The sequence below is a fragment of the Cervus canadensis genome, chromosome 32 (assembly GCF_019320065.1).
Source record: "Cervus canadensis isolate Bull #8, Minnesota chromosome 32, ASM1932006v1, whole genome shotgun sequence".
NCBI classification, from domain to species: Eukaryota; Metazoa; Chordata; class Mammalia; order Artiodactyla; family Cervidae; genus Cervus; species Cervus canadensis.
The window spans coordinates 33882274-34125450 of NC_057417.1; the positions used below are offsets into that span (position 1 = coordinate 33882274).

The window sequence follows — 243177 nt, forward strand, 5'->3', positions numbered from 1 at the left end:
GTCTCTTCTTCGTACCCTCACCCGCCTCCCTCTGCCTCTCTCTCCGTTTCCTGGACACAGAGGTTCTCATTTTCTGCTCCTCCGATCCCCAGGCTTCCAGAGCCTGAGGTTTGAAACGCCAGGGGAGTAAGAGCATGTGTCTGTCTGACACCCCTGCCCGCCCGGGTGTCCCCCCACCCCCGCCTCGGCTTCCTTATCTCTTCATCAGAATTGATGACGCCTTCGGCAGGGCTGTTAATGGGTTCCAGTAATCTGGGCTGTCGACCTGGTACCTTGCGTGTGCTCGAGAAATCGTCGCTGTGGTCATTGATTTGCTTTGATTCGAGGTGACGTGGGCATCACGAGTCCACTGTTTTAACGTGACCAGTTCTGCAGCGTTTGCACCTTCACGATGTGCCACCGCCACCTCTGTCTAGTTCCAAACCGTGCTCGTCACCCGCAGGTAAAGCCCCGTGCCCACCAGCGGCCGCCCCGTCCTGCCTCCCGCCACAGCCCCTGGCCGCCGCCAGCCTGCTTTCTGTCTGAGTGGTTCGCCCCCGTTCTACACTTTTTGTATCGACTGCATCGCACGGTGTGTGGCCTTTGGAGTGTGGCTTCTTTGCTCAGTTCGATGCGTTCAATGTTTTTGTCCATGTTGTGGCATGGATCGGGGCTTCGTTCCTTTTTACAGCTGAATAGTATTCTGTTGTGTGTATATGATGTCTTCCCTTGAAGCGTCACTGGTGGTGGGGGTTCGAGGCTGCCAGGACTGGGAAGGGAGCTGGGCAGAGGGAGGTGGGAGATGTGAGGACGTGGCCTGTGGCCCTGCCCACCCCCAGGGCAGTTCTGTCCCATGGCTGGGACAGCTCCATGCCACCCCTCTGAGGGCCAGGTGGGAGAAGTCTGCCGTGTGACTCTGCTCCTGATGTTCTAGCAGTCAATGACAGCCAGCCTTGATGATCCAAAGGAAAAGGAAACTGGAATAGCAGAGAGCTAATTGAAACGAGGCGGCACGGAGGTGGGAGGCAGGGAGGGGGGCCCCCTTCCATCCATGAGAGAGCTGTTTATTTTGGGGTTAAGTTGGAGTCGAGAGACCCTTTCTAAGCATCTCTCCCTCTCTGAAGCCTGACGCTTAATGGAACGCAGAAGCCTGTTTCACTCCCAACATAGCACGGATGCTCCATGCATGCGTTTAACTAACTTACTCCCGCGCCATGTCTTTGGCAGAGCATTTCGGAATAGAAAATCTGGTTCAAATTTCACTTCCCTCACATGGAAGCGCCATTGTTGTAATAATGGTGGCTATGAGAGCGCTGTATTCTTTTAAAAATGTTTCCAGTAAACAGGGATGCTGCCGCGAGGCCCAGGGAGGACAGGGAAATTGGCCAGATCCGGTGTCTGGAGCCACCCCAGCCTGGGCTGTTGGTCCCAGAAGGGTTGGGAGACGGTGGTGGTTGCAGTTCGTGGCTTAACTCAGTCCCGTTCAGACGCGCTGAAGAGAGAGGCGCGGCTGTTGTTTTTCCTGCGCAGTTGAAAACTAAAACTCGCTGCCGTACCCTGCACAGTTTTCCATTGCTGGTACCTTGATAACTCCTTTCCCGCCGGGAGGCAGGACCTCAGTCTAGAGTGGGTCTGGAGTCGTCTAAATTACCTACTGACCCACCACGCGGGACTCACGGAGGGCAGAGTCCCTGGCTGTGCGGCCAACAGCAGTCTCTTCTTAGACCTGCCTGCTCCACCCTCGCTGTTGGCTGTGGGTTTTGTTACTGAGTCATTCTGTGCCCTCCTGGGATCTGGACACCACCTCCAACCCGCTGGGTGTCGGGCACCCGCTGCTGCTCAGCCCGTGTCACGCAGCTGGTCCAGCCACGCGCCTTCTGAGGGTCAGCTGGGGGGAGGTTTCCCGTAAACCTCCTGTTTCCCCCACGCTGAGAACGTGACATGTTAGGCTGACCACCCCCCAAATGCCGGCCCTTGGTGGGTTGTCCATTTTCAGAGAATTAAGATCCCACCAATGGAACCCCAGCGCCCCAATGGCTAACTCGTGTTTTGCTTTTGTTTGTTTTTAGTATTTATTTATTGAGTGTGGTAGGGCATGCGAACTCTTAGTTGTGGCATGTGGGGTCTAGTTCCCTGACCAGGGATCGAACCCGGGCGCCCTGCATTGGGAGCGTGGAGTCTTAGCCGCTGGACCACCAGGGAAGTTCCCGCCCCGGTGGCTAGGATGGGGTGTCCTTGAAAATGCAGCATGTCCTTCAGACTCTGGGAGGGCCCCAGGGAAGCAGCCCATTGCAAAAAAGCGGGGGTCGCCATCACGCTGATGCGACGAGTTGGGGAGAGTGGAGGCAGCTGACGGGTTCTCGGGGCAGGATGGGGGACCTGTGGCTTTTCTGCATTTTCATGGTTTTTGGCAAGACGGCTCTGACCCAAAGCCAGAAGCTGGAGGGAGGTATATTCTATACTTCCAGTCCACGACTGACTGGGACTCGAAGATGGATTGGCGCTTAGATCTGAACTGCAGGCCCAGCGAAACCCATGTGAGCCCATCAGCCGGCTGTCATGTGCAAAGCTCCCCACCCCCGCGAGGGAAAGGTCTTTTCCGCTGAAAGGAAGAAACGATAACCAGAGAGCCAGCACTTATCCATCGGAAATCGATCACTCGATTAATATTAAACGCCTATTTGTGAAAGATCCTTGCTAGCCCTCGTGGGGCGCATATGAGGAAGTAGATGACCGTGCCCAGAGGGTTGTAAGCAGCGTGGTACACAGGAGCTGAGGACAGGTCTTTCAAGTTTCCTCTAAAATCTGTCTGGTGTGGAGGTCATTATTCAGGACGCCAGGGGAGAGGTGGGTGGCTCTCCACCCGGGGTCTTCCGAGGACTTCCAAAGGTGTGGACTGATGAGATTAAGTGCCTCGTATGTGGGACTTACGACTACACTTCAAATGCGGCGGGTGCAAGTTCGATCCCTGGTCCGGAAGCCAAGATCCCGCATGCTGCCCAGTGAAGCTAAAAATAGTAATAATGATGATGCCTTCCGTGTGCGCTGCAGCAGCCCTGAGACACAGCTGCTATGTCCAGTTCTGTTGTTGTTTAGTCGCTCAGTCTTATCTGACCCTTCTGTGACCCCATGGACTGTAGCCTTCCAGGCTCCTCTGTCCATAGGATTTCCCAGGCAAGGATACTGGAGTGGGTTGCCATTTCCTTCTCCAGGGGATCGTCCTGACCCAGGGATGGAACCTGCGTCTCCTGCATCGGCAGGCAGGTTCTTTACCACTGAGCCACCTGAGAAGCCCTGTGTCCAGTTTTACGGAACAGGAAATGGGGGCTCAGAGACGTTAAGCAATGTGCCCGAGGCCACACAGCGGAAAACAGCAGAATCCAGGACCACATCCTTTCCTCTAGAATAGCAGTCCCCAGACTTTCTGGCACCAGGGCCCAGTTTTGTGGAAGACAGTTTTTCCCTAGACCCGGGAGGGGAGGGTGATTCAAGTACATTACATTTATTGTGTGTTTTTTCTCTTTGTTATTATTACATCAGCTCCACCTCAGCTCATCAGGCATTATTAGATCCTGGAGCTGGGGACCCGGCCTTAGAGCATAGGGAAGCAGAAGTTGCTGGTTTTGTCCCTTGGTGCTAGGATTACTTGTATTGACTCTCCTTTTGTTTGACCCGAGTAGAATTCCTGCAAGCCTTCGCCCCGCAGCCCCCATCTTTGGGAGGAGGAGGTCCATGACACCTCCTACCTCAAGCACGGTGTGTTTTAAGCTCTGGAGGGCAGGAGCCACCTCTTTGTGGGGGGCCTGCCCATGGAACCCCAGCCCCCCAGCTCCCTGAGCCGAGAGTGGCAGAGTCACTCTCTCCCAGCCCTCAAACCTCCTCCCACTTTGCTTTCCTCTGCTGCCCGGAAATCGGCCCAGGGGACTGAGGTCTGAGGAAGTACAGTTCTGACCTCAAGCCTCGCGCACCTCGGGGTGCTCACGGAAGTCTGAGGTCTACACGAAAGCCTGGTCTGCTGCTTCCTGCACCGGCATTTTCGACCAGCCCCCAGGCCTTTCTAGAAAGAGCCGCTGGGAGCCCGGTGCAGCTGGGGAAGACCAGAGTCTCGAGCCTCCTGTCGGCCGGCCTGCTGCGGCCTGGCCGTCCTCCCTGATTTCAACGGTGGGTGCTCTCCCTGGGTGACGATGGGGGATTTAAGAGAGCTGGAGGCATAAACACCCCACCACCACTCCCGACACCACCGCCCTCCGCCCAAATAGGAAAAACCTGACGTGCGTTTTTCTAGGTGCTAACCTGTTGATTGAAGTCGTCGGCAGCCTTATTTTCAAACACATGGAAATGTGTTTAGGGGTGTTACCGCCTTTACCTGTCCCCCATGACATTTCACGAAACAGCCGGCCCCACAACTAGAAATGCATTTTAAATTGATCGCCGCATCGATCCTAAGTAGGTGTTCAGGGTGTCTGACAAACGCCGCAGGGAGAGACCCGTGCTGACTCTGCATGCAGCCCGCCCGCCCAGAGCACCGGCTCCGGGCCCTGGAGATAAGTCGGTCTGAGCAGCCCCGGCGACCTGCAGGCCCCCGCCCCGTGACTGGCTGGTGTGCGTCCTCAGCGCTGAAGCTCGGCTCTGTGATGAGGGCCCGGTGGCTGCGGTCCAGGCCCCTCCTCCTCCTCCTCCTCCTCCAGCAGCCTCTGCTCCCATCTTTCTCTCATCCCTCCTCCCGACGAATCTGCGAGGTTTTCTTAGCTTCGTCCCTTCAGGTTTCTTTCTGCGCCTCCTCTGCTCTGCTCTGAACGACCCTAAGCGTGTCGCTTGTGTCTTATCCTCACTTGTCCTTGTCTTCTTTTCTCCTGAACCTTCTCAGAGTCTCTTTTCTTGGTCTTCTGTTGTCCAAGGCTCTTAACACTGTTGAATCCAATAGATGGATGGGTGGATGGCTGGCTGGCTGAGCGACTGGGGCTCCACAGGTCGACGCTGACATATTCTCGTTACCAAACCGCAGACCTTACCCCGCTCCCCGCTCCCCGCCACAGGCGTCCGGAGGCCTCGGGCCCCCACCTGGCCTCCTCTCATCACCTTGTCCCCGGCTCCCGTGGGATTCCCGTGCAGCCAAGCCAGGCGAGCAAAAGAGCGGGGAAGACAACGTCTGCACGTGGCTCCCACAGAACCTTCCAGCTCTCATTCTCGGCTACTCTCCGAGTGGGGCTCTTGCTTGACGATGCTGGTGACCTTTCCTGCGAAAGGCAAGGACCCGGTGTTTTCGCTTAGAAGGTTCTCGGGGCCTCTGGGCTCATTCCGCACTCATCCGCCTGCCCAGGAGACTCGCAGCAGCAGGCCTCCGTGGGCCAGAGCTCGCGCTGAGGACTGGGCCTGCCCCGGGTCCAGCTCTGTCCCTTCCAGACGGCCTCCCCGAGACCCCAGGCCGGACAGAAGTTTGTGGTTTCCCCCCACCTCTCCTGTGCTAGAATTTAGCTTAGATGATGCTTGGGGTCTCACCGAGGGCTCCAGAATTGGAACCAGCCGGTGGTTTCGGTGACTTGACAGCCCCCCGTGGCCGAGGTGGGCTTGCTGACCGGGCCCGGAAGGCGCCCGCAGGAGGGAGCGCTGTTCCGTCACCGTCGGGCCGCCCCTGAGCAAGGCTGCGCCTCCCGGGAGTGAGAGACGGACCGACCGCCCGCTGCCGTTAGGGCTCATCAGGGGGTCCGCGGCGCCCGGAGACCCTCGGGGCTGTCACCGTGCCGTGTGTGCGAGGCTCCGGAATCCAGACGGGGCGAATCTCATAAGGAGCCGATGTGATGAATTGATACACATTTCAGAACCGTTTAAATCTGTCATTCCTAATTGCGCTTTTCACAAAAGCTTCTCTGCAGCAGCGGGAGAAACATGAGAGCCGGCGGGCGGGGAGGGCAGAGCACACCCTCCGGTCATGCAGGAGGTGTGTGCCCTTCCCAAGTGCTCTGCCCTGCTGGGGGCCGGTCAGACGCCACCGCAGAAGTCTGGATGTGAGGCAGGGCCTGGCGGGGGGCTGGGGGGCGTGCCTGCCATGTCCCCCCCACCCCCAAGTCCTGGCTACCCGCAGATGCGCCCCGCGTTCCCCAAAGCTATCAGGCTGAGACCTTCTCACTCTGTAGAGGCCATGAGCCCTTTGCCCGGGTCACCTGGGTAGAGAACCCCGATGAGTGTCCGGTGGAAACAGTGCCGGGGGGCCGGGTGGTAGTGGGCAGGGCCCTGGGCTGCGGGGCAGGACGAGCCTGGGATGACGGCTGAGAAGTTTGGCTGTACCTCGAGAGGGGAGTGTTTTGTACATGGGCAGTGAGTGAAAGTGAAGTGAAGTCGCTCAGTCCTATCTGACTCTTTGCGACCCCGTGGACTGTGGCCCACCAGGCTCCTCCATCCATGGGATTCTCCAGGCAAGAAAACTGGAGCCAGTTACCATTTCCTTCTCAGTACTTAGTCCTCATTGATTTCATGCTTACTCTGGTTTTGTATTTATGGGGGAAAAAAAAAGGAACAGGAGCAAATAGATAAGGAAGTTGCTCTGACTGTAAGACTTAAAAGTCTGTGGCTGGCTGGAAGCTATGTGATTTTCTCAAAAGGCTTGCATCCTGTTTGTTATATGTATGTGCTAGGACGATTGTTGCCTGCAACAATTGCTGACTGCAAGTTTTAATAGAAACAAAATCGGAGTTTTATACATTCTAGGGATTTTATTCTTCTCATGAACAAAGAACTCAAAGGTTAGCTTGGACCCAAAGTCCTTTTAGCATCCTCTGCCGCCATGTTCAAGTGTGACCTTCACGCTCACAAGATCACTGCTCTGCTTCCTTGCATTGCACCGGCATTCCAGGGAGGAAGATAGGGACAAACGAAAAGTGCTTCCCACCTGATTCTGCCCCCCTCTCCAGACCCTTCCTAGATGTGTCATCCAGAAACTTCCATGTACAGCTCATTGGCCAGAACTGTGTCACACACCCACAATTCTAGCTGCAAGGGAGGCTAGAAATGCAGTTTTTTAAAGGTGAGCACAGTAATGCTCCAAACAAAACTGGGGCTCTGTTAGTAAGAGAGAGAATGGAGAGACTTCCGTGGTGGCCCAGTGGCTAAGACTCCACGCTCTCAATGGCAGGGGGCCCGGGTTCAATCCCCAGTCAGGGAACTAGATCCCACATGCCACAAACAAAACCTAGTGTGTGTGTGTGTGTGTGTGTGTGTGTGTGAAGGTATGTGTCTGTACATCAGTCGCTCACCCCAGGCTTTGTAACCTGCCCGGCTCCTCTGTCCGTGGAATTTTTCAGGCAAGAATACTGGAGTGGGTTGCCATTTCCTCCTCCAGGGGATCTTCCCGACCCAGGGATTAAACTTGTGTCTCCTGCGTCTCCAGCATTGTGGGTGGATTCTTTACCTGCTGAGCTGTCAGGGAAGCCTATATATCACTCACACACACACATATATTTGAAGGGCTATTTATTATTAAAAAGAGAGAGAGAATGGACACTGGGTTGGCTGCTGGCAGTGCCTGCCACTCCACTGTGAATTTAAAACGATAATTGCTGCTTTCACAATATGTATCAGCGAAGCTCTCCTGACTGTTGTCCACGTGTTAATTCATGGGAAGTATCATCATCCCAATGTTTCAGCTGAATGAGCTGAGACAGACAGAGGTTAAGAGTTAACTGGGATGCCAGAGAAGGATCCTGAGGAGGAATTTTCGAGCTGCTTCTCTCAGTGCGCTTTTTTGGAGGAATGAAAGGAACCGCAGGGCGGGAGACCCAGGAAGGGCTGCTTCTGGTTCTTTTCCATTAAGCTTTCATTTCAAAGCTATAGACACGGTAGACAGTGTGGTGTGTCCCCGTGTCTCCAGCCCATTCTCACAGGCAGTAGATTATCCTTCCCAATAACCTTCCCCCCTGCACCGCCTTTTTTTCCCTTTTTTTTGCCAGAAGTCCTTTCAATGAAGTGGAGGTTTCATTGGAATAATTAAACCTTCCATCTCAAGCCTCTCGTTCCAATCATCCAGGCAGATCAATTAACCAGAGGTGCATTTATCTAGCTGACTGTTGACCCCTTCTCATTGCAGAGCTTTTGCACTGGGGCGGCTTGCAGAGAGGGAGAGGCGTCTGTCCCTCTTTCCAAAGGGCTTGACGTTCGATGTGCTAGCAGCCTCGTTGTTTATTTTATCCAGGATCTGATTTGTATTTTTTCACCCAACAGATATATATTTAGCACCTTGGAAGAATCAGGCCCCATGATGTAATAAGGGAGGTGGGGTTGTGGTGGGGGGTACAAAGATAAAGCAGACGCAGTCCAGATAGCTGAATCCCCGTGAACCTGTTTCCTCTTCTGTAAACTGGGGCCAGTAGTCGTAGCTCCCTCACAGGTGGTTGTATTAAATGGCATCATCCACACGCACCATTTTTCTCTAACTTCAGTTCAGTTCAGTTCAGTCGCTCAGTTGTGTCCAACTCTTTGCGACCCAATAAACTGCAGCACGCCAGGCCTCCCTGTCCATCACCAACTCCTGGAGTCCACCCAAACCCATGTCTGTCGAGGCGGGGATGCCATCCAACCATCTCATCCTCTGTCATCCCCTTCTCCTCCTGCCCTCAATCTTTCCCAGCATCAGGGTCTTTTCTGATGAGTCAGCTCTTCATATCAGGTGGCCAAAGTATTGGAGTTTCAACTTCAACATAAGTCCTTCCAATGAATATTCAGGACTGCTTTCCTTTAGGATGGACTGGTTGGATCTCCTTGCAGTCCAAGGGACTCTCAAGAGTCTTCTCCAACACCACAGTTCAAAAGCATCCATTCTTCGGTGCTCAGCTTTCTTTATAGTCCAACTCTCACATCCATACATGACTACTGGAAAAACCATAGCCTTGACTAGACGGACCTTTGTTGGCAAAGTTATGTCTCTGCTTTTTAATATGCTGTCTAGGTTGGTCATAACTTTCCTTCCAAGGAGTAAGCGTCTTTTAATTTCATGGCTGCAATCACCATCTACGGTGATTTTGGAGCCCCGAAACATAAAGTCAGCCACTGTTTCCCCATCTATTTGCCATGGAGTGATGGGACCAGATGCCATGATCTTAGTTTTCTGAATGTTGAGCTTTCAGCCAACTTTTCACTCTCCTCTTTCACTTTCATCAAGAGGCTCTTTAGTTCCTCTTCACTTTCTGCCATAAGGGTGGTGCCATCTGCATATCTGAGGTTATTGATATTTCTCCCGGCAATCTTGATTCCAGCTTGTGCCTCCTCCAGCCCAGCGTTTCTCGTGATGTCCTCTGCGTATAAGTTAAATACGCAGGGTGACGATATGCAGCCTTGAGGTGCTCCTTTTCCTATTTGGAACCAGCCTGTTGTTCCATGTCCAGCTCTCTAACTCACTTATTTTTAATTGGAGGATAATTGCTTTACAACACTGCCTCGGCTCCGGCCACAGATCCACAAGAATCAGCCGCAGGTGTTCGTATGTCCCCTCGCTCTTGAACCTCCTTCCACCCGCCAGCCCTCTAGGCGGTCACGGAGCACCCAGGTCTCAGCGCCCTGTGTCAGACTGCAGATCCCCACTGGCTGGCCGTTGCACGCGTGGTAATGTTTGTGCTTCCACGCTACTCTCTCCACTCGTCCCACCCTCTCCTCCCCTCACTGTGTCCCCACGTGCGCTCACTTGTCCGCATCTCCGTGGCTGCCCTGCAGATGGATTCGTCAGTACCGTCTTTCTAGATTCCATATATATGCGTGAATACACAGTGTTCATTTTTCTCTTTCTGACTCACTTCACTCTGTATGATAGGCTCTAGGTTCATCCACCCCATTAGAACTGACTCAGATGCTTCCTTTTCATGCCTGACCCATAGTATTCCACTGTGTATATATACCACAGCTTCTTTATCCATTCATCTTTTGGTGGACATCTAGGTTGCTTCCATGTCTTAGCTATCTGGAGCATTTTGTTTAAGTTTTGGTTTTTTTTTTTTTGATGTGGACCATTTTAAAGTCTTTATTGAATGTACTACAATACTACTTCTGTTTTATGTGGGGGTGTTTTTGGCCAGGAGGCATTTGGGATCTTAGCTTCCTGACCAGAATTTGAACTTGCACCCCCTTGCACTGGAAGGCAAAGTCATAACCACTGCACCACTGGGGAAGTCCACACATGACTTTAGCCCAGTGTCTGCCTATAGCAACTGCTGTGTGCCTTTTCCTAGAAGGCACTGGAGGATATGCTCCAGCAAGATGAGGGAATAAGGCAAAAAATAGGAGCCCAGGAAGCCCCAAACTAATCTGATTGTTTAGACTGGATGCTGTGCTTCGTAAGTGTTAGCTGTGATCATGGCTGGTTTAATTAAGATCAGATGATGCTCAGTTGGTGAGGGTTGCGTTGGAATCTTAGTGGTATGAGGTCTCACCCGGTTATTTAACTCTGATCCGACTTCGTCGTCGTAAAATTCATGTCCATTGAGTCGGTGATGCTGTCTAACCATCTCATCCTCTGTTGTCCCCTTCTCCTTTTGCCTTCAGTCTTTCCCAGCATCAGGGTCTTTTCCAATGACTCAACTCTTTGCATCGGGGCCAAAGTATTGGAGCTTTCAGCATCAGTCCTTCCAATGAATATTCAGGTTGATTTCCTTTAAGACGATTGGTTCGATCTCCTTGCAGTCCAGGGGACTCTCAAGAGTCTTCTATAGCACCACAGTTCAAAAGCATCAGTTCTCTGACGTTCAGCCTTCTTCATGGTCCAACTCTCTTTCACCACCAGACACATCCACAGCTGAGCATCATTTCTGCTTTGGCCCAGCCACTTAATTCTTTCTGGAGCTATTAGTAACTGCCCGCTGCTCTTCCCCAGGACACCTTCCAACCCAAGGGGCTCATCTTCCAGCGTCGTATCTTTTTGCCCTTTCATTACTGTTCATGGGATTCTCCTGGCAAGAGTACTGGAGTGAGTTGCCACTTCCTCCTCCAGTAGACCACGTTTTGTCAGATGTTTTCACTGTGACCCGTCCATCTTGGGTAGCCCTGCACAGCACGGCTCATAGCTTCATTGAGTTAAGCAAGCCCCTTCAGCGTGACTGTGATACATGAAGGGGAAACAGTGAAGTAGGCTTGTCATAAAAAAACATCCATCCATCCCCAGCCCCGACCCCCGAGGGCAGCCACTTCTAACCCTTCTCCATTTTGCTTTCTTCTGTTCCCCACCTCCTTATTCTAAGTGATATGCTTCCACTGCTATTTAGTGGTGTGTCAGTTTTAAGACATTATGTATCAACATGCCTTTGGGTAGATGATAATTTATATCCCTTTTCCTAGTTCCCCACTGCATGCACTTACCCCACCATCGTCTTGGTACGTTCTCATCAGCTTTACCTGTTACTTCATCATGACCAGGTAAATATTGTTCATGTTGAGGCAAGATGTATGTTGGGATTATGTCTCCTTCTTATCTTTTTATTTTGTCCAAAGATAATATTGCTTCTCTTTTCATTTGCTGGGGCTTTTAAAATCATACCTGTCCTCAATTTTTTTCTGTCTGACTCTCAGGCCTGTCATTTGCCTAATGATGTTATTTCCTAAGTTATCAAGGATATCAGGTAACCATTCATTATTTCCCCTGACCCTCCATGGTCCTGCTGCAGTCTTGGCCAGCTGCTCTTTGCTGCCTGCCTCTCATCCTGGAACACTCCTTGCTGCTCTGTTTCCTGGCCTTCATATTTTTGTTTTATTCCCTCATTTTGCTGGAGTATATCCTGCAGTAGCTTCCTAAGAGAGCATGCATGGAAGCTAGATGTTTAGAGTCCTTGCCTTTCTGAAAATAGATCATTCTGCTTATGCACACAACAGTTTGGGTAGGTATAGAATCCTAGGTTTAGAAGTATTTTCCATCGAAAACGTGAAGGCATCACCTCATTGTCCCCCAGTTTCCAGCATCACTGTTGAAAGATCTGACGCCAAACTTACTTCTAGTCCTTTGCACATGGCCTGATGTTTCCTCCCAGGAAGATTTTAGGGTCTTCTCTTATTCCCCAGTGCCCTAAAATTTCAGAATGATACTCCGAGAAGGTTCTTTTCCACTGATTTGTACTGAGCACTCAAAGGACCCTTCAAAACTGAAGACTCCTGTTTTTGCATGTGGAGAATCCTCTAATACTAGTGTCTCTGATAATTTCATCCCATAATTGATACTGTATCCCTGCAAGACATACAGGAAAGGAAGCATAACTTCTATAACCTCTAAGATTTCCTAAAGTGACCTCATTCCCCCTCCTCCTTTCTTATTTTCATTCTCTTTAACTTTTTATTAACTTTGGGGGATATTTCCACAACTTTATCTTCTAAATTTTCTATTGATTTTAAGCTTCCACTTACTTTATTTTAATCTCTTAAGAACTTTTTCTTGTTCTTTGATTGTTCCCTTGTCAAAGCACCCTGCATTGTTCTATGGCTACAGTATCTTACCTAATGTCTTCACGGATTTTAATTATCGGATTGTTTTTTGATTTTGTTTTGTTTTTTTCAGTTTTCTCTTACTGTGTGCATTGTCAGCTTCCTGCAGCTTCCTTGGGGCAGTTTGTCTCTTTCGATGTCTTCCTTCCATGTGGAGACTTTTCTCGAACGTGGAGCGATCCTCGGCTGTCTGTTTATTCTTATGTGAGAGGCAGCAGAAACTGGGCGTGCCAGCTCTGCTTGCGTAGCGGGCTTCCCTGGAGGGGGAATAATCACTGGCTGATTGTGCTTGAATAACACCGATGACAGGAACCTCGTAGCTCACCAAGCAATTGATACCTCCTTTGAGAAGCAACAGCTATTTCGAATCCTGAGCCAGTATCTGCTCTGCTATCTTAGAGCTTGGTTTTAGTTCTGTCTTACACTTGTTAAAGTGATATTTCAGGGACATTTTGTACATACACCTACTGGGTGAAAGTGAAAGTCGCTCAGTCATGTCTGACTCTCTGCAGCCCTGTGGACTATACAGTCCATGGGATTCTCCAGGCCAGAATACTAGAGTGGGTAGCCTTTCCCTTCCCCAGGGGATCTTCCCGACCCAGGGATCGAACCCAGGTCTCTCGCATTGCGGGTGGATTCTTTACCAGCTGAGCCACATGGGAAGCCCAAGAATACTGGAGTGGGTAGCCTTTCCCTTCTCCAGGGGATCTTTCCGACCCAGGAATCGAACCAGGGTCTCCTGCATTGCAGGCGGATTCTTTACCAACTGAGCTATCAGGGAAGCCCCCCACTGGTTAGAGTCGTTTAAAAGGTGAACTTTTTTTTTTTTCAGGCAATTCTAAGGGCTGTATAGTAGTTGATTTAAAGGAAGTCCACACCCTGCCGTCCACACTAATTATGACTTTGAACCTGTCCCAGGCTTGATTTTTCTTGGCTGTACTGTAGTGATGATAGTGGTGATGATGGTGGTGGTGGTGATGTTGATGGCGACGATAATAAAACCACCTGTCTCAGAGAGTTCTCCAGCAGTCAGGCTTAGCCCAGTGCCTGGCAGAGTAAATAGTCTGTAAGCACAGGGATGATGTTTCCACCAGTTGAATGTTAACCCGATGAGTCAGACTCTCAGGAAGCGTATCCTCTCTCCGACCTCAGGACCAAGTTGGCAGTTGTATGTGTGCGTGCTCAGTCGCGTCTGACTCTGCGACCCTGTGGACTGTAGCGCGCCAGGTTCTTCTGTCCGTGGGATTTCCCAGGCAAGAATACCGGAGTGGGTTGCCATTTCCTGCACAAACCTGCTTTCCCTTGCCTGCAATTAAAACCTCTCTTACAATTAATTTTTTTAAAGCTTTTTCTTCTGATTATAAGAGAGGAAAAAATGCAAGTGCATCCTTTTTAATGCAAATACAAAGAAGTGTCATTTCCCTGGGTGCGGGGTTGTGGGCCAAGGCTGGCCCTGCCCTGAGGAGGCTGCTGAGCAGACCAAGGAGACGGTGTCCTCCAGAGAAGCTTGTCTCCCGCCCCCCACCCCTAACCCCTGGGGCTGATGGTCTGTGACAGCTCACTCCTATCCAAGCTGACACCCGACAAGAAGAGCTTCTGTCAGCCCTGGGAGATCTGGTGTCACCTGTGATTAATCCTCAAAGCCAAAACCCAGCAAGTTTCTGATTAAACAATGGTGTCCCGGGTCCCCGTCACCTCTGAGTGGAGCTGTGGGTTTGAAGCAGCAGCCTGGAGCCCCCCGCCAAGGGACCCCAGCAGCTGTCAGGACAAGCGCCCGCCCCTTCCTGCAGCAGCTCCAGGCCCCGGTCCACGGCGTGTCCAGCCCCTGGAGAGATGCAGGCTCCGGGATCATTTCATTCTTTCCTTCCAGAGCAGGGCCCCCCTTCGCTGTTTGAGTGGTTTTCTGTGCTAAGTCAGACCATCTTCCCTCTCACAGATCCTGGCCCGCACAACTCCACACCCAGAAGGAGACTGGCTGAGGGCAGGACCAGCCCCGGCCGGGAGGAGTAGGAAGAAGTCAGACCTCAGTGACGGGCAGGCACCTCCCGTCTGCCAAGCGCCGACCCTATGCCAGGTACGTCGCATCATCTCCTTTATGTAAAATAAATGTAAGGGGAGGGTTTCCTGAGACTCACCAGGGGAGCAGAGAGGGGCGGCTTCCAGGGAGATGGAGGCACTGGAAGCAGGCGTTGAGCAAGCGGGGATCTGGCGGAGAATCCAAGTTGGTCAGCCGGGACACAACCACAGGGGCTGGCAGGAGGCCTCAGCTTGGAGGTCGAGACAAAGATGCTAGACTGTATCGTAGCAGAGAGGGGTCCACACGATCCATGTTCCCAGTGAATGAGGAACGGCCATGAGACCAGCAGCTGCCACGGCATTTGTCTTGGCGGGTGGTCTCCTTGGCCCGTAAAAGGGTGAGCAAGGGACTTCCCTAGTGGCCCAGAGGTTAAGGCTCCACCCTCCTTCTGCACGGGGTGTGGATTCAATTCCTGATAAGACGACTAAGATCCCACATTCTATGTGATCAAAAAGTAATAATAATAAAGAACTTCTTTAAAAAAAAAAATAGGTGCGCAAAATAGCCCTTCCTGTAGAACATGGACTGGGAGCCTTGAACATGTTTTTCAGCAGGTTTCTTTCAACCACGGACAGGTGCCTGTACGTGAGTACCCAGCAGGCGACACCACCAGAGTCCCGGGTTCTGCAGGCGACACCACCAGAGTCCCGGGTTCTTTCCACGTCTCTGCTCTGCCATCGTGAGGGTGTTAGTTTTGTCCTTACAGGAGTCCTCAGGTCACATGATGGCTGCAGCAATCCTAGCATCACACACACATTCACATGCTAGCATCCCAGTGCTCAAGGACTATATCCCTCCCTGTGTTCCTATCAAAGGTCGAGGAACAGCACCAGAATTGCCCCCCAGCAGTCTTCCCTGCAGGTTCTACGGGTCACAAAGACTTCACGTACTTAGTGTGACATCAAACTAGACCACCTTGTTAGGTAGAGACCAAAACAAGACCCACCTCTTGCCGCTCAGAAGTTGCCCAGCCTCCCTGAAAATATGAGGCCACCTGGTTCCTGAAGATGATAGGGATTCCGTAAGCAGGAAAAGGGGATGAACGATGCGGTGTTCGCCCACTTAATGACTTGTTGAGTCAACTTCTTAGGATGTTGACTCTTTCAAAATAGTAAAGCTGAGTGCATTTTCCTTTGTGAATGGAAAACTATCATGCTGACGTGTTTCAGAGTGAGCACTTGTAGGAGATGTATTTGTGTTGCACTGAACCACAAACTATCCCCACGTGACCCAAGTGGCCAGTGCTTAGGATATGAGCAGAAGGGCAAAGGTCATTGGATGGAATGTCCCCATTTTTAAACCCCCTCTATAAACCAGCTGTTGCTCATAACAGCACATAGATATTTTTACTCAAGGTGCTTGAGTTGTTCAGAGCAAAAGCCCACTTAGAACAGCTCAGATTAATGGGGAGATTCTTGATGGAGCAAGAACCAGACATCACACGCGGCCAAGGCTCACAGGGCCGGGAAGTAGAGTTGCACACTTGGAGAGATGGCTCCAGCCGCTTGAGGGTCCTCAGGGTCTCTCACTGCAGCTCCACCAGCAGATGGACTTCCTCTGTCTCCCTTATACTGTCTCTGCCTCCGCAGCCTCAACCTGCCTGGGCGTGTTACTGCAGCCAAGTGCAGCCTCGGGCCACTCCGATGCACCTTCTAGCTCATTGCCGCCAGCACACTCACCCGCCCCACTGTCTCTTTCAGCCAATTCAGTCGCTCAGTCGTGTGTGACTCTTTGTGACCCCATGGACTGCAGAATGCCAGGCTTCCCTGGCCTTCACCAACTCCCAGAGCTTGCTCAAACTCATGTCCATTGAGTCAGTGATGCCATCCAACCATCTCATCCTCTGCTGTCCCCTTCTCCTCCTGCCTCCAATCTCTCCCAGCATCAGGGTCTTTTCCAGTGAGTCAGTTCTTCACATCTAGTGGCCAAAGTATCGAAGTTTCAGCTTCAGCATCAGTCCTTCCAATGAATATTCAGAACTGATTTCCTTTAGGATGGACTGGTGGATCTCCTTGCAGTCCAAGGGACTCTCAAGAGTCTTCTCCAACACCACAGTTCAAAAGCATCAATTCTTCATCACTCAGGTTTCTTTATAGTCCAACTCTCACATCCATACATGACCACTGGAAAAACCGTAGCTTTGACTAGATGGACCTTTGTCAGCAAAGGGATGTCTCTGCTTTTTAATACGCTGTCTAGGTGGGTCATAGCTTTTCTTCCAAGGAGTAAGCGTCTTTTAATTTCATGGCTGCAGTCACCATCTGCAGTAATTTTGGAGCCCAAGAAAATAAAGTCTGTCACTGTTTCCATTGTTTCCCCATCTATTTGCCATGAAGTAATGGAAGCAGATGACATGATCTTAGTTTTTTGAATGTTGAGCTTTAAGCCAACTTTTTCACTCTCCTCTTTCACTTTCATCAAGAGGCTCTTTAGTTCCTCTTCACTTTCTGCCATAAGGGTGGTGTCATCTGCATATCTGAGGTTATTGATATTTCTCCTGGCAATCTTGATTCCAGCTTGTGCTTCATCCAGTCTGGCATTTTGCATGATGTACTCTGCATATAAGTTAAATAAGCAGAGTGACAATATACAGCCTTCTCGTACTCCTTTCCCAATTTGGAACCAGTCTATTGTTCCGTGTCCAGTTCTAACAAATAGCTGACAAACAGGTGACTCAGTGGTAAAGAACCCACCTGCTAATGCAGGAGACATAAGAGGTGAGGGTTCGATCCCTGGGTCGGGAAGATCCCCTGGAGAAGGAAACGGCAACCCACTCCAGTATTCTTGCCTGGAGAATCCCATGGACAAAGGAGCCTGGTGGGCTACAGTCCATGGGGTCACAAAGAGTCAGACACGACTGAGCGTGCACGCATAGACATCAGATCTGTGACCATCTGAGGACGGGAGTGGGAAGGCAGATATTAGATATTGGCGTCTCCGTTGCCCTAAACTGGGCTGTCATCTTTGTTATTGATTCTTTTTTTTATTTTTTTCAAACTATGCAAGTAATATGATGAAGCATGTGCATTGTAAATAGTACTGATAACCTCCAAGTTGTCCTGCCCAGTGACCTCAGAATTCATCCCACTTCTTAGATAGGATCAGTGTAATCAGAGCCTCTCAAACTTCCCTCCTCCCGCCTTCCCCTTCTCCTCCCCTCCGCTCTCCTTGTTTCTCTCCCGCCTTCTCCCTCTTTCACACACACACACACACACACACACACACACACACACACACGTGTACAGCCTACCTCTGTAATTACAGGTGTTGCCTTACATGAGTGACTTCACTGCATTGTGTTATTTTTCCGACACCAAACGTGTGGTGTTTTCCCGACACCAAGCACGTGTCATTTTTTCCACGAGTTCAGTTCGGTTCTGACACTGACTGCCCAGAGGCAGCCAAGCCGCCCCAGGCCCAGGGCTCAGCCCCCACGCCTGCCCCGCCTCGGACACCAGCCCTGCACCCCGGGCCACCTGCACTCTGGGTCGGCAGCCGCGAATCAGGGTCTCCCGAGCCTCCTGGCCAGGTGCTGTGTTTGCTGGAATGACTCACAGATAACTCGGGAAAACACTGTACTTATCACGACAGCTTATTGTAACGGACACCAATGAAAGCACACGTGAGGAGCTCCCAGACACAGAAGCGTCAGCTCCCCGCGCTGAGATGGCATCCGTGCCGGCAGGGGCTGGAGTTCAGAAACTTGGAAGCTCTTTGCGTCCCGTTGTGCAGGGATTTTTATCAAGTGTTATTACGTAACCGTGATTGAGTAACTCATTCTTGGAATGGTGATTGGACTCAATCTCTAGCCTCTCCCCCTTGAAAGTTATAACCTTATAATCACTTGCTTGGTTTTTCAGTTCCCATCCTGAAGCTCCTGTGGCCCCTTAACTCAAGAGTCATCCCGTTACCATAGAAAAAACACTCTTATCCCTCTGGGGGATATCCCTCTCGGAATCCTGGAGCTCCTTGCCCGGAACCAGGGGCATATGTATTTAATTATATATGCTTTACATTTTATTCACTTACTAATTCTGGCTGCACTGGGTTTTCACTGCTGGGCACAGGCTGTGTCCGGCTGCGGCGAGCAGGGGCTGCTCTCTGGCTGCCGTGTGCCCGCCCCTATCTCGGTGACTGCTCTCGCTGCAGGGCCCGGCCTCTGGGCTGTGGTCCTCAGTAGTTGTGGACCTCAGGCTTGGTTGTCCCTCGGCACACGGGATCTTCCCAGACCAGGGATCAAACCTAGGTCCCCTGCGTTGGCAGGCAGATTCTTAACCACTGGACCACCAAGGAAGTCCCCAGATCCATTTTAAATTATACCACATGTATGTATGTATGAATATATGCCTGTCTTTACTTTTTAAAAAAACAATGTCTTGGAATCTTTTTATGTTACCACATATTTTCAAAATGTTATTCCATAATGAGAAAGGATCATTGAATATCTACTGAAGAATGTCTGGATTGCTTACATTTTTTCCAACTACAAATAATGTTAAATGTCCAAGTAAAAAATTGGGGGGAAATTAAATATCCATTATAGAGAAATGAAGAAATAAATTATGGTGTATTCTGGCAGTGGAATAATATATACAGCAGTTAAGAATGAATAAATCAATAGAAATTAAGGGATTGTCAGATTAGATTAAAACAATAAGATCTCTTATATATCATCTACAGGAAAAAAACCTTACAGCCAAAGGTATTGGGCTGGCCAAAAGGTTCGTTTGGGTTTTCCCATTTTACTTCGAGGCAAATGGAAATGCAACATGTCGAAACTTAACTGGTGTCACTAAAGCAGAGGGAAATGTATAGCTATACATGTTAATTTTTTTTTAAAGATCTCAAATCAATAACCTGACCTTCCACTTTGTGAAGCTAGAAAAAGAAAAGCAAAGTGAACCTGAAGCGAACAGAAGGAAGGAAGTAACACATATTAGGACAAAAATAAATGAGTTAGAGAACGGAAAGGCAATAGAGAAAATCAGTGAAACCAAAAGTTGTTCTTTGAAGTATCAACAAACCCTGAGCTAGACTGACCAAGAAAAAAAGAGAGAGATGATCCAAATTACTAGAATCAGGAATAAGAGAAGGGACACTGCTACTAACCTTATTAAAGAAATAAGAGGCAAAATAAAAATATGAACATTGCTTCCAAAAAATTGGGTTACTTACATGAAATGGACAGATTCCTAGAAAGACACAAGCTATTGAAACTGACTCAAGAAAAACAGGAAATATGAGCAAACCTACAACAAGTAAAGAATTAGTAATCAAAAACCTACCCACCAAGCAAAGCCTCTACCAAACAAAGACAAAAGTGTGCCTGTTCTTCATTAACTTTCCCAAGAAGTGCAAGAGGAAGGAACACTTCCCAGTTTACTCTGTGAGGTAAAAATTCTCCTGATGTCAAAACCAGCCCGACATCTTGAGGAAAGAAAAGTACCAACTAATATCTCTCATGACGATGGATGCCAGGAGGCTCAAAAACATACTAGCAAACCAGATCCAACAAATCTGTAACTAACTGGGATTTACAGCAAGAATTCAAGGTTTGTTCAATGCCCGAAAATCAGTTAATGTAATATATTAATAGAATCGAAACTAAATACTATATGGTAATCTCAATGGAGGCAGAGAAAGCATTTGACAAAATCAGACATCCCTTTTGTGACAAAAATACTCAGGGAGTTTCCTCAACCTGATAAAAGGTATCCGAAACACACACACACTCAACCAGGTGACATTGTGCTTAATGGTGAGAGACTGGATGCTTTTCCCCCGTGGTCAAGAACAAGACAACGATGTCCATTCTTGCCACTTCCGTGTAACACTGTGTTAGAAGTTCTCGCCTGGGAAATTAGAGAGGGGGAAGAAAAGAAAAGGAAAGGCATCCATATTGAAAAGACAGAAGTAAGATGAATAGCCCACGTTTATAGTGCCATCAAAAAGAATAAAATACTTAGGAATAAATTTAGCATAAGAAGTGTACACTGGAAACTACAATGCATTGCTGAAAGAAATTAGAGATCTGAATTAGAAGAAACACATTCCATATTCTGTTTGCGACCCCAAGGACTGTAGCCCACCAGGCTCCTCTGTCCATGGTATTCTCCAGGCAAGAATACTGGAGTGAGTCGCCATCCCCTTCTCTAGGGAATCTTCTTGACCTGGGATTGAACTGGCGTCCCTTACCTCTCTAGCATTAGCAGGTGGATTCTTTACCACTAGCACCAGCTGGGAAGCCATATTCTTGAAGCATAACATGTAATTGTTAGATAGTATTGCTGTTCAAATTCATCTACATATTCAGTGGATCCACTGTCAAAATCCCAGCTATTTTTTTTTTTTTGCAAGTATTGGCAAGCTGATCCCTAAAATTCACATGGAATTGCCAAGGGCCCTGAATAGACGAAACAGTCTGAAATGGGAAGAACAAGGTTGGAAGACTCCCACTTCCCAATTTTAAAACTTAGCTATCCACTTACAGTAATGAAGAGAGTGGGGTACTGGCCTAAGGACAGACATACAGATCAACGGAGTATCATTGACAGTCCAGAAATAAACACTTAAACTTTTATGGTCAATTGATTTTTGACAAAGGTGCTAAGACCATTCAATGGGGAAAGAAGAATCTTTTCAACAAATTGTGCTGAGACAACCGAGTGTGTGTGTGTGTGCGCGCGCACATGTGCGTTCGTACACAAGCCCATTCAGTCACTCAGTCATGTCCGAATCTTTGCGACCCTTTGGATCGTAGCCCGCCAGGCTCCTCTGTCCGTGGGATTTTTCAGGCAAGAATACTGGAGTGGGCTGCCATTTCCTCCTCCAGGGGATCTTCCTGACCCAGGTATTAAACCCATGTCTCCTGTGTCTCCTGCATTGGCAGACAGATTCTTCACCTACTGAGCCATCAAGGAAGCCCCAGGACAACTGAATATCCACATGTAAAAAACAGTTGGACCCTTACCTCACACCATACACAAAAATTAACTTAAAAATGCATCATAAGCCTAAATGTGAGAGTTAAAAGTATAAAACTGTTAGAAAAATAAATAGAAGCAAATGTTTATAACCTTGAATTAAGTAAGCCATGGTTTCTTAGATACACAGCAAAACCAGAAGTGAAAAAAGAAATTGGACTACATCAAAATTAAAAGCTTTTATGCTACAAATAATACCTTTAAGAAAATGAAAAGATAATTGACAGGATAGGAGAAAATATCTGCAAATCATATCTGACTTGTATCCAGAACACATTAAAAATTCCATAATAAAAACAATGCAGTTTAAAAATGGGCAAAGGATTTGAACAGACATTTCTCAATGCAGAAGTGACTGATATGCACACAAGATGTTCAACGTCGTTAGTCTTTAGAGAAATCAAATCAAAGCCACAATGAAATACCACTTCCCGCCTGTTCAGACGGCTATAATGAGAAAAAAAAAGATGGACAATAACAAGTGTTGACAAGAATGTGTACATTCTTGTACATTGCTAGCAGGAATATAATATGGTGCAGCCACTTTGAGAAACAGTTTAGCAGTTCCTCAAAATGTTAAAATAGAGTTACCATATGGCTCATCAATTCTACTTCTGCCTATCTGCCCAAGGGAAATAAAAACGCATCTACAAAGACTTGAACATGAATCTTCACAGTAGCACAATTCATAATAACCAGACAATACTCATAACCGAATACTCATCAATGGATGGATAAACAAGGTGCGATATATCCAAATAATGAAAAAGTATTCCTCAATAAAAAGCGGTGCTGAAACATGCTACATACAGCATGGACGAACCTTGAAAAGGAGCAGTCAGAAAAGACCATATATCGTGTGATCCCATCTAAGTGAAGTGGCCAGAAGCAGCAAGTCTGCAGAGCCAGTCCAGCAGTGATTGCCTGAGGCTGGGGAGGGGCGGTGTTGGAGGGAAGTGGGGAGTGACTGCTACCCTTGGTAGGAAGTTTCTTTGGGGGTGATGAATATTTTCTAAAATGAATTGTGTTCTGGGAATATACTAAAAAGCATTGAATTGTACACTTTTAAAAGGTGAATTATATGGTACATGAATTATATCTCAACAAAGCTGTTTTTAAAAATGAATGAATTAGGTCTGTACGTATCAACCTAGGTAAATCTCAATAAATGCAAAAAGAAAAAAAAGCAAGTTGAAAAAGGAAACGGGAAAGCATATAGTATGACACCGTTTATGTGAAACTGTAAAACAAAAAGTATAGCATATATTGTTTTCCAAAAGATAAATTCTTAGTAAGATATAAAAACTTGGATGGAAAGGATATATGCCAGCCTCAAAGTTTTCCCTCTCTATAATTTTTATTTTATGACTTATTCATCCATTGTTTATGTTTAGCACATAAAGAATTATATTGTCTGTATTCACGTGCCTTCCTTTCTTAAATAAGAGGTAAACTACTGTATATACTTTTCTCTACCTTCTTTAACAGTAGATCCTGGAGATCTCTCCAGAGTTGACAGAGCTCGGCCCACGAGGCTCTCTGATTAACCGTGTTGGGGTTTATGTCTGGAAGGAGGAGCGCCCGAGATGGACGACTACATGGAGACGCTGAAGGATGAGGAGGACGCCCTGTGGGAGAACGTGGAGTGCAACCGGCACATGCTGAGTCGCTACATCAACCCCGCCAAGCTCACCCCCTACCTGCGCCAGTGCAAGGTCATCGACGAGCAAGACGAAGATGAGGTGCTCAACGCCCCCATGCTGCCTTCCAAGATCAACCGGGCAGGTAACCTCAGCGGCTTCTCTCCAGCGAGCGGCGGCAACGTGAAGCTTCCCTCACTCAGGGGCTTCTTAACTGGAGTCCACACACCTCTGGCCACCCCTGGTCCCCCACCCAGCTGTCCGTGTGCAGAGAGGATCTGTGAACTTGGATAGGGGTGTGGAGACGGTGCCTCTTTATTTTACTAACCTACACTAACACTTAGCACTCCCTCCAGTGATGAACATAGATGAGCAACAGACCACAGTGATTAGCAATACTTGTGACCTTGTCAACAGTAAGCATTCCAGATATCTTATCACATTACTGCTATTAGAGATATTCCAAAATACCATTTATAGTCATCTCTCCCTTGAAATTATTGCAGTTATTAGACTTGCCGAGATTGGGTTATTTAATGCATTAATAAAGAAGCACATTTATTACAGAGCTGCAAATTTAATATTTGTTACTGTATCTTCTTATAATTGATTCCCTTTGTAACCCAATGTATTTTAATCAGTTTAAAAATAGTATTTTGATAAAGAGTCTGTAGGCTTTTCCAGACTGCCTAGGGGTCCATGACACTTTATCACATTTATCACACTTTATTTGCATTAAAGGCAAAATAAGTGTGCTTTGTGAACATTGTTCTGGTTTTATATACATATGTGTGTATATACATGCATATGTTTGTAACAAAATATGTCTTTGTGTATAAGCATGTGGTCACAATGTAAAATACATTTCTTTCTGTGCTTCCCAGCTTAAGAGGCTTGAGACTAACCTGCCCACAGTATGACCGGTGATGAGCAGCTCGTACGCTGTGACTCTTTTGCTTACATGACAGACATCACTAATCACAGCGCGCTTTCCTGCTGAGCTTGGATGTAACTTTAGAACCCCTCTCAATACAGTGCTCCAGGTAGCTCTGACAAAGAGTCAATTGACACAAGATGAAGTTTATTTATTAAGTCTATCCTAGGGGAAGCATAGAGTTTTAGGACCTCAAAGGAAGAAATAACTGAAAATAAAATGTTTAAGGAAGGGTCAAGAAATGGAAACAGTAAGTGGAACCAGTAGGATAAACAGTTTTCCTTGAAAACTGCCAAGGAAATTACAGATGTTTCCAGACTATGTGATAATCCCTTTGGAAGGGATTATCAAGGGGTCAAGAAATGGAAACTGTAAGTGGAACCAGTAGGATAAACAGTTTTCCTTGAAAACTGCCAAGGAAATTACAGATGTTTCCAGACTATGTGATATGTTCCCATTGAAGAACATGGAGCTGCCCTGCTTTCCTGCTTTCGGACTTTTCCTGGGTCCCCATCCAAATACTAGTTTCCGGGTCTGAATCCCAGAGAGCCATAGATTACTCTGTAATTGCTGCTGCACGTCCATCCTCCTTCTACCATAGATGAGCTGTTGCCTGTGTGGTTAATTTTAGCCCCAGGCAATTGGGAAGTTCTTTAAAACCATTGGTTTCCTATGCCTGCAATCCCGTTTATTCTGGCTCTACCAACTTCTTGTAGAAAAGAAAGCATTAGTTGCTCAGTCATGTTCAACTCTTTGTGACCCCATGGACTGTAGCCCACCAGGCTCCATGGAATTCTCCAGGCAAGAATCTTGGAGTGGGTTGCCATTCCCTTTTCCAGGGGATCTTCCCCACCCAGGGATTCAACCTGGGTATCCTGCGTTGCAGGCGGATTCTTTACTGTCTGAACCACCAGGGGGGTCAAAATTAGCTGCTTTGCATACTGTACATGCCTGCTTGCGTGCTAAGTTGCTTCAGTCATGTGTGACTCTTTGCGACCCCATGGACCATAGCCCGCCAGGCTACTCTGTCTATGGGATTCTCCAGGCAAGAACACTGGAGTGGGTTGCCATTTCCTCCTCCAGGGGATCTTCCCAACCCAGGTTTCAAACTTGCGTCTCTTATGTCTCCTGCATTTGGCAGGTGGATTCTTTACCATTGGTGCCTGGAAAGCTCTGGAGAAAGGAAGCTAACACTGAACCCCTGCTGAGGGCCTGGCACTTTGATTTACATTATCTGGACTATAAGATATAACTCGGAGTGACAGGAGGTGGGGACCGTCTTCCTAAGTGTACTGATGAATACGAGCCAGTGTAAGACTGGGTCTGGAGACTTGCATCCAGTCAGACGTGTACTCTTCCTTCTGAGTGATCTGACCTTTCCTCTAGGTCGACTGTTGGACATTCTACATACCAAGGGGCAAAGGGGCTATGTGGTTTTCTTGGAGAGCTTGGAATTTTACTACCCAGAATTATACAAACTGGTTACTGGGAAGGAACCTACTCGGAGGTTCTCCACCATTGTGGGTAAGTGGCTTTGCCATCAGCATTCTACCTGTGGTAGGAGAGGTGTTTGTGTACGTGTGTGTGTGTGTCCAGCGGTGGGACAGATGTCAGGTTATGAAGCTGTGATATCAGGATGGTGCCCTGGTGGCACATGTGAACTGTCAACCACTTATTTCTGCCTGATGATGAAAGGTGGGTGACAGCGGGACAAACTGAATCAACAGCCCAGAGAAGTGGGTGTTCCCGGAGCTTCCCCCCAGGAGTGTTGGTGGGTGGAGCAGAAACTAACACTCCCCCCTGGATCTTGTCCTTACCTTGCCTGCTTTCTTGCCAGCATCACATGAACCAGAGCCCATGGTCATCTTGTTTTAATTCTCCTTCCTAAATATTCTTGAGTCAGTCTTTTCTCTATATACACCACCACCCTAGTCAAGACCCTTACGAACCTTATCAACCCTTTATATCCATTCCTTTGCTGCTCCAGTGATGTCTCTACTCCTCACGTTACCCTCCCCCACTTAAACCCATTCTGTGACTTTCCAGTGTTTCCATTTAAAGACCCAGGTGCAGCCCACAAGGACCCTGCACAGTCCAGGCCTTGACGATACTCCCAGTCTCACCTTTCTGCCTTTGTCTCTAAGCTCCAGCCACTTGGGTCTTCCTTCAGTTTCTGAAATGTACCAGGTCCCTCCTCCCTTCCCTTAAGACCTTGGCCATGTTGCCCAGCCTTCCTAGAATGTGTTTTCTCTCCTCAAGACTTCAGCTCATCCATCAAGTGCCTTCTCTAATGCTTCCAGTCCACTGGATCTGGTCCCCCGTTACACACTCTCATGGGCCCCTATACTTTGTGAAACCCTGTCAGTCTGTAGTTACATTCGTGTGTGATCATTTGCTTTTTTTAAAATGTCTATCTCCCTTACCAGACATAAGCTCTCCCGGGACCAAGGCTGTCTGGCTCACCCTGAATCCCCAGTGCCCAGTGGGTGGTGAGCACTCAGTAGAAGGTTGGGGAGTGAACGAGTGAACGAATGTCCGCAGCCCCATGTCTGGAACCCCTCTTGCCCTCCCCAGTCCTCAGGCCTGACTGATGCCCCCTCTCCACAGTGGAGGAGGGCCACGAGGGCCTCACGCACTTCCTGATGAACGAGGTCATCAAGCTGCAGCAGCAGATGAAGGCCAAGGACCTGCAGCGGTGCGAGCTGCTGGCCAAGTCCCGGCAGCTGGAGGACGAGAAGAAGCAGCTGACGCTGACGCGGGTGGAGCTGCTGACCTTCCAGGAGCGCTACTACAAGATGAAGGAGGAGCGGGACAGCTACAACGACGAGCTGGTCAAGGTGAAGGACGACAACTACAACTTGGCCATGCGCTACGCCCAGCTCAGCGAGGAGAAGAACATGGCGGTCATGCGGAGCCGGGACCTCCAGCTCGAGGTGAGGGGCGAGCGGCGGGACCCCCGGGGCCCCACTGAACAAAGGTGAAGCCCCGGGGCAGAGACCACCAGGCTGCCTGGCCAGGTGAGGGAGCGCGAAGGTCACTGTGCGCATGCGTGTGCCCACCCAGTGAGGCTTAGCGTGGACAGTTTAGCCCCGCCCCCCGGCAGCCGCACGTATGTCTGCACATGCGCACACGGACCTGCTGACCTGGACTTCCTGCTCAGGAGCCTCGTGGAGCCCCTGTGCGCATGCGCAGGCATCCACATGAGGGGACACACACACCTCGATCCGATGGGGCTTCCCTCTTGCTCCGGAACCCGGACCCACCAGGTGCATGTACCAGACACGTGCCCACGTGCCCTGAATCACACGGGGCGGGGAAGACAGAGGACCTAGGGATCTGCCCACCCCGATGGCCCTCAGGAAAATCATCACGGAGATGGGCTCAGCCCGTGTCCCCTGGAGTTGTGAGGTCCTTGAGGCAAGGACGCTCCTCTTCACAGCTGTATCTCTCTGCACAGCTCAGCGTGACACAGTGGAATATCAGTGAAAAACCCAGTAGCCAAGTGATGGACGTCGTTAATAAGTTTACCTCCAAAAGGGAGATGGAGAAGGGAATTGGCTTAACTCATTCATTCCTTTTATTTATTGTGCACTGCCTTGCACCAGGCTCTTTCCCAGGAATACATAACTCACGACCAAAGCCCTGCTGTCAGGGAGCTCAACATTGTAATCAGAAAACAAATACATCAATACCTGGTAGTAATCAGTGCTATTAAAAAGAAGGAGAAAAGAATTGGGGGATAGTGAGTGAGGGATCCTGTTTTAAATAGGATGGTCAGGAAGGGTTCCTGAGAAGGGGACACAGGAGCAGAGATCTGAGGAAAGGGAGGGAGCCAGTCATGGAAGTCTCAGGAGGAAGAGCAGAGAGTGAGTGCAAAGACCCCAGGTAGGGGCATGCTTGGTATTTTTGAGAAACAGCAGGAGAGCCGGCAAGGCTGGAGACAGATGAGCAAGCAGCTTGAAGAGATGGCCAGGGTCCAGATCATGGGGGCTTGGTAAGAACTTTAGAATTTATTCCAGGAGTGATGGAAGCCACTGAAGGATTGAGAGCTGGGACTGACAACTGATTTATATCTAGAAGGATCACTCTGTCTGCTGGGCGGAAAATAGACTTTTGGAATATTTATTAAGCACCTGCCATGTGTAAGGCATGGTGCTAAGCACTGTGGGGGACATAGGGATAAATAACCTGATTTCTGCCCAGGTCACTTACAATTTAGTTGAAGCTGACAGATCAGTAAACAGTCCACTGGAATTCAGGTGAACTGAGTCAGTGGCATAGCAAGCAAAGAGCATGAGCATTTAAGTCCTTTGGATTTGAGTGCAAGACCTGCTTCTGGCTTTACCACTTGATTAGTTCTTCGCCTGGTTTCCTCATTTGTAAATGGCAAATACATGAAAATGAAAATAAAACCTACACCCTAGGATTGCTCAGTACTAAAATATAAGTCTTTGGCAAAATGGCTGACCCAGTAGTACCTACTTTATGTCTACTTGAATGGACCTAGAACAGGGGCACTTGGATTCATCTTCCAAGATGGTGAGGATTTTTTTTTTTTTTTTTTTGCGTGACCAGAAGAAAAGGTTTCCATGCTGTTTTTATCTAGGATTTGAGGGTGTTGTAGAGATTTAAAACTCTCTCTCTCTCAGGACTGTTTTATGTTTTCCTGACTATAGAGTAATAGCAAGAAAGCATATCAGAACTTAAAAGAACTTTTCTCTTTGGTTGAAAGAATATCTGGCCAGCTGAGTCCTAGGCAATTTCTCAGGCCACAGGGGTGCAGCTGAGGTCCCCTCCTGGCTAAAGCCACTGCCCTCTACCTGCCAGATTTCAAAAGCCTAGAATTGAAAAAAAGGACACTCACCCCTTGATGGTCTCTTCCTTGCAGAACCTTAAAACAATCTTCTTATTTTAGATGTTTTGCCAAGGCTGATCAGTTTGGGGAAGCAAACACACTTAGTCACAGGAGTTTAAGAAGTCTTCTCCTATCCCCAGTTCCTGACACTGACTTCTTGAGGGTGAAGCTCAGCACACCGCCAGTTGTCAAAGTCCCAAGAATAGTAACTGCCTCCTCCAGGAAGGCACTTTTTCTTACACTAAATCTGGTCAGGTCCTTTAGGCCAGAGATCCTGCCAACCTATAGTCCAATGAGTCTCAAGCTGTGCTTTTAGCAGTGGTGCCATTTCTTCAGATAAAATCTTGGGTAAAACCCATGAGGCCAAGTCACGTGCAAGCACAGCTGCACTGGGGCATAAAGTCAAGACAGAGCCCGAATTCCCCTCCCCCCATCCCTGCCCCCTTCCAAAACACTAGGGGTCTTCAGGAATCTTGTGAGGATCAGAGTTCGAAACCCATCAGAAAAGACCTTTAGAGCGGGAAGTGCACCTCGGGGAAACACCAGCTTGGGAACCTCTCATCCTAACCTGTAACCTGTTCCACCCCCATGAAGATTGCCCGAGGAGGTTTTCTGAGGACCATAACTGCCCGAGCACTGTTCTAAACCAACAGACCAGGACCTCTTCCTCAACAAGGAGGGGAGTGGTTTGTTTCGCTGAAGGAGTATCTTTGAGCCCTTTGGTGTCACCAGCTGGAGGAGGAGAGGGGGACAGAACACGGATCTTGCTGGAAGTCCAGCAGGATGTGGGAGGCCCTGCCTGTTCTGAATGTTTCCCTACAACTTGGTTCTCCCCTCGGCCCCCTGGCGGTGTTTCAGATTGACCAGCTAAAGCATCGGTTGAACAAGATGGAGGAGGAATGCAAGCTGGAGAGGAACCAGTCGCTGAAACTGAAGAACGACATAGAAAACCGGCCCAAGAAGGAGCAGGTCCTGGAGCTGGAGCGGGAGAACGAGATGCTGAAGACCAAGATCCAGGAGCTGCAGTCCATCATCCAGGTGAGGGCGGGGGCAGCATGCCCGCCGGGGTGTCCCTTGCTGACCACGGGGCTGCAGAGAATTCATGGCATCCTCCTTGGCCGCCTTAGTTCCTTCTCTGTCGACAGGGGTGTCTGCACCGCCCACTTCTCAGACATTATGTGAGGTCACACTTGTGACGTTGTTCCCTTGATTGAATCATTTCACGAAAATCAGTGTTCTGGGCACTGTGAGGAAAGTACTTCGGGGAAAAACTTCTTGCCTTAAAGATTCCAAGAAACTCAGCTCTCAGCTGTGAGGGATTTGTTAAAGCTTCGAGGGCCTCCCCTTCTTTGTCATCACAGAGTCATCTGTGGGTACAGAGGAAAAACAGCCCCAGATACATGTGCAGGGGAGGAAGGAAGGCACCCGCCCCCTCCACCAGAAAGAGTGATGCCCCCCAGGATCATTGCCACCTGGTGTGGAAGGCCCTAGTTCAGAGCAGAGACTGGGGCCCAGTTTAATCGGAGCAGATTAGTTCATGTTTCAGGGGAGGCATCTGCAAGGCAGATCAGCCCCGTCTTTGTCTTCACCTGTGAAATGTTCGGAAAAACTGCACAACTGCCTCTCTGGGCTCTGATAAGAGCTGGGGCAGAACAATAGGCATCGGGATGTTTCTGAGCAGAAGTGGGTTTTATGCTTCTTTCCAGGTGATAAAATTCATAAGTAATAAGCCGCTTAAGGACCCCAAGAGACAGCGGCTCTTGCCTCTGCTTCCCCTGGCACAAAGCCTCCTGCTCGCTGCGTGTCTGTTGCTGGCGCTTCTGTCTGCCGCCTTCCCGGGCCTCCTTGCTCCCTGCCCCGCACCCCCCAGCCCCGTTAAACATTCCCCCCACACACACACCGCCCCCCACCCGCGCAGGCCGGGAAGCGCAGCCTGCCAGACTCAGACAAGGCCATCCTGGACATCCTGGAGCATGACCGCAAGGAGGCCCTGGAGGACCGGCAGGAGCTCGTCAACAAGATCTACAACCTGCAGGAGGAGGTCCGCCAGGCGGAGGAGCTGAGGGACAAGGTGGGCCCTCAGAGGGCCGGGGCTGCAGCTCTGGGTGGGAGCCCTGGACCCCCATGTGTGTCTGTGGGACCTCTGGGCCCCGCACTGTCTTCCGGGACCAGGTCTGCGCCCCGGTGTGATTCCCTGCGTGTCAGCTCCTTGCAGTTACTTGTGAATTGTTCTAAGTGTCCACATGGCACTGGCCTTGGCCCCGGCTGACCGCTGCAGCCTCAGGAGGGCACGCTCGTGTCCACCCTGTCCCCCACCCCACCCCAGGCTGAAGGCATCAAGAGGGCACACTCGGCGTCCACCCTGTCCCCCACCCCACCCCAGACTGAAGGCCTCAGGAGGACACATTTGGCGTCCACCCTGTCCCCCACTCCTCCTGCACATAGTAGGTCTGCATCAGATCTGAGCTGGTGGGCTGGCCTTTTACCGCGGTCCCTTCTCGTCAGAGCGCTGACTCTCAGAGGGTCAGGCGCCGCGGGGAGGGGTGGGCCGGCCCTGGGAAGCCGCAGCTGGGAGCCAGCTGCCGGCCCTGGTTTGTCAATGGCCTGACGCGCGTCTTGGTCTCTCCCTGTGCCTGCAGTACCTGGAGGAGAAGGAGGACCTGGAGCTGAAGTGCTCCACGCTGGGGAAGGACTGCGAGATGTACAAGCACCGCATGAACACTGTCATGCTGCAGCTCGAGGAGGTGGAGCGGGAGCGGGACCAGGTACCGACCGGCCGGCCCGGGCTCCAAGCCTTGGGGGCTGGCGGGATGTTGTCGGGGTAGTGTCATCAGCTCTGCAGGCACCACTCAGGAGCCCATCTTTCCTGCTTCCCTTCCAAAAACGAATCCCATCCCAGCTGTGTCCCTGGTGTTTAAATAGCAGAGCGGGGGCCTGAGCGGGACTCCAGTATCCTGTGCTTCAGAGTCAGACGGCCAGGTCCAGGCCCTGTCACCCTTCAGACGTGTGGCCGCCACGCTTTCCCTGCCTGGAAGCCTCAGTGCTCCCATCTGTGAAGCGGGAATACAGTAACAGCTCCACCTCGTAGGGTAGCGGGTGGGCTTTGTCTCAGACCTCTTAGCCTGGCAGGGGGCACACAGCCGGGGTGGACTCACGGGGGCTGTAACACGTGCAGAGGACGGTAGCCGTGGAAACGCCTAAGTGTCAGATTCAGGAAAAGGGCCGCAGCCGCTGTGGCTGACACATGGGCTGGGGAGTGGGGGTCCTGCGTCTGATTTGGGGGTGGGGGTCGGACGGGGGGCGGCAAAGAACCCAGCGGCCTTGTCCTCCGCCTCCCGGGCAGGCCTTCCACTCCCGGGACGAAGCGCAGACCCAGTACTCCCAGTGCCTGATCGAAAAGGACAAGTACCGGAAGCAGATCCGAGAGCTGGAGGAGAAGAATGACGAGATGCGCATCGAGATGGTGCGGCGGGAGGCCTGCATCGTCAACCTGGAGAGCAAGCTGCGGCGCCTCTCCAAGGACAGCGGCACCCTCGAGCAGGTGGGCGGGGGCCCCCGCAGAGGACAGCCATCCTGACCACGCCCGGAGCGCCCGCCCGAGCCCGGGAAACCTTGGGTGTCTGTTGTGATGAACAGACCGGACCGCTCATTTTTTTCTTAGCTTTTTATTTTGTATTGGCGTTTAGCCAGTTAACAATGCTGTTTCAGATAAACAGCGAAGGGACTCCGCCATACATATCCATGTGTCCACTGTCCCCCCAGACTCCCCTCCCATCCCACTGCCACATCACGTTGAGCAGAGTTCCACATGCACGTAGGAGGGCAGAACTGCTACCTGCTGCTCATGTGGAAGCTGGAAGAGGCAGGACAGACGCCTGGCCTGGCCACCTGCCGGCTGGCCGGGGGATCTCGGGCAAGTCACTTCCAAGTTAGAACTGCAGCTCCCTCTCAGTAATGTCCCACTGGGTTTCCTTAAACCCATGTGGGCGGGCACTGGGTTTAAGGTGCCCGGCTCCCATCAGTAACTTGGGCCCATAAAGAAAGCATCACTCATCTCGATGGGAAGCTCAGGTGCCTGTCACAGCAGGGCCCCAGGCGCTCAGAAGCGAGTGATGCCCGTGCAAGCAGGTGATGCCGTCTCTCGTGGCTGTGGGTTCTGCAGGTCCTGAGCCAAGCGCCTTCTGTGGCGAATCTCCTTTAGCCCGCAGGACCGTCCTGCCAGGACGGTGAGTTCACTGTCTCCCTTCGCCAAGGGTAGAATTGGACACAAGCAGCTAACTTGCCCAAGGACATCACTAGCCAGTGACTCGGGGAACCAGGATAAGACCCTCCACCCCTCACCCTTTGCCCAGAGGACTCAGGTCTGATGCTGGAGGCAGATTCAGGAACATGACTTTTCAGCACAAATGCTGTAAATGATGAGTTGAAGGGGTGCTGTGAGTGCCCAGGGGAGGAGGCCCCCATTCTGTCAGAGTTCCAGGAATGACTCCCCACAGGAGGGGGGCGTGCCTTGGATCCTCCACTGGGGATGTTGTCCCTGGACTTCACTGACCAAGTTCTGTCCCCCTTCTGGGGTTGGCGGAAGCGTCACTTCCTTGGCCAGGCAATCGGCGGCCCCCATCGTGGAAACCAGGAGCCTCCGGGTTAGGCTCTCCCCTTTGAGCATTTCTCACAGTTTATGATCATGGAGAAGCCCCGTGTAGGCCCCTCTGTGTCCAGCATGTAGCACGGTGCCAGGCACGGCTGGACCCTTTGGGAAACATTTATGAGCCAACACTGTGAGGTCGCCGGGCTAGATGAGGGAAGATGGGGCAGTGTTCAGGCCACAGGGACCCAGCGAGCAGAGGCCTGGGGGTGTGACACCCACGGCCTGGTGGGCAGTTCTGTCGTCCTTGAGTGGCCGGTGGTGCCAGGCGGGAGGTGGGCAGGAGCAGGGAGCAGCCGGGAGCAGGGTGGGCCTGTCCGCTGAGGAGCTTGGTTGGGAGTGTTTCCTGGACCGTGAAGGATCTGGGGCCAGGAGGAAAGGCCAGGAGCTTTGGGTTTGGAGGCAGCATGGCTTTGGAGGATCAACCTCAAGGTACTTAATACTCTGCACCTCAGCCTCAGATCATGGATGCGAACCCCTTAGGACAGCAGGCCTTTTATTGGGGTGCAGTCACTCATCGGTAATTTTTATGTTTGTAGCTTAGGCACAGGAGTAGAAAATTGGGGATCTGGTGGTGGCCAAGGGCCAAGGGGCCGTGACCAGCTGGAAGGCGATCCCTTCACTGCTATAAAGCATACCAGGGCCTGGCGGGTGGGAGATGAGGCGGGCAGGGCTTGAGAGGAGGAGCGAGGAGCTAGGATGATAGAGCTTGGCCTCGAGGTGGACCCAGGGTTCAGGAAGGAGGGGCAGCCCCCTCCCCTCCGCCCGGAGCTCCAAGCGTGGTGCCCGGGGGAGGTGAGCGGTGGTACCGTGGGCAGAGCCGTTTCCCGGTGCGCTGGGCGCTCTGGGCGCTCATGACGGGCGCGGCCTCTCCTTGTCTCCAGAGTCTGCCCAGGAACCTGCCGGTGACCATCATCTCTCAGAACTTCGGGGACACCAGCCCCAGGACCAACGGTCAGGAGGCCGACGACTCCTCCACCTCGGAGGACTCGCCAGAGGACAACCGCTACTTCCTGCCCCACCACCCGCCCAAGCGCAGGATGAACCTGAAGGGCATCCAGGTGCCGCACACAGCGGGGCGAGACGGGCCATCGCGGGGCGGGGCAGGGCGGGTCTCTGCAGGCGGGCGGGTCTCAGACCCCCGACGCACCTAGACCTGTGAACCAAAGTCATGCCGGCCTGTGCTTTCTGTTTGTTTTTTTCACCGATTCTCTCCTCCTGTGATTGTGGTGGAAGTTAAGAGAGAGAAGGGAGAGAGTGAGATGAGCATGATCTCCACATTCACTTGTTTGTTCAACAAATGGGTACTGAGTGCCTATCGCATGTTTATTGATGTGACTGGCTTGTGATGGTGGCAGAGCGCTCATCCTGCCTGCCTTGCTGGATGTCGAGCGCAGCCCGTCAGCTGAGGGATGAATGAATGTGAGTGAACGAGTGAGTGAGTGAGTGAGTGAGCGAGTGAGTGAGAGAGCAAGTGAGTGAGCAAGTGAGCAAGTGGATGAGTGAGCAAGTGAGTGAGTGAGCGAGTGGATGAGTGAGTGAGCGAGCAAGTGAGTGAGCAAGTGAATGAGTGAGCAAGTGAGTGAGTGAGCAAGTGGATGAGTGAGCAAGTGAGTGAGTGAGCGAGTGGATGAGTGAGTGAGTAAGCGAGTGAGTGAGCGAGCGAGTGAGCAAGTGGATGAGTGAGCAAGTGAGTGAGCAAGTGAGTGAGCGAGTGAGTGAGTGAATGAGTGAGCGAGCAAGCAAGTGAGTGAGTGAGTGAGTGAGTGAGTGAGAGAGCAAGTGAGTGAGCAAGTGAGCAAGTGGATGAGTGAGCAAGTGAGTGAGTGAGCGAGTGGATGAGTGAGTGAGCGAGCAAGCAAGTGAGTGAGTGAGTGAGTGAGTGAGTGAGAGAGCAAGTGAGTGAGCAAGTGAGCAAGTGGATGAGTGAGCAAGTGAGTGAGTGAGCGAGTGGATGAGTGAGTGAGTGAGTAAGCGAGTGAGTGAGTGAGCAAGAGAGTGAGCAAGTGGATGAGTGAGCAAGTGAGTGAGCGAGTGAGTGAGTGAGTGAATGAATGAGAGAGTGAGTGAATGACTGAGTGAGCGAGCAAGTGGGTGAGCAAGCAAGTGAATAAGCGAGTGAGCGACTGAGTGAGCGCGTGAGCGCATCTCCACGAGGCCCGCCTGGGCTCCGCCCACACCGGCTCACACCCAGGGAGCGGCGGCTCGAGCAGCTCCTCCGAGGCCGGGCTGGCACCCCGGGCACCTGCTGCTGAGGGTGGCCTGCTGACTGCCCGAAAGCCTCGCCCTTCTGCCCCGCCTCACAGCGTCGCCCCGACCGTCCGCTCTCCGCTGAGGGACGGTCCGAGCCGTGTGGCCCCGCCTCCCGCGAGGGGAGCCTGTCTGAACCGGCAGCTGTCTGCTCGGGGCCGGGGAGCCACGGCCGTGAGCTTGGGTGTCCTGCGCCTTCCGTGGTCCTGGTGGCCACGTGACGAGGGTGACGTGGCCTGGCCGCGATTTATTTCTCTGCTTAGCGTGGGTGACGCATCGGGCCTGGTTTGATTTGTGTCCTCTGCCTTTCCCTCCGCTCCATCTCTTTCAGCTGCAGAGAGCCAAGTCCCCCATCAGCCTGAAGCGAACATCAGACTTTCAAGGTTAGCGAGACGCCCGGATCCCTGATCTGTCACGCTGATGCTCGGTCCATCTGTTTCCCCATCGTGGGCATCAGTCCCGAGAGGTTAACTCAGGAGAGTCTCTGGGTCCCCGGGGCCCGGGGTGGCAGGGTGTCCAGATGGTCATTACTGTTCGCTGTCGTTGGAGGGGGCTGGAGCCCCGACCACAGAAACGTCACGTCTGAGGCCCCCTTCCCTGGGTCTGCCTGGAGCCCCTGAACGTGGCACTTGGCGCTCCCAGAGGACTGCTCCTGTCCACACAGTCCCAGGCGTGGGAGGCCCCCAGCTCTCCCGTAAGCCCCCGGTTCTCTGCAACACACCATCCTCAGACCCCGCTCACATGCCCTCGGCGTGACCCTGGAGGGTCGCCCAGCGAGGGTCTGCCCCGGGTGAGCTGGGTACCCACTGCTACCGGGTGTCTGGGGTCTGCGTAGACTCTTCCAGAGCCCAAGGCCTGGGGTGGGGCCGTCCGTGAGGAGGTAGAATGCCGCTCTGACGGCTGCGAGAGCCGTTGGAGCAGTCAGAGGAGGACCCGTCGAGAAGGGGGCGTGTAGACAGACGGGCCGGGAAGGGGGCGAGGGAGGTCGCTGGACGCCTCCCCAACCCCGGGACAGAGCCAGAGGCGGACGCCCGGCCGTGCAGCCAGCACAGTGTGTGGGGCTGCAAGCCCCCCGCCTCCTGGGGGCAGAGCTGACAGCGCCAGGAGCCCAAGGGCCTGCAGAGGCTCATGGCCTGACCCGGGTTTCACGGACTTCATCCCCCTGAGGAGAGACTCAGATCGGGTCTGTTCCAGTGTCAGGGCATCCGGGCAGGCAAGTTCCTGCCCCAGTTCCCGCTGCTCCACGCCGAGCACCCACAGGGACGCCCACCTCTGTCCCCAGGACAAAGGGCATCATCCTTCCTCAACGAGGCCACCCCGAACCTGGCTGCCGGCTCCTCCTCCAGGGGGAGGGGTGAGGAGCCCACCTCCCCCCCCGCCCCGGGAGGACGTGCTCCCCAGACGGGACGGCCCCCTGGGCACAGAGCTCTCACCGCCTCTCCTTGTCCTTCCTCCCCCACCCCCCCTTCCCCCCTTCCCCCTGCCTGGCTCACTGAGGACAGGGAGGGGACAGGAAGAGGACCTCCTGGACGCCAGCCCCAGCTCCTCCCGGTCCCTGCCCGTCACCAACTCCTTCTCCAAGATGGTGAGTGAGGGCCCCACCCACCGCAGACCTCCTTCCGGCCCAGAACGTGCCCCAAGCCCCCCCAACCCCTGCCACCCTGGCCCCCCACCTGGCCTCACCCGCTCCGTGGGCCCAGCCCCACCTCCTTGCCTCTCCTGGGCAGAGGCCCAGACCTCCTTGTGTTTATTTAAAGACATTTCCCGGCCTCACGATGTATTTACAGCTTCCTGCGGCCTCCTTTCCCAATGTAACACTTGGTAGGAGGAGAGACGGGCCTCCACGGTTGCACAGGCAGCTGAAGCCCCCGCCACCGCTCCTCAGCCCCTGGCGACTCCGGCAACCGGAGCGGGGTGGCCGGTGGGGGCTGCGGCAGCTGGAGCCGCCCATGGCAGAGCAGGGCCAGCCGGGCGCCCCTCATGCCTCCTTCCAGCCCGCCGGGGAGAGGCAGGCAGGGTCCCCACAGCACGGCAGTGTCACCCCCCCGCACCCCGCCCCAGGGCCAGGCAGCAGAAGGCCTGCCATTAGAAATTATAACCCCGAGGGGAAGCCCTGGGAAGCTTGTCAGCTCAGCTTCCAAGATCAGGCCCTGGGGGAGGCAGAGATTTGATAACGAATGACTCCTGTCTGAGTGCAGCTCTGGGAGGTGAAATCCAAGGCTCTTATTTCAGGCAGGCCCTATGCCGGGAGCCGGCGGGCCTCGTCCACGGGGTCACCCTGCAGCAGCAGCCTCACTGTCTGCAAGGGCATCCGTGGCCCCCCCTCCGCCCCACCGGGCCCAGAGGTCTCCTCTCGTCCCACGCAGGTGCCCGTGGCCGGGCAGCCCTGGGGGCAGAGCTGAGCCTGTGCTGGGCACATGCAGGGCACCCCCCTCGGATTCCCACCGCCTCCCCTGTCCCGCTCCCCCGGCGAGCAGATGGACGCGCAGATGGGCGCCGAGCCCCATGGCTCTGCCCGCCCCAGGCTGAGCACAAGCCTTCTTCAGCCAAGGTCGCCGCTGAGACCCGGCTTGCCGGCCCACGCTGCATGCGTGGCCTCTTGAGTTAGATTTAGTCCCCGTGTATATAATATTTATGCCCGCTGAGGCACAGCCTATGAATACCCAGCTCATCCGTAACGCATCTGCGTGTGTGTCTGTGTGTTTGAAGCAGCCCCATCGGAGCCGTTCCAGCATCATGTCAATCACAGCCGAGCCCCCGGGAAACGACTCCATCGTCAGACGGTACAAGGAAGACGCGCCTCATCGGAGGTGGGTGACGGGTGGACGGAGCAGGTGGGGCCTTTTCGCAGTGCTGGCTGACTCAGCGGGCCTCCGGGGAAGCTGGAAACCCAGGCGGGAGGGTGCCTGTTTTACAGATGAGCAGCCTGAGGCCCCAGGAAGGGAGATGGCTTCCCCAGGGTCACCCTTGTAGCCAGCAAATGATGAGACCTACGCCGCTTTGCCTCCTGCTACCCAGAAAGCAGGTGTCCCCATCCTGTGGTTCCAGAGCATGGCTTTTTCTGCCCAGAGAGGGAGAGACCCTGGGGATGCCCCTCCATTCCCCCTCCCTCCCCTCCTTCCTGACCGTCAGTGTCCCCAGGGTGGAAGCCACAGTAGGGATAGCGCTTGGGCATCCAGACGTGCCTCGTCAGCTGGGTGTTTAATGTCTTACGTTCCGAGTCAGAAGCTGGTGGTGGTGCCCAGAAGGGCCAGGGCCAGGCGTGGCCGGCCGGGACCGCATCTCCATCTCGGGTCCTGCCGGTGACCCGGCGTGGGCCTCGTTGGTCCACCGCAAGAACCCCAGGGGAGCAAGGGAGGAGTCCAGGAATACACACCTCATGCCCGCCAGCCCCGTCTGACGGAGGCTCCACTATTCTGGGCCCGTCACGCGAGGCAGCCCCCTGCGCGTATAAATGGTGCTAAGCGCTCTGTGTGCAGGCAGAGAAGTGAGTGGGGAGTGGCCAATGGGGCCGCCGGACGTTGCACTCCCAGCCCTTCAGAGTCAACGTCATCCCCGCTAACGCGGCCTCTGCAGGCTCCAGGGCCGCCCTGCCCTCCTGGCCGCACACCCAGCCACGTGCAGGCCTCGCGTGGCACGGAGCCCTCCACGCGCCTGCCGAGCCCCCTCTCCTGCCCATCTTGCCCTCTCAGAACCAGAACCTCTCGCACCGCCAGAACATTCCGGAAGCCTCCCTCTCCCTTGACCACCTGCACACAATCAAGAGAGCCCCTGCCCCCCTTGTGTCTTGCAGCACAGTTGAGGAAGACAACGACAGTGGTGGCTTCGATGCCTTAGACCTCGATGGTAGGTGCCCAGCGGGTGTGAGGGGCGTGCCACGCGCGGCGGCCTCCTCGGCCGGGTCCTGACCTGGGGCAAGGCCTCGTGCACGGGAGGGCCTTAGGAGACGTGCGCAGGGCAGGTTCCAAGAGTGCACACGGAGCCGGGATGCGCCCCGCGGGCCCCGCCTTTGTTTTGTGGACAGTGGGAAGCATGTGAGTGCTGAGGGCGGAATCAGGGAGGTCTGCGTTTTTAAGAAAGCGTAGCTCCCGCGATTGTAGCCAGCCACCGTGGTCCATCCCGGTGCCTGTCAGCAGATGTTTGTCCACCTGCTTTTGTCCTCAGGGTGCAAATGGAGAAGCGGGGGTCTTAGGGGGACCCAGGAGCAGCATGCTAGGGGGTGGACTGGAGGTGGGGGACCCCTTGAGAGTCCGGGCATAAATTAAACCATTAACGCACCTCAGCAAGATGAGTGGCAGGTGTGCGGTCCGGGGCCCTGGGATGGAGGTGGGGCAGCCGTGAAGGCTGGTTTTCACCCCCTGAATTGGAGGCGTGCGGCAGGCAAGCACCGGGTAGCCTGGGGGTGCAGTCGCCCTGAACCAGCCCCCAGGCAGAGCTGTGTGATGGGTGGGTGTTCCCGTGGCCCGGCATGTGCCACGCAGAGCCAGGCACGAGGGCTCCGTCGCCCGGAGTGATGAGGTGCTCGCGGCTGCAGCCTCCGCCCTGTACAGCGGGGAGGCCCAGCACGCGTCCAGGCCCCCAGCCTCGCCAGGCCCTGCTCCAGGTGTCGCTGAGCTCTTGCCCTGGCACAGACCGTGGCGCCACAGCTATGACCCCGGGGGAGATCAAGGCAGGTTTGCAGAACCTGAGCTTCTGACCGGAGGGACAGGGCGGAGAGGAGCAGGCAGGGTTCGGCATCTCGGGCGGTGGCCTTGGGCTGCCAGTCGCGTTCCCCGGCCCCTCCGGAGCTGGCAGCCTGGAGCCTGGCTCAGAATCCTCCAGGTGTGGCTCACCAGCCCCCTCGGTTCCCGGGCTCCCCCAGCCTGCCTCCACCCCCTCGCCAGCTCTGGCTGCCTGCAGATAAAGTGAAAGATTAGTGGCTGTCCTTAATTGGGGACCATCAGAAGCTATCAAGTGTTAAAGAGAGGTCAGCACCTAATCGAGGTGGGGTAATGGGCAGAACTCGAGGAGTTTGCAGAGGGAAGAGCTGGGGAGAGAGTTCTGGGCAGCAGTCCAAAGCATTCTGCAGCATCGGGACAAATTCCCTCTGCAGAGCGGCCTTTGTTATCGGCCTGGAGCAGAGCAAGGCTTGCGGCTCTGCCATCCCAGTGGCCTGAGCTATTCGGGGTGGGCGTCTCCCTCCCAGGGCATCGGGGTCCCGCTGAGCTGGGAGGAGAGGGGGCTTCCTACCCCAGACACTGCTCTTGCAGCCCCACCCTAACCCCATCGAGGCAATAGGTAGTGGTGAGACCTAAGGGCCCCAAGTGAAACCACGGGCCCCGATTTGAAGGGCTTCCCAGGTGGCGCTAGTGCTAAAGAACCCACCGGCCAATGCAGGAGACACGAGATAGGCCGGTTTGATCCCTGGGCGGGGAAGATCCCCTGGAGGCAAAAATGGCCACCCACTCCAGTATTCTTGCCTGGAGAATCCCATGGACAGAGGAGCCTGGCGAGTTATGGTCCACAGAGTCTCAAAAGAGTCGGACACGACTGAAGCGACTTAGCACACACGCACGCATGCCGATAACAAAAGTCAAACAAGCGCCTGCTGAGAGAGACCCCTTTCCAGAGTCTCCAGCTGGAGGCAGGGGAATGGCTGTGCTGAAAGGGCTGCCAGGACTGGACCCTCGACGCCCTGGGGCCTCAGGGACCAGCTGACTGAGGCTGCCCCCTCCCCAGGCTCCCTCATCAGTGGTGGGGGGTGGGATTTCCCAGGAGGCAGGCAGGCAGGGGGGAGCAGGGGCAGGAGTGCCCGGCCTGACCCCGGCGGCCATCCCAGCAAGACCAGGGGCCATCCCCCTGCCCCGGGGTCCACTCGGGGGCCTGAGGGTCCGTCTGTCCTTCGCAGATGACAGTCACGAGCGGTGCTCCTTCGGACCCCCCTCCATCCACTCCTCCTCCTCCTCCCACCAGTCTGAGGGCTTGGACGCCTATGACCTGGAACAGGTCAACCTCATGTTTAGGAAGTTCTCTCTAGAAAGGTACCGGGGTCGTGGGACAGGGGAGGCTGAGGTGGGGGCCTTGGGGGCTGAGGAGGGGGTGGGGAGGAGGTGAAGGCCACTTGCCCCTGGATCCCTGCAAAGGGGATCGTCCGCGTTCCTAGACTGGACTCTAGAATCAGGGTCCAGGGATCACAGGGTCCCAGAGTCGGGAATCACTTCCCCTGACCCCTCATCAGACCCAGAGAGGAAGGGGCTTGCCGGGGGTCACATAGCCCGGTAGAGACCAGGAACGGGACTCCAATGTCCCACCGGGCCCAGGCCGTGCAGGTGACCCCCTGAAGCCCCGTGAGCTGTGCCTCTGAGCCTGCCGGTGTGCGAGGAGGGGCGGCCAGCCGTCACACCCAACGTGCACGCAGCCAGGGTGCGTGTGATGCCAGGCTCACAGCGGCAGTGTCCCCGGGGCCCCTGTTTCTGGTCTGTGCCGTCATGGTGGGAGACGCTCTCCAGTTTCTCCTAAGGTGTCTGCTCCTGTGACTTGCGCCCCCACTGGGTGTCCCGGCCGGGGGTCCTGACCACAGCTGCCTTACCCCCCTCTTCTCTCCTGCCCCAGACCCTTCCGGCCGTCGGTCACATCCGTGGGGCACGTGCGGGGTCCCGGTCTCTCGGTGCAGCACACCACACTCAGCGGCGACGGTCTCATCTCCCAGCTCAGCCTGCTCGGGGGCAACGCCAGCGGGAGCTTCGTCCACTTCGTCAAGCCGGGCTCCCTGGCCGAGAAGGCTGGCCTCCGGGAAGGCCACCAGCTGCTGCTGGTGAGGGGGCTGGGGGTCCGGGGAGGTGGCAGCTCTCTTTCCTCTGCATGCCTGCTGCTGACAGTGCAGGGACCCCAGCCCACCTCTGTACTGAGCGGAGAATGCCTGGCCTGGAGCGGGGGGCAGGCCGTCAGCTCCTGCCTGAGGCCCCCTCTCTGGGCCCGTCTCTCCTCCACTCTTGGCTCGAATGTTTTTAGAGCCTGTGCGCATGCACGCTCACACTCTGGCCGATGGACGGGAGGCACGTGAACCCCCTTTCAGTGGGGGGCTTCCTGCCCTCGGCAGCACTGAGCCGGTCTTCGCTGGGGACGGGGGCTTCTACTCGCGGGTGGGTGGGGCAGCCTCGCCCTCGCAGCTCTGCCCGCCTCGCAGCGGAGCCCGAGCCGGACCGTGTGTCTCTGACATCCAGCTAGAAGGCTGCATCAGAGGCGAGAGGCAGAGCGTCCCCCTGGACGCGTGCACGAAGGAGGAGGCACACTGGACCATCCAGCGGTGCAGCGGCCCCGTCACACTGCACTACAAGGTCAACCAGGAAGGTGAGCGCCCGGCCGGGGCGGGGCTGGGGGTCGGCTGGGGCGGGGCCGGGGTCACGGGGCGGGGACGGGAGTCAGATGGGCGGGGCCGAGAGCCAGACGGGGCGGGGCCGGGGTCACGGGGCGGGGCCGGGAGCCGGATGGGGCGGGGCCGGAAGTCGGACGGGGCGGGGCCGGGGGTGTGCGCCTCACCCTCGTCTGCTCTGCGGGAGGTCCGGAGGACAGAGCAGGGCCGCTGGCGGGGAAGGGCGGCCGTGGAGATCCGCATACCCGCCGGGACCTGCGTGGGCCGATGACCCCGTTCTTAGTGGAAGATAGCGTGTCCAGCCCCAAGCAGACTGCTGGCCGACGGCCGCGTCCCTGCCTGTCCCGCTCCCCACATCTCCCTGCCAGGCTGAGGTTTGCTTTTTATCCCCGGCCTCCCGGCCTTGACGTGGACACTGAGTCTGGGGTGGCCACTCCAACACCAGCAGGCCCGCTGAGCCATACCGCGGCCAAGACAGCCCGGCCTCGCCCCGCCTCTCGTGTGGCCCGTGGCCCTCCTGGGCAGTGTCTTCTCTCTCCCAAACTCTGGGTTCCTGTTCTCACCTCTGGGTTTTTTTTTTTTCCTGCATGATTATCTCTGCAGCTGGATCTTATTTTTAACCGCCAGGGCTCATGAATGTTTCAACAGAGCATAAATAGCCACTCTAGCCGTTCCCCACTGCCGCCTGCCTGCCGGCGCTCCTTCCCGGCAGCTCCAGGTCTGTGCGGAAGATGGTAATGATGCTCTGTCCCCAAACACAGTGTCAGCCTCCTGCTCCCGCGGGCGGGCAGGTAGGCGCGCTCCTCTGCTCTGCCAGGCCTGACATCCCGGCCCAGCAGCAAGTCTCCGGCCCGGCCCTGCCCGCTGGCCAGGATGTGGGTCACGGGATGCGGGGTGAGGCGTGCCCCTGGCTTTGTGCAGCAGCAGAGCCCTGCAATGCAAGCATTCCCTCCGGCAGCATCCCGTTCGGAGGGCCTGTCCTCCCAGGTGGGGTTGGTGTTACCTCCAACCAGGGCAGTGGGAAGGGCCCGAGTGGGGGCCCCCGTCTCCCCAGGAGACGCGATCAGAGGCCTCCTGGCCTGAGTCTCCCTGCCGTGTGAGGTGCGGGCATTTGGCAAGCTCCTTCGGGGCCTGGCTGTTAGGACTGTTTTAGCTTCTGCTGTGTTCCATCTCTCTGCATGTGGGGCCGATTTCGGGATTTATGTTATGGATTTATGCTTTGGACATTGGCTGGAAGTTTACTGCCTTTATTGTATTCATGGCGTTATGCCCTGCTTCCTTCCAAAGCAGTCATAAAATTTTACACTAAAGGACGAAGGTGTTAACTAAGGTTTAAAACATGTGCCATGGTCTTACCACTTTGGAAAACCATTTGGCAGTATCTACTCAGGCTAAATGTGGGCTTCCCTGGTGGCCTAATGATAAAGAATCCACCTGCAATGCACCAGAGAAGGGAGGAAGCAGCAGCCCATGGAATAGTCTACAGCGGTGAAAAAGAACATGCAATGCTCCATTGCAGCATCAGACACATCCCACAGGTGTGATGGCGCACAGAGAACGCCAGACACGCAGAAGCATGCCCGCTTCCGCTTCTGTGACGTGAGGCCGAGCTGACCCGTGTGCTGGCAGGCAGCGTAGTGGTTACCCCGCAGGCTTCTGAGCGGTGGTTACCCAGGCGTAGACATTTGTGAAAACCCATCATGCTGAATATTTAAGGACGATGGGGTTTTCTGCATACTATGCTTCAATTAAAGAAAATATGATAAAACACAAGCCCGGTGTATGGCTGGTGAGGGACATAGAGATCATATGATGCACATCTGAGGGCCCTCTGGGGAGGCCACCCAGTGCCCCACCCCACCAGCTTCCTAGGTTTGTTGCAACTTGGGTACAAAATTTTTCCCTGAGCTTCTTGGCAGCCAAGACAAAGAGGGAATCCCATTAGTGACTCAGCTCCTCACTCATTGGAGAGGACAGACGTTTCCCTAACCGTGAACCATAGGAGGACCGCACCCCGGGGCGTCTTCTGGGGTGGCCTGGCAGCGGGAGGCCCTCCGCCGACAGCGTGAACCCCCTCCTCCTCCCGCAGGATACCGGAAGCTGCTAAAGGACATGGAGGAGGGCCTGATCACGTCGGGGGACTCATTCTACATCCGGCTGAACCTGAACATCTCCAGCCAGCTGGACGCCTGCTCCATGTCCCTGAAGTGCGACGACGTCGTGCACGTCCGTGACACCATGTACCAGGACAAGCATGAGTGGCTGTGTGCGCGCGTCGACCCCTTCACAGACCACGACCTGGACATGGGCACCATCCCCAGCTACAGCCGGTGAGGCCGGGACCAGCGGGGCCGAGGGGGCTCACAGGGGAGCCTTTGCCTGCTGACCGGTGACCCCCCTCCCCGCCACAATTCCCTCTTCCTCTTTGAAGCTCTCTGTGCCCCCAGAAGGGCTTCCCTGGTGGCTCAGTGATCAAGAATCCGCCTGCCAATGGAGGAGATGTGGATTCGATCCCTGGCTTGGGACGATCCCCTGGAGAAAGAAATGGCAACCCACTCTAGTATGCTTGCCTGGAGCATCCCATGGACAGAGAAGCCTGGAGGGCTGTAGTCTATAGGGTCACAAAGAGTCAGGCGTGACTTGGCGACTAAACAACAACTGCCTCTGGGGACGTTGTTTTCTTAAATCCCACTGCTTCACCAAATCCCAGATCACCCCCTTCCCATCCGTGCTGGACACTTAGAGCCTGAATTTGTGCTTCTCCGTCCCCCATCTCCCCAGCATCATTCAGTAATTACACAGCAGCAGCCGCCAAGGGCTAAGCATCGTCTTCTCTCTGATCAGACGTCCCAGGCACCTGTAAATGATCAAGAGACTCCAGCCCTGTTGCCCAGGCCAGCCCTGCAAGGCCAGCAAGAGTAGACCCAATTTACAGATGAGGAAACTGAGGCTCAGAGAAGTTAAGCGCCTTTACCCTGGCACCAGGATGAGTCAGTGGCTGAGAGGGTTCAAGCCCAGATGCTCAGTGCCCAGTCCTCCCTGGGGCTCAGAGCTCACAGCCTGCAGAGAGCCCCCTGCCCCGTCCAGGCCCCCTCTGGCTTCCCCGGGCCCAGCCCCTGAGGCTCTGCCCTCCCCTTGCCTCCCCAGGGCCCAGCAGCTCCTCCTGGTCAAGCTGCAGCGCCTGATGCACCGGGGCAGCCGGGAGGAGGCCGACACGGCCCACCACACGCTGCGAGCCCTCCGGGTAGGTCACCCCGCGCCCCACCGGCGTCACCCTGCCTCCTGGGGCCTTTCTGGAGGGGATCCCGGGCAGGAGCCACCAGTCTGGCTGGGATGATGGGCCACAGGGGACCGGGTTCCAAAGGAAAAGGGGGGCCCCCCAGAAGGAGCCCCACGTCCATGCCCTCACCCCGCTGCGGTCTCTGCTGGAACAAGTCCCCAGGCCCTCTCACGCCCTGAGCTCCCGCGTCCGGGACGCTTTGATCCACGCCAAGCGCCTTCCCGCGTCTGCCCAGGGTGGGGCTGGGCGGGAGGGGGGACCGTCTCCTGCTCTCAGCAGCCCACCGCCGGCTCTGACTGGTTGATCACCTGATTTCAGAACACCCTGCAGCCCGAAGAACCGCTCCCCACCACGGACCCCCGGGTCAGTCCCCGCCTCTCGCGAGCAAGCTTCCTGTTCGGCCAGCTCCTTCAGGTAAGAGCGCACAGCCCCTGCCGACCTCTCAGCACTGCACGGCTGGCCAAGGCCCTGCCCACCCCCTGCCGAGAGGCGGAGGCTGTGTGCCCGCTGCCCCTCGCGTCTCCTGCCCCGCTTTATCTTCACTCTGATGGGTCGGGGGACTACTCTGTGCCTGTAGGAAGCAGACCACGCGTTCGTAAAAGATGGAGCACAGTTAGGGCTGAAAGAAGCTTGGACATCTGAGCTGTTCAGATATTCATAGAAAAGTCAGGAGAGACAGACCTTCCAGAGATCCCGGTCAATTCAGTCCCTCAGATTCAGCAGTAAATTGATCTCTGAGCATCCCAGTAGGCCATGAGAAAGGGGATTTCCAGCAGATTCTTTAACTTTTACCTGACACCAAAGCGTTTTAGCTGTTTGTGACCAGAAAGAATTTTTCCCTCATACTTGATTCTAAAGTTTTTTTCTTTTTTTTGGCGGGGCCGGGGTGGGGGGGCATGGATCATTATACGAGGAACAATGAACAACCTATGGGTGGCATATTCCGAAGTGGTCTCACACGAACGTAAGCACCTGTGCAGCCTTCTTCTCTTTCGCCGGCCGGCACAGGCCAAGAGTCCTTTTAAGACGTTGTCCGGTGAGGGCGCTCCTGAGTTAGCGCTGTGCTAGTGAGGCCCCGATGGAGCCGGCGTCACTGCACCGCTCCATCCTTGTGTTGGAACATAGGAAACCCAGAGAAATGGGTGACGGTGTGACCCCGAAGCCCAGGTAGAGGCGGACAGGTAGCAGAAAGACACGGAGGTGGAGGGGCGCCCTGGTGAGGTCAGAGTCAGCCCGGGAGGCAGGACCACGAGAGACCACGCGTTACTGTGCCCACACATCACACAAGTCCACAACCCTGAGCTTCAGGGGTGACTTGCTCAAAAGCCGGTTAACAGCTGAGCGGGCCTGACAGCCCAGCGCCCTGGGTTTTCCTCCCTGCAGAGGGAGGGCATGAAGGGATTCGGAGCAGTGCCCGCCACGGGGCGTCCCTTCCCCCCCTCCGGGACTCCATTCTGAGTCGTAGCCGGATGCAGGCACCCCCCTCCCAGAAGACTCGGGGACCCCAGGGAGGGAGGTGATGTCCCTGCACCCGCCCTCCAGGTGGGCCGTCTGTGGGCAGTCCTGCCAGTGGAGGCTCCCAGATACAGGCCTTAGGCAGCCAGAGCACACCAGGCCCCATAGTGCCTGCGGAACCCCCAGGTGTGGTTGGGATTGTGGGGGGGCTTCCGTGGGGGCCTGCCTGGGACCACGCCAGGAAAGCGGGCTTGGGCATTTATCCACTTACTTGCCCACTGACAGCGTCCCAGACGCCTGCTAGGTGTCCCCTGTCTCCGGGGGGCGGGGTGGGGGGCAGGCCCCAGGGCAGAGCTGGGATCTGAGCGGAGGTCTTCCAAGCTCCGAGGGGTCAGGCCGTCCCCACGCCCTTCCCTCTGTCCCCAGTTCGTCAGCAGGTCTGAGAACAAGTACAAACGGATGAACAGCCACGAGCGGGTGCGAATCGTCTCGGGGAGCCCACGGGGCAGCCTGGCCCGGTCCTCGCTGGACGCCACGAAGCTCCTGACCGAGAAGCAGGAAGGTGTGCCACACATCGGGCAGCCTCGGGGTCTGGGTGGGCCAAGTGGGTCCGCGAGAGCGGGGAGAAGCCGCCCTGTCGTGGCCGGGAGGACCAACAGCCTCCCGGGCATCGTCCAGCCAGGCTCCCTGCGACTGATGCCCCCGAGGTTGGAGCCCAGTCGTTGTTGTTTAGTCTCCAAGCCCTGACTCTCTGCAACCCCAGGGACTGCAGCGCCAGCCTTCCCGGTCCTTCACCATCTCCCAGACTGTGCTCAAACTCATGTCTATTGAGTCAGCAATGCCATCCAACCATCTCATCCTCTCTTGTCCCCTTCTCCTCCTGCCCTCAATCTTTCCCAGTATCAGGGTTTTTTCCAATGAATCATTTCTTCAAATCAGGTGGCCAAAGTATTGGAGTTTCAGCTTCAGCATCAGTCCTTCCAATGAATATTCAGGACTGATTTCCTTTAGAATTGACTGGTTTGATCTCCTTGCGGTCCAAGGACTCTCAAGAGTCTTCTTGAGAACCACAGTTTGAAAGCATCAGCTCTTTGGGGCTCTGCCTTCCTTATGGTCCAACATCTGTACATGATGTGACTACTGAAAAACCATAGCCCAGACACCCGTGTTAATTGGAGCTGTTTGCTACAGAGCCTTTACTTACTGATTCCCCTCTGAGCGCCTCCTGCCACTTATCGTAAAGCCCGCAAGAGGCCACTCGGTGTACTGTCCCCCGGAGCAGGCCCTGCTGGTGGGGCCCAGCCCTCCCACCCGCCTCCTGGGGCCAGGCTGGCCCTGGCGCTGATGCTCCCAAGGGCCGGGGCGCCTCTGCAGTGCGGCCTCAGTCCAGGGCCCTCCCTGGAGAGCTGAGCACCAGGAGTGTGTTGCAGGCTTGCTGTCTGCCTCCCGCCACCACCGCCCCTCCTGGTCCGTGGGCTGGGCCGACTGCCTGGCCCAGCGTTGTCACCCCAGCTCCCAAAACAGGGCCCGGCCCCCCGGTCACGCCTAAACTCTCCTGGTGGTGGAAGGCCATCCCGGGCCTCGGGCGTCACTGTGTGCACTGCTTTTAAGAACCACCCCCCGATGTCCCTTCCCCAACCCCCAAATGGTTTTCAAGGCTCAAGGCTGGTTTTCAAGGCTGGTTTTCACCCAAGAGGGCCCCCGGCTGCCCTGGCCCAGCTGTAACCAGCCCTTGCCTGCCCCCTCCCAGAGCTGGACCCAGAGAGCGAGCTGGGCAAGAACCTCAGCCTGATCCCCTACAGCCTGGTGCGCGCCTTCTACTGCGAACGCCGCCGGCCCGTCCTCTTCACGCCCACCATGCTGGCCAAGGCACTGGTCCAGAAGCTGCTCAACTCCGGGGGCGCGATGGAGTTCACCATGTGCAAGCCGGGTGAGCCCCCGCAGGCAGCCCCGCCCTCCTCCTCCCCACCCTCCTCCTCCCCACCCTCCTCCCTCCCCTCCTCCCCCTCCTCCTCCCACCCCTCCTCCCCACCCTCCTCCCCCTCCTCCTCCCACCCTATCTCCCTCCCCTCCTCCCCCTCCTCCTCCTCCCCACCCTCCTCCCACTCTTCCCCCTCCTCCTCCTCCTCTCTTCCCCTTCTCTTCCTCCCTCCCCTCGTCCCCACCCTCCTCCCCCTCCCCCACCTCCCCCTCCACTCTTCTTCCTCCTCCCCCTCCTCCCCCTACTTCCCCTCCCCCTCCTCCTCCTCCTGCTCTTCCTCCTCCTGCTCTTCCTCCCACTCTTCTCCTCCTCCCACCCTCCTCCCTCTGCTCCTCCCCACCATCCTCCCTCCTGTCCCTCCTCCCCTTCCTCCTCCCCTGCTCCCCCTCCCACCCTCCTCCCCCTACTTTCCCCTCCCCCTCCCCTCCATCAAGGGCTCCGGGGCAGCTGGAAGGGTGCAGACAGCTGCCATGGAGAGTGTAAAGTGGGGCCCTGACCTTGCCCTCAGTTCAGAAGGCTCAGGCTCTGAATGTGGCAGAAAGGGACCCAACAGGCAGCTCCATGGAGTCCAGGAAGCAGGACAGAGCCTGGAGGGGACAGTGGGCCCGAGACCCCCGAGCGGGCCTCAGGACCGGCCTCTCCTCCCGCAGATGTGGTTACCAGAGACGAGTTCCTCAGGAAGCAGAAGATGGAAACCATCATCCACTCACGAGAGAAGAACCCCAACACCTTCGAGTGCGTGGTCCCCGCCCACATCGAGGCCGTGGCAGCCAAGGTGAGGTGGGCTGGAGGCTGGCGGGGTGGAGGCGTGCAGACCTGCTGCCCGCCCTGGCCCGGTGAACCTGGGGGGTGCAGACCTGCTCCCCGCTGCCCACCCTGGCCCGGTGAACCTGGGGGGTGCAGACCTGCTCCCCACCCCTGGCCCGGTGAACCTGAGGGGTGCAGACCTGCTCCCCACCCCTGGCCCGGTGAACCTGGGGGGTGCAGACCTGCTCCCCACCCCCGGCCCGGTGCACCCAGTCCTCGCTGCCTCTGCCACATGCAGGCTTCTCCAAGCCCTGCTCCCCGGCTCTCACAGGCACTTACATTTGCAACCTCCTTCTATTTCTTTCTTTCTTTTTTGTTAGTAATTTTATCTTCATTTATTGGCTGTGCTGAGTCTTCATGCCTGTGCGGGCTTTCTCTAGCTGTGGTGCTCCAACTTGTCATTGCAATGACTTCTCTTCTTGCAGAGCACAGGCCATAGGGCACCTGGGCTTCAGTGGTTTCGGTCCCAGGCTCTGGAGTGCAGGCTCATGTGGGATCCTCCCGGACCAGGGATCGAACCCCTTCTTCTGCGCTGGCAGACAGATTCTTTACCTCTGGGCCACCAGGGAAGCCGTCCCCTGTTTCTGGTGGCTTCCTGGTGCTGGTCCTCTGGTCCACGTTGTTCTGGGATGTGTGCGCGCCTGGCTCTGATAACAGGGGCCAGAGGTAGCGAGCGAGCGGGCAACAGGGACCCTGTTCTCCAAACTGGGGAGATGGACCATGAGGAGGGTTCTAGTCAGTGGTGCAGGAAAGCTGTCTATAGGCAGTTTGGAATCTTCTGGACCCAGGCTTCATGACCCTGGCCGGCCCTGAGCACAGAGTTCTTCCTTGATCTGGGTCTGAACAAAGACAGGGCTCTCGGCCTCTCTGGGGCAGCGACCTGGGGGGCGGCAGGAGCAGGCGTCCAGCCCGGAACTCTGAATTATGCCGTCCAGCCGACGGTCTCTCCCGCACCCTGCCGCCTTGTCACACCGATCAGAGCTCAAGCAGAGCTGTCAGCTAGCCTTAAACAGTTTGTTGGGTATTAAAGTTCAGGGAATTCTGACAGCCTGGGTGGATGGGAAACAGTGGGCAGGGTTGGAACTGAGATTGTTTCAGCTGCAAAGGAGATTGCATTCCAGAATCTGTGCTGTTAGAAGTCCAGGAGCGGCTATACTGTTGAGACAGGGGAGCGGTGGCCGGAAGGGCGTGGGGGCTGAGGGATGGCCATCTCTGCTGCTGGACCTGGGGGCTGGTTCCACTGGCACGCTCAGTTTGTGGCAGTCCACTGAACTGCCGACATAGGAACACGTGCGCTTTTCTGTATTCAGATTCTGTTGCGGTGCAAAGGGGTTTTCAAGTGGCACCTTCAGTAAAACAGGGACCATCCTTTAGAAACGATGAGCTCCCAGGCCTCAGGAAGTTGTGCCTGAGAACCCCTCCATCCTCACGGGACCCTCCAGCCCGCCCCACCCTCCAGGTGTCTGCCACCCCTGTCCTAGTACCACGAGTGCTTCTGGAGGTGGAATAGAGAAGCAGGTGTCCTCCACGCTGACTGATTTTTATTAAGACTCATTCACGCCACTTGATTCACTCCAGGCTGGGTGCCGGGCTCCACCCAGTGCCCGGGCCTGTGCAGGGGACTCAGATGTCCAGACAGGTGGGCTTGTCTCTCGGAGGTTGGGTTCCGCTGGTGGCACTCGGGGGCTCTCTCGCCCCATGGAGCCTGGCCCTGCCCCAGGCGCCCAGGTGGGCCGGCAGGGCGGTGGGCCCCCGCTGACCGCCGGCCACTGTACCTGCAGAACAAGCACTGTCTGCTGGAGGCGGGGATCAGCTGCACCAGAGACCTGATCAAGTCCCGAATCTACCCCATCGTGCTCTTCGTCCGCGTGTCAGAGAAGAACATCAAGAAGTTCCGGTAGGGCTCTGGGACCCCCGCCCCAGGTCCTCCACTCCCCAAGCTCTGGGGTCCCCAGGAAGAGCTGCTGGCTGTGTCCAGCACACCCCCACCCCCACCCCGAACATCGCTTTAGTGTCTGTCCCCAGTCCAGGGGGACATGGCCCTAACCCCCAAGATTGAAGACAGTAACACACACACACACACACATCCCCAGGAGGGTGAGCACCAGGGGCCCCAGGTGCTCTGGGAAGCCAACGCCTCTGGAGCAGACCCACCACAGCGAGGCCAGGCCCGGACATGTGTGGGACACCAGGCCGTGTGGGACATGATGTTCAGTGAAATAAGCCAGACACAGAAAGACAGCTGCTGCCACGATTCCACTTGTCCAAGGGCCGTCCGGGAGTCAGATGCACAGAGACGGAAAGTAGAGGGGTGGGTGGGGAGTGATGGTTTAATGCACAGTTTCAGTTTTACATGAAAAGGTTACGGGGATGGAGGAACATCAATGTGAATCACTTACCACTGCTGAACCATACACTTAAAAATAGTCAAGATGAGAGGTTTTGTTTTCTATGAACTTGATCACAATTAAAAATTAAAATGGATCTGTTTTTTTTTTAAAAAGTCCGCACCTCTTAGACTTCCCTAATGAAGAGAATAAAAGGGCACAGTAGAAAGGTGCGGAGCGTGGACACCGTGCGGAAACACGGCCTGGAAGGCGGCGGGGTGGGCCGGGCCGGGGGTGGGCACCGCCAAGCCACGCCCCGCAGCCTGGCCCACGCCGCGCGCGTCTCTCCCCGCCCGCCCGTCTGCAGGAAGATGCTGCCCCGGCCCGAGACGGAAGACGAGTTCCTGCGCCTGTGCCGGCTGAAGGAGAAGGAGCTGGAGGCGCTGCCCTGCCTGTACGCCACGGTGGAGGCCGACATGTGGGGCAGCGTGGAGGAGCTGCTGCGCGTCATCAAGGACAAGATCGCCGAGGAGCAGCGCAAGACCGTCTGGGTGGATGAGGACCAGCTGTGAGGCGGGGCCGCCGCCGCGTCTGAGCAGGACTCCGGGCGGGGTGTCCGGATCCCGAGGGGCGAGGGGCACCCTGCCGCCTCGATGGCCTGGGGCGGGGGCTGCTCTGGCCTCCGGGTTAGGGAGCCCCTCCAGGGAGCCCCGGGGCAGGTGTGTCTCCGGAGGGAGCAGGAAGCCGTCTCCTCCACCCGGCACTGACCTGCTGAGTCGGCCAGCCCGTGCTGGCCTGAGAGGGGAGGCAGGACCCCCAGGAAGGACGCAGAGCCGGTTGGGAGGCCGGCGGCCCCTGGAAGCTGGGACAGCAGTTGAATGTAACGCGTGGAACAGGAGGGCTGCCCGTTGGGCGGGTGCTGAAAGCCAGGCGTCCCCCAGCCCTGGGGACACAGGAGAGGCACATTCCCAGGCAGAAGGGGAGCATGCCGTGCTGTTATTTTTCTTGCATTAAAATGTCTCCATTTCCTTATTTTCAACCATTTGTTTGATAGTTTGCTTCCCGGGTGGTTCCACTGGTAAGAAATCCATCTGCGATGCGGGAGACCTGGGTTCCATCCCTGGGTTGGGAATATCCCCCAGAGAAGGGACCGTCTACCCGTTCCAGTATTCTGGCCTGGAGAACTCCATGGACTGTATAGTTCATGGGATCCCAAAGAGTCGGACACAACTGAGCGACTTTCCCTTCCACTTTGAAGGACTTTCAGCTCTTGCAGCCTTCCTAGCTGCAAACCACCCCCAGCAAGCTCAGTTCAGGCCCCAAGTCATGTGCCGGGTGCAGTTTTCCCAGGACACACCTGGTTTACACCTGGGTTTGAGGTTAATAACTGATAGCACCCTCTGACTAAGATGTGTTCTGATTTGGACGACGCCATCATACCTGGGACGGGCCCCTGTTTCACGGGCTGCCTAGAAGGTCTCACTGTCCACACCCCTAAGTCGGACATGTCTGAGCAGAAGCACGCACACAGCAAGAGCCAGCAGGCAGTGCTTCCTCCAGAACGAGCCCCAGAACCAGGTTGGATGTGCCGGGTCTAAAGAGACCATGATCCCAGTGGTCCCGCCGAGATTATCTAGGGCCAGATAAGCCGTGCGAGGAGATGGGGAGCTGGAGCCTCTTCCCCTTCTATCTTGTTAGAGCTCTACGAGAAACAGTAAATTTTCCCCGAGCCCGGGCAATCATGTTTCCACTTAGAAACCATTGCCTCCTCGTAATACTTAGAGCCAACGGGGACAGACGTGACTGGAAAAGAGTCCCGGAGTCAAAGGCCCGCTGATTTATTTATATTTACTTATTTAACTGCAGAATTCTCAGGCTTGTGCAGGATAATCAAAGCGGCAGCTTGCATATAATTGGGGATGGTGGGGGGGGTGGGGGGTGTGGACAAAGGGGGTGAAGACAGGCCACGCTTGAAATACCTTGAGAGAATTTGTAGTGGGCTTTCTCCCCAAGTAATCTTCAGCGGGATGCAGGCTGCAGGGCTGTATGCATGTTAATGAGCTGGGACGGGAGGGAGGAGAGAAGGCCGAGTTCTGTGGTCACTCCCTGGGTAAAAGCGGACGCCCATATGTACCACCCATGTGTACACCCACACTTTTCTAGGTAGAATTCCAAGCTGCTTCAGATTCCTAAGGGGTCCTGTAATTCCTTCCCCCCGCGCCAAATTAAGAACCATCGCTCTTGAGTTGGGCAAATATTAGCACTATTTTTGAGCTCCTGCACTGCGCCAAGCACTTTATAAACGTTCTCTTGCTTACTGTCCCCAAACTCTTCTCCATGTTATACAGAAAAAACTGAGGTTCAGAGAGGTTATGTCACTTGGCCGAGGTCACACAGCTGACGGCCGGAACCCTGCCCAGGCCGGGCTGATCTGCCGCCTGCAGGCCCTTGGCTGGATCTTCCAGTTCAGAGGTCCTGTTCGGGGCCCTGGTAGCTTCTCCATGCCTGGCTGGGGAAGTGGTTGGCGTCCAGGGCAGTGTCTGGACTGGGGCCAGGTCGCCCATCGATCGGATCAAGAAGACGTGGACTTCCTCTTGTGGACCGAGGCAGCGTTCTGCCCGGCCATGCCACCTGGGCCGGCCCCGGGCATCTGCCTTCCCAGGCCGCTGTCTGGGGACGAGAAGGGGGCAGCGCAGGAGGGGAGTGTCTGGGCTCCGGAGCCGTTCCGCTGCACTCGAACGCCGAGGGCCTCAGTCCTCCTATACATGTGTCCCCTGGCTCCCTCCCCACCCGGGGTCTGTCTCTGGCGGCCCCCACCGTCTCAGCCAGGCTGGCATCCTGGACTCACCAGGCTGTGTGTTGCTGGGGAGAGGCAGCCCAGGAATGACTCCATCCTCAAGGGACTCTGAGCAGCTTCAAGGAGGCGGCAAGTGCAGAACACCTCCCCGCCTGGCCCGAAGCGGCCGTGGGTCACGTGGACTGTCATCTGCAAGGGACCGGGAGCCTCAGAAGGGAGAGGCTTCGAGAAAGACGTGCGGGTCATCCTCGTTTCCAGTCTGGGATTTTTGTAACTGTTTTTTAATAAGGCATTCAGAGGTCAGAAGCCGCGTGTTCTAAGAGGCCACCCTGTAAAATTCTCAGCCCTGCCGGTCCCCACTCCCTACACACAGGAGCCCGCCCTTCTCGGGTCTGTGAGCCTCCCCAGTCCTCACGCACAGACAGGCAGGACCGGTTCCCAGCCCCGCTCTGTTGCACAACCAAGAACATATTATTCACACTGTTCTCTGCTTGCTTTTTTTTTCCCCCCTTTTTACTGAAGCATGTGTCTGGGGACCCTCACAGCTGTCTAGCGTCCCTGTCTGGACCCATCATTTCCTTGGCCGCCCACACCAACAACCCCAGGAACAGCTGTGCCCTTCACCCCGCTACCCGGAGTCCCCGCAAGACACGCTCCCCAGAGAGGGGTTTGCAGGGCAACTTCCCTCCCCCCGGGGCCACATCACCCTCCCCAGGGGTCTTCCACTGCTGACGCCTGGCCCTCTGCTCCCAGACCCCTCCATTCCAGCTCCCCCACCCCAACCCACAGGGGCCGCTGGCGTCTGGAGGACCCTCTCGACACCACCCTCAAGCCAGGGCCACGCTCCGCAGTCCCGGCACCCTGACGTCTAGTGCTGCTCTTGCCTGCAAGAGGGTGCGTGTGCTTTGTGAACTGTGACCGTTCCCAGGGGCTCAGGGCCGGCCTTTGGTGCTGGGACCCTGGTCCACCTCCACGAGACAGGTGCTGACCCTGCCCCCGTCCCCTCGAGACCGTCGTCCACACAGGCCCCAAACTGAATCCACCCCTCCACCCCACCCTCCCCCTGACGCGGTCACTCAGCCAGACACCTGGCTCCCATTCTCTGTCTCTCTCTCTCTCACACACACACACGCGCGCACACACACACACACATACACGCATCACCACGTTCTCAGTCATTTCATCTTGTTGATTAAACTCTCTACTCCCTGCCAAACCCGTTGGCCTCTTCTGTGTCCCACGGCCACCACCCTGGTCCAGGTGGACCTCGTCTCTCCTGGGCCGACCCCCCACACGGCACGTACCACACCAGGCCACGTCAGCCCTCTGACGTTCCCCCTGGATGCTGGGGCCTCACACACTGTTCCTCTTCCCTGAAGCACTTCTTTGCACTCTGCCTGACCAGCTCCCACCCATCCATCAGGTGTCCCCAGACCACCTGGTGGAGAGGCATCTCCCTTCCACACCCCTTCACCCTCATCGTCCCGCCTTTGGGCCTTTGCAATGACTCTGTCGTCTGTCTTGACCTCTCAACTATGAGCTGCTCAAGGGTAGGGAGCATGCCCGTCTCATTCACCCCTCGCCTCCAACTTCCAGGTGCTGGCAGCCTGCTGGGATTGGACACACAAGAAAGCAAATCATTGCATTCCATCAGAGTTTTCCAGGGACCAGCAAGGATGTGATGGGCTTCTCAGGTGGTGCTAGTAGTAAAGAATCTGCCTGCAATGTAGGAGACCCGGGTTCGATCCCTGGGTCAGGAAGATCCCCTGGAGAAGGAAAATGGCAACCCGCTCCAGTATTCTTGCCTGGAGAATCCCATGGACAGAGGAGCCTGGCGGGCTACAGTCCATGGGGTCACAAAGAGTCGGACACGACTGAAACAACTTGGCACGCGCACAAGCAAGGATGTACAAGAGTGATGTGAGCCAGAGGAAGGCAACAGGTGGGGACCATGGCAACCTGGGAAACACACAGTCCATCTGAGAGCGGCCGCTGGAACTCAGCCCCAACTGCTTGGTTCCACTTAGGAAGCAAGCTCTGTCTTGCCAGATCCTCTGGTCACTCAACCAGGGTGACTCCCAAGTTCCTGCAGAGTCTGGACCAGCCTGCATCAGGCATTCGCCCCTGCTTTGACCAGCCATGGGTACTGGCCGGCCGGGGTTGGGGGACCTGCCATTTGTAGAGAAGGGGTCATAAGTGGGGGGTCCCTCAAAGACCCTCCCCACTCTGTAATTCTGGCTTTTCTCATGGTCTTAGCCTTTGGAGGAGAAAACAATAGTCCAAGAGAGACATCAGAGATCATTTCCTACGTGGGCAGCTCAGAGACGCAGCTCGGAGACACAGCTCGGAGACGACAGTAAGCGGCACACGGCTGATCCCCTCAGTGGCCCTCCCTCGGCTCACAGCTAACTTTTCTCTGGATCCAATCGTGTTGTTGAATTTTTATGCATTTTTTTTTTAATGTAAACTGAAGGCAGAGGTCACTTTTGCTCTCAGGGCTCATGGGGGTCTCCAGGGAGCTGGGCCCCCCGTGGGCTTCTCCTAAGGGGCCAAGTCCCGCCCCACAGGCCTGGGTGGGGTTGTGGTTGGCTGGCCCAGCAGCTCCCTGGCATCTTGTTAGCAGAGCTCTGTTGATGGACGAAGCGGCAATGGCCAGGCTGGGGAGCCGTGGTCACGCCGGCCAGCCTCCCTGCACTCACACCGATTCGCCACCACCTCCCTTTAGCTATCTGCTCGTGCCCGCCTCCGAGCGCCGCTGCAGGTGAGTCTGGCGGGGATAGCCGCTTTGGGGGGTCCTAGACCTCCAATCTCAAAAAAAAAGACCCTCCAAACTAGCCAAGCAGCACCTCCCACAGATGAGCGCGCCTACTGTGTGCTGGGAACCTTCCCGTACGTCATTTCCAAACCTGGCACACAGCTGTGCCCACAGGAAATATCCCCCGTTTAACAGCTGGGGAACCTGAGGCTGGGAGGGGCCTTTGCCGCCACCCCCCCAGCCCAGGAAGGGGCGGAGCTGAGACTTGAGAGGGAAACCTCAGGATGCCCCTCACAGCTGCCGGGGGCTTCCGGGTGTGGACTCACCAGGAGCTGACATCAGGCTCCAATTTAGGGGCAGGAGTCAAGGTCAGACAAAGGTCAGGGAGACCGGCGTGCTCATGGGGGAGCACCGAAGAGGGAGAGGGCTCCCCTCACCCCTGCACAGGTCACAGGGGTCACCGAGATGCAGGCGGCTTTGCCTCCGTCCGCCCTGGCCCCTCACCGGTCACCCACCCGTGCTGACCCCACGCCCCTCACCCCCTGCACTGGCCTTGGTGCCAACAAAGCCCCCCGCACCCAGGAGCGCCCGGGAGCCTGGGTCCCTGGGGCCTGGGCTTGCCCTCCCCGGCAGAACCCTGCAGGCAGGAAGTCTGGGTCTCTCGGGCGTAGGGGGAACCACCGCGCGGCTGCTGCCCGGGAAGGGGGGGCGTGCAGGAGAAAGAGGAGAGGAGGGTTTGGGCTTTCTGGTTTGTTTGGATTCTAAAATTAGCCGCTGGCGAGTGAGGGGGCTGAGGGCTCACACCCCACTCTCGCCCCAGGCTGCTGCGAAACCCCAGGTGCTTGGCTAAAAATTGTATTGAAAGTTTCCGAGCCAGTTGGGGTGACTGGAAATGAATCTGTGATACAGGAATTTCTTTCTTTCCTATCACATGTCGTGCTCGGTTCTGATCTTGTTTTGACCGACGCGGTGTGTCTCCCCCAGCCTTCGTGTCTCTGACTGGACGTGAGTGTGGGTGTGAGGCTGCGAAATCGTGTTTGCCTCGGGGTGGGGGCAGGCGGGGTGGGGGAGGTGGGAAACAGAAAGATAGACAGGCAGAGAGACAGAACTCGAGACCGAAAGACTGTCAGCTCCTCCAAAACGAGGGCCGCTCTTCCCCTTGGGTGCCCCAGCCAAGGTCCAGCGCCGGGCGGGCACCAGGCGTCTCGGAGGCAGGTGTGCTCGGACGGGCAGCACAGGAAGGGGTCCTGTGCATCTGTGGGCTGGACAGGCAGCAGCCCAGGGGTGCCATGGGGACACCTGAGTGCTAAGATAACTTTCCAGGGCTTCCTGGGGGTACGGTGGATAAGAATGCACCTGCCAATGCAGGAGACACGGGTTCGATCCCTGGTCCGGGAAGATCCCCCATGCCCCGGAGCAGCTAAGCTGCATGCACCACAACCCCGAGCCTGCTCTGGAGCAACCCCTGAGGCCCGCGTCCAGAGCCCGTGCTCCACAAGAAGAGGAGCGCCCCCAGCAACTAGAGAGAAGCCCAGCCAGCAATGAGGACCCAGAACAGCCAAATGCAAACAATAAATGAGTAAAATTATTTTTAAAAAAGATGCCTTTCTGTAACCCACCTCCCTAGGAAAGGTCGTCTGTAAAATGAAGCTATAAAACCTGGGTGACATGCCTCATGGGGTCACCGTGAGGCCCAAGCGAGCACACGCGGGGACTCCGCCTGATTGGCGTATCCAGCCCCGCTGTTGTTAATCGCAGGTCTGGTGAGGCCGGGGCCCCGTGGCTTCTTCAGTGGGAATTGCCCACATTAGATACTCAAACCAAAAACGTGCCATTTCCCCCCAAATCCTCTTCCCCTTCCCTCCTCCGTACATGGCATCACCCCCCGACTAGTCATTCAAGCCAGAAGCCTAACCCTCAGCCCCACTTCATAACTTCCAATCCTCGGTCTCTCCGCAGCCCCACGCAGGGCCAGCCCCATTGACCAGATCATCGCCGACTGGTCAACCCGACCCACAGCAACTCACCCGTGTTTGGGCCATGAACCCCCTGGACACCTGAAAACCCAGAGACTCCTCCTTAGAATAACAGTGTCCACACTGAAGTGCAGTTGATTTACAGCGTTGTGTTAGTCTCAGGTGGACAACAAAGCGACTCAGTAACGTTTCTTCAGATTCTTTATATGTTTCATATCTTTTATGACATGTTTTGGTGGTTTAGTCGCTAAGTCTTGTCCGACTCGTGTGACCCCATAGACTGTAGCCTGCCAGGTTCCTCTGTCCACGGGATTCTCCAGGCAAGAATACTGCAGTGGGTTGCCATTTCCTCCTCCAGTGATATGTTTTAAGATACGTTTATGATATGTTTCATATCTTTTATGACATGTTTCAGATATGTTAGTATAAGATGCTGAATATGGCTCCCTGGGCTTACAGTAAATCCTTATTGTTTCTCTGTTTATATATAGCAGTATATGTTAAACTCTTATTTTTTTCTCCTCCTTTCATCTTTGGTAAACCATAAGTTTATTTTCTGCATCTGTGAGTCTGTGTCAGGTTTGTAAATAATTCCGCTGTATTATTTTTCAGATTCTACATATAAGTGATGTCATATAATATTTGCCTTTGTCTGACTTACTTCACTTTGTGTGATAATATGTGGGTCAGATTATCATGCTGCTGCAAATGGCAACGTTTCATTCTTTTTTACGGCTGACTAGTATTCCATTGTGTATAAACCTCATCTTTTTTATCCATTCCTCTGTCAATGGACATTCAGCTTGTCTCCATGTCTTACTATTGTGAACAGTGCTTCTATGCACATAGGACTGCATGAATATTTTTTCATTATAGTTTTGTCTGGATATACACCCACGAGTAAGCTGACTGGGTCATATGGTAACTCTGTTTTTAGTTTTTAAGGAGCCCCAATACTGTTTTCCATAGTAGCTTCACCAATTCACATTCCCACCAACAGTGTAGGAGGGCTCCCTTTTCTCCACACCCTCTCCAGCATCAAAATAACATTTCTAGATGCATAAAATAAAATTCATAGGCTTGCAAAGGAAGCTGTCTTTGTTGAAATACAGTTATCAAAATATTTAAGGAGCAAACCCATAATTTGGTAACTTATGTGCTTTGCTGAGAAGGTGTTAAATAACAATATTCAACAAGAAGACCCAGCGATGGGGTGGACCACTGTCATTATCCCAGGGTCAGGAGGAGCACAGGGGGGTCTCAAGTCTCCTGTGGCAGCTGCAGGGGACACGGGGACCCCGGGCTTCTGTCCATCAGCTAGTCCCAGAGGCTGTGCCCACAGCCCTGAGGCCACCGTGTCCACTCACAGCAGAAGGAGAGATGCACTTTCAGTCAGGGGTTCAAGAAAATGAAGATGTAATTTTTCCAGTCAAAACTCACAGACCCCGCCCGCCCCCCGGATCCTGTGCACAGACCCAAGTGCAGAATCCCCGACAGAGGGGGGTCTTCCTGGAACATGACTGGGTCACCTCACTCCCCTGCTGCAGACCTTCCCACTGGGAGGTGCAGGGGGTGGATGAGAGTGACCGATCCTGGCTTAGCAGCCGGCCCCATCTGGCCCCGTCTGGCACCTTCTCCACATCCAGCCAGGCTGGACGTGCCCCTCAGGGGCACCTCCCCCAAACTCTTCCCAACTCCTCTGCTGGGGGCCTGTCCCCTCTGCCCTCTCTAACCTTCCTTGTCCCCCCCCACCAGATATGGTGAAGACCCAACCCCCATTCACATGCAGGTGACCTTGTTTGGAAACATGGTCTTTGCAGATGAATCCAGTTAAGATGAGCTACAAAGCTTCAGGTACGCGAGACACAGGAGTTCTGGGACCTGACTGACAGCTCAGTGAGACTGGGTAACAACACTGCATCGTATAAGTGAGTTTGCTATGAGGATACATCTTAAATAAAGAGTTCTGGGACTTCCTCCTGCTCCCGTGGTTAAGACTCCACACTTCCAATTCAGGGGCTGAAGATTCCATCCACTCCTCGTTGGGGTCACCAAAGCATAAAACAGAAGCAATAACTGTAACAAATTCAGTCAAGACTTTAAAAATGGTCCACATCACAAAACTCTTTAAAATAAAAAGACTTACCACACAACGGGCTTCCCTGATAGCTCAGTTGTAAAGAATCCACCTGCAATGCAGGAGACCCCGGTTTGATTCCTGTGTCGGGATGATCCACTGAAGAAGGGATAGGCTACCCACTCCAGTTTTCTTGGGCTTCCCTGGGGGCTCAGCTGGTAAAGAATTCACCTGCAATGCGGGAGACCTGGGTTTGATCCCTGGGTTGGGAGGATCCCCTGGAGGAGGGAAAGGCTACCCAGTCCAGTATTCTGGCCTGGAGAATTCCATGGACTGTATAGTCCATGTGGTCACAAAGAGTTGGACACGACTGAGCAGCTTTCATTTTCACTCACCACGCATATGCATGCACACGCGTGCACACACACACACACACCCGGGCAGCCATGCAAGGGGATAGATTAGTTAACTTGATTGTGGCAATCTTTTCACGATGAATGCATATATCAAAACATCAAGCAGTACAACTTTGATGTTTATAAATTTTATATGTCAAAGAACTTCTCTGAACACAACAAAGAATCGATGAGGTCATAGTGGACCAAGAGTGTCTCTAATCCAGTGACCGGAGTCCTCAAAGGAGAAGCAAGCAGGAGAGTTAGACACAGAAACTCAGAAAGAGCATCATGTGTGAGGACAGAGGCAGGGGCTGGGGTGATGTGGCCACAAGCCAAGGAAAATCCGGGGGCCGCCAGAGCCGGAAGAGGCGGGAAGTACCCTCCCCTGGAGCCCTGGACGGAGACCAGCCCTGCGGCCACCTTGATGGCGGACCTCTGGCCTCCAGAACCAGGAGAGAGGATGTTTCTGTTGCTTTAAGTTCAAGGTCATTTGTTACAGAAGCCACAAGAAACAGACCCAGGATGTAAACTCCAGCAGAGCAAGGATGCTCTCTTGGTCGCCTAGTCTCAGTAAGTGTTCGGAAAGGCTGACTGCGTTCCCAGAGATGTCCAGGTGGGGGCGGCACTTCCGTCCATGGCAGCGCAGGCCCCCAGGTCTCACGCTGACCATCACCCTGGACTCAGGCTACCTCCCTGCTGGGTCTGCAGTCGGGGGGGGTGGTGCTTGGACGTTCCCCACACCCCTGGGACCTCCTCTGGGTCTCTTTCATCCTTCTGTCCCCACACCTGGATCATGCTGGGAGTGCTGGCAAGAAGGAGCCAGAAGCCCTGCCTCCAGGGTGCAGCCTGGGCGGGGGTGGGCCAGGCTCACGGCGGAGGCTCCACAGCCTCCTTACGATGGCCCTGAGGTTGCATCTGACCTTGAGGGTGTGTCTGACCTTGAGCGTACCTGGACCCCAAAGCAGGAAGGAAGGCAGACCTTCGGACAGAGCTTGGGCCGGGGAGACTGGGCCCAGAACTCACCCCAAGGAGGTCCATCTCCCGCCTGGCCCCGAGGCCCTGACAGCTTACAGCAAACAACTCCCCAGACGTCATGGTGGCCCCGTGCTCCAGAGGAGAGGGAGGGGGAAAGACAGGCCGCCAGCACGGGTGCAGTAAGAGCAGATCGAGCTGACCCTGGTCCTCCCGGAGCGAGGGCGAGGGGCTGGGGGGGGCCTGGCCGCATCCACCGGGCAGGGGAGTCCCCACGCGGCCACACCTGCAGGAACCACTTCCGGGTCGTGAACAGGAAGCGGGGTGGCCAGCTTAACCCGGGGGTATTGGCATCTGAAATGCAAGTTCTGATGCCCACCCCCTCCCACAGCTCTTAGTGGCACAGAGAGAATTGAGGAGGGCATGGGAAGAAGGTGCCCAGATGCCCCGAGCCTGGAGGAGGGGCCGAGGAAGCCGGTGTGCACGTCAGGAGATGTCTCAGTGCCATCTACTGATTTGGGTTCTTGTTCTTTAGTCGCTAAGTCATGTCTGATTCCTTTGCAACCCCATGGACTGTAGCCCACCAGGCTCCTGTGTCCACGGGATTTCCCAAGCAAGAACATTGGATTGGGTTGCACTTCTTTCTCCAGGGCATCTTCCCTGACCCAGGGATTGAACCCACGTCTCTCGTGTCTGCTGGGTTGGCAGGCGGATTCTTTACAGCTGAGCCACCAGGAGGCCGCTGATCTGGGAGGAAGGCGTTAAACGCCTTTGCTGATCTGGCCCAGCCTTGTTCACACTGTCATCGTCAGCCTCGGGATTTACAGCCGTCGTCAGCTCGAATTACCATCAACTGGTATATTTTTCCAGACGTTTTCTTTCCTTTTTCTTTCTATCCTTTTTTTTTGACTGTGTGCATGTGTGTGTGCGCGCTTGCACACACGCGTACATTCATCAGTTTCAGCAAGAGTTTCTAGGCTGGGAAGACTTCTAGTGCCCTCTAGTGGTGAGAAGGGCTTCCTTATGCTGTGCGTGTGTGTGCAGGTGTGTGTACGTAGTTGTATGTGTGTGCGGTGTGTGTGCGGGTGTGTGGCTGTGTGTGGTTGTGTGTGTGTGGTTGTGTGTGGTTTGGGTGTGGTTGTGTGTGTGTGGCTGTCTGTGCAGTTGTGTGTGTGTGTGGTTGTGTGTGTGATGTGTGTGTGTGTGTGGTTTCGGTGTGGTTGTGTGTGTGTGGCTGTGTGTGGTGTGTGTGATGTGTGTGTGTGCGGTTTGGGTGTGGTTGTGTGTGTGTGGCTCTGTGTGGTGTGTGTGATGTGTGTGCGGTTTGGGTGTGGTTGTGTGTGTGTGGCTGTGTGTGTGTGGTTTTGTGTGTGCGGTTGTGCGTGTGTGGTTGTGTGTGTGTGTGTGTGGCTGTGTGTGTGCGGTTGTGTGTGTGTGTGGCTGTGTGTGTGTGGTTGTGTGTGTGTGGCTGTGTGTGGTTGCGTGTGGTTCTGTGTGTGTGTGGTTGTGTGTGTGTGTGGCTGTGTGTGTGCAGTTGTGTGTGTGTGTGTGGCTGTGTGTGTGTGGCTCTGTGTGGTTGTGTGTGTGTGGTTGTGCGTGTGTGATTGTGTGTGTGTGGTTGTGTGTGCACGGTTGTGTGTGTGGCTGTGTGTGTGCGGTTGTGTGTGTGTGTGGTTGTGTGTGTGTGTGGCTGTGTGTGTGTGGTTGCGTGTGGTTCTGTGTGTGTGTGGTTGTGTGTGTGTGGCTGTGTGTGTCCAGTTGTGTGTGTGTGGCTGTGTGTGTCTGGTTGCGTGTGTGTGGCTGTGTGTGTGTGGTTGTGTGTGTGTGTGGTTGTGTGTATGTGTGGCTGTGTGTGTCCGGTTGTGTGTGTGTGGCTGTGTGTGTGTGTGGTTTGGGTGTGGCTGTGTGTGGTGTATGGCTGTGTGTGTGTGGTTGTGTGTGGCTGTGTGTGCGGTTGTGTGTGTGTGTGTGTGTGGCTGTGTGTGTGTGGCTGTGTGTGGTTGTGTGTGTGTGGTTGTGCGTGTGTGGCTGTGTGTGTGTGGTTGTGTGTGGTTGTGTGTGTGTGGTTTGGGTGTGGCTGTGTGTGGTGTGTGGTTGTGTGTGTGTGGGGTGTGTTGTTGAGTGTGTGTGGCTGTGTGTGCACATGTTTGTGTGCATATGTTTGGGTGCACGTGTGTTTGTGTGTCCGTGTACACACACATGTGTCTGGACACGTGAGCACACGCGTCTGCTCGTGCTGTGGGGGGTCAGGTCGGTGGCACACGCGTGGGTGCTGGCCCCTCGGTCATAGCTCACACACGTGGGTGGAGACCCCGCCCCGGCTTTGCCCCGTCACCCCGGCCCCGTCGGTGGCCCAGTTCCCTCCAGGCTGTGACTGCCACCTGGCCCCCGATGCCCCTCGCCCTCTTCAAAGTCTCCCAAACAGACAACTGCCCGCTTGGCAAACCCAGCCCCCCGCAGATCGTCCCCCAGGCCGAGACCCCGCTCTCCGTCAGCGCGACATGAGTCTCCCTGCGTCCGCAGGGAAGGGGCCTCCCTGGGTAGCTCAGGCCGCAGAATTCCCGCGCGGCTCCTGGAGCGGGAACCAGGGCCTCCCTCCTGGGCAGCAACGCGGAGCAGAAGGGGCGAGCTCATCCCCCTGCAGCCACCTGGGCCCCCTGAGGCCTCGTACAGCCCGGGAGGTCCCCAGACCCTAAAATCCATCCCGACGCATCCCGCGCCCCCATCGCTGGACCAGGGTGGCCTGTGTGAGAAGGAAGTACTCTCCAGACGCCCCGGGGTTACTGACGCCCCAGGAGCAGGGTGGCCCTGAGGACCATGTGAACTCGAGAGCTGTCTCCGTGTTCCCAGCGTGCCCTGGGCACGGATCTGTGTGAAACACACCGCATGTCTCATACACGGTCACCAACATACACAGTAACAACGTACATTCGTGCAACAGAGAGGTAAACGGTCAATGGGGAACGTGGCTCCTTCTTGGGAGGGGGACGGGACACGATTAGGGCAGGGATCACAGGCAGGGGGGCTTCGGCCACACCTGTCAGGGTCCATCTCTTTCATAAGGCCCCAGGGAAGGACCTCCACGGAGCTGGGCAGGGTCCAGGCTCAGGGGCACCAGGCTCACGTGGCATCTCTTGGTGGCATCTTCTGTATGCTGGAACTTCTCACGAGAAGACAGTACAATGAAGTGGAATATGAAAACCCCTCCGAGAGCTGCTGGGGGATGGACGAAACCCCCAGCCCAGGGCCGGGGTCTCACTCGATGCCCAGCCCACACCATCCACCCCCCGCCCCCCGCCACAGCCGACAGCTCCCCACCCACCAGCCCTGACCCGGGCCGGACTCTCCTCCCCAGCCCCAGGGTCAGCGCGTCCTCGTGAGTGGGTTTGCTTGCTCTCGAGCTGTGAACGTTTTAGCAACATACGCAACGACCAGACTCTCACCTGAAAGAACTCAGCCACCCACTCAGACAATGGGGTGTTTTCAACATGGAACACATATGATCTGAGATGTATGGGGCTTTTTTAATAATACGAAATATACTATAACATCATGTATGTGGTATATAGAAATAGCATCTATATACACTTATGCATACATCATATATGTGAGGGACATGACAATACTCAAGATGTGTTGGAGACATTTATTTTTGTGTTATTGTCTACTTGAGAAAACAGTGCTGGCTTCCCATAAGTCATGACAATGACTTCCTTTTATCATTGACTTGTGTATGTTGAAAAAAAATAGACGATTTAAAGAAAGATGCAAGAAAAAAAAAAAAAAAGAAAGAAAGATGCAAGGACTCCCTTGGTGGTCCAGTGGTTAAAAATCTGCCTTGGAAGGCGGGGGACACAGGTTCGATCCCTGATGGGAGAACTAAGATCCCACTTGCCTTGGGGCAACTAAGCCTGGACAACTACTGAGCCTACACGCTCTGGAGCCCAAAGAAAGAGCTCACAAAACAAAATGAAGATCCCGCATGCAGCAACTAAGAGCTAAGGCAGCCAAATAAAGGCATAAATAAAATATTTTTCTTTAAAAAAGAAGGATGCAGCTGGGGTCAGGATGGTGTGTCTGTGCTGATCAAGACCCTTTGCCCCCCTGCCAGGGGTCCATGTGGGGCTGACGTTCCTGTGCCCACTGACCAGGCCACCCTGGCGGGGTCACCCAGAGGATGGGCATCTTTTTCTGTATCTGAAGGAACCATCCAGGCACCAAAAATTGTGAGGGTGGGAGTTGATCTCTGGAAGAGAAAGGCATGGCAGACGCTCAGCCTCCTTTCTGCCTGATGACTCAGGAACCACCTGTCTTTTTCCATCCCCTCCATTCCATGGGGTCCACAGGCCTGAGGACCCCACAGCCGGTCCATGCCCAGGTGCCCGGGCTGGTGCCAACTCTCCTGCTCCCTTGCTGTGTGCTCTCAAGGACCCCACCCCGGGCGGGGATAAGCCCGGCTCCCAGGATGCCCACGTGCCCGCACTGCTGTGTGAAGCCCCTTCTCACTGGGTCTAAAAAAGACCTTCTTATCATCTCAGCCACAGGGGTGGGCGCTGGGGGCACTCGCCCTCCAGCCCCAGCCCCCCACCCCAGGGAGACCCGAGCAGCCTCTGAGGAGGCTCCGTGAGAATGCGGCCCCCACAGTGAGCCAGACACTTAGGAACACGACCCGCGGAGCCCCCAAGGCCCCTGCAGGGGAGAAGCTCTCATCACCTCCAGCAGAGGATGGGGGCTGGCGGCTGGCTGGCGCTCAGCGGGCCGTGATGACCCAGGATGGGAAGCACGGGCTGGGGTGTGCAGGAAGGCCGGCCTCACTGCACGCGTGTGACCTGTGCACCCCGCAGAGAGGCCAACGCCCCTCAGAACACAGGTGCCCATGAGGAGGGCGCCCTGCGCTCGGCAGGCCTTCCAAAATACTGCGTCAACCTGGCAACCAGAGGCAGCACCTGGAAAGTGTCATCTTTGGACACGTGGGACAGGTGAGTTGGGGACCCGCAAAGAGCTCCCTGAATCCGGAACTCTCCTCTCCCCCCAAATCTCATCCCGACCTTGTCTGAGCACCTCATGTGCCTTCCAGCACCCTCCATCACTGAGCCTGCTAGAGGTGGGCACCTGAGCCAGGCAGGTATGCCCAGATGGGAGGAAGCTCAAGGAGGTCCCACAACTTTCCAAAGCACCCCGGGTGGCAGGTCAGATGCCACCGCAGGTGCCCAGCGTCCCCTCCTGGAGGATTTGACTGCAGCCCACCACCCCTCGTAAAGGAGCCCCCACCCTGGGGCTGAGCCCACTTCTGCCAGGCATGCCCCCCACCCCCACCGTGGGCCGGGATATAAATTAAAATTCAATCTCATTAAAGCCAGTGAGCAATCAAGCCCTGGCTCTGGCTGACAATGCCGGGCAGGGGGCCTCGCTTCCTCGGCGGCCGTAATTCACCCGGCCTCCCCCGCTCTTGTTCGCAAACTGCTAGAGCTGCACTTTCCGCCCAAATTTATGGCGCTGGCAGCGTCTGGGCCTGAGTTACAGCTGCAGGTTTGATCGGGGACTGCATTATTCTGCATCTAATCCTCATGCCCTGACAGCCAGGGAACGGCCTGCTGCTCCCCCAGCGCTGGGCATTGTTCTCCGGCCAGCCCGGAGCCCGGGGCAGCCTGGATGCTGGGCCCAGGTCCGAGCCACCCACGGCCAGGTGGAGACCCGAAATCAGAGAGCCCCACCCACGTGGGAGCAAACAGCTGCAGAACACTTGCCCACGTCGTCCCGTAAAGGAGGGCAGGGAATCCCATTTGTCAGATCAGCAAACCAAGGCACAGAGTTAAGTCACCTGCCCAGGAGATCTGGGCCGCACCCCTCAGCCACCAGAACACCCGGTGTCCATGGGTGCCCGCTGGAGCCTTGCTTGTCAATGGCCTCCAAAAGAAGAATTCAGCAGGACAGAGAGAGAAGGGAGCCCACGGAATGCCAGGCTCGTGAAGCGAGCAAGGCAGTCCAGGGTGTCCCGAGGGGCACAGATGGCCAAGATGAACTGTCACGTGGAAGACGCTGTGTGTGACGCGTGGGCAAAGCACGCAGGCGTCCACGTGTGCGGGCTTGTGTGCTCACAGAACACCCGGGGCTGGAGATGCCACTGTCAACAGGGCTCACCTCTGGGTTTAGGGACGGAGGGAGCAGGGCGGGGCTCGCCTCCCGCCAGGCACAAACCTGAGTGCTGCCATGAGCACATAACACTTCTGTAAGGTAAACACCGTAAAGCTTTCCTCAAGGCCCACCTCCCTGCCCGCAGAGCATCTGGCTGCATCTGGAAGTTTGCATACCCCCATCTGGGCTTCAGGTGTTCATGCGGATCCGCGGGAGGAGGGCTCAGCAATTCATGCCCCCCATGACACTGGAACCCCTGGGCACCTCCCACAAGGACTGGGGCGCCCAGCCAGCCTCCCTGTCCTCTGACCACCCTGGCTGGCTTTGTGGCGGGAGGGGATGCTGATTCGGGGACTGCAGAGTCTCGGGGGACGTGGGGATCGGCCAGAGGGGGAAGCCCTGCTCGGGCAGGAGGGAGCATCTCCCAACCTCTTTCAGAGATGCTGGGAGTCCTTTGTCACCATTTCTGCTCCAGCTGCCCCTCCGGGCCTCCACTTCCACCCACAGCCTCTGAGAAGTGGGCTGATGGCTCCCACCGCGTCAGGGAGTTCTCAGAGCGTTGCATGCCCAGCTTTGGCGGTCCATAGCAGGTGGTTCCTTTCCCATTGCCTGTTTTTCTGTTTGGAGAACCTGTATTTAACAAAAGTCTCTTTTGCGTCCCTGAGCACTACAATCTCCAGACAGGATCCCTGCCTCCAGGGACTCAGGGCTCAGAAGAGAAGCAGAACCAAGAGGGTGGAGGGTCATGCCAGGGCGAGCCCATGCCGGCCTGGGAAGAGGTCCAGTCCTCAGTGCCTCGGCCAGGAGTGCTCCAAGGAGGGTCTCGCGATGGGGGTGCCACGCACCGTCCCCCTCTCTCCACCGAGGCCTCCGCCGCCTGAGTCCAGGCCCATCCACTTCCGGCTGGACACAGCAGGGGTGTCCTGCCCACACCAGCTCCCTCCACCTGCTCTCCTCTCTGACATCTCCGGGGTCCTGTGTGTCCTTTGGAAGGAGGGGCGAACCTCGTCCTCTCCCTGAGAGCAAAACCCCCGGTAGGGGTCGAGGGTGCTCCTCGCTTGCTCACAAGGCTTCTTTGTGAGTTGAAATGTATTTTTCTCATTCCTAATTAACTCCCTGCCACCCCGCTTGCAGGAAAGCCTGATTTATTCCAGCCTTTCTGTATGCAGGGGACGGGTCATTTAATCTCAGCCAGCGCGGACTCCGACACACCGTCTCCATGAAATGCAGATCCCTCATCCCGTTAGCATCCTGCCAGCTCGCTTCCATCTTCCCACTGTCCACAAGCCCGGCCGTCCCAGGCCGCGGCGGCTGTAAATCACACAGTCTCTCTTTTCAAATAGCACCCTCTGCCCTTCGGCACACCTCTCAGCAGGACTCTGAAAGCAATAGCTGGGTCCTCGTGCCCGTGGGGAGGCCCTGGCGGCTAATCCCCTGGGAAGCCAGGTGTTCTCACAGTCTGGCCCCCACAGCCACGCCCAGAGCCCTCCACCTGGGAGCCCCAGCAGCCCAGCTCCAGGGCTGGCCAGAGGCCAGAGGCGGCTTGGACCCTCAAACAAGGAGCAGCGTGAGCAGTGTGGTGAGTTGGTAAGAGAAGGAAAAAAATAAGACTCCTGGTTTGAAAGGTTCCCCAATTTCTGTAAGGTCAATACTCCTCTCCTTGGCCAAAGCCAAGCTTGCACCATGCTGCTGCTGAAGGCAAAGTTGAGAGGAGATACTCCCTCAGCCTCAGAGACGGGTCCAAGCGAGCTCCACTGGGTGGGAGGGGGGTGGGGTACACCCCCAGCCCTCACCTCTGGGGGTACAGTTCTGAGGAATGTTCCAGAAGACTCATGAAGGTCCACCAACAAGCCTGAACCCTCAAAGCCCACAGCCGTGAGCCCCTCGGTTGTGAGTTGAACTGTGTCCCCCCAAAAGATAGGCTGATATCCTAATTTTTGGAGCCTGTGCTTGTAACCTTATTTGGAAATAAGGTGTTTGCAGGTGGTAATTAGTTAAGATGAGGTCACTCAGGCATAGGGAGGGCTTGAATCCAATGACCAGCATCTTCATAGGAGGGAAACTGGGGCACGCAGAGAGGAAAATACCACGTAAAGACACATCCAGTGGCTCATCAATCTGATGATTGGTATCTTTATAAGAGAGAAACTGGGGCACACGGAGGACGGCAAGCCATGTAAAGACACATTCATTGGCTCAAGTGGGAGGAAGGGGACATTTGGGCTGGGTATGAAAGGGTAAATAGGATCCTGACAGACGGAAGAGGAAGGGGTGGCAGGGTACGTTTCCAGGAGAGCGGGGACAAGCCCAGGAGTGCCAGTAACTTTCACAGCAAGTGTTTAGCTTGTTTCAGAAATTGTATGCAGGGCAGGACGGTCTTGACCAAAGCATGCCGTTACCATAGCACCCAGAGAAGCATCTGGTGTTGCATGAACACCCTCCCCTGACTGCAAACAGATGGATGGATTTCTTTTCTGGAAGAATGAGCCTCTGAGCTCTATTTCATGATGACAGCCACCCAGGTGGTTTTTGACAAGTCCTAAGTTGGGTCCCCCAGACAAAATATTTTTCCTAGAGGTGTTGAACTACATTCTTCACCGTCCAAAGGCCCTGGTGCACTCAGCCACCCTCCAGAAGGTGAACCCAGACCAAGCCTGTGGACATGAGTCCCCACACCCATGAAATGCAGATGCCCTGGGTCAGTGATGTTTCTCGGACTTGACTGGGCATAAGAATCACCAGGAAAGCCCGAATAATGCCGATCCCCGGACTCTGTCTCCAGGATTCTGATTCCACCATGGGACCTGACATTATGCATTTCTCCTCAGCGCTCAGGTGACGCTGGTTCTGTTATACCACAGATGGCGTTTTGAGTAGCTTTGGGCTCCAATCCTACCCCCTGTTCCTGCCTGGATGTCTCCAAACCCCACCCGGAAGAGAAGATTCTTAGACGTCATCAGTGGCTGCACCACCACGCCGTCTTGCCAGCAGGAGGTGAGTCCCGTAGCTCTGCCTCCTGGCATCATCCACACGGTTTCGCAGTTACCATTCTAACAGGTGTGTCTCTCCTGGTGTCTCCATCTGCCTTTCACTAATGGCTAATGACAATGAATGCCTTTTCATGTCCTGACATGACATCCAAATGTCATTTTTAAGAAAGTGTCTGTTCAAATCTCTGCCCACTTTTTATGAGGTTGTTTGTTTTCTTGTTCATGAGTGTTGAGAGCTCTTTGTATATTCTGGATACAAGTTCTTTATCAGTTAAATGTTTGGCTGCAGCCTCATGTTCAGAGGGTGGTTTTTCCAGTAGTCATGTAAGGATGTGAGAGTTGGAGAATTGATGCTTTTGAACTGTGATGCTGGAGAAGACTCCCAAGAGTCTGTTGGATTGCAAAAAGATCAAACCAGTCAATCCTAAAGGAAATCAATCCCGAAAATTCATTGGAAGGACTGATGCTAAAGCTGAATCTCCAATACTTTAGCCAACTGATGCAAAGAGCCAACTCACTGGAAAAGGCCCTGAGGCTGGGAAAGAGTAAAGGCAAAAGAAGAGGGTGGCAGAGGATGAGATGGTTAGATGGCATCACCAACTCAATGAAAATGAGTCTGAGCAAATTCCAGGAGATGGTGAAGGACAGGGAAGCCTGGCGTGCTGCAGTCCAGGGGGTCGGACATGCAAAGAGTCGGACATGACTGAGTGACCGAACATGTTCAGACCAAGACCCAGGACCCAAGGATGTGTCTCTGGGTACCTCAAAGTCACAGTCAATTATTTTAAAACAAATCTGCACTGGTGACCACTCAGTGGTGTGGTCAGAGCACTGAGGCCCGGTCTGGGGAAGAGCCAGTAGGGGGGAATCTTGGGCATCTGAGAGGAGTTGATGAGTCCAGTTCGAAAAGAAAAAAAAAGAATGTGCTGGGAGGAGAGAACACTGTGAACCCGCTCTATCCAGGATGGTAGTCGCTGGCCCCAGGCAGCTAGTGAGCACGTGACGTGTGGCCTGTGAGACAGAAGAACCACGTTTTTTACTTCATTCCATTTTAATTTTAAAACTGACACAGGATTCAATTACTGGGCACCTTTCAAGTATATTTGGCCAACTCGCGCATGCTAACCTACTTTTGAAACTATTTTGTGAAGTCTCAACACAAATCAGATATTGCTGGCTGAAAGGCAATGTTCAGGTTGAGATGTGTTGCACTTGTAAAAGTCTCTGCACTTCAGAGACTTCACAGGAAGAACTTAAGCTATGTCACCTATAACTGTGATACTGATTCCATGTTGAAATGATGATATTTTGCACCTATTCGGTTAAAAGAAATATATTCTTAAAATTCCTTCCACCTGTTTTTACAATAAGGTCAGGAGACAGTTTTAGGTCAGCTACATGGTTCACAGGGCTCAGATGGTTTAGAACCTGCCCACAATGTCTGAAACCCAGGTTCAATCCCTGGGTTGGGAAGATCCCCTGGAGGAGGGCCTGGCAACCTACTTCAGTATTCTTGCCTGAGAATCCCATGGACAGAGGAGCCTGGCGGGCTACAGAGCGTGGAGATGCAGAGAGTCAGACGTGAATGAAGCAGCTGGGCACGCACGCACATGGTTCGCGTTAGGGCGTCCTGAGTCTGAGGTCAGATCTGCTCTGGGGGCCGGAGCAGAAGCCCAGCGTGCTGGCTGCATGGACTCACGGCCTGGCACACACCTGCCCCAGCCCGGGCGTCCAGAGGTTAGGAAGGAGGCCACACCCAGTCATGTGGAACAGGAGCCATTCAGGCGGACCAGGTGGAAGGACTTGGAGCGTTAACACACGTGATACACATACACACACACACACGTGCACACACCTCCTTCAGACCCTCCCTGTTGGGCCAGCAGCTGTCCCCTCAAGGCAGAGAATGCAACATCTTGACCATTATTTTTTTTTTAATGTGGTTCTAGAAAGACGTGGGAAGAAAATCAGATCCTGAGAACACCCCGATTCTCCCCGCTCCCAAATGAGACGTAGCTCCTCCCGTGGGGGATGAGGTGAGGCCCAGGGGAGGATGTGCCCGGGGCTCTGAGAGGGGTCCTGCAGCCCGGCCCCCTCGGGCAGTAAGGGCGCAAGAAGCCCCGAGAGGCTGGACACCCGAGGAGAGATGGAACCCAGGAGTGGGTATGTGGAGGCTCACGGTGCTAACAGAGAGGAAGCTGGCAGCGGGGCAGAGGTCAGACCATGCCAGCGAGCCGAGCGACGCAAAGGAAACACTCCCCGCGGAGGACGGGCACCTCGGGGCCGACACCTGGAGCAGAGGGGTCAGGAGTGGCCGCTCCCTTCAGGGGACACCGGCCCGGGCGTGGGGCGGTGAGCACCAGGTGCCTCCCCAGCGCTAGTCCCCGTCGTTGTTGTTGAGTCACTAAGCCGTGTCCGAGTCTTTGCGACCCCGTGGACCGCAGCCCACCAAGTCCCTCTGTTCATGGGATTTCCCAGGCAAGAATACTGGAGCAGGTTGCCATTGCCTCCTCCAGGGGATCTTCCTGACCCAGGGATCAGACCCCTGTCTCCTGCATTGGCAGGCAGGTTCTTCACCACTGAGCCACCTAGAAGCCTGTAAGTCCCCACAACTCCCTAGAATGTAGCTGTCACTTCAGGTGGAAGGAAGGTCAAAGGGACACCCCCAAACTGTATGAGTTCCAATGACCATGTTTACCTGGAATTGGCCAAGATGACATTATCTGCCGGCAGTGAGGACGGCTCCGTGGCCACAGGGCTGAGTGTCAGAAGCACACAGGCCTGGTTCTCTTCCCCTGAGTCCGAGCAGTGGGAAATGCATGCCCACTGCCCAGGTGACCACTTCCTCCCCACAAGGCCGGGAAGCTTCCAGATCTCAGCCGTGTGGCTGAAGGCAGGAGTGGCCACACCCCTGGGGCTTAGCACCCCGAGCTAAGACCCTGCAAAGGGAACAGGGCCAGCCGCCTTGGAGGTGTGTCGGAGGCTGACCTCATTCCTCGGGGCCGGCTGAGTGTCCAGGGAGGGAGGCCGGGGCTGGGGGTGTTGGGCGGCTGGTGAGAGCCCTTGCACACGCAGCCTTCCCTGAACGGCCAAGGCCAAGGCTGTGGGCAGGAGCAGTGGGCAGTGGTAAAACTGCAGGATGAACCGAAGTGACGTCACAGACCTCCCAGGCCTGGCTCCAGCACCCCTTCCCCAAGGCCATCCTTCCTCCTCACCTACAGCTGCCCCAGGCTAGGGAGGGAGGCCTCTCAGCCCAGCCCTCGATGCTGGTCACAGATGTCTGGTCCTGGAGGAGGGACTCCGGGCGCCAATGAGGACAAATGGTAGCCTGGAGATGCTGTCTCTGGCTCACTGATGACATTTCCCCCTCGGCCCTCTGTAGCTGCAGTTCTGGAGTCCTGCTGGGTTTCCTGGTGTGGTGTGAGCGACCCCTGGTGGTGTTAAGTGGGAACTGCAAGTCCTGTTCTCCGGGGTACCAGGGACACCCCATCCAGTCCAGCCGGGACTCCATCCTCCATGGGCCACGGTGAGACCACCCCTGAGCACCTGCCTGAGGACTTCGCACAGAGGCAGCAAGGTACCGCTACGGGGACCACACCTCCCACTCAGGTGGCATTCATCCCTTCACCCCCCTCCAACCCATATTGAGTGTCCTTGCATGCAGGGCGTTTGGGGTAGAGGTGTGTGCCTGGCTTCACGGAGCTCACACCACCTTGGGGGAGGTAGAGAAGCATAAAGGCAGGGCTTTTTCACATGCTGTTCCCTCAGCTGCAGTGTCTTTCCCACCTCATCCCCCTGACAAATCCCAGGGACCCTTTACAGCCAAACTCAAGCGTCGCCTCTCCCAGGAAGCCTACTCGGATACTCCACAGGCAGAATCGGCCCCCTTGCCCCTCCCCATGTTACTCATGCACCTTGTATGGACTCTTCCAGAAGGAAAGCAGGTGGGGTGAGCCTGAGCACTGGACTTGGAGTTTGGGAGAACTGGTGTCTGGCCCCAACCGTCACTTCCTACTTCTGTCACCTTGGGTGCCTTTCCTAGCCTCAGCTTCCTTGCCAGTGAAAAAACAGGACTTGTGGTATCACGCATCTCCTGGATGTGAACGTTTAATGCTTTCATGTCAGTACATTGCTCAACACCCAAAAACGACGCAAGGTAAGTGTAAGCTGCAGTTGGTATTGATCTCGCTATTGCTACTGGTATTGGTATTGATACTGGTACTGCGTCCCGAGGCCAGACAAACGGCTGTTTATTGTCCGGCTTCCCCGAGAGACTCTGAGAGTCCTACGTGCCTTGTCTCATGGAGGGGGGCCTTTAGCTGTTACCCCCCAGTTGTGGTATGGACCTCCAAGTTGGAGGCAGATACCCCCAGGCAGCGGCAAAGCGGGTGGGAAGTCTTCTCAGGGCTGAAGACGGGGCCAAAATGCCCTCCCACCCCCCACTCCTCCATCTGCCCCCTCCCTCCACTCCCACCCCCCCCTTCCCACCCCACTCCCCACCCCACCCCTCCACCCCATCCCTCCCCATCCCCTCTCCCCACATCCCTGCCCCCCAACCCCCTCCTTGGTCCACGGAGAAGAAGGAGGAGAAGCCCCCCGCAAGCACAGGGCAAGGCCTGGCTGCTCGGCCGGGTCAGGATGAGTGTGCGACTGGATCTGAGGCTGACGTTCTGGATTCAACCAAACGGGCCTTTTCATTGCTCAGAAGTACCGAGGAATGACCGAGTCTGCCCTAGGAAGGGACAGGAAGGGAGGCTGGAAAGAGCGAGCTGGAGAGGGTGAATCACAGCGGGGAAAGACGGAACCATTTCCTGTCGGGAACCTTCCCGACAGGCGGCGGACAGCTCGGAGCAAGCTGGTGCCCGACCGTCTCAGCCGAGGCCGGCTCACGCCCCCGCCCGGGCCTTCTGTGCTCCAGAGGCGCTCCCCTGAGGCGCTTGGCGGTGGACGCCCCCACCACCCCCGCCCCCAGGGCCCCTGCACAGAAGTGCTTGGTTTGAAGCTCTGCTGTCCCCTTCCCGAGACTCTGAGGCCTTTGCAAACAGGGCCCCGCATTGTCCTGTGGCACTGGACCCTGCAAACTGTGCAGTGCCCCAGAGCCGGCTCCGCCCTCCAAGGTCACAGCCAGTGAATGAACCCACCCCTCCCGCCCCAGGCCCCCCCTGCCCACCGCCCCGCGGCACCTTGGTGGGGGGGGGGGTCCCTGAGGCAGTAACAAGCAACCCCAGAATCTTCCTTATTGTGATGCAGTAACAAACAAATTGAACACACTGGCTGAGTTTATTTAGAAGGTCCATGTCTATGAGTTTGGAGTTTTCAGAAGATGTATTTATGTTAGTGATACCAAATTTCACTGCACTATGATCAGAGCATGTAATCTATATGACACCAAGCCTTCAAAACATGCTGAAACTTATTTTATGGCCTACTATGTGATCAGTTTTTGAAAGCATTATATTCTCTAATTACTGGATAGATGGATAGATAGATATAGAAAGAGACATATATATAGATAAAGTATGCATGCGTGCTTGCTAAGTCACTTCAGTTGCGTCCAACTCTTTGCGACCTCATGGGCTGTAGCCCACCAGATTTCTCTGTCCATGGGATTTTCCAGGCAAGAGTACTGGAGTGGGTTGCCTTGCCCTCCTCCTGGGGATCTTCCCTCCCAGGGATTGAACCTGCTTCTCTTATGTCTCCTGCATTGGAAGGTGGGTCTTTACCACTATTGCCACCTGGAAAGCCCATATGTAGATGTATGTACATATAATTTTTTTAGGTCAGACTGGTTCCTTGTTGCTTCAATGATCTAATGGTGTATAACAAGGCACTCCACAACTTAGAGGATTAGCACATTTTATTTGGTTGTGATTTTGCAGCCTGGGCGGGTCTCAGCTGGGCAGTCCTCCTTGTCCTTCCAATGGCCGGACTCAGCTGCACGCTACTGAGGGCTTGCCTCGGCTGTGGTGGTAGGAGCTCTTTCCAAGTCGCATGGCCTTGGTCTTTTCCCGTGGCCTCTGCAGCCACCGAAAAAGCAGCTGAGCTTCTAAAATGGCAGCCCAGGACTCCAAAAGCACAAGGACAGAAGGCTGTCTTGAGGCTTAACCCTGGAACTGGTGGGCTACCACCTCTGCCAAACGAGATTCAAGTGGAAGAAGAACCAAGAGAAGCAGTTCATTAGGGGCTACTAATGTGGTAGTCAGGCTTCCCTGTTGGCTCAGAGGGTAAAGCATCTGCCTGCAATGAGGGAGACCTGGGTTCAATCCCTGGGTTGGGAAGATCCCCTGGAGAAGGGAATGGCAACCCACTCTAGTATTCTTGCCTGGAGAATCCCCATGGACAGAGGAGCCTGGTGGGCTAGTCTATGGGTCACAAAGAGCTGGATACAACTGAGTGACTAACACACACACAATACAACAGATTACCACAACTGTATTCTTCAGCTGCTTCAACCATCAATTACTAAAAGAGGCCTATTTAACCCACACCCGCATCTCAGCAATCATGGTGGATTCCTCAGTTTCTCCTTGAGATTTGGTCAATTTTTTCCCTTACATGTTTGAGGCTGTGCATTTCTTTGCAACATTTTAAAAATAATTTTTATTTATGTTTGTACTTCTTGGGGCTGTGCTGAGTCTTTGTTGCGACGAGCAGGGGCCACTCTCTAGTTGCAGTGCACGGGTCTCGCATTGCGGTGGCTTCTCTTGTCGGGGAGCTCTGGCCCGAGGGTGCTCGGGCTTCAGTAGCTGGGGCTCCCGGGCTCTAGAGCGCAGGCTCAGTAGTTGTTTCACACAGGCTTAGTTGCTCTGAGGGGTGTCGGATCCTCCTGGACCAGGGATCAAACCTGTGTCTCCTGCGTCTCCTGGCAGGTGGATTCTTTACGACTGAGCCACCCCCCTGTTTCTTTTCATATGGCAGTCCTTCCTTTGGGGGTCATGTTTGCTTCTTCCTGAAGCACATCGTATCAGATCACCAGGGCTGCCATAATAAAATACCACAGACAAGAGGGCTTGACAACAGAAATGAATTTTCTCAAAATTCTGGCGGCCAGAAGCCTGAAATCAAGGTGTCGGCAGAGCTGGTTTCTCCCAGACCTGTCTGCCTGGCTTGTAAATGGCCATCTCCTTCCGGTGCCTTCCTGTGGTTTGCTTCCAAGTTTCCTCGTCTTACAAGGCCCTCAGCCATGTTGGATCAAGGCCCACCCTAAGGACATCATTGTAACCTAATCACTCTTTCAGGCCCCATCTCCAAGTGCAGCCAGCTTCTGAGGTCCTGAGGGTCAGAATCTCAACATGTGTATTTCAGGGAAGAGACACAATTCAGCCCACAGCATCCATTTGCAGTACAAAATAGTCTACTTTTATTTGTTTGAAATGCGCTTATTGTCTCCACTTTCTCAAAACGTATTTTTACTGGCTTTGCAGTTCTAGGTTAATGGTTATTTTTTTTTCCCCTCAATGTTTTTAAGATATTTTTTCCCATGGGACTTTCACTTAGGTCCTGAGGTATCAGCTCTTCATTTATGTTGTTTCTGTGAAGATTCCAAGAGATAGTACATGCAAAGTGCTTAGAACAGTGCCTGGCCCCTGGTAACTAGTATATAAATAGTAGCTATTGGGAATTCCCAGGTAGTCCAGTGGTTGGGACTCCGCACTTTCATTGCTGAGGGCCCGGGTTCAATCCTTAGTCTGGGAACTGAGATCCTGCAAGTCACGTAAGGTAAGTAGGGGTTATTTGCTCAGTCGTGCCCGACTCTTTGTGACCCCATGGACTGCAGCCCACCAGGCTCCTTGTCCATAGGATTTTCCAGGCAAGAATGCTGGAGTCACGTGGTGGAGTCAAGAAAAAAAGTAGCTATTATAACTTTCTGGAAGCCTTCAAAATCTTCTCTTTGTCTCTGATATCCTTGAATTGAATTCATGATGGTGTATCTTGGTCTGGATTTCTTTTTATCAAGCTAAGCATTTCATGGCATGTGTCAATTTAAAATTCTCAGCCATTATCTCTTTAAATACTGCCTCTTCCTCTCTCTATCCCCTTCCGGGACTCTAGTTAGGTACATATTCGATATTCTTCTTCTGTCTTTCTTGTTTCTCTCTTATCCTCTGTATCTTGTGCTTTTGGAGTCCTGGGCTGCCATTTTAGAAGCTCAGCTGCTTTTTCGGTGGCTGCAGAGGCCACGGGAAAAGACCAAGGCCATGTGACTTGGAAAGAGCTCCTACCACCACAGCCGAGGCAAGCCCGCGAGCGGCGCGCTGTGCGGCACCTCGTCGAGATCCTGCTCCTGGGCGCGGGCGAGAGCGGCAAGTCCACCTTCCTCAAGCAGATGCGCATCATCCACGGCCGCGAGTTCGACCAGAAGGCGCTGCTCGAGTTCCGCGACACCATCTTCGACAACATCCTCAAGGTGCGGGCTCCCCGCCCGCACACCGGCGCCCAGGTAATTTTCTCAGATCTATATTCCAGTTTATTCTCTTCATCTATTTCTTAATCTGCAACTTATCTACTAAGTACCTATTTAAGTCATTATATTTTTTATTTTTAGATGTTTCATTTGGTTCTTTTTCACACCTGCCCAAACATTTTTAATATTCTCTTATTGCTGCTGTTGGTGCTCAGCTGCTAAGTCATGTCCAATTCTTTGCGGCTCCATGGACTGCAGCACACCAGGCTCACTTACCCTTCACTGTCTCCCAGAGTTTTGTCAGATTCATGTCCGTTGACTTGGTGATGCTACCTAACCATCTCATCTCATCAAATCCCCAACTGAGTGTGTGCGTGCTAAATTGCTTCAGTTGTGTTCAACTCTTTGGGACCCTATGGACCATAGCCTGTCAGGTTCCTCTGTCCATGGGATTCTTCAGGTGAGAATACTGGAGTGGGTTGTGATTTTCTTCTCCAGGGGATCTTCCCAACCCAGGGATCCAACCCACTGTCTCTTATGTCTCCTGCATTGGAGGGCAGGTTCTTTAATGCTAGCACCACCTGGGAAGTTCACCCCAACTGGGTACCATAAGCTAAAGACAACCAATTACGAACAGCTAACTAGACTTTAAGCTGTAGCCAATCAAACAATTTCTTTGCTTCCCACTTTCTATGTTTCCCCTGGCTCCCTTCTGCAGAGTGCCCCCCACTGGGTTGACACAGCCCTATTAGAATCGACTTTTGCTCAAATCCTCTCAATTTTTTTTTAATATGCCTTCATTTATTTTTTAACAAATCATGGCTCCCAAAGCCCACCAATCACCTGGAGATCAAGAAATACCTGAGCTCCTTCCTGGAGGTTTGACTCACAGTAGCTCTGGGACAGGTAAGAATTAGTAATAAGATCAGCTAACAGTTAGCAAGAACTTGCCTGGGTCCAGCCACGGTGCTAAGTGCTTTACAAGTTCAAGTTCTCAGCTTACATCTTCACAATCACCCGAGATAGTTGCTATTTAAGGACCCTATTTTATAGAGGAAGAAATTAAAGCTAAAAATGGAGGGCGGGGGCGGGGTGGGGGGCGAAGCTGCCTAAAATGTTATGTAACTAGTAATGGGTCGACAGGAGATTCCATCTCAGACCCAGCAATTCCAGGCCCCATCACTGTACTACATGGCTTTTTTGGGGTGGGTGGGCGCGTTCCTGGGGATTTTGATGATCAGCCTGTTGTGGAAAAAGCCGCCCCGAGGCCCACGACACTATTTAAAAGATGCCATCTGTTTGCAAAGTTTGGCCCATCCTCCTCCCCGCCACCCCCGCCCCCCCAGTGTTTCTGGAATGCATAACCTTCTCTCTAAACCTAAGACGAGCAGCTGGACGTCTTATCGACATTCCCCAGCTTTCGGGCAACGCCGAGCCCGCTTCGCGAGCGTCTGGGTCTCACAGGTTGACCCAGTCTGGGAACCCAAGACACACTCCCTCTGTACACCTGGCACTTCTGGTCCCGCCCCATTTCGCGACACCGCCAATCCTAAGCCAATTCTTCGTGATTGACGTGGCCCCAGAGCAGTTCTAATTGGCCATGTCGGGCCGCCGCTCCGCCCCCCCCCGACGACCCCGCCTCCCTTTCATTCTGAAAGAAAGAACCTCGGTCCCGGGAGCCCAATGAGAAGCGCCCCCACCCCAAAGGTCCCGCCTCTTTGGGCGCCGGCCCCGCCCCCAGGGCCGGGAGATGCCCGCCTTTCGGCGCGCCGCAGTCCAATCGGGAGGCGCGCCCGTCCGGACGGACGGCAGCCGGCCCAATCCCCGGGCCTCGGGCCGCGTCGTCCCGCCCCTCCGCCCGGCCGAGCGGCGGGCGAGAGCGGGCCTCGGGGCGGCGGCGGCGGCGGACGCGGCCTGAGGGAGCGGCCGGCTGCCGCCTCGCCCGCCGCGGGGTCCATGGCCTGAGCGGCCATGTCCGGCGTGGTGCGGACCCTCAGCCGCTGCCTGCTGCCGGCCGAGGCCGGCGGGGCCCGCGAGCGCAGGGCGGGCGGCGGCGGGGCCCGCGACGCGGAGCGCGAAGCGCGGCGGCGCAGCCGGGACATCGACGCGGGGCTGGCCCGCGAGCGGCGCGCCGTGCGGCGCCTCGTCAAGATCCTGCTGCTGGGCGCGGGCGAGAGCGGCAAGTCCACCTTCCTCAAGCAGATGCGCATCATCCACGGCCGCGAGTTCGACCAGAAGGCGCTGCTCGAGTTCCGCGACACCATCTTCGACAACATCCTCAAGGTGCGCGCTCCCCGCCCGCACACCTGCGCCCAGGTGCGCGCCTGCGCGGCCCCCGGGCCTCGGCGCCCGGGCGGGGACCCCGGCCCCGGCCGCCCGCGGCCCCCAGCTTCTGGGGCGCCGGCCGGGGATGCGCGCCGCGTCTCCCTGACGGCCCGGGGGCCTTCGCCTCTGCTCTCCTGGGGTGGGGGGTTCGGGGGCTCTTGAAAGGGGAAAGCCGGACTCCTTGTGGGGCGTCGGAGGGGCGAGGGCTTCAGAAGCGGGGAGGGCCTTTCGTGGGCTCGGGGTGCCATCCTTGCCCCGCCTTCCCAGTTCAGTTCAGAAGAGCGGTGTAGACGGGGCAGGAAACCGCCGCAAGTCTCTCATTTTAGACTGTTTATTAGGAAAATTTCCAACATATATATAGCGTAGAGAAAAATAGGAGGAACAGTGAGTCCCCAGGCCCCCTCCTCAGAACTTGAGCAATGTCGATGGGTCAGGGCCCCTCCTGGTTTCACCTGTTGCCCCACCCCCACCCCACCCCGTTGATTTTGAAGCAAATCCCAGACATTGTGTAGGTTCGTTAGAAAAGGTTTGTTGACAGAGCTCAGACAAGCATCCGGTGGTTGTGTTTGTTTTTTTCTTTTTTTTAATAGTGTTTTATCAAACTAAAAAGTAAAAATTCAATATGGTCAGATATCCAGCCTGTATGCAGATATCCTACATTACCACAGAAGTGTTGTGTTTGTATGAGGATGTAAGTTAAATCCTTGCCTTACAGTTATTAAGACATCTCACAGGTGGTGTTTCATCTCTAGGTGCTTCTGTCCCTTGCTGCATTTTTATCGATTGCTATCCGTTTGGGGGGGAGGGGGGGAGTGTACAGTTGACCAAGTTTCCCGTTCTAGTTTGTGTTCTGTGTGAGCCTGTACTCAAGGCCCCGAAGGAATTCTGAAGAAAACTGATGACAAAGGGAAAGTAGTCTCTCCTGTGCCTAGAATAGGTCATTTCCTTTTTTTTTTTTCCCTCATAGTTTCTTACTCTACCCTCTTTTTGCCCCTCGGCCTACCGGTTCCCCGGCCCATTTTGGGAAAACCAAATCACAGGTATGAGGAAAGTTGTCTCAAAACAGAGGTAGAGGGAAACTCGTCCCAGAATCCTCCCTGGAGACGCCGGGCTCTAAATTTAGCAGAGAACTGTAGAACCAACCCATTGGCACACATCTTTCACTTCACCCACGAGGACACTCCGGGCCTTGGGGATGAGTGACTCCAAACCGAGCCCTGGAACCCGGGGCTCCACGCCTCCAGGCCCGCATCAGTGATCTCGCACCAGTGTTCCCACGTGATGGATTTGTTAGTAAAACTTCTCTTGTGGATAGAAATAGCTCTTTTAGGGTCCTGCCGGGAAGAGAGTCATTTGAATGATAAAACATGCCTCTCCTTTTCACCTCTTTCAAAAGCCTCTCTGTGAGTCAGAGCTCTGGCCCAATACTTCATAAACTTTAAAGGCTAGGTGCCCAATATGATTCAGGGGATTAACTGTGTTTAAAATTCTCCTCATCTTCTGGGGTAAAGTGCACTTGATTGTCTTTGTCACAGAGCTTGATTTTACTTCTGTGGTTCCTCAGACCTCTGAACCAAGTAGGTTATAAGATTTGGCTGATCGACTCCCGGTTTCTCTCGGGAGGCAGAGAAACTGCTTAGAAACATAGAATCTTAAAATCTGAATCGGTGTGTTAAGTGTCTTTTAGAAAACTCAGCTTTAGCTTTTCCCACTACATATAAACACTAACTTTTACTGACTTCCTTATCAACAAGAAACAAGATTTGTTAAGCAGTATCCTGTTTTCCTTGTCAAGTTTTTTTCTAATTGTAGTTCCACATTAAACTCACTTCATCTGTTTTGACCATTTCAGTAAGTAGTTAGCAATTCATCTTTCACTCTAAAACCAGTAATTACCACTACCTCCCCCCCATTTTTATTTGGACAGATCACATTGTGAAGGGACTTTTTAAATAAATTGCTTTGTAGAGGCTCTAGTAGCAGATATTTGAATGATAACTCTTCAGAATAATATTTGTGTCTACAAATAGAGTTCATGTTAGCAGGCTATTTTTAAGGCACTAGCCATGTGCTGGGCCTTCTCATATATGGCTTTTAATTTTCATAATGCTTCAAATGGCATTGTCCATTTAGCCAGTGGGGAAACTGAAAACAGAGTTTGAAGTCTACATGAATTTGGGTACCTAATTAACAGGTGGCAGAGCTGGGAACTGAATCCTGTCTTTTTTAAATTAAACTTTTAATACTGAGATAATTGCAGCGTCCCGTCAATAATAGAGAGCTCCTGCATAACCCTTTAACCAGCTCCCCGAAATGGTGAGGTTTTGTAGAACCAGTACAATAATAGCACAGCCGAGAAACCGATGTTGAGAAAGGGAAGATGCAGAACGTTCCCATCACAGTAAATCTTCCTCATGTTGTCTGTTCTAGCCACTGCCACCCTTCACCTTCTCCCTGACCTGGCAACAACTGATCTTTTCTCCAATTCTGTGATTTCATTATTTCAAGAATATGATATAAATGGAATCTTGCAAGACGTGACCTTTTGGAATTGTCTTTTATCACTCAGCATAATTCCCTAGAGTTGGTGTGCGTCCACAAGTTATAGTCTCTGCCTTTTGATTGCTATGGATAAAGAACCCGCCTGCCAGTGCAGGAGACACAGGAGATACCGGTTCGATGCCTGTGTCAGAAAGATCGCCTGGAGAAGGAAATGACAATCCACTCCAGTATTCTTGCCTGGGAGATCCCATGGACAGAGGGGCCTGGCGGGCTACAGTCCACAGGGGTTGCAAAGAGTCAGACACGAATGAGCAGGCCCGCATTCATGGTGAGGATTTACCACCATTCACCATTTGACCATCTGCCCTTTGGAGGACATTTGGGTTGTTTCCAGTTTCTGCCTATTATGAATAAATCTTCTGTGGACATTCGTATACATGTTTTTTGTAAGCATAAATTTTCATGTATCTGGGATAAATGCCCAAGAGTGCAGTTGCTCAGCTGTGTGGTAGTTGCATGTTTAGTTTTATAAGAAACTGCCAAACCGTTTCTGAACTGGCCGGGTTGTTTCGTGTCCCCACCAGCAGTGTGTGAGAGACTGAGCCAGTTCTTCTGCACCCTTGCCAGCGTTTGGTGTTGTGGTTACTTCTTGTTTCCGCCGCTGTAATAGGTGTGTGAGGGCTGTATAGCTGTCGTTTTAATTTGCGTTTCCCTGCTGGCTAACGGTGTTGAACACCTTTCGTGTGCTCGTTTGCCTCTGTGTATTCTCTCTGGTGAAATGTCTCTTCGTGCTTTTTTGTCATTGGTGTTTACTCGCCCCATTGTGTCCGACTCTTTTGTGACCGGATGGACTGTAGCCCGCCAGGCTCCTCTGTCCATGGGATTTCCCAGGCAGGAATACTCAAATGGGCTGCCATTTCCTCCTCCGGGGGTCTTTCCAACCCAGAGATGGAACCTGCATTTCTTGCATTGGTAGGCAGATTCTTTACTGCTGAGCCACCGTTTTGTAATTAGGTTACTTGTTTCTTTATGGTTGAGTTTTGAGAGTTCTTTTTGTATTCTGGATACTACTCCTTTGTGAAATATGTGGTTTGTAAAGTTTCTCCCAGTCTGTAGCTTGTCCTTTCATCCTTTTTAACAAGGTCTGGGGCTTCCCTGGTGACTCAGAGGTTAAAGCGTCTGCCTCCACTGCGGGAGACCCGGGTTCGATCCCTGGGTTGGGAAGATCTCCTGGAGAAGGAAATGGTAACCCACTCCAGTATTCTTGCCTGGAGAATCCCATGGACAGAGGAGCCTGGCAGGCTACAGTCCACGGGGTCGTAAAGATTCGGACACGACTGAGCGACTTCACTTTCTTTTCCTTTCTTTCTTCACAGAGTAAAAGGGATCCCCTGGTGGCTCAGTCAGTAAAGAGTCTGTCTGCAGTGCAGGAGACCTGGGTTCAATCCCTGGGTTGGGAAGATCCCCTGGAGGAGGAAATGACAACCCACTCCAGTAGTCTTGTCTGGAGAGTTCCATGGACAGAGGAGCCTGGTGGGCTACAGTCCATGGGGTCGCCAAAAAGTCGGCCATGACTGAGTGACTAACACTTACACTTTTCACAGAGTAAAAGCTTTTAATTTTCATGAGGTCCAGCTTATCAATTTTTCCCATTTATGGATCATGCTTTTGGTGTCAAGTCTAAGAACTCTTTGCCTAACCCTAGGTCCCAAAGATTTTCTCCTTTTTTTTTTTTAAATTTTGTAATTGTACATTTTACTTTTAAGTCCCTGATCCATTTTGAGTTAATTTTGGTATAAGATTGAGGTTTAGATTGAGGTTTTTTTGCTCTTTGTTCTTTTCTCTGTGGATGTTCAGTTGTTCTGGGATTGTCTGTTGATAAGACTGTCTGTCCCTCCTCCACTGAGTTGCTTTTGCTCCCCTGTGAAAAATCACATAGGCATTTTGTGTGGGTCTGTTTCTGGGTTTTCCGTTCTATCCCATTGATCTGTGTAGCGCCTCTTCTCCCAGCATCACTCCATGCTGATGGCAGTAGCTGTATAGAAGACTGAATATCAAAACGATTTCTCTCACCTCATTTTTTTCAAGATTGTTTGAGCTGTTCCAGGATGTGTGCCTTTCCTATAATTCTGGAGTAAGCTTTCCTATGTCTATTAAAAAAAAAACAACAATAAAACCTTGCTGTGATTTTTATCGCATTTGCATTGAACCATGCATCAGTTCGGGGAGAATTGACACGTCTCCTGTATTGAGTCTTTCAATTAATGAACATGTTACGTCCTCATTTATTTAGGTTGTCTTTGATTTTTTTTCATCAGTGTTTTGCACTTATCGACAGACATGTCCTATACATGTTTTGTTAACCTTTATACTTAAGTATTTCATTTTCTTTAGAGCTGTTGTAAGTGATACTGTGCTTTTCAATTTCCACATGCTCACTGTTAGTATATAGAGTAGGATTGATTTTCGTCTCAATTGTGTGTCCCGTGACTTGTTAAATACACTTAGTGATTCTAAGAGCTTTTTATTTGGAATTTTCCATGTAGATCTGCAAGTTATCTGCAAATAGGGGTACTTATTTCTTCTTTCCCTATCGGTATGCCTTTATTTCTTTTTCTTGCCTTACTGCAGTGGCTAGAACTTCAAAAGAGGTAAGGGTAGTCATAGCTTCCATTTCTTTCCTGATATTGGTGATTTGTGTCTTCTCTTTATTTTTGTCAGTCTTCTGTCTAGAGGCTTATCACTTTTACCAATTCATTTTTCCTCCAAAGAACCAGCTTTTTGCCATTGATTTTTCTTCTGTTTCCAACCTCATTTATTTCTGCTTTTTAGTATTTTTTTCTTCTACTTCCTTTGATTTTATTTCGCCCTTTTTTAAAATTTTCTTGTACAGATTTAGATTATTTGAGACTGCTCCTCTCTGCTAATGTAAACATTTTAAGTGCTATACATGTCTCCCTCAGCACTGCGTTAGCTGTATCCACGTAGTCTGATATGTGGTTTTTTAATTTTTATTCAGTTTCATGTGTATTTTTCCTCTTTTGGGGATAGCTTCTTCGGCCCACAAGTTGTTTAGAAGTGTGTTAGTTTCCAAGAGTTTGGAGATTTTCCTGTCAGCTTTCTGTCCTGATCTCTGTGACTCCGTAATGGTCAGAGAACGTGCCTTGGATGGTTTCGGCTCTTGTAAGTTTGTCGAGGTGCATTTTATGACCCAGAACTTGGTCTGTCCTGGTGCACGTTCTGCCGGCGCGTGTCGGTGAGCAGCCCGCGGGTCCCTGGGAGCGCAGCGTGCGCTGCGGTGTGGAGTTTTCTGCGCGTGTTGGTGGCTCGGTTGGCTGATGCGCTGTTGAACTCTGGATCGTTGCTGATGTTTCTTTTTAGTGGTTCTGTCCTTGCAGAGAGTGAGGCGTGCAAGTCGCGAGCTGTCGTTGTCCGTTTCTCTTTTAGTTCTGTTGGTTTTTGCGTCCTGTGTTTTGAGACTCTCTTGTGTGGTGTGTAGACATTTAGGATTGCTGTGTCCTCCTGGTGGACTGGTCTTCCTGTTGTGTAAGGGCCCTCTTGGTCTCCAGTAATTTTCTTCGCTCCGCAGTCTGCTTCAGCAGCTGTTTTAACGTAGCCACTCTCTTTAATGAATGCTCTCATGGTATGTGTTTTCCAACCTTTTGCTTGTGTTGCTTGATCATGACTGACTCTTTGTGACCCCATGGACTGTAGCCCGCCAGGCTTCTTTGTCCATGGGATTCTCCAGGCAAGAATACTAGAGTGGGTTGCCGTTTCCTGCTCCAGGGGATCTTCCAACCCAGGGATCGAACCCGCATCTCTTGCAGCTCCTGCATTGGCAGGTGGATTCTTTACCACTAGCACCACCCGGGAAGCCCTTCCGTCCTTTAAACCTACCCTTTTATATTTTGGGTTTTGTTTTGCCGTTTCTTGCCTTCCTGTGAGTTATTTAAATATGTGTTAGGATTCCGTCCTAGTTGATTTTTGAGTGTATCAGTTTTGTATTGCTATTGCTTTCTTGGTGGTTGCTCTAAGCTTACAATATGCACATGTAGCTTACCCTAGTCTACTGGACTCTGCTCTACAGCCGTAAGTGAAGTGTGGAAACTTCATTCCCGTTTAGATCCCTCTGCCCTCCCCCTTGTAGGATATCTGTCTTCTTAAGTGTTTCTTGTACTTTGGGTACCTCATCAGATGGTTTTACTTCATCAGGTATGATTGAAGAAACTCGCGAGAAGTAGAGTTTGTTATATTTACACTTGTTTTTACCTGTTGTGTGTTCTTGCCTTGCTGAAGTCTCCTAAGCCTTCTCCTGTTACCCTCTCCTTTCTGTTTGGAGAAATTTCCTTTAGCCATTCTGTAAGCGTGGATTTGCCTGCAACAAAGTCTCTCAGCTTTCTTTGTCCAAGAATGTCTCTATTTCACCTTTAATCTTGAAGAATGTCTTTGCGGCAATTGGATTCACAGCTGACACTTATTTTCTTGGTACTTGAAAAATTTGCCACATTCTTCTGGCTTCCATGGTTTCAGATGAGAAGTCAAGTCTTTCAGGTTGCTGTTCCCCTGTCGGTACACGCCTCACGACTCTCCAGACCATTTTAAGATTTTTTCTTTGTCTCTGGTTTCCAGAAGTTTAACTATGATTTGTCTGGACATAGGTTCTTTCAGCTTATTGTATTTAGGGTATGCTCAGCTTCTTAGGGCTTCCCTGGTGGCTCAGTGGGTAAAGAATCTTTCTGCAATGCAGGAGACCCGGGTTTGATCCCCGGGCTGGGAAAATCCCCTGAAGAAGGAAATGGCAACCCACTCCAGTATTCTTGTCTGGAGAATCCCATAAACACAGGAGCCTGGTGGACTACAGTCCATGGGGTGATGAAGAGTTGGACACGATCAGTTGGAGCGACTGATGCTTCCAGCTGCTTGAATCTGTATATTTATGTCTTTTGCCAAAATTGGGTTGTTTATCATCATTATTTCTTCACATACTTTTGCAGTCTTGCTGTTTTTTCCCCTTCCCTCTGGGACTGTGGGGATAGGTGTGTTAGCCCTCATTCCTGACCACCAGGTCCCTGAGGCCCTTCTGCCCTGTGGAGTGGGGTTCTGACCTCACCTCTCCCTAGACCTGGCTGACACCAGGGAAGTGGGGGTCAGTAATGGCCATCGGCCCAGCTCCCCACGGGAACTGGTTGGGGTGGAAGCTTAGCTCCCTACCAGCACTGCCCTGAGCGGGCGGGGATCAGAGCACCTCCTGGGTGTCTCGGCAGGGCCGGGGGGTGAGGTCCCGCCTTGGCCCCACCAGCCACTCTTCCTGGTGGCTGCCTGGAATGTTCGCCTGGTTCCCAGGAACTGGAAGGGGATGTGGAAGGTCGCTTCCCTCTCAACCTCACTGAAACCCCCAAGGAGGACGTATGCAGTTTTTCTGTTGGTTTCTGCCTGGAGTCAAGTGGGTGTCTTCTGCTGTAAGACTACCCTCTTCCTGGCCCTCTGTCCGGTCACGTGGCTGCCCATGGAGCTCTCCCCATCTGCCTCTTAGCTTTTCCAGCTTGGAGGCGCCTGCAGCTCCCTGTCCTGGATGGGTGGGGACAGTCGGGACACCTGGGGCTCCCTGCTGCGTCCCTCCTCAAGTCTGGGGCCCCAGGCAGCCTGCCGCCTCCTTCCCACCCTCTTTCCTGTGTTTGATTTCTTGTGTCGCATCTAGAGTGTTTCTTGCGTGTAATGGAGAGGGCCTGAGGGGAGCAGAGTGTCTCTGTCTTGGCCGAGCCGGAGTCTGCATCCTCCTGGTCTTCCGATGCCAGGCTCAGGGCTCTTCCTTGGCATCACAGCTGTGCCTGAATTTGGTCCCTGTTCCCATGCTACGGGGCAGTGGATGATCTGAACCTACTAGTTGCTTTGACTTCTGTAAATACTACACGTAAGACTTCCTAATCTTTCTTGTTATTTTTATAATCTTTAAGATGCCAATCTGTCACTTCCCAAGTGGGCTGTCCTAAAAGTTCACGTCATTAGTGTTTCAGAAACTGTGCAGGCACGCCTCTGGTGCTGGTGCGTGCCTCGGTGAGTGTGTGGACGCCCCAGACCAGCATGGCTTTATGTCACCGTGCTTTCCACCCCCGCATCTGTGACTTCAGGAGCTGTTTTTAACTGCTAGCTTTCACGTGCAGCTAGAGGTGAATACAGTGTGTTAGCTGTGTGAAGATCCTTTGTTCCGTGGCCTGGGAATCACACACAGAAAGACGTGGGCATATCATTGAACTGCGCAGAGTGGACCTTTCTTGTATATTTATGTATTGATAGTTTTAAAACCTTCTGAAGAAGGGGGTTATTAGAACCTGTGGTCTTTTGTTGGCACTGATACAGGAGAATCCGGTTCAGCCAGTGGTTTGGGCTGTGTCGAGGGTGTGTGCCCCGCGCTGGTGGGAAGGGAACGTCCAGTGTTCGCGGCCCCCATCCTGCAGGCCCCCTTGAGAGCTGGGGAGGCGGTGCGCTCGTGACTGGCGTGGAGTCCGAGGCACAGGTGGGAGGCGGCCCCGCGGTGAACAGGGCAGGTGAACTCCGGCTGCGGTGTCGGGAAAGCCTGCCACGGAGGCGTGATGTGAGCGGCCCCTGAGAGCCCTGCGGGGTCCCCGCAGCGGGAGAGCTCACCGCCGAGGCTGTCCGCGAGCGCTCCGTGTGTCCGTGGGTCAAGAGGGGGCTCTGGGAAGGCGAGCTGGTAAAGCACGCGTGTGGCAGCGAGACAGAACCTGCTGGTGCCGAGGACGGTCACGAGGCTGGCTCGCTGGAGACCTGGGGTCCCGCGGTGGCTGGGCGCTAAGCCTTCTTGCTGGAGAACTCCTGTGTGTGCATACAGCTTCAGGGAGCCCTCTGCACGCGGCAGGTCCCGGTCCTGGGTCGGCGTTTGCTCTGTGGACGGCAGGTTAAGAACTTCTGCTGTAGACTGCATACCAAGGGTACATTAAGCTTTGTAAATCTTTTCTCTTTATTTCTATTATTAGAAGGTCTGCTGTGTCATCTTTACCTTTCTGTTCGGGCCGATGGGACTCTGAAGAAGCCTCCACTGCTCTCCTGTGTTTTTAAGCTCTTCGAAACTCCGGGCCTGCAGTGCCTGCCTCCCGGCTTTAGAAGCACCCCTCGGGCTTGCAGCTGCAGCGGGTCCGTGTGAGAGCAGGGGCACGGATGTGCGTCTGGGCTCTGGGGGAGCAGGTGGTTTATTGCTCTGTTGGCAGACTGCGCTTAAGTAAGGACGTTTACTGCTGCGTGTGGACACACATGGTTGGTCCTTTAGCAATGTCAAAAAAACAAAAACAGCAACATCTTTCTCCATGGGTAAAAAAGAAATCCAGAGATGCCCCCTGGCATTGTCGGAGGCTTCAGAGCACGTGGACAGTGGCTTTTGCCCTCCTGTTTTCAGGACGCAGTGTCTGAGCTTCAGCCATCAGATATGTGTGGTTTGGGAGACAGCCGTACTTGTGCCAGATCGCGTTCTGTCGGCAGCTCGTCATGATTTTTTGTTGTTGTAGTTGAGAGCAGGGACGTGGATCTTATCGGTTTTATATGGAACCGAAGATCTAAACTGAAGCCTTACCTCGAGATCTAATTATAGGGTGATCTTCAAAGAGGCTAATGTTGTGTAATGGACGTGACGCTTCACTCTCATTACCTGAAGGGAAGTGCCGTCCCTTAAAGACAGGCTGGTTGAGTTCATGTTGTAACTACTATAGTTTGCAGTTAAACAAAAGCAACCCAGCCCTCTTCGCATCTTGTCAAGTGTGCTGGAGAAGGGGGTCGCAGAGGATGAGATGGATGGCGTTACTGACTCAGTGGACGTGAATCTGAGCCAACTCCCGGAGAGAGTGAAGGACAAGGAAGCCTGGCGTGCTGCAGTCCACGGGGTCGCAAAGAATCGGATCACAGAGAGTGCTGGACCAACAGCTGCCTAGTGTCAATGCTTCACCCTCTTAGAGGAGCAGGACGCGAAGAGCAGGTGCTGCATGCGAGAGATGCGTCTTTCTGAGTCTGTCTTTTCTGCACTAAGATGTCTTTCTCACATGGGGACACGTGTTCGGTAGGTCCAGCTACCCTGGTCTATGGAACGGAAGACAGTTTGCATCCTGCCTCAGCGTATCAGGTAGAGAAGCCGTTGCTTCTGTGTTGTCGTGGTGAATGGAAGCGTTGGAACGCGTGCTCTGGAGGTGGCGTCAGAGGGCCGTGAAGGAACAGTTGTCGGTCCTGATAGTGCTTGCAGGCGGACCGGACCGAAGGGAGCAGGGAGCAGCCCCGCCCCTGGCCCGGGCGCCAAGGGCAGGAAGTGTTCCCGGCCCCACTCTGTTCGGGGAGTGCGGGTAAAGCAGGCAGCCCCTTTCTCCACCCCCGGGCATCTGCTTTACTGTCCAGTCTGAGCGACACGGCCCCAGCTCTGTCCAGTGGCCCCGTTAGACTCAGCAGTGAACACCGGCCTCGAGGAGTCATCAGCGCACCAGGCTGTAGGTGGTCAAATGACTGGGTAACCCTGAGCGGAAGCTCTAAGCCACAGAACCACGCAGACTCGAGAATTTGTGCTAATGCTGTCATTACCGGAGTGTCGTGGTGATGGTGCGTAGTGCAGATTCTGCCGAGCCCTAGAGTGCTGTCAGGGGCCGCCAGTGGAGGTTCCTGCTGGGTCTGGGTAGGTGAGGTCAGAGGTGTGGACCATGGGAAGCCCGCACCCGTCACTCCAGGCCAAGCCCTTTGTGCCGTGCCACGTGCCTGACGGCGAGTCCTCCTTTCATGGTGTTTCTCTACCTGGTTGGCATCTGGGGAGATGGGAAGCCCAGGGGAGGGCAGGTCAGGAGAGGGGACATCGCTTCTCAAGTCCCGGGAAGGACCTGGAGCCCCAGGCCGGGTGGAGGAGGCCGCCGGGACCAGCTGCAGATCATGTGATGAGATTCGTCTGCACGAGTGTGGTGGGAAGCATCCTGATGCCACGCGGGTGACTTAGACCACAGACATGCTGCAGCAAGCCCCGGCCACCCACGCACGCCTGCGACCCAGTCGCACTCATTTCCAAGGTAAATTTTTGTGCCTCTCTGTACAGTTTTACAAGCAAAAGACTTGACATTTACCAAGAAAGGAAACGGAGTGATTATTTAAAGTCTCACCTTACTGCTGGCTTCTGTCACAGGTGACAAAGGACAGCTGCCTTGGGGCTTCGATTTTGGGGTTTTGATAATGCCGATCAGCGGGATTTTTAATCTGTGTTTTCCACTGACACTCAGTTGTCCATCTACAGCTGTCGGCACCCACGCAATGACCCCAGAACTATTTATATTTTTTGTGGCCACTTAATGTGTTGCTGTTGTTTTTTCTTCAAGGAAATGAAGTTCCATAATTTTAAGCTGGGGAAAGGAAATGTTTTCCCCAGGAGTCTGATGAGTCGATTAGACCGATGGAGTTTGAAAGCTGTGTTAGAAGTGCGCAGTGACGTGGGACCCAGGGTGGGGGGCTGGGGAGACTCCCGAGGTGAGCCAGTGAGAACAGCGCAGTGGCAGGCTGGCCGTCCACCTGCTTATCAGTACATATCTGATGCAGCTATAAAGTGATGGGGCTGTGTTGTTAAACAAACAGGCCGGCGCTCCCGGGACACACTCGTTAAAGCCGACGTCTCATTAAGAGTGATCAGCTAGGGCAGCCACGTCAACAAATCCTCAGCGTGTGTTTCTGTGCCGGATGCCGTCTCCGCCCGGAGGCTTCTCCGTGTGGGGAGCTTCTGTTCTCTGTTTGCGGCGCTGTCGCTGTGACCTCACTGAACCCTCAGTAGCCTCGCTGGGCTGCTTCTCCGATGGGAGGGACTTTCATTTTCCTGCCGGAGTTGTCCTCTCGCCATTCCCCCCCCCACCCCCACCGCCTCCGAGGAGGAGAGACGTGGGGCTCGAGCCTGCTGCCCCAGCGGGCCGGGCCCTGGGCTGCGGGCGTGGCCCCGCCTGTGTTTGTCCAGCTGTGCCAGGGAGCAGAACCTACTTGGCTGCAAATCGCAAGCCAGACTCTCCCATCTGGCTTTTATTAGTAACAGGGCCGGTGTTTTTGATCTCCACCTATCTATCTGACTCCTGTTTTGATCTCCATGCTGATTCTGGACTTGGGAGCGGAAGAGAGACAGGCTCACCGAGTGTGCGCTTGTCCAGGGTCACCCGCTGGGCTGAAACTCCCTTGTCTGTGTGTCCATTTGGGGAAATAGCAAAGTGATCGTTACTTTAGGAAGAAATGTCACTGTACCAGAAGGACACCATCACTTTCCGTTTCCTGGTAGACGCTCGCTGGGATCCCTGGTTTATGTGAGGAGTTAGAATTTGACAGACGGAGGAGAAGCTGCGTTTCTAACCTCGCACACCTCACGTCGGGGAACTCGCCTCCCAGAAGATGCTTCAGTGACTCAGGTGTTTAGGAGACGGACACCCTGGGACCCCCTTGACACCACGGTCTATGGAGCAACACGAAATACAGGCCTCTTTCTGCAGGGATTAGTTCACCTTCCTTGAGTGAGTTCATTTAGTCAGCAGGGACCGATAGAGTGAGACTTCGGCATCCCTGCGGGGAGAGCTGCCATCAGCCCCTGTCGGGTCCTAGTGGGGTGATTCGTAACCTGCAACTGAGGGCTTCCAGAGTCCTGAGCAGGCGAGAAGGCGCGTCCCAGTGGGGAGAAGGGTGGGCGGGGAGGTGGGAGAGTGACCCTGATCAGGCCCAGGTGATTCCAGTGGCAGCAGGAGACAGGATTGAAGGGCTTCCAGCAGAGGATTGCCTTGATCTCCGTTTTTAAAAGATCCATCTGGGGAAATACGTTAGAGCAGGGTCAGAGGACCTTCTCCCATCCCCTCGTGGGATAGCTGTGTATACATATGTGTTTTAAAAATAACCTTACACATGAGTGTAAAAAACGTTCAGCAGAAGTCATCAAGGAAGGAGAAAGAACACTATTCCATGTGTAGGTTGAGCTGTGTGAAGTTCTGATACTTGTCCCTTTTTGACTAACAAAAATGGCAGGTTTTATACGGTCCCCCCTGAAATTTCAGAAACACTTCAGCCATGGACAAAAAGAGAAGATTCTAGGCCTCCTCCTCGCCACATGTAACCATAGTGACTGCTTCCAGGCCGGGCGGGGTGCTCAGGCTCACAGTCTTAAGAGAGGGCAGTGTTGCTTACGGGGCGATGACGTCCCCAGTTTCTCCTGTGGGAACTTGGCCAGCGGAGCAGTGACTGGCGCAGGAGAGCCCGGCCACGCTGCCTCTCACGGGGGACGAGGTGCAGAGCTCGGAGGGAGGCGGGCTCCCTCACACGCTCACACCGTCAGACAGTGCCGTAACATACACCAGGAGCATGGCAAAATAAGCGCTTATTTCTATGAAACATGAACTTAAAAAAAAATACTTTCTATAGTAAATGTTATTTTAGAGGCTGCCTTGGTAATAGTCATTTTACGAGTCCTTAGAAATATGATTTAACAGTCCAGGAGTGATGGTTTAATGCCTTCTTATATACTTTTCTGCAATTACCATGACGTTTTCATTTTAAATTGTAGGTGTGTTTTTGGTTTTTTTTTTTTTTTAAACTTAATTTGTGGTTTGAATCTTGCTTTAGAATTTTTGTAATCTTGAATATTTTCAGAATGTGTAAATATTTGCTGAGGAGACCACGGCGTCTGTAGCATTTTAAGTGGGAACTTGTTTCCTAATTCTTCGTAATTTTAGGAAAAGAGCCACCAGGTTGCCTGAGCTCTCTTTTATCTAGTACAAATTAAAACTCTTGTGACAGTAAATTACCCTTTCCTAGTCTTTCACGAATTTTTGAATAATAACATTTCTAAATAAAGTATTGGAAATAAGGAGAATGTTGTAAATGTAGGCGTTTTTGAAGGAGATTAAAAGACAGGTCTTTATTTTATTGACATAGAGTTGATTACAATGTGTTAATTTCTGGTGCTCAGCAAATTGATTCTATATATATGTGTGTGTGTATATATTCCTTTTCATACTCTTTTCCATTATGGTTTATCACAGGATACTGAATGGCATTCCCTGTGCTATACCCAGCAGAACCTTGGCACTCATCTGTCCTGTGTATGATAGTTGGCGTCTACTCATCCCAACCTCCCACCCCACCCCTCCCCTGCCTCACCACCCCCCCACCCTGGCAACTGCATGTCTCTCCTCTATTTCTGTGAGTCTGCTTCACAGATAAGTTCATTTGTGTCATATTTTACATTCCACATATAAGTGACATCATGGGTATTAATTTGTCTTTCTCCTTCTGACTTACTTCCCTTGGTATGATAATCTCTAGGTCCGTCTCTGTACCTGTAAATGGCATGTCATTCTTTCTCATGGTTGAGGAATATTCCATTGTATATACGTATCACATCTTTAAAGACTTAAATCTTGAACCTTCTAAAACAACTTCGTCCAATGTTGGAAGTTAGTGATATAATAAATATACCTAAATTATTTTGTTGTTGTTTTTATAATTACTACTCAGGCAGCCGTTTCCTTGAATGGCACCTTTTCTCCCCCAAACGGTTTTGACGTTGGTCCTGTCATCTGACTATATAAATGACGTGAAGAGGACATCATTTAGTGCTCTGTTATAGATAACAGGACAAATACCTAGCAGTTAGAGTGCCTGAATTTGTCTGGGGGACTGAGGAAAAGTTATCCTCTGTGAAGAGACATTCTAATTTCAGACTAGATTGAGCCGAGACTGCCAGCAGCTAATCTAATAACTCGGTGGTGTTCTGGAGATTCTAGTCAGTTAAAAGACAAAAGAAAGTAGGTATATCTACTGGAAAGGAAGGAACAAAATTAACATTAGAAATAGTAGATCCAAAAGATCATCCAAAAAGTTACTAGAATTAAAAATAGTTACAGGAGTGACTGGACACAAAATAAATGTCCGTGGGTGAACTGTGTGTACACGTAGGTGCTTTCCTGTAATAGAAAAATATCCCATTCCTAACGCCAGTGAAAAGGATGACACACCTAGGAATAAGCAAGACGTGCTCACACACAGTCTATATGGAGAGAGTCCTAAAACTTCACTGAAGAAGGTAAAAATTCTGGAAAAGTTGCTTCTTTTGGTGGGGGTAGGGATTGTTGCTGTTGTAAAAATGCCAATTTAGGAATTGAACACAACCAGTCAAATCCCTATTTGTTTTTCTTGGAACTTGACAGAGCCATGCTGAGGTTTGTGTGATGAGTAAATGTGTGATGATAAGTAATACAATTCTGAGAAAACGCACTGTTTGGGATAGTTATCATGAGAAACACTGTGTTCCCACCAGCAGCCTATGAGGGCTCCAGCTTCAGGGCACCCTGAGCGGCACTTGCTGTTGCCTTTTTGTTTCTTTTATGGCCACCGTGGTTTGAGTGTGAATGTCCTGATGGCCTGAAGATCTTTTTCTTGTGTTTATTCGTTGCTATTGTTCTGTGTCTGGTGAAGCTCTTTCTTTTGACTTCTTGACTTCTTCCTGTTTATAATCAAACCTATGTGAGGATTCATCTTAGTTTTTATAATGATCCTATGAGGGCTAATGACCGTTTTTGCCACGCAGATGTCAGAGAATTGCAAATACCAGTGATTTTCAAAGATTTTTCAAGAGCATGTTGAGAATGTGATGTTGGAATGACAGAACCTCAGAAGTCCGGTTCCTTCCGGCTGTCGTCAGCAGCCCTGGTGCTGGTTTCTCTGCCTTCCGCGTTTCCTCCCCTGCGTCCTACCCTTGACTCCAGCTGAAGGTATCTCAGCCGTTTTCCCATAAGATGTTTTTCGTCATCCAGCTTTAATCTCCCCTCCAGATCAAATGATCTCCAAGCCAGGAGGGACCACCACGGCTGTGTGTTGGCCCAGAGCCCTCCCGCTACTGCTGAGAGGGGTACCTTAAGTCGTGTTTTACGTTCCTCCCCACCTGGCATCTGAATACCATCACACAGAGTGAAAACGCAGCCCGCTGGGGCAGAGGGCCCACACGCGCCCTCCTCGCCCCGCCCCCTGACCCCTCCTCGCCCCGCCCCCTGACGCCCTCCTCGCCCCGCCCTCTGATGAGGGTGGTAGGGGGCGGTGGCAAGGCAGGCTTTGTGCCCTGACCTCTGCTGAGACCAGGCTGTTTGTGCTCTCCTTGGTCTGCACCCCTGACCCAGGGGCGCCTGCGTGTCTCCTTTCGGGCACGGGGTTGACTTAGGGCGTGCTCTCTCTGCGGAGGGCTGCCCAGTGACTGAAGGTGGTCATGAGAGCCCCTGCCCCCGGCAGGGGCAGGCGCGGCTCCAGTGCCCCGAGGTGGGGGTAGCCTCCTGGGCGTGTGCTGGGCTCGCTGGCCATAGCCTCCTGGTCCAGACCCCCTCCCCGTGTGTGCCGAAGTGCCTGGCAGCCGTGGGAGATTGCGGATGCCGGCTCAGTAGGCCAGAGGGGCCTGGGATTGTGCATTTCTGATCAGCCCCGGGGAGGGGGTGGTGGTGTGGCACAGGTCAGACTCTGAACAGTGAGGGCAGGCATCACAGTGTGGTTCTTGGTGTTGCCAGCACCCTGACAGCCTGCAGCTGAGTGGCAGCAGTGGTGGGCAGCTCACGGCCAGGATCGGCTGAGGTCCAGAGCCCACCCTCCCGCATGCAGCTGCTCAGAGACCCTCTCGTCCTGCCAGAGCTTGCCTTCTATGTGGGAAACAGACAGGTGGGGTGGCTTCTCCAAAACATCAGAGGGTGCGCAGTGCCCGTGGGAAAGAGAAGCGGCAGAGGGAGGGGAGGCGAGGGAGGGGACAGCTGGCTGTCAGGTGGCGCCCGAGTGGAGGAGGGGGCCGCTCGGGCCAGCACTTCCCAGGGAGGGGCTCCAGGAACCAGGGCTCTGCCGGAGGTTAGAAGCTGGGACTTGGGCTCCGTCTGGGGCTGCAGTGACCCTGCTTACCTGGACACTTGGGGTTCCTGGTGCCCCCACTGGAGGGAGACCAGGATGTCCGAGTCTGGAAATGCTCGGAGGATACTCATGTTGAAAGTAATATTTCTGAGACCTGGAAATATGGTTGTCCTGTGTTTAATTGAAAAAGAAGTAAGTTTGATTTTGGTTTTAGATCCAAATTTTGAGTATAAAACAATAAATGGGGTCAGGGGCATGGTAATGATTTTCACCAAAATGTAATAAGCACTTATCTCTAATTAAAGGGGATTTATTTTTATTTTTCCTACTTATGTAAACACGTACACGACTTTTATATAAAATAAAAACTTTTCCCTGTTTCTCTGTCTGGTTTTACTGCATGTCCTTTATTCCATCAAGATCATTCATTTGCACTGCATTTTATAGTTAATAATATACAGTTTGTACTTTACTATGGCCACAAAATGCCTCTTCACTGTGTCCTTTTAGTTAATTGTATGTCCAGTCAGTGAGAACACAAGATCCTTTGAAGGCCAGGATTCATTTTGGTTTCTCTCTGCTCCATCTTGTAGCAGATGCTTCCTGAGTCTTATTAAGTTGTTCTGATTTTTTCGAACAGTGACTGGGCCTCCTCCAACACTGTTTCCCCGCGCTAAGCCTGCAGAGATTGATCATTAGCACGACCGAAACACCAGGAATGTCTGTCTTTCAAGTTCCGTGTCATCTTCGTCGTGTTCTCTGCTTCTGTTCCCTTCCCAGATACGGTCCCTCTTGGACCATCAGAAAGTTCCCAGTCTGAGCTCGTAGAAGCTGTAATCGCAGAACTCACTTTTGCCCTTACTGCTGCCAGTATTTCAGTTAGATAAGTAGCCTTGTATGTAAACAGTTCCCTCTTGTCTCTGCATAGTTGTAGGAAGGCGGGTCCCTTGGGGTTGACTGTGTGTTGTATGTGGTTGGGGGAGGGGGAGGACCCATCCACGTGTGGGGCTGCCTCTGGGCTGTGTGGGAGAGGCCGCTCCAACAACGCCTGCTGTGGATGCCTCAGACCCGAGTTGTTGTTGTTAGAAGTGTGTATGAGTAGTCCATAAGAATTAGTTAGGATTTATAGCAATGATGTGCAACAGCAGTATTCCTTAAAGGCATGTTGTTGTTAATCTCTTAAACCGCATTAAATTCAGGTAAATACGAGGTCAGGAAATGGACGTTAGGAGCCCTGATGATAAATTCCTGTAGCATCCTTTAAGTCCAAGCCTTCAGGAATATCTTTAGCAGACCACCTTAGAGGTTAAGAAGGTTGAGAATGTTTTGCTCCGCTCCTTGGCAAGTCTCTATCTCTGATCTTCACTAGGGTCCGAGAAAGGGGCTTCCTAAGGTGTATTCCTGGACTCGGGAGGTAGAGGGTGCCAGGCAGGGCTCAGTCCCCGTGATTCAGAATTACACTCTTGGCTCCTGGACACCCTGCAGGTGCTGGTTGGGCAGGTGGATTGCCTGAATTCTGAGAATGTTGTCCCAGTGGAATCTGGGACGGAAACAAGCCCACGTAGGAGAACATCTCGAAGGAGAAGTAGCTTCAGAATTCGTCCTTTAAGTACAGGGTCCTCAGAACAGAGAACAGGAAAGCTGAGTGAATGCATTCTAACCTTTTTAAACTAAGTTGGGAAATCTTGGTGTCAGTGTGAGTCTTCCCGCGTGTGTTCCATTTGTACAAGGCGTGCGGGGACCCAGGCTCGCTCTCAGGCCGGGCATAGCACTGGCGCATAGTAGGCTTTCAGATATAGGCCCTTTAACAGGAAAAACGTCTAAAAGAACCTGGAAACTAAATGTTAATTTTGATGATCTTATAAAACAAAAGGTTTTTCATGTTCTAAGAACAGGAAGGTCAGGATTCTCCTGAGCAGGAAGGTAATCTAACCCTGTGTTTCCTGGCACCCGTCCCCGGGCCAGGAGGCGTGCCAGGGGAAGACAGATAGGCCACCTGGTGCCAAGGTGGGGCAGAGGGTCAGGAAATAGAGTAGTTGGAGGACTTGCCACCCTCCGCAGGGGAAGTGCTTTGGGGAGAATGGTCCTGCTCCGGCCACCCAGTGAGGCAGTCAGCAGTTGCAACACTGTTTCCTTGTGTGGAGTCATTCACACAATCTGGGAGTTCCACGGGGAGCAGGTCTCCAGTCATTCTTCTCTGTAACTGGAAACACGTGCGCCCTGACTTCTCCGGGGCTCAGCTGGAGCCTGACTCCCATTTTCTCACCCTGCCGTGTTTATGGCCGAGCTGGCTGGTTGGTTGGTTCATTCGTGTGATTGTTCTGCCTGGAGGCAGCGCGCACACACACACACACACACCTGATTGTCCTGCCTGGAGGCGGTGCGCGCACACACACACACACACACACACACACTCTCTCTCTCTCACCTGATTGTCCTGCCTCGAGGCGGTGCACACACACACACACACACATACACACACACATACATTCATGTGATTGTCCTGCCTGGAGGCGGCGCACACACATACACACACACACGCACACCCCTCCCTGGAAGCAGCGGGTTTCCCGCCGTCAAAGAGAGTCTCTTCTCTGAAACACAGTGGAGTGATCAGTCATTTTTCAGCCTGTCCTTGCAGAACTTCCGTAATCTAAGAATCTTCACAAAAATTCTCAAGCCTACCATAAACGGACTGTTACTCAGAGAGTCGATCAGCATCCTTCACTTACGTGATGTTTCTGTAGAATGCGAGTGGGCCCCATGGGGTTTTGTCTGTGTGGATTAAAATGTGCCTACGACTCCCTCTTTATAAAGTTGTAAGGAAGAGGCCATGGTGGCCCCCCCCACCGGGAGATCACCACTAAGCGTGGGAGCAGGCCTGGACATGAAGCAGCTGGCAGAGACCCCCAGAGGAAGCGCGCGCGCCCCCCCCCCCGCCATCCGGGGAGAGAGCGCTGCGGCAGAGGGAGCCAGACCTGGGGCCCCGAGGCTGGGGTGTGCCCAGGTCAGCGTGGGCGGGGCAGCAGGGAGGGGGCGATGTCACCACGTGCTGTCGGCCGTGCTGAGGGTGTGCAGTGAGAGGCAAAACCATCCAGCTCAAGGCTGTAGGAGGCTGGCTGTGGGGCCGCGTGCGAACACGGTCGGGGCTGGGGCGGAGGGGGTGAGCTAGAGTGGGAGCAGGGGTCCCCGGAGGACCGCAGGCATCCAGCATGTCCTGTCGGGTGTCTGACGAGGTGGGCGTGGCTCTTTGTCATCTGACCAGCCTTGGCCCTCAGCTCCGTGAAGGGGAGGCAGTTGTGCCAGCTCACAGTTGTCGTAAGGCCCGGAGGCTGGGTGCCCACCAGGTTTGTGCCCAGCGCAGTCAGGGCTCAGCTCACACTCGCCCCGGTTTTGCCTCAACGGCTGTTGCCGCCTTTCTCCTGAGGCAGCCGTTGTTGTGAATTTCGTATGTGTTTAATCTGTGGTTTTATCGTTTTACTACCTGTGTTTATATCCATAATGAGTATATAGAGTTCATGTGTTTAAGAGTCTATTTAAACGGTGCCATTTTTGGGTGTATCGTTGAAAACACTGGCTTGCTCCGTAGCATGTTGGCGGGTTCTGTGCGTGTTGGCACCGACACGTCCAGCTGGTTCACTGCAACCCTCGCAGTCATGACCGTGGTCTGTAGCCCGCCCCCTCCTAGCGCACGCTCGGTGGTTTCTTGTTTTCACCCCGACTGGCAATGCCCGTCTGGCCCGCGTCAGCAGTGCCCAGCAGCCGGACTGTGTGCTTGGGTGTGGACTTGCGGGGTCACTCACACGCTTCCCTGCTGGACTTCATTTATCCCAGCGTTACTGGAGCGTTGCTTCTCAAATGTGTCCAGTATTGCTTTTCACTGGAAGTCTTCCTGAACCGGGAAACTGTGGTCTTTACTTCAGACAATGACAAACCGCCGTGTGTGTCTGAGTAGACGGGTTAGTGGGACCCATTGAGTGCGTGCCGCAGATGGGAGCAGAGGCGTGAGAGGCACACGCCCAGGGTTTGCTTTAATCAGGAATCTAAAGAACCACCGCTGTGAAGGAAGATGTCTGTCCTGACACACCCCCAGGAGCAGGGGGCTCTGCCCGGGGTCCGGGGAGCACCGGGGTCCATCCGGAGGGGGAGAGAGCAGGAGAAGCCTGGGGGAGCCTCTGCAGGGCTCTGCGGGAAGAAGGGGGCAGGGCAGGGCAGCAGCCTTGGCTGGAGGGTGTGCCGGGCGCCCACGGTGGGCCGTCCTGCTCGGAACCAGTCCAGACCAGAGGGCCCCTGCCGCCTGGAGGGTAGGAGCGGAGGGGGCGCTGGTCCCGAGCTGCTGGATTTGTCTGGGTTCACCCGGGAGGGACGGTCTCTCCAGCATCAGCACAGCCCCCGAGGTGTCAGAGCACCGCCATGCAGAAGGTAGGAGACGTGGGCGACACGAGAAGTCATCCAGCGGGGACTGGGCGTGCCGAGACGGCGCACCTGGGCGCCCCTCCCCACTCAGGCCGGCAGCCTGCAGCGGGGCCTTCAGAGGTGCCACGTCGGGCTCCTCCCCGGAGGCCCTGAGTGCAGGGGTGGGACCAGCCTGGGCATCAGGACGTGCGTGGGCCCCGGGTGACGGACAACAGGTGAGCCCGAGAAGCAGTGGTGTGGGAGGGAGGACTCTGATCCCCGCTCGGTTCTCAGCGTCAGACGCAGGGCCTTGGGGGCCGGGCACCAAAGCCAGAGGAGTTGGCCAGAGACTGGAGCCCCCGGGTCACGGCCAGGGACGTCACGTAGGTACCCGCGCAGCGAGAACGGGCGTCCACAGATGTCGCTGATAATCTCACAGTCCTAGAACAGTGACGGTCGAGTATAATTCTTACAACACAGGTTAACTGTTGAAAAGAATGAGATTCCTTTGTGGGGGATACATTTCACTTTATAGGGGTTCAGAGTTGTGTTCTCACCATTGAATCAAATGCAGATACTCGTCTCTGAGAGCCACACTTAGCTCACAGGCCAGACACGGTCAGGAGACAGGACGGATCTGGGCTGCAGGCCTTAATGTGCTGACCTGCCCCCACGTCCCCCACCTCGCACAGACATGCAGGCCGGGTGTCTGCCTGGTCCTGCCCCGGGCCAGGGTCTGCACCCGGGCCGGGCAGCAGTGCCTCCGCCAGTGACTCAGACGCAGGAGGAGCTGTGGTCTCACCCCTCGGTCCTGTGACACGCAGGCTGCTCTCCAGAGTGCGTCTCCCAGGAGGCCCCAGGGGCCTCGGATAAAGGTGAACGCCAGAGCGCTTCGTTTGCCAGCAGGTACGAACAGTTTTCTGAAGTCTGTCTGCTCTCTCTGCTGCGTGATGAGGTGCGTGTTAGCAGAGTCCTCCGGGCCGTTTTCTTCTTGACCGACTGTGACGGAGCCTTGCCTTTAAGCATGGGTGAACTAACCACCCAGAAAACCACAGTCCCAGACAGGCCATTTTCGAGTTGACCCTGGCAGATTTTCAAAGATTGTTTGATAAAAAGTTACACTCGGACATTAAATTCTCCTGCTTCTGAACTATATTTTATAATCAAACTGTAGTCAAGGAAAAAACCCAACCCAGGCGACCCCCATGAAGCCTCCCTGCCCCGCTCACAACGGACCTAACCCCCTCGGCCCCACCCTGCCCCTCGCTCACCACGCTCCGCATCCCTTTGACGTCCAGTTTCTCAAAACTGCGCCGCTCAGGGCCCCCGCGTCCCGTCCACTCGGCACGCTCACCCTGCTGCTTAGCGAGTGGCCGGCCCATCCCTGTGGTCAGGTCAGCATACATGGCTCCTCAGCTGCCTTCCCCATCGACCCGGCTGACACAGCCTCCTTCCCCTTCCCTCCATGGAGAATTTCTTTCCTTTAGAGCCCAGATGGCAGGGTGTTTTCACTTCTCTTTCTGCGGGAAGCGTTTTGGGAGACTCCTCGGCTCACAGGACGCCTCACACGGGCGGGGCCAGCCGTCCCGTCTCCGCCGTGTCCTCAGTCACCCCCGCGGTGTGGGCACCCAGTGTCTCGGGATGAACTGAATGGGGCCGACGGGCCTGCTTCAGCTTTCCTGGCGGAGGGCAGGGTGTTCACTGGGTGTTCGGCTCCAGAAGTAAAAAGTCACGGAGTCATGGGCTGTGTTCAGCCTCCCGGGGCTGCCTGAGGTGCGGCTGAGTCCCCTCAGGGACACAGGAAGGGTGAGTCGGGGACCCCTCCCGAAAGCGTGTCACACAGCCTGACGACCACGTGGGGCTGGAAGGCTGTTCATCACAAGGGCAGCGCGTCTGCAGGGTGCCCGATGCAGCCCCCTGAGTTTGTTCCAGCTCCGACCCTGAAATTTGGGACCATGAAAGCGGCAGGAAAAGGAATTGAGTTTTGCGGTGGGCGCTGTGCTTCTGAGCAGAGTGGTCGAGGGAGGCCTCACTGGGAAGGTGACCCTTGGGTATTAAAAAGACTTTCTGTTTGCAGAAGAAGTCCCCTGGAAGCTTCAGGCTGTAACTTCTGAAGCTTCTTACTTGTGAACCTGGACCCAGTCGTGAGAGGTCTTTCTTCTGCACCGCGGATCGTCTTTAACGCAGGAACGCGGGGCTCCTGAAGCTGAGCGCTGGCTCACTCTCGGTGCCACAGAGGGAGCTGCCGGTCCGTGCGTTCTGAGCGCAGGCTCACCACCAGCCTGGGTGCCCCCCTCAGGCCCGCTTCCAGCCACTGTCCCCCACTTTCCAGCCGAGGAGTCCGTGGATGGGCAGGGGCAGCCAGGGCCTCGCCCCCGGATCGACTGCCTTCCCTCCATGTCCAGTTCTCCAGCTCTGCGCCACCGCCAGGCTCCATCTGCCCGCCTGGCCCGCCCACCTCTGCCTCCACGGTCTCTCCATCCAGCCGGGTTCTCTGCAGGTGCAGCAGGCCCGTTGGTCTCTGGGACCCGCGTGCTCCGTGTGCACCTGACCGGGGGCTCCTTGGTGCCTGTGACCGTCAGCACGCTTCGCGGACCGGGGCAGCCGTGTCCTCTGCAATATAAAGCGTCATCCTGTTGAACAAGGGCGTTCTTTTTCACCAAAGCTGGTAAATCTTTGTAACTTTAAAACCTCGTTTCATCTTAGAGCTGTACCCTCTTCTTACTTGGGACGAAGCAATTATACATTTTTTGTTGTTTTGGTTTTTTTAATTGGAGTACAATCGCTTTACAGTGCTGTGTTGGTTTCTGCCGTCCACCAGTGTAAATGGGTCATAATTATATGTATGCATCTCCTCCCTCGCGCCTCCTTCCCGCCCCGCCATCCCACCCCGTTCGGTCGTCACAGCGCGGCAGACCCGGCCCCCTGTGTTCTACAGCGGCGTCCACTTGCTAGCCATTGACACGCGGTCGTATACAGATGTCCCCGCTGCTCAGTCCGTCCCACCATCTCCTTGCCCGGCTGCGTCCACCGGACTTCTCTACGTCTGTGTCTCCATTTCTTCACTGTAAATAGGTTTATCAGTCCTATTTCTAGATTCCATATAGATGCATTAATATACAGTATTTGTCTTTCTCTTTCTGACTAAATTCACTCAGTATAAGGGGCTCTAGGTTCATCCACCTCACTACAGCTGACTCAGATGTGTTCCTTTCATAGCCGGGTACTGTTCCATCGTACACACGTTCCCTGCCTTCTTGACCCACTCATCTGTCAATGGACATCTAGGTTGCTTCCGTGTCCTAGCTGTTAAATGGTGCCGCAGTGAACGCCGGGATGCGTGTGTCTGTCTGGATCGTGGTGCACGCGGGTATGTGCCCAGCAGTCGGACTGCTGGGTCGCGTGACAGGTTTATTCCGAGCTTGTTAAAGAGTCTCCATACTGTTCTCCACGGTGGCAGTACTGAGTTTGCATCCCTACCTACGGCGCGGTGGGATTCCCATTTCTCCACACCTCGTCCAGCACTTACTGTTCGTAGTTTCTCTTTCATCTTTCTTTATTTGGCTGCTCTGGGTCACAGTTGTGGCAGGAGGGACGTTTGTGGCCTCACATGGGCGCTTCCCTCGCGGTGTAGGAACTCCCCAGTTACGGCGACGGGCTCAGCCACGGCACTCGGGCCGTGTTGCTCCGAGGCGTGTGGGAGGGACCTTAGTCCCCACCAGGGATGGAACCTGCATTGCAAGGCAGTTTCTTAACCGCTGGACCGCCAGGGAAGTCTCTCTTGTTTTTCAACAATGGCCGTTCTGGTTGGTGTGAGGTGATACCTCCCTGTAGTTTTGATTGTAACGAGCAATGTTGAGCATCTTTTCACATGTTTACTGGCCATCACAGTTACACTGTAAAGGTACTAAGTTCTTTTGATTTTTATGCATGTTATTTATCCTTAAACCCACGTAAAAATGTTGAGTGACTGCTTCGTTTGCCAACTTTGCCATTCGTCAAGAGGAGAGATTTTGTGGGTGTTTGTCTTTCTCTGTCCTCCCTGCGCATGATCAGGGTGGAGCTTGACGCTCATGATAAATGCCTGGACGTTCGTGTGACTTCAGTGGAGGCGGTCGACACTGGGAGTGACTGATCGGGGGCATGAGGTTCCCTGGTCTTTGCCAGTTACCGAGGTCTGAAGACTCTCTTATAGTATCTAAGCAGCTTTACACTAAAAAGAAAGTAAGCTAAGAAAAACACCGTCTGAATGATTTATCGTAATTCTGAGGAAAAGCAGATGTGGGTCCTTAAGGAAGTATTCTTCCTTGAAAACTGAAAATAGGTTTTTTCCCAGAATTAGTAACAGAGGGATTATTGACTCAGCTTGCAGGTTTCTGGCAAAGAATGCTCCGAAGTGCTGGTCCTCTTGGGTGCTCGGGAGCCTTTGTTTTCTCACAAAATGGAGGTGTCGCACTGCTGGGGAAACTTCCTGGAGGTTCCGTCCCACTCTAAGTAACCGGTGCTCTAGGGGTTAAACGTCAGATCTCCTTTGCTTTTTCATATGGAAGCAAAATGTGATGTCACCTGGTTCTGCAAGGAAGGCGCTTTTTAGGAAGTGGGCCCTGGTGTCTGTGTGACCTGCAGGACTGTCTTTGAACCGTTAGCAGAGTCCCCGTGACAGAGCACCTGTTTTGTGCGTGTACTTTTTTGACCAGAGTTAGACGCCAGCGTTGCAGCCCTCGGTGAGGGCTGGCGGAACAGAATTGAGTCAAGTGTGGCTCCTTGGGAGCCCATCAAAAGAAGTGAAGCCTCAGTTTACAGTCTTCTTTGTTTCTTTAGAAGGTGGAGTCTGGGCAGCACACATTCAGGTACGTGCACTGTGGTTGGAGGTCTCGTCTCAAATGGCGTTTTAAGAAGTCTGTGTAGTAAACGGAAGCCTGGTAATTGTCACTCTTCACAGTCGTCTGTAGTTTGAGCGCTGTGAAGCTGCCCTTGAGTGCTGAATGGGGGCCCAGGCTGTGTCCCTGAAGGGTGTGTGATTCACCCCTGAGCACAGGCCCGGCCCTGTGGGGCTGGGGGACAGAACGCAACGCCTGTGGGAGCTGGGCCTCCCTTTCAAGGTCCATCGGTACCACCCGGCCCGGGGACTCGGGCTGCACCCTCCTCCAGTTCTGACCTCCTGCGGCTGTGGAGCGGGGAGCCCTCCCTTGCCTGCACGAGCAGCCCGTCTCTCCAGTTCTGCACCTGCTGTTGACGCAGGCTGAGCTGCTGCCCCGTGTCCCCGTGCGTGACATCCTCCAGGCCCGCCGCCCCGGTTTTTTTTATTTTTTCCTTACTATCTTTCTAGTGATCGTCAGCTGCAGATTCTTCTTATTCTCCACAGGACCCTGAACCAGGCTCTTCTTAAAGGAGGTGACGTGGTTATTATTATCACTTCTTCCGTTTGACCTTCGCAGCAGACCCTGAAATTGTAAGCTCCGTGTTTCACGAGGGATCCCCTCCACTTCTGGGAGTAGGTCCCTTTCTGAGGTTAGAACGTCTCCCTGCAAGGACGGGATGCTGTTCATCGCGCCTGCTGAGGGAGCTGGCCTCGTGCTGGAGGCTGCTCCAGATCCAGTGAGCTTTTAGAGACTTGCTTGTGCCTTATCATAACAGCGTCCGTGCGCTTTTAAGAAAGGTGATACACGGGTGAAACGTGTGCTTCTATTTAAACTGTCACTCTGCGGATTTCATTGACTTGTTACAGTCATTTAGGCTGTTGCTTTGGTTGAACTTTTCCACTAAACAGGCTTTTCTTTTTATCTTTGACGTACCAAAAGGAGATAGTTTTAAAAGGAACTTTCCAGGCCCATTTTGTAACTAAATTGCTTTCAAATAAAGAATGGGCCAATATTAATTTATTAACCTCAATGTTGATTGCTCACGTGTGAGATTTCCAGTGAGAAACGACTTAGAATGACTAGTGACGTTCCGGTTGCATCGTTTTTAGACCAGCTTTGGCACAAGGCGAATCTGATTGTTGGCATCCAGTATCTGTTGCCTCAGGTACTCCTTGCTGCAGCCTGAGAGGTAGGAATGGTTGGCATCCTGGTTTAGCAGGTGAGGAGCCCGAGACTGCTGAGCTCATCCCGTCGACAGCCGTAATCTGTGTGCAGCCTGGGGCTTCGGGGTGAGCGAACCAGAGAGAGGGGCCTGTCCTCGGGGGCCGCTCGTTCCAGCGAGGGAGACAGAGCAGACCAGATGGCGAGTGACTGTCGGCCTGTTCGCCGGGCAGCCATGAGCGCTCGAGAAAGAGAAAGCAGGGAAGGGTGGGTGCCGGGTGGCTGCAGGCGGTGGTTAAGGCAGCCGGGGACGGCCTCGCTGAGCTGACCCCTGAGTAGAGGCTCGGAGAAGACAGGAGCGGGCGCTGCGCGTGTCTGGGGCAGGAGGGTCTCGGGCATCGAGACCCAGAGGTGCTCAGGCCGTGTGGCGTGGAACAGGAGGAAGAGGGGTCGGGCCTTCTGGGCTTTTCCTGTGATAAGAAAGGGCCCCATGAGGTTGGGGCAGAGGGCGCCGTGACCTTATTTTGAGAAGAGACTGATGGGGACACGAGTAGACGTGAGGACCAGTCAGAAGGTTTGCCGTGATCCAGGTGAGAGATGCTGGCAGCTGGACCGGAGCCATCACCGAGGGAGTGGCAGGAAGCGGTGGGGGTGTGGGCCTGTTTTGAAGGCAGCACCAGGGCGCCTGCTGACAGCGGGGCGGGTGTTTATTCCTCCCGCTGGAGGCCGGGGTTCCAGCTTGTCCAGTGCACCCCCTCTGGACCCCTTGTGAATGTGGGCCTACTGGGGCGGGTGCCAGCCTGCAGGGGGAGGCTCAGGCTCCGGGGGCAGGCCGGTCTCTTAGTCCCAGCCTCGGCCCCTCAGAGGGAACTGAAGCCACTTTTCAAAGGCACCGAGCTGGCAGAGCCTGCGTCCCGCCAAGTCTGCTACCGGTCTGTGCCGCCGCGCGTGCTCTCTGCACCGTGTCAGAGGCCACGGCGGGCCCTGCCCATGTCTGCATGAGGGAGAAGGAGGCGCGTGAACGTGGAGTGCAGATCAGCTTAGTCCCAGCGCGCGCCCACAGACAGTGCTGTCCAACAACTGTGACACGAACCACGCGCACGCGTGTGCTCTAGATTAGCCACGTAAGGAAGGTAAAGAAACACAGGAGTAATCTCACAGTAGCACTTTAATAACTTGAACTATCCAAAATGTTACAATTTCAGGAGGTTCATAACTTCCAGCTGTATAATTTCAATGTGAAATCAGGATTAAAAGACAAAATACATGTATCTTTCGTAGTGAGTCTCTGAAGTCCAGTCTCTGAACTAACACACCTCAGTTCAGACTGGCCACGACCCTCTGCTCAGCGGCCACGGATGCCTGGGGGGCGCCCGCGTCGGGCGGGACGGCCCCAGGCTGCTCCGAGTGTGTGCTGCCAGGACAGTGTGTGTGAGGGTTTTCACTGTTTAGAGATTAAAGGAGAATCTGAATTTACTCAGTGTCCTCTAATTTACCCAGGCATGTAGCATATCCCATGCTTCTAGCTTAATTATGGCTTTAAAAAAAACAAAATTCTGGAGAGCACCAGAAACGCTGGGTCATGGAAGGTCAATTCAGATGGTTCTGGCCTTGGCGCCTGCTGTCAGCTGCGTGAAAGACAGGCAACGAGCAGAAGCAGCTTCTCCGTCGTGCCTCTTTTGCGCCCTTATCTCCCCGGACACACCGCAGAGGAAGAGAACAGAGGTGAAAAAACGCGCTTTAGAGCCCGTGAGTCACCCTCGACGGCGGGGTGGTTGAGCTTCCATTCTCCCGTCTGTAAAGTGGGCACAATCCTGCTCACCTCCCACTGTCACGAAGATGAAATGAGCTCACACACATACCCATCCGTGTGTCTCTCCGTATATACGCACATCTGTCCTGACTGAACTTGGGATTCTATGAAGCATTTACCTTTCCTGTGTACAATTTATTCAGGTATTTACCACTCTATTGTTATTTTTAAAATTCTCACTAAATCATTCCATCCACAGTGTTGAGTCCCAACTTGACTCTAGATAACCCTGAACACAGCATATTAAGCCATGTTACCTGTTTGTAATGTTTACAGGCCTTTTTCCTCTTGGAATGACATTTAGTATTTATTTAGTCTTAAGTTTATTTAATATTTTCTGCCCTCAGCAAGAAGGCTTCACTCCCCGCCGCACCCCTCTGCTTGTCTTTGTAACGTTTAGTGAGACGTTTGGTTGAGTAGCTTCTGGCTCACACGCCTGGACGAGTGGACGAGACACAGTGGCCAGTGGTCGGCGTGTGGCTCCAGGAGTCGATTTCACAACCCCTTACATCCTGAGGTCTGAGATTTAGCATGGCTTTTCACATTCCAGTTTAGAAGATCAACGGTATTCTGCACTGATGTGGAATTCCTTTCTTTTTCTTTTCTTTGTTTAAACTTACAGAGGAACCAGCCTTTTATAGGCAGCAAAAAAAAAAAAAAAGCTGATGGTGCTAATTTACTTCTCTGTGTACTTCCTACACCTGGAGTTTTCCTTACAATTCATCTATTTCCTGAAAACGTGGTCTTGGATTTCCCACTGCCCTGTTAAATTTAATTTGTTGTAAACTTGCCCAAACCTCACCCCTCCTGAGCTGTCCGTGCTCTCTGCCTTTGGAACGCATCTCACTGTGTCATCTCCACGCAGGAGAGCCTGGCCACCCCTCCTGACCGCCCTCCGCACCTGCACTTGCTCCTTCCCTTCTCCGAGTCTGGAGTCTGGAGGCAGAGCCCTGAGCTTGTCCCGCTCCTTCCCAGAGCCTTGATTGCTCCCAGTGTCTCCAGGGAAAATTCCAGATGTCTTAAAACTCGCCGCAGTCTGGCTTAACCTGCTCCCCTCGCTGCCGTGACTGTCCTGCAGCCCTTCTCTCCCCCTGATGGTGGAGGTGACCTCTGGCCCACTTCTGTGACGGTGCTGCGAGCTTGGGCAGGCACCGCACGGAGCGCCCTTCTGGCCTGTCCCCGTTCCCTGGCACGGCTCTCTGCCGGGCAGCCCTCCTGAGGTAGGACCATGGCGAGGGACAGGCCAGGCCATGAGGGCAGCGGGTTCGTTCCCAGAGCTCACGGGAGGACGGGTGTGGTGGGGACGGGGCCTGGCCCCAGAGGTCCGCCAGCTCTGTGTCTGGGGCTGAGGGCGCTCTGATGACCCGCTGCCTGCACGCCCCTCCCCTCCCTCGCGTCTTCTCTGACCTCTAAATTAGAAGGTAGCCTCCACTCCAGCCTCAGAGAAGGCTAAGAGGAGCCATCTGCCTCTGCTTGCTGGGCTCATTAACTTAAAGAAATTCATCCTGTTTACATTGCTGGCAGCGTTTCTTTTATTTGGATGCTGGCCAAAGGCAAACAACTCTGCCCAGTGGGTTTAAAAAAACAACAACACAAAAATAGAGCTTTGCAAGTACTTACGCTGCTTCCTAGTTGGGCGAACATGCAAAACCTTCACATTTTCTTCATGTAGCTTTATCCCATAGAGAAAGCTCATTGGATCTACTAGCGTTTAATGTCTTTCTGAGCTTTAGTATTTATTGTGGGAAGATTTTAGTAAGGAATGACTAATCTAAAAAGATTTGGTTTGATTAGGAGCTAAACTAACAAAATCTATTTTGAAACAAGATAACAGGATTTGCGATTTTTGGTCTTCTTCCAGTAAAACCGAACCCCGCCCCCCAAATCTACATCTCCAGCAGACAGGGGAGCTGTTCTTTGACTAGAAGCTGAAATTGCTGGATTTATAAGTTGTTTTAAAAATGTGTTCTTTGAACAGCTTAAAGTGTCATATAGTATTGAGATGAAGTCATCAATCTGCTTAGGACTTTAACTGTTTATATTTGGGTGAGTGAATAAAATGCATGGTTATTGAACAAATTAATACTTCAGTAACACTGTTACTGAAAGAAGAACTTCTTAAGTAGCCAGTAATGAGACTCAATTAAATTGTCTTCTGCCTTGTTTTTTGGTTGTGAGTGTACATAGGTTTTAGAATTGTCCTAGCCTTTGTGTTTTAGGAAACTTGGCCTTTTACTGGAGAAGGTTAGGGCAAGATATTTTATATTCAGTTATGCCTGCTCTATTAGTGTCTTTTAAGACTTAGCACCTCTATGTCATGACAGGGAGATACATACATATATATAAAATTATCATTTCTGCAAAATAGAGTGTATATAACATTTCCAAAGGCCCTAAGCTCTTACTAAAAAGGAAGGAAAACTGGACTCAGATTTTAAGCAGATGTCCCACAGTAGAAAACTTCCCTAGAGCTTGGTTTTGCAGATTCAGAACAAAGTTAGTAGAGTGGTTTTTGACTGGAATAATTCAAAATAAGAACAAAAGAAATCTGTCTTTTTTTGTTTTCCCCCTTGATGTCTTTCCCCTCCAAATGAAGTGAATAAGATACAGAAAATGGACTATAGCTCACTGGTAGCATTCTAAGTTTGTCGGCAGTTTTGCCAATTTCCCTGGATTTCTAAAAAGAGAAATAAGGGGCCTTTTCTTCGAGTTTGGGTGAAGTTAATTTGGACCGGTTCCAGCTTGCCTGGGTGGCAGCGTGCAGTGGGAACACAGGCCGCTTTTGGATACACCAGGTTTTTTTTAAAGCCAAACCTGCGTTCACCCCGATAATTAGGGCAGGCCTGGTCTGCGCAGCGCTGAAAGCAGTCTTGGTAAAGGAGCCCTCGGGCTTCTGAGGCCTGTCTGCTTCCCTGCCTTCACCTCCGACATCAGCTCCCGAGGGAGCAGAGGCGCCGTTGAACCCGCGAGTGGGGCCGTGCTCCTCGGGGAGTCGGAGCCCCGAGCAGACACCTCGTGGTCAGAGCGCATGTGCCGCGTGGGAGTCGTGTGGGCAGGGCCATCAGGGGCGGTGGGCGGCGTGGCCGCCTGGCTCGGGGTGGGTGGGGGCTGCGGTCCTGACCCAGCCTGTTGCCGGCCTGGGAGAGGCGTTCTCTGACTCACCCCCGAGGAGCCTGACCCTTTGCCTGGAGCCTCACCAGTGAAATCCTGCTCCCCGCTCAGGCGCTTGCTGTAGCTGTGAAGCGTCTATGTCTCCGCAGGCGGTGGGGAGTTTGGGTGACGTCTCAGAGAGTGCAGGAACGGGGCAGGCAGAAAGGCCAGTGGGGGCCTGAGTCCTGTCCCCCCTCTGGATGAGTGGGCTCAGATGAGCTGAGGGCACTAGTTGAAAGAACCGGGGCTTCAGAAGCTCATCCCAGGTTAGTGTTTTCCAACCTCACCTCCTCCTTTGGCCTCTAGTAACCTTCCCTTCTGACGCTGTGTAATTGGAACATATATTGCTCTAATTGCTGGTTAACTTTTTTCCTTTACTTTTATTTTTAAATACAGATTCGCAGGAAATTGCAGAGACTGCACAGAGAGGTATCTCCTTTGGGTTTCCCCAGGGGCTTACATTTTGTTTAACTACAGGGCAGCATCAACACCAGGAGACTGAGGTTCGTCCAGTGTGTGTGTGTGACTGACACATAGGATCACCTGTGTCCTCAGGACAGAGGCCTGCCCCCAAGCCACAGGGAACTCCCTGCCGCTGCGCGACGCAGTCCCAGCCACCCCCTTCCTCTACCGGTCCTCGCCCCCAGGAGCCCTAGTTTGTCTTCCATCCCTGTGATTTTATCATTTCAAGAATGTTATATGAACAGAATCACATAGTATGCTCTTTTGAGATCCGTCTAAGTTGCACACATTAGTGGCACGTTCTTTTCATCCTTAAATCGTATTCCGTGGTACGGAGGTGGAGCAGTTGAACAATTTGTTTATTAAAGTATCAACACACCTAGGTTGTTTCTAGTTTGTGGTTGTTGTGAACAAAGCTGCTATGAACATTCCTGCAGAGGGTTTTGTGTGGACGTAAATTTTCATTTCTCTGGAATAAATGTCCAGGAGTGAGATTGTATGGTATGCTGCATTGTATGTTAAGTGTAGGCTTAATTTTTCTTTTGTATTTTTTTAAGAAACTGAAAAACTTTTCCAGAGTGACTGTCTCATTTTACATCCCCACCAACAGTGAGTGTATTAGATATCGCATATCTCTGCCTCCTCATCGCCATTTAGCGTAGTCGCTGATTTTTTTGTTTTTGCTGTTTTCATAGATGTGTAGTGAGGTCTTGCTATCAGAGCCTTGGTCTGCTGCTCCCTGGTGGCCGGTGGACTTGGACACCTTGTCTCTGTTACTTGCTGTCTGTGTGCTCACTGGTGAAACAGCTCTCCACATCTTCGCCCACTTCCCAACTGGAATGTTTTGTTTCTTTAAACTGTTGAGTTTTGAGCAGTCTTCAGTTCAGTTCAGTTCAGGTCAGTCGCTCAGTCGTGTCCGACTCTTTGCGACCCCATGAACCGCAGCACGCCGGGCCTCCCTGTCCATCACCAACTCCCGGAGTTTACTCAAACTCATGTCCATCGAGTCGGTGATGCCATCCAGCCATCTCATCCTCTGTCGTCCCCTTCTCCTCCTGCCCCCAATCCCTCCCAGCATCAGGGTCTTTTCCAATGAGTCAACTCTTCGCATGAGGTGACCAAAGTATTAGAGTTTCAGCTTCAGCATCAGTCCTTCCAGTGAACACCCAGGACTGATCTCCTTTAGGATGGACTGGTTGAATCTCCTTGCAGTCCAAGGGACTCTCAAGAGTCTTCTCCAACACCACAGTTCAAAAGCATCAATCTTTCAGTGCTCAGCTTTCTTCACAGTCCAACTCTCACATATATACATGACCACTGGAAAAACCATATCCTTGACTAGATGGGCCTTTGTTGGCAAAGTAATGTCTCTGCTTTTTAATATGCTGTCTAGGTTGGTCATAACTTCCCTTCCAAGGAGTAAGCATCTTTTAATTTCATGGCTGCAGTCACCATCTGCAGTGATTTTGGAGCCCAAAAAATAAAGTCTGACACTGTTTCCACTGTTTCCCCGTCTATTTCCCATGAGCATTCTTTGTATATTCTAAATATGAGTCGTTTGTCAGTTATGTGGTTGGCAAATATTTTCTACCAGTTCCAAGCTTGTCTTCCTATTCTCTTAAAGTCTTTTGGAGAGCAAAAGCTTTAACTTTCATGAAGTCCAGTTTATCAATGTATGCTGTGTGTGTGAGTCAGTCGTGTCCGACTCTTTGTGACCCCACGTACTGCAGCCCACCAGGCTCCTCTGTCCATGGGGATTCTCCAGGCAGGAACACTGGAGTGGGTTGCCATGCCCTCCTTCAAGGGATCTTCCCAACCCAGGGGTCAAACCGAGGTCTCCTGCATTGCGGGCAGATTGTTTACCATCCGAGCCACCAGGGAAAAGCCATTTTTCTTTTATGAACCACGCATTTTGTGTCATGTCTAAGGACTGTTCACCAAGTTGTGGACCCTGAAGATTTTCTACTATGCTGTACTTTTATGTTTTGAGTCAGTTCTGTATAAGGTGTGAGGTTTAGATCAAGGTTTTGTTTTGATTTTGTTTTTTCTTTGCCTATGGATGTCCAGTTGCTTCAATATCATTTATTAAAAAGGCTATTCTTCCTCTACTTAATTGCTTTTGGATCTTCCAGAAAAAAAGGAGTTGACCATAGTACTTATGTCTGGGTTTTCTGTTATGTCCCGTTGATCTCTGTGCCTAGTCCATCGCCAGTACCACACAGTCTTGCTTATGGTAGCTATGTAATAATAAGTCTGGAAATTAGATTTCTCCCACTTAATTTTTCTGTTTGAAAATTGTTTTAGTTAATCTAGTGCTTTCCATATAAATTTTATAATAGTTCTATCTATATCCATAAAAGATCTTGCTGGGATTTTATAGAAATTGTTCAACCTGTATATTGGTTTAGAGAGCATGTCATTATTATGTTGACACTTCCAATCCATGAACATGGTATGCCCCACCATTTATTAGATCTTTGATTTCTTTCATCAACATTTTATAGTTTTCAGCATACAAGTCCTATGCATGTTTTATTAGATTTATACCTAAGTGTTTACTTTCTGTGCTTGTGATTGTTAATAGTAAGTATTGCATTTTAAATTTCAGCTTCTGGGACAGTCCAGGAGCTAAGACTCCATGCTTCCACTGCAGGGGGTGCAGGTTTGACCCCTGGTCACGGAACTGAGGTCCTGCATGCCGCAAGGCACGTCTAAAGATTTTACAATTTTAGGTTTCAGTTTCCACATGTAAATTTCTAGTATATAGAAAGACATTTTACTTTTGTCAGTTTTCATATCCAGCAACCTTGCTGAATTCACTTGAATTCTAGGAGGTTTTCTTTGATAGATTCCTTGGGATTTTGTACATAGACCACTGTCTCATCTGCAAATAGGCTTAGTTTGATTTTTTTCTGTCTAATCACGCACCTTGCGTTTCTTTCCTTCACCTCACCGTGGAGCCATGTTGAACAGCAGTGATGAAAGGGGATGGTCTGGTCTTGTTCCCGCTCTTACCTGAAGCACTCAGTCTTCTACCATTGATTTTTGGTGTTCGCTGCAGAGGTTTTTGTCAGTGTTCCTTATCAAGTTAAAGGATTCTCTATTCCTAGTTTTCTGACAGTTTGTATTATTGATAATTGCTCAGTCATGTCCAACTCTTTGCAACCCCATGGACTGTAGCCCGCCAGGTTCCTCTGTCCACAGGATTCTCCAGGAAATAATACAGGAGTGGATTGCCATTCCCTTCTTCAGGGGATCTCTCCACCCCCACCCCCAACCCAAGGATCAAACCTGGGTCTCCTGCATTGCAGGCAGATTCTTTACCATCTGAACCACGAGAGAAGCCCTAGTTTTCTTATTAATGGGTGTTAATTGTTTAAATCCACATGTCTGTGTCTCCCGGGCCAGCTTCTGAGTTTCAGGAGCTCAGGCACTGCTTCGTCAGCGTTTTGTTTTCCTGCAGTGTGTACCTCATGCTCTGCCCCCAGTAAGCATTAAACGCATTTGTGGGTCAGAGAGACTGGGCGTGGACCCCGAGGCAGGAGCCCGCAGGGGCGTTTCTAGCCCGGCAGTGCTGGGCACCGGGCCTGGAGGGGAGGCTGCAGCTGCGCTCTGGGTCACCGTTCCCCTTCACCCCTCACCTCACCTGTGGTTACCTTTCGCCTCTGTGGCTCACAGCAGATGCTCCAGCGGAGATCCGCAGAAGGCAGCTCTCACTGTCTCCTGCCCCAGGGTTTAGGATAACCGCCAGGTGAGCCGCTGAGCTCTGCACAGTCAGTGGGGGATTGTATGTTATGTGACCTGTGCTCCAGTAAAGCTGTTCTTTTCTCAGAGAAGTAAGTGCCAGCTGGGCAGTGATGTCCTGCTGTCCTCTGTGCTGGGTCCCGGGTCCCCCAGACCGCTCTGAGCCAGCCAAGGCCTTTCCCGATGGCGGGGTGGGGGTGAGGGTGACCGTGCTGCCGCCCCCAGGCTCACCAGTGCTGCTGCTGCAGGGAGCATTCAGCGGGTCCCCCAGCAGAGCCCAGAAGCTCCCGTAGATCATGCCGAGCCGTAGATCATGCGGAGCTGAGGGTGATGGACGGGCCTGCTTCCCGCCCAGGAGGCATTCTCACCGCAGCAATACTTCCCGTTTGGCCGCCCTCCCTCATCCTGTTTTAGTTCAGGCCGTTTCTGCACCTCCTGGACTCTGTCAGTGAGGTGAGGAAAAAGCGGGAAATCCCGACTTTATTTTTAACCAGGAGGAAATCAGCACAACAATGAGACCGATTCCCGTCCTCCCAGGCACGTCTGAAGCGTGACCCGCTCCCGCCCGCTCCCCATTCAGTCTCCTGGCTCTGACCCCTGTGTGTTTACTCCTCCGGCCGGGCGGGCCGGGCGGGCCGGGCGGGGCGTCCTCTGGGTGGAGGAGCTGCCAGGGCCCAGCGGTGACAGGGCAGTGGGGCTGCAGCTGGAGCTGTCCTCAAACCGGGCTCTTCCGGCGCCGCGGCTCGTGCTGTTTTCACACGTCACCTGGCGTGTTTGTGGCCGCTGCTCCCCCGACCTGTCGGCTCCCTCCCGGGGCCTTTTCAAATGAGTGACCTGCGATGTGGTCTGTGCAAGCCTCCAGCTTGAGAGTCGCGTCGCGGGAGCGCAGGGACAAACGCTGGCTGCAGGCCTGACGGCTCTTGAGCCTCCTGTGCTACGACCGTCTGTGCCCACGCCGTGTTCTCCGCCTCAGCTCAGCCTTCGCAGCACCGTGAACCCTCTGTGTTATTTCTTTCCATTCCCAGGGCTCGAGGGCTCTGGTCGATGCACGAGACAAGCTCAGTATTCCTCAGCAGTGCTCTGAAAATCTTATTTCTTTTCTTTCCCAGGGCGCGCGGGTTCTGGTCGATGCACGAGACAAGCTCGGTATCCCCTGGCAGTACTCTGAGAATGAGAAGCACGGCATGTTCCTCATGGCTTTCGAGAACAAGGCAGGGCTGCCCGTGGACCCCGCCACCTTCCAGCTCTACGTGCCTGCCCTGAGCGCGCTCTGGGGGGACTCCGGCATCAGGGAGGCGTTCAGCCGCAGGAGCGAGTTCCAGCTGGTGAGTGAGCCCTCTCCTTGGCCGCACAGGCTTAGACCTCGTGGGATTCCCCTTTACAAACCCAGAAAGCACAAACGAACCGTAAATTGCTCTAAATCCTGATACTGAAGATCAGAAATACCCAGTGCTAATTAAGCCATGTAAATGGTTCGAGAAGGAACAATATTAATTCATTCAGGCTAGATAAATGTTTCTGTTCAAGGAATATGAAGGATTTTTAAAATACTAAGTGTTGGCGTAATTCAAGGAGCTCAAATTTTCTAAGTATCGTTCTCCGTACGAAATCAACGCCTCCTTAAGAGAACATCCCAGCTGTGCTGTATGGGTCCTGCCCGGCGGACCGTGAATGGCCCAGATCTGTGCCTGGGAAGCCCGCGTGAACCCTTCAGGCTGTCCCAATGGGTTCTTCCCTCTCATCTTAAAGCTGAAAGTTTCAGAAAGCCTAGTCTTCTTCGTCACTTAGCTTCATCTAGGATGTGAGTCTGTAAACAGAAAGTGTGGGGTGTTTAGCCTGTTTGCATTCCCGTTTTTTTCCTAAGTTTCCTTCAACGTTAACTGCCTACAGAGATGGGTCTGAGATTTCTCCTCTAACTGGAACACCAGCTGATGGGAACGCCCCCTCCCTGGGGTGTCTGGAAGTCTCACTGCCCTCCACACCCCTCTGCCCCCTGAGAACCGGGATCCCAAGTTTCGCATCACCGGTCCCTTGCCTGTCCCTGTGGTGTTGCCATAATATGTACTTAATATTTTAAAAACAGAGTCTTGAGTTTTCCCCATTTTCACCCTTCACATAAGCGGTTTCTTGCTATGTGTATTCTTCTGACTCCTGCAGTGTTGTGACATGTATTTAGGCGGCGTGCGTGGCTGTGGTCCTTGTTCGTTCACGGCCGTCTTCTCTTCCACCGCGTGGGTGTACCGGATGCACCCGTTCCCTCGTGGGTGTACTTTGGGGTGTTTTGCTGTTAGAAACGAATGCCCCTCGACCTCTCCCGTGCGTCCCCAGGTGCCCATGTCCAGGGGTCTCCAGGACGTGCACCGAGGAGGGGAACTGGCCGGTGGTAGGGCGTCTGTGCCTGCAGACGGACAGACAGTGTGTCCAGTCGTCGTCCGGAGCAGCTGCACCGGCTGTGCCTGTGTCAGCAGCAGAAGCCCCCGTCGTTCTGCCTTAGGTGCTGTCCAACTGACTTCAGAGGCACGTCAGAACCCCCTTAGCCGGGGGAGATGAGGCACACTGTTTTCCCATAGTGTCTCGGGCTTAGCTGACACCTCCCTGAACTATCGGCTCTATGTGCTTCCTTTCCCGGGAAATGCCCGTTTATGTCTCGTGCTAGTTTTTTGCTAGTGAGTTCTGTGCATCTTCCTCCTGTATTTGAGGTGTTCTGCACAGTATGCCGGATAATCCTTTCAGTTCAGCGTCCGTGTGCTTTTCATCTGATCCCCCCCACCCCCACCCTCTCATCTTACACAATCGTCTACGTCTTGGCACAGCTGGGAAGTTGATAGTGGCACACTGCTCTGAATTAAACTGGAGACCTCACTCAGATTCAACTGCTTTTCCTCAAATGTCCTCCTCACGTGCCAGGATCGGGCCCCGGAGCCCAGCTGTACTTAGCCCTCGCGTCTCCTGGGTCTGCATCAGGGACAGCCTCTTGGTCTCTCCTGGGTCTTCAGGGCCTCGACACTGTGAGAGAGCACTGGTCAGTCATTTTGTAGAACATCCGTCTTTGGGTCTGTCTGGTGTTTTCTCATCATTAGGATGAGCAAGAAAACCTCTTCCTTTTTGGCAAGAAAACCACTGAAGTCACGCGGTGTCCTCTGAGCATCCTGTCGGAGGTATGAGCTAGCAATGTGTCCGGTTCCTGGTGGCGGGGGCCTTGATTGCTCGGTCAGCGGGCTGTTTGCCACGTGTCTCCACTGTGAGATCACTGCTGTCCTCTGTTACTAATAAATATTGGGGGGAGGCGCTTTGCAACTTTGCAAATATCCTGTTTCTCTTCAGGCTTTCACCCACGGATTTTAATATCCATCGTTGATCTGAGGGATGGCATTTGTATAACTTTCATTTCCACATTCATTCTCAAGTTTAAAGATTAAAGTGAAACAGTCAGATGAACTAGGAGATACAGCTGCCGTAGAAAAGAATTGTTAATATTCTAAAGGGCGTGACTATCAGAAACAGCTGGAGAATGCACAAACTCTTAAGTGTGGGGTTTAGGTCCCCCACCATGTGAGTGTGCTCGTCGTGTCCAACTCTTTGCGACCCTGTGGACTGTAGCCCGCCAGGCTCCTCTGTCCGTGAATTCTCCAGGCAAGAATACTGGAGTGGGTTGCCTCTTCCTTCTCCAGGGGATCTTCCCAACCCAGAGGTCAAACCTGTGTCTCTTGCGTCTCCTGCATTGGCAGGTAGGTTCTTGACCACTGTGCCCCCTGGGAAGCCCTGAGGCTCCCCCCCACATAAACCCACAAACTGAAATGGTCTGGGACAGAATAGTCTCTTCAGAGCGTGGGTGGAAATCGCCATTAGCAATTGAGAATTTACCCCAGAAGGAAATATGAACTGCAGAGCTGAGTACCTACAAGCAGCGTTTAACAAGTGCTCCATCCAGGGTGTGGGTGTGGTGGGGCGGCTTGTCAGGCTCCTGTCCGTCCCCCTCGCCGGGCACTCTGGTGGGCTTTCTTTCCCTGAGCCTCTCCTGTGAGCTGGGCACTCGGCTGAGGTCAAGTTTGGCTTCCTCAAAAAGCTGGTAAGACTGATACCCAAGCAAGTAATCGCCATAAAATATGCTGAGAAGTGTGACTGAGGAGCATCTAGCTACACTGTGCATAAAGGGAGAAGGTAAGCGGTTCCACCCGGCCGGACGGCGCGGGGAGGTGTTTGGGGGCAGACTGTCTCAGGATGAAGGGGGATGAACTGGGCCCTGTTAGGTGGGGGGGGGGGGTCCTCTACAAGAGTGTGGGCCTGCGCGGGCGGGCGGAGGGGGGCCAGAGAGGCGCCGCTGCCGCAGCAGAGGCTGCCCCACTTGGGGGCTCCATGTGCAGGCCACCGGTCCCGCCTCCAGCTGCCGTACTGGTAAAGGAACTCAGCTGGCTCAGAACGAAGTTCGGGGGGTGGAGGGCGCTCTGCGTGTGGCTGGCACTGCTTCTCTGGTCTGCCCCCTCCCTCGGCGCTGGGTCAGTTCTGGCCCGGCTTCCCCCACACAAGGCTGCAGCGGGGTGCCTGCGGCCCGGGTGACGGCCAGCCCGTGCGCTCTGCCCGGGGACGGGGGCGGCGAGCCATCCGCAGGTGGCACAGTGGGGGCGGGGGTGAGGGTGGCCCGGGCACTCGCTGTGGCCACACCAGCAGCTCTGCTCCGTGTCCCCGAGGAGCCACTGAGGTGTGGCAAGCAGGAGTGTCTCCAGAAGTCAGCAGTGCCGGGCGTCGGACGGGCCGAAGGGGAGCAGACGGGAGGCCCAGGCCGTGGGGGCTCCTGTAGAAGAAGTCGCTAGGAGACGGCGAACGTGAACCGTGGCAGGAGGGTTCTGATTCCTGGCCCCAGTGTTAGCACCACTGGGTTTTTGCATAACTCTTTGCTCATTGTCCAGTTAGTCGCCCTCTTCATCATCATCTGCCCTCTAAAGGTGCGTGTGAGCCGGGAAAATCAGTAGGCAAAACTGCCCCAATGAACGGAACCAGTTTTTGCTTTTATCAGCTGAGCTCCTGAGATCACAGCCCGCGAGCTGCATATAGTGACCTGCTGTTCCGATGGTTCGGTGCTTCTTTTCTTAGAGGGCTGGGCAGCTGCGGGGCAGTTTGGTACCTCTGCTGGAGTCCTCACCAGAATCCTCTTGACCGACTCTGACCCCGACGTTTACTCGTTCAGACGTCTGGGGGGCTTTACACGGCCGAATGTCCAGCACACACGGAGACCGTGGGCTCTTCTCTCTGATGCCTTTTGCTTCACACTCTTGGATGTTTTAAAAAAAAAAAGTTCACTGTATTATGAATCATTTTTTTTCCTTCTTCCATTTCCTGTTTCACAGTGGCAGGGCATGGTGCTTCCTTGAAAATGTCTTCATCTCTTCAGCTTTGGAAGATGGAATTGGAGATTCAGTTCAGGGGAGGGAAGTCTGTTTCTTAATTTCTGAAAGTCAAGTGATTCTGCTAATTACAGACTTTTTTTTTTCCTGTCCTGTTTAGAATTGAGTCTTTGTAACCTTGTCAGTGAGTGATGGCTTGCTAGAAAAGGCCCCCTCTGGGGCTGAATTGTAGAGTGAGAGGAGAGTTGGGGGTGCATCTCCGTTGTGTGTGTGGATGCTGCTGCCTTAGAAGCAGACGGGTATGAGGTTTTAGGAGGGAAATTACTCTGTGGCTGAGTGAGGAACATGCTGAGTATAAGAAGAATCGAATCACCTGTCTCACTTCTGACATAAAGTCCACATGTGTTGTGCTCAGGTTTTGTGACATCTGGGGCTTCGATTACCCCAGGGTCACTGCTTCAGCGCACAGGGCCCCCGTGGTCCTCGCCCACCCCTCACCCTATGGATATACTCTGTAAGGGCCAGAGAAACATGATTTGGAGTTCTCAGGCTTAGAGCACTTACTCGGTGAGGCTCTGGGATTAAAGCAGTGCCCAGAATTCTCCTTTGCATCCCTGAAACAGACATCAGCTTGTGCTGTGTGGTGGTTACATCTTTTTAGAAAAACCAGTCACTTTGCAGAAGGGCTTGACCCCACGGTTGCTGTTCCCTTGGAAAGATGCCTGTGCGTTTGCTTAGTTCAGTCGCTCAGTCACGTGCAACTCTGCAACCCCGTGGACCGCAGCCCGCCAGGCCTCCCCGTCCATCACCAACTCCCGGAGCTCGCTCAAACTCCTGTCCATCGAGTCAGTGATGCCATCCAACCATCTCATCCTCTGTCGTCCCCTTCTTCTCCCACCTTCAACCTTTCCCAGCATCAGGGTCTTTTCAAATGAATCGATTCTTTGCATCAGGTGGCCCAAGTATTGGAGTTTCAGCTTCAGCATCAGTCCTTGCAGTGAACACCCAGGACTGATCTCCTTTAGGATGGACTGGCTGGATCTCCTTGCAGTTCAAGGGACCCAAGAGTCTTCTCCAGCACCACAGTTCAAAAGCATCAATTCTTCGGCGCTCAGCTTTCCTTATGGTCCAACTCTCACGTCTGTACATGACTACTGGAAAAACCATAGCTTTGACTAGATGGACCTTTCTTGGCAAAGTAATGTCTCTGCTTTTTAATATGCTCTCTATGTTGGTCTTAGCTTTTCTTCCAAGGATCCAAGCGTTTTTTAATTTCATGGCTGCAGTCACCGTCTGCAGTGATTTTGGAGACCAAGAAAATAAAGTCTTACTGTTTCCATTGTTTCCCCATCTATTTCCCATGAGGTGATGGGACCAAATGCCATGATCTTAGTTTTCTGAATGTTGAGTTGTAAGCCAGCTTTTTCACTCTCTTCTTTCACTTTCATCAAGAGGCTCCTCAGTTCCTCTTTGCTTTCTGCCATAAGGGTGGTGTCATCTGCATATCTGAGGTTATCGATATTTTTCCCAGCAATCTTGATTCTAGCTTGTGCTTCATCCAGCCTAGCATTTTGCATGATGTCCTCTGCATGTAAGTTAAATAAGCAGGGTAACAATATACAGCCTTGATGTATTCCTTTCCCGATTTGGAAAGTTGTTGTTGTTCCAGTCTGTTGTTCCATGTCCGGTTCTAACTGTTGCTTCCTGACCTGCATATAGATTCTCAGGAGGCAGGTAAGGTGGTCTAGTATTCCCATCTCTTTAAGAATTTTCCAGTTTGTTGTGATCCACACATTGAAAGGCTTTAGTGTAGTCAATGAAGCAGAAGTAGATGTTTTTCTGGAACTCTCTTTTTCTTTGATCCAACGGATCACACCTCTACACATGGACATCACCAGATGGTCAATACCGAAATCAGATTGATTATTTTCTTTGCAGTCAAAGATAGAGAAGCTCTATACAGTCAGCAAAAATAAGACTGGGAGCTGACTGTGGCTCAAATCATGAACTTCTTATTGCCAAATTCAGAGTTAAACTGAAGAAAGTGGGGAAAACCACTAGACCATTCAGGTATGACCTGAATCAAATCCCTTACAATTATACGGTGGAAGTGGCAAATAGATTCAAAGGATTAATACAGGCACACTGATAGAGTGCCTGAAGAACTATGGACGGAGGTTCATGACATTGTACAGGAGGCAGGGATCAAGATCATCCTCAAGAAGAAGAAATACAGAAAGGTAAATGGTTGTCTTTGTGAGGAGGCCTTACAAATAGCTGAGAAAAGAAGAGAATCTGAAGACAGAGGAGGAAAGGAAACATATACCCATCTGAATGCAGAGTTCCCAAGAATAACAAGAGGAGATAAGAAAGCCTTCCTCAGTGATAAATGCAAAGAAATAGAGGAAAACAATAGAATGGGAATGACTGGAGATCTCTTCAAGAAAATTAGATCAAGGGAACATTTTGTGCAAAGATGGGCACAATAAAGGACAGAAATGGTAGGGACCTAACAGAAGAAGAAGATACTAAGAAGAGGTGGCAAAAATACACAGAAGAACTATACAAAAAAGATCTTAGTGACCCAGATAACCATGATGGTGTGATCACTCACCTAGAGCCAGACATCCTGGAGTCTGAAGTCAAGTGGGCCTTAGGAAGCATCACTAAAAACAAAGCTAGTGGAGGTGATGGAATTCCATCTGAGCTGTTTGAAATCCTAAAAGATGATGCTGTTAAAGTGCCACACTCAATATGCTTTTGCTGGTGTGATTTTAATTGGGTTTCAGAATTCTTTCCCTGAGCTTTCTTAGGAAGCAGGCTTTTGAGGCACTGGAGGATGAGAGTAAATGGAAGATGAGGTGATTTGATTTGTAGCCACGCTAACTTTCTGTAACTCTGAGGCCACATGAAGCAAAGTGACGTATACTGAATGGGCAGTTTGGAGCGTTTTCTGCGCCCAGTACCTTATCCTTCTAGGAAAGAAATCCACTCTATCACGGTTCGGCGGTTACTTTCAACCACTTGAGGAACAGTGTCATGGTAGCTGGTTGATTGGGAATAAGTCCTGGGAACTGGTGGTCCAGTGGTTAAGACTTAGCCTTCCAGTGATGGGTGGGAGGTGTGGGTTCGATCCTGGTCTGGGAGCTGAGATCCCACATGCCTCCGGCCAAAAAAACCAAACCAAAACAGAACAGAAACAATGTTGTAATCAATTCAATAAAGACAAAAGAGAAAGAAAGAAGTCCCGAAGTCGCAGCTTGTTTGAGTGGCAAGCGATGCGTGCAGGCTCTTCGGGGCTGTTTCTCGGCTCCTCTGAAGGGGTGGAGTCCAGGGGTCTCTCTGCCAGACTCAGCCGTCCCCCGGGCCCCCCTCTGCCTCTTCCTCTTTTCTCTGCTGCCAAGATACCCTGCCTGCTCGATGTTTTTCTTAATGCTGTAATCTAAGGTTTACATCAGAGGAAGACAAGAGAACCCCCAGAAAGTGCCGTGGGGGGCCGTGCCTTTTCCCTGGAGTCGCCCGTGGTACCGTGCGGAACATCTCAGAGAATCTTTCCCACTTCGGAACGGTGGTGGGCCCTGCTGTCCGTGGCAGGCCCGAGACTCCTGGGTGTCTGCACTGTTCCCCTGAAGCCGGAGCAGCAGGGACTCTCCCTTTATCTGTCACCTGAAGGAAGGGCTGGCAGGGCGGGTGTCTGTCCAGACCCTTGCCCTGACCTGCCGTGTGGCTCCTGACCTCAGACGTGGCCGCCAGGCAGGAGCGGGCGGAGGGGGCGGAGGGGAGCCCAGCCGCTCCTCGCAGGACACGACGCAGGCTCCGTCCACCCCGTCTACCCCTCAGAGGCCACCCCCGGGGAGGCGGCCGAGCCCCTTGGGGACCTTCTCCCTCTGGGATGCTGGCGGCGGGGGGCTGGTGCGCAGCGTGGGCCGCAGGGAAGGCCGAGGCGGGGGGCTGTTCTCGCGGCATTACACGCGGGCCCCGCCTCGCAGCCGTGCCTCCAGTCGTGTGCGTATATTTTAGTTTTATGGAATTCATTCATTCAGCACATTGTTGTGGAGCCGCCACCACGCGTCAGGCCCTCATAAATCCTGGGAAAGCACAGCGAACAAGCAGGAAGATCCCAGAGCGTGTGGAGCTGACTTTCTGACAAGGGGAGGCAGACAGTAAATACGTCCGTGATAGGCGATGTGCGTGTGTGTGCACCCATGCACGAGCTTACCTGTTGCGTGTATTAGGAGAAAATAGAGCAGGGGGAGAATGTGGAGGGGCCTCGGGGGAGAAGCAGGGGTCACGGGGCGTTTCCATAGGGGCTCTCGGTCCTCCCCACCTCTCGTTTTCCCTTCCGTCGTGCTGGCCGAGCTGAGCGTGTGGCCACAGCCAGGCTGCAAGTCCTGCTCGTCCTGGTTGGATGTCGCCATGGAAACAAGGTCTGAGACTGGCCGTCTGAGTGACCAGGCAGTCCGCCCGGGCCTCTCCTTCCAACAAGCCATCAGCGTCGAGAACCCAGACGGTCAGCGCCAACCACAGAGGATGCAACATACACTGCGTGGCCAGGGCCCACAGCCACACTGTTTAAGCCTCTGTGCCTCGGCGCATGGTCCGAGCTGATGGAGCACCCCAAGGGGCGTTTGAGGCCCCTCTGAAGAAGACAGGAAGGCACGCCCTGGGGTGAGGGGAGCGTGTTCTAGCCCAGGAGAGGAGCAAGTGCAAAGGCCCTGGGGTGGGAGCCGCCATGTGTCCCAGGGTGCACAGACGGGGCGGGGGGCAGGTCTGCAGGGTAGAGGGGCTTATGGAGGCCTTGCAGGGGGCCGCTGGAAGGACTTGGGGCAGAGGAGTGGGACGGCTTGATTCCATTTTAGTCGGGTCCCTGTGTGGATGATACGACAGGGAGGCCCGACTGAGGGTTTTGTGGGGATCTCGGTGACGGGTATTGGGGGTGACGAGGGGTGAGCACCTCAGACCTGGAGAGGAATGTGCAGGTCACCTAGTCTCACTGTCCACCCTCTCTGTCAGGCCTGACGGTAATGGTGAGCCTCACGAGCCTGGCGCTGTATTTTCTCCTGCGCATTCAGGACTCCGGTGGAGAGCACGTCTTCCTGTGTGAGTGGCTCCCAGGCTGCTGCTCAAGTCTGGACCAGCCCTCCGAGCACAAAGCATGTGCATCCCCACCCGTCAGGACACGTCAGGCGCCTTCTCAAGGTCCGAGCTCTCTGCCAGGACACGGGTGTTGGACTGAGTGACCCAGTCGTTCTGCGAAGACCAGTTACCCTTCACTTCCTTGGGCCTTCCCTTGAGGAGCGCCAGGCCTGCTGGAGCTGAGCGGGGCAGAGTTAGAGCACCTCGGGGGCCCCACGCCCTCCCTGGGGGGTCCGCCCCGTCGTGTGCCTCGAGGGGACTGGCTGAGTTCTCAGGCTCCGGGAACTGGTTGGTTAGTGTCTGACTGGTGAAAAGTGAAGTCAGCGCACCGGTCGGTTTCCCATCCGGCCAGCCGCGCCGTCTCCAATGCTGAGAGGGTGTTCTTCCACACCCTCGTGTCTATGTTCTCTTCTCAATTTTACCCAGCCTGATGAGGGAGAGTTCCCAGGATTACTGGTTCTTTTCATGTGCTCAGTCACTCAGTCGTGTCCAGCGTAGTCGCGACCCCATGGACTGTAGCCCACCAGGCTTCTCCATCCATGGGATTTCCCAGGCAAGCATGCTGGAGTGGGCTGCCATCCCCTTCTCCAGGGGACCTTCCCTACCCAGGGATCAAACCCAGGTCTCCTGCCCTGCAGGCGGATTCTTTGCCGTCTGAGCCCCAGGGAAGCCAGGTGTCTATTAGCCGTGTGTGTTCATTCACTGGTGAGTTGCTGCCCATCCTTTGCTTCTTTTTTCCTGTTGGACGCAGCGTTCTCTTGGTTTGTACCAGTCTCCCACTAGATGCTCATTTTTTCTAACACTTTTTTTGGTTTGTTTTGAAGTAATTACAGATTCACAGGACATGACAGTACAAAGAGGTCCCCGCCTCCTTCACCCAGACTCCCCTAACGGTCCGGTTACCTCTTGCGTGACTGCGGTCTGATATCTGAACAGCAAGTGTGCGTGGCTCAGTCATGCTATGTGTCACACAAAGGGCTGGCGTAAGCACCAACCACGGTCAAGATGCATCTCCCCGTCCCCACGGAGATGAGCTTCCTGCTGCCCCCAGAGTCACCCTCCTTCCCCACCGTCCCTCACCCCTGGGAACCACCTATTTGTCCTCTGTCTCTAAAATGTTATTTGGGGAGTATCGTACAAATGGAATTGTACAGAATGTGACCTTTTGAGGCTGACAGTGGCCGCTCATCCTAATGCCGCTGAGCTCCGCCCAGGCTGCTCCCGGGTCAGCAGACATCTTTTCATTTCTGAGTCGCACTCCATGATGTGGAGGTGCCATAGCTTCTTCATCTAATTATACTCAGATGTACAGATATACGGGCTTCCCAGGTGGCACTAGTGGTAGAACCTGCCTGTTAATGCAGGAGACAAGAAATGTGGGTTCCATCCTGGGCCAGGAAGATCCCCTAGAGGAGGGCATGGCCACCCACTCCAGTATTCTTGCCTGAAGAATCCCATGGACAGAGGAGCCTGGTGGGCTACAGTCCGTGGGGTCGCACAGAGTTGGACACAACTGAAGTGACTTAGCACACGTATATATGCATAGACATGAAGAAATGAATCGATGCATCATTTTTTATCTTACACAGTCAGAAATGTCAGAAGTTAGTGAATAATTTCTTGAGAAGGTGGAATTATCAGAGATTACTTTCTTAGTTTTGGTTTGATACTGTGCATGTGTGTGTTGCTTCCCTGATAGCTCAGCTGTTAAAGAATCCACCTGCCATGCAAGAGACCCTGGTTCGATTCCTGGGTTGGAAAGATCCACTGGAGAAGGAATAGGCTACCCACTCCAGTATTCTGGCTGGAGAGTCCCATGGACTGTATAGTCCATGCAGTCGCAAACAGTGGGACACAACTGAGCGGCTTCCACTTTGACGTGCCTGTGAGTTTTTCCACCTTTCACGCTAAATTAGTTTTGCCAGCACGATCTATATGGGGAAATCTCAGCCTTCCTAAAACTTACTGTTAAAGTCAGCAGAACTTGAGAAATCCTCTCACCAAATCCTATTAGATACTGCAACAGTCACGGCCTGGGGGTTGAAGCTGATGAGCGGCCCAGCCGAGGTTAGGACGCGTTGGTGGTGTGTTCAGGCCCTGGCCCCAGCCCCGGGGAGGGTGGCACTCTTATTTCCCTCTGGTGGCCCAGGGCTGAGGGCGCAGAAGCGGCAAGCAGGGGGATTTGCTGTTCTTGGATCCTGTGCTGCTGAGAAACTTCGTGCTCCTGCTTGTGACGCTGGCCTTTCCCCTCCGTCTCATTCATCACAATGAGTATTATATACTTACAGACCTCAGAAAACCTCTTTTAATATAGGTCTTTGTGAAAGATGTTGCTATAAGCCGTATTTCTGGAGGGTCTGTAAGCCAGTGACGTAACAGGCCAGGATGGAAATGCGATCCACAGTAGATTTAAAAATGCAAGATGCTGCATGATAACAAGGCCAGAAACCCCAAAGGAAAAGAATAATGGTTTTGACTAAGTAAACATTTTTAACTTTCGTATGGGAAAAGTCAGCATAAAGTAAGGCAAAAGGCAAATGACAAATTAGAAGAAAAACAATCCTCAGCATAAAACAAAGGTGTTTTTCATATGTTGAGCGCATCAAACAGCGTCAGCCTGTGTGAGCAAGCTCTTGTTTGTCGACAGAAGACCAAGCGAAGGAAGACATAGGATTACCAGCCTTGCTACTAACCACGGAAATGCAAAGAGAAGCAGGGACAGGGTAACTTTGGTCAGATCGGCAGTGATTAATAGTGTCCTGGTTGACTGGGGTCTCAGGAAGTAGGTCCTGTCACTCACACACAGGGGACGGGAGTATAAAGTGACTCAGCTTCTTGGTGTGTGTGTTGAAACGTAAAGCGCTGAACCCTCCAGCAGTAGTTCAGCTCCCAGGGAATTTATCCTAAAGCAGTAATTGCAAGATTTCCGGCTTCTAATTACAGTGGACTAGTTATCTAGAGACTTCTGCTGAAAATAATTTAAAATCCTAGATAAAATGTTAAAAATAACTTTATGAAAGCATCTAAGCACTGACAAGACCATGAAGAATGACCAGGCCAAACCCTAAGACAGTTGAACCTTGAGAGATAAGCCGCCCTGAGCAGCGGTTTCTCCCCAAGAGCGCTGGGGATCTAAACGGCCAGCCCATGCTGTGACGTTTGGCAGACTTCTCAGGGTCTCACCCTGAGGTAGAGACGTAAGACTGCCAACACTGAGGAGCCTATAGGAGCCTCTTCCATCATAAGCTGGGACCCCAGAGGGGAGGCCAGAGGAAACCCACAGAAGGAGGGGAGAGGAGAGAGCCGGGCTGGGCTGCCGAGCCAGAGCAGGGAAGGGGCGAGACGACCCCCGTGTCCACCCGGAACCCCGGTGCTCTGGATGCAGGGTCAGAGGCCTCCAGACAGGTCTTGTGCCCGAGGAGCCTGTGGAAACTCTCTCTGGAAAAGACAGCCTAACCCTAAGCCTTGGAGATGCCCCACAAATGACGTTTTTAAGGACAGCAGGCCTCATGGAGCCAGCCAGAGTCGCAAGGAAACAGCCCGCAATTCCTGGAACCAGAAGAGAAGACAGATAGCAGAAACAGACCCACCATCTTCAGGCCTTAAACTCGCCACACACAGATTGTGAAGCAGCTGTACTTCATACCCCCGTAAAGTTGTGTGTATAAAGTATGTGTATAAACAGCTATTCTTTCTGCATATATAACTTTATATGTGTATAAAATCCAGGAAAAACTGGAAACTTACTAAAAAAGAGCAAACTAGAACTTGTAGCATTGAAAAATACAGAAAGCAAAAATAAAAACTTGGCAGTTTGTACCCCATAAAAGAGTATTAATAGTGTAGAAGAAATATTGGAAAAAGCTTAGGGTTAGAGGATCTTTTCCAGAGAGGATTTCCATTTGCCTCTTGGGCCCAGAAACAGATCAGAATGTAGAAGAGAGAGACAAAAACAGGGAAAACACGAAAGAGGTTGAGAGGTAGGGAGGATGGAGTGAGAAGGTCTGCTCTCCATTTAAGCAGGACGTACTGAAAGAAGGCTGGGGCAGAGACGGCATCGAAACAGGTAACGGCTGACAAAGTACCTCCTTGATCAAAAGGTCAAGAATTCCAGTGAATCCCAAGCAAGATTAATAGTAAAGCCCATAAGTAGATAAATCATAACAGAACTGCAGAAAACCAAAGGCAGAAAAATCTTAAAAGTAACTACAGAAAAAGGTAGAGATAGCTTTCAACGAGTGACATTCTGACAAATTTCTTCCTCAAAGTTACAACAGAAGCCAGAAAGAGTAAACGATGCTCTGAGGTGGTGCCTATGAGAAAACACAACTCCTAATCCAGAATTCTGTAAAATTGAGGGTGGAAAAGGGACCCTTTCAGATGAAGTTTATCATCAGCAAATCCACTCTAAAGGAACTGTAGACTACAAGCAAGAACTGTGGTGTTGGAGAAGACTCTTGAGAGTCCCTTGGACTGCCCAGAGATCAAACCAGTCCATCCTAAAGGAATTCAGTCTTGAATATTCACTGGAAGGACTGATGCTGAAGCTGAAACTCCAATGCTTTGGCCACCTGATGCGAAGAGCTGACTCATTGGAAAAGACCCTGATGCTGGGAAAGATTGAAGGTGAGAGGAGAAGAGGATGACAGAGGATGAGATGCTTGAATGGCATCACCAAAGCGATGGACATGAGTTTGAGTAAACTCCGGGAGTTGGTGATGGACAGGGAGGACTGGCGTGCTGCAGTCCATGGGGTCGCAAAGAGTTGGGCACAGCTGAGTGACTGAACTGAACTGAACAAGCAAGAGGGAAGGGATCCCAGATGGAGGGCGGAAACCTAAGAAACAACGGAGACTAACTTGTCCAGTTTTTCCTTTTTTCGGTCATATGTTTGGCATCAAATCCAAGAACTCGCTGCCAAATCCAAGATCCGGAGGGCTCACCCCCGTGTTTGCTTCCTGTGTTTAGGTTGTTGGACACACTGAGGCGTCGGTGCATTCCGGGTGAGTGTCTGCATGTGGAGTGAGACACAAGGCCAGCCTCCTCCTGCACGTGGACGTCCGTCGTTCCAACACCGCTCTCTGAACCTCTGTTCTTTCCCCACCGAGTGGCCTTGGCACCCCTGACGAATGTCAGCTGGTCGTGCGTGTCTGGCTCCTCGGTTCTGCTCCATTGGCCTGTGTGTCTGTCCTATGCCAGTAACACACCGTTTTGACTGCTGTAGCTTTGTGGCGGGCTCTGAAATCTGGAAGCGTGAGTCCCGCAGCCTTGTTTCGTTTTTCTCGTTGTGGTTTTGGTTTGCTTTCTCCTGAGGACGGGTGATGTCAGACCACTTTGGAAGAAGAGTAAAGTGGGACGGACTTGTTCTTCATGGAGATCAGCAGGCTACTGCCCGCAGGCTGACTTTCTTTTGTCTTATTTTTATTTGGACCCCTAGTTTAACTTTTGTTTGTTTTGCATTTAAAGAAGAAGAATATTCAGTAAAGATGACTGTATAAAGTCCCTATAACCTAAGACATTTACCACCTGAATCTTTACAGAAAAGGTTTGTTAACCCCTTCTCTAATAAAATGGGCTTCCCTAGGGGCTCAGATGGTAAAGAATCCACCTGCATTGTGGGAGACCCAGGTCTGATCCCTGGGTCAGAAATATCCCCTTATGAAGGGAATGACAACCCGCTTCAGTATTCTTGCCTGGAGAATTCCATGAACAGAGGAGCCATGAGGTCACAGAGTCGGGCATGACTGAGCAACTAATACTTTTGACTTTCACTAACAAAACAGATACTAAGCTTTATTTTTTAAAACAATTTAACAACCATTACAGTGGAGGTACTGGTATAGAATAAGATATTGTGAATTCCTGCAACTGTCAAATGTCTTAGTTTCTGAAATCTGGTGAGCATGTAATATTTCCTCTTCTCATAAATGCTGTTTCAAACTTTGGGCCCATTTTTCTATTGAATTGTCAAATCCAATAAGATGAGTAAATTGGTGGAACCACACAGAGAACAGTGATGGTGATCCTTGTATACACACCCAGTTGTAACTGGGTTAGAGACCTGCATGCAAAAAGCAAAGCTGTGTCTCTTTTAGGAGGCAACATAGAAAAATCTTCATGATCTTGGGGGTAGGGAAGAACTGAAGTCATTAACAATGCCAAAGGAAAAGATGAAGACTTTGACTATCATCTGGTGAAGAAGTTTGTTCATCCAGAGAACATCTTCACCACCTCTAACCTGCAAGAAAAAAAAAATCGTGTCCAGAATATTTATAGAACCTCTACACCTGTAAGAAATAGGCAATTCAATAGAAAACTGGGCCCCCGGCTTGAAAAGGCATTTCTGAGAAAAGGAAATGACATTGTACACTCACCAGATTTCAGAAACTGAGACATTGATAGTTCCAAGAATCAAGTCACTCCACATGGAGTGACCGGAGCTCTCCTATAGCCCAGTGCTGGGTGCCAGGGATGGTTGTAGACTGGGGCCCCCAGTTTAGAAGACAGTCTGAGAAAAAGCAAGAGAATTCCTTCATAGTGTACATGTATCAGCATTTCCGTGGGTGTTGTCATTGAGCAGTGTTCCGGCATGTAGGTGAGCGTTCCCTTGATCTGTTCATCAGTTGTGTGATGGGCATTTGAGTTGTTTCCTCTCTTTGGCTCTGAGAATAATGCTTCTGTGAACGTTCTATGCATCATTCTTCGTGTTAGTCGCTCAGTCATGTCCAACTCTTTGCGACCTCATGGACTGTGGCCCGCCAGGCTCCTCTGTCCATGGGGTTTCTCCAGGCAGGAATACTGGAGTGAGTTGCCATTCCCTTCTCCAGGGGTACCTTCTCGACCCAGGGATCAAACCTGGGTGCCCTGCATTGAAGTCTTAAAGGAAATATAAATATACCAAGGAAAAATAAACATATGCTACTTACAAGAGGGAGGAAATTTGGCTCTCTTGGGGTGATTTTCACAGAAAGTGATATTTCATTTTTGTCTCCCATCTTTCCTTCTTACCCAACATTACGTAAGACGTTAGGAGGCTCTGTTAATGATGATGAGCTCGATGATTCCTCTGGTGGAAGGGCAGAGTGAGTCTGTCTTTCCCAGTAAACTGAGCAGTGCTGCGCGTCACGGCAGTGACCCCGTGTCGGAGGCGTCCCCCTGCTCTCATTGCTGGTCGCCGTGGCCCCACTGAGGCTGGAACACCTCTTCGTCCCCGTGTTGCGGGCAGGCCATACAGATCTCTCCTTTGGCTTCTCGATAAATATTGCCTCTTAAAAAGGCACTAGGTCTGCTCACCCTTGGTGCCGAACGTGATAAAATGTGTCTTCCCCAGGTTCCAAGAAGCAAGATTTTGAAATAACCTACAATTCACCCTCTTATTTACTGAGTTTAAAAAAAAAAAAAATTTTTTTTTTTTTTTGAAATATCAAGCAAAATTCCCCGTTTGAGACGCTGGAAAACATGTTGTTTTGAGAAGCAATTTATTGACACCTTTCAAATGTCCCCTTTGTCCAGGAGGTCCCCGCTTGCCCAGGCTGCGGGTGGCTTACGTTTCGTTTGGCTCTGCTCCTGAGCAAATCCCCGATGTTGTTCTAAGGAGGAACCCCGAGAGCGGCCGGGACTGGGGTTTCCACACCTTCGTGGCCGCCCCACAGCAGCACCCTCTGGGACGTGGCACTTGGCTCATGGGGGCCCTGGGTCGAAGCTCTCCCTGGCCGGCTCCGGTTCTGGAGGGAAGAGAGCCAACTGGACGTCTGGTTCACATCCCAGTTCCCACCGCAGGGGAAAGAGGCGGGAGCCGACCGGGAAGCAACCGACAGTGACCGCCGCCCGGTGCGGGCCAAGGGTGGGTCTCCACCGCGCCCGGCGGATCGGCTCACAACGGAGTGTCTGAAGACTCGGCCTCTGTCTTAAACTGCACGTCACTTCATAGGTGGTTTTGACAGGCTGATCTGGTATTGAATCATCTCCTCTGAATCATTCACCAGAACCTGAATAAAACAAGATCATTGATTCAGCCTGATTTGTTTTGTAACATAACCTTTTTAACGTCAGAGGTTTACCGATGCAGTTTTTGTTTTTTTTTTAGGTTAAGAGTAGTTAGTCAAAGTGCTGAATTTTGAAGTATCACGACATGACCCAGTAATAACTACATCACAGGAGCAGTCAGGGCCCGCTTCCAGAATCTTCTTTATGACACTTCTCTTTGGGAAACGCACATGTTTTTGTGGCAGCCGTCTCCAGGTGTCTGGGAGCAGTCCTCTGTGTCGAGCTAGCTTTAGGTCACGGGTCCACGTAGGGTTGAAGAGAAAGCGCACGTCTGCAGAGCATCACCCCACTCCACAGCTGAGGGAGTGCAGAGAAGCTGTTCCAGACGAGGCGTTTGCTCAGACAGTCGGCCCGGCCAAAGGGAGAAGCCCTCGTGGGCTCCCTGTGCCGGACGCCGCGTGTTCTCTGCCAGAGAAAGCACATAAACGTAGGTGATGCGCGCACGCTGACCGGGCCCCCGTCATCAAGCCGAGCAGGGCACACCCCCACGGTTCCCGTCCCGCGGTCCCATCCTGTCCCGCGTTGCAGGCCGCGTCTCTCCTGTGAACCTCCTTTGGCACTTGGGCCGCTCTGTGTGATCAGAGGGGGGCGTCTCTCCCGAGATGCTGCTCGCTTCTGCTCAGCAGAAAGCTAGAGGCTCGGCTGAGGGCAGAGAGGCGGCCCCCAGGAGCTCTGGTCCAGACGACCTGCAGAGTCAGGGTCCCGGGGCCAGACCTGCCGGCCACCGATGGGGCACAATGGCCCCTTGTGAGGAGCTGGGCGGCCCAGGAGCGTCCGGGGCTCCTTGCCTCTGGCCTCCCGGCCTCCCTGCCGGCCGCAGCCCCGGCTCCCTGCGCAGAGCTTGCCTTTTCCTGCTTCCCAGTGCCAAGCGGCGAGCCCACGGGTGAGTCAGGCTTTGGCAGACAGAGGGCTGCTTTGAGCCCTTCTCTTCCCCTTTTGTTCCACCGAGAAGGGGGAGGATGCGAGTGTCCAGCTGCAGGCGCCCTGACCCCGGCGCGGGGGCCAGGGGCATCCACATGACGTCGTCCCCTCTGCCCTGCCTCCATCTCCCCAGCGTTCGTGTTGGGAGTGGGATTCCCATCCCTGTGTTAACTTGATTCGTGGCAAGTGCACTTGAGCTCAGCCCCGCAGGCTGGTCAGTTACAGCACAGCCTCGTGCAGGAGACAGCCCGGCCTGGGGGCTGAGTGGCTGCTCTGATTTCGAGCAAGTTAATCTCAGAGCTTCGGTTTCTTCGCCTGGAGAATGGGGTAATGCTGCTGTTTTGCATCAGATCATAGGTGCTGATACGCACAGGCACCGAGGGCCTCTTACCAGCCTTGAGGTCCAGCTGGGTGAGCGGTTTGTGCCGATCCAGCCACCTGCCTGTCTGCGACGGCCGACACGCCAAACACCCGTGAGCCGTGTTAGCCAGCACCACGCAGGCCCTGGGGCTCCTCCCAGGAGTGGATGCTCTGTTCAGAGCACAGCTCTGTGGTGCCCAAATCAATTTTTTGGCAGGTCTGGATTTCCTGGGTTTCTCCGCTGCTTTCCCTTTGTCGTTAGGGTGGTGGGGTGAGGGCAGGCCCAGCTCCTCGCAGGAGGGTGAGGCGGTCAGTGGCGCGGGCTCCGGGAGTGGCCACACTGCTGGCAGCTGGACGGCCCCTGTTGCTCTCACGTCCCGGCACTTTGTCGGCTGACAGATGGGACGAGGTGGACTCAGTTGGAGCTGAATTTTAAGTGGTCGTCCGGCCATGACCGAGCAACTGAACCGAAGTGAAGAGCTGGTCGGTACCAACCACTCCAGAAAGTGTGCATGCAGTCCTAGCTGCTGTCTGTCCACATTTTTATCACAACCCTGCTGGTGGTTTGTTTTCCAGAAGTCCATTTTGGCAGCTATCCATGATTTTTTTTTTTTCTAAGCAAATTTATGTAAACAGGAAAGAAGAACCAATAGTATCCAGATTGTAAATCAAGTGAAGTTTGATTTGGGTTTCGGATCGACAGGCTTGTCTCGGAAGCACACGCGCTGTAGAGTGGGGATCATCTGTCCTTAGGAGTTAGATGATCCCGGGGAGTCGCACGGTCACTTCCATTAGCTGAGGGGGGCATGCAGCCCTTTAAGCCCCCCCTTTCTCTGCAGCCTGAGCACCATCAGACAGGAAAGCTCGCTGGGCTCTCTCCTTTGCTCCCACTCCTGTGAAGTCTCACCTGTCACCAGCTCAGCCGTCCTGCAGCGCTGCGGGGGCGGGGGGCTGGGCTCTGCCAGGGGACTGCTCCTGGGGGCCTGAACTTCACGTGAACTCATGAGCAGGTACTCTTTCTTTCCTTCCCGAAGCAGAGCTCGGAAAGGATTCCCACGGTTGATATCCAGGTGATGGGGGAAGCCAGTTGGGTCTCCTGAGGTCTGTGCTGCACTGTGACTCCATCTGAATTTTATAGCTTTGAGTCGAAACTGAGAAGTTGTCCCGAGACGAGACGTGAACCATGAGGACTGCCTGGGCTAAGCCTGTTGAGACCGTGGACGTGGTGGGACAAGCCGGAGTGAGGGGCAGTTTGGCCAGAAGATGCCCCCTCCCTCCCAGCCCCACTTCCTACCAGGATCTGGCAGCTGCTCCCTTTTGATTCTTCCCAAAGCGAGTGCTGGGCTGCCAGGGCCGCCCCTCCTGCAAAGACATGGGCTGTCCCTGGAGGAAAGATTAGCATTTGGTAGCTAAACTTAGCTCCCTGGATAAGCTGCCTGTAGAAGGAAGTGGAGATGGATTTGGAGGAGGGGGGTTGGGAAGACTTAAAGGGACAGTGTCGGGCTCTGAAAGATGATTCCGGGGGACTCGTGGGACGTGTGTGCTGGGAGGGCCCTTCCCAGGCTCTCACGTGGCATCTGTGAGCGTGGTCACCCACCTGCCATCACGGCAGAGGGCTGTCTCTGGAGCAGAGAAGTGAGGAAAATCAGTGTGGACTTCTGGGTGGAGAAGCTCTTGTGCTTCCCATCATGTCTGGGAAAGACCGACAGGATTGATTCCCCACAGGATTAGATTTTTCAGCGAACGTGTGCTGATAAGCACTCCGAGGCTCAGCTCGAGTCCCATTGTGTGCCAGCAGAGCTGGGCTTGACCAGGGATGTTTCAGTCCAGTCCAGTCGCGTCCGACTCTGCGGCCCCGTGGACCGCAGCACACCAGGCTTCCCTGGCGTTCGGGGATGTCACAAAAGGCAGCACCACTCAGAGGTGAACCTGGATGATGTGGGTAAAAGTGACGTCTCTTTTACTAGGAAATCCTGACTGATTCACCATTTACTATCGTCCTAGTCATCTCTCAAGGGTTCTCGGGGCAGAGCACAGACCGCAGGGAAGAGCAGGGACGGCCCCTCAGGAAACACACGGGCCTCCCCCCGTGCTGCCTCCCAGCCTCGTTCCCCGCTGCTTCCCCGCTGCCACGACGGCTGTGTGGTGTGCAGCGACGCCTGTGTTCACACTCCACGTGAGCGACTCGTCTCCTCGCCCCGTCTCGTCTGGAGACTCACCGTGCTGAGGCCCATGGCGGTGGTCCGTTCCTGCCGATTCTCCCAGGGTTTCTCTCCTTTCACGGTGCTGCGGTTTGCGTGCGCGACCTGGGGTTGTCTGCGGCGTTGGCGACTGTGCCTGAGAGCACCGTGGCTGGTACACCGCACCAGGGCTTTAGGGCCCCGGCTCTCAGTGTGGCCCGGGGTCCCTCCAAGGGCTCCACGAGGTCAAAGCCTCCTTCATGGTAATCCTGAGACGTGACTCGCCTTTCTCACCCTGCTTCTCCCAGGGTGTGGGGCAGGGTTCTCCAGAGGCCTGGTGACACTGTGACAGTCGTCACGGCGGCTCACCGGGTGGGTGCTCCCATGTCTTTGTATTTTTAAGTTCTCTCAGGTTTAATTTCTACTATGGTAAATATCGGTGGTTTGGGAGCTATTGTGTTTTGGAGGCTTTTTTCCTTTGGGTTATTTGAATAAGTTAGTGAAAATACAGGGCTTTCCATAAAAAGCCTGAAGAAACCAGATTCTGACTCATCTCATTTGTTTTGAGTTAGCTAAGGACTAATGCCTAAGCAAGAGATTTTTCAGACATGTATTAGGTTTTTAATGCTTCTATTTTATGTTGATGAGGCAGCTCCATTGCAAGGAGAAGGAGATGTCATTTCTTAGTAGTGCCATCCTGATGGTGGGGGAGGGAGGAGCAGGCTTTTCTGTAGGCCCTCGATAGTAGACAGAGGTCAGGAATGCACTGAGTTTTTAAAGGAAATAATGTTTAAGCTCATGTTAGGTCTCAGCTTTGAAAAAATGCACATCTTCCTTCACCAGCAGGCATTCAGTACCTGCTAATGCAAGCATACCCACTGGGGATGTGGCCTTCCCTCTGATGGCTTACGGGGCTTTGCCTGAAGAAATGAATCATTAATGGTTTACCTGCTGGGTGACAAATGGTTACAGTGCAGCAGCTTCAGACAGCAGCACCCGCGCACTGTCTCACGAGTGTGCAGCAGGACCCCTGCCGCCCGGAGCACACAGGGCCTCTACTCAGGCCTCACCAGGCTGAGCTCAGGAGTCGGTGGGGCCGCAGCCTCCTCTGAGCTCCTCAGCTGTTCCTAGCTCCCCCATCTCTGCTGCTGCTGCTAAGTCGCTTCAGTCATATCCAACTCTGTGCGACCCCATAGACGGCAGCCCACCAGGCTCCCCCGTCCCTGGGATTCTCCAGGCAAGAACACTGGAGTGGGTTGCCATTTCCTTCTCCAATGCATGAAAGGAAAAGTGAAAGTGAAGTCGTGTCCGACTCTCCGCAGCCCCATGGACTGCAGCCCACCAGGCTCCTCCGTCCAGGGGTTTTCCGGGCGAGAGCACCAGAGTGGGGGCCGCTGCCTCCTCTCCCCCCGTATCTGGCAGGCTGCATTTCCTCACAGCCGCTGGACCGTGATCTTTTTTTTGCTAGTTGGCCGGGGACCGCACCCAGCTCCCAGGACTGCCCTCAGCTCCCGGCCGCGCGGCCCTCTCCTCTCACAGCATGGCCGCGTGCTCCTCTAGCCGAGTGGCCCTAATGTGAAATGTCTCTTCGTGTGCTTGCCTGCCATCTGTATGTCCCCCAAGACAGATCCTGTTGGTTGAAGCATTCATAGATATGACACCACAATCAATTTTGGTTTTATCAAAATCCAAAACTTTTGCTCTGCAAAAGGCCCTCTTACAAGGATGGAAAGACAAGCTACAGATGAGAGAAGGTACTCACCAACCACATATCTAACAGAGGACTCATATCTGGAGTGTCTAAGGAATGCTTACAATTAATAGGAATAAAACAATCCAAGTAGAAAATGGACAAAAGATACAAAGAAATTTCATCTAAGAGGAAATTCAGATGGCAAACAAGCACATGAAGAGACATTCAACATCATGACCCACTGGATCATCGCAGAGTAAGGGACACACAAATTACTGATAAAACCTTGTTGAGACAGCTCTTAGAAGAGGAACACCAGCATCAATACCGAAGGCTAGTGAGAGTGTGGAGAAACTAGACCCCTGTACATCACTGATGGGAATGTACAGTGATACAGCCATGCTGGAAAAGAGTTTGGGAGTTTCTTTAAAAAAAAAAAAACTATACTTACTGTAAACCCAGAGAGCCCGATCCTGGGCATTCATCCCAGAGAAATGAGAACTGTGTCCACACATCTGTGCGTGAATGTCGATAGCATCTTCATTTGTAATTCCCAAAATGTGGAAACAACCAAAATGTCTCCAGATCCGTGAGTGGTTAAATAAGCCATGGCTCATCCATACCAGACGTCACTGCTCAGGAGTAAAGAAGACAGACTGTCGATACACACAGCAGCTGGTTGGATCTCCAGGCATTTTGCTGAGTTTAAAAAACAAAACAAAACCACACTTCAAAAGGTCACTTGCTGCCTGATTCCACTTAAAGTACATTCTAGAAAAGGCAAAACTATACGGAAAACAAGCCAATGACTGTAAACCGTGGAGATGACCTGAGATCTGAGTGTCTGCCAGCGACGAGGACTGGCAGAGGAGGGGAGGGGCACCTCTGTGTTGGTGGATCAGATCTCTGTCTGGATTGGGGGGAGCAGGGCGAGGTGGTTGGGGCATCACGGGAATCCACAGCTGTGCACAGAACCACACGCACACGCGTGAACCCGTGTCAGTCCCTGACTGGGCTGTGTTGTAATGACATAAGGGGAGCCACGGGACGGGATGACGGGTGCACCAGACCTCTCTGCCATCTTTGCAACTTCTGTGCGTCTGTGGTTATTTCAACATACAAAACATACCCTGCAACACAAAACAAAAAAATTTTCTTAAATATGTTAGTACCAAATGAAATTTTTTTTACATTTTAAATTCCACTTATTTAAGGCTCGCATATAAAATACACTTGGTTTTGTATGTTGACCTCGTATCTTGTGAATTTTCTGAACTCATTTCTTGACTCAAGTGTTAGCTTTTTTTATAGATTCTTGAGGACTTTGTGTGCAGTTCTATGATCTGCAAATTCAAACAGTCCTTATGACTTTGCAGATTGCAAACCTTGAGAAATAAAAGCATCTGTGAGTCCCTGTGGGTAACAGATAAACAGGGGAGAAGGGAGGGCTCTCCTTTACAGTAGAACGTCCGCTAGACCAGTGGTTGCTGTGCTGACTGGAAAACCATTTTGGTAAAGATTGGAAATGTCACAAAGGCCGCCTCCTGAGGGGAGCCGCTGCATTCTTCAGAAAGATCAGTGTTTTAGATTAAAGGAGGTGGGAGAGCGGACAGCTACATGCAGCCCTCGATTCCAGACTGAAGCCGGTGCTGGAGGAGGATGGGCTGCTGGGTTGCCGTGGGCATGGACGCAGGTGCCCTGCTGCTGGGGCGTGTCCGCTGAAGCTTTGGGGTAAATGGACAGCCTCCTCTCAAGTGGTTTTAAAAAAGAAGTATATGCAGGTAACCCTTGAACAGCTTGGAGGTTGAGGCGCTGACCCCACACAGTCGAAGATCCAGGTGTACCTTTACAGTCAGCCGAACTCAGAGCATGCAGTAGGTGTTTGTTTTAAAAAAAACGCGTGTCAGTGGACCCATGCCGTTCAGACCCACATTGTTCAGGGCTCAGCCGTGAACTGGGAGGAAGAGAGCAGGGCACACAGCAGGTGGACCGGATGTTGGCGACGGGCGTCTAGGTGTTCATCCTGCTCTGCTTGTACCTTCTTCACATGCGCGTCTCATGGCCCCGCTGAGACTTGGGATTTGGGTTCTGGCTGCTGCGTTGCAGAGGCTACAGTCCTGATGTGAATTCCCCAAAATGTAGAAAGGCGATAGGCAGCCATGTTCCATTAAATGGAAGTTAAGTCTTAAATTCAGTGTCTGTTAAGTAACAGAAATGAAAATCTGACCTTTAGAATAGTTGTTTTTATGCGTCATTCCCAGGTAGCTCAGTGGTTAAAGAACCTGCCTGCCGACGCAGGAGACTTAAGAGACGCAGGTCTGATCCCTGGGTCAGGAAGATCCCCTGGAAGAGGGCATGGCCCCCCACTCCAGTATACTGGCCTGGAGAATCCCGTGGACAGAGGAGCCTGGCAGGCTGCAGTCACATGAGGTTGTTTTTAATATTCAGCTGTTTTAAAATTTTGTCTTTCCCATTTGTGTCTAAATGAATGAGCTAAATTTTCGAATCCTCACACTCACCATTGACAAGCCCTGTGTTAGAATTTAAGAATTAATTCCGCCGAGTACAGGAGCATAGGAACGGCTCGGGTGTGGACAGAGGACCGGGGACTGGAGAGCCGCCTGGCCCGAAGTGGACGTTGGTGGCCGTTCCCCTGGTGACCATGTGTGGCTTGCTTCCCACGGCCTCCACCTTCATGCCTGTACCCCGCCTATCCCACCCTCCCCGCCCTCGCTCTGCGCCCTGCACAGCCTCTGCCAGCAGTTCTTGACCCCGGGGGGCCCTCTTCCGTGCACACACCTCTCCTGTGATCCTGACGGAAAAGACCAGAACTCAGCCAAGCGTGGGAGACTGGGTCAGATCACGGGCAGACAGAGGGGTTGTGAAAAGCCCACTTGCCATTTATTCCTTTTTGTTAGCTCACGTTACCCCAGCAGCCATCCAGAGAAGGCCTGGCGCCCTCCCGCCTCACCTAACACTGTTCCCATAAAGGTGCTCATCCTAGTCCGTTCGTCCTGTGGTTCACAGGCGTGAACAGTCGCTCCCTTTGAGGCAGTGAGACAAGCTGCCAAGAGGATCAAGCCGACCATCCTGGTGGGAAAAGAAGCCATAAAGGTCCTTTTATATTAGCGTTCGGTGTGTTGTAAGGTCCGTTGAGATGACCCTGATTTCAAGCTCAGTAGTTGGAAATGTTCAAAGTCAGACTAGGGGAGTGATTCCCTTTCTTCCTTAGCACATGCTTACTCATGAGCGCGTTTCCACGTCGCACCCCTGTGTTGGGGCTCCGCCCTTGCACCCACATCACAGCTTCCCGGGGCATCGGTGTTGCCAGGACGCTTTGTGGCCAGGCAGGCTGAGACACCCCGACCCCGGCCTGACTCAGGCAGGAGCGCCGGCACCGTGAGCCGCCCCGCCGCCCCGCCTGGACGGATGCGGGTTGGGGGACTCTCGTCGGGCCCCGAGGCCCCGAGTGAGCAGTGGCAGGAGGAGAGAGACGGGGGTTTCAGGGAGGAAGGCGCCCTGGACCAGGTGCGCGGGCCGTCAGCTCTCGCTCCGGCTGCTTCCTGTCTGCCGGGAGGAGGTGGGACGTGCAGACGGAGCAGGAGCTCGCTCGGCGAAGGGGTGCCCGGCCTGCCCCCGAGGAGGAGCCGTGTATGGGGGAGGTGGGGCCAGGCTGGCGCATGGGTGCCCACCCCGGCTCCCGGGCAGAGCCTGCCTGTGCCCCGGCAGCCATGACGCCAGGGGCGGAGCTGCCTCGAGTCCCGGTCTGTGCTGCCCTTGGAGAAGCGTCCGTCCCTTAAACACGTGCTCTACTCCACGTGGCCACAGGCCTCCTCGAAACCAGAGGTGGGTTCTTCACTAGAGGAAGTCCACCCCCGTTCCTTCCTTTTACCGTCGGAGACCGTGGTGGGGGAGGGCCCAGGGGCTTCCACATGACGCCATACCAGCTCACGCTCTCGTCCGGAGCCTTTCCTATGAGCTTCCTCCTTCCGAGTCCAGGATGTCTGCGCCGTGCACGTGTGCGCGCGCGCGCGCCCGCTGTCAGGAGCGCGGCTGGCGTGGCTTCCCCGGGAGGGCCCCGCCCCCGCCATCCTGGGTAGGCCCTGTCTGCACAGTGGGGCGCAGGGTGAATCCTGCAGGAAGTTGAGTCCTCTGGGCACGCGGGGTGTAACTGTCAGCGTCCCACTTTATATGGGGAGTTTTCGCCCGTTCACTCACCACTTCCTCTGTTTGCTTCGTTTAATCGACACTGGAGGTCCTCTGAACCTTCCTTACGCCCAGAGAGCCGCAGTGTCAGCTAGCTCACTCCTCCGAGAACAGGACAGTGACCGATTTGCACGGTCACTTTTAGCTAGCGATCGGTCAGTTTGTGTCGACGTGCAGTCCAGAGAAATGCCCAGGGGCTGGAGAAAGACTGGCCATCCATCCACGGAAATCCAGCCCAGAGGCTCCTGGTCCTGCCCCGTAAGTCAGGTGGTGCTGACGTGACGTCATAACAGAACTTCAGCTTGTTTCTAGAAGCTGGAACGTGTTCTGTCATGTGCAGCTTCTCAAATAACAGATGAGCCTGGAGCGCACCAGGCCGGCCCTGCCGGGAGCAAAACCACCCACAGGAGCCGAGTCTCACGGCTGGCTCCCGTCTGCAAAGGGAGGGACCCACCTGGTCAGAGAGTCCGCATTCTCGCCATAGCTTTGAAAAAAAAAAATCTGGGGAAAAGAAAAAGAAAAACACAGTCTGAATTTGAACCAGGGCATCAGAGCTAGAGAAACTGCATTTTTAAAATGCTTTTAATTTGTTTTTTGTTTTGGAAAACACATCCACGCTGTTAGTCTTTTCAGTTGGCCTTCCTGTCTACACGCAGGCAGAGCATCACACACGTCACCTGATTGAGTTCTCCCGTTCACCACTTCAGGGTCCTCAGTCCAGACTGAGCCGTGACTTTTCTCTCCTCCACGACAGGGCGAATCGGTGAAGTACTTCCTGGACAACTTGGACCGGATTGGCCAACTGGTGAGTGAGACCCCCATGCCCAGAGCCTGTGACCCATGCCTGCGGCCCAGAGCAGCCCCCGGGGCAAGGGCTCCCGCTGCCCTCCCAAGCCCTGCCTGGTGTCCAGAGACCACAGCACCGTTACCGCGCTCATTCCTTAACATCAGCCAGCGTCCAGGCGGTTTCAAGACCTTCCCCGTCGTCCCACTAAGGTTCTCTTGCGGATGCTGCTGTACTTTAGCTGTCTCGAGTCCATCCGGCGCAGCCGGTCCACAGCACTTGGCCTTCTTTTAACCCGGAGCTTTCTCCTTCCATCTGTTTGTTGCTTTCAGCCTGTCTGTTGGGCTGGTTGGAGCATCTCCCCTGTGGGGCTTCTCCCGTCTCCAGCGCTGTTGGAGACGTTCCCCTCTCCCCCATTTACCTTGTGGATGGGTCGTTGGGCCGAGAGGCTGCCTCCCTGCTGGGGTTTCTGGCAAAGGGGCTGCCTGGGAGCTGGTGTGTAGGAGCGGAGGATTGGACCAGGGCGGCATCAAAGGGCTTCCAGTGACCGCCGTTGCCCGTGTGCTGCTGAAGACTTAAAAGGTTTCTCCAAGAATAACATACTAAATATATTGCAGGCTAAATTTAAGCAGCATTGCAAAACCTAAGTTAAGTCAGTTCAGAGTCAGGGTTTGGAATGCATGTGCCCTGGAAGTTAGAAAAATAGAAAGGTAGCTAAGATGCAGGAGGAAAAGCGGTGGTCGTTTCGCATGGAGAAGAAAGGAGACGAGATCTCAGGTTGGGGCCTGACCTGAGGGTCCAGCTCATTCTTCCTCAGCCTGGTGAGCCCCCGCTTCATTCTGAAATGAGCCACTTGGTTCCTTCACTCTGTTTCATGGCGAATTTACATTCTTGTAAGTGAAAGTTGGTTCTGGTATCTGGTTCAACTTCTTGCAGAAGTCCCCGTAACTTTCCTTCCACTGCGTCTGTTCATCCCCGTCTTCTCACGCCCTTCTCCCCAACGCCTCCTGACCTTATCTTACAGAACTACTTCCCGAGCAAGCAGGACATCCTGCTGGCAAGGAAGGCCACCAAGGGCATCGTGGAGCACGACTTCGTCATCAAGAAGATCCCCTTCAAGATGGTGGACGTGGGCGGCCAGCGGTCCCAGCGCCAGAAGTGGTTCCAGTGCTTCGACGGGATCACGTCCATCCTGTTCATGGTCTCGTCCAGCGAGTACGACCAGGTCCTCATGGAGGACAGGCGCACCAACCGCCTGCTGGAGTCCATGAACATCTTTGAGACCATCGTCAACAACAAGCTCTTCTTCAACGTCTCCATCATCCTGTTCCTCAACAAGATGGACCTGCTGGTGGAGAAGGTGAAGACCGTCAGCATCAAGAAGCACTTCCCCGACTTCAAGGGCGACCCGCACAGGCTGGAGGACGTCCAGCGCTTCCTGGTCCAGTGTTTCGACCGGAAGAGACGGAACCGCAGCAAGCCTCTCTTCCACCACTTCACCACCGCCATCGACACCGAGAACATCCGCTTTGTGTTCCACGCCGTGAAGGACACCATCCTGCAGGAAAACCTGAAGGACATCATGCTGCAGTGACGGGGCCACCCTTGCTCCTGCCGGCCGCGGGCCAGGCCTGCCCACCTGTGTGTGGTCCCTACCCCGAGCCCTGGACGCCCGGCTCGGGGTGCGAGGCCCGCCAGGCCTGCGCTCGGCCGCGGGACGGGACACGTGGACGTAGCTACTGAATCCCGGGGACTCGTGAAACTACTGAAAGTCCAGCGGTCACTTTGACGTTAACGTGTGACGCCTGATAACACAGCTTTCTCTTTTTCAGAAACTGTTCCTTTTCTGACACAGTTTAGTCGGGGACTGTGTGTGTGTGCACGCACACTCTGTCTTTAGTGACTGAGACGCAAACGCTGACGTCTCTGAGGGTGGCTCTTCTCTCCAGCTCGTGAGTCCTCGGCGGGGGCGCTGCCTGGCGGGGTCCTGGGGGTTTGGAGGTGGGGAAGTGCGGGCTGAGTTCAGGGGGACCCCACCACTACCTCCCCGAGGGAGCGCATGGCCTTTTCAGTCTCTGGTGCCAACTTCCCGAGAGGCCCCGGCTGTCAGGTTAGAGGGTGGGAGTGAGCGCCCACGGGGGGACCTGCCTTAACGCCCCCACACCTGTGCCTTCCGCCCATCCGATCGGCCACGGCCCGTGGTGGGAGGTGTGGGCTGGGCGCTGCCTTGATTCCCCCTCCCCTCTGCACGGGGAGGCGGGTGGTGCTTGCTTGCCCTGTGCCCACCCCGCCCCTCAGCAGAGCCCTCACACCAGCTGGCCTCGCGGACTGCCCTCCCCCTCCCAGTCGTCTCCCACATGTGTGGTCAGCTCGGGGAGCCTGTGGTCGGCTCAGGGAGCCTGCCGTCTCTGGAGGAGGCCAAGCACCCCCTCCTCTCAGGGCCCGCTGAGAGCGGACGGCGGGGCCCGCAGCACCTGCCTTAACACTCCAGGCTCTCCTGCCTCCCTAGACGCCAGGCGCCCATCACGGCCCCTCGCTCCCACTAACACGCACACCTAGCAGAAAGCACTGTTGGGCGCGGCCTCCTCCGGGGGGCGCTGCGGAGGCTGTGAGTGGTGACGGGCGCCGGCGAACCCAACCGTCGGTGAGCGTGTCCGGCTGCCCTGTCCAGGTGTCTCTCACTGGGTTTAAAAACACATCACATTCCAAGCCAGTCCCCGCCGTGTGTGGCTCTGCTCACCGGTGTCCAGCGCGTTGAGGACCCGTCCGGCGTTTGAAAGGGGAAAAGCCTTCCTCTGCCAGGGGCCCAGCACGCGCCTGTGGTTCAGGGCCCATCCCCAGGCCCCGTGTTCCCGGCCCATGTCTCCGCAGGGGTCCTCCTCACCTTCACCAGCAGACAAACACTGATCTCACTCGCGGCAGATGCTGGCCCAGGAGGAAGGGGAGGGCAAACCCACTTCTGAGTCATCCGTGTTATACCAGTGTCTAATGAGGAGACAGCATGAAGTCCTGTTTCTCTCTGGGCCCTCAAGACTTCCTGTCCATGTTTGCTGGGGTTTGGGCTCTTTGGCTGGAGAAAAGTTGCTGTTTTTGTCCTGCTTCCTGTGGCTCTTCGAAAACCGAGAGGACGTGCCCAGGATCGGGGCCAGTGACCAAGGTTTAAAGGAGACAGAACCCTCTGGATGGACTGCATCCGGGCATCCTGAGACCCCGCTGTCCTCGGGCCTCACGCCCCTCGCCCACAGGCTCCCGTCGCACACGCGTGTCCGGATCCATGCTCTTCCCGCCAACCTGGAAACCCCTCGCGCTGGCAGAGGCGGCGGCCCCCGAGGTCGGTGTGGCTGGTGCAGGGTCTGTGAACGGCTTGCTGGCGAGTTGGAGTCCACCCGGTCAGCGAGCGCGGTTTGTCCTTCAGACCATCTGTCGTGGCTGCCGGCTCACTCTCAGACCCGAGAGCGAGTTCGTATTGAGGAGCCGTGACTGTACTGAGTGGCCTGGCAGCCAGGGCCCGGCCCAGACCCGACCCACTTCCTCCCCTGCAGCCAGGAGCCATCCTTGTGCTGAGCCGAGCAGGCGTGACGGCACTCTGCCCTCCATTCCAGGATCCGTGCTCGTCAGAGACACGGACGGCTCCGCAGGCTCAGCTAAAACCATCTGCAGTCTTTCCACACATAGGTTATAGTCACTTCTCTCCCAAACCTTAGGCCTTTGTATTGTTTTAATCTCACTGTTATCCGTGATTTGCTGTCTTTTATTTTGAGATGTTGGAGCAGCAGGGGATAGTCTGCCTCATCTATTATTGCAAAAATGTAACAATAAACTTCCTCGAACTAAGACTTTCTTCTCGTAGTCACACTGTTCACACGTAAGGACACATGTGCATTTTTTTACTATTTTTTTTTTAACTTCAGTTTGTAGAGAAATTGTCTCAAAGATACTGCATTATAGCTTTGTAATTTATAGAGATCTCTAGACTCCTTATTCTTGTAATTTTTTTTACTTCTTTGATAAAAATGAGTCAGGTTATTTCAATTCTTAAGATCAGGAAATCATCTTGAAACAAGATCCTTAGTTCTGACCGACTAACTCGGGCATCCTGGGAACAGACGCTTGCTGACTTGACACCATGGGCAAAAGCAATGTCGGGACAAGAGTGGTCGGAATGAACTGCTCATGGCTTGCACCACGCACGGCATTTTAGCATCAGCAGGAGGGGCTGGTTTGACGATCTGACCACCTTCAATCTCTGGATATTTATTAAAATAAATCCTTAGTTTTTGTTAATGGAAAATATCACTCGGCATTCAAAGCCAACATGAAATTTTTCAGTCCCCAAGTTCAGAGCCCGTGGATAACGAGCCCGGACGGTCCTTGAAGGTTCGTTACCTGTTGACCACAGTTCTTGTTTCCACGCTTGGGACACGAGGCGACCAGGAGAGCTGTCACCAACGTGGTTCTGTGTGGACGCCTGTGGAGCCCGACGTCAGGACGGGGGGCGCGGCAGGAACACACACATGCGTGTGTGCGAGGGAGGCCCTGAGCCCACCTGCCGGCGGAGACCTGGGATGGATGTGGACGTGCCAGGAGACGGGAGGCCGGAGGAGCCCAGGGAAGGTGCAGCTCCTTCTCTGGACCCTGTGGGGTCAGCGTGCTGCCAGGAAACAGGAATCCAGCGACACAGAGTGAGCACAACTCGCGGCACCCGGATTCTTTTCCAGAAAAGGAACGTGCGTAGTGTCCGTGGCCGTCGCCCGGCGAGGCGCTGTGTGCATCCATGCATGGGGCCTCAGCGGCCCGCGGTGGGCAAGGCAGCCCCCTGCCCGCCCCTGCAGAGAAGCGTGCGCTCCTCACCACGTGCCTGGGGGCCTGGCGCTTTGGGTCCCGGTTTCCCCGTGTGTAGAGGTGGGACCGCAGGGTGACGCAGGCGCTCTGGGTCCGCAGCCCTGGATTCCTGGGTGGTCTCTCTGCAGCTGGGGTCGCGAGCCAGGGAGCAGAGCCGTGGAGGCCCCCCAGGCCCACGCTCACTGTGCCCGTCAGCCGCCTCGGGAGGACGGTGCCGCAGGTGCTGCATGTGGTCCAGGAGTCTGGCGGGGCTGACAGCTCTCCCCGTCTCTTTGGCACCAGCTTCTCCCTGAGGTCCGTCAGATGCGCTCTGCAGCCTCGCTCCTGAGTGATGCCTGGAAGTTCGGGGAGCTCCATGCGAAGGAAAAGATAGGGCCCTGCTGCGAGGTTGATGCTGGGCCTGCCGTGGGCTGCGTGTTCGCGGGGGGCTCCACGTGGCCCTGGTGTCCACGCTGTGCTGGTGTCTCCCAGATGAAAACCTGCTTCGAGGGACACAGGTTGCATACTGCCTGAAGCACCCGCGGTGCCTGCCTCGGCCTGCCGACCCTGACGGTGGTCCTGAGCCTGGACACCCCACGGCCCTGCTCCACGTGGGGGCTCCCCGTGTGAAGGCTCCCGGCCCCGAGATAGCAGGAGGAGCATGGTGTCACCAGAACTCGGGAGTCCTCGGGTATCCCAGCAGGAAGGACCTTCCAAGGAGTCCGTGTCTGAGTGTAGCAGGGGCGGGAAAGTGGGGCGACCCAGACCACAAGATCCCTGCCCCGAAACAGCCCTCGCGGGGCGGCAGGGCCCTCCCCGGCTGACTGGGGCATGGGACTCTTCCTATAGGGACCCAAAGGCTGCGGCTCGTGGCTCGCCTCATGGAAGCGCATGCCTGGCTCCACCTGGAACTGGCGGCCCTGCCTCTGAGCGGGTTAGGGAGGTGCGGGTTTTCTTGTGGGGGGCTGGGGAGGGTAACACCCGAGTGACACGCTGGGGCAGCTTCTGGGCTACTGAGCCGGTCTGCATCTCCTCTGGGCCGGCAGCGAGCGGCTGGGCTGAGCCGCACGGGTTCCTGCCGTCCTGGTCTATCCATCGGTTCCAGGCTTGTCACTCGGGTGCCCTTTTATCAGCCGTGGATGCCCCTTCTCTTGTGCTTTCAAAAGCCAATCCCTGCAGTGAGCACAGCCCAGCTATTCAGTCTAGGAGGCATCCTTCAGGACCACGGGGGTGTGGGCTGCGTGTGCCCCCGGGAGCCGACAGGAGTCCACGTTGGGGCGGCTGACAGTGCAACCCCGGGTCGGGGTAGACAGGCCCTCCCCTCCCTGCCCTGGTGCTCCCGGGGCCGTGCAGGCGCTCCTCCCTCCAGCTGGCTCCAGAATCCCGCTGCTCGGGCGGAGACTGGGCGCGCGGTGCCTGTTCTGCAGTGTGCAGCCTCAGCCCTGACCGGGGACAGGTGGGGGCCCCACCCACTCTGTTCAGTGCCTGGCCCCCAGGGAAGCCTCCCGCCGCCTTGGGGTGATCCAGAAGGTCTCCCCACCCCCGGCTGTCAAGGTGCCCTGGAAGAGTTTGGCACCCACAGTGGGCAGAGGGCTGTCACCCAGGTGGAGAGAATTCGGATCACAGGCTTGACCCAACAGCCAGGTTGACCAAGCCCATGCTCCACGCTTCCCCGCCCACCCCAGCCGCCTGCTGAGCCTGGGCATCTTTTCCAGGTTCACCTGCAGGCAGGTGGCTGGAGCCTGCGGCGAGTCTGGAAGCCGGAGCCGAGGGCGTGAGGGCAGCCTGTGATGCCGGGCCACCCCCCGTCTCCTTAACTGTCAGACTCTTCCACCGGCCTCGGTATCGAGAAATTTAAAATAGATCTCTGTTGAGTCTCTGAAATATTATGGCATTACCTTTCGACCTGTTAACACAAATCAGAAAACATTCCAAATGTCTTTTTCTTCGGTCCATTCGAGCCAGCTGAAAACGGGCCGGTGTGGTGGTCTCTGCTGACACGAGAGCAGCCAGGAGGTTCCTGTCGTGCGCCCGCCCCCCCGCCCCCCACCACGCCCCCCGCCCCGTCCTCGGCTCAGCCTCCACAGTGGACCCCACAGAGGCCAGGCCAGGACAGTGCCCGGCTCAGCGTCCCCGGGGACGGAGCCCCGAGCTCTTCCAGGGTCTTCACACTCGGAAAGGAAATTTCACGGGGTCAGGGCTCTCCCTGGGCTGGCGCTGAGCTCCACGCCGCCCCCGCCGCCCGGCCCCAGCGGTGGGGACAGGCCTCTGCTCACGCTGTGTCCCGGCTTGAGAAACACGCGGCGCAGTGTAAAAAGTGTACTGTACAGCCACGGTGGGTAGTTGAACATGTTTTGTATATATGACTTTTATAAAACGATTAAAATTCGCCTTAAATGACCTTCTCCTGGTATGTCTCGTCTCTGCCGCGGTGAGCGAGGCCCCAGGTCCTTGGTCTTGAGTGCAGAGTCTCGCCTGCGGGCCTCCTGGGTGCAGCCCCGCCCCGGCTCTGCGGGGGCCCCGGCGGGAGAGGGTTGCGGGGTCTGGGCCTCAGGCTGTGCTCCCCCGTCCCATCCCCAACGTGCCCCCCGCCGTTCAATGCCCCTCCCGGGCGGGGACCCCACACCCTACACTGTGCACACAGCCAGGTCAGAACTGCAGTCACGGCAGAGAAAACGTCTAGGTCGTGTTAGTACAAATAGAAATAATGACCCCCCCCCAAAAAAAACCTTTTCATTATATCACATCAGAAGCATTAGCCGTGACCCTGGGAGGCGTGGACATGGGGAACAAGCATCTATGAGGTAACCCAGGTGGTGGATGAGGTTTCTTTTAACTTTGGGCAGAGCGACGGAACAGAAGGTATCTCGTGGGTGTGTGTTGGGTGGACGTGTCGTGCATGAATAAATAAAGACTTGCGGTCTGTCCTCATCAACGACAGTCCAGGTCTCCAGAGAGGAAACCCTTCTGAGGAGAGTAGGACGTCCCATTTCTAGAAAGCGCTGGCAACTTTTCTAATCAGTAGATCCCCACGGGCGCTGAGCATCATTCCCAGTGGGAGGGAACTTCTTATCACATTCAAGTGACAGATTCTTTTCAGTTAGACTTCTGGAATTGCATCCTCTCCCCTGGAGATTCAGATTGTATAGTGTTAATTTGGAGAATGAAAATGTGATGTGTAAGCATTAAAAACGTGAATGACACAGAACTTACTCTGCACATCAAAGCCATCTGTAATCTCCCTGTGAAGATGCCTGAAAGAAAGTGAAAGTGGCTCAGTCTTGTCCAACTCCACGACCCCATGGACTATACAGTCCATGGAATTCTCCAGGCCAGAATACTGGAGTGGGTAGCCATTCCCTTCTACAGGGGATCTTCCCAACTCAGGAAACGAACCGGGGTCTCCTGCATTGCAGGCAGATTCTTCACCAACTGAGCTATCAGGGAAGCCCCAGTGAAGAGGTCTACTTGTAGCTGTATTTCCACTTGGCCTCTCTACACAAGGCTGATCAAGTTGTTTGACCAAGTTGTGACTAAAGCTCACGGGGACCCTCCACTGAAGGGGACTCCCCAAACGAACGTTCAAGGTAACGGCCCTGGTCCTTCCCACGGGGCACGGATGGACGACGGCTCCGCACCTTTTCCGGCTGGTGGGGCCCCTCTCTGCCCGGGCTGCTGCTGGCCCAGGTGGACGCATCTCCCCACTTCCTGCCTGTGTCAGGAGTGCTGACCTCGGAGGAGCTCCTTCCCACACCCGTGGCCCCATGGGGCTCCCCCTCTCCTTCGAGGAACCCCTTTGCCACCAGCTGCGAACCCCCTTTAACCACGAGGGCAGGAGGGCTGTCCCAGCCGCAGAGCCTCCCCAGGGGTGTCCGCGTCCCCGCTGACCGCCAAGATAGACCGCAGGATGGGGGCAGACACAGCCCCGCTCTCCCCGCCCGCCCCCTACCGCCGGCTTCGGAAAGGCCACCCAGTGTAGACGGTCGGTGACCCCCATTTGAAATCCACTCTTACTGTGGACAGGTGTTGGGAGACACAGGGTAAAGAAACCTCCTTTTGTGGCTCAAAGGCCACAGGAGGGAAAGAGACGGGGAGGGGGCTCCGGCCGCTCTGGGGCCTCCCGCTGGGGGACCCCTGCCCCGTCCACGCGGCGGGTGAGTGGGGGCCTGACTGGTTCCCCAAAGGCCACAGGCCAGTGAGAGGCCCTCAGACGTACCCCTGGTGACTGCAGAGAGTCACAAAGAACAGCGCGTAGTGTCGCTGGACTATCAGGGGCCCCTGGGGAAGCCACGGGGGCCTGAGGGGCCTTCCAGCTATGCTGCGGCGGTGGCTGTGCGGGGTGGGGGCAGGACGGGGCAGCTGTGCGGGGCAGGGCGGACGCTCTCAGGCGGCCCAGGCCTGGCACAGAGAGAGCGCTGATGGATGCGCGGGCTCGCGGCATCTGCAGAGGCCTCATGTGGGGCCTGGCTTCGTTTCTGGCCAGTCTGTTGAGAGCTGGGCTTGTCCGGGAGGCCGTGCAAGGTGGACCGACCCTGAGGGTCCTCTCTGGCGGCCCAGGGGGTGGGGGGCCACTGCGTCCCCTTGCCTCTTTGCCCAGCATGTCCTTGGTCGCCCTGGGTCGTCACTGAGGTGCGGGGACTGGACCGAACACGCCGTGGCCCCAGGACACTTCTTGGAAATTGCTTTTTAAAATAAACCCCTGACATAAGCTTGTTTTCATTTGCCTTTTGACCCAAGAAGCCGAGTTCAAAAATAAACCTCGGTTATTCTGGGTTCTCCCCGACAACGGAGGTGCCGGAGAAGGCAAGGCGCTGGGGGGCTCCCCCCGGGGCCCCTCCCCACGGCATGGTGTTCACAGCCTATTGTTCTGGGGCCCTAAACCCACGGTTTCCTGGGGCTCCTGGGGTCCTCTATGCAGTCACCCCATAGCTGTCAGGACGGGGCAGGCCCCGCTGGAGACCCTGGGAGCGGGCGGGGGTCCCCGGCGCCTGCTGCCCTCTGCAGCCAGGCCACGGCGGCCGGAGCCGGCCTGGATGAGGCCTCTGTCCACCGCCCTGGCACACGGGCTCCAGCTCAGGTCAGGAGCGGCCCAGAGGAGCCCTGGTCCTCCCGGCCTTCACCAGGGTAAAAATACTCCTGCAGGGCCTCACCCTCTCTGTACAAACAAGTCAGCGAGGCCCTGGGACTCTGGGCTTTGTTTAAGTTGGCATCTTTGCCCAAGAGAGCCAGCCACCCACCCAGGCCGCTACCCGCCCTGAAGGGCTGCGGCTGTCAGACGGCTTCCGGGTCGTCTTAGAACTCGGGGCGGCGGAGCAAGGGCTGCCACCGCATGGGTAGGAGTCCAGGCGCAGCTCCCCTGCCCTTTGCTTCCTTCCCAACTCTTCCTGCGCAGACTTTCCTGGGAATGCCCTGGGACACGGAGGGTCAGGTCAGAGCAGACCTGGTCAGAATTTCAGCCCCAGCTTTGCGGCCTCAGGCAGTGACCACACACACCTCTCCGCTCCCTAAACCTTCAGATGCAATCTGAGTATCTGCCTCGCAGGACGAAGGAATCCCCTGGTGCCCACAAGGGCCGGCTCAAAGAGGGGGTTATCTGCAGGGACGAGTTGCCTGGCTTTCCCCAAAGGGATGTGGGTCTACCCGGCCCTGCCCAGCAGGCCTACAGAGCAATTCGTGGCCCCGCTGGTGGTGTGTGTGTCTGTGCGTTGGAGATCAGCTCCTTGTGGCCCTGCCAGTAGAGTGTGTGTGTATGTGTGTGTGTGTACGTGTGTGTGTGCACATGTGTGTATGTGTGTGTGTGCATGTGTGTGTGTATATGTGTGTGTGTGTGCGCGCGCGCGCGCACCCCGGGAATGCTACAGCCGCTCCTTTGAACTTGGTGGGATCTAAATTTGGAATCTTTGCTTTAATATTAGCTGCTTGGCTAAGCTATTGTGTGTTTATTTTCTTAAGCCCTTTCAGAGATTGCCTCCCTCCCAGAAAGGTCTGAATCAGACGTCCTGCGGGACGGTATTAACATGCTTTGGAATCACGGGGACCACGGAGGGGCTCGTGGTAGGGGGAGGAGGGAGGTCAAGACGACTCTTGGGTCCCTCACCTGATGACGAGCCTGAGCTTCCAAAAGGACGAGGGGCCTGCCACCCCTCTCGTCCCCCTCCACCAGGACAGGGTGCCTGCATGAGCTGAGGCTACTGCTGAAGGCAAGTGTGGACGCCCCACCCTGTGTCCCACAGGAGCGGTGACACGCACGTAACGTCACGACCCCGACGTATCTTCAGCTCCATCGAGCCCCTCCACCTGGGCTCATGGGGGGGGACGCTCGGAGAGGGTCCGTGGGAAAGCTCAGACCCTCTCCTCTGACTCACAGGGCCTTTGACAGATAAGGAGATGACACTGACTTCATGCATCAGCAGAAATAAAAGCCAGGGCCCTCGTTTCTCGGAAACCATTATCTGTGGCTGTTTCAACTCAGCCCGTTAAGGTGCCCAGCCGTCCAGCATCTCAAGCCTGGACTTGGCGACCCAAGACTCTGATTCAAGAGATGGGGCTGGTTATGCCCCTCCCCCACCAAAGCCACTCCCTGGGGGCCGTCCCCAGCTGCTCCCCACTCCCCACAGGGGCAGGACCTGCGCTGATACTGGAGCAGAGGAAGGAAGCTGTAATCTCTGCTCCTACAAGTTTTTTATTTTCAAAACGTCCCTCCCAGCTGCTATTTTCAAAGTGTACTCTGTCTGCAGCTGGCGCAGGCCGAGAAGGAAGTGGCTTGTCCCTCCCCGTCTCAGGATGCTTTACGGGGCCACTGATCACAGCTGGGAGCCAGAGGCCACGGGTGCTGACAGACGGTGCTGAGAACTTGGTAATGACCCCCCTGAGCCCCCGCCCCAGTCTTAGCCAGGCTCTTCTCTCTTCATCAGTCGCGTGTGTTCTTACGTCACTCCAGTCGTTATTTTTGTGTGTGTGAAGCTTCGTCAGGACTCTGCTGCGGCACACGGGACATTTGTTGCGTCATGGGGGAGTTTTCATCACAGCACTCAGACTCTAGTTGTGGGTTCTAGAGCACTCGAGCTTAGTTGCCCTGTGGCAGGTGGGATCTTAGTTCCCCGACCAGGGAGCAAACCCGCGTCCCCTGCATTGCAAAGAGTGAAAGTGAAGTAGCTCAGTCATTTCCGACTCTTTGCGACCGCATGGACTGTAGCCTACTAGGCTCCTCCATCCCCAGGATTCTCCAGGCAAGAATGCTGGAGTGGGTTGCCATTTCCTTCTCCAGGGGATCTTCCCGACCCAGGGTTCGAACCCCGGTCTCCCTCATTGTAGGCAGATGCTTTACCCTCTGAGCCACCAGAGAAGGCATTGCATTGCAAGGCGGATTCTTAACCAGTGGAAGACTAGGGAAGTCCCTCCAGCTGTAACCCCCTGCAGAAGGAAAGCAGGTGAGATTGTGTGGTGGGTGTGACGGCTGATCCGGGCCGTGCGTGCTTACAGCGACAGGTTTCCACAAGTGTTTTCCCACCGCCCATGCTCCTCCAGAACCTGGCCACTCCCCCGTGAAGAGGCATGAGCCCTATTGGACCCGGCTGTCCTGAGAGGACACACCTGTCCCACAGGGCACCAGGAAGTCCCGCCTTTGACAGCCAGCCGCCAGGCCACAGGGACCCCAGCCCTGGCCCTCAGCTGACACGAGGCAGCTCCCCACACCGCCCCGCCAAGTGGGCCATCCTCAAGCCGGACTCTCCAGCCCAGGACCAGGGCACACCTTCCCAGCTCTCTGCCCACACCGAGCCTCCTGAGCGGACAGCTGTTGGGGCTTTAAGCCCTCGGGTGTGAGTGGTCTGCTCACTGTTCTTGTGCCGTGCTGTCTGCGGGGTCCGCCCCAGCTCACTTCCCGCGAGCCCGGCTCATCCTGTCTCCCCATCAGGAGCCTCCAGGTCCTTGTGCAAAACAGAATGGGGGTCTGAAGAGCTGCGGCGTTGCTGCTCTGCTTGCACGATGGTCTCACCCCTCTTATGTCTCCCTGGTCTGGGACTTGCCTGGTCAGGTTACAAAGAGGCTTCGGGATTCTGTGCTTGTGGGACCACCCTCCTGATTCTGTATTTGTATTTTGTACCATTGTTCTTGGAAGGCTTCCCCAAACTAAGCTCTGTGAAAAATGTAGGAGCTGCCCCGTTCTCGTCTCTCCCCAGACGGGAAGATAGCTGCCCTGGCCCTCCGGGCCCCCCAGCACTCCCCTCTACCCATCACACCACAAGACCCCTGCTGTCAGGACCAGAAGCATCTCTGCAGGACTCATGAGCCACAGCCCAGGGCGTGTGAGAAGGAAAACAGGGTCAATCTGTCATGAAAACATATCAAACGTGTGTGTACATGAAGGAGCCTCGAAAAGCCGAGAGCAAAATCTGACAGAGTTAAAGACAGACAGATGCTTCTACTGGGGTGGTGGGTGTTTTAACATCTAAATCACTTGTTCTCTCAGCAGCTGGCAGAACTAGACCAAAAAACAGACATGGATGTTCTGAACAAAACCCTAACCCCCCTGCCCTCGTGAATATGGGGTCCAGCCCTCCTGCGTCCAGCTGTCCCGAGGAGGGAGCTGTGGTCTGCTCTCACCTCTGCAGGCCCCAGCGGGGCCGCACTGTCCCGCCGCACCTGTGACCTCCCCCACCCAAGAGTCGTCAGGGGAAACGGCAGGTCTGTGGGCACATGGTCCCATAGAGGTGGTGACCACCCCAAGCTTCAGGGAGATGCCTGCGGCAAGTCCCAAGGGTCAGGATGCAGTTGGACCACAGCAGAGGACCCTTTCTATGGGGCTCATGGTAGAGAGAAACACAACCGCTGTGACTTGCCCTCTGAGTGGAGACCCCGCGTGTGGGCTCTGGAAGCTGAGTTTGCAGTAGCGGAGACCCCGGGCTGCAGGAGAAGCGGGCACCTGCCCCACCACCTACATCGGGAGGGCCCGAAGACGGCCTTCCGGGTGCCTGGGACGCCCTCCCCGCCGGCCACGTTGCAAGGCCACGGTCAGGACTGGGGGTGCAGCTGCGTCACCCTCTGCTTCCCGAGACACTGTCCCTCCTGCCCCTGCACCCCGAGGTGCCCCGGAGGCCGGGCAGCTGGTGTCTGGGGACAGGCTGGCGCTGGATGGGTCACACCGGCCCTGCTAGTCGTCCTCCGCCTTCTGGCGCCGGGGAGACGACTCGGCCCTGGACGGCCTGCGAGCACTCAGCTTCCTCCGGAGGGAGGAGAACGTGTCCCCCAGGACCCTGCGCAGCCCCACGCCATCGCGGCCACAGGGCAGGTCCTGCCGGGGGGCCGGGAGCTGCCCCGTGAACAGGTCCCAGGGGGCCAGCGCATCCACAGCGCCGTCCACCTGCTCCAGCTCCCCCTCGCTCACGTCCCTCTCCAGGGCCTGGATGCAGGCCGCCAGCCAGCGGCCGTGCTCTGCCAGGGCCTCCCCTGGACCCTCTGTGGCTGCCAGGGAGCCCAGCCCGTCCTCGGGCTCCAGCTCGAGGCCCGCGGGGAAGGCTTGGCTCCAGGCGTCAGGCGACAGGGGCTCCGACAGGCTGCTGCCCGGCTCCGAGTCGCTCTCACAACACAGCCCCGAGTCTGCGCTGCAGGGCAGGGTGTCCTCCGACACGGACGGCTCCCCCGCCGCCGCTGGGCCCGGCTGTGTCCCTGCCGCTGCTTGTATCCAGGCATAGAGTCTCTATGAGGGAGAGACACAGGCTGAGCCGGCCTGATCGGCCACGTCCCTCACCAGGGAGCTGCCAGGAGACCCAGCCACCCACTCGAGGAGACCCCACCATGCCCGTGACCCCAGGCAGATGTCAGACTAGAAGCTCTATAGACAGCAAACTTGCAGGAGCTTTGCAAGCCTGACATATTATTCATGGTTTTCATGAAGATAAGGATGTGGCACATATATACAATGGAATATTACTCATACAGTGGAATATTACTCAGCCATTAAAAAAAGAATGCCATTTGTAGCAAAATGGATGCAATTAGATTATCACACTAAGTGAAGTCAGAAAGAGAAAGGACAGATACCATATGATATCACTTGTATGTGGACTCTAAAATATGGCACTAGTGAACCTATCTATGAAACGGACTCACAGAGAACAGATTTTCCACTGCCAAGGGGTAGAGGGTGGGGGAGGGAAGGAATGGGGGTTTGGGATCAGCAGATCCAACTATATATAGAATGGATAAGCAAGGCCCTGCTGGTCAGTGTCCTGGGATAAAGCCTAATGGAAAAGAATATGAAAAAGTGTACATATGTATACAACTGAATCACTCTGTGACTCAGAAATTAACCTTGTAAATAAACTATACTTCAATAAAAGAGGAGAGAAAGAAAAGGAACCGCCACCTGCCTGTGACCTGTGAACTCTGAGCCCGTCCCCGGGTCTGCAGTGGGGCCGATGGACCTGGCTCCCTGGGCCCCTCCCGGCCCTGCTCCCCGCGGCTCCTCGCGCGGGCGGCAGAGGGCAGCATCGGCCGCCGGCTCGGCCCCTGCCCGGGCGGGCGGGATTACCCGCTGCCCGCCCCTCCACGGCTGCTCTGGCTTTCTCCACTCCGGTCTCCTCCCAAGGGGCCGAGGCCCAAACGGAGAAAGCGATGCTGCGCGGCCCCTCGGTGAGGCCGGCGCCGCCCGCGGACAGCCGCGCTAGGACAGGTCTAGCACGCGGTCAGTGCCGGGTAGAGGCTGGCTCTAATTAGGGTTGCTGCGAAACAGAGGAGCCCCCTCCGCCGCGGGACAGCCACCAGCACCCGGCCAGGCGCCGGGCCGAGGACTCAGCCCGATCCCGAGAGTCCCCGGAGTGACAGCGCGGGCGTCCACACTGCGCCCTGCCCCCTCACCGCGTACCCGCCCCAGGCCCCGCCCACTCACCTCGTACCCGCCCAGGCCCCGCCCACTCACCTCTTGCCCGCCCAGACCCCGCCCACTCGTCTTGTACCCAGCCCCGCCCACTCACTTCGTACCCGCCCAGACCCCGCCCACTCGTCTTGTACCCAGCCCCGCCCACTCACTTCGTACCCGCCCTAGCCACGCCCACTCACCTCCTACCCGCCCGGCCCCGCCCACTCACCTCGTGCCCGCCCAGGCCCCGCCCACTCACCTTGTACCTGTCCACCAGCCTGAAGCCTAGCAGGTGCTGCAGCTTGCGCAGGCAGATGGGACAGAGGTCCAGGGGCCGGCGCAGGGCCTCGTCCACGCGCAGCGCGCCCTGCATGAGGCAGCGGAGCCAGCGGCAGTTCCCCAGGCCCAGGAGGTGACAGAGCTCGTGGCACGTGACCTGAGGGAGACGGGGCCACCGCCTTGCAGCCTGGAGCCCGCCGCCCACCAGAACCCCGGGACCCTGGAGAGGGGGACACGCCAGGCTCCAGGCAGAAAGGCCCAGCTTTGGGGGCCTGGCAGAATGGAGGTTTGGATATAAGAGAGACAAGGATTCAAGTCCCAGTCCCGCCTCTTGAGAGCTGTGTGACCATGGACAGAGCACTTGGCGTCTCTGGGCCTCAGTGTCCATACTCCCTAAAGTGATGGGTGGTCACCACATTGTCCGGACTGGACAGTATAACTGACCGTCCACCCATGTCCTGCTGTCCAACCCCACCTCCCAGCCTCTCCCGGGAGCTTGCCCAAGCCCCCAGCGCTTCCCCCGTCCCGCCCCCCGTCTTCTCCCACCACCCGAGCGGCACCCGGAACCCCGGCCTCCACACCCACCTTGCAGCACTGGACCATCCCCAGGGCGCTGAAGCACACGGCCTGGCCCCCATCCTGCAGGGGCGCCTCGGAGCCACCTGCGGCCACCTCCACCTCCGGCAGGTCAGGCGTGCTGGGCCCCCGCGGCAGGAACTCCCCTGAGAACCGGGCAAAGCTGCAGACGCCCACTTCTGGGGGAAGGCAGAGAGGCGGGGGCACCAGGCGTGGCCTCAGCTCAGAGAGCCCACGGGCAAAGCCCCGCCCCCCAGGGTGCACAGGTCCTGAAGGTCCCGCCCTGCCAGGTGTCCCCATGAAGGCGGCCTGGGGCAGACACCCCTGCCCCGGGAGGGCCCTGGGAGCCACAGCGAGGGGCCGGCGTCCCTGGGCGCCCCAGGCCTGTGCCCAAGCCCCAGGGCGGGGGCAGGGTCCCTGGGCGCTGGCTCACCGTGCCCCGGAAGGAACGTGCCGAAGGTGAATGTCCAGGCCTCGCGGGGGTACAGGTCGGACAGCGTGAGGCCCAGCACACACAGCGCGTCCCCCGGCTTGCTGCTCTTCAGGAAGGACAGGATGCCGTCTGTGGGGACAGGGCCAAAGGACACAGTGAGGCGGCCACTAGGTGCCCCCTGCCCCCGGTGTGTTCCCTTCTTCCCCTGCCTGGAACCAGCTCATCCCAAAGTCAGACACGCCAGTGACATCCCGTGAGGAACTGTCAGAGCTCAGGGCAGCCAAGCTCCACGACGTGAAAGGGGCCAGGGGCCTGGCCTCCTTGGGGACAAGAGAGCGCTCAGGGTCTCTGTTCTCAAAAGTGCTTCACAGGAAGAGCCGCGGCAGCCCCGTGCAGCTGACGGATGGCCCCAGAGATGCCACCTCTCGCCCCCGCGGCCAGTGCGCGTGGCCCTCATGTGGCAGAAGGAACTTGGCTGATGTGATTAAATGAAAGGTCTCCCAGTGGGAAGGTGATCCTAGATTATCCACCTGGACCCGATGTAAGCACCAGGGTCCTCACGGGAGCAGCAGGAAGGTCAGAGAGAGACCGGGAGGGGCTGCAGGGTGATGAAGCTGACCTTGATTTTAATTCAGGGAGACTCTGATCCTTGGAGCTGTTAAGAGAATGAGTGTCATTTAAGCTGTTAAATTATTGCTGAGTAACTGCCCACAGCGGGTGTAGACAGACGAGACGCCAGGGATGGAGCCGGGACCGGCGGGAACATGGAGGAGCCCAGAGACATCGGGCAGAGCGGTGGCGAGTCTACAACTAGGAGAGGGTCTCGGAGTGATCGGAGGGAGAAGGAGAGAAAGACCCTTTTCAAGAGGTGTGGCTATAAAAAGGGGCAGAGAAGGGGGTCAGTGGTGTGTCAACAGGATAAGTAGCAGCAGCTCCTGTCTGGGAGTGGGCGGAGGGCTTGGGCAGGGCCGTGATGTGGAGCTGGGCGTCCACCCGTGGACAGGGGGCTCGAGGCCCGCGGGTGAGCAGCTGTGCCGGAGGGGCGTGAAAGTTCCCCTCTGCCTGCATTTCCTCCGCCCGAGAAGCAAAGTCAGAAAGAAGAGGAAGGCGGAGACGTGAGGGCCCCGGGCTCACAGTCCCGTGTTTCGAGGGGGCCACGCAAGCAGGGTCTTTCCTTCAGTCCGTTCAGCTGCCAGGAGATAGGAGCGGGAGTCACACTCGTGTGGACAGGCCGGGGGGCTGGGCGGGGGGATGGACTGAGCGTGGGAGGCAGATCTCGACAGCCAGAGAGGGGCACGGAGCAGCGGGCTGGGCCTGACAACCTGGGACCCGTTAGCCAGGCAACGGGACACACAGAGCGGGGAACGCCGGCGGAGGCGCTGCGAGGGGGCTGCTTGCAGCCCCAGCTACAGAGACGACCCTGCTGTCAGTCCTGCGAGGCCTAGCCCAGCACTGTCCCTAGAAACAGTGTGAGCTGAACGTGTAGCTAAGACTTAACGTTTTACTAATTTTAAAGTTGATCAGGGAAAAAAAAAAAAAAAAAAAGTTGATCAGGGCTTCCCTGGTGGTCCGGCGGTTAAGAATCCACCTTGCAATACAAGGGACGCCGGTTCGATCCCTGATCCAGCAAGATCCAGGATGCTTCAGTGCAAGGGAGCCCGTGTGCTCCAACTACCAAGCCCAAGTGCTGCAAATACTGATGCCCACGCGCCCAGAGCCCGTACTCCACACGGAGAGAGCAGCCCTCACTCGCCAGGACTAGAGAAAGCCTGCACACGGCAGTGAAGACCCAGCAATGCCAAAAAAATGAAATAAACCTTTAAAAAATAAAAGATCAAATGGATTCTAGCATAGGGATTTTAACCTAACATATCCAAAAATTGAATATATCAAAGACTAAAACCTTAGACCGTTTATGTTGTTTTTCACACCGAGTCGTCAATGCAGGTGTGCGTCTGTCTGCTCAGCAGCTACACGTGGCCGGCAGCCGCTGTCCGGACCGCCCAGGTCCAGGGGTGACCTGGGACGAGTGGCTGAGGCCTTGGAGGAGAGACCGAGGGATGTCAGGTCTCAGGGTGGTGCTGACGGTGATGCCTCTTAGAGGTTGAGCTGTGACCCCCAGAACATGATGTGGAAGTCCTCACGCCCGGTGCCTGAAACGTGACTTTATCTGGGCCCTGGGTTTGCGGACGTGATCAAGTTAAGGAGAAGTCAGCAGGGTGAGTCTGATGCAGTTTGCCCCGGGTCCTTATTAGATGAGGAGAGACAGACACACAGAGGCCGTGAGGCAGCTTCAGGCGAGGGACCCCGGGACTGCAGCCACCACCGGGGGTGAGCAGGCAGGGGTGGTCCTGGAGCTGTCAGAGGGGGCAGGACCCGCCGACCCAGGCCAGGATTCTGGCCTCCAGGCCCTGAGATGATGCAGAGCTGCTGTTCTAAGCCCCCCGGTGCTGTGCTTCATCGCCGCATCCCCAGGAAACGAACGCAGCCGTGAAACCACGGAATCTGACCACAGGAGTTCAACCCCTCACAAGCTCCGCGCCCCACCTGCCCCGAGCCTTCTCGGGTCCCCTTCGTTCCCTGCGGTCCGTGCAGTGTGGGGCTGGGGGCGGTCTGTTCACCAAGCAGAGGGCGGACCCCTGGGCCCCCTGCATCTCGATGCTGGGGTCTCCAAGGCCCCTGGGGCAAGTGGGTGGATGCTGGGTTCCCCCCGAGTGGGGCAGAAGCAGCCGCAGGCGTAATGACGTCGTATGGGGCAGGGAGAGGCTGGGCCAAGGTCGGTCAGTGCTCCGCAGGCCCCACTCAGACCCTCGGGGGCAGAGGGAGGCTGTGCCCAGGAAGGGACTGAAGCTGCAGCCGGAACACAGAAAGGAACATGCCCCTCGGGGTGGCACCCACCCTGGACTCCAGCTGCAAGCGGCCCCACGTGCCCCTAGAAGACGGCGGAACAAGCCGGGCGGCGGGGGTCTGCCCGCGCGCGCCACACGCACTCACCGGTGTGGAGCTGGAGCCTGTCGGGGTCCTGACTGGGGCGGGATGAGCAGTGGATGGAGGTGGCTGCCACCGAGGGCAGGCATCTGACCTGCAGGCCCAGGAAGAAGGCCTCCGTGCAGCTCCGCAGCTGGTCCAGAAGTGCGCTGCCCGCCGGCCCCTCGCTCAGATCTGGGGGCAGAGCAGCACTGTCAGCCCCGCTCAGCCCCTTGCCCCCTCCTCGGAGCCCCCACCCGGGACAGTGACGCAGGGTGGGAGCCAGGAGACCTGCGAGAAAGCGGCCACAGGTACCCAGGGGTTGCAGGTTCCCACGGGCGCAGGTTCCCACGGTCACAGGTACCCAGGGGCCGCAGGTTCCCACGGTCGCAGGTACCCAGGGGCCGCAGGTTCTCATGGGCCGCAGGTTCCCAGGGGGCACAGGTTCCCATGGGCGCAGGTTCCCACGGGCGCAGGTACCTATGGGCTGCAGGTAAATGTGCTTCCGAGCGAGGCTCTGCTTCCGGGGCGGCAGGGCGGCATGGAAGGTCTGGAAGTCCTCGGGGGCCTCAGGGCGGCTGAGGAGCCAGTCGAAGGCCGTTCGGATGAGCAGTGTGCCAAAGAGCGTCCTCTGGGGGTTGTAGGCCTCGGCCAGGAAGAGCCTCTCAGCCGGGGAGAAGGTGGCTGTGTAGAGCTGCCGCAGGGCGGGGTCGGTGGACAGCAGAGCGTCCTTCAGGGCCCGGGGCCCGAAGCTGAACTCCTCGGCCGGCCGGCACTGCAGCATGACGGGCCTGGCCTCGCCGGGGCGGCCCATGCACCACCCAGGGCCCGGCCACCGGCTCGTCCGCAGCCTTCCTGGGGGCCAAGCGTGGCGGCCACACGGGCTCCCCACACACGGACCGGGAGTCGAGGACCCGCGAGGCCCGGCTCCACCTGGCGCTGGGCCTCCCGGCCTGTCGGCACCTGCAGGGACAGGGACGGGCTCCACTGAGCCCCCGGAAGTTCCCCAGCACCACGCCAGCAGGGGGGCCCCCCGCAGGGGGAGGGAGGCCCTGAGCCGCTGGGGAGGCCCGGGGGACGGGCGGCGGGGAGGCCGGTGACCGGTCACCGCACTGAGAGGGTTTCCCCCAGACCAGAGGCGCAGGCCGGCACCTTCGTGTGGATTGGAACACCGCCCCCTCCACCGTATACCCTGCAGAGCGGCCAGGAAGGGCCCGGCCGCCCGGGCTTGACTGAGTCTCCCCAGAGACGCAGGGGTGGGGCGGGGGGAGCCTCGCCGACAGAGATGGAGGGGGAGGTGACGGAGAGAACGAGCCGGAGGAGACGCGCAGAGAACAGATCGGGACCGAGGCCAGAACGGCGGATCCCTGATTTAGAAAGTCAGGCAGCTAGGCAAACCCGCAAACCCTTCTCTACAGAGCACAGTGGCGAGGCCTCCCAGCCCGCGCTGGAGAAGCAGCAGCCGCCTTGCTTTTGTGGGAAGAAGGAAGAAAGGAGCCTGCCATCACTTTACTGTGTGTGCGCGCTCAGTCGTGCCCCATACTGGGCGACCCCGTGGACTGCAGCCCGCCAGGCTCCTCTGTCCCTGGGATGCTCCAGGCAGGAATCCTGGAGGGGGTTGCTGTCTCCTCCTCTGGGGGATCTTCCCCCCCTCCCGGGGTCGTCTCCTCCACCTCCTGCACCGGCAGATGGATTCTTTATCACGGAGCCACCTGGGACGCCCACCCAGCTTGTCAACCCCCGGTTAAAGCGTTGATCCAAAAAATAAACTCACCTGTATCCACTCGTATATGCATATACGTGTGTGTGCGTATATGTACAAATAAATATATACACATGTATTCACATAGAGAGGAAAACTAGGTGTGTATATAATTTATAAATCTTTGTCTGGAAAATTATATATGTATGACTTTTTCCAGGGATGTTATACACATATGTGCATATATACACACATACTTACACACAGGGGTGTATTTTTTTCAGAGTTACTTGCTGGCTTAGATGAGGGGAAGGGAGCCAGGACTGAAGGCTTCCTGAGATCCCTGTCAGTAGACAGCGTTACGTATTTCTCTTTGCACATATATTTTACAAATGTAACATCCAATTGTGTGTGTGCAATCTTAAATCCTCTTGACTTAGTATATGATGAGTGCTTTCCCAAATCCTTAAACAGCCTATTTTTTTAAAATGTCATTTTAATGACTGGCTAAAAACTCCACAATTTGTGCATGAGTCTGTCTCCATTTCCTCAGGAGCGGTTCCCGCAGATGCTTGTGTGTGGATGTTTAAGGACTCTCAATTTGTATCGCCAAACTGTTTTCCAGAAAGGTCACGCCAGTTTGCAACCCCATCGCCCACCAAGTTTCTAAGTGAAGTGAAGTCGCTCAGTCGTGTCCGACTCTTTAGTCGGCAGCAAATAAAAACTATTACCAACAGCGCTAAATCCCCCGCTCTGTTCCAGACAGGGGAGTGGGGACAGTTACCCTCATTTTCAAGAAGGTGAAACTGAAGCAGAATAAGGTTAAAACTAGCAACCGAAGCCACGGGCTTCAGAAGTGGCGCCCTGGTAAAGAATCCATCTGCCAGTGCAAGAGACCCAGGTTCAATCCCTGGGTCGGGAAGATACCGTGGAGGAAGAAATGGCAACCCACTCCAGTATTCTTGCCTGGAGAACCCCATGGACAGAAGCGCCTGGCGGGCTACAGCCCACTGGGCTGCAAAGAGTTGGACACTGAGGAATTGAGCTTGAACAAGCAAGCAAGCAAAGCCACACTGCTCACAAGAATCAGAGGTAAGACTGGGATGCACCCGTCTTCAAGGACCACAGTGCCTGTTACCCGAAGCTGCAGAGCGCCACCTTCTGCGGACCCCTGCCCTGACCCCGCTCCGTGTGGGGTGGGGTCACGTGGGGCAGCCTCAAGGCTGCCCCCAGAGCTCTGGCCTCCCCCCAGCCCCCGACTCCCGGGGGCTGCAAGCTGGGCTGCAGGAAGCCCTCCGCCCCTGTGTCCTGAGGGTGGGGAATGACACTCCAGGAAGCTTTAGGCGTGGTCAGCGGGCCACGGGCTCCTGGCTGTCCAGGACTCCGGGCCGGGCACACAGGGGAGCTCAAGAAACCCTGAGGAGGAAGCGCTCTGAAGGCCAGCAGGGCTCTGGCCTGAACTTGACCCTCAGACCTTCAGCGCCACTGGGCCTCATTTCCTCACAGGCACACAGGCCTGGTCCCACTTGCCTCCCTTGCCCAGAGCGAGGCTGGACCGGGCAGAGAGGAGGAGGTGCCGGCTCGCGTCCAGGGTCAGCCCAGAGCATCTGACACCGCATGCACCTCACTGACCTGTTCTGGCTTCTGGATGCGGGCCGCGGGCCCCGCACAGCTGCTCCGGGCTCTCCCCAGACCCTCCGCTCACCAGTACCCACACGCAGCGAGCTGCAGTGGGCGGGAGGCTCCACCGCTGACCGTTCCCTGGTGTCACAGGCCGTTCAGAACTACGCTTTCTGTAAATGAGACTGACTATAAATCCTCCCGAGGGCCGCGGGAGCCTTCCAGATGCCCGGAGGGTCTGCGTCTCAGCCTCCCCACAGAAGTGAAAACGGGACGAAAGCCCCCAACAGAGGACACCCCTCCTCGCAGCTCCACCGTCCTGCAAACCCAAGGTCACTTCTGGACACAACACCTCTTCTGAACCCACTGCTTCCTGAAACGGAGCTATTAGTAGTCACACGGTTTATGGGCGAGGAGACAGAGGCTCAGAGAGGGGAGGCTACTTAAGTGCCCAGGGTTGCACAGTTCATAAGACACGGCGCTCCAGACTCCGATAGAGATGTAAGGCAGACAATAAAAGGCAATAAATATTGCCCCTGTCACTCCAGGCCTCCCTGGCAGGACCACCTCCCCTGAAGGGTCTTTCCTGCAGCACCCACTGCCCATCACCATCCGCACACCCCACTTGGGGGCTTCGGTGCCAGGGAACTCCGCAAAGCCTCAGGAAGTGGAAACTGCCTGCTTTTCACCAGAAGGTCAAGGGCTGGGAACGACCTGGGCCCACACTGTAAAGCCCAGGCCCCTCCCAGGTGTGCAGAGGGGGCCAGGTCGTGTGGCCCACAGCGACCCGAGGCACAAGCGGAGTTTCCCCAGGAACCGGCTACACCATCACACCCCGCGGGGGATCCCGAGAAGGTTGGCTCATGCGGTCACATCAACCATCTTCTGCGTCTGAACTTAAAACCAAGAACCTTGTCAAATACAGGAACGCAGCGTCCTGCCTCCATCGGCAGCGCACATCTGACACATCTCTGCACTGTCGTGAAGACGGTTTTGACCTGAGGGTCCCCCGCAGGGTCCCCGGAATGCACTTTGAGAACCACTGGTTCACTGTGAATTCTCTCCCCGGGACAGCTGATCACAACCCATAAGAACCAGGTGGGCACGCCTGTGCCTGGAGCATCCACATGTGAAAACCGGGCCTGACATGGGCCAGAGACACCCCCATAACCCACCCCACGGCAGAGCCGCTGGCCCGCCAGCCACGTAGAAGAGCCTGGAAGAAACGGCCCCTTAGCTGCGGACCAGTGTGGGCTGGGGGGTCCAGGGGACAGGAGGCTCCAGGTCGGGCCCCAGGGTGTGTGAGATCCTATCCACCACTTGGGTCCGACTCTCTCTGAGGTCCAGCCATCATCTGCCCAGACAGCGCTTCCTCTCAAGAGCCCCGGGCGGCCACATTCCCTTCCTGGGCCACTAAGGGAAACCCTCGTGGGACTCTTCAGTCCTGCCGGGTCATCTCTGCATAAGACCACCCCTCGTGCAGAGGCAGAAGCTGGGCGTGGGCAGAGATGCAGGGCATCAACAGAGGGAGCCCCATCAGAGCAGGTGCTTCCCCGCCCTCCCCGCTACCTGCACCCCGTTAATCTTGGCAACAGTGAACATTCTGGAAGGCAGACCTCCAGAAACACCGGCTGTCTTTCCTGCTCTGCAACATCCAAGGCTCTCCTCTGTATACACCGTCGCACCGGACCCCAGCCACATGCCTGAGCCCCGCCCGCATCCATCTCACTCAAGCTGCACAACCCGGGGCCGCCGGGGGTGCTGTTATGGTGCCCATGTCTCAGATGGGGAAACTGAGGCCAGGTGCGATTTCAGAGCCATGCTTCACACTGGAGCTGAAACTCTTTTTTTTTTTTTTAAACCCCAAGTCAATGACCTTTAATTTTAAAAAGTAACATGCTCAAATCAGCAAACTTAGGAAAGAGCCAGAACTCTTAACCATCAACACGGTGGGATGTCTCTGCCCGGCCCCTGTTAACACTGGGACGGTGGCCACACTTCTCAGCCCGCCTCCCCTCTCCCTGGGGCACCCACGTCCCCCTCACCTGTCCGCGGTCCTGCTCAGAGGCCAGGGAAGGACGTATGTTGGTTCCACTCCCAGAGGAGGGTCTGCCCCAACGCCCTCGGCCCAGCACCCACTCCCCCCGCCCCCAACCAGGCAATGCCTCAGAGTCAGAGGCAAGAAAGCACGCTCTGGTTCTTGCTATTCTGAATACGCTTTGCAAAACATCCCGGCAGCTGCAGTGAGCTATTCATCACCGTCTGCCTTCCGAGCAGCCCCGCGCTGGAGCCATGTATAGGCTTTGGGGTTTCACACTTCTCAGAGGCTCCCGCCTGCTCAAAGGGGCGCCGAGGGCTTTGACCACAGGGGCCCGGCTAGGCGGTAGACCCCTGCTTCCTGCAGAAGCCCCCACCTCCCAACCACCTGGCCACCAGGCTGACGGCTTCCTCCCTGTGACGGGCGGGCAGGACCTGTCCTCCCCCTCCGGGCCGGTGGCATTCCCCAGTTCGGCATCTCCGTGGGACCCCATGCCCCACTTTTCCGGCAGGAGGTGTTGCCTGATTTCCTGGGGAGCAGCCACTGAGCCTCCTCCCCACCAACACCGCTCGGTTTAGGGGGCCTCTCCCCGCACCCCCAGGCTCAGGGAGGCACTCCATGCCCACGTGGGCCGGCCAGGCAGTGCCCTCTTCCCGTGCCTGGCCCCGGGCTCTCCCACAGCCTGTGAGCCCCCATCACCAGGATGGAAGACCGCCCGCGGGTCGCCCTCCCCCAGGGAGGGGAAGGCCGGGAGGGGCACCCCAAGCCCCTTCTTTCCACCGGCTCCCCTCTGCCGGGACCAGGCCGGAAAGTTCCCAGGCAGGCGCGGAGCACAGAGCGCAGCACTGCGCCAAACCCTCCTGGGCGCCCCGGTCCGCGCCTCACCTCCCGCGGGCCCCGCGGACCCCGCGCAGGAGCGCGCCCGCCGCCGCCAGGCCGTCCTCGGGGCTTGCGCGGCTGGGCCCGGCGCTGCGCGCTCCCGCCCGCCCCGGCGGTCTCCTCTCGGTCCTCGGGCTCCCCGCCGCGCCCTGACCTCGCAGTCCGGCGCGGGGTCCTCCCGCCGCGCCCCTACCTCGCTGCCGGCCCGGCTGAGGGCGCGTGGGCCACCGGAATGGGGAGGGAGGCCTCGTGACGTCAGCACGGAGGGGCCGCCGTGGGTGCCGCTCCCCTCCCGCCGCGCTGGGGCATCACGCGCGGGCCACAGTGGGCAGGGTGCTGGCAGGGGCCCCTGGGCCTCAGAGTGCGCTTGCAGGCGCTGCCCTCTGCTGATGCCCGTGGAGCCCGCCAGGGACGCCCCGCCACTACAAGAAACAGCGGAGGCGGGGCGGGGCCTGAGATCTTAGGGCCACAGAGGTGAGAGGGGTAAGCCAGACCTGCCCAGGTGCGCCCCGGTGAGACAGGTAAGCCCGGCCTGCGCAGGTGAGGTGCTGGCACCAGGGAGCCAGCGCTGCTAGGCCATGGCTCCAAACAGTGACTCACAGCCTAGCCCCTCACTGCCCCCCACCCAGCCCAGGAACCTTGTCCGGCGACCTCCCTGTTAAGATGTAATAATGATTTTTTTTAGTATATATATGCCAGGCATAATATCTATACTAAATGCTTTAAATGTATTATCTCGGTCTGTGAGATAACTATCCTTTTTGTCTCCATTTTATAGATGAAAAACTGAGAAAAAAAAAAAACCTGAGGGGAGGGCAGGGGAAGGGTCAGGCCCACCCAGGGGGCAGGGCAGCAGGCCGAGCAGCCCCAGCGGTGGGGGGGCACCCGGCCAGCAGCCCGGGCTCTGTGTTCAGTGCCCATTTACAGTGTGCGCGCCGTGGGCCCCCGACAAGGTCCCGGGGGTGTTTGTCCTGGGGGCTGAGAGGCAGGGCACCCCGTGTCATCCGCAGGTAACCTGGGTGGCCTCCTGGAGAAGCTTCCCACTGCATTTTGGGAGGCGAGGAGCCGCCTTGCCCAGCTTCCATAGAGCCTCTGTCCCCACAAGGGTCCCACCTCCGGGGGCGGGCCCCCGAGGGGGGGCCTCGGGCTGCAGGACATGCACCGTGAGTGAGGGCGGCCGTCTGTGCCGTCTCCGGGCCATCGTGGTGGCCAGCGGCCCCCTGCCCAGTCCCCAGAGCTGCCTGGGGCCACCACCCCAAGGTGGGAGAGGACCCCCCGGACAGGGAGGAGCCTGGCCCCGGCCCCAAGAGGGAGATGCTCCCTCCCGCTGCCCTTTATCTCTGGAAATGTTTACGATAAGGGCTTCCTTTGAGGCGAATGTTGCCCCGGCTCTGGACTGCCAGCTCCCAGGACTTCCCGGCAGCCCGCCCACTCCCGCCTGCCCGGCCTCATTCTGGAGAAATGCCCCACGCGAGGCTGAGGGCTGTGTCACCGTCATCCCCAGCATTGCTGGGGAATTTTGTTTAAGCCTTAAGAAACGATCCTACAACAATAGACATCCATTGTAGAAGATTTGGAAAGTTCTAAAAAATTTAAGAAACAGAAAAGACCCCATAATCCAACCATCAAGAGGTGACTTCTCTTAACTTTCTGTTAGACATCCTTCAAATAATTTTTCTCTCAGCATTTACACAGAATTTTTAAGGAATGCACTCTGCATATTTTGCTCTGCTGGAGGCTTTATCACATGATACCTTTCCCTGTCAACTGCCAGAAATCAGAGCTTCCTCAAAAAACTAAAGGTGGCTCAGATGGTAAAGAATCTGCCGCAATGCAGGAGACCAGGGTTCAATCCCTGGGTCGGGAAGATCCCTGGAGAAGTGAATGGCAACCCACTCTAGTATTGTTGGCTGGAAAATCCCATGGACAGAGGAACCTGGCAGGGTACAGTTGATGGGATTGCAAAGAGTCAGACATGACTGAGCAGCTAAAACTTTCATTTTTTCCCCCAACAAACGAAGAGTTGCCGTGTGATCCAGCAATCCCACTCCCGAAAACAGATCCAGACGAAACTCTAATCCAGAAAGACACACGCACCCCTATGTTCACAGCAGCACAATTCCCAATAGATGAAACGTGGAGAAGAGCTAAGTGTCCGTTGACAGATGAGCAGGTACCGTAGATGCGGTACATGCATACAATGGGATACTACCCAGCCGTGAAAAGGATGACATAACGCCATCCCCAGCAACAGGGACACAGCCAGACATATCATACGAAGTGCAGTCAGTCAGAAGGTCAAACTCCGTAGGATATCACTTATACGTGGAATCTAAAATATGGCCCAAATGAACTTATCTACGAAACAAAAACAGACACACAAACATAGAGAATAGGCTTGTGGTTGCCAAGTGGAAGTGGGAGTGGGAGAGGGAAGGAGCGGGAGTTCGGGATTAGCGGATGCAGACTATTATATACAGGATGGTAAACGAGGTCCTCTTGTATAGCCCGGGGAACTCTATTCAATATTCTGATAAACCATTGATGGGAAAGGATGTGAAAAAGAATTTATATGTATAACTGGCTCATTTGCTGCACAGCAGAAATCAGAACACTATAAATCAACTACACTTCAATAAAATTGTTTTAAAAGATACAAGTTTAAACATACGAAAGTAAATAATAAACCCAGTGGCAGGAATCCTCCTAAGAGACAGAAGAGGAGAGACACAGAGGGAAGAAGGCCAGTGACACCAGAGGCAGAGATGAAGGATGAGGCCATGAACCAGGGGCCCCAAAGCCGCCTGAACCTGGAAGAGCCAGGAAGGTCCCGCCCCCCCACCCAAAGCCTCTGGAAGGAGGCCCTACCCATGCCTTGACTTTGGACCTCCATTTAAGAAAATTAATTTCTGCTATTTTTCAAACATTTATTTGGCTTCCCGGAGGCTCATTTATTGAGCTGCATGGACTCTCTCGTTGTGGCACGCTGGCTTAGTCGCCCCATGACACATGGGCTCTTAGTTCCCTGACCAATGATCGAGCCCCTTCCTCTGCACTGCCAGGCAGATTCTTAACCACTGGACCACCAGGGAAGACCCCACGTGGCCCTGTTTATGGTCATTCGTTACAGCGGCCTCGGGAAAGGAACGTGTGTGTGAGCGCACTGTCGTGTCCGACTCTGCAACCCCAGAGACGGTAGCTCGCCAGGCTCCTCTGTCCACGGGATTCTCCAGGCAAGAACACTGAAGGGGGTTGCCATGCCCTCCTCCAGGGTATCTTCCCGACCCAGGGACTGAACCCATGTCTCTTACATTGGCGGGAGGATTCTTTACCACCACGCCGTAGGAAACGAATGGAATTGGAGAATAAGATGGTTCCCATGGTTGTTGGAAGGTCAGGAAAACTTCCAGAATGCTCTCGGCACTTAGTGGCTCCTTACAGCACTCGTCTGGCCAAGGCGTGGACACCCGCTGTGCTTTGGGGGGCGGGGACCGTGTGCTTCCCTCTGTCCCTGGGCAGTAGACAAGGGCGAAGGCGGACGTTGGTGGGCACAGACAGGGACGGAGGGGCTGAGGGGCTTGTGCCATGTGGGATGGGCAAGATGAGCTGAGACAGGGTCCTGCCGGCCAGAGGGACAGCACGGGCCAAGGCCTGGACGTCAGGGCAGGCAGGGCCTTTGGGGAGTGGGGTCTTGGTGGTTTGGAGTAAAGCAGGTGGGATCCAGGGGGTGGAGCTATGTGGGGAGGTGAGAGCCGGGAGGGTGAGGGGCAGGGACCTGGAATGAGGGTCTCACTAGGGCTCCGGGTGTGGTTTGGGAGGGGTAGGCAGGTGATGTCCAGGTGGGCGGCAATGGGGGCTGAGTCAGGGTCCAGGCCGGGGGATGTGGGGAGCACCTCGGGCCTGGGGGACTTGAGGCCCGCCTGAATGGGGAGCAGGGATGTGGTACCCACCTCCTCCGGGTGGTGGGCGCCCTACTCGGGCCTCAGTTTCCCCAGGCCTCCTGGGGAAGCACCCAGTGGCCATGCTAAAGCAACTGTTTCCTGAGTACACACCCCGTGCCAGTCCACATGGGGCGCCCTGCGACCTCCCCCCAGAGCTCAGGGCTGGATGGGGCTCCCCGCAGCTTGGGGGACTCGGAGGTCCCCCGCATTAGAAGCAGGGTGAGTGGACCTGACCTGCAGCCCAGGCCAGGAAGGTCCCCGTGGGTGTGGCGGGGCAGAGCGGGCAGGGCCTCCAGCCCTCGCACCCTGCCTGTGAGGACGCCCTCGGAGCTCAGGGTCAGCATTCGCTCGGGGTGCCCAGGTCTGGAATCCCGTGTCCCGCAGGGAGCAGCCGGGCCAGCTGGGCTGCAGGATGGTCTCACCTCAGGTACCCCAACACACACTCACATGCATACACACACACACACACTCACACACACACACACACTCACACTCACACACATGCATACACACACACACACGCATACACATACACACGCATACACATACACACACACGCATACACTCACACACGCATACACACATACACACACACACTCACACACACATAAACACACACACACACTCATACACACACATTCACACTCACACATACACTCACACACGCATACACATATACACCATATACACACACATACATATGCATAGACACTCACACACACACATATACACATGTACACACACGTACACACACATGAATGCACATACACACATACACACATGCATACACACACGCATACACACTCATACACATACACCATATACACACACGTACACACACATACACACATGTACACACTCACACACATACACACACTTATACATACAGATACACAGTCACACAGACACACACATATACTCACACACACATACACCATATACACACACATACACACATGCACACACAATACACGTACACACACATACACACATGCACACACAATACACGTACACACACACACATACAAATTTACAGATACACACTCACACATACACACTTATACATACAGATACACACACACAAACATACACTGACATACTCATACACACATACAAATTCACACTTATACAGATACACACACACAGACATATACACACATACATATACACACACACACACATACACTCACACACATGCACACACATATACACACTCACATACACATGCGTACATATAGATACACACATGTACACACATACACAAATGCATACATACACATACACACACGCACGTACACACATATATACACTCACACACATGCATACACACACACTCACACACACAGACATGTACATACACATATACACACACCAGTGACCCCGCCCCTCCTGGTGGCAGCAGCGGTCCCTTCCCAGCATCCACAGACTCAGCAAAGGCTAGGGAAGACCGTGGGGGTCCTTGGCCTCCAGAGGGCAGACCCCCACCCCATGTCTGCGTCTGCCCCTCCTCCTAGGCCTCTTGCCCCCAACCCCCACCTCCTCGCCCATCGGAGGTCCCTGTGGGCGGGGGGCACAGAGGCACCCCACAGAAGTGGAGCAGGGGACGGAGCACGCGCGCTCCCTCGGAAGCCGCCCCCCGCCTGGCGACATGGTCCCGGCAGGCCAGTCTGGACTCCGGACACCGGGCAGTGCTTCCCTCGGATCTGAATGTCGCCTGTGCGGGCTCTGGGCAAGTTCAGCCCCTGCGTTTGGTCCCCAAGAACGACAGCTCCGTCCTGGGTGCCCAGGGCAGGGCAGGCGCGGGGGCTCCCAGGACCAAGGCCACATCCTGCTCAGCCGGGAGAGCAGACGGCGGCCTCCCTTCCGCGCCCCCCACCCACCAGGTCCTCACCGAGGACGCAGACATCCGACCCCCACCTGGGTGGTCCAAGGGCTGATGGAGCAGCCGGGATGTGGGCATTGCAGAGAACGCCAACCACACTCTGATGGTTTCTGACCTGAGACCCCTGCCCAGCGCAAGCTGCCCAGCGCATATTTGGTGGACAAAGGGGGCTCGGGGTGTGGGGATCTGGCCAGGGGCCCTGCCTGAGGCCACCCCCTGGGATTTGGGGTGTCCCCACCCCCAGAGATGACCTGAGCCCCGCTGCCCCACAGGGAGACGCGGGAGGCCCAGCGTCCAGTAGAAGACCTTGAGGCCGTGGGGTCCCCGGGCCGGCCTGTGGGGACCCGTGGCCCTGGACACATGGAGCCCTGCCTAAGGGGGTCCCAGCTTTGTGGCCAGTTTGAGTCCTCAGAGCCCATGGTCCAGAAGCTTCTCCAGGCAGGCACAGGAGGGGCAGGGGTGGCTGGGGAAGGCAATTAGGGGAAGGTCCCAGGTGAAGGCAGAGGCAGCCTGAGGAGGCCAGGCTGCATCTGGTCGACCTCCAGGACACCCTTTCATGGCCCCCGGCCCCAGGCCAGGCCTCCCGGGGCCCATCCAGCCACACACCCAGAGCCAGATGAAGCCACATGGCCACAGAGCCTTTCAAGGACTCCTTGTGACCTGAGGATGAAGCTCAGCCTTCCCCACGAGCCGTGAGTGTCCTGGCCACCCAGCCCGCCACGTCCCAGGCTTGCCGGCTCTGTCTGACCCAGACACCACCCTCTTTCTCCCTCTGGGGTCCCTCTGCCTACAAGGCACCCAGCACCCTGCAACCCCAGCAGGGATTCCCGAGTCAGGGTGAGCCCCGACCTGGTGGGGTGCCACGGAGCCCTGGCCGCCACTCCTAGCGGCCCCCCCCATCTGCCCCAGCCCCTTCTCTCCCGCCCGGTCTCACCTCTGGGTCTCTGCCTGCAGCCCTGCCCCCTCCCCCTCTCAGGGAGGACCCCCACCCCTCACTTAAGTGTCAGGCCCCACGGCTACTTCCTCCCAGGTGCCCTCCTGACACGCACTGCCACCGACGCACGATTACCTGGTCAGTGTCTGTCTTCGGCCGCGAGAGCACGCTGGGGGTTGCGTGTTCCCCTGAGCGGCTAGTGCAACGCCCAGCCCATAGTGAGCGCTCAGCCCAGGTGGGCACGCTGCCACGCGTCGCAGCCCGGCATGCACACCCCTGCACACACCCCGCGTCCCTGCCACGCACGGCTCTCTGAGCATGTCCACACGGACATGCTGGCCTCCAGGCACACACATGCACGCGCATGCATGCTTGCACTCACTCCCAGCGTGATGCACACATGCCCCTCCACACACAGGGCGCTCACACTGCGCACACACGGGCACACACACAGTCGAGCATGCTTGCTCACACCGTCCCCACCACCCTCACTCCGACAGGCGCCTGAGCTGCTGTTTGCCGCCTCTGCCTGCCGGCGTGTTTGCCAAGCAGTTTCCATGGCAACACATCTCAGCTCGGCTGGGAGCAGGGAAGACGGCCTCCATGGAGGGGACGAGCCTTGAGGTCTCCGCATCCACCAGCTCCACTGGCAAGCAAGGCAGGCGCTCCCTGAGGTGGAGAGGCCACCCCTGCCCCAGCCTGGCTGAGGCTGGCACCTGAGGAGGTGGCTCTGGAACTTCTGGGCTACACGCTCCAGGGCGAAGGTCACTCAGTCGTTCAACAAACCCCGTATGCCGGCTGCACAGCCACCTGAGGCATGGGCCTGGCTCATGGGGGCTCGTGGTTGTGCCCTGAGGCCGGACTGTCATCCCAGCATCTGGCTGAAGGCCCATTCCACAGGTCAGTGGTCCCCGAGCACCAAGGCCTGGCCACCCACCCTCTGCCCACATGGGCGAGGAAGCCGAGCTCCTCCCCACCACCACCACCCGCTGGGAGACCAACTGCAAACGCGACCCTGACCCTGCACCCCTGCCTGAACCGCCAGCCTCTGTGCCGCAACACCTGTGACGGAGGGAACCTGCCCCGTAACTGGCCTTGGCCATCCGCGGCGACAGTGACACCCTGCCAGGTCCCAGCCGCAGGGCGGCGTGCTTCTGCCTGCTCTCCCGTGGGCTCCTGCGGTAGCACGAGAACAGGCCTGGGCTGGTCTGCAGCAAGGTGAGGAGACACGGGGCCTCCTAGCTGAGCCCACCCCCCCCAACCCGCCACGGAGCAAGCCCAGAGCAGCAGTCCTGCCGGGCTGGCCTCGAGACCCTTCAGATGCAAGAAAACGTGGTTTTAAGTTGCCGGCCTGAGACTGCCTGTTACACAGCAGTAGCTAACAGACACACCCTCATCCAAGGGCCTCATGCAGTCAGCACAGACCAGAGGGTGTGGGCTGTCCATGGACTGCCCCGTGCCCAAGCCTGGGGATGGAGAGGACCACTGCCGCCTCCCTGGAGCCCACGCACTTAGGAGAGGCGGGGTGAGCCGCCCAGGCCCTGTGATGTGTGGGAGCAGGTGGGCGTATCCGGAGCAGGTGGGCGTATCCACAGAGCCTGGCTGGGGCAGAGTTTCCTGTTTCCCTCCCCTCGGACACCTGTTTGCCAACACCACTTCCCAGGTAACTGCACGTCAGTTCAGTTCAGTTCAGTTCAGTCGCTCAGTCGTGTCCGACTCTTTGCGACCCCATGGACTGCAGCACGCCAGGCCTCCCTGTCCATCACCAACTCCGGAGTTTACTCAAACTCACGTCCATCGAGTCGGTGATGCCATCTAACCATCTCATCCTGTTGTCCCCTTCTCCTCGCGCCTTCAATCTTCCCCAGCATCAGGGTCTTTTTTAATGAGTCAGTTTTTCCCATCAGGTGGCCAAAGTATTGGAGTTTCAGCTTCAGCATCAGTCCTTTCAATGAATATTCAGGACTGACTTCCTTTAGGATGGACTGGTTGGATCTCCTTGAAGTCCAAGGGACTCTCAAGAGTCTTCTCCAACACCACAGTTCAAAAGTATCAATTCTTCGGTGCTCAGCTTTCTTTATAGTCCAACTCTCACATCCATACATGATCCCTGGAAAAACCATAGCTTTGACTAGACGGACCTTTGTCTATCTCTGCTTTTTATGCTTTTTAAGCATAAGTCCATAAAAAGCAAAGTCTCTGCTTTTTAATATGCTGTCTAGGTTGGTCATAGCTTTTCTTCCAAGGAGCAAGCGTCTTTTAATTTCATGGCTGCAGTCACCATCTGCAGTGATTTCTCACTGTTTTCATTGTTTCCTCACCTACTAGGTCGACACCGCAGTGACTTTTCGGTCCCTGGTGCGGTCTGCGGGCTTCTCTTGCTGTGGAGCAGGGGCTCCAGGGCGCAAGGCTCTGTGGTTGGGGCGCACAGGCTTAGTTACCCCATGGCATGCGGTATCTTTCATGACCAGGGATTGGAACCGTTGTCCTTTGCATTGCAAGGTAGATTCTTAGTCACTGGACCACCAGGGAAGCCCACGCTTTTACTTCTAAAACTAGTAATTTGTGTCTTCTTTTTTTCTTAGCCTGGCTAGAGCCCTTTGTTGTTTAGTCGCTAAGCTGTGTCTGACTCTTTCTGGACCCCGTAGACTGCAGCCCGCCAGGCTCCTCTGTCCGTGGGATTTCCCAGGCAAGAATTCCGGAGTGGGTTGCACTTCCTTCTCCAGGGGATCTTCCCTACCCAGGGATCAAACCCTCATCTCCTGCATTGGCAGGCGGGTTCTTTACCAATGAGCCACTAGGGAAGCCTGACTCGAGGCTTACTGACTTTCTTGATTTTTTCTAAGAACCAGTTGTTGGTTTCACGATTTCCTCTATTAATTTCCTGCTTTCATTGATTTCTGCTCTAACTTTATTTCTTTTCCTGTCCTTACTTTGAGTTGAATTTGTTCTTTTCCTGGTTTCCTAAGGTGGAAGCTTAGTTTATTGATCTTAGATCTTTCTTCTTGTCTCATACATGTATTCAATGCTATAAATATCCCTCTGAGCACTGCTTTGCTGCAGTCCATAAATTTTTATAAGCTATAATTTCATTTTCACCCGGTTAAAAATAGTTTTAAGTGTCTCTTGAGACTTCTTGACTGTGCAGTGTGCTTTAGAACACCGAGACTCACCTCCAGGAGGCAGACAGTAAAATCCCCATTTCACAGATGAGGAAGCAGGTTCACCCAAGGGCCACATGGCCGAGAGATGGCAGAGCTGGGCTGGGGTACCTTCTGCCCGGTCCTGAGGACCAGCCTGGAGCTAGACTCAGCTGATGTCACAAGTGACTCTGTTGCCTGGCCAGTGAGCGCTGAACCGCTACAAGGTCGGGGGGTTCAGAGACTGAAAACCTGGCTTGGTTGGGCCTGGGGTCACTAGCCTCAGGGCCCGGGGCCAAGGCCACACTCTCCAGCCTGAGCTGTTGGCTCTCTGACCCTGGGTGTCCCTGGGGCATGGTGGGATCCAAGCAGAGGAACCCCTGCCCCAGGCCAAGGAGGCACGTGGCCCCTGCGCAGAGGGCCCTCCCCGGCTGCGTCTCCAAGCCCCACGGGGCCTGGGGCTGCCCCTGGGCCATCTCGGAACTGTGCTGACTCACTGGTACTGTCACAGGACATTTATTTTGTGTAGAAAATAAGCCATTTCTTCAATAATACACCAAAATGGGGACTCTTTGACCTTGCTGGGCTCGCCTGGTCCTGGATCCCCTCGAGGGTCCCCTGTGCGCCCGGCCAGACCAGGGTCCCCAGCAGGGCAGGGCCTGAGGAAGGGCCGTGGGGCCACAGGGTCCCGGGGAGGCGCCACTCAGCCGGTCAGTAGCAGTCGGCCTCGTTATCTCCCAGGACGCCCACGGTGGCCAGCATGTCCTGCAGGAGGGACTGGGGGCTCCTCTCCACGTGGTCACTGCTCTCAGCCAGGGTGTCCCGAAGGGCCTCTAGGTCCATGGACCTCAGCACAGCCAGGACGGCCTCAGGCGCCAGCTCCCCCAGGGGCTGACCCTGTTCACCGGCCCGCCACCTCCGCAGGGCGGCCTCCACGGGGGCCACGTCGGGACTGTCCCCTGCCTCCTGCGGGCTGCCGGAGGGAGCAGCCTTGGCCCTCAGGAAGAGGAGGAGGTCACAGGACTTCTGGGCCACAGGGCGGTCACAGTCAAACAAGGACCGGAAGGCGAACTCGAAGAGCTGGACCCGGCAGAGCGCCCGCAGGGCCTGGGCCAGCGCGCCGGGTGGGGCCTCCCCGGGGCCGCGGGTGCCCAGCAGCTGCTGTAGGAACACCAGCGCCAGCTCCAGGCCCTGGACACGCACCTCCCAGTCCAGGTCCCCGCTCGCCGCCTGCAGCACTCGGGCCACGAACCGCTCCCGGTCCTCCGCCACGGCCACGTGGCCGTCCCGCAGCCACTCCGTGAAGACCCGCATGGCGGCCCGCCGGGGGAACCCCTCCGAGTCCGTGGTCAGGACGAGCAGAAGCTCCTCGAGTGGGGTCTTCTAGAAGACAGTGCGAGGGGGGGGGGGGGCTGGGCGCCGGTGCGGCAGGGCAGACCCGAGGGACCCCCGCGGGAGCGCTGGAGCTCGGCCTGCTCTGCCTCCTTCAGGCCATGTGCCCCTGGGCCCCCCACTATCTCACCTGTCAAACAGGGGTGACTATATCCAAGTGACAGGGGTGCAGGAGGCCGAGCGGGAGACTCAGGGGCCCTGCCCACACCCGTGGCAGGTCTGCATTACCCCGGCTCTCAGGGCGCTGGCCAGGGGCGGGCCGCGGGGCCACGGGGCCCACGGTGTCCTACCTGTGGGCCGGCCGGGTGCTCAGGGCTGGAGGGGGCAGCGAGCAGCCCCTGGCTGGACAGCTGCCCTGCGGCGGCCACTGCGCTCGCACGGACGTAGCTCTCGGGGTCCTGCAGGAGCTGGCTGGCGAGCTTGGGCACCTCCGAGGCCAGCAGCGCCTGTCTGAAGCCGGCCTGCCCTGGGGGTCCAAGCAGCCACAAGCAGCAGTGACCAAGTGCCGAGTCCACGGGCCCGCCTTGCTCCCCCAAGGTTCCCACGACCTGGGGGCAGTGGGGTGCCAAGGCCAGGCCGGCCCCCAAACCCTGTGCTCACCTCCCCAGCGTCTGGTCATCTGGGTCAGGAACTCAAGGCCCGAGTCCCTCACCTCCCAGCAGGGGCTGCACAGGCGCTTCTGCAGCACAGCCAGCAGCTCTGGGGCGGGGGGACAGCTCAGAGGGGCCCACCTACCGCCCCCCAGCCCCTCACAGCGACCCCCGCCCAGCCCCCACCCCGCGGCCCCCTGGCCCCCCGCCCAGCCCCTGCCCCGTCTGCCTGTGGCCCCCCCCCCCACCCCCGTCACCACCCCGCACGCCCCGCCCCACTGCTGCATGCCCCTCGGCTCCCCGGGGGGCAGGGGGCAGGGGTTACCTCCGAGAACCAGCTGGGCACGGGGCTCCAGGTCACAGCAGCCGGGGGGCACGGCCGAGCTCAGTAGCCAGCGGAGTGTGGCCTGGAAGGCCTTCTTCAGAACCTGGGGCGGCAGGGCGGGCAGGGGTGAGCCGGCCCCCGCCCCGCCCAGCGCCCTCTGCGCCCGCCCGGCCCTTGGGTGTGCGATGGGGACGGCGTGTAGGGGGAGAGGGGGCCTGGGCCCAGCTTCTGTGAGGCAGGAGCCTCTGGAGGAGGTGGACAGGCATCAACACGAGACAGAGAAGAAGGCGGCTCTCCTTGGGACCCCTGGTTCCGGGGACAGGCGGGACCACCAGGGCCTTTTCCTGAAGGCCTGCCGTCTAACTCCCCCCACCCCACCGCCTGCTCAGCGCACAAGCCACTGACCCTGCCCCTCACAGCGTGGCAGCCCTGGGAGGACGGGGAGGCTCGCAGGGAGCCTCAGGGAGCTTGGACCCCGTGCGTTAGGCCCAGCCGGATCCAGGCTCCGTCTCTCAGAGAATTCCTGGGAAGACTGGGCCCTCTCCCGCTTCCCACGGCCCAGCGGCCCCCCCTCAACCTCCACCAGCGCCCGGCCCTGGCTGAGCCCCAAGCAGCTGCCTGCCCACCCCCGCCCGCCCCGCCCGTACCGTGGGGCTGGAGTCAGGGCTCACGAGGTACTCCAGCAGGACGGCAAACACCTGCGTCACCAACTCCCGGGGGCCTGAGACAGACGTGCATGGGTAAAGCACCCAGCCTGCCACCCTGGGGCCTCCCCCGCCCGGAGGTGTCACCCAAGGAGAACGGGGGCACAGACCCCCGCAGTCAGCTGAATCCCACCTCTCCCGGGAGGAGACAGGAGATGACAGCGGTCTCGGGACACCGCTGAGCAATGCCCGAGCTGTGCAAGAGAACGCGTTCTCACTTACCCAGCCCCTGAGACAGGACCCCCAGGAAATCCAGGGCAGCTCGCTGGACGCGGACACAGCCCACCAGCATCGCGCACAGGCGGCCCCCCACCTCGGAGCTGGGGGCTGCAGAGCCGTTGCAGAACCGCAGTATCGTCACCGCAGCCGCAAGCAGGGGTGCCTGGGGCCAGGGCGAGGGGCGCTGGGGCTGGGGCAGGGAGAGAGCGTCAGTGCCAGCCGCAAGTCCCGCCGCCAGGGTGGACGCGGGCCGGGCCACACCTACCAGGGGCTGCAGCAGCTCCAGGTGGGCCAGGGTGCTGCAGAGGAGACCCACGCACGCCGACTTGGAGGGCGGGAGCATGTCCATGGCCATCGGGTCGCCTGCGGCCCCCTCCAGCAAGCCTGCGGGCGACCAGACATGGGTCCCGGTGAGCAGGCACCTCCCGCAAGGCCACCGGTCACCGAGTCCCACCAGAGACCGGGTGGGCAGCTCCGAGCAGTGGGCCTGCTGGGTGACATGTGGTCTGAACCTGTCTGCAGGGCTCTTGAGCAGAGTTCCACTCTCCCAGCAGCCTGTGCCGGGGCCGGCTTATGCTGGTCAGAAGGCCCCTCTCTCCCTCGACATGGGGCTACTGGGCACAGCGGGGTCCCCATGTCTAACCCCCAAACCGTCATGCAACTGAACAAGACGAGCTGCGGTCGAGGAGACCCACTTTCCCGTCACAGAACAGATGGTCTGGGAGCATGAGTGCCAGGCCCAGGTGCCCAATGTGGGTCAGGAATGGTCCATGCGGCCAAGGCCCCGGTAACCACCACCGACTGCAGGGTCAGTGGCTCTGGGGCCCCCTCGATGATGCCATGGGGCGGGGCTGGGGGGAGATGCTGCCCTAAGAACTAGGCAGGCACGCGAGCCAGTCACTGCCGAGACAACGCCCACAGCCCTGCCAGCTTCACTCTTGGGTGGGGAGGTGAGCCAGGCACCACAATGCCCACCGGCCTGGCCCGGCCCCAAGGACACGCTCAGGGTTCTGCCTTCCTACACCCGCCCGCCCTTCCCCAACAGCCTACCTGGTGTTCCAGGGGCCTGAGCAGCGGCTTCCAGGACACAGGCCAGGGGCCGGAGGAGGACACCGAAGGCCTGGGTCCTCAGCGCCTGGGGACTGAAGACAGAACAGGGTGAGGCTGCCCGACCCGGGCACCCTGGCTGCCCTCCTGACACCCCCAGCGAGGCTGGGGCAAGGGGGCAGAGCCAGGGACTGGGAGACAGCAACCCCGTAAGCCTCCTTACTGGCACTCCAGCAGGGGCAGGGGTCCTGGGAGGTCCCTGACTCACTGCCTGCCCCGCACAACACAAACCCTGGCCCTTACCAGTCCTGCACTTTCAGGATCCCCGCAGCCAGAGGCCCTGCCTGCATGGGGCTCAGGCGGCTGAGGGTCTGTGCTGCAGTCTCCCACAGGCCAGGGTCAGAGCTGGGCACGGAAGAGCTGCAGAGGCCCCAGAAGACAGCATCACCCCTCCATCCAGCCCACACCAGGCCCAGCGGTGCTGGGCGTGCCCGGCCCAAGGCAGGAGGTTGTTCCCGGCGTGCAGGCTCTCAGACCCCCTGAGGGGTTCCCCTGACTCAAGGCAGCCTTCTTGGGGGGCCAACGAGCCGCGGCCCCAGGTGTGATGGCCGCCCAGAGACCTCGAGGAAAACTAGCAGTGGCCCCCCGCCCCGCCCCGCCCCGCCCACCCTGCAGCCGCGCCCAGGGGCCTGACCGGGCCACGCTGAGGAGGAGCTCCACGAGCGCGTGGGGGGCCGGCACGGGGTCCTTCTCGAGCAGGCGGGCCACGAGGGGGCTCAGCTGCACCCAAAGGCCCTGCGTCCAGAGGCCGTGGCAGTGCCCGAACGCGGTGGTCAGCACGTGCAGGGCCTGCATGACCCGCGGGGCGGCCTCGGAGCACAGGCAGTCTTCGAGGTGACACACGATCCTCCGGGCACACGCCGGCCAGTCCCGGGCCTGCGGGCGGCCATGCCCCTCGGCGGGACTGCGCCCCTCGGTGGGGCTGCTCATGGCCAAGTCCAGGACGTGCACCAGCAGCTGCCCGGCGGCGGAGGCCACGAACAGGCTGGGGTCTCCCTGCAGGGAGAAGATGGTGTCAACAGCACCTGGGGGGGACAACGGGGCAAGGGGGGGAGAGAAGGGTTCAGCTGGGAGTGCGGCCGTGGGGCAGCAGGGACGCTGGAGATGCCGAGGGGCCTCCAGCACTGGGACTCAGAGCCTGAATCCCACCCACTGGGGAGGCAGGGTGGGAGGCCCTGCCTCCCCTGCTCGGAGGCTGGAACCCGCTGGGGGTTCACGGGGCGGGGGCTTGAGAACCCTGGCCACTTTGGAGCCTTCTAACCAGCCTCAGAGCCACCCCAGCTGCTGAGTCTGACCCATAAACCAGAGCACACCGCACAGCCTAGAGGGGCCCCCAACACGTGATCACACCAAGTGTTCCTCTCAACAGCCCTGTGACACCATGGCCGCTCTCCTGTTCAGAGGAAGAACCCAGCGAGGCTCACACCGCGCGGGACGGGGCGGGCAGAGGTGCGGGCGGGGTGGGCAGGGCACTCACCCGAGTCGGCGAGGAAGAGCAGGGCGCTGGGGTGCTGCGCCAGGGAGCGCAGGCCCTGAATCCAGCCGCTGCGCACGGTGGGGGCCGCCCAGGCCGCTGCCCCGAGGGGGCCCTGCTCCCCGAAGAGCCCAGGCAGCAGCTCCCCCTGCTGGAAGCAGAGGAGGAAGGAGCCGAGTGAGGCCAGCTCGGCCTTCCGGGGAGAGAACTTGGGAAGGAAGGGCTGGGTGTCACACTCAGGCTCCGATCCTGTCACAGACCGCTCCAGAAGACCCTCCCGCAATACCCACTGGCAGAAATGCCAAAGGATCCCTCTGACCACGACATCCTGTGCCCGAAGACCCCCGCAGGTCTCCACAGCCCACTAGGCTCTGCACTTGGCACGCGGGGCAGGTGCCCTCCTCCAGATGTCCCCCACCCCAGACTCCCCAGCACACCCCATGTGTCAGGCTTGCCCCGCACGTACACCTGCTCAAAGCCCTTCCGACCCAGCTGCGGGCCCGCGGGCCCTGAAGCTGGCCCCTGCCCCCCCCCATGCCTGCAGCAGACACTGCCTGACTCCCCACTCACTGCCCATCCGCACATGGGTGCCCACCTGCAGCACAACAGCACACCGCCCTGACCCCCGCCATGTGCCCGAGATTCCTGTTCCCCACGGGGCCCAGCGCGGTGAGTGGGAAACTCGGGGGCTGCCTCTTTCCCCTGGAGCCCCTCCCTGGGCTCGTGACTTGCTCAGAGCCTTGTCTATCTTGACAATAAAATGCTGTTCCCCACCCTCGAGGGACGGGATCCTTCTAATCATCCCAGACTCCGGGTGAGGGATCCCCGGGCCGAAGAGACGCTCTTTCAGTCACTGGGGGATAAGTCTGACCCCACGATGGCCTTACAGGGCGCCGCTGCTGGTGGCAGCCCACAGGGAGGCCCTCTGTGGGATCACCCGTCATCTAGATAGCCCTCCCAGTTACAGCACTCCTGGGGGCAGCCTGCAGCCAGTGGGAGGGCACCAATGCCCAGCCCCCAGCCTCACGTCGTCTGTCCATATGCCCCCTGCCCCAATGGGGCCCGTGTTGAGCATCTCGCTGACAAGCAGCCCTGGGGGCTGCTAGACGCCCTGGGGTTCTGTGAAAGGGCAGCTGAAAAGCGAACAGGAGCCCAAGCCAGTGCCAGGGGCCCAGGGCAGAGGGCAAGCTCCCTCTGCGACTCAGGGCCCAAACCTGCCGTGTCCCTTGTCCCCGTGTGCAGGGGCCCGCCAGCAGAGAGAAGGGCAGCCCCTGGACTGTGAAGCCTCCACAGCCACGGTTGGCCATGGGAAGGAAAAAGAGGATGTGGAGAAGAAGAGATGGGAACCGGGGCGCACCCAGGAAGTCAGAGAAGCTGGGGATATCCACATGATTGGGACTGAGCATTTGTTTTCGGAGAAGCAGATGGTGTGACAGACCACGCCACCAGCCTGACTCCTCAGGGCCCTCTGTGGGCCCTGCCGGTTCTGCGGGGTTCCTCTACCGAGCCATCGCTGTCTCCTCGCCCGGAGACAGAGGTGAAGGCTCCTGACCTGATTACTGGCCGGGGCTCTCAGGATAACCTGGACGTGATTCTGGAAACGCTGAGGTATGTACGGAAGGATGATCAGACATGAAGTCATTTCCCACAACAGGCTTCGGTACAGAACACCCTGGAAAGTCTGCCCCACAGTTAGCTGGGGTGGGCGAGGCCCCGGGAGCTTGCACTGCTGAACTGAGGGGTGCCCACGAAGGCTGCAGAGGCCCAACCCCAGCTCTGTCTGATTCCAAAAAGTTCACCCATCACCCCAATCCGTTCCTGGTGAGTTTTTCAAAGGAGGACTCTACGCAGGAATGAAAACCCCGTGGAGCACGTCAAGGTACGGGGGCAAAGCGAGTTTCAGAGACCAGAGGTCATGACAGCCACCGGCTCTGTGCAGCTGCAGGAGAAAGTGGGTTACACAGGGGGGAGAGCCCAGGCGTACCTGAAGGTACTGGAAGCAGTTCTCCTGGGCTGCAAACGTCCCTGCGAGGCGGAGTGCGAAGGACAGGATCCTGGAACTCAGGTCCTGGGGCTTCAGCACATGGACGAGCAGCTCCACCAGGCAGGGGTTTTCCTGCAGTAACAGGAGACTGGACCCTGGGGACAGGCCCAGCCGGGAAGCACGTTACCAGGGCACCGTGCCTGCCTCCAAAAGGGACCGTCCTCCTGGCAACTCCCAGTCCCCCTCTCTCAGGCTGTCAGGCTCAGCAGTCCGACCGGGAGGAAGCATCTGCAACAACTGCTTCAAAGGATTCGTTACTCTAATTCAACGACACCTCAACAACAGGCAAGGGGCTTGGACAGGAAATACAAACGGCCAGCAAACCTGAAAAGACGTTCTGTCCCACTGATTATGAAAAAAAGACACAAATAAGAGCAGCAGACAATCTTCACCTCTCCAGTGGGTAATTTTCTCTTAAATGGAGAGCACTAAAGCAAGACACACAGGGCACAGGCGTTCTCCTCCAGACACGGCACCTGAAGTGTCTACACACCACAGCAGAAGTACTCACAACCAAGACATGGAAGCAACCGAAACGTCCATCAACAGATGAACAGACACAGAAGATCTGGTTCCACTGCATACACACAATGGAATACTACTCATCACAGAAGGAACGAAACAATGCCATCTGCAGCAACATGGATGGGCCTAGAGATTGTTGTCCTAAGTGAAGTGAGTCAGACAAATATCGTCTGATATCACTTACATGGGGCATCTAAAAAAATGATACAGGTTAACTTATTTGCAAAAGAGAAACAGATTCATAGACAAAGAAAACAAACGTATGGTTCCCAAAGGGGAAGGTGAGGGGACAAATTAGGAGTTTGAGATTAGCAGATACAAACTACTATATTTAAAATAAACAACAAGGGCCTACTGTATAGCACAGGGAATTACATTCAACATCTTGTAATAAACTATAATGGAAAACACTCTGAAAAAGAGTGTGTGTGTGTGTGTGTGTGTGTGTGCGTGCACACACACCTATTGCTGTTTAGTCACTAAGTCGTTTCTGACTTTGTGACCCCATGGACTGTAGCCTGCCAGGCTCCTCTGTCCCTGGGCTTCTCCAGGCAAGAATACTGGAGTGGGTTGCCATTTCCTTCTCCAGGGGATTTTTCTGACCCAGGGATTGAACCCGAGTCTCCTGCATTGGCCGGTGGACTTTACTGAGCCACCAGGGAAGCCTATATACTCTAACCCTAACCCTAATTTGTGGGTGAGGAAATATCATGAAAAGCAAGGGAGGATCTCTAAGATGTAGGGGAACGACCCCGGACAGACGGGCCTCTACCTAGCACAGGGGAGCCCTGCACCCTCTGGCCTCCGGGGAGAGTCAGCAGCCGCCCTCAGCCTACCTGCTTCAGTGACTGCTTTAAACCAGTCCAGCAGCTTCTCCAAACAAGTGTCATCTGCCACGGGCTGCCTGGGGTCTGCCAGGATGGCACAGAGAGCCGGGAGGAGCCGGGCGCACTCTGGGTCCATGATGGGGCTGGGGTTCCTGCAGAGATGTCAGGCAGGGCTAGACCCCACCCGCCGAGTCACAGGCAGCCCCCAGCCCCACCAGGCCCCAGGACTTTCACCTCAGGCCAGGTGATCACTCTTCAGAGGGAAACTCCCAGCTGCCAGGACAGCGGTGAAGCCTCAGCTGGGGTGAGATTGGAGGTTGTCAAGAGCAAACTGGAGCCCTCGAGTCTGGCGGTGGAGACGGGAGTATGGAGTAAACCATGCGGCCTCAGGAGCTCAAAGGCAGCCAACTCTGGACTCTGGTGGGAGGAAATGACCCTGAAATTGATCTAGGCTGCAGGCCTGTCAGAGCCAGGGGCGCATGCGCGCTCTGGGGCCAGCCACGTGTAGGAGGCTGAGCGGGTTAGTCAGTCAGAGCTGTCGGGGTCTCAGTCCAGCTGGGAGGTGTCTGTCTGTCAGTCCCTCCCAGGGTCAGTGTGAAAACCCTGCAGCCAGCAGTGTGCGGAGGGGAAGGCGCTCTGCCCACTGCCGGTTCCTCCCGGGACTGCAAGCGCACCTGCGAGTCTAGCCTGGGAGGGGGCCCGGGAGCCCGTCGGTCCTGTGGTCAGGGAGGGCTCTCGCGGAGGATGGGGGTGTACAGTGACTCTGTCTGCCGGGGTCTAGAGCAAGCCTGGGGCGTCCGTCTGTCATCCCTGGCCAGGCTAAGTTCTTGAGAAAGGCGCCCTCCCTGTGGACCCCACGGAGGACGCCAGGCCGGCGGCTGCTGTGGTGCTGGGGCCCAGTCCAGGGGCGCGCACGCGGGCCCCAGGCGGTTCTCCGGCCCGGGAGGCCCTGGCCCCTAACCTCGACCCCGCCGGGCCCTCCACAGTGACCGCGACCCCTCCCCGGGTGCGCACCTCACCCGCTTCGCTTCCCTCAGCCGCCGCAGGCCCCACCCCGGGCCGCGCGACCTGCCGGGACTGGAGGAGGCGAGGACGGGGAGGACGCCCCTGGAGGCCACTCTGAGAGCCCCAAAGGCCCAAGCTCAGGGAACGGGCTCAGGAGGAGCGGGACAAGCCGCCGCCAAGCCCGTTGCCCGGACCCGTCACCCGACCAGAGCGCTCAGAGGTGTGTGCACCGGAACCCAGCACGCTTTGCGCCTGGAAGGCGTGGCTTTCGGCGGAAGGGGCGTGGCTGTACGTGAGGGGCGTGGCCTCACCGCCCAAAGGCCCACGTGTCTGGGCGGGCCACCGAAGCCAAAAGCTAGCCGCGCAGCAGGCACACCTTCCTCCATTCACAGAGGGGTTTCATCCTGACTAAATTCAGAATGCACACATTGTCCCTGCCCCACCAGCGTCATCATCCTACCACACCACATGCCCAGTGTGCGGACTCCTTCATCTGTGTCACACTGCGCACACTCTGGAACCCGCAGCTGCTGTAAGCACTTTTGGTTCGGTTCAGTTCAGTTCAGTTCCGTCGCTCAGTCGTGTCCGACTCTTTGCGACCCCACGGACTGCAGCACGTCAGGCCTCCCTGTCCATCACCAACTCCCGGAGTTTACTGAAACTCACGTCCATCGAGTCAGTGATGCCATCCAACCATCTCCTCTGTCGTCCCCTTCTCCTCCCGCCTTCAGTCTTTCCCAGCATCAGTCCTTCCAATGAACACCCAGGACTGACCTCCTTTAGGATGGACTGGCTGGATCTCCTTGCAGTCCAAGGGTCTCTCCAGAGTCTTCTCCAACACCACAGTTCAAAAGCATTGGGCACTCTGGTCTTCACAAAAGCTCTTTCCTTCCCTTTATATTAGAGGACACAAACCCAGAGAAGTTGTCACTCACCGGTCACCAAATACCTACTGATTAATCACCTGTTGTGTGCCAGATACTGTTCCAAGGGACGATGATACAGTCGGGAGCAAAACAAGGCCTTGCCCCAGAGAGCTTGCATTCTAGACAAGGGGAGTTCTTGTAGATAATAAAGGTCAGGGGGCTGGAAAAATACAGCAGGGCAGGGGGACAGAGTAAATGCCCTTGGAGGCCTGTAAGAAGAGAAAGGGCAGATTATGTTTGCTAATTGTTTAAATGAAACTTGCAGCCCAACGCACCCAAAGATCTTCATGATTCACACTGAATACGGTGAGTGCAAACTCTGTTCTTTTTTTTTTCTTGTCCTGTGACTGCATTATAACCCTTGAGCCTAAGATCTTTCTCTTTCTTTCTTTCTTTTCTTTTCTTTTTTTTTTTGGTCCTGTGACTACATCATAGGATTTAGGCTACCCACTCCAGTATTCTTGGACTTCCCTTGTAGCTCAGCTGGTAAAGAATCCACCTGCCATGTGGGAGACCTGGGTTTGATCCCTGGTTTGGGAAGATCACCTGAAAAGGGAAAGGCTACCCCCTCCAGTATTCTGGCCTGGAGAATTCCATGGACTGTATAGTCCATGGGGTTGCAAAGAGTCAGACACGACTGAGTGACTTTATTTTCTTTTTTTTTTTTTTACATCATAACCCTTGAGCCTAAGATCCGAGATTAGGAAGATGGTTTTCTCAATGCCAGGCGTTCAGAGCTAGCAGGTTGTGGACACGGCACAGGCTCCCTGTCCCTCTCAGCGTTAACCTACTAAATATTTATTAATAACCAGCTCTGGTGACTAGCGCGCAGGGTCGCGGTGCCTCCTCGGCGGCAGAATGCTGTTCCAGCTCCGCCCCGCTCTCCGCCCCACACTCTGGGCGCGCAGCCGGTCGGCCAGAGGGTGTCCCCGGGTGCAGGTAGAGTCGGCCGGGCTCGCCACATCCGGGGCTCGGCGGGCTGGCGCCGTTGCCATGGAAGCGGGGTCGCGGCGGGCGCGCGGGTCGGCGGAGAGGCTGCGGGCAGCCGGGTGGCCTGCGGAGCCCCAGAATCGGACGGCCGCGCCCCCCGCACCCGGGGGCGATCGGGCAGCGCCGCCGCCATGTCGCTGGGCACCGCGGAGCCGGCCTCGGAGACGGTAAGCGCGGACGGCGGGGGCGGGGAGGGCCCTCGATGCCTCCCATGACGAGGCGCGGGCCGGAGGGAAGGGGCGCAGGGCCAGCGGCCGCCGGTGACCGCAGCCATTATTGTTACCGCATAAGAGCGGACCTCTGGCCGCCGCCCCTCGCCCAGCCTCCAGCCGCCTCTAGTTCCCCACTCGTCCTTGCCCTGGCCGCCGCTTCCAGGAAGCCCTCCCGGACGCTGCGCCCTCGCCGCTCGGCGCCTGCGAAGCCGGGCCTGAGCGGAGCCTGCGATCGCGGCCCGCCGGGGTGACGGAGCTCACTGCGTAAGTGCCCGCCCACCCGGCGATTCCCGGGCTGGGGGCCTCGGACGGGGCGAGGGACCCGAGCCGTGCCGGGCGTGAAGGAGGAACCCCAGGCGCCGATCAGGGCAGGTTTCCCGGAGGAGGTGCCGCCCGCCCAGGGTGGCTCCCCCGGGTCAGAGCGAGCGTGTTCTCAACTCTTCCTTCACCCGGTGTTTCTGGGGCGTCAGCCATCAACTGTAGATACCACTGTGGGTGAATACACTGCATTCCGGTGGCGGGGTGACGGAACCCGGGGTGGGGGTGAGGGAAAACAAGGCAAGAAAAAAAAACCCAAAACGGATTGTGTCCATCAAGTCAGAAAGTGCCCTGTAGAAAATAAAACAGCCCATGTAAGGGAGGCGGGGTGGTGGGCTGCTTTAGGTTGGGTGCCAGGAGCAGCCCCTGAGAAGTAGGAGTGCCCTGATGTCCCCGATGAGAAGGAGGCAGCCGGGTGAAGATCTGAGACGCGGGGGCCAGCAGGTGCAAAGGTCCTGAGGTGGGAAAGTGCAGGGTTCCAGGGCACGAAAGAGAGCTTGCTGGGATCTCACTGGGCGACCTGTGTGGATGGAAGGGAGCCGTGGACCTGACCGCGGAGAGCCTTGCAGGCAGTGGTCCCGGTCTGAATTCACTCCTGCCACAGTGGGAAGGGTTTGGAGGGCTCCAGGCAGAGGGCACTTGACTCATGGTTGCTTCCTTCTCTGGGAGGAGATGGCAGAACCCAGCAGGGCTGCCCGGCACTCTCCCCAAGTGGGGGCTCAGGGCTCCTGCCACTTGTCCCCCAAGGCACCGAGTCCGGCCTCCCCTGGAGGGCCTGCCGCCTGCTCTGGTCTCCGTTACTGCTTCTTCACCTTTAAAAAGTAGCTCCTCATACTGTGACTGTAAAGGTTATTCATGCCCAGTAAAGAAAGTCAATTACCTGTACTCTAACTGCCTACAGAAAACCGCAGTTAATGTTTGGTATATTTCTTTCTTTTTTTTTTTTTAGTTCTACCACTTTATTGCTACCAACCCATCTCCCTCCACCCTCGTGTACACACGCTCAGTCATGTAACCCCATGGACTGCAGCCCGCCAGGCTCCTCTGTCCATGGACTTTTCCAGGCAAGAATACTGGAGTGGGTTGCCATTTCCTTCTCCATGGTATATTTCTTTCTGATATTTTTTCAACGCATTTTTTCTTCCCATATGGCTTTTAAAACTTGGGGTCCTATTTATATTGTTTTGTAATTCTTGCCGTTTAATTTACTGTTAGCATCTTCCCATACCTACGTTTTCAAAAACATATCTTAAAAACTAAGTTTATATATATATGTATAACTGAATCACTTTGTTGTATACCTAAAACTAATGCAACGTTGTAAATCAACTGTACTTCCATTTAAAAAAGAGAAAGAGAGTCAGCCTTCTTAGTGCAGTGGGCAGCGCGTCAGTCTCATAAAAAAGAGAAAGAGAAATACATCAAACAGATAATGACAAATGCTGTATGATCTCACGTATATATGGAATCTCAAAAAGCTGAATTCTAAACAGCAAGGACTGACTGTATAGCACAAGGAACTACGTTCAATATCTTATAACCTATAATGGAAAAGAATCTGAAAAAAAATATGTATATAATATAACTGAATCAGTTTATTGTACACCTGAAACTATAATATAGTAAATCAATTATACTTCACTTAAAAAATTTTTAAACTCTTAATTTGGGGGACTTCCATGGTGGGTCCAGTGGCTAAGGCTCTTCGCTCCCAATGCAAGAGGTCTGGGTTCAATCCCTGGTCAGGGAACTAGATTCCAAGTGCCAGGACTAAGGGTTCACATGCCACAACTAAAGATCCCACGTGTCGCCACTAAAAAGATTCCGCATGCCCCAAGGAAGATCAAAGATCCTGTGTGCTGCAACTAAGACCCAACACAGCCAAAGAAAGAAAGAAATATTTTTTAAATAAATAAAATGAAAAAACAAAAACTCTAACTTGAAAATTCCCTGGCGGTCCAGTGGTTAGGACCCTTGAGCTTCCACTGCAGGGGGCACGGGTTTGATCCCTGGTCAGGAAACTAAGGATCCATGTGACCTGCAGCACAGCCAAAATAAATAAATGTATGTGTAAAAATCTTCACAAGTATTATTCATGCAAAAATGGAAAGATAATATTTTTTAAAATAAAATTAAAAAGTAAAACCTCTAACCTAATCAGTTCAGTTCAGTCGCTCAGTCTTGTCCGACTCTTTGCGACCCCATGGACTGCAGCAAGCCAGGCCTCCCTGTCCATCACCAACTCCCGGAGCTTACTCAAACTCATGTCCGTTGAATCGGTAATGCCATCCAGCCATCTCATCCTCTGTTGTCCCCTTCTCCTCCCGCCTTCAATCTCTCCCAGCATCAGGGTCTTTTCAAATGAGTCAGTTCTTCGAATCAGGTGGCCAAAGGATTGCAGTTTCAGCTTTAGCATCAGTCCTTCCAATGAATATTTAAGACTGATTTCCTTTAGGATGGACTGGTTGGATCTCCTTGCAGGCCAAGGGACTCTCAAGAGTCTTCTCCAGCACCACAGTTCAAAAGCATCAATTCTTTGGCACTCAGGCTTCTTTATAGTCCAACGCTCACATCCATACATGACTACTGGAAAAACCATAGCTTTGACTAGACGGACCTTTGTTGGCAAAGTAATGTCTCTGCTTTTTAATATGCTGTCTAGGTTGGTCATAACTTTTCTTCCAAAGAGCAAGTGTCTTTTAATTTCATGGCTACAGTCACCATCTGCAATGATTTTGGAGCCCCCCAAAAATAAAGTCTCTCACTGTTTCCATTGTTTCCCCATCTATTTGCCATCAACTGATGGGACCAGATGCCATGATCTTCTGAATGTTGAGTTTTAAGCCAACTTTTTCAACTCTCCTCTTTCATTTTTATCAAGAAGTTCTAACCTAATAGGATACTCGTATTTTAACTCTCCACTTCCTTCCTTTTGGACTTCCCTGTTGGCTCAGACAGTAAAGAATCTGCCTACAATATAGGAGACCTGAGTTCCATCCCTGGGTTGGGAAGATCCCCAGGAGAAAGGAATAGCAACCCACTCCAGTATTCTTGCCTGGAGAATCTCCTGGACAGAGGAGCCTGGTGGGCTACATGTAGTCCATGGGGTCGCAAAGAGTCAGACACAACTGAGTAAATAACACTTCCTTGCTTTTCCTCGGTTGTTTTCACCTTGTGCTGTTGGAAACCCCGCTGCTCCAAAGGTCCTTAGGCGTAGAAGCGTTTGTCAAGCCCCTGACACACACCAGCTCCGAGGCCACCCGGGTGCCCGCGTGTCTTGGTCCCCAGGAATGCAGTCCCGTGGGAGGGACCAGCGCCCAGCCCTCCACTAGGAGGCTCGCAGCCATTGGCCCCGGCTGACTGGCGGTTTCCCTGCTGAGCTGACATCTGTTCTCAACCAGACGAGACCCTCTCGAGGGCAGGCGCCGGGAGCAGAGCCGCTTCTGGGCTTGCTCGTGCACTTCATGGGGCACGTACGGTGCTGGGGAGCAGCCCCGCTGGCCCCGGCAGAGCCCCAGGGCGAGGGGAGCCTGAGCCTGGTCCCCGGTGAAGGGCTTCCAGGCTCCAGAACAAGGTAAGAGCATCGGCAGAGCGTGTCCTGCTCCCGAGGTTCTCTGTCACCTGCTCTAGCGCCCCCCGCCCCCCAGACCTCTCGCGCAACCACTGGGTTGCCCTGCCTCACCGTCCTCCCAGCCTCAGGACAGCCCTCCTCTGAGCTTGCAGAGGCGGCCGCTCCGAGGCCCGCGGCCGCCGAGCCCGCGGCGGGGCCCTGCGCACGGAGCTTCTGCCGCCTGCTCTGCCCCACATGTTGGTCGCACTTTCCTGGTCCTCCGTTGTCTCTTAGTTTTTTTATTGAAAGCTCGACATTTAGATGATATGTTACCGCAGCTCGCCCCCCGACATTTAGATGATACATTACAGCTCCTCCCACGCCCGCCCTCCAGTTTGTTTATCTGGGGAGGGACCTGGCTGATCTGACTCTGAAGTTGTTGTCCCCACACTGTGCAGCCTGTTCCTGCTCAGACTTTTTCCTTTTGAAGTCCTTTAGCCCAACTACCTTGGGGTTATCCTTGGGTCAGCAGAGGCCACTTGTTGGTCAGAGGTTGTTCCACCCCCTGGGTCAGTCAGATCTTTGCCGTTAACCGTTGCATGTGTGTGCCCCTGCGTGCGTGTGCGTGCGTGTGTGTGCATGTGTGTGCAGGCGGCTGTCACCGTTCAGGGGTTTACATCTTTGCCCATGTGCAGCCAGGAACCCGTGCGTGGTTTTCCCCCTCCGTCTCTCCCGAGTGCAGCCATGGATGTGCCGTGGTCCTCCAGACCTCCTGGGATGTCTGTCGTCATACTCCTTTTTTATTTTTTTGGCCACGCTTCGGGCATGCAGCATACGGGATCTTAGTTCCCCAACCAGGGGTCGAACCCGTGCCCCCTGCAGGGGAAGCGCGCCGTCTTCAGCCCTGGACCGCCAGGGAAGTCCCCGTCAGTGGTGTTTAAGCTTGGCTCCCTGGGGTCTGCTCTCGGGTCGGGGGTGGGGGGCCCCTGTTCCGCTGGGGTTCGGTCACCACGGGGGCTCACACCCGCTGGTTGACCTGGGTGCCGGGTGGGGGCGGCTTCCAAGTCTGCCCAAGCCCGCCCCGAGGCTGCACTCCCGTCCTTGCCCCCAGCCTCCCTGACCCTCAGGCTTGACTGCCGCCCCAGGAAGGCGCTTCTGGGCTCTTCAACTAGCGGCTGCTCTGCAGTGAGCTTTCTGCCGCCATGACCCTGGAGCTGGGGGCCCCGGCTCGCTCCCCACTTTGCCTTCATTGGCAAAGGAGCCAGGCGGGTGGAACTGTGCCGTCCCTCCCCTGGGCACAGCTGCCGTCCTGCCTCTCCCGGAGAAGGGCCCTGGGCCCCGGCACAGCAGGGCAGCGGTGTCTCCCCTGAGGGGTGCTCCTTCCTGCCCCTCCCTGCAGGGAGCCCCCGCCCCACAGACACGGGGGTCTTAGCCTGCCGTGTCTGGGGAGGAGCTCACACCCCACAGCACCCAGCCCTGTGGTCTTGACTGCACCCGCCCGCCTGCAGGACCTCGCTCTGGGATCACTTAGGTCCTTGGGGAGCCGAGGGGCCTGTGACTCTGGAGGCGCTTCCCTGACTTAGTAGATTTCCTGCACTGCAAGATTCATTGATTATCTTCACTAATCAATGAAGATTGATAGCCTTTGTGGCTTCTTCTGTTAGATGGTTGTTGGTTGAGGAGCGGGCCTTCCAGGCTCCTCACTGCACCGTCCTGGGAGATGCCCCCTCTGTGAAGGCATCCCTGCCTCCCCCCACCCCACCGTTCACCAGGAACCGAAGCCCTGTATGTTCCAGCATCTTGTTCTGGACACTGTGTCTCTTCCCCCAGTGTCTTAGTTAATATAGATTTAATGCTTTAAAATCCCGACGGGAAAACGTGTCCTCCTTGTCACCGAGGAAGCTGAGATGCGGAGGGGTCCATGGCGCGACCAGCATCGCACAGCTGACGCGGGGCCACGTTTCTGCCCCAGGCCTTTTGGGACCCCCCGGGGCACTGCCCGCCAGCCGCCGCCCCGCAGAGTCCCCCCCACGCGAGGTTTGTGTGCGGTCTGTAGGAATCCACGCAGGCCCAGGTCCTGCTTGCAGAGGAAGAATGAATTGACCTTGACCATTCATGTGTTTTTTGTTTTTCCAATACTGTCCGTGGTCTCCTGCTGGAGGGATAGATCTTGGGCTGCTCGACGAGTGCAGACACTGGCAGTATTTCCCTTGCTTAGTTCCTTCTGACCGGCGGACGGGGAGGAGCAGAGTCTGAGGAGCAGACTCTGAGGGGGGCTGACGGCGGGGACGCGATGGTGTGGGTGAGCCCTCCTATAGAGACAGAGGCCACCTGGTTTTGTTCACCACGCGGGTAACCTCCTTCCCTTGTTGAAATTTCAGGCCCTTAAAAAGTCTTCAAGGTTTTATTCAGAACGAAGAATTGTGACATGTGTTCACACGAGAAAGCGTTGCCGCTTTCCTGTGGGGCTGTTGAGAGCTCACCCTGGTGGCTGGCGGGCCCGTGCTGTGACGCTGGGGGCTAAGGCGGCCTTCACCCAGCCGCCCTGATGCCCCTGCCTTAGTTTTCCACATCATTCTCCTGCAGTTTGTTACGTGAAGACTTCCGTCTGTAACTGTCATTTGCTACTTTACAAATGTTTTTACTGGATATGGCTCCATTCCCCTGTTGTGTTGCTTTCTTCTGCGCGGTGAAGTGAGTCAGCCACACCTGTTCACGTGTGCCCTTTTCTGGATGTCCTTCCCGTTTCGGTCACCACAGAGCACCGGGTAGAATTCACTGTGTATACAGTATGCTTGTCATTTGCCGTTTGTACCTCGGAATCCACCTGCCGATGCAGGAGACGTGGGTTTGAGCCCTGGGTCGGGAAGCTCCCCTGGAGAAGGAAATGGCAACCCACTCCAGTATCCTTGCCTGGAGAATCTCGTGGACAGAGGAGCCTGGTGGGCTACGGTCCTTGGGGTTGCAAGGAGTTGGACACGACTGAGAGACTAAACAACAATAATAGTATAGGGAATGGATTTGAAACGTTCTGCTTTCTGTCTTTTCAGGACGTAAGCCTAAGTGTGTTAACAGACACATCATCCACTTGGGCAAGTTCCCTTTATTCTGATGATAGGACAGATTTTATTCTGCTCCCTGCGCCAGGTCAGATCGCTGGAACCGGAAGGCAGGAACCTCTGTGCGCGAAGACAACACAGGCACTGGTGATGCGGGGTGACGCTGATTCACTCCCTCCAGGATGCAGTTATAGGGTCCTTATGCTCTGATGCAAAGATGGAATGCTTTTATCAAGAACCGTTCACTGGGGGAGGGATAAACTAGGAGTGTGAGATTAACAGACACTACCGTCTATAACTCATGAACTCCTTATTGCCAAATTCAGACTTAAATTGAAGAAAGTAGGGAAAACCACTAGACCATTTAGGTATGACCTAAATCAAATCCCTTATGATTTTACAGTGGAAGTGAGAAATAGATTTATGGGACTAGATCTGATAGAGTGCCTGATGAACTATGGATGGAGGTTCGTGACATTGTACAGGAGACAGGGATCAAGACCATCCCCATGGAAAAGAAATGCAAAAAAGCAAAATGGCTGTCTGAGGAGGCCTTACAAATAGCTGTGAAAAGAAGAGAATGGAAAGCAAAGGAGAAAAGGAAAGATATTCCCATCTGAATGCAGAGTTCCAAAGAAGAGCAAAGAAAGCCTTCCTCAGTGATCAATGCAAAGAAATAGAGGAAAACAACAGAATGGGAAAGACTAGAGATCTCTTCAAGAAAATTAGAGATACCAAGGGAACATTTCATGCAAAGATGGGCACAATAAAGGACAGAAATGGTATGGACCTAACAGAAGCAGAAGATATTAAGAAGAGGTGGCAAGAATACACAGAAGAACTGTACAAAAAAGATCTTCACGACCCAGATAATCACGATGGTGTGATCACTTACCTAGAGCCAGACATCCTGGAATGTGAAGTCAAGTGGGCCTTAGAAAGCATCACTGTGAACAAAGCTAGTGTATGTGATGGAATTCCAGTTGAGCTATTTCAAATCCTGAAAGATGATGCTGTGAAAGTGCTGCACTCAATATGCCAGCAAATTTGGAAAACTCAGCAGTGGCCACAGGACTGGAAAAGATCAGTTTTCATTCCAATCCCTAACAAAGGCAGTCCCAAAGAATGCTCAAACTACTGCTCAATTGCACACATCTCACATGCTAGCAAAGTAATGCTCAGAATTCTCCAAGCCAGGCTTCAGAAATACGTGAACCGTGAACTTCCAGATGTTCAAATTGGTTTTAGAAAAGGCAGAGGAACCAGAGATCAAATTGCCAACATCCGCTGGATCATCGAAAAAGCAAGAGAGTTCCAGAAAAACAGTTATTTCTGCTTTATTGACTATACCAAAGCCTTTGACTGTGGATCACAATAAACTGTGGAAAATTCTTAAAGAGATGGGAATACCAGACCATCTGACCTGTCTCTTGAGAAACCTGTATGTAGGTCAGGAAGCACCAGTTAGAACTGGACATGGAACAACAGACTGGTTCCAAATAGGAAAAAGAGTATGTCAAGGCTGTATGTTGTCACCCTGCTTATTTAACTTATATGCAGAGTACATCATGAGAAACGCTGGGCTGGAAGAAGCACAAACTGGAATCAAGATTGCCAGGAGAAATATCAATAACCTCAGATATGCAGACGACACCACCCTCATGGCAGAAAGTGAAGAGGAACTAAAAAGCTTCTGGATGGACGTGAAGGAGGAGAGTGAAGAAGTTGGCTTAAAGCTCAACATTCAGAAAACTAAGATCTTGGCATCTGGTCCCATCACTTCATGGGAAATAGATGAGGAAACAGTGGAAACAGTGTGAGACTTTATTTTTGGGGGCTTCAAAATCACTGCAGATGGTGATTGCAGCCATGAAATTAAAAGACGCTTACTCCTTGGAAGGAAAGTTATGACCAACCTGGATAGTATATTAAAAAGCAGAGACATTACTTTGCCAACAAAGGTCCGCCTAGTCAAGGCTGTGGGTTTTCCAGTGGTCATGTATGGATGTGAGTTGGACGGTGAAGAAAGCTGAGCATCAAAGAATTGATGCTTTTGAACTGTGGTGTTGGAGAAGACTCTTGAGAGTCCCTTGGACTGCAAGGAGATCCAACCAGTTCATCCTAAAGGAGATCAGTCCTGGGTGTTTATTGGAAGGACTGATGCTGAAGCTGAAACTCCAATACTTTGGCCACCTGATGCGAAGAGCTGACTCATTGGAAAAAACCCTGATGCTGGGAAGGATTGGGGGCTGGAGGAGAAGGGGACGACAGAGGATGAGATGGTTGGGTGGCATCACCGATTCAGTGGACATGGGTTTGGGTGGACTCCGGGAGTTGGTGATGGACAGGGAGGCCTGGCGTGCTGTGGGGTCGCAAAGAGTCGGACACAACTGAGCGACTGAACTGAACTGTCTATAAAACAGAAAAAAAATGTATGGCACGGGGCACTCATTCAGTATCTTGCAATAACCTATAATGGAGAAAGATCTTTTAAAGCAACTGTACTTCAATTAAATTTAAAAAAAAAGAACGATCTGTCGATTCTGTGGCGATGCTGTTGCTGGACTGACAGGCCTGGAGCTGCCCCGCCAGCAGAGCAGAGCTTCGTGTCCCCACCGTCCCTTCGGATGCGGTGGACCACCCGGCCGCCGCCCACACCGAGTGTTCTGTTCCCTCCTGCTGGACGCGGGCTCTCCCCGGCAGCTCGGCCCAGCGGTTCCCGCTTTGTGAGCGCGCCCGACCGTCTCACTGTCTGCCTCTCTTCCTCCAGGGGGATGACAGTCTGTCTGCAATCACCTTTGACTCTGACTCTGAGACGGTGAGTGCAGTCGAGGGGCTGGCGTTTCGCTCACCCGCCTGACTCCCGCGCGTCTCCCCACAAACGCAGGTCTCCCCACAAACGTGTGTTCAGAGCCAGATCACAGATTCCAGGTGCCCTCAGCTGGGTCTGAGCGACTGAGACGGTAATTTTACAACTTCTACAGAAGTCAGTTGTGAGCAGAGTGCGTTTGAGGCTGATGACAAGCTCTTAGCCTGCAGTCTGGTTTTGGCCTGCACGCCCCCACCCCTGCCCCCAGCCCCCCAGTCCTGCCATGGAGGGGAGGGAGCAGAGCCCCCTGGACGTGTGACAGAGGGCCCAGCGCGTTCCCGCCCCCGCAGCGCTGAGGACTCCAGGGGGAGCACCCCGGTCCAGTCCGCTGTCTGAGGAGCGGGGCCTCTGCAGAGGGTTCCCTCCCCGACACTCAGGACGTGGCCAAGATGCTCCTGGGAGGGAGAGGGATGCGAGCCAGTCTCCTGGGATCTCAGTGTTCTGAGCGGGGTTCCCTGTCTGGAGTGAAGCAGAGGGTGGAGGCATGGAAGGGGCCCAGCTCCGTGTTTGGCCCGGGCTGTCGGGGGAGTGGTCCTCCAGATGGGCCAGCGCTGCCCCACGTCCCCGTCTCATGTCCCACCAGTGGGTGTCCCCCCACCTCCATCTCTGGGTCCTCGGGGCGCCTCCCCCGGGCTGCCCACTCCTGTGCTGGGGGCGCCTCCCTGCCCCCGACTTGAACTCTGCTTGGCCTCTTGGTGTCGGCTGCTTAATCCACCGCCCCCCGCGCCCCTAATTCTGAGCACTCCTCTGCTGTGTGGTTGGGGCCGTTCCGGCTGCCTGAGAAGGCTCAACCATCTCTTCTTTCTTTCAGAAAGCAAAAAGGAAAAGTTTCCACAAACCTCCACCCACATCCCTGAGTAAGTATGACCAGCTTGCCTCGGAAGGGGTTCTCTGAAGGCCTCCTTCCCGGGTGTCCTGGAGGAGGCTCAGCCGCGTCTGTCTTCTCTGAATACTCAGGATCACTGAGGCACGCCCTTCTGCCCCGGCTCCATCTCGTGCTGGGGCTCACTCCCGGGTCTGGGCGGAGGCCCCGCGGGGCGCAGGTCCTGGGCCCTCCCTGCACTGCTGAGCCCCCGGCCGCAGGGCACCCTGACGGCCTCCTGGGCTCTCCTTCCGAAGCCGCCGGAGTGAGGGAAACACGCGGTTTGTTCCTTGAGACACAGAGAGCTCATCCGGGCGATGTACTGAATTTTACGCTTCCCAAGGTCTCTGTGACCAGTCAGATCCTAGGCCAGCTTTCTTTTGCTGCCGAAAAGCCTGTGGCCATGCTTGGCTTGATTATATACTCGTGTATGTATTTACATCTCTTACATACATATATACGGTCAAACATACTGTCTTAGTATGACACGGTCAGAGAATACAAACGAACTTTCATATGAGCCCAAGAAAAACATACGTAGAAAGATAAATTCCTGCAAAGAAAAGAAAGCATGTTTTGTAGTACAAATAAATAGAAGCATTAGAAAGGAACCATCTAGCGAACTTAACTGCAAAGCAGAAACGGAGACACGGATGCGGGGAACAAACTTGGATGCCGGGAACAAACTTGGATGCCGAGGAGGGTGGGGGGCGGGGTCAGTCGGGAGGTCGGGCCTGACATAACACCCTGCTGTTTGCAAAACAGGGACCAGTGAAAAAAAAAAAAAACAACAAAACTGGGCCTAGTGAGAGCCGACCCACAGCAGAGGGGGCTCGGCCCAGGGCGTCCCAGGCGGCGCTGGTGGTAAAGGGCCCGCCTGCCAGTGCGGGAGACGTGAGAGATGGCGGATTCTACCCCTGGGTGGGAAGATCCCTGGAGGAGAGCGTGGAAATTCACTCCAGGATTCTTGCCTGGAGAATCCCATGGACAGAGCAGCCTGGCATGCTGCAGTCCCTGGGGTCGTAAAGAGTCGGACTCACCCAAGGTGACTTAGCACTAGTATAGCTGATTCGCTTTGCTGGCAGCAGAAACAACACAACAGTGTAAGGCAGCTATGCGCTAATAAAAATTAATTTTAAAAAAACCATCTAGCAATTTGGATTTTGAATATTCTGGCTCTCCTCCTGTGGAGCAAATCGAGAATTGATGCCAAGTGAAAGTGTGGGCCTTGGTGTTTTATACCTTCTCTTTCAGACTATTTTGTTTAAATCCTTTTGTCCAGAAGGCATCACTACCTAAGGCAAATGTGAGATCATCTTTCATTATTCTTACTTACTGGAAGTCAAGCATTTCAAGTGTTGAAAATACTAATAATCAAATTGCTTTTTATCTTGATTCCTATAAATGTCAGAGTTGTGTTTCGAATAATTTAGGATGGCCAGAACCCCCAAAGCATCAAAACTGCCAGAGAGGTGCTTTCCCCCAGAGGCTCTGCCTCCCTCCCCCAAGCCCCCGGGCCCTCCCCCAGCCACGCTGGACACCTGTCCAGGTACCAGGGCTGATCCCAGACCCCCGCTCACTGCAGGGTGCACTGTGTCCCCTCCCCCGGCCCCCCCAATCCCAAGCTCCTAACACTCCCGTAACAGGTGTACGCCTGTCTGATTTCCGAGCCATGACAGCAGGAATCCGGGCTGTCCTGTTCACTCCATAAATGTGTCTCTACTGCCCAGTACCTGCCATCTGATACCAAGAGCCGACTCATGGGCAAAGACCAGATGCTGGGAAAGGTTGAGGGCAGGTGGAGAAGGGGGTGGCAGAAGATGAGATGGTTAGAGAGCATCACCGACTCAGTGGACATGAATTTGAGCAAACTCCAGGAGAGGGAAGCCTGGCAGGCTACAGTCCATGTGGTCTCAGAGTCGGACACAACTTGGCGACTTGGCGGCAGCTACCCACTCCAGATCCACAGCGTTCGTGGCTCCCCGCGTGCTGAGGTTCTCAGTCTCCACCCTGCTCCCAGGAGGCGAGGTTCCCGGCCCCTCCCCGATCACCGCTTCCGCAGCGTCGGCCACCTGCAGGGTCTCCACCAGCTGAGTCCCTCTTCTTCGCAGTCTTATCCACGGGCATGCGTATTGTGGAATTCTCACTATTTATTGATAAACCTCATACAGTTAGGAGGGAAATGTCGTGTGTGGGGTTTTTTTCCAATCTCTAATATACCTGCATAAATGGAAGGCCTTCCGAATACCCTGGGAGTGAGCACGGCGGTCCCCGGTGAATGGAAACTCTCAGGGCCCAATGTGTCTTTATTCCCACATCCTAAATGTTAAAGGGGAATTTTCCATTAATTCTGAAGCCATGGAAAAATCTTAGAAATCTTAAAAACTAAATGTATTAGATTTAGAATCTCAGGACCTTCTATAGATATAAATTGCTTTGGTATTTAAAAAATATAAGCATGGTTTATGAACAACTTGGTTTTGCATAAATTTGCACAATCTATATTTTACATGAAGAAGCAAAATTCCAGATTAAAATATAATTTTAAAACCTTTCCTTTGTTTTGGTGACAAAATAAAAAATGCCCTGGGTGGGGGGAATGGGAAATTAAATACTGTAATATGGGTACAACTTTAGGTTCATATTTTAAAATCAATTCCAGTTACTTCTTTATAATAAAATTTAATAAACAAATTGAGTATATAAACATAATCGTATTTCTTATTTTTGGCAGAATGTGTTCATCTGGGCGGTTGTGAATACTTTGTCTTTTCTGAAGCACAGGTGTTGTGGGGAGCACGGTGTTCTGTACCCCTAAAACCGTGTGCTGTCTTTCTAGAGTCACCTTATCACTCTAAACCGAGGAAGGTGGCCTCCTGGAGATCTCTGAGGACCGTGGCGAGCATGCCTCTCGGGGGCCGGATGTCCTTAACCCCCCAGAAGCTGTGTCTGGGAAGCTCCAAGCAAGGTACGCAGTCGCCCCTCGGAAATAGACCCCTCCTGCTCACGAGCAGCGCCTGGGATGTCACAGGTGCTGACGACATAGAGCTTTGAACATGCCTTGTCTGAACGACACCGTTTCTGACCTTCTCAAGGACGCGGCGCCTTGAGGCTTTTACTCCGCGTGTGTGTGGCCACGACGTCTGCTCTGCGGGTCTCGGCCTGTCTGAGCGGGGCTGGCAGTGGTGGGCCAGGGCGGCTCCTCCCAGCTTTGGGAGCCGTGTGAGCCGTTCGAGGCGACGCCGGCAGCTTGGAAGGGGATGTGCTGGGCACACGCACAGCCTGGAAGTGGGCAGGCGCCGCAGGGAGGGCTCTGCTGATCTTGGGGCCGGTGGCTGAGCATTGCTCACCCCCCACGGGTCCCGTGAGCTTCCTTCAGCCCCCCGAGCCTGGTTACTAGAGGCAGGGCCGTCTGTTGTGTCTGCTCACACCTGTCTCGTTAAAACCGTGCACATTCAAACCAGGCAGTCTGACCCCAGCCCTGACTTCAGACCTCACCTTGGAGCGTGCCTGGACCCACCCCCCCAGCAGCGCCCCCGACTTTGTGACCGAAGCCTTGAGAATGAAGAGGTCAAACCTCAGGCGTTCTGCCAGCCACGGTGAGCTCGCCGCGGTGACATGGCCGCGACTGAGGACGGCTGCAAGGCCAGGCGTGGGGACTGGGGGTGCTCTGCGGAGTGAGGGGTGGGCCTCCCGGCAGGCGTCCGCCGAGCATCCTGAGGACAGTGACCCTGAAGGTCCCTGCTGCCTCCTGGAGGGTGGCTGTCCTGCTGTGGAGGGAGACGTCGTCCCCGGCTTCCGTGGTGCGTGCCTCCCTGGAGTCGTAGCGAAACGGGTTGTATAAACCATCTTAGAAATGAAAGCTGCAGGGATGACAGACAGCCCAAATCTCACAGAGAAGGGTGGGCTGGTGTCACGTTCCTGTCCTCCTGTCCTGCCCGAGTCCACACGCCGCCTCCCCAGCACCCCCTGCCTTCCCGTCGGCCCCGTGGGAAGCCCCGAGAAGCCTTGTCCCGGCGCCTGGGATGGTCCCCGCAGCTCTGCCGGCCGGCATTGCCGCTCCAGGCTTACGTGCTTTAGAGTCCCGTCCCCGTTAGGGACCGCACTGAACCAGAGAGCGGCGGGCCCTGTGCAGCGTCGGACGCCGGGCGGGCGCAGCATCCGCACGGTGATGCGGCTGTGTGTTTGTGACTGTTAGTTTGTTTGCTGCGTCACGTCTCAAGACACGGCTCTTCTTTCCGACTCCCTCCTTTGACCCTTTTATAGATGAACACATGGGCTTCCCTGGCGGCTCAGTGGTAGAGAGCCTGCCTGCCAGCGCGGGAGGCCCAGGTTCGACCAGGAAGGTCCCCTGGAGGAGGGCATGGCAGCCCACTCCAGTATTCTCACTTGGAGAATCCCATGGACAGAGGAGCCTGGCGGGCTACAGTCCTTGGGATCGCAAAAGAGCTGGACACGACTTAGCAACTTAGCAACAACAGCTCTCCTTTAATCCTGAGTGTAAATAAGTCTTTTCCTTGTAGTTTTCTTTTGCTGCTTCTTTCCAGATCAATACCTGTTTGGGTTTTCTTACTTCTGGGGAAAGACCATGATCAGGTTAAAAATGTTGAAATATATTTGCTCTTTTTTATTCTTTTTTTTTTTTAAAAAAAGGATAATTTTATTAACCTCCAGGTTTCCCTTAAGGTATAGTCTAGCGTTCCTTCTTTTCAGAGGCTGTGTGTCTCCCTGCAGGTTACGTTCCGGGGACCCTCATCTACCGAGAGAAGGAGGACATGTATGACGAGATCATTGAGCTGAAGAAGGTAGAGTTCCCGCCCGTCCTCTGCGGCTGTCAAGCGGGGAGAGCCCTTGGTAACGCGGGCAGGGGCGGCACCTGAGCCGGGGTGTGTCCCATGGGAAGAGCAGGGGTTGTAGGGGGACACCGAGTTTAAGCCCTGGCCGGGCGCCTGAGCAGCTGGGAGATGCTGGCTCCCGGAGGGCCACCCGCCAGTGGCGAAGGGGCCTGGACAGCCGTCAGCCAGAGAGCTCTGCGTCTCCCCGGGGGACGAGGTCAGCTCAGGGCCTTTTGTGCCCCGAGCCCTGGCGTGAGGATGAGTCTTTGGCTGTCATTGTGATCAGTAACTTCCCGTTTGCGTTTTCCTTTGGCATTCATGGCATTTCACGGGCCTGCTCTCAGTGGCTCTGTCTCTACATGCGCCCCATGAGAGAGGTGATTGCCTTGAGGCTCAGAGAGCTTCGTAGTCTATCCAGGGTTTACCAGTAGAAGAACCAGAATGTTCATGAAGGTCGTCTGCCTCCCGGGGCCGCGGCTCCGTTTGCATAACCCACGCTGCCTCTCCCCGGAGCGCAGACTGCCCCGAGATGAGCGGTGTCCTCGTCCCCTCTACGCCTCGGCCGTCTCTGTGCCCCGCACGGCTCCTGGTGCCGCCCGGAGACTCGTGGGGCCGCTTTCTGTCCATGACACCTGTTCACAGTCTGCCGCCTCCCCCCCCCCACTGCCAGTAAAGCCGGGACCTGTCCGTCACGAGGTCAGGCAGGGTGTTGGCGGCCGGCATGCCCAGAACACACGCAAGCCTGGAAGCCACCTTGTCCGAGGGGCGCCGGGCGAGGGTCCCCGTACACGGCAGCCCTCTTGTGGGAGCTGCAGAGTCCTCACCGGGGGAGGTTACTGAGAGCCCTGAGTCCTCGCGGCGACACTCGGGGGAGCCTTCTTGGGGCCAGAAGCGCTGCTTGGGTTCCTCCTGGGTGGAATCACACTGCCTGATTCCAAGCGCTCAGGCCTCCTCTTCCCTTCCGAGCGGAGGGTTTATCTTCAGCAGTCCGCTGCCCCGGGGGCAGGGGCATGGGGTGGTTTTTCTCTGGCAAGCGAGTCTCAATTTCCTGTTGGAAATGGGGAGGGTCGTAAGTGCAGCTTCATGGGGTGTTGTGAAGGTTCGAGGCAGTAACCCACGAGAGAGCGTCAGCGCAGGGGTCTTAGCTGTGCTGAGCAGGGCGGGTATTCCTGGGAGCAGAATTCCTGTTATCGGGTTTCTCATCTTTCCCAGTGACTGGGCGTTAACTGACTAATTCACGAAATGGGCCCCGAGGGCCAGGCATCTCTCTCGCCGGCTGCAGCCGCTGGCTAGCTTTCCCGGCTGCCCGCAGTGGGCGGACGCCCGACTGTCTCTCCAGCGGCCGGGCCGGGTCTGTTCTGACGCTCAGAGCCCCTTGACAGGACGTCTCCGAGACGACTGGCTAATTCGGGTGCAGGCTGTGCTGGAAGCCGGTCAGCTCCAGTGCTGGCTGACCCCGTAGGCATTTTGGACGAGGCTCACATGCGCTGAGTTAACCTGACACTTTCCCAGCCATGGGGTTCCACAGACCAGGAGAAAGTTTCCTCAAGTGAGGCTGTTAGAAGTCCCCTCCCGTGAGCGTTGCCTCAAAGGGCCACACGTGTCTGGCGTAATAGGAAGGACATCATTTCAAAATACAGGATAGTTGTAAAAAGTGAATAAACTTAGTTTTATGAAAAATTGATAATCTTCCTTCTAAACTCACCGCAGATGGGTGGGAAATCCACCCACAGATAAACGTGTGGGCACCAGCGCTCTGGCCAGCTGAGCCTTAGGTGAGGATGAGTCTTGAGTAGATGTTAGCCTGTAACAGTTTGTGATGTGAAGACCACTCCCACGGCGCCCCCAGAGCTGCCACCGGCCGCGTCATTTGTGGAGCAGCGTTCGTCTGCGGCAGGGGCGCTGTTGGCATTCTAGGGGGCGGGGTTCCTGGTTGCCTGGGTCGCCCTGCACCTAACGGGGTGTCTGCCCCCCAGCCCCAGTAACGTCCACGGTAACGTCCAGACCGTCCTCACCCTCTGCACACACAGCGCCCTGCTCGGGAGCCAGACAGCTTTTAACACTCCTCTCCATCTGCGTGTTTCACCCGGATGTCTGTGCACGGTGTGTGTGTGTGTGTGTGTGTGTTCCTTCTTTCCTTCAGTCGTTAAACATGCAAAAGAGTGATGTGGATCTGATGAGAACGAAGCTCCGGCGCCTCGAAGAGGAAAACAGCAGAAAGGACCGGCAGATTGAGCAGCTTCTGGACGCGTCCCGAGTAAGTGCGGGGCCCCGGACGCGGTGCCAGATGCAGGCATCCCCGGCGGGGGAGGCCCAGCGCACCTTGTCTTCATCTCCCAATCTGCTTACCACAGGGCCCGGATTTTGTTCGGACTCTGGCAGACAAAAGGCCTGATACTGGCTGGGTGAGTATAATCTCCAGCAGCGCAGCTCATCTGTCCGCTGAAATCTTATCTTCAAAACAGCCCTTAGAGACGTGCCTTCTCTCTGAGGCACTCAGAAGTAGTAACAGGCACGCGGAAGGCCTTCCTAAAACCCTCCTCCGTGGAGCGGTGGGGCTTACACGACGACAGCGCGGGGGCTCTTAGTGGGAGCAGGAGGCGGGCTGAGCAAGCTGATTGCAAGGGCAAAAACACACAGCAGAAGGCAGTCACGGCGGGGACTTGCCCCGCCACACCTCAGAGGACACCTCGGGCCCAACCCACGATGCTGATTTAAGAAGGAATCAAAGCAGGAGCAGAGTTAGGGCCTTAAAGCACGTGCAGACCCTTCTTGTTCATTGTGTGACAATACGTAACCCACTGGACAAAACAGAATTATGGAAAATGGAGCCATTACATGATTAATGCTGTGGGAATAAACACACAGTCAGAGAAAGATGAGTCACAGTAAACTTCACATGAGTCAAGGAAGAACGTTTAAAAAAAATCTGAGATGCAATTCACTTCTGAGATTCTTGAACAGAAAATCACAGTCATGATGCAATTAATGGGTTTGATAACATAAACTTAAATTTTATAGTGAAAACCCATACGACTACAATTGAAAATGGATCCGTATAATGGGGGGGGGGGGCATGACTGATCAGTAAAACAGTTTTTATCCAGAAGATGCAAAGAATCTACACCCGTGTCTAAAGAAAGGAAGCATCGTGCAGTGAACAGACGATGCTCCTGGCTGTCTGCCTGGGACAGCGCAGAGGAAATGCTCACATGCATGCCGGCGACTCATCAAACACTGTACAGTTTGCCGGTGTAGAGAATCTCGCTGATCTTTTTGCAGTCGGGACTTCAGTCCCCAGGTTTAAAACCAGGAAACTGGGGTTAAGAGATTTGTCCCAAACTGGGTTCGCGGTGAGCGACCATAGGCTTTGACGGCTGGGGTGGTGTGATCGTGCCGGCCACCGTTTGTGACACCGCACTCACCACTTGTCTAGTGATGCTTGTGGCCGTGACGGGCAGCATGCGGGGTCTTAGTGCCCCAACCAGGGATCGAACCGGTGCCCCCTGCATTGGGAGCACAGAGTCCTAACCACCAGACTGTCAGGGACGTCCTAATGATGCTCTCTTTAGGATTATGTCTTGAGAAAAAAAATCCAGTACAAAAGGCTGTTTGCACACAGATATTTCCAGCTGCCCAGTTTGGGAGGGAGATGGAGGAGGAGCCATTCAAATTAGCATCCCGCTGCTTTGATCCTCAGAATTTCTTTTTTTTTCACTGCACCTTGAGGCCTGTGGGATGTTAGTTCCCTGACCAGAGACTGAACCTGTGTCCCCTGCAGTGGAAGCACCACGTCCTCACCACTGGACCGCCAGATAATTCTGGGGTTTTTTTTTTCCTTTTTTAATTAAAGTTGATTAAAAGTAGAAATTCTAGATCATAGATATGTGCCACTTTCGTTCTGCTGCCCTTTGCCAAATCACCCTTCAAAGTGGCTGTGACTGAACGTTTCTGCTTGAACCGTCTGCCCCCCAGAAACACCTTCCCGCGTGCACGAGGAGGGCTGGCTGGGGTTTCTGTGAAAGCGATAGTGGGTTACGAACTCAGTGTCCATCAGTAGAACAGGTAACTACGCTGTACGTTCATACCTTGGAGGAATAATGCAGATCTGTAGGAACAAGTGGGGTTAGGTCTCCACGACGGTTTGTAAAGTGAGAAGCAGTTTGCAGAATGGTATGCGTGGGGTTACCATTTATGTAAACAACAGCGAAACACCGCCATTGCAGTAGGTGTGCATACGCGTGCGCATGTGCGTAATGAGGTCTGGAGAGTGAGTACGCCTTATGCTGGTGACGATAGTTGACAGGGGTAAGCTCAAAGGGTAAATGTGCCCGTGTATCGGTAGTGTAACTAAAAGTCACCTTAAAACCCAGTTGAAACGTGTTTGACTCTTCAAAAAGAAAGACACGTCCTTTCGGGGACGCAGGGTGTCATCTCCCAAAGCGCCGTGTGAGCAGAGAGCAGGAAGCGCTGAGGCGGAGAGGCCTCCCCAGGACCCCAGTCAAGCTGCCCGGGGGCACATGCTGGGGGTGGGGCTGCCCTGGGCTGCTGGGCTTGGGGCTTCCGTGCCTGGTGCCTGAGGCGGTGCGGTGTCCCGTCCCTCCTCCCGAGGGTGGCACCCTCTGTGGAAGGGAGCACCTGGCCCCCGCCCCCCTGCCCCCCTGCTTGGAGTCTAGAAGAGACGCCGGCGATCGAATGGGGGGTACAGCTCGGCAGGAACGCGCCCTGGCGGGAGGCTGTGCAAACACTCCCAGGGAGTGGGCAGGGCACCCCGCCCCAGGCCGGGCACGGCGGGGTGGGGGAGGCCGTGGCCCCGGAGGCCAGGGTGTGGTCCCCCGTCGGTCAGCTTGACTGTCGTGGTCCCCCGGCAGGTGATCAACGGGCTGAAGCAGAGGGTCCTCAAGCTGGAGCAGCGGTGCAAGGAGAAGGACAACATGATCAAGTACGGGGCCTGGGGGCCGGGGGCCCTGCCCGGGGGGCCAGCTGGGCGCACGCGCACCCGTCCTGCTCCCAGCCCGGCACCCGCGCCTGCTGTCCCGCCCCTCCCGCGCCCACGTCCCGGCCTCGCTTGTCACCAAAGCTTGAGCAGTGGCCTCTTCCAGACGCCACGGAGGAGCAGTGTTCTCCTCCCCTCTCTTCTCGCTCCCGTTTCTTTGAAGACGCGCCTTCTCTCCACCTCCTGTGATCTCGTCTTATCTCCAGTGTTGACTTCATGGACTAGAGACAAGCTCTTACTGCCTGGACACCTCCCCAGGCTGCCTCTCACATCACGCACGGCCCTGTGCTGTTTTCAGAGCAGCTGCAGATTTCTTTCCTGCTCTTTTATCCCAGAGGGGAGGCTTTCCTGGTGTGTGTGAGTTTATTTAAGGAAACCTGAGTTTTCACTTTTTGTTGCCCCGAATATCCTCTTTATACAATAGATCCCGTCTTCCTTTGTTTCTCGCTGGACTCATCAGCTTTAAAAAGACTTTATTATTTGCTGATTTATTCTGTTTCAGAGTCCTAAACTGTATTAGTAACTTTATCTTCATTTCTCTGTAGAGCCTTTTTTCTGGAGTCTGTTAAGTGTTGAGAATGAGGAGAGTTATATGGACAGTACAAGGAGAAAAAAAAAAATGGTTCTCTTTCCTTTAAAAAATAATCATTCCCCCACCTTCCCCAAAGACCACTTGTCCTTTCTAACCCTGAGGCCTTTCTTCACAATTACTCCAGTTTTTAAAGACAGGGTCTTATTAGCAAAGAATATCCCCCAGAGGGAGGCCTTTTACCTCACCCTGGAGGGTGGCTGGTCCAACTGGAAGGGCCTGTGGGTGTGACAGTCCTCTGGTGGGTCTTGTGCAAGCCACCCACCAGCTGAAGGCCCCTCAGACTTCCCCGGTGGCTCAGCTGGTACAGAATCCATCTGCAATGCAGGAGACTCCGGTTCGATCCCTGGGTCGGGAAGATCCACTGGAGAAGGGATCGGCTACCCACTCCAGTATTCTTGGGCTCCTGGGGTGTCTCAGCTGGTAAAGAGTCTGTCTACAAGGTGGGGGACCTGGGCTGGGAGGATCCCCTGGAGAAGGGAAAGGCCCCCTCCAGTACTCTGGCCCGGAGAATCCCATGGTCTGTATAGTCCGTGGGGTCGCAGAGTCGGACAGGACAGAGCGGCTTTCCCTTCCCCTCGTCGGGCACTGCCCAGCAACGATGACACTGCCACATTAACTCTGACCTTGGGTTCTCAGCAAACTGCAGACTGACGTGAAGACCACAAGTCTGGAGGAGATGCGGATCGCCATGGAGACGTACTACGAGGAGGTGCGTGTCCCCCTGCCCGGGCAGGGGCTGGGCTCAGGGCTGGGGGGCGCGGGCAGTGGCCGAGCTGGGCGATGGCCCGGCTGCAGTGTGGGACCCTCCCCTTCTAGTTCGCCTTGACCGGAACACGAATCAGCAACTTAGTGCTAACTTCCCGCCGCCGGGCCGACAGGGAGACTCACTTTTCCAGAGGACAGTCTCCTTGGCGCTCGGTTGGTGTTAACTGCGTTTTAACTTGGTGTTTGCAGATTCACCGTCTCCATGGTCTCCTCGCAAGCTCCGAGACAACAGGGAAGAGGTGCGACCCTCTGTCTGTCTGTGTGTCTGCCTGGGAGCCGGGCTCTGTGCGCTGTCTGCGTGCTCAGCGGCTGGCAGAGTAGGGGCGCTCCTGGGGGGCGCGGACCCCGCCCGGGCCTGGGGCTTCTAGCTGCCGCTCGAGCTGCGAGCGCGCGGTTCCCTCCCCGTGGGTGTCCGGATGCCCCCTCACAGTGCCACCTCTGACCCCTGGCAGCGTGGTCAGTGCTCTGGGCTTCCACTGGTGGTCCTGCCTCACAGCTTCCAGCTTAGAAGCAGAAAACACTTTCTCAAAGCAGATCTTCCTTTTAGGAAGATATTTAGGACCGAGTACAGGTTCGTCTTGCCAAGTATGTTTGCTGGGAGAGACGGGGCGTTTCCTCACCACATACGTCTTCCCCTGTCCTGTCCCCGATGATGTCAGGCTCTCAGCAGGTCAGGGAAGGAGGGGTCCCTTGTCACAGATTCAGTCATGTCACCGGCCTCCGCCGTGAATCACTGACAGTTACTGACCTTCTGGGCTTCCAGGTGGCTCAGTGGTAGAGAACCGCCTGCCAGTGCAGGAGATGTGGGTTCAATCCCTGGGTCGGGAAGATCCCCTGGAGGAGGGCATGGCAACCCACTCCAGTATTCTCACCTGGAGAATCCCTTGGACAGAGGAGCCTGGCGGGCTACAGTCCACCGGGTCGCAAAGAGTCAGACGCGACGGAGCGACTAAACAACAGCCACAACAGTGAAGCCTTCACAATGTGCGGGCTCGGTCTTCCCTTTTCCGTCCCCCAGTAGCTTAAAGGGAGGCAGGAGAGGGGGCCAGAGGACTTACAGGCATTATGTTCTGTAACGTGCCCTCGGGTCTGAACTGGCGAGTGACGGCCCGCCACCCCTGGGGAAGCACGGGCTCCATCCCGACACCTCTGGTCAGCTTTCCCATCAGCCGGCCAGCACACAGCCCGCCTCCCCGTGTTTCTGTCTAAAGGCGCCTCACCTAGTGCCTGCTCCTAGCTCACGAGCCCTGAGCCCTCAACCCACCTCGGCTCGAGCCTGAGGGACCCCTGACACACGGGGTCCCTCCCGGAGCTGCGTCTCAGCTCCTCCCGACAACAGACTCCGCTGCGGGGGGCTGGGGAAAGTGGTGAAGTCGGCCCCGAAACGTGGAAGAGCTTGTGGTCCACCCCGCTGAGAGCAGACGCCGGCTGCGCCTGTCCCGCCGCCGGGAGTGGGCGAGATGCAGAGCCTCCCCCTTTCCATCCTGGGTGGCCACGGGGGACCACAAGACACCACAGGCGTTGGCCCGGGGCTCACAGAGACAATTTAGTGAGCAGACGACTTCGCAAACGAGGAGTCTGTAACCACCCGGCATCGACCGTGCTTTGGACTTTGCGGAGGAGGAGGCGCGATCGGAACAGCTGTCCAAGGACAGGCCTGACGAGCAGGAGGGACGGGGACCCTCCACGGCCCTTCTGGGGACGCTGCTCCGTCTGTCGCTGACGGTTGGACGCGGTCCTGTGTTACACGGGCGTGCCCGTGAGAAGAGTGGACGTCTGTCCGGGGTGACAGTCCGCCGGCCTGGGGTTCGCAGTCAGCCTTCGCCGCGAACTGTGCACATCGTGCCCAGGACACCCTAAGCGCCCAGGCCGCCGAGCGCCTGCCCCTCACTCGGGATGTGTGTTAGGCCAGCTCAGGACCCAAGCCTTACCCGCTGGGTCTGGTTGCTCCTAGGCCTCCGGTGGAGAAGAAAGTGGGCCTTAAAAGGCAGAAGAAAATGGGCAGTGCCCTGCTGAGCTTGTCCCGGAGCGTCCAGGAGCTCATGGAGGAGAACCAGAGCCTGAAGGAAGACCTGGACCGCGTGCTCAGCAACTCCCCCACCACCTCCAAGATCACAGGTGCCTGCCGGGCCCCGGGGGCGGGGCACACGGGAGGCGGCCCGGGTGCGGGGTGGAGGCCGTGGGAGAGGCTGGGCCCGTCCTGGGAGAGGACCCCCCGCTCCTGTGCTGAGTAGAGGCCACGCAGGAAAGGGGGCCGCGAGGACAGCAGTCCACAGGGTCCTCTTGGGGCTGCTGGGGGCCTGGCCCGGGGGCCCCGCGGTGGCGTGAGGTGGCCGCGTTCCACGTGCGCGTGAGGACTGGCTGCAGCCTGTGCAGGCCGAGGGGGGTCAGGGTCATGGCCTTGGTCTGAGCAGGACAGAGGGGCACACGGGGGGAGGCTGCAGCTGTGGTCGAGGGCCCAGTGGGGGTCAGGCACATGGGTGAGTCAGGGCGGGGCCCCGGAGGGAGAATCGAACCCGGGACTTACCAGGTCAGGGGACAGATGCCCAGCCCGCCAGCAGGGGCAGGGGGAGCGGAGCCTCTGGGTGGGTAGTGGGCACCGAGCGCCCGAAGAGCCGGGTGGAGGGGCCCCGGAGGACGAGGGCCCAGGTGGGCTTAGGATCGGCCGTGGGCCCGCTGGTGAGCCGGAGCAGGGCCGTCCCGGCGGGTGGGGGAGTCAGGAGAGGTTGCGCAGGGGAGCTGAAAGGATCAGCCGTCACCGCGGAGCCGCGCGGGCACCAGGGGTCCCGGACTAGGGTGCCCCCTGGAGGGGAGCTGTCTGGCCGTGCCCCAGCCAGGAGGTCCCAGCCGAAGGGGCCCGTCCAACAGCTGTGGAGGTGTGTCCCTCAAATCCCGTTGTCCCAGCAGGCTACGCGGACTGGAGCAAGCCCCGGCTGGTCCGGCGGATCGCAGAGCTGGAGAAAGTGAGTGGTGGGCCCCTACCTGCCCGGCTCTGCCTGTACGAGGGGGCAGCTCCCAGGAAGCGGGCGGAAGGAGCCTCGCTCCCGGGACATAGCGGGGGACGTCTGGGCATGTCTGTGCCCAGGGACGGCCGCGCACGGGACGAGCTGGCCAGAGGAGACTCTTAGGGTCTAGATGAGGCGCCTGTGTCACAGACAGTAAGGCATGGTCACACAGCACGCTGCAGCAGTTCCCAGGCAATAGCCTGGGACAGAACCTTGCAGACATCCCGGGGACAGCGGTTGAGTGAGCGCAGGGAGGGGCAGACGGGGCTCACCTTCTCCAGCTGCTACAGCGCCCGCCCCGAGCCGGCTGGGTCTGCTCGCTTCCCACTCCGGAGGGGGAGAGGGACGGGGTGGGGGGGCCACCCCCTGCCGTCGCCCCCAGGACTCCGGAGCTGCCCTGTCCCCAGGCAGCGTCCCAGGCTTCTCGGGTCACATGCAGAGCTTTTCCCACCCCCTCGCTGGGAGGAGGTTCTCTCTGGCCGTTGTCTCTTTTCTAGGAAAGTAAAAATCAGAAATAACATCTAACAGATGCCTGTGTCACCTCCAGAAACTCAGTTCGATGGAAAGCGCCAAGCCCCAGGCTTCAGAGGGGGTGAGGTCGGCCTCCCTGACCCCCTCGGCGTCCAGCCCCACGGTGCACCTGCAGGAGAGCGAGCGTCTGCGTGGAGCGGTGCAGAGCCTGACGGGCGAGCGGGCCGCCCTGCACAGCCAGCTGCAGGAGAGAGAGTAGGTGGCCCGCTCCCGGGGGGGGGGTGCCGCACCTCCTGGGGGACGTGGGGGGCCGGGGGGGGCCGCGCCCCTGACACGTGCAGTCGCTGCAGCGGAGCTGCTCCTGGGTCTGGGGAGGCTCAGCGCGTAGCGGCCGTCACACAGGCCTTTGTACGTGGTTATTAAACTTCTGACGGTTTACCCATGAGGCGAGGACAGCTTCGGTGGTACAAGGAGACACTCACTGGCCTATTATATCATCAAACACGTGGGCAGTGCCATTGAAATTTTACACAAAATTCCGGAGGGCTTTCCAAATTCTTTCTTAGAGAAGAACTTACTTTGATTGGTCTGTGTAAAATGTCGACCCTCCGTCAGAGCTCATACACAGGGGTTTAAAGATTCCGTGCTCTGTTCATGACATCTAATCCATGCATCAGAAAAGACCCTGGTGCTGAGGATTCCGGAGTTGTCAGAGCAACTGTGAGCGTGTGGATGGTGGAGCCTCGAGGTCAGGCTTATTTCCTCTTTGCTCTCTCGCGTCTGGGTCTGTAACCCACGGAAGACACGCCTGTCTCCTCCTGTTCCCCTGTGGCTTCTCCGGCTGCAGTTCTGAGGTGCTGTTTCTCAGGCCCTGCTGCTCAGAGCACGGCGGCCGGGGAGCCAGCGTCACACAGGGCCGCTTAAAGGTGGGGACCCTTGGGCCCCGCCCAGATCTCCTGAACCCGGCTTTGTCTACTGAGACCCGCCCCACACCCAATTCATGTGCACGTTTAGGTCTTCGGTTCACAGCAGAAGGCAAATCATTTCACCTGCAGCGGAAGTCTAACAGTGCATCCATGCGCTAGGTTCTTTATAAACATTAGGAGCCATTTTGCTTGTGGCTCAGCTGGTAAAGAATCCTCCTGCAATGCAGGAGATCTGGGTTCGATCCCTGGGTTGGGAAGATCCCCTGGAGAAGGGAACAGCTACCCACTCCAGTACTCTGGCCTGGAGAATTCTATGGACCTTATAGTCCACGGGGTCGCAAAGAGTCCGGCACGACTGAGCAACTTTCACTTTCTTTTGCACAGTGAAGAGCATCTCTGATGATCTCAGCCATCGCATGACATGATAGTAGCTTCTACTCACTGGGCCCTTACGATGTGACCCATGCGTGTATCTCATCCGTGTGAGGTCACCACCTCAGTGAGCAGTGGAATATTTTGAAGCCACGTTCTTGGCCACGTGTCACCTGTGGGGCACGTGAGAGCTTGGGGGGAAATGCCGGGGGACCCCCGTCCCTGGCTCAGGCTGCACCTCCGTCGAGTCCACTGCCAGTCCCGGGAGCCCTCGTCTCAGTGCAGGTTGGTCACCGAACAGTGTGACCGCTGGTTGAGGCCTGTCCCCGGGTCGGTGATGCCCGCCCGCGAGAGCAGGGCTTGCGCCTCGTCCGGCCGCCCTGCTCCCGACCGCCGCTGGCACAGGCGGGTGCTGGCTAAAGCGCTGAGCGGAGGTGGCCCGGGCTGCTCCTCACACGGAAGGGCCTGTCTGCATCCTCGTCTCCGCAGAAGTGAGGAGGCTGGACCCGCTGGTTTTCCTGAGCGCTCCCCCTGCTCCGATGACCCCGTCTCTGTGAACCTCTGTTTCGATGACGCTGAGATGTCTCTGGTTCCTCGTTCAGTTTGGAGGTGAAGCAGCTGCTGCAGACGAAGGCTGAGCTGGAGCAGGAGCTGGAAAGCGTGAAGGAGGGAGAGAGGGAGAGAAGAGAGAGAGAGAAGGTGTTGAGGTGAGCGGGCGAGGGTCAGGAAGCCACGGGTGCCAGGCCGTCCCCGCCTGCCCCCGAGGCACGCCCCCGCTCCGCCCCACTGCCCCCGGCCCAGAGCGGCTCTCGGGACGCTGCAGCCTGGTCACACGGCTCTCCTGCCGTCTTTCATGGCCTTGCTGCTGCCTCCAGGGAGAGGCCCCTCACGGTCAGGCCGGTGTTGGCTCTTGGGCATCATGACCCCCCTCCTCCAGCACATCCTCCTGGGCAGCCTCAGAACATGCCCGGATTCCACACCCTGGTCAGGATAAGACTCAGGAGACAAAAAGTGGAAACAAGGCAACTGTCCATCAGATTGAAACACTGAAGTACATCCTTAGAGAGGAATGAGGCCCGACCCCGGCTGTAACATGGGCCAGCCTGAAAAACGTCATGCCCGCGAAAGAGGCAGGCGGAGTTGCTTTCAGACAGACTGATTCGGAAATACCCAGAGTGGGCAGATTCTTCGAGAAGACAGTGGATGCTGGTTGCTGGGGGGTCGGATTGGGGGGTGGGGGAGTAGCAGGCAGGTTAAAGGGCTCCTTTCTAGGGGCCAGAAATGTCCTGGAATTAGTCAGTGATGACGTTTGCACATCGTGACTGAAAATCCACTTAACTGCGCACTTTAAAGAAGTGAGTTTATCTCAGTAACAGAGGCCCCCAAACGTAGATTAGAAATCCAAGCAGAAATGTTTGGTGCTCAGAATAATTAGTAAGACGCAGATTACTGAAAGGAACAAAAAAATATTATTTTCAGAATAAACGTGACTAGATTTTGTCAGAAGCCTAGAATTGAATCAGAGTGGGCGGGTGCGTGGTGAAGAACTGTGTTTACCTTACCTTTGAGATCTGTGGCCAGGATGTGAGTTGTGTCTCCCTCTGTTCACGCTGTTTATCACCTGGTCGTCGGTCACCTCAGCCCCTCCCGTGTGCAGCCGTGGGGCCCGGGGATCTCCCGCGTGGTCCCCAGGGCATCGGGTGCTGGCCGGGCGCCCACGTGGATCGGTGCGCCCCCCGCCGTCACACGCAGACGCTGTCACGGCAGGCACGAGGTCCTCTCCCTTCTCTCCTTAGAGAGGAGCTTCAAGCGCTGACCAGGAAGTTTCGGGAACTGGAAGGAAGTAAGAAGGAAGAGGAAGATGAGGCCGTGGCGGTGGCGCCCGAGGTAAGGCCGCCTGTGTTTTCACCTCCTGCCCGGCACGGGGAGCGGCGGGACCCTGAGCTGACACGCCGGGGTTCCACTTGTTCCCACACCCGCGGTTTCTCCCGAAGCCAGCGGTGACAATCCAGTCTTACCATCACTGCTGGTTTCTGTGAATGGTGCGCATTGAGTCCTGGGCTTCTGGACTAACCGACGGTCAGTTCATCCCACCACTTACTGTATCGTCTCTCCCCACGGACTTCTCCACTGAGAAGCCCGTGTTTGCACAGAGCCTGTGGTCTTCCCGTGAGAAAGTCTAAATGTTTTTTCTGTTTACGGAGAGGTGTCCCTGTAGATGATAAATGTGGACCCTAAAATAGTAGAAATAAGTGCGATTTTTATGATCATGATAGTAGTTCTTGATTCTTTCCACCTTAAGAACCAAGCTAGGGATCTTGCCTTTTATCTCAAAAGTCCGACCTACGTAATCTAGTACTACCCTAGAAGGAAGACTGTAAAAGGACCCCCCAAGAGGCAGATGCGCTGAGCCTGGACAGGGCGTTCGGTCGCCCGGGTGATACCACGGGACCAGCCGCCTCCCGTCCTCACGGGAGACGCTCCCACCGGTTTACAGGGCTCACGTAGGCCGGGTTCACCTTGTACACTAGTGGAGATGTGGTTTCTGCAGACTTTCTGTCATCTGGCCCGCTGAGCAGCGTGGACACAGTTTCCCCTCTAAATTAGAGAGTCTGGTCTGACAAGCGTCTCCGGTGTTCTCATAGCCTGCCGCCGCCCACCCGATGGGCATCTTCTCTGCCCACCCCGCCCCCCCAGAGCTCATCCTTCTCACCTTGAATTTCCTGCAGACCCGGGAAGAGCCCCAGCCTCCCAGCCCCACTGCCAGCCCCTCCCAGCCGGACGCTGAGCCGGACAAGAGCCAGGGGGGCTCCTCCCGGCCCCCCTCCACCTGCCCAGAGGGGAGGAGAGACGCGGCCGCCAGGGTCCTGCAGCGCAGGTGGAGGGGCTGCCAGCACCAGGTGAGCGGCCGGGCCCCTGCTCCACCTGCTCGCGCCGACACCTCCTGGGTCCCTGCCTGGGTCCGTCCGCTGGCGGGAGGCCGAGTGTAGGCGTGGAGGGGCGGGAGGGAGGCGTGCCTGGAGGCACGTGGGGGCTGGGGGGGCAGCGGCAGGTCTGGAGGCTCTGTCACCCCCTGGAGGACTCGCGCAGTGGCGGGCTGGGTCCCTGGGTCCCAGGGACCCTGGCTCCAGGCACATCCTCTCCCCCAGGTGTGTTCCTGACCTTCCCCGGGGCTCCTGGGACTGCATCTTGTTAGGGGCAGGGAGAGGCTGCTCTGGAGGGGAGGAGGCGGCCGGGCCAAGGGGCCGTGGGCCCGCGCTGGTGCCCATGAGCGGGGGCAGCCCGGACTGCGGACCGGAGCCCTGGGGGGCGGCTTCTCCTCAGCCCCCACGAGGCCCGCAGAGAGGGCAGGGGCTCTCTTGACGGTGGAGCGCCCTACAGGAGCCCCCCAGTTTATGAAACGCGGCTCAGCCCCCATTCCCCCAGCCAGACAAGCAAAACCAGAGTTCTCCTCTTGCCTGAACATTATAAACTCTTAGCTCCAGAAAGTGGCCAGTGGAGGCTTATCGTCATTTCTTCCCAACTGTTATTATGGAAGTGTAAAGACACAGCAAGTTGAAAGAAGTCAGTGTATTCAGTGATGTACTGCTTCTTGCCCGCCACCTCAATTCAACAAGAGTTAACATTTAGTCATAATTATTTTCCACACATGCTGTTTTTTTCCTAGAGTCATTTGCAAGTAAGTTTTAGACGTTATGAGGCTTCCGTGTGTATCTTCTCTGAATAAGGACATGCTGCAAACCACAGGACCATGGCCGCACCTGAGACATTTGCCCCCGAGATTCTGAAGACTGCTGAGGCTCGGAAACCAGGGACCCAGAGCCTGCATGGGTTAGGGTTAGCGTGTCCTCCAGAGAGGGCAGCCTGTGCTAGGGCGGCTCTAACTGCGGGGGCTCCCTCGTCCAGAGCCTCAGAGAGCCCCATCACAGCAGGTCCCCGTGAGTCACTTCATGGCAGACGCCCCCACCAGGCCGCGTTTTCCGCAGTGATTTGCCATCCTGACCACGGCCGCCCACTTTGCCCTTGCTGTTGCAGGCGTGTCTGGCTCCCAGGGAGTCAGGGAGGCCGGCACCTTGGTGGGGATGGGGGAAGGGTGGGGTCAAGAAACAGACACGGCACTGTGAAAAAATTCACCCTCATGTTAACTCATCACTTTTCTCTCTATTTCAGAAAGAAAGGGCTCTTCTGGATGAAGTAAGCAAGTTTTATTTCACCAATTTCCAAAACATATGTTTTTACTTTGGTTCCACTGCCTATGGGGTATGGGGGAGGGGGGTCCCCGTCTTCATGAAATCAGGCCAGACCCCAACACCAAGTTGAAACACTTGAGTGCTGTTAGCATCCAATCAGTGCGTGGGTGATTTCACGCTTCCATCTCACTCACAGCATTCTCTCAGCACACTCGTGTGGACCTCAGTTCTGCGTCCGCAAGCTGAGGGCCCTCGGAACACGGACCGTAAGGCAGGCCAGTCGAGGCTGGAAGGTGGGTTCAGGGTGCGCCCCCAGCGCTGTGGGGCCACCGGTCCTGCCTGCCCGGCCGGGGCGTCCCTGCAGGGGGCCTTGAGGAGGAGAGGCCTCGCCGGACCAGGAGGAGAGGAAGGGCACTCGGGCAGAGTTGTCACGAGTGGAGCCCGCCGGGAACGGGAGAGCCAGGGTGTGCCCGGGACGCGGGCACGGAGGCTGCCGCTCTCCCAAGCCTCACAAGGGCTGCAGGCCCATCCTCGGGCTGTGCTGTTGCTGACCGGGGCTAGAAGCAGGATCCTCGAAATGACAGTGCCACTCCTGAAACCCAGCCCAGAGCGTCCGCGCAAGTTTCTAGGGAAAAGTGCTCAAGGGCCAGGTTAAAGGATAATTAACTCCTTGGCGATAGTGTGAGGTCACGCTCTACCCTGCTTGACCACGAAGATGCACACAGAATAAAGTATATGAAATGGAATAATTACCTCGGCATGCAAACATAACTGGGTGTACAATACGGATTCACCTTAGCGGTGAAACAGGAGAGCCTTTAGCCAACGATTCGTTTGTATTCCAGGATTCGCTTTACCGTGGGATCTGGCATCCGGGCTGGTCCTCCCTGGAGGATGAGCGTGTTTCCGGCTGGGGGAGGCCCCTGGCGAGTGAGGGAGCAGGAGCCTCAGGGCAGGAGGAAGCGAGGCGTCTTCTCTGCTGTCGGGGCCCCTCCTTCGGGACCCTCCCGTCTTCAGGGAAACTGACCTCTGTCTGTCTGTCTCTCTCTTGCCAGGCGGCTACCGTGCTGCAGGCGGCTTTCCGGGGGCATCTAGCTCGGGCGAGGCTGTTGTCCAGCAGAGCGTGTGTCTCGGAACCCCCCAGGGTGCCGAGCCCGCCCACCCAGGTACCCTCGGGGCCGCACTTGGACCCGAGTCCTCTCTCTCTCACCATCTCGTCTCACACTCCATCCACCGACAAGTGCTGGGACCTCCCTGACGGTCCTGTGGTTAAGACGCCACCTTCCAAAGCCGGGGATGCAGGTTCAATCCCTGGTCGGGGAGCTGAGACCCCCCATGCCTTGTGGCCAAAACACGGAAAACAGAAGCAGTATTGTAACGGATTCAATAAAGACTTTAAAATTGGTCCACATCCAAAAAACAAAACAGGGCAAGAGCGATGTCTCCAGGCCCCGGCATCCTGCCTTACCCTGGATGTGCCCCTGGCCCTGCCCCCGGGCACCTAGCAGGATGGAGTTCAGGAGCCAAGTTGTGTGGAGGTGCTGGGATGTGGAGTACCGTCTCCACTGCAGGGTCAAGACAGGCTTAAGCTAGGGTAGGAGCACCCCCACCCTGTGAACCACAAGGCATTTTTAAGGCTCTCTAGAGTCTTAAGAATTAACCTCAGTTAGGAAAATGCTGATGAGATAGTTGGTAACGAGGGGAACCTCCTGAATCAGATTGCGCTGAGGGTCGGGGGTGACAGCCCTCACCATGCAGGAGGGGGCCGGGATCTCAGATGGTTCTCTCCCCCCGTCACTGCGCCCCAGGACTCGCCCAAGCCCCGCGTCCCGAGCCCTGCTGTCCAGGCCGAGGGAGACTCATGGCAGGAGGAGGCCGTCACCATCATCCAGTCTGCCTTCCGGGCACACCTGGCCCGAGCCAGGTACAGGTTGGTCCCCCTGCAGGCCCCGGTGCCCGGACACCATGGGGAGGCTGCCCTCCAGGGCGGCACAGGGTGAGGGACCCTCTCACTGCTGGGGGCCCCAGGCTCCCGTCCTCAGAGGAGGCCTTCCTGGAACTGTTTCCTCCCACTGGAAGCGTTATATTCTGTGCGGCTCTGGGAGCCACTGGTTTGCAGACTGGCTGCGGCCTGACCTGAGACCCTGCCCCATCCTGGAGGAGAGCGTGACCTGAGCCGTGCTCAGGAAGCCATGGGTGTTGTCAGAGCCTCCCCTCACCCACCCTCACCGTTGTCCACGGCTCCCTTACTGCTGGACCCGCCGCTGCAAGGCTCAGAGCCCCACAGCCGTCCACTCGCCCGAGAGGCATTGACTGCGGGCCAGGGGCCGAGCTCGGGTCGGGGCCCAGGCTGGGAAGTGGAGGGCACATCTGAGGCCCCCTGCAGCCCCTCTCTCAGGACCCGGGCCCATTGGGCGCCAGCCAGCTATGCTGGCTGCGGTGCTGGACCCCCAGCGGCTGGCCTGGGGCTGGCCTGCGTGAGGTCCGAGCCAGCAGGTGTCTCTCTCTCCCCAGCGCCCCCGGTCCCGGACCCACCACTGCCACGGTTCCCGAAAGGCCAGCCCGGCCACCCCCCAGGGCCCCCTCCTCTCCACCCTGCCCTGCGGCCGCTCCCGGTAAGTGCACTCGTCTGGGTTTCACACGAGGGTGGCTGGCCTTCTGAGGTTGATGCTGAAAGAGCTGCCAGCCTCCCGGGAGCCGGGCCGCGTAGTCACGTCAGGGGTCTGGTCCCGCACGGCGACCTGCGAGCTGGGTCTGGAGCCTGGTCCAGGGTCGGTGACCACCGGCCGTGCAGTCCGAGCTTCATGGCTTTGATTTTTATTCTCAGCTCTAACCAGAGTGCAGAGAAGGCAGTGGCAACCCACTCAGGTACTCTTGCCTAGAAAATCCCATGGATGGAGGAGCCTGGTGGGCTGCAGTCCATGGGGTCGCTAAGAGTCGGACACAACTGAGCGACTTCATTTTCACTTTTCACTTTCATGCACTGGAGAAGGAAATGGCAACCCACTCCAGTGTTCTTCCCTGGAGAATCCCAGGGACAGGGGAGCCTGGTGGGCTGCCGTCTATGGGGTCGCAGAGTCAGACAAGACTGAAGCAACTTAGCAGCAGCTAACCAGAGTGAGATGGTTGCCCTCCTTTGGGCCAATGTCTTTCCTGTTTGTTGGTTCTAAGTAAAGTTGTGTTTGCTTTTCTGCCTCCTTAAGACCAGCCAGCCGTCAGTGCAGAAACCCCTGGACTGGCGGGGCGGCCGCCCGAGGAGAGGCCTGCCCCCCGGCTCTGCACTCAGGTCCTCGCAGGCCCAGCCCCTCTTGTGTGAGACAGAGCCCGGGGCGAGACCCCTTGCCAGTCGCTTTCAGCCCAAAAACTGATTCTGACTGTCCTCCAGGCCCTTCCCTCCTGTAACTTGGAGCCTCCGTCTGTCCTTGCTTGGACCGTGAGGCCAGAGATGGGCAGAGGCGGTGTTTGGGTGTCGGAGTGGTCACTAGACCAAAAAGCACGGTCCTCAGCCTGGCTCGTGAGCAAGGCCTGCAGGTGGGAACCTCTCAAGATGGGCTTTCAGGACCGAGCCCTGATATCACAAAGATGGAGTTGGGGAGGTGGGTGCGGGAAGGGAAGGGTGCTTCCCGTCAAGGAAAAGCTACAGATGGAGTGGCATTTCTGAACAAGACGGGTGGGAAGACGTGCGGTGTGACCACAAGTCTGTGCAGATGAGAGCCTCTGTCTGCATGCCGTTTCAGGGCAGGGAGACAGCGAGGGGAGCAGCAGGGAGACCGCCAAGGGGCCAGCTCCAGAGAACAGAGTGCCGAGGCCGCCACCCTGCTCCGGTGAGTGTGGGGTCCCGTGGCCGAGTCCCCTGGCCTTCCAGGCTCATCTGACCTGGAAGTCAGTTCAGTTCAGGTCAGTCGCTCAGTTGTGTCCAGCTCTTTGCGACCCCATGGACTGCAGCACGCCAGGCCTCCCTGTCCATCACCAACTCCGGAGTTTACTCAAACTCGTGTCCAGTCAGTGATGCCATCCAGCCATCTCATCCTCTGTCGTCCCCTTCTCCTCCTGCCTTCAATCTTTCCCAGCATCAGGGTCTTTTCCAGTGAGTCAATTCTTCGAATCAGGTGGCCAGAGGATTGGAGTTTCAGCTTCAGCATCAGTCCTTCCAATGAACACCCAGGACTGATCTCCTTTAGGATGGACTGGTTGGATCTCCTTGCAGTCCAAGGACTCTCAAGAGTCTTCTCCAACACCACAGTTCAAAAGCATCAATTCTTCAACGTTCAGCTTTCTTCACTGTCCAACTCTCACATTCATACGTGACCACTGGAAAAACCATAGCTTTGACTAGACGGACCTTTGTTGGCCAAGTAATGTCTCTGCTTTTTAATATACTGTCTAGGTTGGTCATAGCTTTTCTTCCAAGGGGCAAGTGTCTTTTAATTTCATGCTGCAGGCACCATCTGCATTTTGGAGCCCAAAACAATTAAGTCTGTCACTGTTTCCACTGTTTCCCCATCTATTTGCCATGAGCTGATGGGACCAGATGCCATGATCTTAGTTTTCTGAATGTTGAACTTTAAGCCAATTTTTTCACTATCCTCTTTCACTTTCATTAAGAGGCTCTTTAGTTCTTCTTCGCTTTCTGCCGTAAGAGTGGTGTCATCTGCATATCTGAGGTTATTGATATTTCTCCCGGCAATCTTGATTCCAGCTTGTGCTTCATCCAGCCTGGCATTTCAAATGATGTATTCTGAATATAAGTTAAATAAGCAGGGTGACAATATACAGCCTTGACCCACTCTTTTCCCAATTTAGAACCAGTCTATTGTTCCATGTCCAGTTCTAACTGTTGCTTTTTGACCTGCATACAGATTCCTCAGGAGGAAGGTCAGGTGGTCTGGTATTCCCATCTCTTGAAGAATTTTCCACAGTTCGTTGTGATCCACACAGTCAAAGGCTTTGGTGTAGTAAAAAAGCAGAAATAGATGTTTTTCTAGAACTCTCTTGCTTTTTCAATGATCCAGTGGATGTTGGCAATTTGATCTCTGGTTCCTCTGCCTTTTCTAAATCCAGCTTGAACATTTGGAAGGTCACCGTTCATGTACTGTTGAAGCCTGGCTTAGAGAATCTACAGCCTTCTAGAACTAACACCCAAAAAAGATTTCCTTTTCATTATAGGGCACTAGAATGCAAAAGTAGGAAGTCAAGAGATACCTGGAGTGACAGGAAATTTGGCCTTCGAGTAACAAAACAAACAGGTCAAAGGCTAACAGAGTTTTGCCAAGAGAATGCACTGGTCACAGCAAACACCCTCTTCCAGCAACACACGCAAAGACTACACGTGGACATCACCAGATGGTCAACACCGAAATCAGACTGATTATATTCTTTGCAGCCAAAGATGGAGAAGCTCTATACAGTCAGCGAAAACAAGACTGGGAGCTGACTGAAGCTCAGATCATGAACTCCTTATTGCCAAATTCAGACTTAAATTGAAAAAAGTAGGGAAAACCACTAGAGCATTCAGGTATGACCTAAATCAAATCCCTTACAATTATATAGTAGAAGTGACAAATAGATTCAAGGGATTTGATCTAATAGACAGAGTGCCTGAAGAACTGTGGACTGAGGTTTGTGACATTTGTACAGGAGGCAGGGATCAAGACCATCCCCAAGGAAAAGAAAAGTAAAAAGACAAAACGGTGTCTGAGGAGGCCTCACACACAAAACGGTGTCTGAGGAGGCCTCACACACAGCTGAGAAAAGAAGGGAAGCTAAAGGAGAAAAGGAACGATATGCCCATTTGAAGGCAGAGTTCCAAGGAATAGCAAGGAGAGATAAGAAAGCCGTCCTCACTGACCTGGAAGCCCCCACGTTTGAAGTCGTCCTCTGTCCAGTTCAATCACCCCCCTAGCTCTGTCAGAGTCAGCACACTGCCCACTTGGACATTCCCTCCCAGGCCTCCACTCACCAAGCTCCCCGTGCCTGCCCGTCTTCCTCCTAAAACCAGTTTCACTCTGATGTCAGCAGACCCCACGCTGGATGACCTTTAGAGTCTTCGATCAGGGCTGAAGTGTTTGTTCGTGCCGCCTTTTTCTCCTCTCATTAAACGCGTGTCATTATGAAGCGGCCGCTCTCCCTCCTGCCTGAAGGGCACCTTCGGAGGTCTCTGTCTGGCCTCCTGCTCACACGGGGAAGCAGTCTCCGTGAAAACTGGTCAGCGAGTCCTTCTCTGATCTGATTGTTGAGAGTATTTTTAAAGGAAAATAACTGAAGATAACCTTGAAAACTGATGTTTTTAATTTCAGAAGCTCCCAGTTTAATCATTTTCTTGGAAGTTACAGAGAAAAAGCTGGCCTGGTCACACCATGTGCAGAGCGGCTGGGTCGTAATTTCCTCCCCGTTTATCTCAGATCGGGGATCGGCGCCTCGTTTATTCCACTCTGCGGAGCAGTGAGAGCAAGGCCGTCCTCGGGGACTGGGCGCCCCGGCCCCCGCCTCGCTCCCTGTCCAGGGGCCACAGAGGCTGGAGATGGTCTGCAGGGTGGTCCGCAGGCCGTGCCCCAACCTCCCCTCAGTTGGGGGATAGAGAGCTTAGATGCATGTGGGAAAAAGAGTGGACGGTCACAGTGGTCCCCAGGTCTCCCGTCCAGTCCCTCCCCTTCCGCCTCCGGGCGTGTGTCCTCCCGTGGACGCTGGGGCTACCGGCCGCCAGACCCCTGGACTCTGCCACCAGGGTGACTCGCGGAGAATTCCCGCCACAGCCCCGGCCCCGTCCTTTTCTTGCCAACCTGCTGGCGCGGAGCATGGGGGCGTGGCTTGCGGTGGGCGTGGCTGTGCGGCGGGGAGCCGGCAGGTCGTCCGGCCCCGGGGCCCCGAGTGTGGCCCCCCATCTCTGTTTCAGCCGGTCGTCTGCCCGGGGCCCCGAGTGTGGCCGTGACGCCCCCCCCCCGTCTTTGTTTCAGCGGAGCTCCCTGTCTCGGGGGGTGGCTGTGCGGCGGGGAGCAGGCTGGTCGTCCGCCCGGGGCCCCGAGCGAGGCCGTGACGCCCCCCGTCTCTGTTTCAGCGGAGCCCCCCGTCTCTGGGCTGCAGCCCACGGCGCCCGCACCCGCAGAGGACGTGAACTCCGACGACTCCGACGAGATCGTGCTAGCGCCGTCTCTGCCCACGAGGAAGAGCGCCTCCCCGCGCTAGGCCCCGGGCTCGCCTGCACGCCGCGACGCCGGTCAGGGCGGCTGCGCTGAGGACAGGCCCCGAGATTGGAGTAGTGTGTCTTGTCAGGAAAGAACGCTGCCTGCTGGACGCCTCGGCCTGCCCTGCCTCTCCGCGTGCCCCTTGCTTGTTCGTTGAAGGAACCCGAGGCCTTTCCTTTCCTTTCCCTTTGTGAAGGGGTCGCCCCGTTCCGACGCCCGGCTGCCCTGCTGCGTGGTCCTCAGAGCCCGCAGACTTACTCCCGGGACTGGAGGGCCGCGGGGAGCCGGCAGAGATGGCCCGCACGGCCGCTTTGGGCCCCGGTAGCCGAGACCCGGGCGGCACCAACGGCGCGACTCCCTCACCCTCGGGGCGGCCCCACCAGCGGGTCAAGCTGGACGCGCCTGCTGTGCCTTTTGGAAGAGCGAGTGAGCAGGAGACAGGCCTACGGTCGGGGAGTCTCCATTCCTGAGACAGAACGCAGTTTCAGAGGCGCTGGCGACATCAGGGCCCCCAGATGGCTCGTGTGCCTCGCACTCCGACACAGGCCTTTCTTCTGCCACCTTCCCTACCCCTTGGGAAACTGACCCCAGTCAGGGGTTGGGGGGTGGATTGGTCACCGGGTGGATTAAGCCTTAAAAAAATACCGAATTACAGTCACAGAAGCAGCATCAAGGCCGCTTCTGAAGCACACAGCTGGTGCAGGGGGCTTGCTGTCCCCAAGCCCAGCGGCAGGGGCTGTGTTCTCTGTGGGGCTGCCCCGCGCCCCGCCGCATGCAGACCCCGCCCCGACGGGCCACCGCCCGGACTGAGGGCCTTTCAGGAGCTTGGGTCTGCTTCCCGTCTGGGAGATCATCCCTGGCTGATGGGCCCCCCCACGCCCAGCGCTGCTTCCCAGCCGTCCCCGCAAGTCCACGCCCTCTCCCGGGGCGGGCCGCACAGCTCAGGGAGGGCTGATGGCACAAAGCCGGCTCTCAGCTGCACCCAGGGGCCTGCCCACGGGGCACAGTCTAGTCCTCGGCGACCCCCAGCGCACCCCCCACCCCCCGACAGCTCCAGGTATTGAACCTCGGGGGCTCGGCTCAGACGCGTCCCCCTCTCAGGAAACCCTTGGGCCCTCCTCACAGTGGTCAGAAGCTTCTGGCTCCAGCACCGACGAGGTGTGTGGCCCAATGAACTCTGTGTGGTTGTGGCTCATGTGCAGGGTGACCTCCCGACCCAGCCCCATCCACCCCGAGTCACTCGGGGGACCGCTGGCCCCCTTGACCACTTAGGTGCTGTTCATACAGTCGCTTGGAGAAAACTCCAGCTGGGGACCAGGCTTGAGTTATTTTTTTCTTTATTTGACCTGGGAGCCGCCAATCCGCTGTTTTCCTTCTGTTTCCCCCATCGGACTGATTGCTCATGCAGGGATTATGGCTGACCTCTGCCCTGTTTCGTCCACTGGGTCCACTCCTCCTCTGGGTGCCGGCTCAGCTGAGGCCTGTAGGAGGCGCCCAGAGGTGGTGGGGGCAGTGCCCGCGGGCCTGCCCATCCCCAGGAGTCCTGCTCCCCAGCGCCCACTCAAAACCGGGCGTTTCAGCTTCAGTCCTTACTCTTAGGAGCCCAAGGCTCTGAGCCCTTCAGCAGAGAGATCACCTTCAGGACGCCCCGGGGCCTGGAGACAAGGCCGTATGCAGCGGGCCAGCCATCAGCAGAGCTGGGTGAAGTCAGCCCCCAAACCTGAGTTTTCCAAGAAAATGCCCCTGAGGACTGTAAACATGTAGATCTGTCTGCCTGTGCTCCTTGAGTCCGGCAATGTTGATGTAGGAAAAGTATAGTCTTGAAGCCACGTCAGTAAACGGCTGACCGCAAGGTGGTGGTGGCCCTCTGACACCCCACGGATCTGTCCCCCTGGGAATGCAAGCCCCCTGGCGGGCTTGCAGGGCCCGAGGCTCAGGCTGAGGTTCTAGGGCCTGAGGAGCAGCACAGGAGCAGGGCCTGGGCTAGAGGGCCGCCCCCCGCGGTGCCCGCCTGCCTGGCGCTGCCCCAGCAGGCCGCCCCGCAGACAGACCGGAGCGCTGGTCCCAGCATGAAGACCAAGTGCATTGGGAGAGGGATAGCAGCGCAGACAGACCAGAGCCAGCGCTGCAGAGCTCGCCTTCGTTCTTGAGAAGCAAATACCCTCTGGGAAAGCCACATTCACTCTCAAGGTCTGAATATTTAAATTCCGCGAGAACCCACCTAAACCAGTTCAATCCCTCCTGTGGTCTGGGAAGCAGTGTTCCCTCTCAGAAGTTCTGAGGACCAGAGGGTGGGCGTACACACCCGCCCAGGGTCAGCCGGCTGCTGCTCCAGAACTCAGGGGGGGCGGGGGGGGCCTCCCCGAGCTCCCAGGGGTCTGTCAGCAGCTGATAGAGCCAGGCAAGCCTCCTTCAGGGCCCGAGGTCTCACGGCGTCGGGGAGTCTCAGGGTGACGCCAGCAGGTGGCTTCCATGGGAGGGGTGCCGTCATTTGTGTGTAGGAGTTTCCCGGCCTTACGCGTAACTTATCCGTGAACCCTTTGGAAGGGATCAGGTTTCTCTCCGCGCTGTGTCGGCTTCTGTAAATAAAAGTTGTTTGGCGGGTCTCTGTCTGGACTGCCCGCAGACCTGTGGCTTTTTCATGCTGGGAGTGCAGTCGCCTAGGCTCCTGAGCTGCTGGGCACGGCGCAGGCTTGGGGGTGGGGGCCCCGCAGTCAGCTTCCTCCCGTGCACGCACTCAGGCACCCGTCCTCGGACTTCTCCTTGCTTGTGAGCGAGGGAGTGAGCATCACAACGTAGAAATGAGGGGGTTTTCTCCCCCTCAGTCTATTTAATTTTTGCCAGGGGAGGAATAATTTACTTAGGAATCACACAGATGCCAACGACCCCTCAAAAAGTTGACTTCTAGAAAAATAACCGTTTTCCAACATTTCGCAGGGAAATCGCGGCACGAGGGGCGCCTGTGTGTCCTGGCTTGCTCGCAGCGGCTTGCCGGGCCCTTGAACTCATCTGAAGCCCTTCCGGGGCTGGCTGGTTGGCTCCCTAGCCGGCCGCCCCATGCCCTGTGCCCTGTGGGCAAGCAATTCATTTGGGAGACTTGGCGGTCTCAGAGCAGCGGGCTGGGCCTCAGGAGGCTCCAACAGAGGAGAGCAGGGCTCGCCAGACCTCAGCCCAGCCACGGGCGCGCTGCACCCGCTCTTCCATGAAGCTGGGGTCCAGCAGCAGAGAGGCGGCCTCGAGGGGAGCTGGTGGGAGGAGAGTGGAGTATGCCCTCCCACCAGGAAGCGAGGCGGCTGCGGGTGTGAACCCGCGGACACGCGCGTGTGCACACACACATATAGAACTCTCTCTTCACGCCTGCCAGCTCTTCCCCTTTGAGGTGGTCCCAGCCTGGTCTGCCAAGGAGCACCTGAGCCTCGCTAGAGGCTGGGGGCTGACTGTAACCCGCCGGCCCCCGCCAGGATGATTTTAAATACGAGATTCCTCAAAGTCGCAGAGGAACAGAGAGAGGAAATGTCGGAACGCAAACCCCTGGTTTCTTTCCGCTGCCATTGGGTCCAGAACGTGGATGCCGGGGTGAGGAAGGGGCCCTTGCTTCTCTGCTCGGTCGCCAGCTCGTGGCCTCTGGCCAGCACCTCCTGTCCTGCCAGGAGCCCCCGCTCGGAAGGCAGCCCCATTAGACGGTCCTGCCTGGGGCCCTGGGGGACGTTTCCATGGTGCCCTGTCCCTTCTGAATAGGGAGACGGGGTGCCCCTGAGCTATTCGTTAATGAAGCCCAGAACAGCCGGGATTCAAAGCAGCGGGGCCAGTGTGTGCCAGGGCTCCCGGCTCCCATTTAGGCCGCCTCCCAGCCCTTCTCTTCCGGCCTGGCTTGGAGGGATGAGAGCTGGCAGCCTGGGGGTAGGGGGGCCGTGGGCACAGCGCGTGGAAACGGCAGAAGGCTGCTGTCCCTGCTCACAGCAGCCTCGTCCACTGTCGTCCGTCTCAGAGGGCCTCCTGCTCAGCATGGGGACGGCCCCTGTCTCTGCAGCTGGGGACCCAGGGGCCCCTTCCCGGGCACCCTGGGCTGTACCGACCCTTCCTCCTCTTGTCGGTCAGACGTGGGTGTCCCCGGGACTCTGACCTCAATATCCAGAACCCTCGATGTGGACGTGGATGTTTGCACACACGCCTCTCCGGTGCCTCAAACTTGGCTTAGCCCAGCACTGACTTACCTTTGCCCCTAACCTGGCCCCCACCAGCAGCCCCACCTGGGAATCACAGCCACTCGGTTCTTGGGGCCAGAACCAGGCGTCCCCCACTGCCGTGTCCCCAGCCCCCTCACCCTCCACAGTCACCAGACCCCAGCGGCCGCTCCTCTGAGGCCCCAGTGTCTGCGGTGCAGCCTGGTGAGCGCCCAGGTGCCCCTCGGACCCCAGGGCACCGCCCAGCTCCTGATGATGCCATGCTCCCCACACACCGCCACAACCACACAGGCAGTGTGAACACACACACACGCACGGACACACACACGCACGGACACACACACACATGCTAAATTGACGCCTCTGTGAGCTGTACGTGTGAAGCTCCTCCACCTCTCCAGAGGCGCCCACAAAAGTAAAAAAACACCCTGAAAGTCACGATACTTTCTTTAGGTGTGGATGAAATTGTCAAAAGCTAACTTGCTCATGATTCATTAGTTTAACTACACATATTTGAAATCATATAAAACAACACAAGCTTTGGTTTCGTGAACGCACAGTGACATCACCCCTGGCTTCGGCTATTCCTTCCCCACGGACGGCTGCAGCTGGCTCCCTCGGCCGAGTCTTCCGCATCCATGACGGGCTTTCCAGCCGCCTCCTTACCATCTCTCTTCAGACATCTTGACGTCTTCTCCAAAATGACACCGACAGGCCTCACATCTGTTAGCGTGGCTACTATCAAAACAAAAATAAAAATAAAACTCACAGGTGTTGGTGAGGAGATGGGGAGATAGGCATCCTGTGTCCTGACACTGAGAATTTAAGATGACAACAGCTGTTGTGGACAATCGTATGATGATTGCTTAAAAAACCAAATACAGACTCCACGTTTGCATGCCCAGGGGCTTCAGTCATGTCCGACTCTTTGTGACCCCATGGACTGCAGCCCACCAAGCTCCTCTGTCCATGGGATTCTCCAGGCAAGAATACTGGAGTGGGTTGCCATGCCCTCCTCCAGGGGATCTTTCTGTCCCAGGGATGGAACCTGCAACTGCTGACTTTCCTGCACTGGCAGGCGGGTTCTCACAGGGGAAGTCCATAGACTCACCGTGTGATCCAGCGATCCCACTTCTCCACCGACACCCCAAAGAGCTGACAGCATAGACTCAAATAGATATTTGCAGGCCCGTGTTTACATTATTCACAGAAGCCCAAAGGTGGAAGCAAGCCATGTCTATTGGTGAGTGAACGGACAAACTTAACAGGGTTCATCCATTCAGTGGACTGTGTCTCAGCCTTTAAAATGAAGGAAGGGGCTTCCCTGGTGGTCCAGTGGCTAAGACTCCATGCTCCAAATGGAGGGGGCCCAGGTTCGATCCCTGTTAGGGAACTAGATCCCACATGCTTCAACTAAGGGGTTACAGGCCTAAAAGACCCAACACAAAAAAAAAAAAAAAAAGACCCAACACAGCCAAATAAATAAAGGTAAATTGGTTATACCCCAAAACAAAAAGTTTAAAGTTTGGGGGAAAAAATAAAGTAAAAATGCTTTGCCAAAATCCTTTGAGGAGCAGGAGGCTTCTCAGGGTATGAGCTACCTGTCTCCTTGCATGGCCTTCCAATAAACCTTTCTCTGCTCCAATAAATAAATATAAATACATATTTTTATTTTCTTAGCATTTGTTTATTTGACTGCACCGTGTCTTGCTTTTGGCACGTGGGATCTTTAGTTGAGGCATGAAAACTCTTAACTGCAGCAAGTGGGATCTAGTTCCCTGTCCAGGGATCAAACCCAGGCTCCCTGCATTGAGAGCACAGTCTTAGCCACTGGACTACCAGGGAAGTCCCTAAATAAGTATTCTTTTTTTTAAGGAAAGAAACTCTGATACTTGGTACAATACGGATGGACCTTGAGGACACAATGCTCAGTGGAATAAGCCAGACAGAAAAGGACAAATACTGTGTGATTCCACTTCTCTTATTGTTGCCTCCCCTTTCTGAACACAAGGCTTCATGGTCCACAACGGCTGCTTGAGCTCCGGCCACAACAGATGCATTTCAGTGGGCAGGAAGGTGAAAGGGGGCATTCTCTCGCTTGAGAACACCTCCACTCACATCCCATTGGTGGGTGGCACATCCAGCTACAAGGGAGCCTGGAAATACTGTCTTTGATTCTAGGCGGCAATACACTCAACACAAACGAGAGGCCCTGTTACTCAGGAGGAAGAGAAGGATGGACACAGTGGGGTGGTCAGCCCTCCCCTCCCTGTTCCTCCAGCGCCAGGCCCTTTGGACCCCCTACACTGCCTCTGTGGTCCTCAGTATAAAAACCAGTGTAAACACACGCCTTCTCCCCTCCCTCAACAGACTCGCGCGGGTTCCACGTGGCGCCCTGGATCCCCTCCACACCCCAGCTGGCCCACCACTCCCCGCCCTTTCCAGAAACACGAGGCCCGTCCCCGCCTCCAGCCGGCCCCTCGCTCTGGCTGTTTCCCAGCCAGGAATGTCCTCTCCACCGAGCCAGCCCGCAGTGCTGAGACGCAGGGATCAGCCCCTCCTTCCTTTGTGCTCTCACAGAACGAGTTCGTTCCCCGCGTGTTAAGATTTCCTGCACGTGTGCGGCGTGCCGGGCGCTGGGGAAGGAAGGCAATTTGCGCTCGGCGTCAAGGTGGATTTCATCTGCGGGCAAGTCTGCCTCTCACCCAGGCTGCGCTCTGGGGGACTGGAGTACCCCCCTTCCCCACCCGATGCCCACCTGCCCAGGTGCCAGGCCCCAGGTCGGCAGGACTCTGGCCGAGCACTCCTCAGCAGGGCGGTGATGGCCCTGGCAGGAGAGACCCGGGGGCATAGCACGGAGCGGGCAGTGGCCAGGGGGTCAGTAACATGCTGTTTCCCCCCCCAACACACAACACACACCCGGAAGAGGAAGCGAGGGCCTGCGGCTGGGCAGGTGGGGAGGGGCGTCTTCCTGCTGAGGGAACCATCAGCCCACACTCCCCACCCCAGAGATAGAACTGGCAGGGGGCAGCTGGAGCAGCGGGGGCCACGCAGAGGCTGAGGCGGCGGGGTGGAGGGGGGCGGCTGGCACATGTGCTGAAGAGTTCAGCCTTCTCCCCTGGAGCTGGGA

The 243177-nt window shown here is 55.5% G+C and overlaps 5 protein-coding genes and 1 long non-coding RNA gene across 35 annotated transcripts in view; 3 read left to right on the plus strand and 3 right to left on the minus strand.

Moving 5' to 3' along the window:
* Positions 1–54050, plus strand: part of CARD11 (caspase recruitment domain family member 11) — a 104657-nt gene extending 50607 nt beyond the window's left edge. For 3 of the 4 annotated variants that reach the window (XM_043456140.1, XM_043456142.1, XM_043456143.1), the window contains exons 2-25: positions 14363–14500; positions 23059–23271; positions 25447–25584; positions 26668–26993; positions 29774–29953; positions 30834–30986; positions 31555–31680; positions 32259–32456; positions 34445–34621; positions 36142–36193; positions 37313–37395; positions 38520–38620; positions 39604–39656; positions 41698–41830; positions 42402–42603; positions 43013–43139; positions 45251–45491; positions 46309–46405; positions 46760–46855; positions 48323–48458; positions 49647–49826; positions 50528–50652; positions 52466–52581; positions 53379–54050. In XM_043456140.1, the coding sequence (XP_043312075.1) occupies positions 14494–14500; positions 23059–23271; positions 25447–25584; positions 26668–26993; positions 29774–29953; positions 30834–30986; positions 31555–31680; positions 32259–32456; positions 34445–34621; positions 36142–36193; positions 37313–37395; positions 38520–38620; positions 39604–39656; positions 41698–41830; positions 42402–42603; positions 43013–43139; positions 45251–45491; positions 46309–46405; positions 46760–46855; positions 48323–48458; positions 49647–49826; positions 50528–50652; positions 52466–52581; positions 53379–53583 (3465 nt within the window). In that variant the 5' untranslated portion in view covers positions 14363–14493 and the 3' untranslated portion in view covers positions 53584–54050. The remainder of the gene's footprint in view (positions 1–14362; positions 14501–23058; positions 23272–25446; positions 25585–26667; positions 26994–29773; positions 29954–30833; positions 30987–31554; positions 31681–32258; positions 32457–34444; positions 34622–36141; positions 36194–37312; positions 37396–38519; positions 38621–39603; positions 39657–41697; positions 41831–42401; positions 42604–43012; positions 43140–45250; positions 45492–46308; positions 46406–46759; positions 46856–48322; positions 48459–49646; positions 49827–50527; positions 50653–52465; positions 52582–53378) is intronic. The other variant, XM_043456144.1, reaches the window with a different exon arrangement.
* Positions 54051–83370: 29320 nt separating this feature from the next.
* On the plus strand, positions 83371–156684 carry GNA12 (G protein subunit alpha 12). Of its 2 annotated transcripts, none has more exons than XM_043454820.1 (4): positions 83371–83831; positions 121904–122119; positions 149433–149483; positions 150487–156684. In XM_043454820.1, the coding sequence occupies exons 1-4, from the start codon at positions 83487–83489 to the stop codon at positions 151054–151056; spliced, it is 1182 nt and encodes a 393-aa protein (XP_043310755.1). In that variant the 5' UTR covers positions 83371–83486; the 3' UTR covers positions 151057–156684. The 2 variants fall into 2 exon arrangements, with proteins under 2 accessions (XP_043310755.1, XP_043310756.1); XM_043454821.1 differs by having other exon boundaries at positions 83372–83798.
* On the minus strand, positions 138734–150115 carry LOC122432744. 2 transcript variants are annotated; one of them, XR_006266951.1, is made up of 4 exons: positions 149884–150115; positions 145543–145602; positions 144924–145171; positions 138734–139260 (listed from the first exon to the last, which is right to left on the minus strand). It is a non-coding gene; the product is annotated as an uncharacterized LOC122432744 (long non-coding RNA). The 2 variants fall into 2 exon arrangements; XR_006266950.1 differs by lacking the exons at positions 145543–145602; positions 149884–150115 and having other exon boundaries at positions 144924–145301.
* A 6140-nt stretch (positions 156685–162824) lies between the features above and the next one.
* On the minus strand, positions 162825–182853 carry AMZ1 (archaelysin family metallopeptidase 1). Of its 7 annotated transcripts, none has more exons than XM_043456453.1 (8): positions 182528–182853; positions 172731–172891; positions 169877–170359; positions 169424–169591; positions 166430–166558; positions 166006–166175; positions 165401–165577; positions 162825–163980 (listed from the first exon to the last, which is right to left on the minus strand). In XM_043456453.1, exons 1-8 carry the CDS (start codon positions 182746–182748, stop codon positions 163435–163437), a joined length of 2055 nt encoding a protein of 684 aa, XP_043312388.1. In that variant the 5' UTR covers positions 182749–182853; the 3' UTR covers positions 162825–163434. The 7 variants fall into 7 exon arrangements, with proteins under 7 accessions (XP_043312388.1, XP_043312393.1, XP_043312394.1 ...); XM_043456458.1 differs by lacking the exon at positions 182528–182853 and adding an exon at positions 175642–175810; XM_043456459.1 differs by lacking the exon at positions 182528–182853 and adding an exon at positions 174764–174904.
* Positions 182854–186032: 3179 nt separating this feature from the next.
* On the minus strand, positions 186033–195992 carry BRAT1 (BRCA1 associated ATM activator 1). 9 transcript variants are annotated; one of them, XM_043456277.1, is made up of 15 exons: positions 195759–195992; positions 194974–195085; positions 194749–194891; positions 193328–193482; positions 191347–191494; positions 190504–190894; positions 190113–190229; positions 189813–189904; positions 189028–189146; positions 188766–188952; positions 188487–188560; positions 187840–187942; positions 187525–187623; positions 187215–187390; positions 186033–186915 (listed from the first exon to the last, which is right to left on the minus strand). In XM_043456277.1, the coding sequence occupies exons 3-15, from the start codon at positions 194873–194875 to the stop codon at positions 186244–186246; spliced, it is 2460 nt and encodes an 819-aa protein (XP_043312212.1). In that variant the 5' UTR covers positions 194876–194891; positions 194974–195085; positions 195759–195992; the 3' UTR covers positions 186033–186243. The 9 variants fall into 9 exon arrangements, with proteins under 9 accessions (XP_043312212.1, XP_043312214.1, XP_043312207.1 ...); XM_043456279.1 differs by having other exon boundaries at positions 186033–186912; positions 194974–195156; XM_043456272.1 differs by having other exon boundaries at positions 194974–195156.
* A 1593-nt stretch (positions 195993–197585) lies between these two features.
* On the plus strand, positions 197586–238490 carry IQCE (IQ motif containing E). 11 transcript variants are annotated; one of them, XM_043455653.1, is made up of 24 exons: positions 197586–197827; positions 207570–207617; positions 208480–208525; positions 211370–211498; positions 211995–212129; positions 213265–213335; positions 215509–215622; positions 215720–215770; positions 218237–218307; positions 219590–219662; positions 219908–219957; positions 221673–221836; positions 222623–222681; positions 223271–223449; positions 225095–225199; positions 226289–226379; positions 227222–227392; positions 228160–228171; positions 228663–228686; positions 229738–229848; positions 230491–230612; positions 231197–231297; positions 232420–232506; positions 235737–238490. In XM_043455653.1, exons 1-24 carry the CDS (start codon positions 197792–197794, stop codon positions 235862–235864), a joined length of 2178 nt encoding a protein of 725 aa, XP_043311588.1. In that variant the 5' UTR covers positions 197586–197791; the 3' UTR covers positions 235865–238490. The 11 variants fall into 11 exon arrangements, with proteins under 11 accessions (XP_043311588.1, XP_043311590.1, XP_043311589.1 ...); XM_043455655.1 differs by having other exon boundaries at positions 230491–230606; XM_043455654.1 differs by having other exon boundaries at positions 222626–222681.
* The last annotated feature ends 4687 nt before the right edge of the window (positions 238491–243177 follow it).

Bases quoted from the DNA above. Each gene is read 5' to 3' on its own strand.
- GNA12 (XM_043454820.1), top strand. From the start codon at position 83,487: ATGTCCGGCGTGGTGCGGACCCTCAGCCGCTGCCTGCTGCCGGCCGAG. The intron at 83,832-121,903 runs GTGCGCGCCTGC...TTTCTTTCCCAG, and splicing joins GCCCGCACACCTGCGCCCAG to GGCGCGCGGGTTCTGGTCGA. The intron at 122,120-149,432 runs GTGAGTGAGCCC...CCTCCACGACAG, and splicing joins GCAGGAGCGAGTTCCAGCTG to GGCGAATCGGTGAAGTACTT.
- AMZ1 (XM_043456453.1), bottom strand. From the start codon at position 182,748: ATGTGTGTGCCTGGAGGCCAGCATGTCCGTGTGGACATGCTCAGAGAG. The intron at 170,360-172,730 runs GTCAGTGAGGTG...CTGTCCCTGCAG, and splicing joins GCATCCAGAAGCCAGAACAG to GTGCCGACAGGCCGGGAGGC. The intron at 166,559-169,423 runs GTGAGTGCGTGT...CTGTCCCCACAG, and splicing joins CAGGCTCCAGCTCCACACCG to ACGGCATCCTGTCCTTCCTG.
- BRAT1 (XM_043456277.1), bottom strand. From the start codon at position 194,875: ATGGACCCAGAGTGCGCCCGGCTCCTCCCGGCTCTCTGTGCCATCCTG. The intron at 193,483-194,748 runs GTAGGCTGAGGG...GCCTGTCCCCAG, and splicing joins TAAAGCAGTCACTGAAGCAG to GGTCCAGTCTCCTGTTACTG. The intron at 190,895-191,346 runs GTGAGTGCCCTG...TGTCCCCCCCAG, and splicing joins GCTCTTCCTCGCCGACTCGG to GTGCTGTTGACACCATCTTC.
- IQCE (XM_043455653.1), top strand. From the start codon at position 197,792: ATGTCGCTGGGCACCGCGGAGCCGGCCTCGGAGACG. The intron at 208,526-211,369 runs GTAAGTATGACC...CTGTCTTTCTAG, and splicing joins ACCTCCACCCACATCCCTGA to AGTCACCTTATCACTCTAAA. The intron at 219,663-219,907 runs GTGCGTGTCCCC...TGGTGTTTGCAG, and splicing joins TGGAGACGTACTACGAGGAG to ATTCACCGTCTCCATGGTCT.